Source organism: Acinonyx jubatus, chromosome A1 (assembly GCF_027475565.1).
Source record: "Acinonyx jubatus isolate Ajub_Pintada_27869175 chromosome A1, VMU_Ajub_asm_v1.0, whole genome shotgun sequence".
Classification (NCBI taxonomy): Eukaryota; Metazoa; Chordata; class Mammalia; order Carnivora; family Felidae; genus Acinonyx; species Acinonyx jubatus.
Window position 1 is genome coordinate 195,065,392 of NC_069380.1, and position 243,793 is coordinate 195,309,184.

Genomic DNA, 243,793 nt, shown 5'->3' on the forward strand with positions numbered 1-243,793 from the left:
TCAACTTCCCCCGCCACCACCATCTAGCGTTCCTCCTCTGTTTCCTTTTTAAATTTTTTAAAGTTTTTATTTATTTATTTTGAGAGGGCGTGAGCAGGGGAGGAGCAGAGAGAGATGGAGAGAGAGAGACTCCCAAGCAGGCTCCGCACTGTCAGTGCAGAGCCCGATGTGAGGTTTGAACTCGTGAACCTGAGTCGAAATCAAGAGTCAGATGCTTAACCGACTGAGCCACCCAGGTGCCCCTCCCCCTCTAACCATGATGCTACTCACACCCAGGGACACCGTCTCCTTCTAATGACATTATTTGTCCAGAGCTGACTGGAGTGGGGAGTCAGGAGGGATAGCAAAGACAATGAGAAAAATGTTATTGCTATTTGTGGAATGTTCAAGCTAAGTATGCATGGCTTGTAGACGTGCCCATAAACTATCTTAATAAAAGATGTTATTTCTCCAGAGAACTGTTTGATTTTAAGGTAAATCCTCCCACTTAAAAATCTCCAAAATGATGCTTCCATTTGCAGGAAAAAAAAGAAGAACTTCGCCATCTGGTGGCAGAAATCTTGAACTGCAGACCTATTTATTATTCGTTTATTCTTTCTACCGCTCAGCAGCCTGTTACTGACCACCCTACATGCCAACAGTTGACCCGGACAAGTCTCTGTCATCATTTCTCCCTTCACGTATTGATCATTTTCTATGGGTGAATCATATTGTTTGGAGCTTTGGTGTCAAAAGTTTTAGGCAAACAGATCCACAGGGAGGCCAGTTTTCTTGGGACCAAGGTCAAACACCGGCATCTCTGGGCCTCATACAAGTTGCTTTTCCTGCCTGAGCAGTAGCGATTTGAGTGCGATCGCTTTTTGGATGTGTCCAGACTTTCGGTGGATTTTGATTCTCTGCTTTTATTCGCAAGGAAGGACATCTCCAAATCTCTCCAATACTTCCAATGTGGTCCTTCTTTTCAGCAGAAGCATTTGTGGCTGCACTGTCATCAAAGGAGATAATACACTGCTTGACCACCCCTAGACTAAGGGTCATTTATTTCATCGGGTTTCTAGACTTCAGAAAATCCCTTTGCTTAAATCTCCTCCCCACTTGGTTATTTCCCCTTCCCTCCTTGCATGGGGAAAGAGAAGGTTCTTACAAAGACATTAACTAGTTCTCCCTCCTATTTAATGAACAGATACTTAACGGACCCTTCCTAAGTGCTATGACCACTGCTGCCCACAGGACATACATGGAGGATGCCACACGCATGCCCCTGACAGAGTTGGCAGTGTGGCCATTATTAAAGGTGGGTGATGTTGTAGAAGCATGTAGAAGGAGCGCTGGGTCCACTGTGGAGTCGGGTGTGCCCTGGAAAAAGAAACATTGAAGCATAAGCCTCAGGATAAACTGGAGTTAGCCAAGGAGGGAGAAATCTGCACAAATGCAATTCAAGAAAATTGTTGCAGGTGGAGAGAAAAATTCAGTAGGGCCCGTGGGCTCTTGGAGAAGCACCCACACTTCACTCTGCAGGTGATAGGGAGCAAGCACAGCTTATGAGCAGGGGGGGGCGTGTATGTAAGTTCCTATCTACGTGTTTGGAGTATCCCACCAAGAGACCCATGTTAAGAGATCTGGCTGAGAGCTAAGGCTGCTGGCTCCTCTGGACCTGTCCTAGTTCAGTTTTCTAGGGAACAATTTTGCAGGGCAGCAGTCCAGGAGAGGCCTCGCTGGCATCCTGAAGGCACAGCGCTGACGACGGTGGTCCCACCCCTCTCGCCGTTCTTGTTTTGCCCTTTAAATTCTTGTTGTTCTGTCTTGGCTTTCCCAGGAGTGCTCGCTGTTTTCTGTGTAGTTCCCTCCACGCTTTCCGCGTAATCCAGGCATCTGCCTGGAGCTGCTGTGGCTTTGCGATTGCTTGGAGAGCCACGGCAACGGGGTCATGAACTCCCCACCCACCCCGGGGAGTCCTTGTATCAAAAAGTTAGCTCCACGCCTAGTTGGAAATAGTCGATACAAAGCAAAAAGTCAACAAACGTTTCCCTGGAGTCTTGGCACCGGAAGATCTTTCTCTTTCTCCTTTTGCTCAATTCCCAGCTGCTTTGCAGCCTGAACTTCTGCCTACCCATCTCCAACGCCCCGTGGCAGCTCCCATCCGGGCTACAGCAGTGCCTGTCCAGGCAGGTTGTGATCCAAGCCCCTACGCCTTCCAGAAGCCCTTCCCCTCTCTGACGACGGGCCGGTGTCCTCCGTAAGCGGACCGGTTCGGGTGCCCGACACACCTAGATTCTGGTTTGAGCTGTTACAGTTGCTAGCTGTGCGGTCTCCAGAAACTTCTCCCACCCCCTTGGACCCGGGTTGCCTTTTCTGTGAAGTGGGACTGGGAATCTCTGTTCTGCCTACCTTCTAGGGTTATTTTCAAGAGGAGAAAAAGACGCTACACATTCATTGCATCATTTACGAAACGGAGATTGATCACTCAGCCGTGTGCCAGCCGCTGGAGATGAAAGGCCGTCGTTCAACTGTAACGTGTTATACAAATAGGACGCTCTCCTCCGGTGCGGAAAATTCACGACCCGCTAGGTCAGACTGGGTGTGTTTGCTCTGCTTCCCTCACCTGTCTTCTCTCCCGGTAAGAGTGACCGCTAGCTACCCGAGTACTGCCCGCTCACAAACGTTCAGGGCAAAGCTAGCTCTAGTAAGAGAACTTCATAAATGGAAAACATCAGCTGGCATTAGAAAGATCTACGGTGACGAAACCTCTGTGTGTTTGGAAGCCTCACTAATCTTGCACCAGAAGGCCGTCCATGAGGGGATGGTCAGTGACATTTTTCCTATTTGCTGCAGCATTGACAAGCAGGGCCCCAGACTGAGGACAAAGAGGAGGTAGGCCTGCATTCTGGTAGAGAGATTTCAACAGCTCTTCTCCCACAAATCGCCAGGGCTTACCCAAAGCCAAACCTGGCCCTGCCATCATGGGCTTCTCAGGTCCTCCTCCCTCCTGTCTGATCTCCAAGATCGGCAGACTCAGAATGGGGGGGGGGGGGGGGGGAGAGTCATCATGGGGTCATCCTCGTGGGGAGTGAGGTGCTCATGGGCAGACCTGTGAGAGTTAGGCTCCCAGTGAGAAATGGACCGGACCCTCAACTGAGAATAATCTAGGGAAGGTTTGTTTACAAAGAGGAACCGCAAAGGATCACGTGGTCGCTCACGGGTAGTAGCCGTGCTGTGCCGCTGTTACCCCCTTCTAGGCCCACAGAGATGAGGGGAGGGAGCTGAAACCAGAAGCCGGAAAGGGAAGAGCCATCTTCAGACCAATTAGAAATTGCGTCAGCGCGTTGGGCAAGATGCAGGGGGCGGGGCGAGGGCACGGCGGGGGCGGGAGCGGGGCGGCGGGGGGGGGGGGGGCGTTTGCAATACAGAAGTGGCGGGAGAGTCGGAGAGAAAGATGAAACTATGAGAGCTATTTAAAGGCCAACCTCACGAGGTTTGCAAATGGAACAGACTCTGAAGGCAGAGGGAGACGAAGAAAGGGCAACTTCTAGGTTTCAGGCTTGGGCAACTGGGGCTGGTGCCATTAACTTTGGAAACACAGGAGAGGGGAGGGAGGGCTGTGGGATCCAACCAAGTTGAGAGGCCTTTCGTATTCAGTTGAATATGGCATCTGGGGCTCAGCAGTTAGAAATCAGTTCTCTCCCTCCCCAGCACCTCTTCCCAGGGGACAGGGACAGCACCCTGACTTCTATTGTGGGTGCACCTGTTTTCTATTATGAAATCCTAATGTTTTCGGCGGGATTGAGCCTTCTCCCAACTTCCCAGATAGGTTTCTACTGGCCGAATCCAGTTGGTACATGCCATATCTCTGGCCACAAGGATGGATGTGATAACTCTAGTTAGAAATACAGAGTTATAGGGGCACCTGCGTGGCTCAGTCGGTTGAGTGTCCGACTTCAGCTCAGGACCTCATGGTTTGTGAGTTTGAGGCCTCATTGGGCTCACTATTGTTAGCACGGAGCCCACTTCAGATCCTCTGTCCCCCTCTCTCTCTGCTCCTCCCCTGCTCACGCTTTCTTAAAAATAAATAAAACATAAAAAAAAAGAAATACAGGGCTATAGTGTATGCAAATGGTATAATTACATAGATTAAAGGTTGTTGTGTAACACGTACACAATACTATGATATCTGATGCTTACTGGGTGAAGCCGCAAGTCCCTGGCACTTTGAGGTATTCCCTTTGCCACCACCCTGGAATTATGAGCACTCCTGGAAAAGATGCCATCGTGCTGGCCCATGCTAATTACGGTCCACAAAATAGCCATTTTGCAGTAGAGGGAACTGGGGTCCAGAGAGGTGAAGTGTAGTAGTTAGGATTATTGTTCTTGCAAGTGACCAAAACTTCAGTTTAAACCGTTTTAAACAAACAAAAAGAATTAATTGACTCAGATCTAGGGGTGGCTTTTGGCTTCAGGTACAGTTTGATCCAGAGGCTCAGAAAATGTTGTTGAAACACAGTGTCTCTACTTTGCTATTTGTTCTGCTTTTCCTCATACGTTTGTTGATTTCAATCTCAGACTGGCCTGGTTTCGTGTCGGGGAGATGGCTGCCACAACTCTAAGCCTCACATGCTTATGTCTTCAAATCTAGTGAACAGATAATGAACGTTTCTCCCCCAGAAGCCCTATTACAGGCCTGAAGCCTTCCTGTTGGCTCTAACTGGTCCTGTTCTTGGCCCTGATCCATCACTGTGGCCAGAGATATGGGATGTACCAATTGGATTAGGCCAGTACAGACATACTCCTGGAGCTGGGAGAAGGGTCAATCCCACTGAAATATTAGGATTTCATAATAGAAAAGAGGTGCATCCACAATAGAAAATCAAGGTGCTGTCACCTGAGAAGAGATGCTGGGGAGGGGAAAAACTGATAACCACAGGAAGAAGGCACCTGTTTGAGGTCACCCAGCTTTTAGGATCAAAGCTAGATCTCAGGTGTTAACCCCACCTTGCTTTCTTCCAAACCTTATTGTCAGTTGAGTACTTTGCTTCCATCGATGTTTCCAGAGACTTAAGGCGATCAGAGGCCAGCAAGGGGTTAGTCAGAAAAACAGTGGCGATTAAAACATTAGAATGGGTGATGGGCATTGAGGAGGACACTTGTTGGGATGAGTACTGGGTGTTGTATGTAAGCGATGAATCACGGGAATCTACCCCTGAAACCAAGAGCACGCTATATACACTGTATTTTTAACTACCTTGGCAGTAAAGTATATTAAAAAAATAAAATAAAATAAAATAAAATAAAATAAAATAAAATAAAATAAAACAGAGAGGTCACAAGTCCTCCATGATCTTCTTCTGACAGAGCATCACAAATTGGCCAACGTTGGACAACGGAGTAACAGGAGCAAAGCATCACTCCAGGTGGGCAGGCAGGAAACAGCTGGCTGGGAAAGGCACCCATGACCCATTGCCCCAGTCCACCCTTGGCCTGGAAGAAGTCAGACCGGAAGTGGCCAGGGAACTTGCAAGACCTGCAAAGAGCCGGTAAGGACCAGCCCCTTGGTTTCTAAAATTGGCCCCAGTTTATTATTCACTGCTAAGTTATTCCATGCAACTCTGTCACTCTTTTCTCTCTCCCTTCTCCGTCACACAAAGTTTTGCTGGTTGGGGTATTTTTAGCTCAGTATGGGCCTTTGGGGATCATCAAAATCCAACCCACTTGTTTTGCAGAAGAAAGAAATGAGCCTGATTGGAAATGAGTTATTAAGGCTACACGTTTCTTATTGGAGCTGATCCCCGACCTGGGTCTCCAGGCTTCTAGCCGGGGGATCCCACTGTACCAGGTAGTCTCCATCCTTCCCTTCCTGGTCCTGGCAAGGTGCCTGACTGTGCTCTGCCTTTTTAAAGAGTCACATGTTCACCTAAGACTGATGGGAACAGGTAGCTTTTACTTTAGAACATTTGCAGGCCAGTCTTTGAGAACTCAAGAACAGTCCCCCTAGAAAGGTGGTTTTGTGTTATATAGGTTCTCAGTCTGACCCGTAAAACCCATTGGACATTAGGAGCGTGAAATGATTCATTCCTGTGTCTACTTTTGAGGGGTGGACACTGAACTTCCCCTTGACACTTTTTTACAGGAAGGCTTTAGAGACCTCTACTGGATGCTTGTTTGCTTGCAGTCAGCCTGGGGCCCCCTCAGTGTCTTTGCTCTTGGATGACAGGTCACCAGGAGCTCACATTCACAGGACCCCGTGCGTACTTTGATGCTCTGCTGTGGCCAGCTTGAAGTTCTTCATAATTTTATCTTTTTCTTACATTTATCTGTTTATTATTCAAGAGAAGGTGGAGAGAGAGAGAGAGAGAGAGACAGAGAGAGAGACACGGGCAGAGAGAGAGAGGGAGAATCTCAAGCAGGCTCCATGCTGTCAGTGCAGAACCCAACTCAGGGTTCAAACTCACAAACTGCAAGATAATGACCTGAGCCAAAATCAAGAGTCAGATGCCTAACTGACCGAGACATCCAAGTGCCCCAATCATTTATCTTCAAACTTTTGTAGGTAAAGCCAACTAGACAAGGCACATACATGTGAGCAGGGAGATACATGTAACTCGGATGTCCGCTGCTGTTCCTTTTGGCCTCATTTACGTGAAGCATTAACGATGCCCCCTGAGGACAGGACTCAGCTGCACCCACGACAAATGGAAGTTAGGTGAGACTCGAAATGAGTACAAGGCAAGTGTGTGACCTCAACCCCCGAGAAGCTGTGCCCGTGTTCCAATCAGAACTCGCTTTGAATACACAAAGGGGACAATCACATTCTTGATCAAGGATCCCCGGCATATTCTTTCTTAGTCATATTGCTTCTGTGTAATAGCCAACACTTCGGCTGAAAATTATGACACAGAAGCAAAGGGAAAGGTGAGGCAGCCCACAGTTCCTTTCCTTGCAGCCCTTCCTCACCTGTCAGTAAGGTGAAGGTAGAGCGTTGCTAGAATGGGCACATGTCAACATGTGAAATAAAAACAGCCGCGCTAGTTTTTTGCAGCATTTTCGCTGCTCTGGTAAGAAGGAAATACATGTCCCTGTGTGAGCTACAGGATACAAATCAAGTAATTTCAGTGATTCTTCATTGAGTCACATGCTCTCACGTTTGCCCTTAAGAGCAACATTGCACAATATAAAGACAACGGGAAAATTCATGCTAATATTACATTAAAATTTTTCTGAGATCGACATCAAAGAGCGGCTGTAAAACATCATGACAAGAGGAGAGGAAGGCCGTGGAAGAAAGAGAAAGCTTTATGTTTTAGTGTCTTTACTGGCACTGTTTTCATCTCTTTGGACAGGGGGCCCCACATTTTCATTTGGCCTGGGGCCCACAATTTGTGAAGTCGTCCCTGCCTTTCTGACTTCAGAATTCAGCTTCTTAAATTCTGTTGCTTCAGCTACATAGCTTGAACACACTTGTCGTCTTGATCTCTCATTAGTGCCTAACCATTTTTCTTCTGCATATTAAGCTGTTGTTTGCATTTACTACTTTCTAAAACTTTTTTTAACAACATTTATTCATTTTTGAGAGACAGAGGGAGACAGAGAGTAAGCAGAGGAGGGACAGAGACAGACAGACAGACACAGAATCCGAAGCAGGCTCCAGGCTCCGAGCTGTCAGCACAGAGCCTGACGTGGGGCTCGAACCCACAAACCATGAGATCATGACCTGAGCCGAAGTCGGACACTTAACCGACTGAGCCACCCAGGCGTCCCTCATTTACTGCTTTCTAATTCATAAAGAGCTGTATTCGTTTTCTAAGGCTTTCATAACAAGACACCACAGGCTGGGTGAATAGAACAGCAGAAATGTATTTTCTCCCAGTTTTGGAGGCTGGAAGGCAAAGATGGAGGGGTTGGCCATTTGGGTTTCTTCTGAGGCCTCTCTCCTTGGCTTGTGAATGGTCACCTTTTGCAAGATGACCTTACGCAGTCTTTCCCGTGTGAGCGCATTCCTGGTGCCGCCGTGTGTCCAAAGTTCCCCTTCGTATAAGGACACTAGTCAGATTGGATCAGATCCCATCCCAATGGCCTCATTTTACTTAATCATTTATGTGATTCAACAGATGGATGTGGGGGGGACACAGTTCGGCGCATCCTTTTTCGTTTTCTAATAAATAACCTCGAGGGAGCAGTCAGTACACATATTTTGCCAATCCGTTCATTCATTCATTTGACAAATACTTACTGGGTAGTCTCTCGCCAAGCACTGGCTGGCTGACTGCCAGACGTGTGACCTTCAAGAAGACAGGGAGGTACATACCTGCTCTTGTGGCAATTATGGAGGGAATAAAGAAATTAAGGAGGGAAGAAAGAAATTCTCAGTCAATAGGTTCAGTCTTCTCAGCGAAGCTGGGTTGGAGATGGAATATTTTTAAAGTAATTTTTCAGTGTGATGGATGAGGTTTTGGAATGGTGGGGGTTCGGAGCCCACAGCCAACAAAGAATTCCTAAAGACATGTTTGGTGCAAAAAGGTGATTTTATTAAAGCTCGGGGACAGAACCCGTGGGCAGAAAGAGCTTCCCTGGGGTTGTGAGGAGTGACTGGTTATTTACTAAGGAGTTGGGGGCGGGGGGTGCGGCGGGGGTAAAGGCAAACCCGAGGCCTCCAGAAGGACTTTGATGTGCTAAAAAGAATGCCTATGATACCTGAGGCCTCGCTGTTGTCAAGCTAAGGTTGTTTTTCCTCTAGTAAGGCATTAGCATTAGGACGATAGGGGTTCCTGCAGAAATGTTCTACTCTGTATTTGCCACAAGTACTTATCAATGGGGTGCAGGTTATAAGGAAATTTAATTTCACCTGCCATTTCCTTCTTGGCCTTTGTTCCATATCACTATGGAGGGGAAGGTGATGTTGGGGCTCCAGGAAACTGTAGGTTTCTGGAGATTAGGCTATTGATAGGATTGCCTTTTTTTTGTAATTTACTAAGATATTTGTAAACTGATGGAGACTCGTGGCCTGCAGGACTGTGATCTCTCTCAGTGAACCATTTGTTTTCTTCCCTTTCCTTTGTTCTTGGGCAGCCAGGAGTGCCTGAGGAATATCACACGTATCCCACCTGGGGGTGGGGGTGGGGGGGGGTGCTAGCTTGTACTTTGCCCTCAGCCTGCCTTATGGTCCCTCATCATAATTATTCATTTTACTGTTTTTTTTTAAACATTATACATGCTCATTACAGAACAATCAGGAACTACACAAACATAAAAAAGCAAAAAATTACTCCAGATCTTACCACTCAGAAGTAACAAGTATTAACATTCAACAAACATTATTTTAGACATGGGCATGTATATGCATAAATAGGTTAGATGAAAAATGTCCTCAATAAAGATCCCATTACAGTTAAAAAATTTTATTAAAGCAATTTAAAAAGCATACTCATTTTTTAATCCACATATAACATCTTAGAGATAACATACATATTTATATAATTTAAATATATATATCATATATATATCATATATCATATAAATATATATCATATATGTATGATAACATACATATTTATATAATTTAAATATGTGGACATTGTCTCAGTGTTATGTAACAGGCCAACAACTATTTTCTGTGAAGGGTCAGATAGTAAACACTTTAGCACTTTCGAGCCCAGAGATCTTGGTCCCAACTATTCCGCTTTAGCATTGCAGCAAAAAAGCAGCCAGAGAGGATAGGTGAATGAACGGAGTGTGGCTGTGTTCCAATAAATCTTTATTTATAAAAGCTGGGCTGGAGTTGGTCTGAGATTGTATTTTGCTAACCCCCCACTACAAAAAAATAAGAGAATTACTATACTGATTCTTCCTTCTATACCTCACTTCTCCAGATTTTGCTTATTTTTTTTTTACTTTGTTAGGGCTTCTGGTAGCATATATCCTTTTATTTTGCCTTCATTCCCACATATGATTAGCCATAGCTGTGAAATTATATAAACCTGGTGTTTATTATCCTAGTCAGTTTGGGCTGTTGTAACAAAAATATCTTAAACCGGGTGGCTTATAAACAACAGATATTTATTTCTCACAGTTCTGGAGGCTGGGAAGTCCAAGATCATAGCTTTGGAAAATTTGGTGGCTAGTGAGAACCCACTGCTTAGACAACCATCTTTTTGATATGTCCTCACATGGCAGAAGGGGCCTCTTATAAGGGACTCATCACCTCCCAAAGGCCCCACCTACTCATACCATCACATTGGGATTTAGGATTTTAACACATGGAATTTGGGAGAGGACACAAACATTCAGATTGTAGCAGTATTTCATACTAGTTCTTTTTTTTTTTTGTAGTTTTTTCATTCATGAGATCTTTATATTATTCACCTCACTTTCAACTGGGATTATCTGTCAAATAGTTTAGTTTGTTTTTGTTTTTGTTTTAAAATGAGTTCATGAGAGGCACCCGGGTGGCTCAGTTAAATGTTGGACTCTAGATTTGGGCTCAGGTCATGATCTCATGGTTTGTGAGTTTGAGACCCGCATTGGGCTCCTCACTGGCGGTGTGGAGCCTGCTTGGGATTCTTTCTCTCCCTCTCTCTCTGCCCCTCCTCATCTCTCTCTCTCTCTCTCTAAGGAAGTAAATTTTAAAAAACCTTTAAAATGAGTTCGTGAATATTATATATCCTGAACTCTTCATGGCAGAAAATATTCATCTTCTATTTCCATACTGGATAACACCTGACTTGGAATAATATTCTTGAGTCACACTGTTTCTCTTCCAAGTTTGTGGTCATTGCTCCATGGTCTCTGGGCATTGGAATTGCCATGGAGAAGCCTTGAACCCACCTGACTTCTTCTCATGTGGCTGACTTGCTTTTGTCTCCTTGAATGTCTGGAGGATTGTTTTCGTTATCCTTAGCATTTAAAAGTTTAACGAAGAAATACCTCAATTTCGATCATTCTGTATCACTTTGTTTTGGTCTAATGTAGGTGTGCCCTTTTTATCTGTGAATACAGTTCTTCCTTCCAGGAAATTCTTCCTGGCTTGTATCTTTAAATTATTTTTTGTTTTTCTTGATATTCTAAGGATACCAATTGTCCCCAAGTTGGACAATTTTTCTTTCTCTGTATCTTTTGTCTTCACTTTAATTCCGTCGCCTTTTCACCCTGCACTTTCTACCATGACCCCGGCCATCCCTCCAGGCCATTTTCAACCCCATTTTTCTCTCCTTCACCATTGATAATTCATCAGATCTGTGACAATGTGGCTTCGTTGCTCAGTTATTTTCCTTAGCTCTGCAATCTCTTCTTTCCACTTAGTCAATTGTTTTATCATGTTTCCTTAAGGGCTTGTTTTATTGAATTCATATTTGTAATGAATTCTTCTCCATAATGAACCATTCAAAGGAAACCAGCATCTCTCCTTCGGGTTTTATTTCCCTCCTGAAGAGTGTTTTGTTTGTTTGTTTTCTCTCCTTATTGCCTGATACATGGCTCGCTCTTGTTGGAGTAGACCTGCGTAATTTCTGTACTAATGCCTCTCATTTGGCTCACCTGTAATGAGGAACAGCTTGTTGATAGCTCCTCTGAAATGGTGCCATGAATTCTCCTCCGCCCTTCCCACTTCACCTGGGACTGTTTTGTCTTCCCTCCAGCCTGAGAGCTGAGTGCAGCTTTCTATTCATTTTTCAAACATAGAATATTATTCTGAGTTCCCAGTATTTTGGTGACTAACTCTGCTTTGGGGAGATGCCGGTGGCTTTGTGAGCTAGCTATACTCACTCACAGTGGAATCTCTTTCTTTTCATGGCTGCCAAACCTAAAAGATTATGGTTCAGGTAGTATCTCTTTCCTCTCTGGATACTACTGCTGAATTATTTAAAAAAAATTTTTTTGTTGTTGTTTATTTTTGAAAGAGACAGTGTGAGCAGGGGAGGGGCAGAGAGAGAGAGGGAGACACAGAATCCGAAGCAGGCTCCAGGCTCTGAGCTGTCAGCACAGAGCCCAACACAGGGCTCGAACTCACAGACCGCGAGATCATGACCTGAGCCAAAGTCGCACGCAAACACACTGAGCCACCCAGGCACCCCTGCTGAATTATTTTTTAAAAATTACTATTTCATCAAATGTGGGAAGAAGCCTCTGTGACCTTGTTTTCACTCCTCTTTCTTTATGTGGAACTCAGGTGTTAAAGAGTCAGGTACCTTTTTGGAAGGACTGAGTTATGAAAAAAGACCAGAGGAATGTTAAAATCCCTTTTAACGCGACGTTCTATGCCACGGCTAATATGACAGCAGCGGTGACCCAACCATGGAAAACTATCACCAAGTTCAAAACCAATTTAATAATAAGAGACATTGCAATTTTCTGACCGCTAGAGGGCAGGCCTGGCCACACCTTGAGGAAGATCCATCCTCCAGTGTAGTTGTGTCAAACGAGTTACACCGGAGTTCATTTAAACTGTTGCAAAGAGTGTGAAAAGGAAAAATTGGGACGCGCACGGAGCTTGCATTACCTGGCCGGCAGGACATGCTCATCTGTAAGGTGGAATCCATGGTTCTTTCTCCTGCCGTCCGTATCCACCCTAGTCATGAGCTCACTTCTGTCAGAACCCCCAGTCGTCTATGTTTGCGAATGATTAAACCACAGCCCGATGTTCAGTTGACTGTGCTGTCTTCCAGTTAGCGTACAGAAAGGTGAAATGGCTTGTCCAGAGCGACGGCCACCCGGCTTCTAAACGGTGAAGACCTGGCGTGGGGGCCCTGGCCTCCAGGCCTCCAGGCCTCCTGGGCCTCCTGCAGGCCTCTCCCACAGGGCAAGCACTTGCTGCTGCTACTTTGTTTTCAGCACCCCGACCACGGGTGAACCAAGACCAGAAGGTAATCGAGCACAGTCCTCCTCGGCACTAGCAATTGGTAGCCCTGTGGCATTCTGAATCATTTGGGACTGAGTCTTCTGTGGCCCAGGGACAAGTCTCTCTACAACAAAGATGATAGACACGTGCCTTTGCTGACAGCAGTGTTCCATTTGTTTCCTCGAACGAGTCTTGCTGCTGAGGGTATCATCTGCCGGCCTGAACTTCCAGCCTGTTGCTCACCAACTTCCTCCTTACGTCGCTCACGGTAAGTCACCGGAGAATTCGAGCCCTGTGGTTCCTCCTTGAGCTGTACCCTTGGCCTCAGCACTTTGATGAAGTGTTTTAATCCTACATGCGAGACCCGCTCGTTGTACTCAGGGAAGCCCTGTCCGTGAAATAATCCAGACCCTGTCAAAGGCTTCAGATTGGGATATAAAGTGCTCTGTCAGTAACGCAACCTGGGAGCATCTTTCAAAGGACTGTGTCCTCACAGAGACATTTGATTTTAGTTTTCATGTAGGTTTCATTTAGACTATCCCAGCCAATCACCATTCTTCCCTGGGGAATAGGTTGGCTTGAATATCGCTGTTGGGATGCCACAGACCAGATCCCCACTGACAGGCAGGGGGCAGGCCTCATGGTTCCTTCAGCAGGAGTTGTAAACATGGGTGGTAGCCAGTGTGGTTCAGTCCACTGTGGACTGAAGTGTTCAGCGCCCTCCACACAACCCTGATGACTACAAAAACACACGTGGAGAATTATGCTTTTTACCACTGGCGTTGCCTGGTTTATAGCTCGGCATGGCGGGAGGGGTGCATTCTCATTGTGATACAACCTGGTGGAGAAATGAATCAAGCCTTGGATTAGGGAAGGAGGTAGCTCTGTTTCCTCCTTTCTCTGGGGCTGAAGGGGATAAGAGCTTGGACTCAAGGTGTACAGAGAAAAATCGAACAAGGCTCTCTTGGGGGACTGAGCCAGCCCTTGAACTATAGCATGTAGGAGGGAAGGGAAAACAATTCTACATCTACGGATCCTAAGAATCGTGCTATGCGATATCTAGTTTAAAATGTTCTTTCTTCCCTTGCATCCCTTTCAAGATGTCAGTAGTGTTTTATCAGACATCAGAGCTGGCACGCCCTGGACTACAGAGAATCAAGACAGGACCTGTGTCCTCTTGGCATGGGCTACCCTGAGACATGGGCCACATCCCTGGGGTTGTTTCTCCTGAGAAACTCGCATAGCGAGAGCTTGCAAAACAGTTGTGTGATGGCGAGAGGTGACCAGCAGAGGACCCAAGCAGTGGTCCAGAGTGAGAGCTAGTAAAAGAGGACCAAGGTAGATTCGTTACAATGCAGAAATATTCCCTGAAGATTCACAGGAGTCATAAGGTGGAGGAGTCTCCCAATAAAAGATATTTTATAATACATGAGTAAAATATAGTATAGGAGCTCGGGCAAAATTAGTTGGATATTAAGCGGAAGGGGCTCCCTTGAACACTAAGGAACCTTGAGAAATTAAAGGTCTGTATTGTTTGCTTCCTTCTGTTTCATTGCCCATGGTTTTACATCTCCTAAAATAAACTCAACTGAAGAAGGTTGAGATCACCTTTGTTAAGACGTTCAAAGAGGCGCCCCTGGGTGGCTCAGTGGGTTAAGTGTCTGACTCTTGATTTTGGCTCAGGTTATGATCTTGCAGTTGTGGGACTGAGCCTCCCATCTGGCTCTGTGCTGGCAGCGTGGAGCCAGCTTGGGATTCCCTCTCTCACTCTCTCTCTCTCCTCTGCTCATGCTCTCTTGTGCGCGCGTGCTCTCTCTCTCAAAATAAATAAACTTAAAAAAAAAGATGCTCAAAGAAGAAAATGTATTTTATGTGATGATCAATTTCTGGTTAGAGCGTACTTGCAGGAAAAACAGAGGGGAGTTCGGTGCTAAGTCAACGTGCAGTGTAGTCCTAGAGGGAAATGCAAAATGTTAACATCGCGAAAAACGGTATCATTAAAACTAGAAGCATATTTACAGGGAGTGGAACCATGTAAGTAGGAAAGAAGCAGCCTATTTAGTTTATGGCTTCTAAAAGGTGATGGGAAAATCTTGTCTTAAATAGCTGTGCGCTTAGTGTTACAAACACAGCGTTAGAGATCTAGGGAATAAAATACAAACTTCCATGTGGATGTGGCTGGGTGTAACAACGTGTTTTTTGTTTGTTTTGTTTTGTTTTTGTTTTTTATGTAACAGCATAAAAACACCCCAAAGAAGGAAGATGGGAAAGATTGCTGAATAAATAAATGCTGTTGTTGGGAATAATTGGAGAACCATTTGGGGAAAAAATTTACCTTAGAATCATATCTCATACCATGATACACTGCAAAATTACTTTAAAATCACCCAGGACCTATTTCTCCCTCCTGCGATAACCAATTTTAACTTTGTTTTAGGGAATAACCTCTCCTCTTGTATGTGTGTGGTGGCGGGGGGGTGGGGGGGACTATAAATCAAGGTTCTTTGCCCTTTTCTGGTCAAGGGGTAGCAGTCACCTGAGTCAGGACAATTGGAGTCTATCTAAAGGGACCATGAATGGAGGAACAGGAAAAAGGTATCTTCATGGGACACCTACTCTGTGCCAGGCACAGACCCCTGCCCTCGTGGAGCTTACATTCGGGTGGGTGAGGAAGGAGTGAAGAGAAAGATAGTGAGTGCTTCTTCGTTTCACTGCTCTGTTCCTTTTATGTGTGACAAGTGGTTTCTCCTACTAAGATCCCCGGAGCTGCCTGAGTATTCCCTCTCCAAGCCAAGCTCATCAGGTTTCACTTTTATTCTGTAAACTCTTTTCGATCTTCCTAACACATTCCCTCTGGGCTTAGATTATTCCTAATCTAATTTAGTATGCAGAAATGCATACTAAATCCCATATGGCTTAAAGAAATGATTTTTAAGTCTCAGGGGCAGAAGAATCACGTAGAGGGTGGTTAAAAGCACATATTTTCGTGACCCTTCTAGAGCAATTTTGATTAATAAGGTCCGCTCTGGGTATCTCAAACAATCAAATAAATGAAACAGGTACTCTGGCACAGGAGATTCTGAAACCACTCTTTAAGAACCATCATATTTAAGGGGCACCTGGGTGGCTCAGTCGGTTAAGCGCCAGACTTCGGCTCAGGTCATGATCTCACGGTTTGTGGGTTCGAGCCCCACGTCAGGCTCTGTGCTGACAGCTCAGAGCCTGAAACCTGCTTCAGATTCTGTGTCTCCCTCTCTCTCTGCCCCTCCCCTGCTTGTGCTCTATCTCTCTCTCTCAAAAAATAAACATTAAAAAAAATTAAAAAAAAAAAGAACCATCATATTTAAGAGTCAACTAATATTTTCAAACGTAGGAAGACAAGTGGAAAATAAGAAATTTATGAGATCCGTAGTGAGGTGGCAACTTTCTTTCTATGGCTTTGAAGTAAAAGAAGCAACTGCAGAGGAAAAAATAGAATCATGTACATAAACATCGAGATATCCGTAAATTAAAAATCTAAAGGATAAGAGGCAAGATAGAAAATGTTTCTATCAAATGTGACAGACAAGAGTCTAATAGGCATAACAATCTATGATAAGCTTTCAAATTTAACACGACTGGATAAAAGGGATATTTTTACATGAAGGAGAACACGAATAGTCAAGAAATACATAAGAGAATGTTGTCTTCTAAAATAAGCAAGAAAATGAAAACTAAAGCAACATGAAGGTATTGTCTTATGTCTGCTAAACTAACGGCAGCGGAAGATTCAATGACTTGCCAGTGGTGCCCCGGTGAGAGGAGGCACCCTTGTAACTCTCATGCCCTGCTGAGGAAACTTCTGAAAAGCTATACTCCCCCCAAATAACCAAGGTGGTCTTCTCTATTCTTGAGGCCTATGAAATCTAGAACACAAGATTTCTACATCAGGAATTTTTTCGTATTCGGGAATAAGTCGTAGCTCATCCCCAACTCCAGGAAGCCCCTTTAGTCGCTCAGACCTATGGCCTGTTGTGTTTAGACATAAGGGCCCAAGGTCCATCACTTCCCTATGCTAAGGCTGTGAGATAGAGCAAACGACGACGACAACAACAAGACATGCTTTTAAATATTGTACGGGATACAATTGTATTAAAAACTTCTTGTTTGTCTGAAGTCAAAGTTAACTGGGAATCTTGCATTTTATCTGACAACCCTACCCTAAGCACAGATACCCCAATCTTTCCCCCTTGGGAGCTTACAAAAGGACACTCATTGAATGGTCCATGACAATATCCAGCTCCAGGGATTAGGGGTACCTTTGATCCTTGATCTCTTAGAACTATAGGACAAAGGTGCAACACTTTTTTTAAACCTTTAAATCTGCTAACTCAACCAGACACTTTGAATTCAGACTCTGGGGTCTCTTTCAGCCCAGTCTCTTGGCCCTCAACCCTCAGGCTGGGTCCTTTAGCCAACAAACCCTAGAAATAGGTGGGTTCTTGACTCACCAGCCGAAAATCAGCTCAAAAATCAACTTCTCTAAGCTTTGGTTTCCTTGTGTGTGGGTAATCCTACCACCCCTGGGGGGGAAAGAAGAATATATTTTGTCATTTATTTATTTTTGTCTGCGAAGACTATAAAGCCAGGCAGATAAACAGGGATAAACCAAAGCGGTTACCTATAAGGGACGAGATGGGAATGAGGTCAACGGGGCCCATTTTGTATTATTTTATTCAAGAACCATGGGAGAGAATTACATATGCAAATAACAGTCCTTGCAGTTCCGTTGTAAGGATGAGATCATACAGGTACAGCACCTGGCACACTCAGGGGGACTTACAAAATGGTGCTGGTTTATTTCCACTACAGTAGCCCCCGCCCCCTTTTTTTTAAAGCTTTTATTTGTTTGTTTTGAGAGGGAGAGAAAGACACAGTCTGAGTGGAGGAAAGGCAGAGAAAGGGAGAGAGAGAGAATTTCAAGCAGTCTCAACACTGTCGGCGCAGAACTCGATGCTGGGCTCGAACCGACGAACCATGAGAGCATGACCCGAACTAAAGAGTCTGACGCTTAATGGACTGAGCCATCTGGGCGCCCCTCCACTGCAGCATCTTGAACCCTTTGAAGGGGACCTGTCCTTGTCTAGCACCTGATGTCCTGTACACTAAGAAAAAGCAAAAGTCATCAGCTGTATTCTCAGGGAGCTGTTCTAATATTTCCCCACCTTGAAGCCTATGGTGACGCTTGCTTCCCTGCCTTCTGCATTCTTTCCTTCCTGCTTCCCTCCAGCCACATCCAATTTTGTGTCCTCAGAAGTGGACGGCAGGCCAATTTTGGGCTTCATGATTTCGTTCTGGCTCACTACTGCCCACTCCATTTTCCTTCCCCTCGTTAAATGCTACCTCTTCTTGTGCAGTGGACTGGTAACTCACTATGTCTTAGATCAAGCAACTCTAAGAATAGTGGGTGTCAAGAGCAGTGCTAAGGAAAGGAGTTGGCTCTGAGTGGATTTGCCCATGTGGGAAAGCAGTGAGGTGAGGAGATTTAGGAGACATCTGGTTAATGCCAGTAATTTAGAGATTCACGTGCCGTGACTGGCTTCCAGAAACCTCCTGGGCTGACTTCATCAAGTTTCTGGGAATATCTCTCTGGTTCAGGATTGATTTGTGATGAGATTCACTTTCCAGCAATGAAGAGAGAGAAGAAAGGAAGAACGATAGAAAAATTTGTCTTCCAGATTCATGAGAGATGGCTAAGAAAGGAAAGAGATGACCCGAGCCAAGGACAGAGGAGCTCTAGGGCAGTGGGTGAAGAAACCGCCTCACCTCAGCGTTCAAGATGGGGCCGCCATCTTCGCGGGCCTTCACTGTGCCCTTGCTATTTGCCTACTGGGTGGCCAAAGACGAGGCCTTTCTGGACTTGTGAAATGAAGACCCCAGAAGGTCCTGCATGTTTGTGGCCTGCTGTCCACTTCTGAGGAACCAGCTCCTTCCCTGGCCTAGGATACTCCTCCTTGTTGACCATTTTTGCCTTACGCTTCTTGTCTTCCTTGTCCCAGTTCAAATTGTGTATGGTATTCTCAACTATGACGTTCTATTACCTCTAACTGATCTCCAGTAGTGTATTAAATTTTCAAAACTAAGTCTCTGTGTTGTAGAACAGTAGCATTTGTCAAAGATATACCTGGAATGGCCTTGGGTCAGCGCTTCCTTTGAAGCTTAATGATCTGGAGGTACCTGGAGATATAGATTTACTTTTTTTATTCACTCTATCTTTTTCTTAAAAACATTTTGATAAGTTTGTGCTAGCACCTCGCACAATCTTAGAGCTTCTCTCTGCCATATTTTTAAACTTTTCTTGAAAAAAAGAGTGCAGGTTGAATCACTGTGTTGTACAGCTGACACCAATACAACATTGTATGCCAACCGTACTCCATTTTTTTAAAAATAAATTGTATAAATAAGCTTCTGAGCCTTTTGAAAATAATGTTCAAGGACATATACTTCAATAAATGTATTAACTCTATCCTTGGTCCGTGTATGAATGCGTTTTTGGATCACTCAAGACTGTCACTGTTGGGTATGGAAATACCGATTAAAATTAAAACCAGGTTATTCAGACTGGAGCTATTTATTAATGTCTATTTAGGACTACGTTTGAAAATTATTAGCATAAAAAATGATAAAGGGTGTTGTGCAACTCTATGAGAGACTCAGACGAATGTTGCTCACCTCTGCTCTCCGCGAGGGGAGGGGAGAGGCTAGGAATAAGACAAGTTACACTAATTTGTGCAATTTGCATTACTTGCTATTGGAAGATACTTTTCAACAGGCCATGGAGGTACAGAAATAAACAAAATAAAGTCTTCCTAGAGTTTGCATTCTTTCTTAACATGGTCTTCCTTAATAGGATTCTAGAACTGAGGAATCTGGGGGAAGAGAATCAGTGGTTGAGAAGATTTGGACACAGGGCAGAGAAGGGTGAGTGTGAATCAAGGCACAGTGAGGCAGATAATGCAAGAGGTGTCCGAAAGGGTGGCTGTACCAAAGGAGGTTTATCCTCTGTAGGTGGCAGTATGGTCAGACTACGGAGGAGGCACGCTTCTGATTTTCCTTTCTATAGTGCTAAATCAAATATTTTAAGTAAGTTGCTGAGCATAGGCTCATAAGTTTTAAGAAACCTACTCATAAGTTTTAAGAAACTAAAGCTTAACATTTTGGGAAACACTGGCCAAAACATCGGATTGCACTAGGAATTTGAGAGGTAGAGAAGGAAGTAGAAGTATTAATAAAGAGTAAGAAGCCAGTTGGCCATCTTCCATTCAATGGGATTAACTCACCCTGGGTTGAAATGACCTCGACAAACACAATGGCTTTGATTAAACTCCCCCCTGAAACTGGCGGTATAGAGTACAATTTTTACCTATCCTAGTTTGATGGACATTCTAACAGGAAAAGTAACATGCCATTGACATGGGGCATTGCTTCTTGATGAAAGAAAAAAAAATCAAACAGGAGGTAGCTGGGTCAGTATAGGATTAAATGAGAGGAAGCTGGTATTTTTAAGCACCAAACTTAAAAATTTGGACGAATTGTCTTCCCTCTGGGTAAAATTCTGCCTCACTCTCTGCTGAGGGTGGTTAAAATTACAACCCTTTCCAATGGGCAGTACTGGAGACACGCTGACCATCCTTAATCACAGTCTCTCATTTTTCTAGACCTTTTCTTGAATTATCATGGAACTACCTATCATGGGTTCTGTTGCTTGAGTTATATTTTAATCTCCTCCATCATGTATGAGAGAGAGACACCTAGTCTAATCAGCAATATGTTCTTAGAGCTTATTCTGCAGATGGTAATCTCATCTGTTTCCATTGGCTTCTCTTCTCTTTAGTTTTGGGAGGCAATTCATTAAAAAAAAGAAAATTTCATTGTTTATCGTCTCAGTATAACAGTCATACACATTTGATATAGAAAATTTAAATGAAAACATAAACAAAGAAAAGAACAAATCTTCTATAGTTCTGATAATATAAAAAATAAATTTCATGCATCGTTTGATAATTCACATTTGCTACAAAAAATCTCTGTGTAGTTCAATATTCAGACATGAGATTCTTTAATAGCTACATAGTATTTTATTGACTGCATATTCCTTGGTTTACATAATATATCCCATATGTTGGATAATGAGATTCAATATTTAGGATTCTTAGTTTAAGAATTTTGCTGCATTGAACATCTTGTAGTTTACTTTTATTTTTTTTTTTAACTTCTGCCCTCAACCGTGGTTATTTCCATGAGACAAGTTCCTACATGTGGAATTGTTGGATCAATCTATGTGCACATTATAAGACTTTTGCTAGATACTGTCACACTGATCTTGTAGAAGGTTGTACACTGTATTTTCTGAGCTGCAGTGTTTGAGGATGCCTGTTTTCCTAGATGAAGTGTGTCTTCTGGACTTTGTCTTCAAATTCTAGTGGTTTTTTTTTTCAAATTTGGAAACTATGAATTATAGATGGTGCTGTCTGGGAAGTATTATGAATTCCTGATATGATTATAGCTCATATTAATTGAGTTTGTTAGTCAAATGAATGAGTTAAGTAAGGACAGTGATTTTAGAGACAGTAGTATGAAACTCAAAGTTTTTAGTACAATGGAAAGGATTAAATATCAGTTTAGGTGAAATGGCTTTTTATTCTAGCTTTATGATCCTAAACGGGTATAATCATGGCAAGCGTCAACTTTTTCACCTGTAAAATGAGGATGTCCTACTTATTTGTAGGTGAAGTAGACCATGTGGTCTAAGCGTGAGTGATCCCATTACCACTTTGAAGAGTAAGCTTTGACCTATATAAACCCCCCAATATAATCTTATCTCCCTTTCCTGGTAATTGGTTGAGAGAAAACAACCTAGCTTAAGCCAATCAGCACATTGCATTTGTAGTAGATTGTATCATTTTCAAAATATGTCAAGCATATCACATCTGGACGTTCTCATGGAAGGACTTTATTTCTTACTCTACTGATAACAGTCTGAGGCAATGACTTGCTTTGTCCCCTGAAATGGGGGTTGAAGTTATATGTTCCATTTCCAAGGGGAAGGTTGAAGAGCTAGCACATGGGTCTGCTGTCAACATTTCCCCCCTGCCGCAAGATTGATATGCCCTAGAAATTGACTGTTCCTTCAGTCTTAGTCCTCCAACAAAGAGGGTATGGATGAAGTCTCAGCTGATCCACAGCTACCAACAAGAAAGTTAACGACAAATAAGCCTTTTTTTTTCTTGGTAAGCCACTGAGGTCTTGGAGTCATTTGTTACCACAGCACAGCTTATCTTAGGCTGACTCATACACCATTTCTCAGGCCAGATTGAACATTTTTAAAGAGCGAGTACCTAACCTAATTTTATCTGTTAGGGATGATTCTCAAGGCATTTGTTTGACATCGGGGAGAAGAGGCACTCTTTGTCTTCGGAGGCTGTGATATATAGAGGTGTCACAAGGAAATGCTGTAGCATTTTGTTACTATGATAGAAATCAGTCCGAGGAAAGAGCAAACGAATGAGAATAACACCAAAAGAACTGCGTAGAAATGGAGCCAGAGCCCTAATCTTAAATCAACATCTGAAGTTGACATTCCTTTGAACTCTTCAGTTAAATAAAGCAGAAATAATAAACTCCCTCTACAGTTTAAGCTACACTGAGTTGAATTTTCTTTTATTTGCAGCCAAAGCATTGTGGTAGGTTCAAATGTCTCACACAGCGTGATTAAGCAGTACACGGTGTGGGAAGCATGGCAACAGGACGATACCATGAAATGCTAATTTTTGGCAGGTGTTTGTGCTGAGGGTGGTTGAAAGAGGTGAGGTAAAACTCAGAATTCTAGAAGATAAGGGATTCTGAGAGTAGGGTTCAGTATGGTTATTCTTCTGTAAGGCTGAAGTTAGAAACTGGGTGGGCATAGGGTGAAGAAGAGATCTCTTCATGAATGAATGAAGAAGGTCTTCTTCATGAATGAAGAAGGTCTCTTCATGGTTTCACACAGACTGATTCTGGAACTTCTTCACTCTGTGCTCTCCTTGTTCTTGTGGTCCTAGTATTGGTTCTCATCATTCTAGCTCACCCTACAGAACTTCAAACACTTCCTGCTTGGCTAGATGTCCACTTCCAGCCCGCCCTGTTCTGTCACAGTTCATACTTTTAGCAGAGAGGCCTTTTCCCAGCTTCATCACTTGACTGGTAGGGGGCTTAATTAATTAACATTTGTAACATGTTTCCAGCTCTTTAGTGGATTAGGGATAATTAGGAAAGCAGAGCCGAGAGCTTTTTATTATCTTCCTCTCTGCTGGTCTCTTTTCCTGCTTCTTCTGGAGAAAGTGGCATTGATGTTGACTTGAATGAACTTGAACTTGTTATACTGTCTCGTTTCATTTTTCATGAAGTAGATTCAGACGTCTCCCTGGTCCCCCATGGCAAACACTTTCCAAGGACCAGTCATTTCTCCTATAGACTAGGCAAATTCAATGTTGATAAATAATGCAAGCTTATAATCACTATAAAGGGCAAAGTGTTTGACAGCCACAGGTGAAAACTGCTGAATTCTTGCATCCTTCCTCTTACAAGAAATCCCCCTCCTAGCCAACTTGGACATCACAGTTATCCCATGGCCCCCACCCTATAATTGCCTCCCCACAGATAGTGCCCTGAAAACTATGGAATTTAAATGTTATGTTCTCTCTCTTTTTTTCTTCACATCTTGATCGAAATTTTTCCTTTGCTTTCCTTACTTTACAACACATAAGATGAATCAGTCAGGAACTGCATTTGGAGCTAATAACAGAAACTTGAATTAACGTGGCTTAACAGCATGAAAATTTATTTTGCTCTCTCACTTAGGCAGTCTGGAGGGTGACTTTCTATAGTTGTTATGGCAGTTCTGTGATATAAACTGTTCAAGCCTTCTTTTATCTTTGTGTTCTGTCATCATTAACATGTGATTTCCATCTTCAAGGGGCAGCATGGCCACCGCCAGCTCCAGGCATCCAATCTGTATTCTAGACAGGAAGAAGGAGAAAGGGGAACAAAGCAAAAAGGCCTCCTAACTAGATTAGCACCCCTCCTGAAAGCCTTATCTAGAACTTACTTCACCATCCCCACCTTAGGGTGAGGCTGGCAAAAAGTAGTTTTGCTTCAGGGCACAGTGATGCCCCCAACGAGGTCAGGTTTCTATTATTAAGGAAGAAGTGATAATGGGTAAGAAGTAGACCATTATCAGCTTCTATCACAGGGTGAGTTAATCCCATTGAATGGAAGATGGCCAACTGGCTTCTTTCTCTTTATTAATACTCCTATTTCCTTCTCTACCTCTCAAATTCCTAGCAATTCCAGGAGAAAACAATGTGTCTTAAATGATAATCCTTAACTCAGTAATAATTACTAATATGTGTATAGTATCCTAGGTTATCAAAACTAAATCCTCCAGTGGTCATGGCCTGTTGGGGTCTTGGGTAACTTTAGAGAGCAGAGACCATTTTATTTGAAAGAATGTTAGGAAATCTTTATTTGACACATGATACCCAATGATGACCCATCTAAAATAGATGCAGAGGGAGAAACCCTCTCAAAGATTTTAATAAGTTGAAACACTATATTAATTTCCCTAGACGCCTTCCAGCAGATTCACCTGCAGTTACTCAGAAGCAAAAGGGACAGAATGTGAGGTTCTGGTGCTTTCTGTGTAGGAGCCCCGCCCAATCTCGTCCAGTTCAATTTATGTTCCCTCAATAAGTTCAGCAGTGTGTCTTAAGGTGAATTGCTTAATGCGTTAGGTACCAGTCAGAATGCACCCCAACAGGACAGCATAGGGAAGAGATGGGTAGGAAAAGACGGGACAATTTTCTTAGTTCAGTGTAAAGAAAATGCCCGGCAGACAACAGGTTAGCAGGTGTTCAATCAGTGTTAGCTCCCTGTTACTGTTGTGGTTCTGGGGAAAGAAAGTTTAGAAACTGCCAGGGAGATGACCTCACACAGTCATTTCTTCTCAACTCATTCCCGTGCCGTCATCCTGAAACAATGAGAGAAACCAAGGCAAAAGTGTGGAGATCTTTTCAACATCAAGGATTAAAAAACATTGATTTTGCCCTCTTCTGGAAACCAACCATTCAGTATTTGTAGGTTAGACCTTATCTAGAAGCTATTGCTGTCAGCAAAGTGCGGCTTCCTTCTCTCCTAGCTCCCACTTTCTGTCTGCCCTGCCTTTCAGAGAGCAGGAAGCAGAACTAATACACCCTTTGATTCACTTCTGGTGCCTACTAACTAGATTGAAGTTCACGAATATGGAGATGTCATTTTTCCGATGAGGTCTCTTGGTCCTTGTTTTCTGCTAATGCTGTCTTAGAGCGGCCACCGATGCAAAGTTTAGAAGCAGTGTCATTGGAGAGAGCATATGGAACTTAAATCTCATTTCTCCCCTGGGACAGACATAAGCTATTAATTAAAGGCAGATTCTAAAGATCGCGTTCCTGTGCGCACTGTCACATTGGAAAAGAACTGAAAAATCCACTGAACGTATTTCAGCTTCATGTCAATCATTCTGTATTTGGGTTAAAGTAGTAAGCCACCTTTGATATGCCACATTTAATATAGGTGATGAATACTCTCCTTAAGATCCTTTAGTGCACTGCCAAACTCTTTGGAGAAGTTCTGAGCTCCCTAGTGTAGCCTCTAAGACCTTTTGTGATCTGGTCTCTGGCGATTTACATTTTCGGACTCCCATTTTACGACCTTCTAACGTATATCCTATAATCTAGCCGTATCGAGTAAATAATAATAAAAGCTCACTTTTGGGGACCAAAGTCTGTACTAAACACTTAACCCAAATCCCATTTGGCTTCAAGTAGGAATTCCTGGAAACAGAATTGCTGGCTAAATTAAGATCCGTGGGGGCATGTTCTTTTCAAATTTTCTGAGATCGCTGTGGGCCTTGAATCACAGTGCCCACCAATTTCCCTCAGTTCAGTTTCTGGTTGATCTTCCTGGGCTGCGGGGACTTTCCCCATACAGCCTCTTCATCCTCTGAGCTGCACCGTGTCTGGGAAGCCTCGGGGAGCTGCTGTGCCTTGCATTTCAGCATGCAGAACGACAACACTTTTCCTTTGTGACCCCTGGGAGGTCCAGCCCTTTCCACCTGCCCGATCTCGGTAACAGCTGTTACGGGGCAACACTACTGGCCAGAATGCAAAATCAATGGCGAAAAAGAAATCAACAGCAGAGTCAACCACACACCTTGATGAATACCTTTTAGGCAGCCTGCTCTTGAGTCCTCATTGGCAGAGAACAGATACGTGCGTGTACAGAGTTTACTGTAGAGATTCGTCGCATGCGATGTGCTGTAGTGGTTTCTATGCATCTGCAGTATATTGGAATAAAAACATCTCAAAGCTAACTTTATGACAAAGCGGCGTCCTTAAGTAGGGTAGAGCTGTACCTTAATGGCTTCAATTAGCTCTCAAAAAAAATCCTGTGATTTAAATAAATTAAATTCAATGCTGTTATTAGAGGTGGAAACTGAGGCTAAGGATCGCTTACGTGGTTTGTTTGTAGTTGTCAGGACAACTCAACCGCTCTACCCTGGGAACAAACTAACAGTTCTCAGCTTGAAATCAGGCACAAACTTTTGGAGGAGAGAAGAGGGCACAGTAGACTTTCTTATTCTCATTTTAAGGCATTTGAATTCACTATGGGTTAACTTCTTACATTCTGCCCCCCATTAGAAATCTGGATTTCTGCTGGAAAATCCGAAGGCGTAGGAACACCAGGTCCTGCCTGGTGCCAACCACTGAAGCTGTAGAGGGGCGGTGACATCTCCCTTCTTTTTGTTACTTACCTGTCCTATCAGATTCACTCAACCAACACGATCCACTTCCTCTCCTGACTCTCTATCACTCCCTCTACCCAACATTTTCCACCCCTGCTAACACTGAGCCTGTCTCCACAAGCACCCCGGGCACACCCCTCTCTTAATTCTTACCATCTTCTGTACTTGTCCTTTCCATGTGTTGTTCACACAAGGCCACTGAGAGCTGGGGGAAAGTCTTTCTCCTTAAATCTCAAGGTCCAACTTGCTCTTGGTCATAAGGAGTTTGAATAAGTGGATGGATGGATGGATGGATGGATGGATGCCTGGCTGACTTCAACTCAGGAAGAAACCACTTTCTACTCCCCTTTCAAGAGCAGAGCAAGTGAATATTAAAAGCCATCTGTAGTGACCAGCCCTTGGCTGTTGACTGCAGCATAGCCTGGGCTTGAACTGTTTTATTCGTCTGCTTGGCAATTGCTTCTAAGCCAAAAATATCCAGGAGAAAACAATGAAATGTTTTTCTCTTCCCAAAGGAGCTCAGAGCAGTTAATAATATTCAACCACAAAAAAAAAGCTGAATGGTCATTTAGGTTTTTTTTTAATTTTTTTTAACTTTTATTTATTTTTGAGAGAGAGAGAGACACAGAGCATGAGCAGGGGAGGGGCAGAGAGAGGAGACAGAATCTGAAGCAGGCTCCAGGCTTTGAGCTGTCAGCGCAGAGCCCAAAGTGGGGCTCAAACTCACAGACGGTGAGATCATGACCTCAGTTGAAGTCGGATCCTTAATCGACTAAGCCACCCAGGTGCCCTGAATTCTTTTTAAGAATTAAAAAGAAAGGGGTGTCTGGGTGACTCAGTCGGTTGAGCATCCGACTCCAGCTCAGGTCATGATCTCACTGTTCAAAAGTTCGAGCCCGGCGTCGGGCTCTGTGCTGACAGCTCAGAGCCTGGAGCCTGCTTGGGATTCTGTGTCTCCCTCTCTCTCTTCCCCTCCCCCACTCGTTCTCTCTCTTTCTTTCTCTCCCTCTCAAAGATAAATAAACATAAACACAGAATCCGAAACAGGCTCCAGGCTCCGAGCTGTCAGCCCAGAGCCCGACACAGGGCTTGAACTCACGGACCGCGAGATCAGGACCTGAGCCGAAGTCGGCCGCTCAACCGACTGAGCCACCCAGGTGCCCCTGTATACCACTATTTTAAAAACACAACACACGTCCAGTCTTCATTGCTGTTGCATGCAATAACCCCCGAAAGTCCTCTGGCCTCTACTCTTGCCTCCCTGCATTCCAGTCTCAATAGAACAACCAAAGGGCTCCTTGTGATGTGCAAGGAAGATCTCGTCACTTCTCTGCTCCCTACCTTGCTAATGGTTCCTCATTTAAAAAAAATTTTTTTAACATTGATTTATTTTTTGAGAAACAGAGCATGAGCAGGGGAGAGGCAGAGAGAGAGGGAGTCACAGAATCCAAAGCAGGCTCCAAGCTGTCAGCACACAGCCCTACGAACTATGAGAGTATGAACTGAGCTGAAGTCGGACGCTTAACCCAGACACCCCTCAATTTATTTATTTATTTATTTATTTATTTATTTATTTATTTATTTATTTATGTTTATTTATTTTTGAGAAGGAGAGAGAGACAGAGGGTGAGCAGGGGGAGTGGCAGAGAGAGAGGGAGTCACAGAATCCCAAGCAGGCTTAACCCAGACACCCTTCAAATTCTTTGTTTCTTTCTTTGTTTCTTTCTTTCTTAGTGTTTATTTATTTTTGAGAAGGAGAGAGAGAGACAGAGAGTGAGCAGGGGAGGGGCAGAATCTGAATCAGGCTCCAGGTTCTGAGCCGTCAGCACGGAGCCTAATGCGGGGCTCGAACTCACGAACCGCGAGATCATGACCTGAGCTGAAGTTGAACGCTTAGCGAATTGAGCCACCCAGGCACCTCATTGGTTCCTCATTTTAAAGTAAGAGCCGAGGTCTTTACAATGCCCTTCCAAGCTCTGCATGATCTGGCTTTCATCGCCTTCTGCTCTGGTCTCAAACCACTCTACCCTTTGTCTGCATCTTTCCAGCCAAGTTCGTCTTCTTGCTGTTTGTCAGGCACCTTAACCAGACTCTTACCCAGCGGCCTCTCCATGGGCTGTTGCATCAGAATGCAACACGCTCTTAAATACTTGTGTGGCCAACACACTCACCTTCTCCTCAACCTGCCCCTCCTGCCCCTCCTCAGCAGGTCCCTCATTCTGTTAAATCTTTTAGTTTTTCGAGAGCACATATCACCTTCTAACATCCTGAATGTACTTCCTGACTGTGCCCCAGTTTGTTGTCTGTACCCCGACTCCTGCTGGAGGATGAGCTCCATGAGAGCAAGGATCTTTGTCTTGTTTGCTAACATATGGGACACACCAAAAAGAATGTGTAGCATCTAGTGGCTACTCCAAAAACTGGACAAGTCAGTGAATAACTTGGTGACTTCATGTGATGCACTGCACAGGGTTGCGACGCAGGCTGTAGTGTCGTGGTCAGTCCACCCCTTCTCCTGCGCAGTGTCCTATTCCTACCAGAGTTTATCACGGTCCTTTTCTTCTCTTATGCCATCTGCCATGCGTATATCCTTCTTTCCAAATGTCCCATAGCATCAGGGTTTCGTTTTTAAGGAGAATGACTGTTGTTTCTCTAATAAGTTTATTCTTGGTTTTTAGTAAGAGCTTTTTTTTTCCCCCTTATGTTAAAAGCACTCATATTATTTTTTCCACAGCGTTATTGACATATGATTCACGGATTACATCATTCACCCCTTTATTTTTTTTTTTAATTTTTTTTTTAACGTTTATTTATTTTTGAGACAGAGAGAGACAGAGCATGAATGGGGGAAGGTCAGAGAGAGAGAGGGAGACACAGAATCTGAAACAGGCTCCAGGCTCTGAGCGGTCAGCACAGAGCCCGACGCGGGGCTCGAACTCATGGACCGTGAGATCATGACCTGAGCCGAAGTCGGACGCTTAACTGACTGAGCCACCCAGGCACCCCTCATTCACCCCTTTAAAGTGCACAAGTTGATGGCGTTATGCTCAAAATTCGCATGTCGGAGATACTCAGGGATAAAGCCCTCAGAGAGGTTATTAGGTTAAAATGAGACCACGGGGGTGGGGTCCTCATCCCAGAGGGCTGCCGCGCTTGTGCAAAGGGGAAGAGAAACCAGAGATGCGCAGAGATGATCAAACGAAGACAAAGCAGCAAGGGGGTGGCCGTCTGCAAGCCAAGGGGAGGGGCTTCAGAGGAACCTAGCCCTGCCAGCACCCTGTTGTGGACTCCCAGCCTCCAGACCGTCAGGTAATAGATTTCTGTTGTTGAAATCTCCCAGTCTGTGGTGTTTTGTTATGGCTGCCCCAGCAAACTAATACAGATGGTTTTTAATAGATTCACACATATGTGCAGCCGTCATCACGGCTAATTTTAGAACAATGTCATCACCTCAAAAAGACACTCCATACCCTTTGGCTATCATCTCCTGTACTCCCCATGCACCCCAGCCGTGGGCAACCATCAAGCTACTTTCTGTCTCTGTACATGTGCCTGTTCGGGAAATTTCATATAAAAATACCCTATCGTATGTCGTCTTTTGTGATTGACTGGCTCGGCATGTTTTCAAGGTTCACCCATGTTGTAACATGTACCAGTATTCCATGCTTTTTTAATAGCCTAATAATATTCTTTGTATGGCTATACTGCATTTTGTTTATCTGTTTACCATTTGGCGGACATCTGGGTTGCTTCCACTTTTTGGTGTCCACCGTTTGGCTGTTATGAATAATGATGCTATCCATTTTATATACAAGCTTTTGTATGCACATGTGTTTTCATTCTCCTGGGATCGAGGAGTAGAATGGCTGGTAAGATAACTCACAAGGTAACTCTCAAGGTTACTCTAAGATTGATTGAGAAACTGCCCGACTGCTTCTCAACATGGCTGCACCATTTCACATTCCCACCAGAACGTAAGGGTTCCGATTTCAGCACATCCTCACCAATACTTGTTGTTATCTGACTTTTTGGTTGTGGACATTTTAGGAGGGTGAAGTAGAATCTCATTGTGGTTTTGATTTGCATTTCGCTGCTCACTCATGCCCTCAAGTGTCTTTTCATGTGCTTATTGGCCACCTGGATATCCTCCATAGAGAAATGTCTGCTCAAGTCCCTTGCCCATTTTTAAATTGGATTATTTCTTGGGGCACCTGGGTGGCTCAGTCGGTTAAGCATCCGACTTCGGCTCAGGTCATGATCTTGCGTCCGTGAGTTCGAGCCCCACTCTGTGCTGACAGCTCAGAGGCTGGAGCCTGTTTCAGATTCTGTGTCTCCCTCTCTCTCTACCCCTCCCCTGTTCATGCTGTCTCTCTCTGTCTCAAAAATAAATAAACGTTAAAAAAAAATTGGGTTATTTCTCTTATTATTATTGAGTGAGAAGATTTCTTTATTTATTATAGGTACAAGTTCCCAATCAAATACATGATTTGCAATATTTTCTCCCATTCTGTGGGCTGTCTTCACTTTCTTGATAGTGTCCTTTGCAGCACAAAAGTTTTTAATCTTGATGAAGTCCAATTTACCTATTTTTTCTTTTGTGGCTCGTAATTCTGGTGTCGTATTTAACAGTCTATTTCTGGGGCACCTGGATGGCTCACTCGGTTGAGAGTCTGACTTTGGCTCAGGTCATGATCTCACAGCTTGTGAGCTCGAGCCCTGTGTCAGGCTCTGTACTTACAGCTTGGAACCTGGAGCCTGCTTCGGCTTCTGTGTCCCCCTCTCTCTCTGCCCCTAACCCACTTGCATTCTGTCTCTGTCACTCTCAAAAATAAATAAACATTTAAAAAAAAGTCTATTTCTAAATGTAAAGCTTTACTTCTTTGTTTTCTTCTAAGAGTTTGATAGTTTTAGCTCTTAGATTTAGTCCTTGTATCCATTTTGAGTTAAATTTTGTGTGTGGTGTGAGGTAAGGGTCCAACTTCATTCTTTTGCATGAGGCTATTCAGTTGTCCCAGCACCATTTTAAAAAAAAGTGTCGAATCACTGTGCTCTACACCTGAAAGTAATATAATGTTGTGTATCAACTACACTCAAAGAAAAACAAAAACAAAAACAAACAAACAAAAGACTATGCTTTCCTGCAGTGAATGCTGCTGGCAGCCTTGTCCAACATCAGTTGACCACAGACACGTGTTTTATTTCTAGCTTTCAATTTTGTTCTATGGATCTATATGTCTATCCTTATGTCAGTACTATACTGTCTTGATTATCATTGCTTTGTAGTAAGTTTTAAAATCAGGAAGTGTGAGTCCTCTTACTTTGTTCTTTTTCAATATGATTGTGAATATTCTGGGTTCACTGCAACTCCATATAAATTTTATGATCAGTTTGCAAATTTCCACAAAGAAGGCAGGTGGGATTCTGACTGGGATTGTGTTGTACTTATAGATAAACTAAGGAGCATTGCCATTTTAAAATATTAAATCTTCTGGTAACAAACATGAGATGCTTGCCATTCATTTAAAACTTCTAAAATTTCTTTCAATATTGTTTTAGAGTTTTCAGTTATAAGTGTGCATGTCTTTTATTCAACTTATTCTTAAATATTTTATTTTTTTGATGCTATTCTAACTGAAATTTTTTTTCCTAATTTTATTTGTGGGTTGATCATTGCAAATGTACAGAAATAGCATTGACTCGGCTCATTTTTCTTCATTCTTTTTTCTCTCTCTTCTTTGGATTACATAACTCTATAGGTCTCTCTTCAATCTACTGCTAAACTTCTGTAGTGAATTTTTCATTTCCATTTTTGTACTTTCAATCCCGGAATTTCCATTTGGTTCTTTTTTTTTTTTTTAAAGGTTTTTTTGTTTTGTTTTGTTTTGTTTTAATGTTTATCTTTGAGCTGTCAACACAGAGCCCAACTTGGGGTTCGAACTCACAGACTGTGAGATCATGGCCTGAGCTGAAGTCGGACGCTTAACCGACTGAGCCACCCAGGCACCTCTCCATTTGGTTCTTTTTTAAAATCATTACTATCTCCTCACTAATATTCTCTAGTTGATGCAACATTCACATCATGCCTTCCTTTACTTCTTTGACCATGATTTCCTTTAGTTCTTTGAACATATTTGTCAAGGCCACTTTGAAGGCTTAGTCTGTCACATCTGACATTTGGTTGCTCTTACAGTTTATTTTGCCTGCTTTCCCCCAGTATATGTGTCATATTTTCCTCTTTCTGTTCATGTCTTTGCAATTTTTTTGGAAATGGGGTATTTTAGATAATATATTGTAACAACTCAGTACTGCCCGCCCTGCTTGTTGTTTTTCATTGCTATTTGCTTAGCGGCAGGCTGGACTATTTTAGTGAAGTCTGTTTCCCTCCCATGTACTGTTAAGCCTCTAATGTTGTTCTTTAGCGGGTGTAGCCTTGTGTATGCCTGTAGGCATCTTGGGCTGATAGAGATTTTAGCCCGGTTGTCCTTCATTCTCTTTTTCCCTGTCCACACCCAACGGTTAAACTCCATTAACCTGCAAGCTGATTACTCTATTGTCTTCAAAAACACCCTGGAGAGAAAACCGCACCATAAACTAAACCAACCAATTCAGGCTCCTTTGAAGGGACAGCTCCTGAAATCAGTGTCTGAGATTTGTTCTGACCCCAAATGTCCCCTTCCAGTTGTGCCTTTCCCTGGGTCTCCTGGACCAACCAGCCAGCTTAGAATTTAGCCTACAAGTCCGGTGAATCTACCAATCTTGTCCCAGTTGCCCTTAGTCAGAACCTCCACTGTTCTTGTGTATCTTTGGGTTTGAACTTTTCAGTCTATTCCAAGGGAAGTCAGTTCCTTTGGGAAGAGATTAAGATCTATCTACTTTATGGCCTGATTCTCGCCCTCCAAGCAAAATCTCTGAGAGGGCTGTGGAGCTGAGGGTGGGACTCTTAAGCCATTTATCTCTGAGTAACATTCTCACTTCCGGAGCTGAGCTCTTGGTGGTAGCGGCCGCCATTTTCTTAACTTGCCTCTCCGGCGTGGAGCCCTCACCTTATGAGGCAGGGCGAGGACTAATGGAGCTGCAGTATTCTCAGGGGCTACACACGCAAGGTGGAGTCTTTATCCCACCAGTGGAGTCTGGGAGGAGGAAAGGGGCCCTCACTTCTCACTGGAACTTGCTGGGAATTTAGCCTCACCAACAGGTAGAGAGAGGCAGTATGGAAGTTGCGGACATCCTGCTCCTCCAGGGGAGATAGCCCCAACTGGTCTCTGAGGGAGAGGGAACACTATGTTTCTGTCTACACTGGTCTGAAGCAAAGCCTCCATCTCACTGACTTGGGATGGAGGGGAAAGGAGTAGGCGTAAGTTGAAACGCCACAGACTTGTTATTACTACGAAACTTTGGTAGATATTCTTTTGTACATAGTTTTTTCATTTGCTGTGTTTCCTTGGGACTATCTCCAGATATTTTAAGTGGTTGTTTTTGTTTTTGTACATAACTCGACAGTTTCACTGGGGAGCAGGTCTGTGGAGCTCCTCGTGTTGTCATGTTGCCCTAGACTGTTCTAAAACCTTCGAAAAATCAAGAATGGGGCTTAGACTCTGGCAAACAGGTTATTGCTTCTCTTGATGTGACTTTGTTGTGAAGAAGTTTTTAAAATAAAAATACTAAGTAGAGTATATTTTCCTTTTGTTGTAGTCTAGTATGGCTGTGTTCTGCTCGTGTCTTCTAGCATGTAATAACTCATCGCTTTATTCAATTTGCTTATTTTTTTTTATTAAAAAAATTTTTGTCTATAAAAGACAAGCTGACCCTTAGGATGTGTGTGTGTGTGTGTGTGTGTGTGTGTGTGTGTCTTAATGACAATTAGGATTAAAAACACTTTCTTTTTATTGTAATTTAGGTACTTTGCCTTTATTTTCTTTTTTGGAGAATGAGCTGTGCTGTCAGCATAGAGCCTGATGTGGGGCTGGAACTCACAAACTGCAAGACCATGACCTGAGCCGAAGTCGAATGCTTAACCCACTGAGCCACCCAAGTGCCCCTGAAAGTTTGGAGAAGTTTTGATCTAAACAAGTATATTTAGTTATGTGTGTGGTATGTGAACAATTTTTCAATATATTTAGATACTGGATATTCAAATTTATTCTTCCTTATGGTGACTATTTTGATGGTTTACATTTTTAGGATGAAAACATGGAAAAGTATAAATAGTATAGGCCTTGCAGATCTGCATTTGCATTCCAGCTGCATCTCTGAGTAGCCGGGTGACCTTGGACATATAGCTTCATCTCCCTAAGCTTCGGTTCTGCCTGTAAAAGGAGGATAAATATTTACCTCATGGGGTTATTATCATACCTACAGAAGTAGGAAATGTGTGTAAAACAGTACTGTAACAGGTTACACAGTCAACACCCAGTGAGTGATATTTCCTTTCTTTTTGAGAAAGCAATTTTTTTTTCTACACAGAATTTAAAATAATTAGTATTTAACCATGCAAAGGGTTTACTGATACATACATTTTTTTCCTACGTGCTCTATTGCCTGCTTCATTTCCACATTTTTATCAGTTTTGCAACTAAATTTGCTGTTTATTAGACTTTTCAACAAATAATCTTCGGTTATGTTAGTCATTTCTCTTTGCTTTCTTTACTATTTCACTAATTTATTGGTTTTTTTTTATCACACGTGCAGTTTCCTATTCTCTTGTAGTTCTTTGTTAAATAAATTTCTTTGTCTTATAGAATGGGGTGAGAACTTTGTGACTTGTCTTTTGGTTTTTTGAAATGAAGTCAAATAAAGCTATGAACTTTCCTCTAAACACTGTTTTGACCACTTCCCATATATTTCAATTCATAATTATTATTCTCTTTATATTCTGCTACTGGATTCTGAGCACATGATTAGAACCAGACTTCCAGGGACTGGCTAGAAGCAGGGAGACTAGTTAAACACAGCATCACAACCACGAACAGGAAGGCGACTATCTAGACTGAGAATACTAACTGAGCGTCAAAATTTAGGGTCTAAAAATTAAAATCAACCAATACCAGGTGAAGGCCTATTATGTGCTGAGCACTGTTCTCCTCATAGCATTTTTGCATATGTATCTCCTTAATTTCCCACAAGAGTGTTGTGACAATAATCTCATTTCCTCGCTTCTGCAATTGAAGATATTGAAGGAGTCAAATGACTTACCCAAAGGCAAAGAGCAAATACAACCCATTTTTCTGAAATCCTGCTTGAGTATTCTCTCCAAGGTTATATCATGTTACCTCTTTACAAATCTCTTGTAAGCTTAGTTAGGAGCCAGGGCTTATTCTCCCAGATGCCAATGGTGAGCGCTTAATAATCTTTCAATTAACTTTGTGGGGACAGGAATGGTTTGTACTTACTTTGCAATGTCACTCAAGATCAGTAGCTGTAAGAGAAGAGGTGGGTATCAGTGGGAACATTGTCAAATTTATGAGAAGGCTTACATGCGAATGAACTTGCTGATCTATTTCACAAGACTCTATAAGACTAGGTGAGGTAAGAACAAGGTGTAGAATATGCATGGTGGTCGTGCTTAACTGAACAGCTACCATGTGCCAACCACTGTGTAATAAGAAAAATATATGCATTATTTTAATTAGTCCTTATCACAGTCATCATGTGGGTATTATTGTTTTCATTCTCCCTTATTCATAGATTGGGATATTGCCACTCCAGAATGTTAAGTAATTCACCCCAAGTTGTGGAACCCATCAATTAAATGCAGGTTATCTGAAGAAATAAGATAGTGCATGGTAGGAAAATCAGACTATCTTGGGAGGTAGTGAGACTCCCCTCCATGGGTCAGGTCATGCAGGGGGATCTAAATTTGAGTTTAACTCAATGGATTTTAATTTTTTTCCCAGTAACATTTCAAAGACTTTTGAAAATCAAATACCGTAAATATTAATTTTAGTTTTGCCAGGGAGAGAAAAATAGCAGTTCTCAGGCTTTTGGATGTGTGGTTCACATTCAGCCACAGAAATTTAGAGCTTCCCTCAGGTATGAAGCGATTCAAAAAGATCTTGACAAGTCAGCAATAGTTGCAATGCACATACTAAACCCATGCACTGGCGTCTCAGAGATTCTGTAGACACGTTAATAGTTGCATACGGCATAACCTCATCTCCCATCAGCATTGCGGAACCCCTTGAGGAGAGCACTTCATTGCTTTCTCCAGCTTCTTTTATACACACACGGCCACAGGCCAGTAAACATGCATCCTTTCTCTGATGGCAACTGACTATCAAGCTGTACCAATTATTCCATACAAGTTCTACCAACTCTATACTATTTTGGTAAACCATTCAACTCCGTGTTCTACCTGACAAATTTTCGTAATAGTGGGAACCAAGAGTTAAAACAAAATTAAATGTATACATTGACCAACTGTGGGGGCACACCGGTGATGAGTCCATGGTGCAGCTATTTTCTGATGAATGCTCTGGAAACTCTTGTATTCTGGCCACTAATCCTGCCTGAGGCACAAGATGCTGACTGAATTAAGAAGCCTTTTATCCTTACTGTCATGAACTAGACTTTGTCAATGAATCTTGAACATGTCTTAATTCAGAGAGAAGATCTCCCCCCATGCTTTTAATGAAGTTTTAAAATTTAATTCCAATATAGTTAACATATGGGCTTACATTAGTTTCAGGTGTACGATATAGTGATTCAACAATTCTATGCTTTACTCAGCGCTCATCGTGATAAGTATACTCTTAATCTCCATTACCTATTTCACCCATCCCCCCACCCATCACCCCTTTGGTAACCTGTTCCCTATAGTTAAGAGCCCATTTGTTGGGCCCTCTTTTCTTTTTTTCCTCTTTTCATTTATTTTATTTCTTAAAATGTTTCTTAATTTCACATACGAGTGAAGTTATATGGTATTTGTCTTTCCCTGCTTGATTTATTTTGTTTAGCATTATATATACTCTTTGGCTTCATCCAAGTTGTTGTAAATGGCAAGATTTCATTCATCTTTTCATGGCTGAGTGGTACAACAGTGCATGAGTGTTCCTTTTCTCTCCATCCTCATCCGCACATAATTATTATTAAGTGTTGTTTCTTGTGTTCTTTTTATTTTAGCCATTCTGACAGGTGTGAGGTGATATCCCAATATTTTGATTTGCATTTCCCTGATGATGAATGTTGAGCATCTTTTCATGTGTCTGTTGGCCATCTGAATGGAGATGGGAGATGTTGGAGAAATGTCTGTTCATGTACTTTGCCCATTTTTAGTTGGATTATTTGGGTTACTTGTTTTTTGTGTGTTGAGTTACATAAGTTCTGTATTTTGGATACTAGCTTTTTATCAGATATGTCATTTGCGAATATTTTCTCTCATTCAGTAGGCGGTCTTTTATTTTTTTTTTTAACATTTATTTATTTTTGAGAGAGATAGCAAGTGCAAGTGGGGGAGGGGCAGAGAGAGAGCAGGCTCCAGGCTCTGATCTGTCAGCCAGAGCCTGACTGGGGCTTGAACTTATGAACTATGAGATTATGACCTGGGCTGAAGTCAGATGCTCAACCCACTAAGCCACCCAGGTGCCCCCAGTAGGTTGTTTTTTTTTTGTTTTATTGATTGTTTCCTTTGCTGTGGAGAAACTTTTCCTTTTGATGTTGTCCCAACAGTTTATTTTTGCTTTTATATCTCTTGCTTCAAGAGGCATATCTAGAAAAATGTTGCTATGGCCGATCAGAGAAGTTACTGTCGATGTTCTTTCCTAAAATTTTTAGCTTCGGTTCTCACAGTTAGGTCCTTAATCCATTTGGAATTTATTTTTGTATTGTATAAGACAGTGGTCCAGTTTCATTCTTTTGCATGGTGCTGTCCAGTTTTCCCAACACCATTTGTTGAAGAAACTGTCTTTTCAATTGAATATTCTTGCCACCTTTGTCAAAGATTAACTGACCCTATTGCATTCTGGGCTGGAATAACCCGTATCTGAGGTTTTCAGACTTCACAAGAAAGTCTGGCTATGACTTAGTGGCCACTGTTGCCCAAGATGAACAAACTCCATGAGCCCTGTTTCCAAACCTCATCCCCTTCTGTTAACTTATTGCTATGCAATCTGGACAGGTCATTAAACTTTTGTGAGCCTTGATTTCTTTCCTTGTAAAATGGTGATATTAATAATATCTTCTCTGTAAGATTGTGCTATGGAGGTAAAATGAAATGAAGACTATGATAGATCTTTATAAAGCGTAAAGTGCCTTGAAGAAAAAAAAAATTATTATTTTTAAAGTGATGTTCTGGCAGAGCCTGGTCCGTAGGCCGAAAACAGGCTGAGTCAGAAGCAGGTTTGTAGGGGAGCGGGAAGCCTGCTGGGGCATTGCTAAGGAAACCGAGCGGGAGATGTACGTCACTGGGCCCCATCCTTATCTGCCCACTGCAGAGTATCAATCAAGAGCACAAACAGTGCAAGGGACCAGTCATGGATAATTTGGGAAAAACACATCAGATTCCATTTTAGGAGGGAAAGAAAGTGGGAGCAGTCTCCAAAGAAAGAAACTACTTCTCTTGGTTACAAAGAGGAAAGCACTTCCTGAACATTTCGAATTGACATGTGTAATGCCATCTGGAAGGCAGAGGGAGAAAGCTGGCTCTTAGGTTTCCTTTCAGAAGGGGAAGCCTTTGTCCCTGGCATCATCTGGATATTTGTAAGGAGATGAAGTTTAGTAGCATAAGCCCTGGGAGTCCCTCTGGGCTCAGCTGACGAGTTAAATTGTCAGCTTCTCTGTTGAGTAAAACAAGTTTGGACACAAATGAATCTTGTGACCCTGGGAACTAAAACTGTGGAAAGTTCCCTGTGTGTCCCTTTAGATCAGTGACATCTCTCACATAATCTCCCTCTTTGCCTTTAAGACTTTTCGTACTATAGTTTTGATTTTCATGGTGGATTATTTTTCTTGCTCCCTTTATACCTGCAATGGGGATTATCTAGTAGATGTTCCAAATTCGACGTTCCTTTTCCTGGATCTGCCTAGCCCACTTCCTTCTACTAGGACCTCCTGGCTCAGGCCTTCATCGTGTCTTGACTGGACCGTGGGTTTGGGCATCACGTCTAGCTTCTCATGACTTCAATACCTCTTCCTGAAGCTGCTAAAGCCACCTTCCCAAGGGGCAGGCCAACGTGTGCCATTGCCTTACTTGAAAGGTTTGGTTGACTCCGCGTTACCTGAAGAAGTGCACCCTCTCCTCCATGACATTTGTGTGTCCTTTTGAGGACAATACCGGGGATCGTATCACCAAACAAGCCACCGTAACGTCAAGTGGGGTTTAATGCAGTTTGTTCGTGAGCTGACCTCTTCACACCATCAAGATGCTTCCACGGACAAGAATCGCGGTAGGAAATGCAGAGAAGACTGGCTGTGTAATCAAAATCGTGTTTACTATAGAGTTTTCTGAGAATTCCATTGGTTGGTCATTAGTAGCGATTTAGTTTCCTGAATTGTGTTCAGCCTGTTTAACTGGGACTCTCAGAGATGTCATGCTAAGAGAGGGAGGTGTTAGGTAAACAGACTAGGAAGTCTTTTCCATTACAGGTGTGTAAGCATGAGAGTTGGACCCTGGGAATCACCGTTCCTGAGAATAAGTAGATGAGGTTGGTTAAAGAAAGCCACTTATGGACAGTTTTTTACACCAGGTAACACTCCGAACTATGTATGTTTTGTTCAGTAGCCTGCATATTCTTGTATTAATCACTGTCTGCTACTTATGGCTTCCAAAAATATTTAGAAGACCAAATATCAGGCTTGTTTAGAAGCAGAAATTTTTCCTAGGGTCCCTGTGTCTCACTGCTCTTCCGTTTAGGGAACGGATTAGAACTCAGACTGGAGGGTCTTCTGGGTGATAGATAGTTCACATAGCGACACGTGGGGAAGAGACGGGGACCACAATACCCGAGCAGTTAAGATTAGTTCAAAGCAGACGTAAGATATGCGCATATATGCTGAAATTATTCAGACGGAAACATGAAATGATGAACAGTGGTTACTTCCGCAGCCGGGTGGGACAGTGTTATTTTGTAGTTTACATCTTCCACATATGAAATTTGTTTAACCAGTAGCATGTACTACTTCTGTTAAATAGTAATTAGACAGATTTATATGTATTGCCACGGAGAGGATCCATAATACATTTTTAAAAATTTTTTCATGTTTATTTATTTTTGAGAGAGAAAGAGACAGAGTGTGAGCTGGGGAGGGGAAGAGAGAGAGAAGGAGACACAGAATCTGAGGCAGGCTCCAGGCTCTGAGCTGTCAGCACAGAGCCCGACACAGGGCTTGAACCCATGAACCGTGAGATCATGACCTGAGCAGAAGTCGGATGCTTAAGCTATGAGCCACCCAGGAGCCTCCAAAATACACTGTTAGTTGAAAAAAAAAGCAAGTGGTAAATGTTGTGTATTCCATAATTTCATTCTTGTAAGCCATCACTGGAGTCTAGATGTATAGAATATTATATAGAATATATATTACGTACTATTATATATATAGTATATATATTTATATTATATATACACTATTATATACGTATATGTATATATATACACACACACATATATATGTATACGCACACACACAACATATAGATGACAAGAAATGTCAATTTTTTTTCTTTTGATCAAAGGAAATCTGATTCATCTTAACAGCAAGACAGGAAATTCAATCCCCATGATTTTGTGGGAGTTTTCCTCCCTTTCTAGAGACATACAAATCCTCTGGTCCCAGTGCCCCATGGTAGCCACTCATGCCTATTTTATCCACATTTGCATGGGTCCTTGATATGGGCAGTTCAGTGCCTTACATGCTAAGCTTGGAGCAGAATCTTTGCTGAGACCACACTTACCCTCTGAACATTCCTTCTGTGGTCCTAGTCCCTTGGTGGAGAGGAGTCTGGGAATCAGGGCCAAAGTACCTACTGTATGGAACCCAAAGACCTTGTCCTCTTCCCTGTCTTGAGGACTGGCCTTCTTCTAGTACCCACCCTCCCAACCCCCCAGTACAGATCACTCCAGAAGTTCCAGGCCCGGGAACAGATATCTTATTTTCAGGTATCTTTTTTTGGCTCTAAGTCAAAGAGTCACAAAAGAGCCTGAAATTTTTGGAGTTCTTGCTCTTGGAGTTCTGTGTATATACTTGTGTGTGAGGGTTTGTGCATGTGCATTTGTGTTAATGCACGTGCATTTGCACACATGCATATATTCATGGGGAGTTATGGAAGGTAAGAGTGTGAACAGAACACTATGTAACGTCTTGATAAATCATTTTGCCACACTCGTGTTACAGATAGGAAGCAGACTCAGAGCAACTCGCACAAGGTTAAGCACTTTTAAGTGGCAGGGATAATCTTGAATTCTGATTTCTCTAGCCCCCAAATTCATTCTAATCTCCTCAGACTTGACCCCAGGTAGATTTCATAGTAAATAGAAGGACTGGACATTTCAGGCAAACTTTCCCAGATACTCACTTTGGAACCTTCTAAGGAAAATGCCAAATTGCCCGATTTTTTTTCTTCCTTTTCAGACTGCATTGGAAGGTCCTAAGAAGATAGTAATATAAAGACCAAGGGGTGGCCAGGATTAGTAGCCCGAAGAGAGTTTAGGAAAGTCTAGGCTGTGGTTTTGATTTGTTTCCTTCTAAGAAGCACTGTGTTAGGGTTTTTGGTTTTAAACAACAGAAACCCATTCTGCCTAATATATGCCAATGAGGAATTTATTGGGAGGATCTGGAGTCAGTCACAGATTCCAAGGGAAGTGGACATACCAGACCTTAGAAAGAGCAGGTCTGGGTCTCTGAGGAGAAAGGTCTGGAGCCCAGTCTTTTTGTGGGGTTTACTATGCTCCAGTTTTAGTCTGTTCTTGAATTCCATGCTTGGAACTTTCCTAGAGGATCTCATTGCCCTGATACGGGTCATGGAGCCACACCCAAGTGCTGAAAGGTTAAGGGCCCTTGACTGGCAGCCCCATGGAGAGGAGGCAAAGTGGGAGTGGGGGTAGCCTTCTTTGCCCAGTGTCACCCAGCAAATCTGGGCGGAGCGGGGATCACAACCCAGACCTTCCAGCTCCAAACTGGGCGGCCTCTCCTTTGGTATGATTACCATGCTTTCCATTCCAAGCGAGTTCAAATTAGAAGCAACGTTACATAGTTTACTGGGGGTATTTTTAGGTGCTACGCACTTTTTAAAGGGTTTTTAAAAAACAACCATATCCAAACAGTCAAGAAGAAAAATTACAAACATTGTGGGAAGTGATTAGCATTCCCCAACCGAGATCGGACATCCTGCAAAACCGTGTTGTGTGTGTGGCTGATCTGCTTCCCGATTAAGAAGTGAATGAAACCTGGAGGCCTTTCCTCCCTGGTTCCCAAACTTGGCTTCACATCAGAGTCCACTGTGGATTCTGATCAGTGCTGGCTTTGGAGTGTTTGACCTGGGCTGGATCCCAGCTTTGCCTCCACCCGGTTGTGTGACTATGTGAAGGTCACTCGAGCTCTCCAAGTCGCCAGTTTCTTCATCTGCAAAATGGTGACAAAATTTTACCCTGGACTTCATGAAGCTGTTGGGGGAATAAGACAGAATCTTTTGTGGGCAGTGTGTTGATCACCGCGGCTTGGCACCTGGTAAGTGCTCAGAAATATTCCTGGCACAGTCCCCTGGATTCTCCTTCCTTTTGTGTGGCTCTTTAGGCTTTCCATCCACGGCTTGCACATACACTCCCCCTCAGTCGTCAGCAGCTCAGCGAGATCTGCTACAAAAGTCAGAATCCCCTGAGACCGCAAAGTAGGCTCTTTCACGAAAGCCAAATTTCAGGAGCAAATTGGAATTGATCTCCTCTTGGAAATGAAAAGTATTTGATCCAGAAGGCTCACTATTATATTTAAATCAAACAGTGTTTAAAAGAGCAGCAGGAAAGGCTGGCAAAAGCAGAGCAAATTGCTTTCCCCTTTGAAGGCCATCACTCCCTGTGAGTGGGAAACCATCGGTCACTAGGGATCCCGCTACTTTCTTGTTCCTCTTCGTAAATGAAGACGCTGCAAAGCCAGGGGTCAAGGAAGAACCAGAACAGAAAGACGGTTCGTTTTCTCCTTCCTCGTACCTGTTTGCTAAGAGCCGCCCCCTGGTGCTGTCCGTGCAAGAAGGATGGACAGGCACGTGGTGGGCAAGAAAGATACCCATGGAACAATTCACAGCCAGCCCTTGGGGAAACCTGACAGTTGATGTCAAACTTCTTGCAATCCTGGGAGGGATCTGTTCCTAAGAAAACAGGTCCTGATGAGTAAGCGAGCAAGGTTCTGGTTGAATGTGTGTGCAGACGGAATAGTGGGTGAATCACACCTGAGGTTTGTGAGAAAGGTGACACTCTGTGAGCAGGTGCTCGTTTTGTCCAAGTTGTCCTGCGGCGAGGTAAAACATGTAACGTTCATTTCTATTCATCTTCCGTCGCTACCAACAGTGATCTTGGCTTACCAGTTTTCTTCCCCCCCGCCCCCCCTTAAATCAACTGTCACTTTGAGGAGAGGGAAGATAAAATCCCAAATTCCGTTCAGTGCCTGAGAGGGCGTTGGAAACACATACTGGCTTTGGAGACGTATGCATATTGGAAACATACACGTAGTGGAAACACATACTGTGTGTTGGTGGGCTCTGTGAAAGGGTTGAACTTGGGGGTTGAGGTCCTGGCAACAGAACTGGTAGGACAAGCCTTAAGTAAGGTCTGTAAAGAGTCCTACGTCATCCTAGGTGGTTAGGTTCTACACCAAAGGGGAAACGATTGCTGCTAGATATTCTGCGAAGTTAAAAAGGAAGGCAATTGACAAGAATGGATTTGAGGAAACCAGGATTTTTAGTCTCTTGTTCCGGTTCCCTATCACTGTAGAGTCTGATGCCTCACTGCCTGACAAAATAGTGGTATAAACACCTCCCGCCATTTTATTATGCTTACGGGCTCTGGGGGTCAGGGAGTCGGGGGGAGCTTGTCCCTGCGTCACAGTGTCTGGGACTTCGGGTGGGAATACAAAAGCTTGAAGGGACTGGTAGCTGTGGCTGGATTCATGTCAAGGCTGGCTCCTGCCTCCGTCGGGAGGGTAACACTAGCCACTGTGCTGGGCTCACTGTGGGGCTGTTCGCAGGAACATCTCACCCAGCTTTTCCACGCAGGCTCCCTGCTTCCTCACAGCGTGACGATTGGGTTCCAAGAGGACCAGGCAGAAGACGAGACCCTTTTGAGGACCTAGCAAGTCACGCGGGGTCATATCCTCAGAAGGCCTGGCTGACCTGCCGTCAGCTTCTCTCTGACCTCGTCTCCTACACTCTGACCTCTGCTTTTTGAGCCCCGGGCACACCAGTCTCCTTTCCGTTCTCCACCACCTGGAGCTCCTTCTCGCTTGGGAGCCTTCAAACATGCTTCTGCCTGGAATATTCTTCCCTTCCTCGTATGGTTCCTCCCAAAGGGAGGAGCGGGAGCAGGATTATTTTCTGTTTTAAACTTCTTGGCCCTGTTTCTGCAAGCTGTCAGATGTGCACGGAGCAAAAGGCAGCCAAGCATGTATGTTGTGCCTTGTTCACACCCTCTGCCTGGGAGTCACTGACCCTGACGGCGGGGGTTCCGGGAATGTTAACATTCCAAGTAATGGAACTTCCTCTATACCCTAAATGAGAGTCACGGGCCCTGGCAGCCTTAGTGTCACCGACGCTGGCCGTCTGCTTCTGACGTGACAGGTGACAAGGCTCAAGGGCAGTTCTTCTTTTCAGATAGGCCACTGCCACTGCCACTCCAATCCCCCCACCCCTGCAGGTGACTGCCTCCTCATAGTAGGGACAGAGCGGTTTATTATAAGGAAGTGAAGTTATCTCTGAGGGACACCCGGGGCCAGAGAGCAGGCCAATTGAAGGGACTTTTCCTGGAACTAATATGAGTCTACTATTTTAAACATATAAATCCTTCCCTCAAGTGGCAACCTCAATATTGACAATTATGTCTTCTCAAAAAAACAAAACAAAACAAACACTTTCTTATAATCCAGGGATTGGTGAACATCTTTTGCAAAGGTTGAGAAAACAAATATTCAGGTTTTGCCGGTCCTATGGTCTTTTGTTGCAATGAATGACTCAAACCTGCATCAACAAATGGGTGCGGCCATGTTCCCATGAAACTATTTATGGACACTGAAATTTACATTTGGTACAATTTTCATAGGTCACAAACTACCTTTCTTCTTTTGATTTCTTTTAGCCTTTGAAAAGTAAAAAACCAGTCTTATCCCATAAACTGTACAAAAGTAAGCATCAGGGCCAGATTGGTCCCCTGGCCCTACAATTTAACCCATGACTCTGGAATCTCAGTTCCCTGTAATTTGCAGTTTGATCATCAGGTCAAATAATTTTCCAGGGACAAACACTGGTCTGATAGCAGTGTTTATCCAGTATCTATACCGGTGCTACACTCCTCTCTGCTTTGGTAAGTATTACCCCTTCTTTAAATCTCAACTAGCTACTTCTATTTTTAATTTTTTGAGGACACTCCAGGTTGTTTTCCATGATGTCTATGCCAAATTATAATCCCACCAACATGTAGAAGGGTTCCCTTTTCTCTGCGTCCTCTCCAACACTTGTTTCTTTTTTTTTTTTCAATATATGACATTTATTGTCAAATTGGTTTCCATACAACACCCAGTGCTCATCCCAAATCCAACACTTGTTTCTTGTGTTGATTTTAGCCATTCTGACAGGTGGGAGGTGATATCTCATTGTGGTTTTGATTTGCATCTCCCTGACTGAGCATGTCTACATGTGTCTGCTGGCCATTCGTATGTCTTTTTGGGGGCATTGTCTATTCATTTCCTCTGCCCATTTTTAAATCAGGCTGTTTGTTTTCTTGCTATTGAGTTGTTGGATTCCCCTATCCACTTCGGCTATCAACTCGTGTTCAGATTTATAGTTTGCAATTACTTTCTCCCGTCTAGAAGTTGTCATTTCATTTTGCTAGTGGTTTCCTTTTCTTTGTGGAAGCTTTTTAGTTTGATGTAGTCCCACGTGTTTATTTTTGCCTGTGTTTTCGGAGTCATAGCCAAAAAAAACAAAAACAAAAACTGAAAAAAAAACCATTGCCTGGAACAAGACCAGAAATGTTTTCTTCTAGGAGTTTTATGATTTCAGGTCTTGCATTTAAGACTTTAATCCATTTTGAGTTGATTTTTGTGTTTTGTGAGTGTATAAGATAAGGGTCCAACTTCTTTCTTTCGTATGTGGCTATGTTTTAACCATAAGAAAAAAAAAAAGGAAATCTTGCCATTTGTAACAACATGGATGGAGCTGGAGAATATTATGCTAAGCAAAATAAGCCAGACACAGAAAGCCAAATGCTGTATAATTTCATTTACATGCGGAATCTAGAATAATCAAACTCCTAGAAGCACGGGATAGAATGGTGGTAGTTCAGGGATGGTGTAAGGGGGAAAAACGCAGAGGCGATAGTTAGAGGGTACAAAGTTTTATTTATGCAAGATAAACAAGTTTTAGAGATCTACTATGCGACATCGTGCCTACAGCTAACAATGTAGTATACTATATATTTAAAATTTGCTGAGAGCACAGATACTATGTCAAGTGCTCTTACACACACACACACACACACACACACTATAATAACAACAATAATAATAATAAAGAGAGAAGGAGGAAACTTTGGGAGGTGATGGACATGTCTATTATCTAAATGGTGGTGATTGTCTCACAGACATAGGTTTATCACCAAATCCGTCGAGTTATACATATTAAATACGCATAGCTTTTTACATGTCAATCATACCTCAATACAGTGGTTTCTAAAAAAGCTCAGTTTGAATTTCAATCATTACAAAAGCCCTTTAAGAACCTTAATTGGAATTAAAGGACGCTTTCTCATAAGTTCCTGTGTTTCTTGGCGCTTATAGCTTGTGTTTATGTCTTTCTTTGTATGATCATGTAATTACCATCCACCTCTCTTATAAGACTGTAAACATCAAGAGATCAGCAACCAAATCTGTGTCATTATCCATTGTATCCTAAGCTCTAGCAAAGTGCCTGACACCTAGCAGGGACTCCGTAAATATTTGATGAAGGAATGAAACCTAGTTTCCTTTTGTCTATTTCTGCTCCTGCTCTGAAGAAAAGCAGAGCCCCTTAAAAAATGGCACTTAAAGCAATCAGCTTAACTGTGGAGTCTATAGGATAACTTCTTGCTTGGGTTTTCAAGTGGAGGCAGCTAGGGGCGCCTGGGTGGCTCGGTTGGTTAAGTGTCTGACTCTTGGCTTCAGATCAGGTCATGATCTCACGGTTTGTGAGTTCGAGCCCCGCGTCAGGCTCCCCGTTGGTGTGCAGAGCCTTCTTGGGATTCTGTCTCCTTCCCTCTCCGTCCCTCTCCCACTCGTGCTGTCTCTTTCAAAATAAAGAAATAAAAAATGGAGGCAGCTAAATCTGAACTCAAAACTCAAATGTGGAGAAGAGTTACAATAGACCATTCCTTCCACATTCTGAAAGCTTCACCTTTAGACATCCAACTTTTCTTGCTCAGAGTTCCCTATTCCGTGTGATTTACTGCAATTGTAGTTATGCATTTATTTGGGTAATCATTTGATTACTGTCTGTCTTCAGTCATGGAGGCACTATGTACACTCTGTCTAAAAATTGTCAAAATAAGGAGACTTTTAAGACAAACACAGAACTAGGAAATTGCATTAGATAAGACAAATGAGCTGGAAAATGAGTCCACTAGGCACATTCATCTGGAGCATAGTTTTGGGCCAGCATTATTTTTCAGATCTTAATTTTGCCTCGTTCTTGCACTGTCAGATTAATGCAATGGTATCCGATGCTCCAACAGGGATTTAGGATACATTTAACATATTGTTTAAGGGTAATGCTAGAGCAAGGCTGAGAATTCATCATTCGTTCAACAAATACTTATTGAGAAACGTAAGATCAGAAAAACACGGTCCTGGCCTTAAAGAAGCACAGTGCGGAAGATGCATGCCAACTTCCCTTGCCCATTCCTACCGCATCCTTGGTTTGCTCTTGCTTCTGCAAATTAGCATTCAGTTTAGGTCAACTCTGGATTAATCCAAGGTGCCCGTGACCAACAAGGAAGTTTGCACTGGTTTCTGGCCTTTCTTTGTGCCTGAGAGGTTAGCGTGAGTGGGGGGGGGGATGTCAGGGTCTGCGATTCCCCCACAGCCTGAGGCTCCCCTCTCTCTGTCCCTGTGTGGAATGAGATCTGACTACAGCTCCATGGAGGAACCCCCTGCCAGCGAGGGAAGGAAATCTGAAGGGCACCGGACGGCAGGTCAGAAAACTTGGTTTCAGCTTGGCTCAGTCGCAAACTCACCAACACGGCCTTAGGCAAATTACTTTTCTCCCTCTGTACCTTCGTTTCCTATAAGGAAAAGAAAATGAAAAATTGGGTAAGGATGTTTCAGGTCTTTTTCAGGCTTGAGTTCTCAGTTTCTACCCATCACTGTGTGTCTGTAGTGGAGAAACCACAACAAACACTGAGATCTGTGGTTTTTGGTTTAATAACCAGCTGGTTTTGTTAAACTTAAATGTTTCATATTTAAAAAACAAAACAAAACAAAACAAAAAACCCAACTTCAACCCCTGTATCAGTTGCCTGGCTGAAAACAGATGAAGATTACCAGGTTCTAAGGTGTGAAATCTTTCAGCAAGGGGAAGGCTTCCCCTCGGTTTTGAGGATGCTTTTGTGGGGGACTCCTTTTGGATGAGACCCAGTCTGACAACAGGCGGAGGGAAAGGGCTTTGATAGCTCAGAATAGTTAACATTTATGGCGCATCTGTTAGATGGCAGGCAATGTCCTAATTGCTTTGCACGTATTACCCCATTTAATCCTCTCTGCAACAGGATGTCATTCAAACAAAAAATTAAAAGAGTTCTCTTCCAAAAGGCCAGCAAGGAGCAGGATGCTTAGCATCAGGATGAAAGTGTTAAGGGAGCAATTAAGAATGCATTTTTATGAGCACGTAGCTCTGCAGTGAAATGCTGGTGTTTATGTCATTCACCAAAGACTTTCTAAGCAGCCTTCCTGGTCCCTAGGAAAGCCACTAACTATTATTCCCTGCCTGTCATTGCAGCCTGAATCCCATGGTTGATTACAAAAGATAATGGAGAGGAAGGAGGTGGGCCTGTAAAAGAGAGAAAGGCTTGAACAGGTAGGTAGAAAGGGATTTGTGTGTGGTCTAGATTTATTAGCCCAGGGGATGGTGCGTATAGTTGTAAGACGGTGAGCGGCTTGGAAGGGTGAGTTCAGGAAAATTAATGGAAGGATTTTATTCCGTGATGAAGACACTGTTTTTGTTTGCAAGGGACTCAGGAGCCAGATTATGAGTGGTTGAAAGTGCCAACTCTAAGCCAATGCAGGAAGTGCCAGAGACAACAAAGCAGGGGAGGTAGGAGGCAGGACTCACTGGAGGGAGAAGGAGGTCGCTTCAGGGTGAGGAAGGGAGCAGGCAGGGGAGGGAGACAGGGACACAGAAGGAGCATCCACACTCCCTTTAGCTGTTCTACTCTGGGCTTTCACCGTTTCCTCAAGATCAATGTTTCTCATCTCAAAAACAAACAAACAAACCAAACAAACAAAGTTCGTTCCCATTTTATTATAAACACTGACTTTGTCCTAGAATAAAATGGACCTGAGCTTGTTTTAATTCTACCGTAGAATCAAAATAGCTTCCCTCCAGTTTTTTCCACCCCGTTAAAAAGCAGAACCCAATGGGGGAACCTGGGTGGCTCCATGGGTTAAGCATCTGACTTTGGCTCCGGTCATGATCTCGAGGTCTGTGAGTTCGAGCCCCACATTGGGCTCTGTGCTGACAGCTCGGAGCCTGGAGCCTGCTTCAGATTCTGTGTCTCCCCCTCTCTGCCCCTTTCCTGCTCATGCTCTGTCTCTCTCTGTCTCTCAAAAATGAATAAGCATTAAAAAAATTTTTTTTTAATTAAAAGGAAAGCAGAACCCAGTTGTTCACAGCTGCCTATCCTTGATTCTTTCCCTGACTTCCCACAAAACAAAATGTTTTGAGTCCTTACCATGTGTAGACTTTGTTCCATACTGTGGTGAATCTCATGGGAGCTCCATGCCGTTCTAGCATAAGGGGGTCAGATAATGAACAAAATAAAAAATGAAATGACACAACATGATAGAAGGTGGAAAGTGCTAAGAGACGCAATAAGGCAGGAAGGGTAATAAGGGAAGCTGCAGGTGGCAGGGGGCATGCAATTTTAAAGAATATGGTCATGGAGGGCTTTGTTGAGACGGTTGAGCAAAGAGAAGAAAAGCTGAGAGGGTGAACTGTGAGGACGTCCGAACATCCTGGGGGAAATCATTTCAGGCAGAAGAGCCGAATGCATGGCTTGTATTTTCAAGGAACAGCAAAGAGGTCAGCGTGGACGAGCAGGACATGAGAACAGAGCTGTGGGGGAAGGGGCAGACTCCGCAAGAGCTTTGCTGACACTCCGAGGGATAAGAAGAGCCATCAAAGGGTTTTGAGCAGAGAAAGGACACAAGAAGTCTTGAAGTGCCTACTTGCAAGAGATTCGTCAAGGGCATCCAACTTCTTCCTGTCTCACTTCCATCATCCTTGTCTGAAACACCACCGGGGCGCCTGAGTGGCTCAGTCGGTTAAGTGTCCAGCTCTTGGTTTCGGCTCAGGTCATGACCTCATGGTTCGTGGGTTCGAGCCCCGCATCCGGCTCCTTGCTGTCAGTGCAGGGCCTGTAGGATTCTCTCTGGCCCTCCCCCGCTTGTACTGCCTCTCAAAATAAATATAAACATTAAAAAAAATTAAAACACCAGCATTTCTTGCGAACTTCTGGGAACCCTCAGACCTGGCTTCCACAGTTTTGTACTTACCCTCTCAAAACTGTTCTGTAGGCAGCAACCACAATGATCAATAAAACGTATTACCAACACGCCCTTGCTTAGGCTTTGATGACTTCTCGTTGCGCTTTGAGCAAAACCTAAATTCCTCTCAACCTGTCCAACTCTGCTACAGCCACACAAGCCTTCTCTCCGTCCCTCAAACCCCCAACTCTCTCTGCCTCAGGCTCTTTGCACCTGCTCATCCCAACTGTCCCTCCATTACTCTCCATCGGAGTACCTTGTTCGTTCCTGAAGGTCACCTGCACAGTTGGTGAGGCTGTATTTATTCGTTTGCTTACTTTTTAAGTCATCTGTTTCTTCTGCTAGACTGTGAACTCTGTGAGGGAAGGACTCCTCTGCATCTCTCAGTCATGGTCGTCTGGCATGTTGCTGTTGGCACTCAGTGAGAAATGACTGAGTGAATAAAAGGAAGGGAGAGGGTCATAGACACATCCAGACTGTGGAATGACACGTATTCATTTCTTAGTCAGTCCGGGCTGCTGTGACAGAATACTATAGACTAGTATTCTTCAACAGCAACCATTGGTTTCTCACGATTCTGGAGGCTGGGGCATCCAAGGTCAAGGTGCTGGCAGATCTGGTATCTGGTGAGTGTCTTCTTCCTAGGTTTCAGACTACCATCTTCTCATTGATCCTCATGCTGCTGAAAGAGAAATCATCTTTCTCGTGTCTTCTTATAAGGCCGCAAGTCCCCTTCATAACGGCTTCACCCTCACGACCTAACTATCTCCCTAAAGGCCCCATTTCCCGATACCATCACATCGGGGGTTAGGATTTCCACATGTGCATGTTAGGGGGCCATGAACATTCAGTCCGTAATGATATACACATGAATTGTACTATTAGGACAGAGGAAGTAAGCTTTGTGAGCAACAAAAGAGCCATCATTTTATAAACTGTGCTAAACATTCTCCTAAAGGAAAGAAAGGGCAGCAGGTATAATGTGAATACTTGAAGAAGTGACATCCTTTTACTTTGTCAAATGATATTTTTAGTGTATTCATTTCTCCTCTAATTGCTGCTGCATTTATTTCGGTTTCCATGGGAACCTAGAGAGGGACTTCCCTATTTTCCCCTCCTCTTTGGGCTTCAGCAAAGAAAAATGGACCAGGAGGGAGTTTTCAAGAGCTGCTCCAAAATTCCTGGTACGTCAGGTGGCTGAGGGTGACACACCCTTGTTGGGACCTGCTCAGGACCAGAGGCTGTGCCAGGCAGTGAGGGAAAGGAAGAGAATGAGATCTAGTGATTACCAGGGAGGAGAAGGGGCCGCTAAATGAATCCTTTCAATACAGTGTGGTGAGTGATGTGATACTTTTGTGCAAGGGGTTTTGTGTTTAAAGAGAGAGGTCAAGGAAGCTTTCAGAGAGACAATGCCTAAATTGTGTTCGAAAATTGTCCTGGAGTTAGCCCAACAAAGGATGAGAGGAAAGAGTGGGAGGAAATCTCTCATCAGTGGCCAATTATTTTCCTGGTTCAATTCGAAAGCATGAAGAATGGTTGGAATGCACGAGGAAAAGATGAGAAAGACATTAAAACCCCAGGAAAGTAAAAACGACAGTCTTCCCATCACTGATGTCCATGTACAAAGGATGGGCGTGGGTCTAGGCAAAGAAAATTCTGAACTACCTAAGAAAAGGAAATTCCTAAACATTTGTAGTCTTGGGTTTTCCCAGGTGAAAGGGGTCAAATTGCCACCGTTGGGATATATTCAATCATCTCGTATGAGACACTACCTTAGAGTATGCATGGCGTCAGAGCAGGTGTATCAATCTGAAAAGGCGTAAGCCTGACCACGGGATGGTTAGATTGTAACCAATAGGAGTGCTGAGAATGTCTCTGCCCACTTGGTTGGTCTAGGACTGGTGTTTCATCAAAACAGGACCAGCCATCTACAACCATCTAAAAATAAACCAAATCCTTTGTAGATGTGTCTCAACAACATGAATGAGAAACGTAATCCCTAGGGACCTTCAAATTCCCTCTTTTCTTGCTTTCTCCCTGCCACTTCTCAAACTGCAGGTGCCCCCCGCCCCGACCTCTCTCTGCCTAAATCTTTATGTGCTTTTTGTTACCCTCACCCATGTCATTTCCTCTTGATCCTGCACCCTGTGATCCCGAGAATGATAACGTTGATCTCTCTTCCAGGGAGAGGACCCTCAAAAGCTCGAAATTTTCATTTTGTCACACGCTCATTAATAGGATCTGCAAACATAAAATTCTACTATAGACGCAGAATCCTAAAATGTGTGAAGGAAAGCGGGGATCTTAGTACAATGCTCTTACTTTACAGATGAGAGTTCTGAGGTTCATAGAGTGGAGGCTGGAGAAGCTCTCAGGGCCAGAAACCCTGAGACAGTTGAGACCATGTGTTCATATTTTAATAGCTAAACTCCCTTGAATGAGGCTCAAAACTTATATTCCTTCCACTAAATTCCCATCCCCAGAAGATTCTATTGTGGCTCAGTGGGATCACAGTGCTACCTTAAAGATTCTCCTCATGAAGCCAGAATACGGTTTTTCTTATTTCTATTTTTATGTTTGAATATGGTAACAACATTTCAAAAAAATTGCCTTCCTTGATGGCATTTTTATTAATTTTTTCCCCCAGCTACCCAGAATAATTAAATGCATAACATAAAGCAAGATGTATAGAATCGCCCAAGTGCTTATTCTTGGTTATGATCTGCCAAATTAAAAACGTGCCTTGAGCAAAGTAAAATCTGCAGGGAGGGAGTTTAGAACAAACAACAATAATAACAAGACACTGGCAGTGAGGCTAGAGGCTTGAGTGTTCCTCCTCACTCAAGTCGGCAACACTCCTGTGAGTGAGGTACCTCGACGTTTTCATTTTACAGGTGAGTGAAGATTTGGAGAGGTGTGGTTCCAGGTCAGATGGTAGAACCAGCATCAAAGCCCAGGTCCGGGATAATTCAGGTCTGAGCTCTTCATCTTGCCATGTTACTCATCAAAAGACTAAATACATCGGTTCAAAGGTGGAACCATTTTACATCCTCATTCTCGCTATCTAGATGTCACGGATGGATGCAACGAGAAGAGGCAGCTGCCACTGCAGAGCAGCCCTGCAGAGGATTTAATTTCAGTGGACTGTTCCTATGGGCTGTGAGAAAGCTCATTCGACAGGCTGGCTGGGATAGATCAACCGAAGTATCACAGGGGACAGTTCCTATAGTTTAACAATTCCTGCCCTTCAATTCTAGCTGCCGTCACAGAGCGCAAGCGGGGGAGGGGCAGAGAGAGAGGGAGACACAAAATCCAAAGCAGGTTTCAGGCTCTGAGCTGTCATCACAGACCTTGACGCGGAGCTTGAACCCAGGAACCGAGAGATCAGGACGTGAGCCGAAGTCGGATGCTTAACCGACTGAACCACCCAGGCACCCTTCTTTTTGGATTCTTGGATCAATAGCTAAGTCAGTCTTTCCTTATCAGGTCTCATGGCCCCTCTGGTCAAACACGGACAAGTAAACAGACAAACACACACACACGCACACACACACACACCATGATCTTCCTCTTTTGCTTCACAATTCATTGTCAGTGGCTCTCTGGTTCAAGTACTAACATAAAACTATGTTTACATACGTTTAATGATTATTACCATTTTGCTTGTTCATTAACTTTTAATTATTGTTATGAGAAATAATAACAATAACCATTAAGTCACCGGGCTTTAGTCAGGATCCTAAGCATTGCGTAATTTCTCTTGCTCTCTCATAAGCCCATGGGAAAATCCATGTAATCATAGCAATCATTCATTTAAGGGAATGTATTTTCCTATAACTCCTTTGTGGATATACTGGCTTAAGCCAGCGGATGGTCCCCTAGGAAAAGCTGCAGGCTTGGTGGTGGCCATCCATGCTCATGGTATTAATGATGCCAATAGGTCTTTCATTTCCATTTTTAGCCCAGTTTCTCACCCAAGGTCTCAATGCTTAACTTTTAAGTGCTTTGGAGACATTACTTTTTCCATGGCCTTCAGTCAAAGCAAATGAAGTTTAAAACTAAACTCATTGTTATTCTAGGACTATGCGCCACATGGCTATACTGGCCAACGTGTGTCAACATGGTCAACACTGGCTCAACATGGCGGTCAACAGCTACACTGAGTACACGAAATGCAGCCAGTTTGAATTGACGTATACTGTAAGTATAACACTTGAACTTCGAAGAGTGAGTACAAGAGGGAAAAATAGCTCATTAATGATTTTTATATTGATTCCGCGCTAGAATGAGAACATGTTGTATGCAATAATTAAATAAAACATATGATTAACATGGATTTCACCTGTTTTTAATTTTTAAAATGTGGCTCTTAGAAAATTTAAAATTACGTATGTGACTTGGCTATTTCTATTGGACGGTTCTGTGCTGAAAGATCAAACCTGGGAGAGACTGTGTAATTTTCTTCCTTCTTTCATGAGCGAAGAGTGAGGATAATAGCTCATTATTGAGTCAGTTTTGCATACCTGATAACGGGGCCTGGCACTTACATGTGTTATCTCATCCAGTCTTTACTGCAATCCTACGCATTAGGTAAAATGGGTTATGCCCATTTTTGAGATGAAGCCTGTGCAGAGAAAATAGCTTGTCCAGGGTCGAATAGCTTATGATTTGGATGCTCTGCATTGCTTTAATTCCTGTGAATGCTAAAATACACAAGTACTTCCCAAGATGTAGACGCCATGTATATATCTCCATGGCTGTCTCTCACTCAATGGTAGTACGATGGTAGCCATTGTACTTCTCCTCAACTATCTTTGCCTCCAATTTCTCATTTTCTCTTTGAAAAGAACATATACCCGATTTAAGAGAAAAAGTCATTCCCCTGGAGCAGGGACCTCTACAAGTACTTACTACACAATCTATTTCCTCAACTAAGTAAGGCAAAGGGGAGTGGCAAAACGGGAAGCTCTGTGATGGAAGGTGAGTTTCCATTGTGCTTAAAGCTGCATCTTGTCATGGCAACACACATATGCACACGTACGCTCACACACTGCAAATCCTTCTTTCCAGAATCTGTGGATATATTCTTTTATCCGATAGGTCATTCACAAATATCTTCTCCCATTTTGTAGGTTGCCATTGAATTTTGTTGGTTGCTTCCTTCACTGCGCGGAAGCTTTTCATTTTGATGAAGTCCCAACAGTTTATTTTTGCTTTCGTTTCCCTTGCCTCAGGAGACTTATCTAGAAAGAAGTTGCTATGGCCAATGTCAAACAAGTTATCACCTGTGTTCTCTTCTAGGGTTTTATGGTTTCAGGTCTCACATCTATGTCTTTAATCCATTTTGAATTTATCTTTGTGTATGGTGTAAGAAAGGGGTCCACTTTGATTCTTCTGCATGTAGCTGTCCAGTTTTCCCAATACCATTTGTTGAAGAGACTATCTTTTTCCCATTGGATATTTTTTCTTGCTTTGTCGAAGATTAGTTGACCATATAATTCTGGGTTTATTTCTGGATTTTCTATTCTGTAACATTGATCTATGTGTTTATTTTCGTGCCCGTACCATACTGTTTTGATTGCTACAACTTTGTAATATAACTTGAAGTCCAGAATTGTGATGCCTTCATCTTAGCTTTCCTTTTTCAAGATTGCTTTGGCTATTTGGGGTCTTTTGTGGTTCCAGACAAATTTTAAGACTGCTTGGGAATCTGTTGGTTTTCACAGTGTAGTGGCATCTTAGACTTTGTCCCCAAGTTAGTATAAAGGTGAAAATAACCTAATGGCCAACACTGCAGTGTCAATAAATTTCCTTATAAAGGGCAACATTGGAAAGCAGACTGTCATCTCAGAACAAACCCAACTCAGCTGATTTCTTCTCTAGCTTAGAATGGATTGTTGCTTCTTTAGGTGAATGTCAGATGGTGTTGCTTGTTTGTATTTAGACAGCATGTTATATGAAAAGTGCATCACTTTAGACACTAGAATCACATGTAGCACAGTGAGACGTTCATTTCAGGAATGGTACATGAAAACTGAGAGCAAATGAAGGCAATTAAATTCACTGTTATCATCTCATGCTAACTCTAGGACATACAGTCATTTTATGGAATGGAGGACAGAAGTGTTTTTATGTATTTATTGTTTGTTTCTTTCTATTTTTCAACAAGCACATAAAATTGATTTTGTGCAAGTTAATACACATGCATATTACGTCTCAGTGTCTCTGGTAAGTAATATTGGCCTCTTATGGGTCTATCACGAATGAGGGTCCTCAAGGAGGAGATTTTTGGTATAGCAGGGTGTGACGTATTTTTACCTTTGGGGCACTGGAAGAATTCATGAGTTCATTCACTATTCTTAGAATGTTCTACGTGCCAGATGCTGTCCCAGGTACTGAGGAGTCAGAGATGAATGAAGAGCCCATCCTACTCTAACCTGCTCAGAAATTTCAAAGGGTTTACTCGTTTTTTTTTTTTTAAATGCCCAGGAGCTTTATGGATATGGTCCCTAGCTTGTGAAATGAGTAGCTTAAGTTTTCTCATATTGTCATTGTTATCATTTCCATTATCATTAGAAAAAGGAGGAGGCAGAGGCTAGGAGGTGGAGGAATGTTAGCACCTGACGGGTCCCAGTGCAAAGCAAAGGGCAGTGTGGCAGAGTGGCAAGCTGTTTGAGCTTTGGAGAAGGTGTGGCACAGATATTGTGAGGACCCGAGCGAAAGCGGCTTAGAGACCCTGCAAACTGCAGCTCTCTGCCTTGTCAAGCAAAGAGTTTCTGTTTCAAACTACGTGGAACAAATGCCGACGGGAGAACCAATCTCTCAATGAACTAGTGTCATTCTTCTACTGGAATCCTGCTCTTTTCGTAATTGTACTGTGTAACTTTCCAAAAGCTTGAGGACATTGATCTTGTCCAATTATCCCGTTTTTTAGGCCGTAGAAAGAAGCTTAGAGAAGGGCCATCGAATTTCCAGGTTATTCGCGAAGTCAGTGTTTCCCTTAAAAAAAAAAAAAAATCTGCTTCGTTTTTCCCGGAAGATCATAAGTTTGCTTTGTTTTAGAAAGCTAATTGACTAACTCACTTCAAAGGGGCCCCTTTGACTTTGTGCTCTTAATCTAGAGTTTATGATATTTCCCGGTGCCAAATGAGAGACTATCTACATCAACTTTGTACCCTTCTGTTTTCTCTCCTCCAGGTACTTTATGACCCAGGCTGCCTTTTGGATCAGAAAGATACTGGAAGCTATAAAACACACAAAGCCAGGCTTTGTTACCACCTGCGTGTTCAGAAGGACACTCGCCCTGAACGGGTGCGCATCACAGGCTCCTCTAGTCTCTGACTCTACTTCCCCAGTCCATCTCTGGGTAGAGGTTGGAGGAAGGCAGAGTCAAACCTGCCTGCCTGGGGGGACCTGCCCCTCCGTGGAGGCGAGTTACGGTGTCCCTGCGGGCACATATATTTAGAGTGTGCTCTCTGCTTCAGCAAGTTTGTCTCAGGCCACATCTGTTGCTCTAAGCCCTGAGAGTGCAGCCCTCAGCACGACTGTGAGGACAGCTCAGTTTGCCTCTGGAGCCAGGCTGCCCCATTCATTTCCCATGGCTCTGAGCCCACTTGTGGTCATGTCCCTTGCTCTCATCTCCCTCAACACGGCAGATGCCAGCTGGTGTTCCCAAAGAGCTATGGTATCAGTGCCCAGCACTCTTTTCAATTAAAAAATATCTTTGAAACATTTGAAAGGAAGTACATTGCTTTTTTCTGATGAGCAAGGAACACATACCGTGTATAGAAAATTGGACAGATACTGAGGGGTGTAAATCAAAATAGCAAGTAAGAACTACGATTCTGCTACTCAGAAAAGACCACTGTTATTTTGGGAAATTCTTCATAGATTTTTCATCCTGTACCACGGGCGTTCCTACAATTGGAAAGCTATTAAACGTGCTGCTAGGCATTCCAGGTTTTTGTTGTTGTTGTTACTGTTGTTGTTTGTGTTATTGTTGCTGTTTAGAGACAGAGAGAGAGCTCCAGAGCTCCTGAGTGAGCAGGAAGAAGGGCAGAGGGAAGGAGAGAGAGATAACCCAAACAGGCTCATGCTCAGTGCAGAGCCCATGGCCGGGCTCGATCTCGTGACCCTGGGATCACGACCTAAGCCAAAATCGAGAGTCGGATCCTCAACAGACTGAGCCACCCAGGCACCCCATTTTTTCTCTTAACAATATTTTGTGAATATTTTCTCATATCATTTAATAGTCTATGAGACCATGTTTGGATATATGTGTGTGTGTGTGTGTGTATACACATATACACAATGCTTTCTAGTGATTTCTTCCATAATTTAAAACTTCTCTTAGAGACAGAACCATCGGGATTCTTGTATAACATCAATCCTCTATAGTTTGATGTTTTACTCCTTATTCTGGGCTTCTCCATGCTTAATCGCATTGTCTTCACGATGCACTTTTTACATCAAAGTTTTAAAAAAATGAAAGAATGAAGTGCTTACAGGAAACGTGATAGTCACCCATCTATTTTTTCACCACCCAAGACCCGGTTGTCTCCAGAGAAGAGAATTTTTTGTTAACGTTCCTCTTTCAGGACTGTTTAATTTTGCACATCGCAGCAAAACCAGCTGTATTGGTTAGGGATCGGTTTACTAAATATAATGGAAAAGACAAATTAATGGTAGCTCAACACACTTTTATCACTTATTTTCTCAGGTACGAGAAGCCTAAGGATACACAGTCAATCTTTGCTATGTGAGCTCTATGTTCATTAGGGACTCAGGCTTTGCTAGATTTCTCCTTCCTCTTGGCTTCTATTTTCAAGGTTTCAAAACGCCTGTTGCTGCAGCCCCTCTGACCACACAGCATGAAGGAGTTGGAGCAAAAGAAATGGGTCATGCCCTAAGCATCTCAAGAAACTTGAAGGAGTTTTCCTGAAAGCTCCCTATAGCACATCGGTTTAAATTTCATTGGCCAGAGCTCTATGTGCTGGGAGGCTGGAATGTAGTTATTTATTTGGAATCGGTACACCACTGAATAAAATTAGGGTTTTACTATTCATAGAAGTAGATGAATTGGGCAGGCAAACAAAATATATATTGCATTACATAACTAAATAGCTCAAGGGTTATCTATGGCTTCAGGTACAGTTTGATCCAGCTGGACTTTCGTCCTATTTCTCAGAGATTCTCGCTCATCCTTCTCATGCGCTGTTTTGCCACCAGACTGGGTCTTCCTGTGATGGCAGAGGTGGCTGTAGTATTTCATGCTAGTGTATCCTTATATCTCACTGCCCGGAGAGGGAGAGAGATGTACTTTCTGAGACCTGACACAGGAGAGCAAAAATACTTTCTTCCCAAACTCCTAGCAAAGTCTCTCTGTGTACCCTTGGCCCGGATTGGACCACCTGCTCATGCCTGGATCAATCATTATGAAAACAACACTTAAATCATCATGACATTATAAATATTGTCCCGGAAGGTCTGAATGATATTCGTGGTTACACTTCCTTTCCAGGTGGTCAAGGAAACAAGTCCGTGTCACTCAAGTTCAAATCTTTCTGTGTTTAAACACCATCAAACTCCGTTACCATTTCTGTAAGTTTACTAAGATCTTACTTGACCTAATTTAGCTCTTTTTCTTTCTTTGTGTACAGAGGTTTCTCCCGTGGTCAGCCAAGCCAAGTTAGACCAAGTCCTCCCAAGATCAACCATTCTACGTCCAAGCGGTAGGTCTGGAGCTCAGAAAAGAATTCTGGGCTGACGTGCAAAACTCGGGACTTGTCAGCTTACAAATGATGATTAAAGCAAGTATTGTGGATGAAACAGTCTGGGGGCCCGTAGAAAGTGAAAGAAGAGGAAGGGCTTTGACATTTAAGTGTTAGCCGGAGAAGGAGCTGGCAAAAGAGACTGAACTTTCAAAGCTCGGCATCAGGGAATCAGCGAGTTGGGAGAGTAGCAGAGGTGATGTTGAACCTCGCACCTGGGACCGGGGTTCTTACTTCAGCGTTCCTGGCGGTCGGCCCCCAGCCTGTGCTTTGGTACCTCCAGTGCTAGACGGCTCCGAATGTTGAGACAGCCTTACGCCATGCTGAATTGTTTCTCTCTAGTATCCTGGCCCCTGTTCTGCTTTCTCATGCATCAGAAATCTGGCCTGTTTTATTGTTTTCCTCTGCGTGGTAGCTCTTGAAATAGCCTGAGATAGTGAAGTGCCCAATACATGTAATGTCATCAACCACGAATGCTGTTTAGACATTATTGTTGTTATCGTTACGATTTTTATTTCATGGTTGCTCACAGCAAAGCCTTTAAAGTCAGATAGCCCGAGTTCTAATCTCGGCTCTGGCCCTTTTTTTAAAAAAAAATTTTTTTTTTTAACGTTTGTTTATTTTTGAGACAGAGCATGAACGGGGGAGGGTCAGAGAGAGAGAGGGAGCCACAGAATCTGAAACAGGCTCCAGGCTCTGAGCTGTCCGCACAGAGCCCGACGCGGGGCTCGAACCCACGAACTGTGAGATCGTGACCTGAGCTGAAGTCGGACGCTTAGCCGACTGAGCCACCCAGGCGCCCCAACTCTGGCCCTTTTTTTAGCCATGTCATGTCATATCAGTACTAAGTTCCTGAGCCTTTGTCAGCCCAGTGACTAGCAAATAGTATGCACTCAATAAATATTTGTTATGTAATAGTAAAACTGTGACAACAATAACAAAAGCCATGAGCTCCATTTGCCGTGTATGCTTGCTTTATGAACTTGAGCGATATATTGGAATAATCTCTGTTTAGCCCTATCTCGTCTAGTTGGCTCTGAGTGCTTTTTTTTTTTTCAACGTTTTTTATTTATTTTTGGGACAGAGGGAGACAGAGCATGAACGGGGTAGGGGCAGAGAGAGAGAGAGACACAGAATTGGAAACAGGCTCCAGGCTCCGAGCCATCACCCCAGAGCCTGACGGGGGGCTCGAACTCACAGACCGCGAGATCGTGACCTGGCTGAAGTTGGACGCTTAAGCGACTGTGCCACCCAGGCGCCCTCTGAGTGCTTTAAAAAAGGGATCTATCTTCTTATTTTTCATATCCCCCATGGTGGAGCACAGGGCCTGCCACAAAGAAAACTGGTAAAACGCTGGTGGGACAGATATTTGCCAACCCCTTAGCTACCCAGATTGCCTTCTTTAAAGGTGAAATGATGGTTCAAATTGTCCTCTAATCATCCTATTGTAAGTGCCTCTTATTATCTGCGGGAGCGTCCTAGGGGATACCACACATGCAACCCCCAGCCCAAACAGGGCAGCCATACTTAGCTTGTCCCTGTCTGCTCTGATCATCTGCATTGCCCATGATGCTGCTTGGTGATGGGTCCTTGCTGCCACTAACCCTCATGAAACCACTAGTGCCTGTGCTGGGGGTGGGGCTCTGAATGACCTGCCTCTCCAGGTACAAGGACATGGCCTCCTCCCTGGGTCTGAGCTGAGCTTTCTTAGTTGGGTCCTGAACACAGAGCCTCGACTTATGCTCAGCCTCTCCCGAATCCTTTCTGAATGCCCCTACTAGCTTCTGCTTCTGACTCCTTTTGTCTACAGCTCAAACCAGTCCCAGGAATCTGGTGGGGTAAGAGACAATTCCAAATCTGCCCATTTTTCTTCTTGCTGCAAGCTTCTGCCCTCTTTAGAGCTTCATCTTCTTATAGTTACCGGACAGAAGGTTCCAGGTTTATGCATGGGACAAACTGGTATAGGGAGGGGGAGGATGGGCATTGGGGAGGAGGAAGAGACTTGTCCAAGTTAGTCAAAACTAGTAAAACATATCCCATTAAATAGAATATTTAAAACCTACCCCTCCCCCCAAAACCTTTGCCTATGTTAAAACTTAGTTTTGCCATATCCTGAATATGGTGGTGGTCGTATAATTCTATACCATTGCCCAAACATACAGAACTCCACACCAAAAAAACAAAAGCCCAGCAAATCTTACTACATATACATTCCAAAATAAATTGTAAAATTTCAACCATGCCAGAGTTTTGCCTGGCAGGTCACGTTCGTGATGTCTGTCTCATTGATTTGGCTCTTCTTGGAAGGCTGTATTTTCTAGTTTTTCCTTCCTGATAGACTATTCATTTACTTGATTCTTATTGATAATGAGACATGAATTAGTTAATGGCTTTTTCAAATGTAAACAGGTTAACCCCAACAATATCAGGAAGACTAGAGGACAAAGAACAGCTAAACACAAAAAAGGGCCACAGCCTCTTATCAGGACGCGATAACTCTGCTTGGGTCACCCCTTATCACCCTCTATTCTCTGCTGCTCCAGGCAGTTGGCTTTTCAGTGTTCAAACAGCTGGTTCATAAAGACTTTGCCACATAGCAAGTTATTAAGTACACCGTATCTTGAATTTACGTGGTCTCATATTCTCTTGCCTAATCCTGTTAATTCCCTTTAGAAAAGAGTGACTTCCGGGCACCTCCTTCCCAGTCAGAGGCAGCGTGACGCTTTTCTCCTCCTTCTGTGACTCCTCATCCAGCTTTTGGCTGCAGACATATGATGTCACTGCATCTGAACCACCTGTTCTGATCCAGGATGCCTCCTGCACCCGGGTTTGTTTCTCCCGAAGCCACATCCTCCCCATAGAAGTGAGCGATCATCCTTTCACCCTCCGGGATGTGGGTTCCTTTGGCCCCCAAGGGCCCTTCGTTCCTAGGCAACTCCCACCCCTTGGAAAGCACGGGAGCTCTGAACGCAAATCCAGCTGCCGGGTTCACAGTTCCATTCTTTCATCTCTTACGGAGCGAGGGTCCACTCTAAGCCAGGTTCTTTCTGAAGTGCAGTCTCTTGTCTCTAGCAGATAATGCTTTACTGGGGAGGCAGAAAGTAAGTAGGTAAAAAAAAAAAAAAAATAGCACCAATGCATCAGTTACAGAGGGAGATAGGGCTGTAAGTGACATAAACAGGGCTAAGACAGAAAATGGTGGGAATGGGGATAAGTGGTCAAAAGGAAACCACTCTGTAAGAGAGATATTTAGGCTGAACCAGAGGAGAAGCATTTCAGCTCTACGAAACAGTAAGCACAAGTCCTGGGCCAGAAGGAGCTGTGTGTGATGGGAATTCTGAAGCCCAGCGTGATGAGAGCACATCAGGAAAGGAGGGTGCGGTGAGCTGGGGCTGCGGAGTTCAGGAAAGGGGAGTCTGAGCTACTAGACGGCTGGTCAGGTCTAGGACTGGGGAGTGGGAGATGACCATGCCCTCCAGGGCATGGTCCAAAATAAGAAGAAACATGGCCTCACTGGGAGACTTGACCCTTAACAAACAACAAATTGCAGAAGTTTCTCTGTTGGCAACTTCATTTGGAGGAGGTTTTGTTAGAAGTTGCTTCCCAACACAGAGTGGTTGTCTATAAGGTAAACTGAGGACTCCAGGTGCCCGTGGATGCCACAGTGTCTTGTTCTAGGGTCTAATTTATTCTGCGGAGTTTGTGGAAATGAAGCCAGCCACCCTGGCTTCATTATAGGAAAGGTATTCACAGTTTGGTTTCCGTTCCTTTGCAGCTGTGTTGAAATCCTTTGTTCAACTGTTTAAATTTTTAGCAGCAATTAAGTGGATGGAAGGTATGCCGGCTTCAAGTTTGCGAGAGCAAGGGAAGCACTGATTTATTTCAGCAATTTGGGTTTGGAATTTCATTTCCATCTTCTCTGAACAAAGGAGATTTCTCTGTCTTTTCCCTCTCTGTCTCTGTCTCTCTCTCTGTCACACACACAGCTTCATTCTGTGTAGAAGACACTCAAAGTAAAACAGACCTGAAACAAGCTTTGGGACTTTTAAGATAGCCCCCAGAGTGTGGTGCTGATAAGGTATTCGCTCCATGGCAGGCTGTTTTGTGGTAAGCACGTAATAGAACGTTTGTACCAGACAAGCAAAGTGTGGACAACCAGAAGAGAAAAATAGTACATATTTGTTTCCGTACATTAGAAGAAATTAACAAAAGAAAAACATAACATGTTTCAAGTTCATAAATATAATAATGGAATCAAAGACTTCTTCATCTCCTCTGAGTTGCGTTTTTTTGTTTGTGGCCTGGCAGCTCCTCCCAGCTATTCACACGGGAGGGTTCCTGGCAGAGGAGTCGGGCCTGGAAGCTGGAACTGCCCGACGTCTGGCACATTACAGGGGCTTGTGGCGGCCATTTGTTATTTTCATGCCACCGGTCTCCACTTTACCTTCCTAATGGCACCCCAAATTTAATGGGGAAATAAAATCTCTCCCATCGCATGCAGTCTTGGTGCAGGGACCCAGCGCTCTCCCTCTTTTTAATCTCTGATTCAGAATAGGTGAATGAGGAGACGCAAAGTTAGGCTTGGCCAGTCTGGTGTATATTCCAGTGACTCTGAACTTGGGTGAGTGGCCCAAGGATGAAGAACTGGTGGAGGCCAGTCATTGTGTCGGGAGGAATGGCGCCCGATCCTGACGGAGTTTCTCAGTGAACCAGATGCTTTATTTTCTGCTGTGTGGTCTTCTGGAGCTCTCTGGGTAACTGCTTCTCCAAGCCTGTCTCCTAGCATTGCAGAGATTCTGTGAGTCTTTGAATAGTAGTCCAATAATTTCCCTTTTTGCTTAAGTTAGTGAGAGTCTTTTTCTGTTGATTGCTACCGAAGGCAATTGAGATGGTACAGTAAATGTTCCTAGAATGAATGAATGAATGGAATGAAGACAGGCCCAGATTACATTTCAAGCCTTTTGTGACTTTTCTTTTGTTGTAATCAGAGAATTGAGTCTCATCTCTGGATAGGTTTTCTTGGAACTTGGAAAAATACTGAAGTTTTATGTAACTTTCTTTTTGGAGGTAAAGCTAGTGTTAAAAATAATTGAGCCTAGGGGCACCTGGGTGGCTCAGGTCATGATCTCATGGGTCGTGAGTTCAAGCCCCACGTCAGGCTCTGTGCTGACAGCTCAGAGCCTGGAGCCTGCTTCGGATTCTGTGTCTGCCTCTCTCTCTGCCCCACCCCCCTCACACACTGTCTCTCTCTGTCTTTCTCTCTCAAAAATAAATAAACATTAAAAAAAATTTAAAAATAAATAATTGAGCCTAACTTTTAAATATATGCTTATTGTATGGTAGTTAGAAAATACAGATAAGCATAATGTAGAATATAAAAATATTCATAAAAATCATTCTGTATAATACATATCAATTGGCAAAATCATGTTTCATACTTGGATGGTATCTCATGGTAGAGATAATACATTTAGCTAATCCCCTATTGCTAGACATTTGGGCTATTTTCAATTTTTTTACTCTTCTGAAAGATCCTGCAGTGAACATCCTCTTAGGTAAATCTTTGTGTACAGAGGCTTATTACCCTTAGGACACATTTTAAGAAGTAGAATTGTTGTGCCAAAGAGTTTAAGGACACCCAGGTGGCTCAGTCAGTTAAGCGTTCAACTCTTGATATTGGCTCAGGTCATGATCTTGTGGTTCATGAGTTCGAGCCTTGCATCGGGCTATGCACTGTCCGTGAGGAGCCTCCTGGGATTCTCTCCCTCTCTCTGTCCCTCCCCTGCTCATGCGTGCTCTCTCACTCTCTCTCAGAATAAATACATAACCTTTAAAAAATTAAAAAAAAAAGACTTCTTGCGTTTATAATGACTTTACCTGAAATAGTAGCCCTCTTTAAATGGAGCCGATAAAAAAAAACAAGAGTAACCCTTTTATTATGAGAACTTCTTCAGCAAGAGCAAAAGCAAAACAGAAACAAGTAAACATAAAACGAAGGAAAGAAAAGTCTATGTTACAGGCTATGCATCAATGCACCATATTTAAGACTGCTAACAGGTGTTTCTATCGATCACCCCAACTAAGTAGAGAATAGCCCTCTCCGCTCAACATAACCAGACACTGCACTTGCTTTCTTTATCCATTCATTCAGAAGCAGTTATTGAGTCCCTGCTGTGTGTCTGGCGTGGGGCTAGGGGCTGGGACAAAGAAAGGGAGGTAGGACCTGGTTGCCACACTGGAGGCACACACCGCCCAAGGTGCCGTGGAGACCCACAGATAACTTGCAAACAGCACAGTGTGGTGGTAACTGCTACAGCCGAAAGATGAAAACGGTTTGCACAGTGCTGAACAGACAGCCAGGAGCAGTTTCAGCCTGCGTGCTTGCAGTCCTCTCCTCCGCGTGTTCCCGTCTCTCTCATCATGAAGCACCACGTGAGGTGGGATACTCCTGGTACAATACGAAGTTCTGGAGAACCCAAGAAGGGAGAGATCAGGAACAGCGCCACGGAACCCACGCGCCCTGAAAAGTGTTAGGGCTGGCAATGTCGGGAGGAGGACGCTCTGGAGAGCACGTCGTGAGCTCCCGTACTGATGAGAGAAGAAAAGAAGGTGTGCAGGGAACAGACCCCTTGGCGTACAGGGTTTTGGGTGGACAAGGTGGCCGAAAGGAAGATTGCTGTTAATAACAAGACAAGGCATTGGCACCTACCTTCATAAATAAAAGAGATGCACTGTAATTCGTTAGCCATTGCTAATGCAACAGACAACTCAGTGGCTGAAAACAACAGGAATTTATTATCATTGCACAGCTCTCTAACTCTGAAGTCTGACACGAATCTCGTTGCGCTAAAATCAAGGTGGCTGTAGGACCGCCTTCCTTTCTGGACACTTAAAGGGGATGAATCTGTTTCCTTGCCTTTCCCAGCGTCTAGAGGCCATCCGCGTTCCTGGTCTTGGGATGATGCTTCCTTCTACCTTCAAGGCTGGTAAGGGCTGGGCAAGTCCTTCTCACACCGCATCACTGGGATGTGTGCCTCTCTTGTGCTTCTCGCTTCTACTTTTATGGACACTTTTAAGGGCCCCCCTGGGTGCGCCTGGGTGGCTCAGTCGGTTGAGCGTCCGACTTCAGCTCAGGTCACGATCTCGCGGTCTGTGAGTTCGAGCCCCGCGTCGGGCTCTGGGCTGATGGCTCAGAGCCTGGAGCCTGCTTCCAATTCTGCGTGTCCCTCTCTCTCTCTCTGCCCCTCCCCCATTCATGCTCTGTCTCTCTCTGTCTCAAAAATAAATAAATGTTTAAAAAAAAAAAGGGCCCACCTGTACAGTCAGGGATAAACTCCCATCTCAAGGCCTTTACCTTAACCATAACTGCAAAGCCCCTTCTGCTATATGGGGTAAATATGACCTGTCCTGGGGATTAGGACGTGGTTATCTTTGGGATAACCTGTCTTTGGGATATGTATCTTCCATGGGCATTAGGTTTTAGCGCTGGAGAGTGACATCACTGGGACCTGCCTGAAGAAGGAGGGTGGGCTGGAGGGCAGAGACCAGGCAGAAGACCCCTTTCATGATTCCAGAAAAAAAACACGGCTCAGTCCAGTGGGAACAGGCAGGAAAGGACAGATGTCTGTGGCAGAGTGGGGACAGACTCTCTGGGAACTGGCAAGTGGTTGAGTGGAGAGTGGGGAGAAGGGGAACAAAGGTAGAGGTGTCCGAGGTGACTCAGGCTCCGTGCTGTCATGAGTATCAGGATCATGGTGTCATTTATCAAGAGTATTTGGTTTAGGGAAGTGGCATAGTGATACATTAAAGCTTGGATCTTATTATCATTAGACAAATAACTTACAGCTTTGCCACTTTCCAATTGTGACATAAGATGAATTAGGATTCAAGACATATACACGCGAGGGAGAGAAGGAATGGGTGGGAAGGGCTGAGAGCAAGAGGTGTGGAGACAGAGACAGGGCACAAAGAGGATAAAGAAGAGATGTACAGACTGAGATGGAAAAAGGGAGAAGGAAGAGAGAGAAAGTATTTGAGTTAAGATGGGCAAGAGATTCGGACCATGAGGAAGCCAGACAGGGCCTGGAAGAGAAGGGAGAAATGAGAGGAGTAACCGCAGAGAGACAGGCCGAGAAAGCTCAGAGTTTCTGGCATGAATGGGTTGGTTAATTCAAATTTCCAGTTCACTTGGGTTGGGCTCACCATTGTAAGGTAGTAATTTTTAAGAGCATCTTGGAAGATTTATTTGCTAGAGGAGGATAATTACTGTCACAGCTTCTCTGGTGGGGCTGCAGCCACAGTGGTCCTTCTGTGGGTGAATTACGCCCCCAGGGGACGTCCCCTCACCTGTCTTGCCAAAGGCAGACCCTCTTTTCGCCTTCTCATCATGACTTGTTTAACTCTTGGATTGTTTTGTCCCTGGGATCTGAGGCCTTTGTCATATAAGCTGAAGAAGAATGTTTTGCCTTCCATCCCGGTTCCTCACAGATCATGACAACAGCCAAGGTGCACTCAGACAGGAACTTTGGTAAGTCTCAACCCAGCTCGTGAATTTCTGGTGCCCATTTTACAGGTGGGAGCACAGAGGTTTGGCCCCTGTCTGATCACGTGCTCGAGGTCACCAGTGGACGGAGCTAGAACAGGCTACCTCCAGCTCAGGGAAGCGAAGAGCCAAAGGGCCGACTGACAAACATTGGCAGGATGCCTTACGAAGATTTCAGGCCACCGAAACGCTGCCTCCGGAAAACTTGGGAGCCCTCTGTCTCAGGGACGAGGGAGCTCGCTCGGAGCCCTGCTCCCAAACTAACCGTGCCCCGGGCAAAGTCAGAGGCATGAGAAGGAAGTAAGCTCTACGGGGGCAGGATTTTCCCCGGCACGGGGCACCACCAGCGCCTTCAGTGGTTCTAGTTATCATCTTCCCAGCGGGGAAACGGGAGCTCAGAGAGGTTAACCAACTTGCCCAAGGTCACGCAGGAGCCCGCGCGGGCCGGGGGCAGCGCTCCTGCGGGGGAGGCGCCTGCGGCCGGCACGGAGGGGCGGGGTCCCGGCGGCCGCCCTGGCGCCCACTCTCCCGTGCGCCCCGCCGCAGTCGCCGTCGCCACGCCGCGGGGGAGGAGGGGTGGGAGCGCCACCGCCGGGGCGGGGGGCGTGGAGCCCGCGCGGTGCGGCCCCGCCGGCCCGGGAGGAGGACGATGCGCGGCGCGCCCAGGTGAGCCGGGTCGGGGTCCCCGCCGCCGCAGCCCAGTGCCCGCGCCCGCGCCGCGAGCCCGCCCGCCGGCCTCCTTGCGCGGGGGCTGGAGCCGGCACCCGAGGGGGCGGCGGGGAGGGCGCAGGAAGCGGCTGGGAGCGCGGCGGCGGCGGCAGCGGCGGCGGCAGAAGCTCGGCTCCGCGGCTGGGGGTGGCCGCTCCGCCGCGCCGGGCGCCTGGCTGCCTCGCCTAGGGCGGCGGGTAGGTGCGGCGGGCGCGCGGGGCCGGGACCCCGGGGGGTCCCCGGGGAGCGGGTGGGGGCGCGGCGGGGGAGGAGGACCTCCGGAGAGCGCGCCCGGCCGCAGGGGGGTGGGCTGCGTGGCGGCCGGGGGAGGGGGGTGCGTGCGGGTGGGTGGCCGGTGGTGCAGGACGCGTCTCCGGCGTGGGACCGCCGTGGGGTCGGGGCTGGTGCCCTGCGCGTGTGTGCGTAAGTACTTGTGAAACTGCTTGTTTGCCCACTGACTGTCTAGGTGTGAGTGTGCGTGTGTGTATGAGAAACAGAGAGAGAGAGAGAGAGAGAGAGAGAGAGGTAGCACGGGCAGCGCATCCATAACCATAACGTGTGTGTAACTGGATACATGTGTGTGGACTGTCAGGATGGTCCTGGATGTGTGACCCAGAGACTGTGACTCCCTCTCACTGTGTGTGTGTGCGTGCGTGTGTGTGTGTGTGTGTCTGTACGCGACGAGACACGCATGTTCTTGTGTCCACCTGGCCGTGTGTGTAAGTGACCAGGAGTGTGTGGGCACGCTGTGCTGCACGAAGCTTCCACGGCCCTGCCGGTACCAGCTTCCTGCAGTTGCCTTTCACAGAATCCCGATACCACTTGCAGGCGCGCTAGCCGGCGTGGGGCTCTGGGCTGTGGGTTGCCTTTGGACGAAGTGGCTGTTGATACGGAGAGACGGTGGCCGGCAGAGGTGGACAGGTCGTGGCCACCAGCTCGTCTTCCTCGAGGGCGAGCTTAAGAGAAAAGGTTGGCTGGATTTTCCATTTGGTCCACTAAAAGGAACAACATGTTTGGTAGGTGGGTTTTGGGTGGAAGGACCCTGGGGCAAAGCTTGCCCTTCTTGCCTAGATACTGCTGGGACGCGTCCCTGGGTTTTAACCTCTGTGGGCGATCCTGGGGGGTGGTGTGCCCTCAGGTGTTTGCCTGGTCCCCTGGGGGGACCTTCAGCATCCGTGGCCAGGGAGAATCCGCTTTGTGCTGCTGGTGAGCACAGGTGGTGAAGGAAAAGGACACTGTGATGGATGCAGTGCCCTAGAAAGAAGGAAGAAGTCGGGACAGGGGACGTGTGGCGTGCAGTTCTGGGGAGCAGCTTTTCACTCAGGAAATGAGGAGGTGGAGAAAATCGGTACAAAGTAGAGTTTTCAGCATTTTGAGCCATTTTTAAAAATTCCTATGCCTCTTGCCCTGAACTCTCTCTTGTGTTGGCCTCACTGTCCGCCCCCAGGGGAAATATCCGTGGTATGATCATACTGCAGAGTTGAGCAGACCCCCGTTTAAGCTCCAGGAGAGCTGGCGGGACCTTCGGGGAGTGCTCACTTCGGCCCATGGTGAGCAGACAGTAGCCTTGGTTCCTCTGAGTTATCTGGATTTTATTCCTGAAGCCGGTCCTACTAGGGGGCCGCACTGGCCTCACAACCAACAAATAGAATGTATTTCCTTCCACTCCACTTCTCCTGGACCTCCCTGGCACTGTTCTTCCCCTCAGATCCTTCCCCGAGTTCACAGATGATACCCAGCAGAAGCGACCTGCTCCCCACCTCCAGAGCCGCCTTCCCCATCTGTTATGGAACCAGCACCACCCTCCAGGTGACGGTGGCTGGGAACGGAAGTCCTCTCTTTAGTCCTCCTCTTCGTCAGCTTGATCCATGGGCAGGTCTTACCTGCTTTCCCTCAGTACTTCTTGAATCTAATTTTGTTCGTTTTTCATTCCCACTGCTGCCGCTTTGTCAGGTGAACCCCGCATTCCGGGATTTCCAGAGGTAGGGACAGAGGAGGACTGCGATGGCAGAAAAGATGCAAAGCAAGTGCACAGAGGAGACCCTTGACGTTATCACTGTCTGACTAATGGGTGAAATAAGTTCTTTGGAAGGGTCTGGACCTTCTGAGGGGTGGAGCGTTCCGTGACCTAGATCGAGTCTCTTGGCCTTTCTAAATTTCAGTTTCTTCATCTGTGAAGTGTGATAGAAGAATTCAGCTGGGGTCTCGTTGCTAGATCGTTTCTAAGGTTTCTTCCAGCTTTGTAAATCTCTGATTGTCGCTGGTGTTCTTTCAGTGAGAAATATTACCCCTAATGACTTCTGGTTGCCTTCCAATACCTATCCATCTTCTTAAAAAGTTCTGTGTGTCTTTAGGGAAAGGAGCCAAGCAAAGGGGAGAGGCGTGGAAACAGACTCTTGACTTAAATTTGTGGTTTCAGGTCAACAGCCCACATCAAGCCTTTGGCCTGAAAGAGTCCTAGAGGTCACCTATTCTCACCACCCATCAAGTGCCAGAATCTTCCATGCCATTGCCTTTTTGAAAATTGAAAAAGCGTGTTAAGTCTTATTAAGATAACTTCACACAACATTCTAATTCAGGGTTTCTCAGATCTGTGTACTACAGACATCTTGGGCTAGATAATTTTTTTGTTGTTGTGATGGACTGTCCTATGCGTCCTTGGATGGTTAACAGCATCTCTGATGCCCATTAAGTGCCAGTAGCAATCGCCAGTTGTGAGGACCAAAATGTCTCCTTGGGGAACCAGATCCTTTCCCACCCACCCCCCTTGCTGAGAACCACTGTTGTAATTCAAACACAAGTCTTGTCGCCTTGCGCAGAAATACCTTCTGTATTTTAACGAGTAGTGGAACTTCTGCGTTGCTAGCTGCTTTTTCCACACCCTTCCAACTTAACCACCCTCACACGTTTACCTTTATCCCTCGTGGTTTCTCACTGCCTTGTTGCTATGCCTGGAGATGCTCAAGATGTTGCTGAAGGTTGAGAAGCATTTTGGAGACATTATCATAATAATCCTAATAGCTCACATTAATCCAGCCCTTGTTTGGTGCTAAGCATAGTTCTAAATGCTTTATGCGGATGATCTCATTTAATCTTCATTAAGAATCCCATGAGAGAGAGACTTTTATTCCCTCCCCTTGTAGAGATGAGGTGACTCAAAATTAGAGAGGTAGTATAACAGACTCAAGAGTTCTCTGAGCTGTGAGCAGTGGCGCTGGGTCTAACTCCAGAGTCTCTTCTGAGCCCCCACGCTAAACTCTTCCATGAATGGGATCTTGATGTTACAGGGTGGAAATGATCTTAAACAACTTCTAGTTCAGTTGTAGAACCAAGTTTGCTCCTAAGAAGGCTAGGAACTGACAGGTTGGCGACTGTGTTCCATTGAAATAATGTGGTTTCTCCTTTTTTTTGTTTTGTTTTTTTTTTTTTTTTTTTTGGTCTTCTCCTCCCTCTTTGTTATTTAGGTTATTCGGAAATAGCTCCAAGGTGTATGCAGAAGAAGAAGGGTGGTGGCAGGGTTGGGTATGTTGCAGGAGGGGGTTCGGGGAAAGGAAGGATGGAGAAAAGGAACACACGCTGGATGCCATTGTGCATTTCTTTTTCCATTAAGTCCTCACCGTCATGGAAACTTTAGATATCTCTATTCATCAAAATTGAAGTTGCCTGATCTGTATCAACCCCATCCTTCTGTATTGTTAGCCCACTCGTTCATTCTTTCATTCCGCATGCTGTTTTGGTGCTACTGAGGGAGTACAAGGTGGTACACATTTGGACAGAAGGACATCGAGTGCAGCGTAAATGGCCGTCACATAGGCTCGTTCATAGAGTGAGCACCACTAGCTCACCCATTACTATTAAGCTTGACAATCCAAGGCCAGCCCTGAGAAGGCTGCCCGCTTCTCCTAAGACCCCATATCAACAAATCCACGGGTTTGGTAGCTGCCTTGGTTTGTCAAGCTTCACAGTTTGGTTAAGACAGTGTCTCTCCAACCTTGGCGAACACCAAGATCATCCATAGGACATGTTGAAACACAGATGGCTGGTCCCTGTCTCCAGAGTATCTGATTCAGTGCTTCCGGGTTGGGGTCTGAGAATCTGTAGTTCTGACTACATTCCCAGGTGATGCTGATGCCAACGGTCCAGGAACCACAGTCTGAGGATCACATGATTAAGACCAATGTAACTAAATAAAGCTTACAACCCACCCATCTGAAATTTTTTAATAAAAAATACTATTCGGGGGGCGCCTGGGTGTCTCCGTTGGTTAAGCATCTGCCTCTTGATTTCGGCTCAGGTCATGATCTCACAGTCTGTGGGATCGAGCCCCATGTCCAGCTGCTCTGAGAGTGCTTGGGATTCTCTCTCCTTCTCTCTCTCTGCCCTGCTTTCTCTCAAAATAAGTAAACAAGCATTTGAAAAATATATTATTTTTAAGGTAGCTAAGCCTTTGATTTTATGAGAACCATGGGATAGAACAAAAATTGAAAGAATAGTCGCTGCTAAGGACTAGTTGACGTGTCCCTTGAAGCCTCGAAACTTTGCCTCTCCTTTTGAATTTCAGAAAAGCCTTTGCTTTTTCTTAGCTATGGTACTTCTGGGTTAGATTAATTCTGATCTTAGATCTTTTCATGCTCCCTACCTCCTCGCACACCCCCACGGCTACTTTGGCCGGAATGATACGATCCCTCGTTGCTCACAGGATAATCCAAATGAAAAGTCCTTCAATATCTTATCCACTGCCAGATACATTCTGACTCGTCCCTCTGAGATTGAGGAAGGTTTGTTACCTGTCCATCCAGCTTTTGTTTCCTGCAAAGTTGCTTTGCATTGATTTCTCCATTCAGATCGACCTTAGTGCAACGTGGAAACCCAGTGAAACTCCAGTGGGAGCATTTATATATAACTGATTAAATTTTTAAAATCTTAATCAGAAGAAGTTTCTTTTCAGACCAGATTCCGAGCTCCATCAACCCTTTCCTTCTTCTTGGCTCAGCTTCTGCCTTTTTTTGCACAACCACACATCCTCCCCCTAAACAAGGTCACTCCAAGGTGACTCTAAGTACTTGCTGAGGAAGGTCTAGCAGTTCTGAAACTCAGGATTTAAACAATGTTTACTGAATATTTACCAGGTGCTGTGGAATTGTACACAGCTGGGCTTCTTTGATTTTTATATCAAAACCCTGAGAAAAAACATATTTCTCTTATTTACAGATCAAGAAACCAAGGCCTGGAAACTTGAAGAAAACTCTTGCATTAGTTAGGGTAATGGCATTAGTAAGTATATATACATATATATGTGTATATATATATATGCACACATACATATATATATATACACATACATATATTTGTTTATACATAATAAAAGCCAATATTGGCTTGCTGAAGCAAAAATAGGAAATTATTGGAAGGATAATGAGGCTTTCTCATGTATTCAAGGAACTAGACCCAAGGAAGGATGAGAATCAAGACATCAGTGGAGAACTCAGCTCCAGGAGTTCATGGTCTTGTCTTCATTGCTCTGCCATTAATCTGACACATTCCCACCAAGAGTGTGTCTCTTGGTTCCAATTCTCAACAGGGTGAATCTGATTGGCCCAGCCATTCAGGGCCACAAGGTCACAGCCAAAGCCTAGTTGCCATGGGGCTCACTTCCATAGTGGCGGAGATAGTCCCAGTACACGTGGTCTGGTGGACACGTGAACGAAGGTCTCCCGTTTCAAATAACTAGTGTGGCAGAGACAAGATTCGATCGCAGGTTTGACTTCATACCCGGTGCTTTCCTCCTACCAGAGGGATGTCTGATAGAGAAACACATTAATTTAGCACGTGACACAGATGACCTGCTTTTATTTTCAAGGTCCCCCTATACTAGGCTTTCTCTGCATGGGGTCCTGCTGCTTCCATTTGTGCATACCTTTTGGTTTCCGATGTGTCTGTGGCTGCATCTTGGCTCCTCTCTGTCCATCTGGTTTCTGTGCCGCGTGGCCTGGCTTCTCCTTCTCCTCATGGGTGTCGTGGCTCCCGCTCACCTAGCACACATTCTGACTCACAGATTGTCAAAGTCAAGGGGATCCATCACCGTGCTGTCTCTTCTATCCATACAGTAAACAACCTCGGTAATACATGCCAAGCCCTGATTATGAACATTGCTGAAAGCGCTATATCTCATCCACCTCTTCTAGCAAACTTATTGTTGCCTTTTTTTTTTTAAACTTCCCAACACTTTATTGTAAAACAGGAAGTTAAGAGGAAAGTTCAAAGAATTGTCCAGTGAACACATACACTCACCACACAGGTTCTACAGTCAACATTAACTTGCTTTGTCATATTTCTGTCTATCCACCTTTCTACCCATTCATCAATCCATTATTTGGGCGATTGCAAAGTAAGCGTCTGTTTCTTATTCTCATTTGTATCATTGGGAAACTGAGACCAAAACAGTTGACATGACTTGCCCAGGGTCACCACCTCCTGCAGAAGGATGCAGCTGGGATCTAGCGCTGGCAGTCTGCCTCCCAAAACGTTCTCGAACACCGAACAGCATTATGTCTCCTGGGAGGGGAGAGGGAAAGACTCACGGTCAGTTAGTGGCAGGGCGGTGGCCAGCACCCAGGTCGCTGGTGCTCAGGCTCTTGAAGTTTCCATTGCACCCACTCACGATAGTCTACTTTGTGAGTGGAGGTAGTGATGTCCTTGCTGCACAAAAATCTGCCGGGTTGGTACTTTGCAAACTAACCCAGGTCTCTGGAAAATCTGATCTTTGACACAGATGATCGTACAAAACGAGTACACTCTTTCTTCCTTCTCCAAAATTGAAAATAATTCATGGCAATGACAGGCTGGGGAATTACCACGTTAGATAGCTTTTTACGCCGTTCAGAGGGCTTTCACATATGTCATCTTATTTGAATTTTACGAAGAGTAGCAGATCTGCAAGACAGGTGGGCTGGATATCTTAACCACACTGAACAGCCGGAGACCTGGGGCTCATAGAAGCAAAATGAGGATCTCAGAGTCACATGGCGCTAAGAACAAAGTTAGGCCTTGGTGAAAGCACTTCGCCTCTTTCCGGTGCCAGCAGATACCGTGTGGGTTTTAAGGAGCTACATAAATATCTAGTTAATAAAATGAGACTCGAAAAGTTGAGATGCAGTGGGGGGGAGGCTACTGGGATCTTTTGTGGGATAGCTTAGTGACATAAGGTCTGTGTTGTGAAGCCACTGCCTTGTGTGGCCTTGGACAGTGTCTCCTTTCTATGCCTCAGTTTCTTCATCTGTGAAATGGGTATAATTGCAGTACTCCTTCAGGGTGCGGCGTGAAGCTGCAGTGAGGGAACGCACGTGAAGGGTTTGGTGGTGAGTATGTGTTCATGAAATCTCAGTCACAGAAATCTGCCACTGCTCCTCTCCTGCTTGCTCAGCAGGATTCTTCTGAGTTAAATGGGCCCCTCCAAAATCTGTGGATCCAGATCGATCTCTTTCCTAAGGGGTTTGTTTAGGAACTATTGGTGGGAGAGTATACTCAGAGGCTTTTTGGGGAGGTGACTTCTGATTAGTCCCATAAAGATAAGGATTCTGCTCGACAGTTTCCATCCAAGCTGTAAATAGCCCATGTCCTTCGAGATTGCACTAGGATGCTTAATTGGATATGATAATCAGCACATGATATCTGAAGTGGAGAGTTCTGTGTAAACTGTTTTCTAGCCCAGGAGGTTCAGAAGGCGTAGAAGAGAGTGAGGACAGAAGAAGTAAACAGGCTGGCGGAGACTTTTCTCTTGGCATGCATGGCAAATACTATAATCCAGGTCTCTCTGCCAAGGAGGCATTTACATAGATGGGAAAAGCTATTAAAGAGGATTTCAGAGGGACGGACTCACCTGGGTGGACTGCACTCCATCCTTGCAGTGTTTCCCAAAGCGCTCTCCATGAGCCGTCCGCACCAGAATCGCTGGGACGCTTGTTCAAATGCAGGTTCCCCGACCTACTGATTCAGAGATGCTTTGAATGAGGCACTCAGATCCGCAGTTGTGCAAGTGATTTTTAGGGATTCTAATGTTAGAGAACCACTGTGGTCTGCAGCATTAATCCCGCAAAGTTCAAAACAAGAATTTTGAAGACTTTCTTTAGGTGGAATACAGATTTTAGCTTGACGTCCTCCCAAATCCAAGCCTCTGAGATGAGCGGGAACAAGAAGCTCCGGGCATTCTGAGACTCAGCTCTCAGGGGCCTGTCCTGCAGAGAAGACAAGTAATGTGTGTAACTACACCCCCAAGCGGGGCAGATCAGTCCCCAGGTGCGTAGCTGCCTTCATGGAGAAGCAGAGTGGGAAACATCCAGCCTCCAAGGACCCCATCCAGAGGCCACCCTGTCACAATAGCCGGCTCAAATTACGTTGGGAACTCACTGGCCATTCGCATTATTAGTGTTCATGTTCATTTATTTTTTGTGAGGTTCGTATTATGCTTCTCCCTGTTATACAGATGGGGCCACTGAGGCTAAGAAAAGTAAGCGATTTGTCCAAGGGCATACCTGGTGATCAGTGCAACCACGACAGAGTCCAAGGCCATGCTTTGAATTGGGCCGGCGAACTGTCTGACTGGCTGTCTGTTTTTGTATGGCCTGTGAGCTGAAAATGATTTTTACTTTTTAAAAAATATATATTTATTTATTTTGGGGGAGAGCGCAAGCAGGGGAGGGGCAGACAGAGGGGGGACAGAGGATCTGAAGAGGCTCTGCGCTGACAGGCTGACAGCAGTGAGCCTGATGTGGGACTTGAACTCACAAACCTCGAGACCATGACCTGAGCCAAAGTCGGACACTCAACCAACTGAGCCATCCAGGCGCCCCTGTTTTTGCATTTTTAGAATTGCTGGGAAAAAAAAATCAAAAGAAAAAGACTATTTTGTGATAAGTGAAAATTACGTGAAATTCAAATTTGGTGTCCATAAATACCTTTTATTGGAAAACAGCCATGCTCAGTCATTTACGTATTGTCTGTGGCAGTTTTCATGCTACAGGGGCAGAGTTGAGTAGTTGTGATAATGACCTTGTGCTCCATAGAGCCTAAAATATTTGCCAGACGGCCCTCAGAACAGTGCCAATCTCTGCTCAAATCACTATGCCGGTGTCTCCCAAACTGCAGTCGTTTGAGTACTACCTTTGTGGTTCTTGCCACCTTCTCATGCCATCTGGCACATTATCTGCAGAGCCCTTTTCTTTAGATCAATTAGTTTTCCTTAAATAAGTTTATTTTACAAAGAAACAAAAATGTAAGTGGAAGCCAGTGCCAACTGCAAGAAATAGAAGGTAACTGTAAAAGCGAATGCCGCACACACAAAACAATGTATCGGATTTCAGCTGCACAGTTGGAGCAGATACTGACACCGGTCCTCTCAGTTTCCTGCAGACCCCGTCACCCTTTCTGTATCCAGCCTCCTGACTTCCAGTGGTGAACCTGCCTCATTTTTGGAAGGGCTGCCCTCAGTCTGCTGTAATCCACTGTGCTTATAAGCATGATGGGCTGGAGGTGCCTGGGAAACCGTGTCCCCCGTGGACAGCCCCTAACCAATAAATGATGGTGGTGAGAGTATTAATACCCCAGTGCCCTCCCCACTTGTCCCAGATAATTCTGAGGCATATTTGCACCATTTCCCAGAGCTTCCACGTGAGATGATGCTTCTGTGGCGTAATAACACATTCTGCATCGGCTGCCTTTCACCTCCATGCCTGTATCATTATCCGCCAAGGGTGTCCCTGCACCTGCCAGATGAACAGGGCACATTTATTTAATCCTCACCTTCAGACCTGCTTCTTGGAGGACCTCAGTAAGATAATCGTGTTTCTAGCCAAAGATTGTGAGCTTGAGACCTGTTCTTTTTTTATTATAAAAAGGAGATTTCCAAATGTCAGGAAGGTTTCAGAGATTAACACTTGAGTTCTCTTCTTCAACGTAAATAACAGTGATGAAAATAGAAAAGGAAAGGAGAACACATTTTGAACCATATGATCCCACAGCATCTAATGCTGTGTCCACCTGCTGCCTAGGACCACAAGCTTTCTCCAGGGACATGGGAACCACACTCAGGGAATTGATGTTTGACCTTAAAGAGAGGTCCCCAGGCCAGCAGCATCAGCAGTACTTGAGATCTTGTTAGAAATGCAGATTTTCCACCCTAAACCTACTGAATCAGGAACGTGGAGGTGGGGCCCAGCCGTTGTGTTTTAACAAGCCTGCAGGTGATTCTTATACTTGCTTAAACTTGAGAACCACTGCTCTAGCTGCTCTACGGTAAACAGCCTCTTAGGTAGTTCCGCTCTCATTGCATTCCGGGATGTCATCAGAATTCAAAATCGTCTACGACTTGCTTCCTCCCCTCAACCTTGACTGACTGATGGCTTGCCGGCTTCTGTTTGAGCCTCCCACTGAGGGGGACCTTGTCGCTTGCCCAGACACACAGGTCAGTAACTGGACAGCTCTGATGTCGGGTGATGTACCTCAGAGTGAGTGTCACACTCCTCCAGAGGCTCCCATCTCTCGTTTGGAGACCCAAAGACAAGACTACTTCCTTTTCTAATTATCAAGTGGAACTTCCATATCGTGTTAGGCCATTCCTTTGACCAACACTGATCACGAACGGTGTCTCTTTTCTCATAGAATCTGTGGCCAAATTAGGAGTGAGACATTAATCAAGTGGTCAGAAACATTATAGGATATTATTAAAATTATTATATTATATGTTAATATATATAATTATAATTATTTATATAGTATAATGTATATATAATATAATATAATGTAATATAATATAAGTATAGTATACAAATGCCTCCTGAATCTTCTTTCTCTTTCTTCGTGAAATATCCGGATCCATGTTTCATTGGGTCTAGTTTCTTGCAAAGTCCCTCTCCTTGTCACATTCTTTGTGGGGGTGGTGGGAGGGAAATCTTTGCCTTTAAAAATATCTGATTTCTAGAAACGCTCTAGAGGTACTGTGTTACCGTGCTACATGAAATGGAAGTGCATGGAAGTTGACTTTTCCTATAATCTATTTTTTCCCCACAGGTAGATTAGATATGCCTCCTCACTAGTCTTTCATTGGTGAAAGGCTGTTTTCAATATCAGTTTTCTGACAAAAGGTCTAGAATTCCCAGCTGAGAAAAGTGTATTTATCCAGAAGGAATATTTTCTCAGTTATTTTGAGAAAAGTGAAAAGCCATTTTACATCCTAATTGTACGTATCTGCACTGTGGTCCCTTAAGCATAATTGAATTGGCATCTGTATGGTTTTCAGTTATGGAAATGAAACAGCTGGAGGCTTTTTATTTAGGTCTAAATCTTTCCAGGTGACTCAGTACAAATGGCATTTTGACTGCCATCCCTGGAAAGACACTTGCGAATGTAGTCCCGACTCCTGGAACACAGGTGCGCTCTCTCTCTCTCTCTCTCTCTCTCTCTCTCTCTCTCTCTCTCTCCCTCTCCCTCCCTCTCTTAATGGCTTACACATCACCATTTAGATGTCTAGATAACAAATCATACGATTTTTTTCAGCACTAATTTACAAAGAGAAGTTCTTTTGAAGAGTATATGTATGAACTGACATAACATAAATTCCCGAAACGGCGTTCTACAAGTTTCTAATATTTTCCAAAACAAAGTCCCTGTAAATAGCTGAGAACTTTCTTCGTGCATGTTGTGAGAACTTGCACACTTGCGGTTTTTCAGATGAGCCAAGAATTTTTTTCACAGTCACGGTTACGAGGGCATCATGATCACCAAGGATGCAGAAGCCTGGGGGAAAGCTTGTGTGTCTGATACTGGTAACACTGTGTTTTGGTACAAATGGCCGCTGGTAGGTTAGGGCATGAAGTGATGAGGCCAACAGGAGTTAGTTTGACAACTAACTCATATCAGATATCTGGGCTTATTTGATTACACTTTGCAGTGCTCTCTTTTTGTCCCACCTGCTCAGAGGTGTCCACGATCGTATTTGAGACCACACATGGGAATTGAAGAAGCATCCTTTATTTTTTTATTTGTTAATTTTTGTTTTATTTTAGGAGAGTGAGAGAGAGCACGAGCAGGGGAAGGGCAGAGAAAGGGAAAGAGAGAATCCTAAGCAGGCTCATCAGTGCAAAGGCCGATGGGGGACTGGATCCCACAAACCATGAGACCATGACCTGAGCTGAAACCAAGAGTCGGACACTTAACCGACATTGAGCCACCCAGGTGCCCAGGAGGAAGCATCCTTTTTTAAAATTGGGAAATGGTTCCAGACACTTGGTCTTTCTTCTGGGGATATGAGAGGCAGAACTAATATGGACGTTGCCACAGTCCTACAACTTTATTGGAAGAAACCCTATCGGTCACCAAAATTATAGTTCTCATTTAGACCTCCTTACACGGTTACTCAGATGCCGCCTGAATGCCTCCCATGACAGGTGACTCACCTTGTCAAAATTTCCTTTAGCTTCTGAGAAGCTCTACTTACTCGAAATCTCCCCCTTTACTCACGCTGCCCAGTAGCCGCTGACCCGGTCCCTTCTACACCTGGGGGAATTGAGACCCAGCTTGGTAAGCAGACTCGCTCACGGATAAGAGCAGGGAGTTAGCAGCATGGTTGGGCTGAGAACCCATGCCCAGTGACTCCCGGTCTGGTGCTTGCTGCTCCCATTATGTGAAGCTCCTGCCCTCAATTTGGCTACGAAGATAAATAATGTTTTACTTATTTCTGACACTTGTCCAAAATAAAGGTATTGGAATATGCCCTTTGGTGTAGAAGTCTAACCCGTGCGAGCATACTCTATGAAGAAACGTGGTCAATCTATGCACAGTTATGCATGAATATCCGCCCATGCAATCAAACCCAGAGATTAAAAAAAAAAAAAACCAACACCCAAAGTGCAGTAAAGCCAAGCTGAGGTTCTGACAGAGCTCCAGGTTGGCAGATGTTGGCACTGTGCCAGACCGCGTGGCTCGTTCACTCCACAGGCGGGGACTATTTCCAGGTGAGCCCTTCTCATAATAGGGATGCAACGACACACCTTCTGTTAACCATTAACAACTGTTCCACAGCGATCTTTCAGGATATCCTGAGTAAAGGAACAAGGGTAAAGATGGGGTGTACTTACCTTTTGGGTTTGTCCTTTAGTTACTTACAATTTGTAAGCTGGAAAACCACGGGTTGGAATGAGCATTTGGGTGGCATAAGTAAGATGACCTCTTTCTCCTCCTTTTTTTTTTTTTTTTAAGTTTATTTATTTATTTTGAAAGAGACAGAGACAGCGTGAGTGGGGGAAGGGCAGAGAGAGAGGGAGAGAGAGAATCCTAAGTGGGCTCCGTGCTGCCAGCGCAGAGCCCGGCCCGGGGCTCAAACCCACAAAACCGTGAGATCATGACCAGAGCCGAAACCGAGAGGCAGGCGCTTAACCGACTGAGCCACCCAGGCGCCCCTTCCTCCTCCTTTTTTAAGGAAGGATCCAGTCTCAACGTACCCAACAAGGAAGAGAATCTCCAGAGAATCCGACGGAGTTGTATGCTGCTGAAGCTTGACTTTTGAGACAGATAAAGTGTTTAGAATCATTCTGGTTACTTGAGCTTGTCCTCCCTAGCTCTGAGAGAATACTGAGATCTTCACTTGGACTTCACCTGGTAGAAGGTTCTGTTTGACTCTCTTCTCCACCCCTTTCCTGAGGCTCGCCATGCTCTGTATCTGGTTACAACAATGTACGACTGTTTCTCTGAAGGAGACCAGTATGGGGGGTATCACCCCTTGTCCCTCAGATAAGGGTGCAGCATGACTGTCATTAAAACGCACACACGCATATGTGGTCTAATTGAATTTCAAATCGGCAGGACTTTTAGAAGTGACATAACTATACACAGGCATAGGAGATGCTCTCAGTTGATTGTGTCTTTAGTTGGCTAGGTAGTGCTTTGGGAAGGAGCCAGAAGTGTGAGTATGTAAGATAAAAACATCATTTGTATGTTCTTTGCACATCCCTCTTACTCTACGTGATCTTCCAGAAGTGTCCCTGTAATCACGGTTCTGATTAGTTAGCCCTGATGAGCATGGTAGAAAATAGTGGACTGTGATGGATTAATCAAATCAGGATAGATACGAATCACCAATTTATCTTTTGTTCCTGTTCGTTTCTCTCTGACAAAATGCAGGCTGTCTCATCTCACTGGCTTGTTAAATGGCAGTCATTTTCAATTTGCTCGTTGGGTTTCCAATGAGGAAGAGGTAACAATGTACATTGCTATGAATATCTGAGGTTTTCCCCGTGTTGTAACATTTTCAAATGCAGTTTCAATCAGATGAACTTCAGCTAGCTTTTAACTGGTTTTCTTAGTGCCAGTTTTTCTTCCTTCTAATCTGTATACAAATACAATATTGATTTTTTTGGTGTATTACTCAGGAATTCTTTTGGTAACAAAGAATGGCTGGAACCCGACTCAAACTGGCTTAAGAGGGAAAAAAAGGAATTTGTTGGCTCGAATAATTGGGAAATTCACGTGCAAAACTGTCTTAAGACACTGCCGGGTCGTAAGCCTCAAGTTCACTCTGCTTTCCCTGGGGTTAGCTTCATGCTCAGACAAGCTCTCTCCACGAAGTAGCAATGAATGATGCCACCAGTAGCTTCCAACTGAAAGTCTTAATGGTCTGGCAACACTAGGGAAAAGAGAGACTCTTCCTAGAGAGAATTGTGGCCAGGGAGTGAGCCGTTTGGGTTGGCCAGTGCTGCTCTTGTGCTCATCACTGGAGCTTGGGACCGAGGCAGGGGAAACAGGGTTCCAGAAAGGAAATTCAGAGCACTGTTTGCAGAGAAAGAGGGATTCCTTCTCTTCCAGTGGAAGGAAGTGTGATCTGATGACAAGAACTGTACAAAACACAGCTTGGGTTTTGGAAGCCACACTCCTGGGTTCTGTTCCCAGCGCCGGCTCTGTGGCTTGGGCAAGTGTGTTAACCTCTCGGGCCCGCCGTCTCTTCCTGTAACAGGAGGGACAAGAGGTTGGAAGAAGAGGAAAGTGACGGCAGTTGGCACTTGTGAGCGCATAGTAAAAGGTGACTAAACAAGACGAGGTGGTTTTTTCCCTACTTTTAAAAATGACCATAGTGTACCCTGGGGTGGTCCAGAGACTACCTCCCAGTTGGAAAGCCATGAACTCTCAAACCTCAGTTTCTTCGTGTGCGAAACTCACTACTTATTTGACTCAACAAGTATCTACGAAGACAATATAATATGCCGGGTAATTTTCTAGGCACTGAGGATGTAACAGTGATCAGATGTAACTCTGTCCTCCCGACACTATTGTAGTGAGGACGACCGATTACTAATGAAGAAACAACGGAGTATATATGATGTCAGTGCTAATGAGAAAAAAGAGTCGATAAAGAAAATAGAAGCCTTTGGAAAACGAGGTTGAAGTTTTACTCGGGCGATCAGGGAAGACTTCTATGGGGAAGTGACAGTTGAGCAGTGGAGAGAAAGCAACAAGTGAAAAGGCCCTCGGGTGAAAACCTGCTTTTATGGCCAAGGAAAGTAGCAAAACCAGTGAGCTCAAGGGCACTGCGGGGGTGGGGCATGGCTGAAGTTGATGGGTGGGGCCAGATAATGTAGGATCTAGTTGGTCTGGAGTTTGCATTTTATTCCAAATGACACTAGGAGACACGGTCGAGTTTTATTCAGGGAAGATATGATCCGACTTACATGTTCACAATACCAGTCTGGGGGCGCCTGGCTGGCTCAGTCAGTTCAGCGTTCGATGCTTGGTTCTGGCTCAGGTCATGATCTCACAGGTTCGTGAGTTCAAGCCCCGTGTTGGGCTCCATGCTGACCTCCAGGAGCCTGTTTGCTCTTTCTGCCCCTCCCCCACCCCCACTGTCTGACTCGCTCTGAAGAGAAATAAACAAATGTAAAACAAAACAAAATAAGGTAAACTAAAGTAGCGTTCTGGCTGCTGTGGGGACGAGAGATGAGAGGGCAGCAAGCAGGAGCACAGTTGTGGGGTTATGGCGGTATCGGAAGAAAAGATATGGTGGCGTGGACCAGGGTCCGGGTTCTGGAGGGAATGAGAAGAAGTTGGAATGAGGGGTCAGTCAGAAAATAGGATGAACTTGCTGACAGTTTGGTTGCAGGGTGTGAGAACAAGAGTCACTTGTTCTGAGTCACTGGGTACATGTGGGGCCGTTGGTCGAAATGGGAAACACTAGGGGAGGATGAGGTTTTTGTGTTGGGAGTGGGAACTGCAGAGTTAAGCTTGAAATGCTTTTTATTTTATTTAAAAGCATTTTTAAAGTAATCTCTACACCCAACACAGGGCTCAAACTTACAGCCCCAAGATCAGGAGTCACACGCTCCACCGACTGAGCCAGCCGGGCATCCCTGAAATGCTTTTTATTGTAAGCCACGGGAAGGGATGTGATCACCTCAAGAAAGATTTTAGGTAGAGGAGGGAGGAGGATAGAGCCCTGTCACTGCAGTACTTAGGGCTTTGTACTCAAATATTTCTGATACAAGATTATTCCAGATTCTGGGGCACCTGGGTAGCTCAGTCGGTTTTGCATCTGGCTCTTGGTTTTGACTCAGGTCATGATCTCACCATACGTAAGTTCGAGCCCTGAATCGAGCTCCACATTGGCCATGCAGAGCCTGCTTGGGATTCTCTCTTTCTACCTCTGTCTGCCCCTCTCCTGCTCTCTCTCTCTCTTCCTCTCTCTCTTTCAAAATAAATAAATAAAACTTGGGGGGGGGGGGGAAGATTATTCCAGATTCAAAATGTAAAAGAGATTGGAGTGGCCAGAGCTACTTAGCTTTAGGTCAGAGTAGGGGGTTCAGAGTCTTGGAGGTTGAGTCCTCCCCACACCTGGGCCAGACCAGGAACTGCCCACGGGAGTCCCCACTAATCTTAGCAGCATTAAAGAACAAACACTGAAAAACCCAGAGAAATCTACATCCTTTCCAGCTCTAGGTGGTCTGCCTTTCTCTTCCTGGCGTCCAGGCAAACGTATCTGGTCCCCCCTGACCAAAGCATCCAAGGGCCCAGGCTGAGTTTCATGGTTCTGTTGTGCAGATAAATAGATTTATAGTTTCTTCTTGATAAGATTCGATTACAAAACTAGCAGATGGAATTAGAGAATGTCAGAGCTGGAAGTGAACCCGGAGATCATCTCCTCCAATCCGTCTGTTTACTGAGAAGTAGATGGTGAAGCTTAAAAGGAAAAAAAGAGACCAGCTTAGGGTCACCCCCAAAGAAGCGGATCAGGCTCTGCCCCTACATTCTCTGATTCGCCATGGTGTGGATCAAATGTGATACAAACATAGGAATTCTTCTGAAAAAGGAAACTACAGTCAGTGAAGAGGGCCAACTTGGTGGATCAGTGAGTACCTGCCCAGTGAAGTGTACAAGGTCTGAGAGCGCATGCCAGAGGAACTTTGGGTAGTTTGGAAGTTAACTGCCTTTCAAGTCGGAGTTCTTAGCCTGGGGTTCATCAGTGTCCTTCAAGGAATCATGGGCCCCTCCGGAAATGTGTATGTATGGGCATGACCATCGAGTTTCTTAAGGGCAGACAGTTCTCAAGAGATTTTTTTATTTTCAAACGGATATATGATTACCTACCCTCAAAAAAGAGTTAAAAAAAGAAAAAAAAAACAACCCTGAAAATCCTCATAGGAAACGTGATGGCTGACCATTTTAGGGAATACACCATTTTAATCATAACAGTGTAGCAACTTGTTTTCTCATTAGCTAATGTCCTAGTGCAGACCACATAAATAAGCTGGGTTTCCAGGAAGAACAAAAAGTACGCTGATTAGCATGGAGTAAAAAGAAGTACCTATGTGTTTTAATGTCCAGATTAGTAAAATGGTAAAGCCACTTTGCGGTACTCGGCTATGTCATACTCCAGTACATCAATAGCTCTTTGCTGTAGTATGGTTGACTAAATACTTTCTGCTACTCTACAAAACAAAAGTCGTGATAAATAGGAAGCCATGATTATCTGGCAATTTCTTCCCCTTAGCATAGACTTTTATTTTCTCACATTAACTCATTGTCTAACTGTTTTTTTCTTTTTAATTTCCACATTATAGGACCTTGTGGGCACTGCAGTCCGACTCACCCATGCGTGTTTCCTGTAATGGACGAACTTGATGCGAATGTGAGGTATATTGTATTTCTGTGTGGACTGTAATTATGCTGCCGTAAATTATGGCCGTTTGAACTACGAGGCCTCTGAAAAATCTGTTGTAGTAGAGTTACCCATCTAGCAGATGTGGCTTTTCTTTTTTTTTTTTCTTTTTTTTAATTTTTTTTTTTTTAATGTTTATTTATTTTTGAGACAGAGAGAGACAGAGCATGAACGGGGGGAGGGTCAGAGAGAGAGGGAGACACAGAATCAGAAGCAGGCTCCAGGCTGTAAGCCATCAGCACAGAGCCTGACGCGGGGCTTGAACTCACGAACCGCGAGATCTTGACCTGAGCCGAAGTCGGACGCTTAACCGACTGAGCCACCCAGGTGCCCCCAGATGTGGCTTTTCTTCAGTGTTTCATGTGTAATCACGAATGTGATGCTGTTTGATGATTTGTGGCTTCTTTCCTCCTTTCTGCCTAAACGATAAATATAATATGGCTGTAAATATTTCTAAGTGCTTATGCTAAAAGTCTGCATTATGAGAGATGGTGCGACATGAAAATAGATATTCATCTCTATAATAGGAAGAATGGCGATGTATTTAAGTAGGGTAAAAATAGCTTAAGAACGCCTCTCTGTACGTCTACACTGTAGATATGCATTCAGATAGCTTTTTCATAACAGGTTCTAGTCTGCCCGCTTCTTGTTTTTCCAGCCAGGTCATTAGATCACGTGACGTGACGACTGCATGGTATAGCTACATAAAACTAAACGGTTTTATTTTGTTTTCCTGTCATTTCCTGCAACTCTTGGAGATCAGATAATAGGATGGCTCCTAAGGAAGATTTTCTCTAAAGGTTTGCTGGCATTTTATTTGGCACAATCAAATAGTGTGGAAGAAAATTGTATTCAGTAAGGCTTAAATGTTATGAATTGGCATTCGGGGCTGAGCTTTAGCCGTACGTATCAATCGCTGGAAGACATTCTAAAAAAAATACGTTCCTGGTCTACTCATGAGGGCCGTGCTTTTTTCACTCGAGACCTATAGGAAAGCATGTTTCAGGTGTAGATGAGAGGCACTGTGCTTCTGTGCTTGATATAGTAGAATGCCACGATAAAAGGGAGCTGTCAAATATCTTGACAGGAACTCTGGTGACTCAAGCTGCAGAGATGTTACTATCACCCCAAACCCGGGGATTCCTTAAGGGTAGAATGTGTCTCATGCGTAGTTCCTGGCACATGGTGGATGTTGAATAAAGACTCGCTGATCACCCAGCCATTGGTGGTCTACTGCATATATTTCAAATAGGGTTGTGTTCTAGTTTACCTAGATAGGCACAAAGGCTCTGTATATTTAGCAGTAAAACATTTTACACTTGCAGTAGAAGCTCCCTGGACTGGGTTCCTTACCCAACACACTGACTCGGGGCCGAGTCTTAGAACTTTAACCCAGAATTTTAAGCTGGTGCCTTGTGTTGCATTTCCCTCCAAAAGTCTGTGACATTGTTTGTACAGACAAAGCGGAGCGGAATCTGGAGACTCTCAATTTTAGTGTTGTTAATTTTTGTTAAAAGCCCAAAGGGAGCAAGCAGTATCAATGATTGTAAGTTATGACATTGTTTTAAGTTCCAGACACTGTCTCAAACTGCCTCCTTTGGTAAAAGGAGCTTCTTTTTGGATAGTTCAGATTTTATGATCCCTAACATTTCCAGTGTTTCAACATTTATTTGTAGCAGCGTTGGATTCCAACAGCGGGTTATAGTTCAATTAAATGAACACTAGCCATTCTTCCGGGTGCTGTGGGACAATCCTGGAGGATTCAAGATGATATCACTCCCCAGAATCGTATCTCTGGACCGTCCTCTCTGTCACATTTCTAACCTGATCCCATCGACATATGCGCATCCTCACTCACGCCTACTCTCTACCCGCACAATTAGTAACATACAAATGCACAGACTTTCCACCCATACCCTCCTCAGTCCAGCCTCTGGATGTTCATAATAAAGGACGTATTTTAGGCTCACATTTATCAAATTGTGATGCATGTGTCACTAGTAACACATAATGATTTTAGGTGGCACACGAATATCTTTTTTTAAGTAAATTTTTATTTCAAGGTAACCTTCTTACCATGTGAGTAATACTATTTTGGCACTTACAGTGGTGAAATATAGTTTCCTTTCAAACTACATTCATTTCAAATCTAAAAGTAAGTTTGTTTAAAGAAAAATATTGTGTAATTTAAAAATATTCATTAATAAAAGATGGTGAAAAAAATTATAAGGGTAACCTGCAAATGACTAGGGTCTGGAAACCAATGTTCTAGGCATAATTGGGGTAAATTTTATTATTTTAAGGGCAGAAACCAAAAATTATCACTATTATTATTATTTATTTATTTATTTATTTATTTTTTGGTAAGGAAATATCTTCAGTTTGTGAAGTGCCCACGTAAAATGAGAGGCAAAGAGCCCAGGACCCTGGTACGGGAGAGGAATTTTTCTGCTTGCTCTGAAGACAGGAGACTAGGTGACAAAGGAGGTAGGAGTTGGGACAAGAGAAAAGATTCAGAGAAGAGAGGACTTTGGGGCACTGTTTAGAGAAGCGTGAACCAGCCAATGGCATGGTGGCCGTGAGGGACTTTGAGGGAAGTTAGGTTGCGAATCTTTATTTGTTTGTTTGTTTGAAGTGCCTACGTATGGTGTGTGTGCTGCCCTCTCCCAGGCTCCGGTCCTTTCGGAAAATTTTCTGGCTTGGCTAGGAGCTGAGAGTTGAATGTTTACCATGCATGCACTGTGAACTTCACGTGTAACATCCCATTTAATTTTTAGGCAGCCCTGTGAGACACATGTCACTGTCATCCCCATTGTGCAGTGCACGGTAACTAAGGAACAAAGTGGTACCTGCTCAAGGTCACGGAATCACACTGCCTCGACTAGACCACGGATACATTCTGTGAATGCGTATGTGTGTATTAGTGAGAGGGCTGACATTCCTGTCTGGGAAAGTGTGTTTGGAAGGGAGAATGCGCGTATGAGAATGAACACTCAAAAGGCATAGGATGGAGAAGAATAGACATGGCAGGAGAATCATGGCAGGAAATCAGAGTGAAAATCTTAAAGTTCTACGGGCTGTAGAATTAAGAGATTCTGGCCAATTTTTCCCAGGTATCAAGGGACAGAGGGGTCCTAGTTGATATCTAGGGCTAAATAAAATGTCTAACACTTAAGTATTCTCTCTGGCCATACTGGCCACTTCAGTTTTGCTGGGTCTCCTTTAACTGGGTTTGCTAATTAAGCTTGATCCGTGCCATTGGATACCTATGAGTGTTCTTGGCTACAAGCATCGGAAACTAACTTGCTAATGGGTTCAAAGGTAATTTTGGGGAAGCCACAACGTATGTACAGGGTCAAATAATTAAGATGAGAATGCTGTGGGACACCAGGCTTGCAAATAAACAAGAACTTTGGGAGTTCTCATAGAGCTAGGAAGAATTGGTCAGGACATCACTGCATCATGGATAATGTCCAACCGTTGCCTTTTTCTGTATGCTACTTGAGAGGCAGAGCCCTGGGAGGTGACAGCTGATTGGCTGAGCTAAGTCATGTGATCGCATGCTGTCCAGCTTTTATAAGAGGGAAGCAGGTACCACTCAGGGAGATGACATAAAATGGAGGAAAGTTAAGCTCTCCAAAGAAGTTGGTGATTTTTAGGAAGAGGAGATGGAGGCCGTATAGCCAAAATATGACCAACTTCTAATACTATTTGTTTTGTAGCAGTTGTATATTTCTGTGATATTTAAATAATATTGCTCCGTGTGTAAATACAAGCAAGTGAGGGTTTCTTCATCTGTTTTATGTACATTGATTAAACATCTAAACCATGTGCCAGGAAGAGTTAACATAAGTACCTATTCTTTTTAAATATATTTTTGTTTAGAGAGAGAGAGAGAGCACACGAGCAGGGAGAGGGGTAGAGGGAGAGAGAGAGAGAGAGAGAGAGAGAGAGAGAGAGAGAGAGAAAATCCCAAGCGGGCTCCATTCTCAGTGCAGAGCTTGATGTAGGGCTCAATCCCACAAGCCTGGGATCATGACCTGAGCCAAAATCAAGAGTCAGATGCTCAGCTGACTGAACCACCCAGACACCCAGTACATGCCTGTTTTTAAGAATCTCCTGGTCTAACTAGAAGACAATTGCATAAATATAATTTAGTACAGCAACAAAAGAACCCTATCAGTGAGATATACAATGAGCTATATTCTCTGTGGACCATAAGGTAGGACTGAAAAAAGAAATACTAGGTCTGATTTTGGAAATATAAGAAGCAGAGCTCCTGGGTGGCTCAGTTGGTTGAGTGACTTCAGCTCAGGTCATGATCTCAAGGTTGGTGGGTTCGAGTCCCGCGTTGGGCTCTGTGCTGACAGCTCAGAGCCTAGAGCCTGCTTTGGATTGTGTGTCTCCCTCTCTGTCTGCCCCTCCCCTGCTTGCTCTCTGTCTCTCGCTCTCTCTCTCCCTCTTAAAAATAAACATTAAAAAAAATTAAAAAAAAGAAATACGAGGAACATTCTCAGTATTTTTTCTTTAGCATTGTCCATTGCAGAGAGCAGTCGATGTAGGATAGATAGACTCATGATGAAAAGCCGGATAGAGAGGCACGTGCCTGACAATCCTCTCCTTTGGTAAATAGTGTCTCACAAATTTAGCGGTCTGCAGGCAGCTCTTTCCAAACAATCTGACACTCACCCGATGTTGTGTCATGGTCTGTTTGCTTCTTGTTGGGGCCCTGGAGGAAGCAGCTTGCATTGTTTTTGAAGGGATGAAGAAAAGAGATTGGAAACAATGGCTTTGGTGATTTTGCGATCAATAGTTATTGTAGAACATCACCGGCCTGTGCTTGGGCAGTGAGCCTGGTGGGGTTTTACCCCAGTGCTATCTCTAAGCTCATGACACTACTTAGTGATACCCGAATCACTTACTGACTTGATTGACTTCAGAGCTAGCCCATGCTATTTGCTTTGTTTTGTTTTAACTACCAGATTGTTCCCGAAAAATGGTAGCATTTCTCTCCTTCTGCTAGAGCTTCTAGGAAACTCAGAGTCAAGTTTATAATTACCACTAGCAAGAACAGAAGCTCTCCAGGCACTCACTATGGCTCTGACATGCTGCTATTTTATTTTTCCAACTCTTTTTGTCACTTCCTCTTGTTTCCTTCGCTTCCTTAACACTATTTTATATTGTTTATTTTTGTTAGCCACTTTAGGGAAGGAAGGAAAGAGGGAAGAAGAAAGGGAGAAAGGAACCCAAAAAGAAACCAGTTTTCTGGGCAGGAGAGAGAACCCTTCTTTCCTCTGCCCTCGGTACGGCTTGACGCCTTATGTTGGAGAGCCACTAAACATTTTTGAACAGAAGATCAAAATTGCAGGCTTGTGTATAAAACACAGGAAGTCTGAATAAATACAAAAAGCTGAGTATTTTAAAATATAAACTGCATAGTCCTGATGTAAATGCCATCACCTGCTGTACATATGTGACAGAATTAATTAAAAACCATAACAAAGGTGAGTAGCTGGCTTTGGATTAATACATTCATGGCTAAGTTGCAACTCATTACTTCAAATGAGGAAATTCAATTAACTGGAAATCAGTGTGACTACAAGAATTTGTTGAGATGATCTGCATTTAGCAAAGAGAAAGAGCAACTTTTAAAATAAGGGAGTTGATTTTGGGTTTGATTATTAATACTGGTGAGGATACATATGATTCACTGAAGTCTGAGGGTGACGTGAGAATCTCTGATGCCAAACGTTCTAACGCCTTGAAATATCACATAGCCTTTGAAATCCATGTATACAAGTTGTCTGCCCTAAAGACTTATCAATAGGTAATTGACTTGGAACCAGAGTTAACTCCTGTTTGTAACTTGGCAGTTGGAGCTGTGAATATGGGAAGCTTTAAGGCAGTGAAATGTTTTGCAGGAAATCTCTCTCCAGGCTTTGAAATTGTGACACGCATTAGCATATAAGGAGAAAGTGAGTGGGTACCATTTAAAAGGGGTTATTTTTATGTTGCTTTAGAAATGGAAATGGGAATAATACTCAACTTTATTGCTTGACTGATAAAATGGTGATAATTCCGTTGGTCTTTTGATTAGATGAGGAGCACAGCAAATATTAACGGGCCACTCACCCTGTGGTGAAAATCCCTGTGCCTCATGAGGTCACGGAGGACATCAGGCTGGAGCCCGGGAGAAGGATGGAGGGAGGATGGCATATTTACATTTCTGAAGCACTGGTCTCTTGCAGGGTATGAATCTGCTGATGTGGAGCCAAGCTAACTTGCTTGTCACACTACACAGCTTCCAAAGTACAGGCGCTGCAAGGACTTCAGCCAAGATGCCAGCCCCCAGGATGCCAGAGTATGGTGTTTGGGGAAGCAGAATGATGTAGGTTCAAGTCTTGGCTTCCCCAGTTACTAGCCGTATGACCTTGAACTAATTATGTAATCTTTCTGAGCCTTTCACTTGGGTATCTGAGAATGGAGTGTTTGTGAGGATCAGAAGCAGAGTAGGTGAGGTTCTTAACATAGTATCTCACTCATGGTTCGCGTGGATCAATCGGTTACATGTCGTCTTTAGTCACCACAGTAACCTTGAGCTGTAGGCTTGTATTATCCCCGGGACTGCTAATCAATTGCCACACTACGTAAGTTTCTCGATGGCTTAAATTCAGTCTCCATTTAATTGGTCGACCATGAGATTTTTTGATTATCTGTCCCTGATTGGGCCCATTCCGTGGCGAGGAAACTGAGGCTTCCAAAGGTGATAGAAGACCGTCAGTCTTGAGGCTCAATCAGTGGCCTCATTGGGATGAGGCTGCTGCTCTTCTGCACTCTGTCCAGCACTGTTTTCTCTTTACTCTGAAGCTTCTACAAACTTAGGCACATTCCTGTTTGAGAATTGAAGGATCTAGGGCTCAGTCTCCTTGTGTCTTTTTGACCCCTCGTCTTGCATGCTATTCGGTATAGTCAGTTGTCCTTTATATGCAACTAACCCTTTGGTTGGTGATCTCTGTGTAGAGGAAAACACCTCTGACTTGTTGCTTTCTGCTTCTGTATCTGTCTGTGTCCACTCCAGAAAATGGTGACTGTTTTATCTATTTCAAGCAATGGGAGGTTTGATGCAGGTAATTGGTCACAAAGCTCCCTGGAAGGGCGGGAAGCAGGGTATGTTCACCAGAGGTCAGGTGAGCCCTGCTTCAGCCGTGGATCTTCTGGAAGCTGGCTGTACTATTGCATTTGTTGCTTAAGGAACCATTTGCTACTGCTCTCACTGCTGAAGGCCCCTGTAGATTCTGGGCAAAAAAATGGTTCTTTTTCCCTTTTGCAATCCACTTTCCCGTTCTGAGCCTCCCATTTAGAGAACATCACCAGAAGCTAGGGGCAAAGGAAGTACGGAACACATAGTTTTCGGGCTTCTCCCCTCTGGTTGAGATGAGTGCCTAAAAGTGGCCAATACAGCTTTTTCCCTATCACCGTGGTTTCCTCTGGGACTTAGAGCTCTGGAGCCTAATGCATTGGGCTCCACATTCTATGAGCTCATGACGTAAACATTTGAAGTTCAGTGCTTTCGAGTCCCCATCTGCTAGACTGCAGGGAGCTGTCTTTTGCCCAGTTCACGTTGCCCAAGTGTTTTGGGTCTTTGGTAACTGCTGAAAGTGAGTGCTCATAGGTGTCCCTGAAGTTCTGTTTCCCCAGCGAGCTGAGCAGCCTCCAGTGATAACGTTCCACTGAGGCGCTACTCTGAATAATATCCTGCTGAATGACTAGCCCCTGGGACTCAAAGGTTGCACCTTGACTCTGGTAAAACAGAGGCCTTTCGATACGGAAAATCAACATGATTACACATGTAAAGTGAGAAGAATATGTATTCTGTGTCTTACTTGATCAAAGTGGGTCCCGTGTGAGAATTGCTGGAGACAGGAGCGTGTCAGAAATTGGCAATACAGCATTTCCGCTTCTCAAGACCCATCTTCCAGGGGCACCCAGAAGGGTTGGGCCCTGATGAATGTCGCTATCAACTGTATCCACATTCTCAGAATGCCACGCACACACACTCTTTCTGAGTTCCTTGCCCCAGTCAACCCTGGCGTATCTGGTTCGTTCTCTTATGACATCTTGTCATCCCTCACCACAGCTTGGTTCTTTCGGAGTCCTCCCAGACATCCCCAATCTTAATTTAAATCTCAGATTTCACAAAGATTTTTCTAGATAGTTTCTCCGAACCTGTGTAAATCTGTGGGTGCAAATAACGAGGCAGGGATTGAGGTGTTGCTAATTTTACAAAACATTTTACAAGATCTATTTGATTCTCAGTTCCAGTCCAGCCAGAATTTCCTCAGTGCTTAATAGGATTAGAGCATGGTCTGCAGTGAAGGGTCGCCTGGATTCAGTCTTCGTAAGGGGGAATCTCTTTGTCCCTCTTTATGAGAATTAGCTGTTATGAGACTCAAGAAGCATATGCCCAACACTGAGAATTATTTGCAATTCCTTCCAAGCTCCTTTCCATTATCTGCATCTTTGCCTAGGGCTTGTGGCTCTAGAAGTCTCACAAAGCACAGCACACAAAGGAAATACAAAGGGTTTCAGAGAGGTTAAGTGATTTTTCTTAAGCCCACACAGCTAAAAAGTGTGTTAACCTGAGACTAAAACCCAAGTCACGGCTTTTTTTTCAACTTGTTGTCTAACTGTCCAAAGACAGCAAACTTTTTTCTCAAGGGTATGTAATTTAGATGAAAATGTTACTTAATTAAACGTGTCTAAATCTGAAAAATGGGTTTAGACAATACTGGGAAAACATTAAATTAGCTGTTATTTGCTGCCTTGATCATTTGACAAGAGTGGTTCAGATGCTTATACATGACCTATGTGATCTCATTTAATCCTGACAACTCTATGGGTTCCTTTGTGTTATGAGCTAAATGTTTGTGTTCCCGGGGAAGTTCATCTGATGAAGTCCTAACCCCAATGTGATGGTGTTAGGAGGTGGGGCCTTTGGGAAGTAATTAGGTCATGAGGGTGGAGACCTTGTGAAGGAGATTAGTGGCCTTATCAAAGAATTCCCAGAGAGCTCTCCACTCTCCACCATGTGAGGAAACAGTGAGAAAATGGCCGGCTGCACAGTACAAGTGGGTTCTCCCCAGACACCCCAACTGCTGGTGCCTTGATCTTGAACTCCTCAACCTCCAGAATCGTGAGATATGCATGGTTGTTGTTCAATCCATCCAGTCTGTGGTGACTCGTTACAGCAGCCCAAACTAAGACACTTATCAAAAGGGTCCCTGTTATTACATATGAGGTCAGTGAGGCAGAGACAGATTGTTGTTTTGTCCAAAGTCACATTTCTAGTAAGAGGCAAAGACTGCATTTTCACTCAGATTTGTTTGATGTCAGAGTCTATCACTGGATCTTGTTTGCTTGTGCAAAGATTTCTGTGTCATGGAGGGTCTGTCGTTGGACATTTTCAGACTTGGGTTCTCAAACCGAAGACCAGGCAGACACATTTGTTTGGCTTATCCAGGTTTTTAAAAATTGACTTGCGTGCCTTGCGAGAGCCTGGGCACTACCCCCCCATATACTAGAGTGACAGATACCGATTGTCTGAAAAGAGGCCATTTTGAACTGTTACATTGCCTTCTGTAGCCAGAGTCGAGTTGGTCAGGGAGTTTGATCTGCCTGCTGGGACCGTGAAGATTGTTTATTTTGTCATTTTAATTTTGAAAACAGCGGTAAGACTGTCTTCAATTTTAGAGACCGTATTATGACATTTAGTACCTGCTATTTTCTCCCTGGGAATTTGTTTTATTACCATTTAGCAAATAGGTTTGTGTTGAATTTAAGATCTTTTTTCAATTAAGGAATTGGAACAGGTTTCTAAATAAATACCTGTTACATGATTAACATTTTATCAGTCAGGTAATGATGTTCAGGCAACGTTCTTATTTGCATTTCTAAAGAACTGTAAGAATAATCTTTTTTTCCCCCTTCTCCTCTGCCCACTCACTTGCTCCTCAACTTATAATGGCTTTATTAATTTCAATGCTTGCAAAGGGTTTTATACAAAGTACTCATCTTTGAATGTTCAATACTATCATGCCCTTACGCATATCAGATATAGACACATATTTATAATAAGGTCTCACTGCCAACACTCTGGCTGACATTTTTAGCCTCACCTTATCTCAAAGGTCACCATTGTTCATTATTTATAATTATTGCAATCTAAACCTTCAACAGTTGAATTCCAGAGAGACCGTATATGTAGATATATAAAACCAGAAAGTCATTTTTTTAATGCGTAAAAGAGGAGAACTGTGCAGCATTTGAAAAGTAGTTGGTAATAGGAAATGAGAAAAGTTAGGTGCGGAAGGTCCAGGAATGTGATCAGTCTGCACAGAAGAGGGGAGGCAGGTCTTTTGGGTGGATGCTTCTGGCTGAGTGCAGCCTGAGTTACAGTGGGTGTCAGGAGTGGGGGCTCAGGGTCTCAGTTATTTATTTTGAGAGAGCGAGAGTAAGAGAGAGAGGGAGAGAGAGATGGGTGGAGAGAGAGGGAGACAGAGAATCCCAAGCAGGCTCCACGCCATCAGCACGGAGACCAATGTAGGGCTCGAACTCACAAACTGTGAGATCACGATCTGAGCCGAAATCAAGAGTCAGACGATTAACCAGCTGAGCCACCCAGAAGCCCCTCAGTTAGGAGACTCTTAACACTTGTCCAGGGGATGGGGCAGAAGGGCCAGAACTAAGATTGAGAGAGCAGGGGATAGAGGAAGGGGATACAGATTCTAGAGGAAGTTAGTAAGCAGACTTCCTGGTAGAAAGTGACCAATCACATGTGAAAGAAAAAGAGGACATTTTGAAGTTGACCATGAAGAAAGAGTAGGGTTGCATGGAAACAGAGGCTGGTTTGGAGCTGGTTGAGGTGTAGAAAACTGTGAGACATTCTTGTGTGGACTGTCCAATAGAAATTTTGTTAAATTTGTGTGGAGCCCAGTGGGCAAACGTTTTGGGAAAGATTCCGATCCAAATTTCTGCGTGATGAATAGAATAGAACAGAAGTTCACCTCCCCCCCCCACCCCAAGGCTCTAATGATCTAGACAAAGGAAAGATGAATGTATCTCTCCAGATATTACTATCAATGAGACTGCCTGTATATGAAGCTTCCTCCTTCTTGAGACTTCAGCGCTCATCTCATTCTCTTAACTCGCAAGGATTAAGGAAGTTTTGGCACAATTAGTGTGAAAGTCAGAAACTACGCCCCTTCTGATCTCCTACACTCAGAAAGCTTATGGGAGCAAGCCACCTGTCGTGTCTCTCTAGGTAACGTGGAGGTACTGAAGTGTTCCCTTTGTACTTTGATTTCTAGTCAAGTGCAGTTGTGAGAGTTGAGCTCAGTCTTTTTCGTAGTAAACAAATTCTTTGTGACTCATGAGGGTTATGATGTAAGGAGTGCACAAGTATTTGGAAAATAGTGCATTGAATTAGTGTGAATTTTAGATTAAGTTTTGCTGTTGAAAGCTTTCAATTAATTTGATACTTTAGCAGAGGATAAGATGGGATCCTCTCCCTAGAAAGGGATAGTTTGATGGTTTGTCCGGGGGCTGAACTGAATTTGATCGCGGCACTGCTGATGAAATTTTGAAAAGCAAATTGAGGCACCCCCAGGGGATCCTGAGAATCAGGAAGGTTGTCTGTTCACTTCAAACACGTCATTTTTTTTACGGTTGTGTTATTGATGGGCTAGCATCTCCCAGTTTGACACCCCTGATTGTCAGGGAGAAGGGCTGGGCAGCCGGTCTCTCTGTTGAGACAATTTATAGCCCTCCCAGATCACTTCTCTGGGCAATCAGCCTGAGGTCAGGGTTGTGACTTCCCATACTAGCGAAAGAGGAATTGGCTTTCTTGTAATCCAGGAAGCACGTTTGTGGGAACCAAATCAGGGGAGAGAAAGGTCCCATCCACTTCAGGAAAAAAAAATTCGCTTTTAATAACCTCACTTTACTTTTTTGCAGGAAGACCAATGCTGCTAATTAAGCGCAGAGAATTTGAAAGGTATTTAAAATATCTCATCTAGTCAAAAGAAAAAGCCTAAGCAGTTAGTCATATTTAAAAAAAAAATCTGTAATTCATATTTGATTAATTGTGACATGCTTCTATCCAATTAATGTTGAACTGCTGAGGTTTTACTCTGTGGGGGGAAAAATAACTAGTAACCTTTTTACACTAGCTTAATTTTAGCACTGCTTTATTTAGAATTATGTAACCTTGACTTTGCAACCCTCTCCTACCCTTCCTGTCATTGCTGTCATGAGACTTCACCATCTCTTTTTTGAGTGATTGGCACCATCGCCAAACTCCCTCTCGACTGGGAGTGTCCCGCCTCCAGTTCATTTCGTTGCCACATGACTGGCCATCTTTCTAAAGCTTAAGCTTGACCTTGCCCATCCCCTGTCTTTCCTCAACTCCCTACTCACGCTTTAAATCCGAACTCAATTATCTCCTGCAGACCCCCAAGCCTTCCCTGTGTCCCTTCTACACTCCCGGGGCTGTGTGTACGAACTGCTGTTATCAACTGTTTGTAATTGTCAGACAGTTTGTAATTGGTAACTGTTTGTTTTATGTGCCTACCTTCTCTGCTGGACACCGTGTGCCCATTATCTAGCACACTGTCTGGCATATCACAGCGTGGAAGAAATGTAACTAAAATTGAGGAAGTTTCGACTGTAACTGTATAGGCAAGGTCTCATTATCACTGCAGGCCTGTCTCTACATTAACAGCCACCACCTCTATCCCCCGCCTCCCTCCCTCCCTCCCTCCCTCCCTCACACACACTGACTTTCACTTGTAATTATGGATTCTGAGGCTATGGGATTTGAGAGGAGATGGGAGGTTGGAAGGAACACTGGTTCTCTACTTGAGGTTGAAAAGGCCTCGCCTTTCCCTAGGAAAGCTGTTGCCGATCTCATGGCACGGAAGCTTTAGGGACGGGATGGATGCTCCCTTTACTTTATGTTCTGTACTGGGATGTACCTCTTGGCAACCACCCCCACCACCATTCCTGCTATTTCTAGCTAACAGGCGTTGAGCAGTAGTGCAGGCGCCGAGCTAGACCCTTTTGTAAGTATTTTCTCATTCTCTCTCTCTATTCTATGCAGAAGTTGCTCTTATCAGCATTTTATATGGTTGAACTATATGGGACATAGGACATAGGTTGAACATTGGGACATAGGAAGATCAGTCAAACTCGCCCAAGTTCACATAGCTAATACATGGGGGAGCCAAGGGTCCAAACCTAGGACGTCTGCCTCCTGAGCTCTGGACCCTGACTGCTGTTCGGGAGCCGCCTCTGCACCACTAGACTGCTGTGGTATATTACACCCGGCCCTAAGACCACGGTCACTTATCTGCCATGGCTACTACTATGCCAGCTATTATCATTAGTTCTAGTATTTCACAACTATGAGTTCCTAATACTTTCTTCACTTATTCCAAATACCATGCTAAGGGCTTTGAAGACAGTGTGTTGTGTCACAGAAATACAGAGAGCCTACTCTGAGAAAGAGAGCCTGTGTCATCCCAGAGAGAGGGTCCCGTGTGCTCTGTGATCAGGGCCCCTCACAGGAGATTAGGTCCCTTTGGGTAGACTTTCTCTTTTTCTTGACAGTGTCATTCTCCAGGAATTCTCCCTCTTCTCTAAGCAGAAACCCGTTAGCTCCATTACCTCTGTCCTCTTTTTCCATCCTCAGAGATGACCGAGATCAGCTGGGGATCTTGAATGTTAGCACAGGAATGTCCTTAAGAGGCCAGAAGAAAGTTGAAGGCGCTCTCACGTATCAAAATTCCCACCGTGGTGTCCTAGAAAGTAGCCCCCAGCTTCTGCTTGAAAATTCCAGTCTTCTTTTTAAGTATGTCCAGGGAACTGGTTAAATTCAGCCTAGATTATTAGGTATTCGGTGAAGAAGCAACAACCACAGTGAGACTGTGTCACATTAGGCAAGAGCTTAATAGTTGGGTCTGGCAAAAGGTTTTCCTTTATGGACTGTTAAGTTCTCCTTCTTCCCCTTTACTCTTTCTCTCAGTTTCTGTGCCGTTGTTCAACACCCTAGTTTTTCTTTTGTCCACTTGCTGTCCCCATCTCATCCCATGGAACAAGCGTTGTCTGCACCTGTTGCTGACTCCATGCTGGGCTCTTCTTCAGATGGCTCCAAATGGCCAGTTCTCTCCTACCTGACCCAAAGTCACTGGGCAGCAAGGAGTTCACTTCCCTCTCAATCCCTGGATGTTTCCCACACAGATCGCTCTGGTTTAAGACTGACCTATGCCTTTTCTGCTCTGTCACATTTTCCTATTCGCCTCTACCTTTTCCTCTCCTCCTCCTCCTCCTCCTCCTCCTCCCCTCCTCCACTGTGTTACTGGTGGGTGTCATCTTCCATTCCAGTGGCTCCGCTGCTCATCGTTCTCTTTCTCTCTTGCCTTTCCCCTCGCCCAACATTTCTATCATTCACCACCCGTGTTTTTCTCCCTCTTCTTTTTCTTCCACATCTCTATCTTTCCTAAGCTAACCCCTCACTTGGTTTATCAGAAAACATTTTTTTTTCTTTTGTTTTAAAAATGGAGTTTTAGGAGTATATACTTGTGAATCAACAAGTGTTTACCAACTATTGACCATATGTGTGGCTGTTCGTAGTTCAGAAGGTGTATGAGATAACAGTTCTGTCTGGTGATAAGACTTCGTATTAATAATTTATTTACACGGTATTTCCGCGTTTACGACGTGCTTTCACTTGCATTGTTATCTAATTCTCATGGCATCCAGCAAATCAGGGCAAGTTTTATTTACCTAGCGTATGAGATAAAGGAAATGAAACTTTGCGAGGTTATGAAAAGGATTCTTTTGTGCTTAAGGTCACATTACTGGTATATGACAGAGCCCAGATTAGAATCCAGAGGTTTTGATTCCTAGTGCAATTTTTTCCCACAATACATGTGGCAGTAAGTGAACATGGGAGTAACCTAAGTACATCAGCATGATAACAGTGATATCATAAGATGCTAAAATCTAAGTAAAGAGGCATGGTGGTTTTATGGTGTTTGGCCTTGGCTGGGATATTTGGAAAGGTTAACTGAAGTTTGGTGAGAAATGTCTGAAGACAAATTTATCCGTTAGGATAAGGTTGGCTTTGGGGAAACATAACAGGTGCACGATGGAAAGATTAGTCCATAAGGTGACGTTATAACAAAGAGCTGGCATCAGGGAAATCCAGCGAATGGTAATATTTAGACCACAGCCCTGGGGAATCTGGAAGTTGCATATTTCAAACCATATAGATTACTGCGCTTAATGAAATTTCTCAAAATATACTAGGGAATCATCTACAGTCCCTGAAGTAGCAGGAATGGTCAGGTAGACCTCTGATCCCAGAGTAACTGAGGCTTGGGGCAGTCATTACAAGAGACAGTCAGAAACATAGGGATGCATTTGGGTACCAGTCAAAGCTGCAGATTGGCAGCTGGGTCTCAGGGTCTATACAGAAGCCAGGAGTTTGGAGCTGGGACAGAATCCAAATGAGCAGGAAGAATGACTTGATGTTGAATATTGTCACTAGCTCAGCATGAAATAGGAAAGTGACCTTTGAGTTCCCTTGATTCTGGGGGGTACCAGATCTCCGAGGTGAGATAATTATCATTATCCGGTAATGATAGCATGCCTTACGGACTATTTGTTGAAAAGGACAGAATAAAAGGAAAATTCAGAATGTGCTTACATCAGCAGGGGAGACTTCATGAGAAGCTGGCCTTTGAAGTACAGGGAAAACATAGATTATCCATGTAGTGGGTTAAATATTTGAAGAGTGATGTTAGGATTCTTCCAGTTTGGAGAAAATTCAAAGTAGTTTAACCAATGGTGAGAATTTGTTGGCTCACCAAACTGAAAGGTCCTGCTCTGTCAGAGTGCAACTTGCCGGACCAGCACCTGAAACCATATTCTTGGAATTGGTCTCTTTACTCTGACATCCTCTTCAGTGGGGCCCTACCATGTAGCAGAGCCGTGAAGGTCTAGACTTTCATCCTGTCATCTTCAAATGCAGGTAGAACAAAGGTCATCCAGCCAACGAGTGCCAACAAATTCCAAGAATTAAAGACCATTGGACCAGTTTGCATCCGCATAACGATCTCCGAATCATTGTGGTTTGCATTACGTTTCTATTGGAACTTCCGGGGGAAGTAAAAATGGTAATTGGCAGGCCTCGATTATGTGCCGTGCCTGGAGATGAGACGGGGAAGAACAGGCTCAGTGCCATCCAAACCGCATGGACTAGCATAGGGATGAGATGGCTCCCGCAAAGAAAAATGGAGCTCTTTTACCAAATAAAGGGTAAATGATAGCCTAAAAGTGCAGATGTCCAATAAAGGGGCCAAAGTTCTTGCATACAGGAGACTGTCCTCAAAGTCAGAGTTCTTCGAAGTTCAGCTGTGACGGAAACCCTTTGTTCACTTAAATAAGATCTGAATTGCATCCTTCTATTAACATTATTGTATCGTCATGGACAGATTGGAGTTTGGACCAGGAGTTTGATATAATTAGCAGGTGCTGAGAATAGGGGTGCCAGGTAGCAGGTTCCAGCGGAACTGACAATGCTGGAAGGATCTAGTTAGTGGCTCTCAAGGTTTGGAGGGAGCACAAGTCTGGAGAATCATTTGTGCTAATTGGTAGAGCACGCTAGAAGTTTTCAACCCAAGACAAAAACTTGGGTTTTACTCTCTGTTATGTCTGAGCAGCCCTGGAACTCTTGATTACAGGCAGAGGTCCAGAAGCACCTCTCAGTGAACTGGTTTCTTGTTAGGAAATGGGAGACCTGAAATTTCAACACTCTTTTGAATTTCAAAGAACCTCTTCTTATTAACAGGTACTAATGAAGCTCCCTAGTTCAAACAGATGATTAAGGTTGACATTAGAAATGTGAATCGCACTGTAACTAATGGTTCAGCAAATATTCCTTCCCTATTTATGGATATTATTCTGACCCCGACAAATATGGTTGTGGACGAATATGGTAGGTGGGTATACATGTGGGGAGGTGGTGGTGACTGTTCTTCTAAGTAAGTGTATATTCCCCAAGTGGGTGTGAATTGTGGGGATACAGCAGCTGTTGAGTCTCAACATGGCTTTCTTTCACTTAGTCTGAAACTAGACTCTGCTTGCAATGGGAAGGACAGCGAGGGCTGAGTCAGATCTTCACAGACCTCATGTCACAGAAGCCTGGAGAGACAGGAAGGGACTTTACACAATAGCTCTGTCCAGTAGAAATATAATGCTAACCACAAATGTGAGCCACATACGTGATTTTAAATTTACTGGTAATTAGGCTAAAAATAACTAAAAAGAGACGAGTGAAATCAACCGTAACAGTGTATTTTATTTTATCCAACACATCCAAAATATTATTTCTGTGTACCATCAATATAAAATTATTAACTATATGGTTTATATTTTTTTGTACTTAGTCTTCAAACCCTGGTTTGTATATTTTCCACATACAACATGTCTGAATTTGGGCCAGCTACATTTCAGTTTTTTTTTTTTAATGTTTATTTATTTCCGAAAGGGAGAGAGACAGAGAGTGAGTGGAGGAGGGGCAGAGAGAGAGAGAGGGAGACAGACAGAGACAGAGACAGAGCGTGAGTGGGGGAGAGGCAGAGAGAAAGAGAGAGAGAGAGAGAGAGAGAGACAGAATCTGAAGCAGGCTCCAGGCTCCGAGCTGTCAGCACAGAGCCCAACGCGGGGCTCAAACTCACAAACGGCGAGATCATGACCTGAGCCGAAGTCGGATGCTCAACCGACTGAGCCACCTAGGAGGGCCAGCTACATTTCAGATGTTCAATAACGACATACATCTAGTGGCTGCTATACTGGGCAGTGAAGTTCTAGAACACATGTTCCAAGGTCAGCAAATGATTCGAATGAGCCACCACTCCTCGCTCGTACCCTCCCCATCCCCCCAACTGCAAACATCACTCCTCTATCAGTCTGTCTTCCCACAGGGTGGTTCACCATCCTTCTTAACGGTTTTTGAAGCCTCCCTAAAGCTGAAACATTTTTATCCTTTTTAATATTATCAACTGCCTCATTCCTGAATAAACAGGCTACATTCTCCAAGCTCCTTCCCTGGACCTGATATGTCTCATGCTTTTCTGTTTTCTTTTTTGACTCTGTCAAGTTACAGCTCATTTCCTGCTTTGGCCTTTTTTTGCTCTTCCTCCTAGAGCCTCTGGGATCTTGGCCGGACGAGGAAACTACACAATGTGCGGGGACTCCCCCCTCTCTGCAGATTTTCTGCCGTATTTCTGATCTTGCACTGGGTTTATGGCCAGGCTGTGTGGGCTCCTGCTGGCTTCATTAGTGCTTTCCTTGGGCTTCACTGCAGGTCCCTATTGATAGTCCCACACGGTCTGTACATAAAATTTGGTCTCCTGCAAGAATCTGAACAAAAACAATTTTGTTTTGAATCGAGGTCAGTGCCTTAGATTTCTGTTCCATTAATAACTTAAATGTTTAGTTTTCAAAAAGAATTTGCTTTCTTGGTCAGAAGAAGCATTTTTAGCCTCCTTGGTGAAATATCCTTATTTTCTTCGAGCTGGCAGTGTTTGTAAGTGCATTCATTTGGCAGGCATCGTTAATTGTGGTTTATTAGAACCTAACGGATTGTTGGGGCACCTGGGTGGTTCAGTCGGTTGGTTACACATCCAACTTTCAGCTCAGGTCATGATCTCATGGTTCATGAGTTTGAGCCCCGCATCGGGCTCTATGCTGACAGCTCAGAGCCTGGAGCCTACTTCTGATTCTGTGTATCCCTCTCTCTCTTTGCCACTCTCCCACTTATGCTCTGTCTGTCTCTCTCTCTCTCCCCCCTCTCAAAAATAAATAAACATTAAAAAAAAAGAGCCTAGTAGATTGTTAAAGCTGGAAGGGACCTTAAAGATGTTCTGGTCTAATCTCAGTGTTTGACAGGTCAGGATAATGACTCCCAGTGGTCCCAAGGCCACCAACTATGAGGCATAGGCAAAGCTAGACTGAGTTTCTGGGTTTCCTAACTCTAAGGTGATAACTTTATCCCTATGGCTTCATTTTCCCTCCCTCCTTCTTTCCCTTCCCTTTCTCCCTTCCTCCCTCCCTCCTTTCCTCCCTTCCTTCCTTCCTTCCTTTTCCTTTTCTTTTCAATTCCTACTGAGGAAGCTGGCTCAACTGCATTTAAGGATAATCTTCACAGGGTATTTTCCAGGTACACCCTACTAACTCAGCCAAATCTGAAAGCAGTTGGAATCACTCGCATGCATTACAATATTCAGTGTGCTTCTGTGGTCGCCAAAGCCTGGTAATGGTTGACTGGTAATCTCTATTAAATTGACAGTAGCCTTTAACCTTGAACTTCCGATATTTATATCCATTTCTCGAATGAGGACTTTAAAGGTTAAACAGATTGGTGGGTGATATGCAGGAGGATGGATAGGCTGAGCAATCCGTTAGCGGGCTGGACCTGGCAAGGTCCCACAGGGAAGAGAATACGAACGACGTAAAGGCGTGTGCAGGGTTGCAAGATGGAGACAGAGACCCAAAGAGGTCTGTAGCTCGTTGTAGACATGCCCCCAACAGGAGCTGCGGTCTTCAGTGTAGGAACCCAGCCAACCTACGGCTCAGCAAGGCAGGAGATGGAGAAACTCTCTGACCTCGCTCTTCTGCCAATGCTTCCCGTTGACTGAACCCAACCAGAAGCCAGAGGAAAAGACCCGATTGATAACAGTGCCTACACAGAGCCCGGGCGGAGAAGGTTGGCATCTGGCTGTGAGAGAGCAAATGGAGCACACAGGCAGATGGTCGTGAATGGTTCTTGTTTCCGACCGCCCGGTATCTATTTTTCCTTTCCTTGGTAACAGCATTCTGGTTTTGCTTTAGGAAATGGCCCCTCCTTGACTCTTGCGTCTTGGATAGGGGTGAACTGTGTCCCCCAGGCTCCAGAGCAGGCTAGCTCCGTTCGGAGTGCCGGGCTCCACTCCGCATGCCTGACCCCCAGCCACAAGAGTTTGGTTCAGGTGGGTGCGGTCAGTGGCTCTTGGGATAAAATCAGAGGACTGCTCTTTCCCCTGGAGTCCCTGAGAACACAAAGGCTTAGAGATGCTGACAGCCATCTGTTCACCTTTAGGGGAACTGTGGAAGGAAGAAGCCATTACAAAAGGAGGAAATTGCTAGGAGGTGGAGGCAGTGAGACCAAGTCCCATTGACCTTCTTTGAGTCCCTGGATCCCACTATACATTCAGCTGTACTGGAACTTTCAGCCAGGCAGTGATACATTCGCTTTTGCCTCAATCGTTTTGAGTTGGGGTTTCTGACACTTAAAACCAAAATTAACCCCATCACTGCAAGAGGCCAGATAAGAGACTTGAAGTAGGGTAATACCAGTGGAAATGGAAAGAAAATAGGGGTGTGAAGACTGGAGAATTAATAAAGCTCTGGTGAGGTCAGGGAATAAGTGGGAAGAAGCAATAAGATTAGTAAAGTCATCCGGTAATTTGTCACTTATCCTGTAAATTATTCAAAGTTTCGTGGAAATGTTTAAATATGGTACAGTAGAGAAGTCATTAAAAATTATGTTGGCTGTTGTTGAATTCATAAGTCAGCTTGTGATTTTATGTATACAGGTAATACAATTCTGTCATAAAGAAAAAAAAATTGTGTGTGCACAGAAAATCACCTTGAATGCGGTGCACCAAGATTCTTACGTTGCCCGTCTCTCGTGAGCAGGGTAATGGATGTTAATGTTCGTTTGTGTGTCTGCATTGTTCTGCTTTTTTTGTTAATGATCATGCATTGCTTTGTAATAAGAACAAAATGGAATAGACTTAATTATAGTCAACAATTACATTTTTCACTGCAACTGAAGAGGGTCGATGCTGATTGTAGGGGATGGGAGTTGCTGACTAGGAGACAGAAAATACCCTTGTAATTAATCAGCTAGTTGAGCTGAACTGGAGGAGGAGGGGGAGAAAACATGCCCACATCAGGCTGGAGCCTGGTTGGAAATAGCCCAAGCTACAGGCCATGCAGCCCTGAACTGGGAAAATACAGACAGAAGCCATTTTTACCTACTTTTCCCTCTTGAGCTGATGATCATGATATCATATGGTGTCAATTTTCCACTGAGGAGAATTTTAAACACATCTTGGACCAGACCAGACCACAAAGATTTACCATGCGTGTGCCTTTTCCCTACTCGGGCAAATCCAGGAGCAGGTGTGTCCAAAAGTACTAACCTCTAGAGTTATCAAGACAGTTCACTCACTGGCTCCTCTGACTTCCTTTCTTGCAGATGCTCAGAATTCATTCATTGAGCTCAAACGTGGTCCTTGTTGCCTAGCAACGTTAGTAGAATTGGTATGTGTGCCTCTTAATCACTGCAAAGTCTTGTCCTTTATTTATATCAGAAAATGGAAAGGAGTGAAGGAGAAAAGGACTGTGGAAAATGAGGTGAAAAGGAAAATATGCCCAGGGTGTATCTTCTAACTGGAAATGAAATCATAGCATCTGAGTCATTCAGGCAGGGGGATGTTTGGCAAAAATAGTTTTGGGGCCCACCCGAGGAATTGCCTGACAGATTAAAGCGTCTACAAGGCCATGAAGAAAGCCCCCATTTGCTCTTTCTCTTGGATAGTTGTGATAAACAACGTTTCGTTGGAAGGACAATATCATATTAGGGTTGCTCTGAAACTCCTCTAGTTTCCCTTATAATCCTCCTGGAATTTAGAAAATGTGTATTTTTAGGTTTTATGACTTCGGGGATAGCGTATTCCATTAATTTACTTTTCCTGGAGTCAAATCTTACTCAACTGTTTCGACGCCAGTACCTAGGGTATATTTTCATGTGGGTGAAACATCACCCTCAAAAATTCCTTACGCTGTATACCTAAAGTACAGTGTCTAAAAGTGGGGACTAATACTGCTGTCTCGATAAATCCACAGAAGCATTTTTCTAATGTCAGAACAGATCATTTTTCTTCTCTTAAGAACTGAATGAAGTAGTTGGCTTATATTTTGGGGAAGCTTGTTGCTTGAAAATTCAAAAATGCTTACCTTTGAGCACCCGAATTACAAGCAAAGCGGCAAGGTTTCTTCCCAATGAGGGACCGTGGGAGCAGAGTTGACCGAAGCAATAGCAGATTACCAGCGCCTTCCTCATTCTTCCGTGGGGGCAGGCGGTCATTCGGGGGAGCAGTGAGCAGAATTGCCTGAAATATTCAATTGGTCCCTCTCTCTCTCTCAGAGTAGGTGAAGTGAGTGTACAATGAAACTCCATTATAAGTGGTGCTTTTTTTGTTGTTGTTTAACGTCCGGTATCTTACCGCTATTTAGGCAACAAAGGATCTCTACTTCTGTTATTCAAGAGACCACTAAATAAAGGTGCAAGCTTATTTCCTGTCTTCAGCGCAGGACCAGAGTCCTGCAAACTTGAAAGGGATCCTGAGTGATATGAACAAGTCCCCTACCGGATGTAAGAATCCTTCTGTTTGAACATCCGTAATAGAATATATCATCTTGATTAGCCAGCCACCTGGGAATTGATGGTTGAATATCAGGCAAGCTCAAGAACCAATAAAATATTAAGTCTGCTGCTTCTACCTCCTTGATCCCCCTGAAATCCTCTTATACCTTTCCGACAGTGTCTCAGTTCAGAACATGATCATCTCTCACCTGGGTGATTGCAACAGCCTTCTCATTGGTCCCACTGAGGGACAGAAGGAGACATCCTCCTCTCCTGCCCCTACCCCCCCGCCTCAGGCCACTCTGCACACAACATCTGGAGTGACATTTCTTAAAATGTGAATCTTGGTATGTGCCACTTCCCTCCTTAAAAGCCTTCAGCAGTTTCCCATTGTTCTCAGATTAAAACCCAAACTTCCTAGCGTGGCTGCTAAGGATTTCTGCGATTGGCCCCTGGTCTGCCTCTAACACATCACAGCACTCTCCACTCTGCGGCCCCCTCTGCAGTCCTGGTGCAGTCCTTCTGTCTTTCTGTTATATATTGCCTTCCCTACCGCTGAGAGCAACCTTCATTTCTTCACCTGGCTGGTTGTGTCACAACCTCCGGGTCTCTGCTTAGATGTCTCTTTCTCCAGGAAGCTTTGGATTAGATGTCTCTTTCTCCACCGAAGCCCAGATTAGATGCCCCTCTGAGGTGTCCCCATAATATTTCATTATAGCATTTATGATATTATATGCTTGCCTGCTTTTGTTGCTTTTTCCACAAGCCCTTAAGATAGATCAAGGCAGACGCTGTCTTGTTTAACTCAATTTTTAGCACAGCGTATGCTCAATAAATATTAGTTGAATGAGTGCCAAAGTAAGCCGGGTTTATACTTTGGCCCTTAGTTGCCTCTTGGGAAGAGAGCTCGTCATCCAAGGGTGCCTGGGTAGTTCCGTTGGTTAAGCATCTGACTCAGGTCAGATGATCTGACTCAGGTCATGATCTCATGGTTCATGAGATGGAGTTACATGCCAGGCTCCATGCTGATGGCGTGGAGCCTGCTTGGATTCTTTCTCTCTCTCTCTCTCTCTCCCTCCTTCTCTCTCTGCGCCTCCCCTGCTCCCATGTGCTCTCTCTTTCAAAAATAAACATTTTATGAAAAGCTTTTTTTTTTTTTTTAGAAGAGAGTTCTTCATACAAGACTATATAGACTATATATTTGGATGGACTGCAGATCTTGGGGGATGGTCCAGACTATATAACTTCAACTGCAGTTAGACAGTCCAGAGTACTGGTCTAGGATTCTGGACCATTTCTGATCTTAGCTGTCACCCTCCAGTATTCTTATTGGAATCCACAAGGGATCACAGACTTCACAGGACAAGATTTTGCCAAGTTAACTTCAGAAGTCTAAATAAATAATTTCCATGGTATCTTCATTTCTGTATTAACTCACCTAAAAACTCTAGTCATTGAGTAAAGTGTGGGGCTTAATCCATGAGACTTAAATTATGTCTTAGAGTCTAATTTCAAACCCAGTAAGAAAGAGAGAAAAGAGAATCTTTTGCTGGTACCTCCCACACAGGTATCCTTGCTATGATTGGACCACCTTGGATGCATCAGTTACCATGGCCAGAGAAATTTGGTTCTCTGACTGGCCAGCCCTGTTTCACATATTTCATCACTGGAAGCAGAGACCCAGGAGAACACATGGGAGGGCGTCCGGCCATATTAGATAGCCTGGGTCCACTTGACCCTGATACCCAGCTGAACCAACACACTTTACTGTAGCTATGTGAGAAATCTGAGTGAGTTTCTATATTTTCTGAGCTATAAAATGGAATGGGTATAGTGAAACTTTATTTTACGTAATGGATTATAGTTTATATCATCTCATCATTTCCCTCCATCATCTCATATACTACTCTAGGTAACCAGCCATCTTCCCCGCTATGTTCCTGCCCAGCTGGCCCGGGGAAGTGGTGGAAGATATGTTAGTTTTGGAACAGCTGTGCCTGTGATAGCACAGTTTTTTTTACAATAGTTGCAGCTATGTGAGTGATGAAGCATTATGTATTTGTAACTTTCTATATTGTGTAAGTGGCATTATCATCTTGTTAAGATGTCAGCTTTGGTAAAGGTGTTTTTGGAACCCTTTCAAATGAAAATTGTATTATAAAGTCAAGTAAAACATCAGGAGAACTAAGCGTAATGACTTACATAAGAGAAGACAAATTAGAGGAAGAGCCTGATGAGGGAAGCAAATGTGGTTAATTAATTCTTTTTAAGGAAAGTTTTTATTGAAGTATAAAATACACTGAGAGAAATGTGCCCAGGTAAGAATATACCTTGATAAATTTCCCAAACTGAGAAGACTTATGTAACCAATACCCAGATCAAGGAATAAGACGTTGCTAATGCCCAGATTACCTAGTCACTGCACCTCTCTAGCAAAGGGAACCATGATTCGAACACCTGACATCATAGATTAGTTTAGAATTTCATGTAATGGGCAATTTTGATATTCTTTTCTAAAGAAGTGTTTGCTTGAGTCTTTTGCCCATTTTACTGTTTAATTGACTGCCTTTTCCTTAGTGATTATTAGGGTCTCTTCCTACATTCTGGATTGAAGTCCTTTTTCCAATATATTATCATAAATATCTTTTGCCACTGTCTCAAAGGGACGTTTGATGAATAGAAGCTCTTCAAAATGTAAAATATAACCCAGTTGACCAGTGGCTTCTTTTGTGGTTAGTACTTTTTCTTTATATCTTATTTAAGAAACTTTGGTTACTTCAAGGTCAAAAAGATACACTCCTAAGTTTTCTCCTGGAAACTTTATTACTTTATAGTTCATACTTAGATTTATAATCCTTTCGGAGTTGATCTTTTATATGGTATGTGGTAAAGGTTAGGATGATTTTTTTTTTCAATATACATATCTAATTGACCCAACAGCATTCACTGAAAAAGCCACTTTTTCCCATTGTATTCAGTCTCCTAAATCAGTGATGATCACGTGAGGGTCTGTTTCTGGATCCTAGTCTGTTCCTTTAGTTTGTTAGTCTACTCTTATGCTAACACCACAGTATCTTAATTTGTTTTCATATTATTTTGTATTTTCTGTGGGTACAACCAGGTTTCTTTGCAATTTATGGAAGTTTTGTTTCTTTCATTCTAATCTTTGTATTTTATTTTCTTGCCTTATGATACTGGCCAGTACCTCCAGTGCCCTGTTGAACAGAAGTCGTGAAAGTGGACATCCTTGCCTCCTTCTTGGTCATCTAGAAAAACCTTTCACTGTTTTTCTATTAAGCATGATAAGGGTGTGCAATATCTTTATAAGAAGGAAGAAGGTTCCCCTGTCTCCTTGGTTTGCTAAAAGTTTTTAGTTTTTAATCCTGAATGGGTGTCAGATTTTTTAAAAGCTTTTTTTTTTTTTTTGAGAATAATGTGAGTATTCTCCTTTATATGTGGAGAATTACATGGCTTGATGTTTCAGTGTTAAACCAACCATACATTACTAGAACAATAGGTATGTGGAGCATACATATTTATGTAGAACAATATGTAGAACAATGTGTAACTCTCATTTGTTATGTCAGATACTGTGGCATTCCATTTGTTAGTATTTTGTTGCGGATTTTCAAATCTATATTTATGAGATAAATTGGTCTATCATTATCCTTCTCGTAATGCATTTTCAGATTTTGGTACCAGGGGAATTCTGGCTTTTGTTCTCTAAAAGGCTTTGTGTAAGATTGGTGTTATTCATTTCTTGAATGTTTAGAAGAATTCACCAGTGAAGTTATCTGGCTGGGCCTGGAGATTCTGTGGAAAGGTTTTTGGTTATAGATTAAATTTTCTTTAATAGACATGGACTATTTAGATTTTTAAAATTTCTTATTGAGCTGATTTGGTAAATGATGATTTTCTAGGAATTTGCCTATTTCATCTAAATTTAAAATGTATTAACATTAAGTTATTCATACTATCCTTTTATTATCTGTGTAGTGTTTATAGAATCTCTGCTATGTTCCTTCGTTATTCCTGATGCTAGTAACTTGAACCTTATCTCTCTCTAAAAAAAATTAAAAAAAAATTTTTTTAACATGTATTCATTTTTTGAGAGAGAGAGAGACAGAGTGTGAGCTGGAGAGGCAGAGGGAGAGGGAGACACAGAATCCGAAGCAGGCTCCAGGCTCCAGGCTCTGAGCAGCACAGAGCCCAACATGGGTCTTGAACTCACAAACCGTGAGATCATGACCTGAGCCAAAGTCAGCTGCTTAACTGACTGAGCCACCCAGGCGCCCCTCTCTAAAAAAATTTTTTTAATAACAATTTGGGTAGGGTCAATTTTATTAGTCTTTTCAAAGAAGGGGTTTTGGTTTGTTAATTTTCTGTACTGTTTGCCTTATAATATAATTAATCTGCTTTTGCCTCTCCTATTTTCTTCGTTCTTTCTTTGGGATTAACTCGCTCTTTTTTTCCTAACTTCTTAGCTGGATTTTTAGACAACTTAAGAAGCTTTTATTTTTTATTATGTTATCAACATATTTTATATAATGTATGCATTTAAAAAGGTTATGAATTCCTCTTTAAACACTGTCTTGTTTGCATCTCCCATGTATTAGTACTTCGTATTTTAATTATTATTCAATCCAAAATACTTTCAATTCCCATGTTAATTCCTTCTGTGACCCGTAGTTTATTTAGAGGTCTACGGCTTAATTTCTAAATATTTAAACATTTCCTAGTTATTTTATTACTGATTTCTAGCTCAATTCCACATGGTAAGTGAATTGCTATGAATGATTTCATTTTTAAAAAATTTTCTTGAGATATACTTTTGGCCAGCATATGGTCAAGTTTGGTAAATTTCCATGTGTACTTGGGGGAAAAAAATATCCCACGATTGTTGGGTACAGTGTTCTGTGTATCAGTTAGGCCAGATCTGTTAATCCAGATTCTCTATCCTTATAGATTTTTGTGTCTGCTTTTTCTCTCACTTCCTGAGAATGTGTATTAATGTCTCACAGTCTGATTGTGTGTGCCTTTTAGTGTTGTCCATTTTTTTTCTTTATGTGTTTTGAAGATATGTTATTAAATATGTAAAACTTTGTAATGAATATATCTTCCTGATGAATTGACACTTTTTCCATTTCGAAATACTCCTTTTTTAGTGCTGACACACTGGTTCTAGTCTTAAGTTTATCTGGTTAGATATTATAATAATGACACCAGTTTTCTCTGGGTTAACATTTGTGTTATATATACATACATTCATATTTTACTTGTGTCCTTATATTTAAACTATCTTTATACAAGGTAAGCGGCTTATATTTTTTTTATCCAATCTGACATTTTTTCCCCCTTTTTAGTGGTGTATTTAAACTGCATCCCAATATATTTAGGTTTATGTCTGCTATCTATTAACTTTTACTTTCCAGTTGACCACTTATTTTATGATTATTTTTTGTGCTTTCTTGCCTTACTTTGGATTAATAATTTATTTCCTATTATTCCATTTTCTCCTTAAGTAGCTTGTTAGATGTGTATTCTTTTAGTGGTTGCCTTAGAGATTAAAATATGCATCCATATGTTATTAGAGTTTAATATAAATTTGTACTTTTACCAATTCTCAGAAAACCTGAAGCCCTTAAACACTGTCTGTATTTATCTCCTTTTGTTTTATGTTTGGCTTTTTAACCCTCCATAGCACTTCAACACCAAAAGACATTATACACTGTTTGTACGGTCAAACATAATTAGCTTTACTTGTAGATTCGCCCTTCCCATTTCCCCTCCTGCCTATCTGCGTCGCCATGTTTTTGTCTGGGCTCATTTGCCTTCACAAAGAAAGCTCTCCTTACATCACCTTTAGTGCAGGTCTGATGATAAATTCTCTGGTATTTCTCTGGAAGTGTTTTATGTTTCTTTCACGTTTGAAGGATATTTTTACTGGATATGAAATTTCTAGGTTGACAGTTTTGCTTTCTCTGAGCAGTGCAAAAATATAATTTCATTTTCTTTTGACTCCGCATGTACCATTGGGAAGTCAGGTAGAAGTCTTCTTGGGCCTGTGAAGAAAAGTGTCTGTTTTCTCTTCTGGCTGCTTTAAAATTTTTCTATTTGTGTTTAAGTGGCTTGTATTCATTATTTTGTACCTAGGTGTGCGTTTACTTTGTATTTATCTTGGTTGGAGTCATTGTATTTCTTGAATCTGGGGTTTGATCTATTTTAGCAGTTTTAGAAATTTCTTTATTTCCTTATTTATTTTTTAACGTTTATTAACTTTTTTATAGAGATAGACCCAGAGTGTGAACAGGGGAGGGGCAGAAGGAGAAGGAAACAGTCTCCGAAGCAGGCTGCAGGCTCTGAGCTGTCAGCACAGAGCCCAACGCAAGGCTTGAACTCATGAACTGTGAGATCATGACCTGAGCTGAAGTCGGACACTTAACTGACTGAGCCATCTAGGCACCTCTAGAAATTTCTTTAAATACCACCTTGCATCTTTCTTGTCTTCACCTTTCTCAGATATCGATTGTATTTATGTTAGACCTTTTCAGTGTGTCCTATCTATCTACAATGCGAATTTTTTGCGTGTTCCATTCTGGCTTTGTCTCTATGATTGAGTCGCTATGTGTTCCTTCTTCCTATCTCCCTGTTTAATGCTCTTTCGTCCATATTCCATCTGTATTAAACCCACCTATTAAATTGTTAATTTCAAAAAAAAATGTATCTTAATGTTCTAAAATTTTCGTTTTTGTTCTTATTTTAAAGTTTTCTTGTGAAATTCTATCCATCTTGTCACCTATTTTTTTAACACATTAATTATAGTCTTTAAAAAACTTTTTTTAAACGTTTATTATTAAGAGACAGAGAGAGACAGAGCATGAGCAGGGGAGGGGCAGAGAGAGGAGGAGACACAGAATCCGAAGCAGGCTCCAGGCTCTGAGCTGTCAGCACAGAGCCCGACACGGGGCTTGAACTCACAGACCACGAGATCATGACCTGAGCTGAAGTCGGACGCTTAACCGACTAGCCACCCAGGCACCCCGGTTATAGTCATTTTAAAGTCTGTGTCGTATAATAACTGCAGTGCCTGGGTCACCCACTAGTGATCCATTCTGTATCCAACACGAATTTTGTTACCAGGAGGAAGACTGTTAGACAGGAAATCCCAAAGAAGTTTACCACGCTCCCCAAGAGTAGATTTATTTTAAGTAGAAGATGATGCCATCAGATTTAACCAACGTTTCTGTAGTACCAATGTTCCAAGGCACTTTTTTAAATGCTAAACTGCATAGCTTGATGGCAAAATACCAAACATTAACCTTCACTGATTTCACTTATGTTGATCTCAACTCCTGGCCTTCTGGGCATTACCTTCCTGTCCCATTTCTGTACCCCGCCCCCTTCCACTCCACCCCAACCTAGCTTTCTTTCATTTTCTCCTCATGCTGACCGACTGGGTCCCACCTACACTTGTCTCGGTCTTACTGCTTCCCCTCAATGTTAGACTCTTCCCTCCAAGTTTGCTGGACTTGGCCTGAGGCTACTCTCATATCAATCTTCCTCTGCCTCCAGTGACATTTATTAGAGAGCTCTGCGTGCCTGGGCGAGAGATAGACTTTGAATAGCACACGATGAAAGCCAGTCAAGGGTTGACATTGGGGAGTGACTGAATTAGAGGTGTGCCTCAGGAAGATGAGTCAGTATTACTTATTAATGAGTTCGTGGTAATTACACTATTTTGATAAGGAAAGAAAGAAAGAAAGAAAGAAAAGATTTCCTGGGGCATATTCTGAGACTAGTAGGCTGTTTTCATCACATCCTAAGGCTTTTCACACACTTGCCACTTAAAATGGGTGTCGGATAGCTACAATCCATACATGGCATTGTTAGACTGCTGATTAACATTGGCTTCATTACTGTGTCCTCAGTTGCTGCTCTGGGCTGTAACAGAAGCACAGATACCGTATGTTGCGATGGATTTGCAGCCACCGACTTTGATCGGAAGTCTGTGGGTTGCTCATTGGTGTCTGAGGCGACCGATCTCCTGTGCTATATTTTTAACTAACTTGGAGAGATGAAAACATGATGTTGCAATGACTATTAGTCATGGCAGTAAATAAGTTTGTCACCATTCTAACTCCTCATGCAGCCCACAGTTTTATGGAGTTTCATCCTTATAAATAGGTTGCATCATGTTTAGAATTCGTGTCATTTAAATCGGAAAATATTTTAAAACAGTTTTCGGAGGATGCTGGCGAGGGTGGAGCGGGTCATGGAAAATCTAGAAATCTCTCTCACGTTTCACATAAAGGCGCCCGAAAAGACAAGTTGAATTATTCATTACATTCAGAGTTAACAATAATTGCTTTCGGCAAGGTGATCCGTATCGAACGGCCAGTGTGTCACTCTTCGCAGGCCAATAATTAACGTAATGATATCATTACAGATTAAAGCAACAAAAATACAGGTATCCCTTGCTTTCTGAAAGTCGGTGTTAGGCCACTTGACTTTTACAAAAGACCTACGTTAGTTTTCGCTCACCAAAAGTAATCCGAAGAGGATTGGGGCTTTTATGAAAAAAAAGGCAAAAGGCAAAAATTAGTGTTCGGCATTGGTTTTGCAGCAAGTCCTAGAGAGGCAACGCAGAGAGCAGCGAGGGTGACGGTGGCCGGCTCCTTCCCTGGGAACTACACCCAGCATCTCGGCAGCAAAGCTGCGAGAGCTTTGGGCTGTGTCTGTGAGCTTCTGTGCTAACCTACCCTGTGCCTCCGTTAGCAGGAGGTGTCCTCAGGTTGCTAAGGACACAGCCTGAGAAAGGTTATTTTGAGGATCTGGAAATGCCCCCCAATTTTTCCATATAAGTTAACGGTAATTGCTTTTTGGCTTTATACCATTTGAGCTTACGAAAGATTTCGTAGGAACACTCTACTTTTGGATACTGGGGGAAACCTGTATATGAAGACTTCCACTGATACAAATACTTTGAGCACCTTCTCTGTGTTGGGCTTTTTTTTTTTTTTTTTTTTTGCTGCTTGTGGGTAGGATATATTCTGTATCCTGGGGGCTGTTATTCAGGTTTGCATTGGTAAAGTGTTTGGAACAGAGGGATGTGATGATGCAGATGTCATAGGAAATCTATTTTCTGGCTTTGGGAGGCAGCCGAGGATCTGGTTTTGGAGGACAGTACAAGTGATATTGGCTTTGACACCTACCCCGGAGTCCAGAGTGTGGGCTGTGACATCTGTGCCCAGTGGTGGCGGTGGTGATGGAATTTTCTCTGGAGCAGTCCCATAATGTTTGAGTGTTTTTCTGGTTGGGTTGACTCCAACCCTGACTCTCTGATCTTTCTAGAAATTCTAGAACTTCCTAATGTCCTTTAATGTCTTCTCTGCCTAAATGAGCTACAGAGGATTCTTGCTATTTGCAACTAGAAATACCGAGTAATACACTCTGTATGATCCCATTGGTTTAAAGAAATTGTTTGCATAGAAAAAAGTAACATTGGTTATTTCTGTTGGGTGGGATTTCTGCAGATTTCAGTCTTTTATGTTTGCTTTTCTTTAGTTTTGTGATTGTCCACAATAAGCAACTATTTCTTATGCCAAAGCTTCTGGGGAACATTCATGGGGAAACCTGTTACTTTATAGTATTAGTCCGTTTGTGGAACATGAGACATGAGAAATTCTATTGGCTTTCTGAGATTGGGTTGAAGGTTTTATAAAAATAATGTCGATAGCCATAGCACTTCGTGGAGACTTAGGAGATCAGGGTCCATGCCAGCTTTGGCTCCAGATGCTTGTGTGACCTTGACGACATCATTGCCTTTTTGGGCCTCCATTCTTTCATTTGCACAGTGACTAGGTTGGGATAGATCAATGATGTTTAAACTTGGCTCTGTGTAGCCATTATGTTTCTGGTGAAGGAGAGAAGGATTATATGCACCTGGGCTGCACGGTCCTACTTCTTAAACCAAAGGAGAGTCACATGTGTCTATCTCGCGTATTGGATTTCAGAGTATTCTTTGAAAAAGTTTCCTGACTAGTAACAAATTTGAGAATCTGTGGAGCTAAATTATGTTTAAGAGCCCTTTCAGCTCCAGTATTCAATGATTTCATTAGTTTTCCCACTGAATTGTCCCCCCCCCCCCACACACACACACCACAGAGTCGCAGAACTTTGAACTGGAAAAGACCTTTCTTAAAAATATTTTTAAATTTGGGGCACCTAGGTGGCTCAGTTGGTTGAGCATCCGACTTCAGCTCAGGTCAGGATCTCACAGTCTGTGAGTTCAAGCCCTGTTTTGGGCTCTGTGCTGACAGCTCAAAGCCTGGAGCCTGCTTCAGATTCTGTGTCTCCCTCTCTCTCTGCCCCTCCCCTGTTCATAGTCTGTCTCTCTCTGTCTCAAAAATAAATAAAAACATTAAAAAAATAAATTAAAAAAATTTAAATTTATTCAGAGACAAGCACATGAGTGGGGGAGAGGGGGACTTTTATTTAAAACAAATAAAATTTTTAAAATTTTGTTTTAGAGAGAGAAGCGTGTGAGTGGGTGAGAGGGGCAGAGGGAGAGAATCTCAAGTAGGCTACACAACTCAGCGTGGAACCCAACGCAAGGCTTGATCTCACAGCCCTGGGATCATGAACTGAGCCAAAACCAAGAGTTGGATGTTCAACCAACTGAGCCACCCAAGTGCCCCTGGAAAAGACCTTTTTAACCTAAACCTTTTACTCTTATAATTTCTAATTATATTATCTAAGAACATAGTTTTCCTTTAAGAGTTCACTTGCCTTAAGACAAGCATTTATCTGTTTAGGATTCTGTTATTCTATTTGTCATTGACAGTATGTTTATAAGACATAAAATATATTATTATCAGGGATACATATTATGTTGTGATTGGAATGTAAACAAATGAAAGTAATTCCACTGATACTTAAAAAGTAGAACATCGTTGCTGACTACAGCTTAATATGCTTTAACCTCTAAGCATAATGAAGAAAAATAGTTTCATTATCAGGAAAGGTGTAATAACAATTCATGCTGAGAAGTTTGCGCCTGGACTTTATGGATCAGCTTATTATTTTTCTAGCATATTCAAAATATATTATGGGGAATTGAAGTAGGTTGAAAATTTAGTATGACTGAGGCATTGGTCATTTGGGGGCGTTGGTAAGAGATAAAGCCTAAAACAAAGATCAGATTATCAGTGGCCTTGGATTTCATCTTATATTTTAGGTTATTTTGAAGGTGGCAGTAAAGTGGCAGTAAAGGTTTTTAAGCAGAAGAGTGGCATGATTAGACTTGGATTTTAGGAAGACAAGACAGGCTGCAGTGAGGGTAATGAATTAGAGGAGGTCAAGTCTTAGCACAGAGGGAGTAACTAGGAGGCTTATTTCATATATGAGATTAAAAAACTAAGTTGGTTTCATTGAAGATGGACAGAAGTAGATATTTTCCAGAAAAAGTAGAGATAGAAGCCATAAGATTTATGTATATGGATAAGAGAATAAGAAAATATGAGGCACTGGGGCCCCTGGGTGGTTCAGTCAGTCAGGCGTCTGACTTTGGCTCAGGTCATGATCTCATGGGCTCGTGGGTTCAAGCTCTACGTCAGGTAGGCTCTGTGCTGAGAGCTCGGAGCCTGGAGCCTGCTTCGGATTCTATGTCTCCATCACTCTCTGCCCCTTCCCCACTCGTTCATTTTCTCCCTCTCTCTCTCTGTCTCTCTCTCTCAAATAAATAAACATTAAAAAAAAGAAAATATGAGGCATTAATGATGATGCTGTTGTTAGTTTCTTAGCCAGTTGACTGGAACAAAATCTGAAGGAAAAGTAGATTTGGGAATAAGTAATAGAAGTCCTATTTTGTAATGTGGATGTGGGGTTTGAATTTCTTACTATTCTCATGGTCTGGGAACTGGCAAGCCAAGGAAATGTCATAAAATTGAGCCTAGAAGGCCTCCTACCTGAAGAAAATTCAGAATTCCTCTGGAGAGACACATAGTGACTTTAGGAGGTCTAGAATTATCCCAGATAAAGTCTCACCAAAGATGAGCTTACGGTTCAAACCTGCAAAACATATGAGAGGAAAAGTTCCTTTCTTTTCTTAATTTTTTAAAATGTTTGTTTATTTTTTGAGAGAGAGAGACAGTGAGCCAAGGAAGGGAAGAGAGAGAGGGGAGGAGATGATCCAAAGTGGGTTCTGAACTGACAAGCGGGACTTGAACTCATGAACCATAAGATGGTGACCTGAGCTGAATAAGACTCTTAAAAGACTGAGCTACCCAGGAGCCCTGAGAAGAAGTTGCTTTCAATGAGAGTCAGTACACCCCCAAATCAGCAAGATTTTAACTTGGAGAACTTCAGATACCAGACCAGTTAGATAGAAACTACAAAATAATTTTTAAAATCAATAAAGGAATCAAAACTATAAGAAAATTATGAGACACCATGATAAAGAATAAGCCAAAATAGATAACAGGCTTAGCTCAAGAAACAAGAAAAAACTCAAACGATCACACCTCCCACCTGAAGGAACTAGAAAAAGAACAAAGCCCAGAGTTAGTAGAAGGAAGGAAATAATAAAGATCAGAATAAAAATAAATGGAGACTAAAAATGTAGAAAAGCTCAATGAAACTAAGAGCTGGTTCCTTGAGAAATAAACAAAATTGCTAAACCTTTAACCAGACTCATCAAGAAAAAAGAGAGGACTCAAATAAAATCAGACATGAAAGAGAAGTTACAACTGACATCACAGAAATAGAAATAATTATGAAAGACTATTATGAAAAAATTCAATGCAAACAGATTGGACAACTTTGAAGAAATGAAGAAATTCCTAGAAACATACAGTCTTCTAAGACTGAATCAGGAGGAAATAGAAAAAACCTGAACAGATCAATTACCAGTAATGAAATTGAATCAGTGATCAAAAAAACTCCAAAAAAACAGAAGTACAGGGCCAGATGGCTTCACAGGTGAATTCTACCAAAATTTAAAGAAGAGTTAATACCTAGAATCCAGAAACCGTTTCAAAAAATGGAAGAAGAAGGAATGCTTCCAAATTTATTCTGTGATGTCAGCATTACTCTGACACCAAAACGGGACAAACACACTACGAAAAACAGACCAATATCCCTGATGAACATAGGTGCAAAAATCCTCAACAAAATACTAGCCAACTGAATTCAACAATACATTAAAATGATCACTCACCACAGTCAATTGGGATTTATTCTAGGAATGCAGGCATGATTCAGTATCTGGAAATCAATCAATATGATGCACTGCATCAACAAAAGGAAGGATAAAAAATATATAATCACCTCAATAGATGCAGAGAAAGCATCTAAAACTCCCAAAGAATGGGTGTAAAACTCCCAAAGAATGGGTGTAAAAGGAACATACCTCAACATAATAAAGGCCATATATGACAGTCCCACAACTAGAGTCATACTTAATGGCTTTCAGCTTTTCCTCTAAGATCAGAAGTAAGACAAGAATGTGCACTGTCACCACTTGTATTCAACTGTATTCCTGGAAGTCTTAGCTAAAACAGTCAGACAAAAAAATAAAATAAAATAACATAAAATAAAAAGCATCCATATTGATAAGGAAGAAGTCAAACCATCCCTACTTGCAGACGATATGATACTTTATATAGAAAACCCTGAAGACTCCACTAAAAAACTGTCAGAATAAATGAGTTCAGTGAAGTTACAGAATAATAAATTAATATACAGAAATCTGTTTTCTTTTTACACACTAGTAATGAAATAACAGAAGGAGAAATTAAGAAAATGGTTCCATTTACAATTGCACCAAAAAGACTAAAATATCTAGGAATAAATTTAACCAAGGAGGTAAAAGACCTGTACTCTGAAAACTATAAGACATTGATGAAAGAAATTAAAGATCACAGAAATAAGTGGAAAGGCATACCATGATCGTGGATGGGAAGAATTAATATTGTTAACTGTCCATATTATCCAAAGCAATCTTCAGAGTCAATGCAATCTGTATCAAAATACGAATAGTATTTTTAATGGAACTAGAACAAATTATCTTAAAATTTGTGTGAAACCACAAAAGACCCCAAATAGCCAAAGCTGTCTTAAGAAAGAACAAAGCTGGAGGTATGACAATCCCAGATTTCAAGATGTACTACAGAGCTATAGCAATTGAAACAACATGGTATGGTCATGAAAATAGACACATAGATCAATGGAACAACAAAGGAGGAAACAATATACAGTAGGAAAAGACAGTCTCTTCAATAAATGGTTTTGGGACAACCGGACAGGTACGTTCAAAAAGAAACTGAACCACTATACACAAAAATAAACTCAGAATGGGTCGATGACCTCAATGTACAACTTGAAATCGTAAAACTCCTAAAAGAAAACATATGCAGCAATCTCTTGGACATTGGCTTTAGCAGTTATTTTTCTGGATCTGCCTCAGTAGACAAGGGAAACAAAAGCAAAAATAAGCAATTGGGACTACATCAGACCAAGAAGCTTTTTCACAGAGAAGGAAACCTCCACAAAATGAAAAGACAATTTACAGAATTGTAAAAGATACTTGCAAAAAATCTAATAAGGGTTAATATCCAAAATATATAAAGAATTCAGGCAAACCAACACCCAAAACACAAATAATCCAATTAAAAATGGACAGAGGACTTGGATAGACATTTTTCCCAAAGAAGACATAAGGGTAGCAAACAGACATACGAAAAGATATTTGACATCACTAATCATCATGGAAATGCAAATCAAACCCACAGTGAGATATGACCTCATACTAGTCAGAACTAGTGTCAAAAGATAAGAAACAACAGTTATGTGGGTGAGGATGTGGAGAAAGGGGAACCCTTGTGTACTGTTGCTAGGAATGTAAACTGCTGAAGCCATTATGGAAAACAGTATGGAAAATTAAAAATTAAAATATTATATGATTCAGTAATTCCACTGCTGGGTATTCACCCAAAGAAAATGAAAACACTAACTTGAAAAGATATATGCACTCTTACATTTATTGTAATAAACAAAGTGTTTATAAATAAATAAATGCTATTTACAGTATCCAAGATATGGAAGCAACCTAACTGTCCATCGATCGATGAATGAATGAAGAAGATGTGATATATAACCAGAATAGAATATTAGTTGGCCACAAAAAAGAATGAGATCTTGCCATTTATGACAACGTGGATAAAACTAGAGAGTATTATGCCAAGTGAAATAAGTCAGACAGAGAAAGATAAATACCATGTATTCACTTATTTGTGGAATATAAAAACCAAAACAAATAAACAAACCAATCAGAACTAGACTTCACAAATACACAGAACAAACTGGTGGTTGCCAAAGAGAAGGGGGATAGGGAGATGGGCCAAATAGGGGAAGGGCATTAAGAGGTACAAACTTGCAGTTATAAAATAAATAAATCCCAGGGATGAAGAGTACAGCATAGAGAATATAGTCAATACCAGCACAATAACTTTGTATAGTGACAGATGGTAACTACACTTACCATGGTGAGCATTTCATAATTGTTAAATCATTATGTTATATGTCTGAAACTAATATAATATGGTATGTCAACTATACTTAAATTTAAAAAATATATCAAGTTCATTTCCAAAGTAGTTGTAGCAATTTACATTTGCACTAGGATTACTATTTTTAAAAGGAATAAATACATATTTTAAAGTTTTTACTTAAATTCCAGTTAGCATACAGTGTGATATTAATTCCAGGTGTACGTATCGTGATCCAAAACTTTCCTACATCACCCAGGGCTCATCACATCAAGTGCACTTTTTAAGTCCCATCACTTGTTTAACTCATCCCCCCTACCCATCTCCCCTCTGGTAACCGTCAGTGTGTTCTCTATAGTTAAGACTCTGTTTCTTGGTTTGCCTCTCTCTCTCTCTCTCTCTGTGTTTTTTTTCCCTTTGCTCATTTGTTTTGTTTCTTAAATTCCACATATGAGTGAAATCAGATAGTATTTGTCTTTCTCTGACTGGCTTTTTTTGCTTAGCATAATATTCTCTAGTTCCATTCATGCCGTCGCAAATGGCAACATTTCATTCTTTTTTATGGCTGAGTAGTATTCCATTGTGTGTATATGTGTGCATACGTGTGTGTGTGTGTGCGTGCGTGTGTGTGCGTGTGCGTGTATGTGTGTGTGAACATACCACATCTTCTGAATCCATTCATTATTCGATGGACCCTTGGGCTGTTCCATATTTTGGCTATTGTGGATAATGCTGATGTAAACATCAGGGTGCATGTATCCCTTTGAGTTAGTATTTTTTATTCTTTGGGTAAATGCCTGGTAGTGCAATTGCTGAATCGTAGAGTATTTTTACTTTTAGCTTTCTGAGAAACCTCCATACTGTTTTCAGAGTGGCTGCACCAGTTTATATTCCCATCAACAGTGCAAGAAGGTTCTCCTTTCTCCACATCCTTGCCAACATCTGTTGTTTCTTGTGTTGTTGACTTTAGCCATTTTGACAGGTGTGGGGTGACAACTCATTGTAGTTTTGGTTTGCATTTCGCTGGTGAGTGATGTTGAACATCTTTTCATGTGTCTGTTAGCCATCTATTATGTCTTCTTTGGAAAAATTCTATTCATGTCTTCTGCCCATTTATAATAGGATTATTCATTTTTGGTGTGTTGAGTTTTAAAATTCTTTATATATTCTTGATACTAACCCTTTATCAGATATGTCATTTGCAAATATTTTCCCCCATTCTGTAGGTTGCCTTTTAGTGTTCTTGATTTTTTTCCTTTGCTGTGCAAGCCAAAATAACAAATAGAACTTTTAAAAAGACAAATACAGTAATTCAAATGAAAAATCCTCAAGGGAAGATTAAATGTGAGATAAATCATAGCTGCAGAGAGAGTTAATGAACTGAAAGACAAGTGAAGAAATTAGCGCAATTGTAGCACAACTATAGAGAATATCTGAAAAATTAAAAAGCGTGGAGGACAGAAGGAACAATCGATGTACTTTTAGAATGAAACACAAAAGCAAATAGGCTGAATGAAGGTAAGGCAATATTCAAAGAAATTATAGCTGAATTTTTTTTGACGAAGGAGAGATGAATATTAATGTACAGGAATCATAATGAGTCCTGAGTAGAAAAAAAATGAAAGTAAATCTACTTACGAACACATGTCAGTGAGGTTGCACAATATCAAAGACATACAGAAAAGTGAAAGTTACCAGAAGGAAGAATAAGTATATGTAGAGTAGTAGCAGCATTCTAGCAACAATAGAGGCCAGAAGACACAGGGCTGTTATCTTCAAAGATCTGAGAGAAAATAAAGGTTAATTTGGGCATCTATATCCAGTTAAAAATATCCCAATATCAATTTTGAAATAAACACATTTTCAAACAACACTGAGAGCTATTGTAAATAGCAGACCCTTACTTAAGTATTAAGGGTAGAATTTAGGAAGAAGGAAATTGAACCACAAAGTAGAAATACAATACAAAAAAACGATATTAAGCAAATCATTTGACGAACGTGTGGATGATGCTAACCAAATGTTTGTTCTGTTGTTCTATAAAAATAAAATAAAAATAATACTAAGGATTTGGGGTATAAAAACAAGGTAGATCTAAAGTCCTGAGAAATAGCATTTTAGATTGGAAGGGTATTACAAGGACCTAGTATGCTATTACAATAGCAAAAACATATTTAATGAAACACAAATTTGTAAGTCAACAATAAAAGATTATGTTTGACTACGTAACAATTAAAACATCTATATGGCAAATATACCAAAAACAAAGTGGAAAAAAAAACCCAAGTCAAACAAGAGAAGTTATTTGTAAACCATATAGCCAACCAAGTATTAGTATTCAGAATATAAGTAGAGTCCCTACAAAACAATGAGATAAAACAAACTAAGCAGAAAATGATAAGACAATTCTTCAAAGAAAACTGAATGACCAACGAATAAACCGAAAGCTACGTGATCTCGCGAGAAAGCAGGGGAATGCTATCACACAGTGAGATACCATCGGATACCCGTAGTATCATCAAAAATTAATGAATAAACGACACCAAGTGTTGGAAGAATGTAGAGAAACAGGAACTCTCGTTTATGGGAAGATTAAATGGTATAATTATTTTGAAGAGGCGTTTAGCAAAATTTGCTTCTATGTGTTTGGTAAAACTCTGGTGTACCTATATTGGAAAGCGGCAGAATGAAGGAGCACACACCCAATAGCCTAGCAATTCCCTTTCTAGATTTCTGTCCTAGAGAAAATTGGGAGCTTGAGCACAAGGAAGTTTATGGCAGCTTGCTTATGATAGCAAAACAGTGGAAACCAATTCTCGCTCCTTCATAGGAGAATGGGTAAGTTGTGGCTTATTCATGTTGGAGTTCCAATAAAGGTGAAGGAACTCAGTCTGTGTGATACTACAGATAAATCCCCAAAGCATGACACTGAATGAAAGGAGATATAATCGACACGATACCATTACACATATAAACATAACAAATAAATAAAATGCACAAAAATGTAAAAAATAGTGTATTTTGTTTTTTGTCTAAACACGTATATAATAAAAGGACTAACACAGATGTGCGAAAGGTGTATACAAATTTTGGGTACAGGTAACTTCTGGGGAGGGAGGGTAAGGAAATGAAGGCTTTAGCTCTACCTGGTTTTTCCCCATCATCAAAGTTCAACATTGTCCTTGAGCTTAACCTTCAGGCAACTTTGCGAGAATCCTGCCCTCACAGTTGCTCCTGGACCCGAGTGCTCCCACTGCCCCCCCCTCAGCCCCCCGCCCCACGTCAACATTGCTTAGTCCTGGACCTCTGGTCATTCCATCCTTGTTTGCTCAAGTCAGTGTATTATTTTCTCTACTTTTTAGAATGTTGGAAATGTTTCATAATTAGAAATTGTTTTTTATTTTATTTTATTTTATTTTATTTTATTTTATTTTATTTTATTTTAGAAGAGCTTAATCACCAATGCCAGGTGGTGCAGTGTTTACATCAGACAGATGCTGAGGAAGGTGTGTTGGTCTTACAATCCCAGAGCTGGTTGGTGGCAGTAGAAAAGCCAGCTCCGAGTCTTAAGAGTTTGGATTTTTTATTTTCTTCCACCTGATCACACTGCTTCCCTTATGTGGTTAAAATTATTCCACAGGTCCTTAAATCTAGTGAGAAAGGTAGCAGAGAGAGGCCGATAGTGAAGGGAGCCATGTAGGCAAATCCAGGGCGGTTATCCCCATGCAGATGTGCGTGTGGTCAGCAGAGGAAGTGTAGGGGTGAGGCGCTGCTTTCCAAGCACAGCTTTGATGTCCGCTGAGAGATATTGAGGCCGGATTACTAACTGTCCCTCCTTGATAGGACTTTCCCTGGAGCCCAGGTGGGAGGCTGTGCAAGAAAAGAGATGATTCTGCAGCCCGAGTTTCCCTCTGTTCCAGACTGTCTTGTTTCTTTAAAGGCTTCGCTAAAGGAACATCATTCTCTCCCACAGTTTGGATCCCCACATAACCTGCTGGGGAAGAGTAAACAGTAATTAGTTATATAAAGTGACAGAAAAGATACAGATACAAATTAGTGAAGGAAGATGAAGGCACAAATGTATCATTATGCAGGAGGAGCAACCATCCCACCTTTCAGAGCTCTGCTGGGAGGAAAAGTCTGGAAAAGGTGGGTTCAGCCCACCCCATCAGAATCTTGATGATGTTCTGCAAACCCACACCCACCACCCAGCTCGCTCCCATCCCCAGTGCCTCAAAGCATCCCTGCCCTGTACCAAGCCCATCTGTTGTGATATAACCAAGTTAGAGTTCCTGTCCCATATCCACCACTGCCTTGCTCCGTGACCTGAAACCAGTCACCTGTCTTTTCTAAACTTCATTTTAGTTTCCTCATTCTCAAGGGAAAGAAGTAGCACCAGACCATTTCCAACTTTCTTCTACCTCTGCTATCTTACACAACTATAAATACCTTTAAGAAGATCTTGCTCTCCATGCCACAAAATCAACTTTGGATTATTCACTCACGGTCAAGTATAATCTACTGCTGACAGCTGGGGAAATTATACTTTAGCCATAATGCAAAGATGGCAAACTCTGATGTTTCCAGGGATCAGGGAGGTAGCATAAATTTCTGAAGCAGGCAGGTGTGACATAATAGAGAACAGTGTGGGTGTCGGGGAACTGGAGAGTGTCTGCTTACCCAAAGGCATTCACGTGCAAATGTTTCATAAACACTGTGCTGAACAAACAAAAGTTTTCTGGGGCTGGATTTGAGCCAGGAGTCACTAGTGTGGAGCCCCTGAAAAAAGAGAGGGAAAATTAGTGGCGGAATTTCAGGCATCAGTCCCAGGAGGTTTAAGAGGATTGGGACAGCAGGGAGTGAAGAGGTGAGAGAGGGAAGGGCATACTACAGTCAATGATCATTTGCTACCTCATCCTGCATTCATCTGACTTTCTAGACAGGTGGCCTCGGATAGATTTTGCCTCCAGCTTCACCCCCTGTACGTTGACTGAATCCAGTCAATTTGGATCTTGAAGTCCTGACTTCACTTTCCTCCTGTTTCACAAGAAGGGATTAGAGCACCTTTGTTCCAAAAATCTCATCTGCATTTTATATTCTATGAAGCTAAATAGTAAATGGCTTCGGGATTCATGCTTTCATTCTATTCAACATAAAGGTCCAAGCATAGCTCACAGATGAAGATTGCCTGGAGACCTCCAATTCTGGAGTTTAACGCATTATTTAATGTTTGGCAAATATTTATTGGGTGCTGGTTCTGGTTCCAGGCACCGTTCTGGCCTCTGCAATGCAGCAGAGAGCAAAGCAGACAAGATCTGTACTTTTACCCAGACCAAGCATGTGAGAAGAAAAAAAAAAAGTAAGATCATTTCAAAATGGCAGCTTAAGAGCAATATCTTTAAGGGACGGTCAAAAAAGTGGCATTCACATTGAGACCTAAAGAAGGAAAGAATGCCACCCCAATAAAACTAGGGAGAAAGAGCAACCAGACAGAGGGGCCGGCTAGTGTGAAAGTCCTAAAACAGGAAACAGTTTGACAAGCTTGAGGAATTACAATCAAGACCACAGTTAATGGAACATAGAATGAGAGGGGGTGTAGGCATCGAAGGCAACACAGGGATCAGATTCTGTTTTCCGTCATCGTGGTAGGCAGCAAGCCATGCCTTGTGATGATGTATAAAAGTTTAACTCTGGGAGGATCTGGATATAGACAAGAGATCACCGCAAGTTTAACTCTGGGAGGATGTGGATATAGACAAGAGATGAACGCAAGTTTAATTCTGGGAGGATCTGGATATAGACAAGAGAGCAACGCAAGTTTAACTCTGGGAGGATCTGGATATAGACAAAAGATCAACGCAGTAGGAGTCAGCAGACTTGCGTTCTTCTCTGACATCTGCCAGTAACTGCTGTGCGATTAGGTCAGTCTGCCAGTCGCTTCACCTCTCTGTGCTCCAGTTTTGTCCTCTGCAAAATGACATGGTCATAGCAGATACGCTTGGGAAGGAATGCCCTCACTGGAATATAAGCACTATGAGAACGGGCATCTCTTTCACTGACATATCTACAGTGACTAGGACTGTAGTTTGACACTCAATAAATATTTGCTGGATAAACGAGCCATTTTTCTGGCTTTAAGACTCTGTGGTTTTGAGGCAATCTTTGATGAAAATTGATTGGTCTTGTTTTGATAATTGTACCTTCCACAGCAATCTAAGATATAAAGTTGTGAGTATAATGCATGTTATTGGCTGACCGATTCGATTGGCTCTGCATATATCTTCTGGCTGTACATTGGATAATAATAAAATAATTTCAGAATAGATTCCTGGATTTAACCAGGCTTCCATATACTGAAGGCTTGCAATATGCCTGGTACCATTATAAGCATGTTATATGCATTATTTTATTTAATCTTAAAATAATCCTGTGAGTTGGGAAGATTGGCATAGGAGGTCAGTAATATCAAGGATCTATGTTCCTTCCAGCTTTCCATTTGTTGTCCCTTATGTCTGGCTGTTATTGCTGCAGACATCATATTCAAGTTCAAGGGCAAGAAAGGGGAAGGGATGAAGCCAATAATGCCCATCCTTTTGTTCAGGAAAGCAAAAACCTTCCTCAGCCCCCTGGCTGACTTCTCTGCTTGTTGGTCAAAATTGTATCTTGACGGGGTGCCTGGGTGGCTCAGTCGGTTGAGCGTCCGACTTTGGCTCAGGTCATGATCTCGTGGTTCGTGAGTTCGAGCCCCATGTTGGGCTCTGTGCTGACAGCTCAGAGCCTGGAACCTGCTTTGGATTCTGTGTCTCCCCTCTCTCTCTGCCCCTCCTCTGCTCACACTCTGTCTCTCTCTGTCTCTCAATAATAAACGTTAAAAAAATTTTTTTAAAAAAATTGTATCTTGTCACCCCTAGCAACAGTTGGAAAAGGCAGCAGCCTCATGGAGCAGGGCAGATTGGTGCCCCGAAAAAACTGAGGTTCTGCCCACCCAGGAAGGAGAGGTTGACAATAGGGAAGGTGGTTGTCAGCGTCTACAGTCTCTGTGTAGAGCAGCCTGGCCACCGAATTAGGACAGAGAATCTTTGCTTGCTTGCTAGTAATTTTAAGCTCTGATGAGTTATTTTCACTTTGTCATTATTTATTTGGGTTTTTATATAGATGCGCGTGCACACACACACACACACACAATGAAGAACCTAATCAGTAAGCAATGCTTTGAGGACTATAAACCAAATGCCAGGTGGAGCCATGTTATTGGAAAGCATGTGCCCCATCTAGTCCTGATTCTGCCACCATCTTATGACTTTAAGAAAATCTTTTCCTCAGTTTTTTCGTTGGTAAAGTGGAGAATTTGAACCAGATGCAATCTAAAGTCTCTTTGAGCACCATCGTCTGCTGACCTTATTTATGTTGATTACGGATTGACATTTGAAAAGAATGAAGGGTGTTCAATAGGCACAAAATGTTTTATATGCTCTTAGAAGACTTGAGAGAGCTTTCAAATACTACTTGTCCCCGCTGAAAGTTGGGTACGGTGCAGTGAAAAGCTTTAAAGTAAATAACAAGTAAAATTAGATAAAGGGCATTGTATAACCAGAAAACAAAGATCAAACGCAAATGTGAAAAGGGATGCATTTTATGCAAGGAGCGCAAGTTCCACCATCAACCTGGTGTTAAGAGACTGGAAGCTTGTAGATTCTGGTGTGGGCAGTCCCAGGACTGGAACTTCAACAACAGCTCTCCGTGGGGTATTAAAAGAGGCAGCCAAAAAAAAAAAAAAATGGCCAAGCATCTTCCCAGGGAACAGTGGCTCCTCAGAAATGCTTTGCAAGGTGCTCAGCATCTCCCTGGTCTTTGCGTGGTGCACGTGAAGAGTGGAGGCGTGGCAGGTGCTCTAGCAGGCTTTGGGGTTCTCCTTTCTCTTATAAAAGCGACAGTGGTGGTGCTGTATTCATGACTTTTCAGCCTGTGCCAGATCCTCTGACAACTGCTTTATAGATATCATCTCTAAGCCTCAGTCTCTTCATCTATAAAATGTGGTAATGGTAGTCTTTGCCTCATTTTTTTCATAGAATGAATAATTATTGGGGGCCTAATCAACAGCAGTCACCCAGAGAGTTTCTCTACCAGTCTCATTTCAAAAGGGCTCCTCCTAAAATGAAGTAGTGAAACATGGAGCCTAATCCTCAGCATAGTCAGTACTTGGAAGCTTTTTATCACTGTTCCTTTGTATCCAACTGATTTTTCTTACCCAGTGAGCAACAGGGTCCCTGATGTGCCTGAAGCTCGTGGAGCCAGACTGGGTTGCTGTGAGAAGCAGAATTCTAAGATGCCCTCTGAGATGCCCTGCTCTCTGGAGTACACACTCCTCCTATGTACTCAATGGAACACTTAATCCAGGTGCTTCTGTGAAGGCTTTTGCAGACATGATTATGGTCCCCAGTCAGCTGACCTGGAAATAGGGAGATTACCCAGGGAGGCCTGACCCAAACACATGAGCCCTTTAAATTGGGGTCTAGAGGTAAGAGGCAGGCGAGTTGGAGATTTGAAGCGTTAGAAGACTTTTGATGCGAGAGGGAAAATCCCTGCTGGTTTTGAAGACAGGCGTGGCATGGAGTGTGGGCAGTCTCTAGGAGCTGATGGCAGGGAGGAATGGGGGCCTTGTCCTTCTACTGCAGAGATCTGAATTCTGTTAACAAGCACGGGTGCTTGAAGGAGAACCCAGAGCTCCCAAAGAGACAAGCAGTAAGCACTGCTTACATCCTGCTTTCAGCCTGGGAGATCCTCCTGAGCTGAGAACTCAGTCACACCATGCCTAGATTTCTGATCTGCCAGACTGTGGGCTGAGGAATAGGTGTTTTTAGCCATTCAGTATGAAGTGGTTTGTTACTTTGCTTTGGAAAACTGACACGCTTGTCTTGGGGTGCATGAGTAGCCTGTGGCAAAGCTAGGATTTGAACTCCGGCCTGGCTAACTTCAAAGCTTTTGTTCTAGGTCTCCCTTATGCTGGGGAATTATGCAATTTCCAAAGTTTTTATTAGGCAAGAAATAGATACCTTAAATTGCTAAGGGCAAGTATAAAATCCACCCAAATAATGTGGTGAATTAGGAGTAAATGCTCAGAACTATGAGAAAATAAATCACTTGAAATATTCTGTAACATAAAATGTTACTAAAATGAACTTGAGAAAGGAAGGTTGGCCATGCCCATGCCTCTAGGTTTAAAGAAAGAATGGTGACATACAAATACTTAAGTGTATTTCTCTAGTTGCCAAGTTAACTTGGCCTAGAATCTGGACAAATAGAACTTGGTGTGCAGGAACCAGAAGACTGGAAATCACCATGGGTTCTACAGCGTTTTTGAAGGGTAATTGACTTCTTTTTTTTTTTTTAATGTTTGTTTATTTCTGAGAGAGACAGACAGAGTGCAAGTGAGGGGAGGGCAGAGAGAGAGAGGGAGACAGAATCTGAAGCAGCTCCAGGCTCTGAGCTGTCAGCACAGAGCGCAACACTGGGCTCAAACTCATGGACCATGAGATCATGACCTAAGCCAAAGTCAGACGCTTAACCCACTGAGCCACCCAGGCACCCCAAAGGGCAAGTGATTTCTAAAGGTTAGCACAGTTAGCAGAATTGGGCAAAAGAACAGCATGATTCTTCTATGGAGGGGCCATGAATTGGGCTTGGTGTACAGATGCCTTCATAAAGACCCTTCCTCATAAGGCATAGACTGTAGCTATAAATAATAATAACAAAAGGCATAGACTGTAGCTATAAAGAATAATAAGTATTATTATTACCAAGGGCTAACTATGTGCCAGAAACCTCTTTAACGGCTTCACAACAATTTCTTTATCAAATAATCCTAAGACGTTGGTCCTTAGGATTATCTCTTTTTCAAAGAGGAGAAACCCAAAACATGGAAAACATGAATAATTTGCCCGGGGTAAATAGTAAGCATTAAGTGGAACTGAGGCATGTCTCAAAAGGCTATTTGCTTAGTTATTATACCTTTCTCCCTGGGGACAAAAATGCTAAATTTCTAGGAAAATCTGTTTTTGTTAATTAGGGAGGTACAGTTATATGGCCAAGACAGGATGTTATATAAAAGTATACACGTTATCACTTATATGAAAAGTTCAAACTTGTTCAAACTATGCTCTATATGTTGAGTAGAAAAGAAGTCATAACAGTAGATACCTCTGGAGTGTGCTGGGTGTTAGGTGTTGGGTAGTAGTCAAAGTGAGTTTTAGGTTTATTTGAAATGTTTGATTTTTTTTTTTTTTTTCTAGAGTACTTACAATGTATTATGAAGTAGGTCAAACCAACAAAATAGCTCGTAGTATAATGGAACAAATTTCCATGTACCATCATCCAGCTTAGGAAAAAAGCATGGCAAATACAGTTGACTCCTCCAGGTTCACCCCCACAGAAGTAATTGCCTCCCGGGATTTAGAGTCTGTTATCCCCATGCATTTCTTTATACTTTTTAGTACATAGACATGCATTCCCAAATAATACCAATCATTAATGTGTTAGTAAAACATTAATATGTTTCATGTTTTTAAGTTTACCTAAATTGTATACTGTGCATATTATTTTACAACTTGCTTTTTGAAAACTCAGCGTTACATGTACACAACGGATCAATAGTGATGTGTTTAGCTTAATTTTTTTCACTCCTGCAGAGTAGGCTACTTGATGACTATAGTTTATTTTTTGATTCTCATGTTGTTGAACACTTAGGTAATTTCCAGTGTTTTGCGATTACAGAATACTATGTTGCCTTGGGTATCTGTACCTATCTAGGTTGCCTTGACGTTCTTTAGGTTCTGTACCTAGGTGTGGTTTGCAGGGCGTAAACACCTTGGCTTTACTAGGTAAGTTCATAAGAAGGCCCAATTGTTCCAGATCTCTGTCAACACATGGTCAGGTCAGATATTAATTAGTGCTAATCCAACTTTGTTAACTGGAGAATGTGTTCATGTTTCACCCATGTGATTAGAAAGAGAAAGAAGGAGGAGGAAAGAGAGAGCCAGAGACAGAGGGAGCGAGAGGGAGGGAGAGAGAAGAAAGAAATTGGACATCAAGTACAGGAGAAAAAAGGAATCCAGTTGCTGAACTAGTGCGTAACTTTGGTGTTTGGATAGGGCCAAAGTGGAGTCACGGGCAGACTGAGTTGAGGTTTAGACCTCTGTGTAATTGACCAAGGGTTACTTACCTTTCCTTTTTTTAAGGGCAGTACTAACCTCAGAACTGGAGGTGGAGAAGAGCCTGCCGTGGCTCCAAATTGGTAAGAAGAGACAAATAGAGGCAGGAAAAGAGAGGAGATGCACCTAGAATCTTGTCTCTTGAGCCACAGTTCCATCAGTTATATCTACAGATTATTTGCCTCATTTTCTAGGGTGATTGGTGATTAACTCTCACATGGACAAACTCATTAGTTATCCTATAATGCCTGCTTTCTCTTGGGATGTCATGATCAGCTCCACTATGGGGACATTTTAACAGTAGAAACCAGAGACCATTATTTTATCTCACTTGGTGATTTATGAAAAATAAAATGTATTCTGTGGTGGGTGGAAATGTGACTTAATGTAGAATGTCAAAGATAAATAATTTCCGTGAGAACACAAGAAGTTCCATAAATTGCAGGACTCATGGTCTCTCAAGCCCAACATTTCATCATCAGCTGTAGCAATGGGGAAGCGTTGGTGGGATGCTGAGGTGGTTCCTTTCCCATTATGTCAACTTTGATAGATTAGAAAGTCAGCTTGTGGCACACACCCATTCAGGTACTTTCCTGGGCACCACATATATAGATCTACTTAGATAAGAGTGAGCAAATGAAATTAATCTTTTTGAATCTGTGTTTCCTTATCTGAAAGTATTGATTATAATAATAATAATCCTGATCTCTCTGAGTTATGTGGATTAAACAAGAATAGCCAGGGAAGCATTTGCCAACTGAAGGCTGAATTCAGTTGTTGATTAAAAAAAAATTTTTTTTTAACATTTATTTCTTTTTGAGAGATAGAGAGGGAAAGAGATCATGAGTGGGGGAAGAGCCAAGAGAGAGACACAGAGAGAGAGAGAGAGAGGGAGAGAGAGAGAGAGAGAGAGAGAGAGAGGGAGAGAGAGAGAGACAGAAACCAAAGGAGGCTCCAGGCTCTGAGCTGTCAGCACAGAGCCCAATGGGACTCAAATTTACAAACAGTGAGATCATGACCTGAGCCGAAGTAGGAGGCTCAACAGGCTGAGCCACCCAGGCGCCCCTCAGATGTTGATTTTTGAAATCTATCATGAGTGTGTGTGTGTGTGTGTGTGTGTGTGTGTGTGTGTGACAGTCTTTAGTGCATATTTGCCTTTTCTCAGATGTTTTATCTATCACTGGTAGATAATCAGTGATGCTGATCTGATTAGCATCTGGCTGATGCTAATGAGCTTGGGTGAATAGCAAATCATTTTCTGTCCTAACCCTTTGCTGTTCTGTCTGTAGTGGAAGAGGGGGCTGCTAGTCAGGTTCTGGTTTTATAAAGAAATGTTGGAAGCTCTACATATCTTGCTCCCGGGTTTCTCCCAGTGGAAATCCTTTGCTTTGCTTTCTGTTTGATTGATCAGATCATTGTCTGTCCTCAGGGAGAGAGATAATGCAATTGACTGTGTGTGTGTGTGTGTGTGTGTGTGTGTGTGTGTGTGTGTAAGAGAAGCAGTGATGGAACAGTAACAGCCCATGTTTTGGTCTGTTTTCTTTGAATAAAATTCACCCTGATGCTTGGCCATTTAACTGGTTTGAAAACTAGTTCTTTCTCTCTAAAGATCTGGCTGCACTTAGTGAAGGGTTGCACAGTGCCAAGTTCTGTGTATTTCGGCGCAATAAGGGATCCATGTAGAAACTTAGAATTGTGGCTTTCTTACTGTTCCTCTCGTCTCTTAGATAAAGGAATAGCTTTCGTGGTGTCCTTGACCCATAGCCCTCTAACCTTTTCTATTTTTCTTTCTTTTTTTAACGAAAAAATAGGAACTTTATTGGATGTTCTTACACATAATGCTACGTTAGCGTTTTTTTTCCTTACTGATGCACAACGTTAGGTTAGATTCAGATGTACAACCCAGCGATTCGACAAGTCTTCTAACCTTTCCTTGTACCCCTCTGGGGTTGGGGAGCTCACTCCATCGTGAGGTCTGCAGGACAGTTCTGGAGCTTCCGGCAGGAATGAAAAGTACCATTTAAATGACACAAATGTCTTAGCTGGATCCATGAGGAATGCCATTGATTACGGTGCTGCTTGTGGTTTTCGTTGTGCTGCTGTCCTCCTTCTGGGCACATTGTAGGTTTAAGTATCCTACTTACCTTACGGCTGGATGGGGCCATGTGACTAATCCTGGCTAATGAGTTGTTGAGTGGAAGTGACATCAGTCACTTGAAAGGCAGGAGCATTTCATTCCCAGTTTGTGACATACCTATGCACCCTCCCCCTCCCCAAGTTCTCTTTCCCTTTGGCCTGGCAACTGGCAACATCTAAAATGGTGGTTACTCAAGACTACACTGTATGTTAAATAGCTTGAAAATAAATTGAAAAATAAAAAAGAAACATACTAACTAATCACCATGCTTGGACTATGTCTATCCTGGTTCAAACAAACTACAAATAAAAGAAGAAGATAATGATGATGTGTAGGCGAATCATGAAAATGCAGACATTGATTGGGTATTTAATAATGGAAAAGAATGTTGATTTGGGGGGCTGTGATGAAGGCATTATAATTACATAGGAGAATGATATTAAAGTATCTGAAGATGAAATAAAATAAATAAATAAGAATAAAACGGTAGCCACTCCATCAGTCTGGGTTCGTGAATGAGCATAATGAGAAGAGCCTCCCTGACTACCCACGATGGATATGCTAAGTGAGTGAGAATAAACCTTTTGTCTCATAAACTACTGAAGATTAGAGGTCGTTTGTTACCAGAGTGTATTCTAGCCCATTCTGACTGACACAATGATGACTGAGAACCCATTCTCAGAAACCTTCTCAATATAGCATTTCAACTCTACAAGTGGACTGAATTTGTGAAATGAGAAGGAAAGTATTTTGTTATTTTCTTTTTGTTAGAGTGGAATTCTACTTTCCAATATTTCCCCTCAGTCGACCCAGTCACACTCTTAAGAGATACATGGAGGTGTTTCAAAGATTGAAGTTAGCTATCCCAGCACCTCTGGGCCCCTTAGCCTGTAGGTTGAAATCCCTTTTTCCTCAACTGCTCTCCTTGTGATGCAGGGATTAATTCAGAGGGCTTTTTTTATTCTGGTTAACTCTATCTAGATATTTTTGAGTGTTTGGAGATAATCATTATCCAGGACAATTCTCAGGGTATCCTTAGACTTTTAGAAACTTTAGCATCCATATCTTTAAGATCCCATAAACTGGCTAAGGTGTGCCTTGTTAGGGTGTAGGATAGTGGAAAAGGTTTAATTTGGATCAATGGACTGAATATCCTGAGAGAACCAAAGAATTGCTGGGGTCAGAGTGCTAACAAGATGAGTTTTAAAAATAGGAAATGGTTGAAGGCACCTGAGTGGCTCAGCCAGTTGAGCATCCAACTCTTGATTTGGGTTCAGGTCATGATCCCACAGTTGTGGGATTGAGCCCTGCATCAGGCTCTGTACTGAGTGGGGAGCCTGCTTGGGATTCTCTCTCTCTCTCTCTCTCTCTCTCTCTTTCTCCCTGTGCCCCTCTCCTGCTTGCACGCGCTCTAAAATAATAAATAAATAAACAAATAAATAAAAATAGATAAATAAATAAAATTTAAAAAAGATAGGAAATGGTTGGAAAGTGAGATATTTGAAAGCACGATTGTTGGGGGTGATAGTTATTGGTAATGAAAAGTTCAAGGAGTCAACCTTGGCGTGAATAACTGAGGAAGTATAGAACACCAGCTCACTGGAGGAGAGCAGGTTTAGGGACCCGTAAGGCTCAAAGGAGTTTTCAGAACATTTTTTTGGAGATAAATATTTATTGTCATCTTTATTCCAGATTACCTGTTTTAACTTTTAGTTTATCTTTATAAGTTATACCACTGGTTATTAAATTTTCTTTCACATCTTAAAACATTCCTCATAGGTACGTTGTACATCACGGGTTCTGGAATGAGGGACACCTTAGTTGAAATCCTGGATTTACTGCTTGCTAGTTATGTGACTTTGGGAATGTCAATTCAAATCTTTGAGTCTCAGTGTTTTCTTCTGAAAATTGGATACAGCAGTATCCAATGGAGATAGGCTCCTTGTGACAACAGAAGGAATGAATGCTTCAAAAACAGTATTCTTTCTGGCACGTGGCAGCACTCAGATAATGACAGCTATTTTTTAGCCCATTATTATTATAGCAGAGAGGCCAAGGAGGCCTGACGGATTGGAAAGCTGCCACAGTCAATCCTAAGGGGATACCCTAATTACATTATATTACATTATATTACATTACATTACATATTGCAGCCTAGCATTTATTTTCAAGCTAACCACAACATTAATTTTCTTTCTCAGCAGTTTCTAGGGCATAGAAGCATTTCTACTCCATAAATTATTACGAGAAGGAATAACACGCAAACACACACACACACACACACACACCCAGAATTCCACAAACCCGATTTGCAAATCTTGTCAAATTAGATATTCATAAGATAATGAAATACAGCTTTTCATGGAAGATCTGAATTATAGCTGTTAAAATCCTTCTGGGCTGTGAATGAGAAAAGCTTAAAACTAGAGCAGATCTTTCTAGTTCTCTTGATAGAGTAGTAGTATGCTGCCTCTGCCTCTGCTCAGCTATTTCCAACCTTTGACCTTCACTGATCTTTACCTGTGTATGTCCAGGATTGGTAAATCAGGAACACTTCAGTGCATTCATCTGAGACAAGACAGCTGAAGTTCAAGAAGAGAAAGCAGCCAAGCTCTTGAAAGTTAACTCTACTTTTTTTAGACCAGTAATTCGCAATCCTATCAGATCAACCACTACCCTGCCATTTTTAAATAACCATTTTGTCATACCCTTGACTATGCTGAAATGAAATCCACGATTGTATATAATCTATACACAATTTTGCAAATTAACCACATAATGCCTTAATTGGAATACAGAAGAGCAATAAAACAAAAGTGATTTATGATAAGAGAATATGTATTTCATTATGTAAATGCTCAGGCTCGTTTATAGTAGAAAATATAATCAAGCAGTCAGATACTTGCACTTGTGTGTTAAATCACCAAGACTGTAACAACTACCAACAGAGCCCAGGACAGGCGTGTTGTGTTGGCCATGAGTGGCATTGCTGTTGGTGATATACAGAGAATACTTGTTCTGAACAAAATGAAAGCATAATCTTCCCTTCATTTAGTGTACATAAATTAACATGCAAGAAAGTATTTGTGTTTATGTGTAAACGTAGTTAAGTTCTAGATTAGGTGGTCCTAAACAAAATTTTCACTTATACAAATGGTTGGTAAGACATTCTAAAATCATGGAGAATGGAAAATGATTTCTTTTTTATTTTTTTTATTTTTTTTAATGTTTATTTATTTTTGACAGAGAGAGAGAGAGAGAGAGAGAGAGAGACAGAGCACGAGCGGGGGAGGGGCAGAGAAAGAGGGAGACACAGAATGCGAAGCAGGCTCCAGGCTCTGAGCTGTCAACCCAGAGCCCGACGCGGGGCTCGAACTCACAGACTGCGAGATCATGACCTGAGCCGAAGTCGGACGTTCAACCAGCTGAGCCATCCAGGCACCCCACAATGATTTCTTTTTTAATGAGAGATTGTCCCTCATAATGTCACCCATCCTCCCCCTAAAAGCCTTAGTGCTCCTCAAACAAACCACAGCCTCATGCCCCACAAAATCTCTCCCACGGCTTCTCTGGGGTGGTACCTCTTTTACTGAGAACTATGTTCTAGATAAGTTGACTGAAGCGCCTGCAAGGAAAGCCTCTTAAACTCCCACAGCCAAAGGTCATCCTCAAAAACAAACAAGAGAAACAAAAAAGCCGCCCGAACTATAGTTGTCCTTCTACACATCAGACATGCGAAAATTCAACTCCGATCAGGTCACCACCTGTGCCGCTGTTCTTAAAACAGTTTGTGACCCCCCCCCTCCACTGAAGTCATGATGCAGATCTAAATACTTGGCCCAGCCTCCAGCCCCCTCTCAACGTGACCCTTTTGGCCTCATCTACTGGTACCTCTCTGGGTCCCTGCCTTCCAGTCATGTTGGTCTTCCTTCACCTGCGGGAGTCAACCATGTCACTCTCACTCCGGTGCATCCGGCCCAGGGTCCTGACATTCCCTGCCTTGTTTTCAGTCACCTTCCGTTCCTTTTTTAAATCACAGCTCAGTTATCACTCCCCGAGGAAAGCGTCTTCTGATCTCCCACTGGGGTTAACGCTGCCGTGTTATAAATATAAATAATGTGTACCTCTTCTTACAGCTTCCACGACAACTGTAATTTTACCTACATGCCGTTACTGAATTCGTGTCGACTCCACTAGTTTCTGAGCTTCCCTGGGGGAAGGAGCCATGCTTCCTTCCTCTCCCTTCTCAGCGACTGAAATAGGACAGATCCTCAAATATTCTGTTGGAGCGCATACACAAGTGACTGAGTAGACAAGAGGGATGGTTGAACGAACAAGTGAACACACATACGCCCAGAGCTAAGCTGGCATTCCTTGGCAAGGCACCGTTGAGTCAGTGAGTTTGTTTGTTTTCTAGTGAGAACGAAGCTCCCCCCAACTGTTGGGAGAAATTAATGCTCTCATGTATGACCTGTCTGGCAGGAGCAGTGCTTTAACCTTCCAGCGTGAAGCAACAAAGTTGTGAGTTTGTAGGAGTGTAAGGAAGATCGGGTTCACAGGAGGAGGAGTATCCTTTGTCTTCATTCGAGCCAGTAATACATAAACATGTTATTGTAGTTTAAAATTCCAATAATGCCCCAAGTGGAAAAGTCTCCCGGTACCCTCCCCGTCCCTGCCCAAAGTATTTTTGGCTAACGGTTGGTTGTACACTCTAATGGCCATAATCTCTGAATTTGTATATATGCACACATCCCTCTCCTTCTGTTTTCATTTTCCTTCAGACTCTTGTGGTATCATATCATATGTTTTGGTCTACGAATTTTCACTTAACCATGCATCTGGTAGATACTATTTTGTTGGTATTTCATTTATGATTTCATTGTTTACATACGAAATGATTTATGAGTGTGTATATATTTTTTATTTTAAAATAACATATAGCATTTTAAAATAAAATACAGCAAATGTAGCAAAAGCTACTGAAAAAAATAAAAACACGTGTGTGCCTATGACCCAACTTAAGGTATAAATTGCAATCAAAATGTCCTCCTGATAAAATAGCTACCCCTTCCTGCCCCCACCCCACAGTCATTGCCCTGGTTCCTGAGTGTCAACTCAATACATGTCTTTACTTTTCATTACATGTTGGTGCATTCCTTCTTATTCTTTTTAACAGCTGCATAAACTTAAGGGTATCAAAGTGCTGTGATTGAATTAACCATTCCCAGAATGGTGGACATTTATACTGTTTTCATGTGTTCGTTCTTTATTTTAAATTTTTTTTAAGTTTTCTTTTTTTTTTTTTAACTTATTTTGAGAGAGAGAGCAGGCAGGGGAGAGGCAGAGACAGAGGGGAGAGAGAGAATCCCAAGCAGGCTCCATACTGTCAGCGCAGAGCCCAATGCAGGGCTCGAACTCTAGAACCATGAGATCATGACCTGAGCCGAAATCAAAAGTTGGATGCTGAACCACCTGAGCCACCCAGACGCCCTCCAAGTGTTCATTATTCACACACAGTGCAGCAACTCACATCTTTTCTACACCTAAGCTAGTGTTCAAGCATTTCCCTAGAATAGACATGTGAGAAATGTGTATTCAGAGTTTTCAAAGATTTTGCCAGAGTAGCACCCACAAAGCTTTGCCAGTGTATCTTCCCACAACGAGTCCTGTGAGTGCCCTTTGGACACATCCTCAGCAGCTCAAATGATTGAAAACTTAGTGTTTTCCCAATCTGATGGGTGAAAATTATCTCTCGTCACTTTACATGACATTTTCCTAACAACATATATTTGCTGAGTAGAGTTGTCCTCCCTTAACTGGGGGGGGTGCATTCCAAGACCCCAGGTGGATGTCTGAAATCGTGGATAATGCCATACCCTACATAGACTATGTTTTTCCTATATGTACATACCTATGATAAAGTTTAATTTATACATTAGGTACAGCCAGAAATTAATAACAATAACTAAAAATAAAATCGAACAATTACAACAATATACTGTAATGAAATGCATGTGAATGTGGCCTTCCCTTCTCAAAATATCCTATTGTACTGCGCTAGCTCTCCTTATGATGATGCTGAGATGGTAAAACGCCTACACGATGGGATGAAGTCGGGTAAATGACGTCAGCATTGTGATGCAGCATTAGCTACTATTGTCCTATGACCATGTGTCAGAAAGAGGGTCATCTGCTCCTAGACTGCCGCTGCCTGCAGGTAGCTATAACCACAGAAAGTGAAGCCGTGGGTAAGAGGGGATGACAGTACCTACTGTGTGCCAAGAAAACAGATAAAATCTCTGCTTTCATGGTGTTTACAATCTCTTGATGAGGAGGCAGTCAACAGACGTCAAAAAAAAAAAAGGGAACATACAATATGTTAGATAAATGCTATGAAGAAAAATAAAGCAGTGGAAGGAATCTGAGAATGCCAGGCTATGTTATGTCAGTTAGGATGGTCAGGAAAGCCCTCTTTGATGAGGCTGCTTTGAGTAGAGACCTAATTGAAGGCAAGGAGGAAAGCCAGTGGCTATCTGGGGGTGAGCTTCTGGGAAGAAAACACAGCAGGTGCAAAGTTCAGAGTGCACTTGACATATTTAAGAAATAGCGAGGGGCGCCTGGGTGGCTCAGTAGGTTAAGCGCCCGATTTCAGCTCAGGTCATGGTCTCACTGTTCATGGGTTTGAGCCCCGCATCGGGCTCTGTGCTGATAGCTCAGAGCCCGGAGCCTGCTTCGGATTCTGTGTCTTCCTCTCTCTCTGCCCCTGCCTGGTTCGCACTCTGTCTCTCAAAAATAAATAAATGTTAATAAAATAAAATACACTTAAAAAAAAAAAGAAATAGCGAGAAGGCTCTTATGAGGTGGTCATGGTAGCAACTTCAGCTGTCTTTCATGGGCTGGGGAGCTATTGACGAATTTTGGACTGGGCAGGGAACACACACCGTCTGCTTAAGTATCAGAGCTATAACTCTGGCTTTTGTAGAAAATATTTTGTAGAAAATAGGCCATAGCGGCTGGGGATCAAAGACGAGAGTGTATTGCAAGAGACTGTGTTAAAGATGATGGTGGCTTGGACTGGATATTAGTGGTACCACTGATGAGAAGTGGTCAGATGCGGGAGGAAATTGGACACGCCCAAACATCATGGAAGAGGGGAGGAAAATTCATAAAAAGCATTAAAGTTATTCCTTGTTTATGGCAGCCTCAGGTAGATGGGCAAACGCGGAGAACGAATCTCTTCCTTTAAGGAAAGCTGCACAGCTTATAAACTACATTTGCAGTTAATAACTCTTTTTAAATCAAGCACACATTGGTAAGTTTCAGAATTGGCTGGGGAAATAATATTTGTGGAGTCAATATACTTATCAAGGCAATTTTATGGGCGAAGCTAGGTTACACATTTGGTGTGGAAAACTGAGAAGTCACAGAAAAGTATAAAGAAGTAATTCAAGTTTTTCTAGAGTGTCATTATCTAGAGATAACTATGTTATATATGTACATAACTTAAACGTACGGGTTATATACAATACGGTATATATTATTACATGTATAAATATTAGGTACTGTATGTGGATCATTTACCTGTACATGTATGTGGCTACATGTGTTTGTATTTCACATCTACTTACCAGGCTTGCATTTGAATGTTACTCCACAAAACTCAGGTGTACAAAATGCCACATTTCTTCGAATCTCTACATTAGTTACCTTTTTAATGAACCCTTCAAGGTGGACCTCAAGGGGAAATTCAATCTCAGACATTTCGTGTACGTCTTCTCTCCGGGCCAAGCTGGGCCTTTCGCATTTCAGTGGGCCTTTTGCATTTCACCACCGCCAGGATAACTGTCTACCTGTACCGGTCCCTGGAAGGCAGAAGGCCCTGTTGCTTCTATGTGAACCTCGGCACTGGGGTCTTTGATCCTAGTGGTTTGTCTCTGCGGGTGCTGAGCGGGACTGCTGTGTTCCTTCTTGCTGTTTGGAGTCTGCAAACCTCCCTCTTTCTTAGTTGGCTGTTAATGCCTTTCGGTCAGGTGATTATGCTCTGGTGCCAGAAGCTTCTGCCTTCAGCCCTGCACCTTGAAAAACCCATAACCAGTGTTGCCAATAAAACACAAATTTTCGTTATCTTATTGGGAGAGAGGAGGAACATAATCGCTCATTCCTACTAGTCTTTTTTTGTGGTTTTAAGAAATCAGTCACAAGTTAATCTCTCAGTAGTTATTTTTCTGGACCCATATGTAAACACATTTTTATAGAAAATTGAACTCGTGCTTTGCTGCTTCATACCTGCTTTTAGCACTGAACAATGTTTATGAGAGCTTTCCCTGTCATTAAATATTCTTTTCAAACTCAGGTTATCATGGCCATGTAAATACTAAGTAAATAAGAAATGGTTTATGTAACCGATGCCTAAATTTAGACGTTTAGGTTGGTTCCAATTTTCCCAGTTATAAGCAATATGATCGTGAGTCATAATATACCTATGTCTTTAGGAGCAGCTCTACTAATGTATTTTTTTAGGAGGAAATTTTAGAAGTGGGATGATTGGAGCATGAATTTTTTGAGGCTCTTTCTGCATTTGTCTATAAGCATAGTCTGGACGTGTATTTATGAACTGTAAGACAGTTCTCAGGCTTGCCAGCTTAGAATGGCAAGCAGTCATCTTTACGCGAACTTACGTTATAGGATTCTGTTCTAGGGATGCCTATTACCATCCAGGTAGAGAATCCGGGTGACCCCCCAGTTTACTCTCCGCCTGCCTTCCCCTTCCCCATCACTCCCCAACCTACTCTTAGGGACTGCCTGACAGGGTGTGTAGGGGTGAGTGGGCGTGCACGTGATGGTGGGCTTGCATGCGGAGTCTTTCTCGCCCCGCCAAGATATTAGCGACCCTTGACTCCCCTTAGCTTGTGGCAGCTCAATATGCCCCCAGACTCTTGTATTTGCACACCACCTTCCAAACTCCACCCCCATTCCTGTGAGCTTTCCGCAGATTTTCTTCCTTCTTTGCCCTATCACATCTGCTTTTCTCCTAGCTGTGTCTGGAAAAATTCCAGTGTATTCTTACTCATTATCACTTTTCTCTGGACTGTATTTTTAGTTGTTATTTCAACAGCCCCCAGCCAAATTACAGCATTTTGTCATAACGATCAGTCATCGACCAGGCCGCGTGTATGGCTGTGCGGAGTTAGAGGACCCGGATGCGTGTGAATGTCATGTGTGTATATTTGAAATAAACAGAAGAGATAAATAATAATAGGATAAAATGCATTTATTGAGCATGTAGTATATGCCAGGCAATATCCTGAGTGTTTTATATGCATTTCCTTAATTAATCCTCAGGGCAACTCCAGTGCCCAGGAGATGACTAGAAAATACATTTAAAAGCTCTGTCAGGGGCGCCTGGGTGGCTCAGTCGGTTAAGTGTCCGACTTCAGCTCAGGTCACGATCTCGTGGTCCGTGAGTTCGAGCCCCGCATCGGGCTCTGGGCTGACGGCTCAGAGCCTGGAGCCTGCTTCCGATTCTGTGTCTCCCTCTCTCTCTGTCCCTCCCCCACTCATGCTCTGTCTCTCTCTGTCTCAAAAATAAATAAACATTTTAAAAAAATTTAAAAAAATAAATAAAAGCTCTGTCAGCCTTCAGAGTATGTGGGAAAGGCTTCTGATATTCTCTGGGGAAACTAGCTAACTATTGGTAGTCTGCATATGATGTCAACAATTATATAAGTTGCAACTCAAAGAAATGATTGGTGACCCTAGTACAACTGACTCAGAGAGTGGTTTAGATAAGATGAAGTAGAAATACTGAGTTGAAGAAAGAAAAACAAAACAAAACACACCTCTATGTTGATTGCTAGGGTTTGAGCATCTTTCGGGCAAGGGTTAACTTGCACATTTTTTTTACTTGTTTAATATATCTATTAATATAGTTTATTGTTATAATTTATTATTATTATAATGTAATAATTTATTGTGCTAGGGGCTACGGATATCAAAATGAATAAGACAATATGGTTGAGATGACAATAAATAATTAAAATATAGTGTGACAAAAGCTATGATATGGAAGCATAGGTGCTGTAAAACATACAGGAAGAGGAAGTTCTTGGAGCTTCCCAGAAAATAGGATGTTTAACAGAGTCCCAAAGGACATGAAGGAGCTTGCCAGGTAAAGAAGGGGAGGGAGAGAAAGGGGCTTAACAAGTGTGTCCCACTTCCTTGAGTGGGCATGTGAGCACTTCTCTGTGGTAGAGTTGGTTATGGAACAGTGTCGGAAATCGAGGCGGAGAGCTCAGTAGGGCCCGGGTTAAATCAGGTCACGTTTGGTATTTTACCAACATGGCAATGGAGGAGGACATTACGGTATTTTGGACCGATAGGGGGAGATGAGTTCGTTCCTTCTGGAAAAAAAACAAAGGGAAACATTTTCACTTCAGTGCTGCTAATGGTTGGGAAGAGAAAGAGTCAAGGCAGATGACCAATTAAAAGGTGACTCATTCATTCACTCATTCATTCATCCAATCATTCATTCATCTTTTTGAGTGCTTGTATGTGCCAAGCACTGCTTTAGGCACTAGAAACACATCAGTGAACATAACAGACCATGTTCCTGCTTTCAGTGGGTTTACATTCAAGACAGTCTAGTGTGTAGGAGAGCATACTGGCTAACAGCTATGGAAACTGATCACGCAAGGCAGGGGAATAGAAAGTGAGAGAGAGGTCCTGTGCCAAATTTGGTGGCCTGGAAAGTCATCTCCTCAGAGGTAAATCTGAGTGGAGACTTGAATGAAGAAGTGAGTAGTTTCGATCCGAGAGATCCAGCTGGAGGCAGCACCAAATGAGAGACCCTGAGGGGGTGCCCCAGTTGGCTCCTTTTGGGAATGATGAGGAAGACGTTACAGCTGGAGCTGCATGGGAAAAGGAGAATGTGGTAAAGGCTGAGATCATAGGACAGCCAAGAGCCAGCTTTGTGGAGCCATTTAGGCCATGGTAAGGGTTCTGGGTGTTAACTGTGAGTGTGATTAGGGAAGTGACACATTCCAACCTAAGCATTTTACAGAGCTCACTCTGTCTACTGGGTGAAGAGTGGGGTGTATTATAGAAAACAACAGAAGCAGGAACACCAGTTGTAGGCCTTTGCCATCATCCAGGTGAGGCATGAGGTGGTTTCAACTAGGCTGGTGATGGTCTAAAGAGCAGGGAAAGGGTCAGAAGCAGAGGAGGTTTTTTAAGGTAGAGCTACTCGGATTTGTTGATGTATGTGAGACATGAGAAGAAGAGGCTTCCCAAGAATCACTTTACGATGGTTGGCCCAAGAATGGACAAAGAGGCTGCTTATTGAGATGGGAAGCAGGGTTGAGGTGAGGGAAATGAAGAGTTGAATTTTAGAGGTGTTAAACTGAAGCTGTCTGATAGGCTGATAACTGAAGGCAGAGTAGGCAGTAGGATGTGAACGGCGGTAGTAATCTCTGCAGAGACAACAGAAAGACGCTCATTAGGGTATTGACAGTGGACTAGAGAGGAGTGAAGAGATTTACAAGGTACTCAGAGTAGGTAGAAGCTTAGGGAAAGGAGGAACAATGACGTAAGATGTCGGATTTCTGGCGTGGTCAGGTAGAATGATGCTTTTTCCCACTTAGTGAAAAACTCCAGAGGAATGCAGGACTCCCAGTTAAATAGGTTTCTTTTAGGAGGTTCTTACAGATCTTAAGGACCCCCTGCCCTGTTCTTCTTTAGACCAAACTCATTTCCGGTTCCAGAAGAACAGGGGCCATCTAACTAGTTTCATAAAGGACCAAGATAAATAGTTTTAGCTTTTGCAGTCCATACAGTTTCCATCAGAATTATTCAACTCTGCCTTGGCAGTGGAAAGCAGCCACAGAAGATACAAAAGTGATTGAGCGTGAGCGTGTTCCAGTGAAATTTTACTCACAAATACAGGCAGTGGGCTGGATTTGGCCCTCTGGCCATTGTTTGGTTACCTCTGTAGGAGAACAACCCCAAGCAATTTCTTCTTTCACCTGAGCAGAAAATTTTTACACTGTCAGAGCAGGGGTGAGAAGAGAAATCGTAATACTTAGCAACAGGAAGCCTAGACCCTGGCAAAATATGTAGAGCTGAATCCATCAGCAACTGGGCCCAGTGTCAGGGGCCAGATGTAGCAGAGGGATAGGGAGCAGGTTGTTATCAGAGTATGGGAAATTCCACTTTTCCTTGGACCCTTATCCTTGGGGTAAATGATTGACTACGGGGAGACGCCTCATGTGGCCCACAGTTTTTTTTTTTTCCCCTGGGCTGGATTTCTTAGAAGCACAAGAGTAATTTCAAGGCAATGACCAGCCAAATCCTGAAAACATAACACTTGTCTTGTTCCAAAGGAACACAGGTCTGTACCCGGTGAGCATTATGTACCCTAAACAACTGTGGGCAAAGAGATGTTTGCAAAACAAACCAGAGACCCTACCCTGAATTTGCCTATGGACAAAAAATGTCATAAAACAATTATTTCTTACACTGTTTGCTCAGTTCTAACTTTGGAAGGTGTAGTCTCGTTGTTGTTTTTTTAAGTTTATTTATTTTGAGAGAGAGGGCATGCACGCTTGGAGGAGGAGCAGAGAGAGAGGGAGAGAGAGAGGGAGAGAGAGAGACAACGCAGAGCCTGACGCGGGGCTCGATCTTACGAACCGTGAGATCCTGGCCTGAGCTGAAATCAAGAGTTGGATGCTTAACCGACTGAGCCACCCAGCCGCCCTAGAAGAATGGATTTTCTATTTTTTAATTTTTTTTCTAACATTTTTATTTATTTTTGAGACAGAGAGAGACAGAGCATGAACGGGGGAGGGGCAGAGAGAGAAGGAGACACAGAATCAGAAGCAGGCTCCAGGCTGAGCCATCAGCCCAGAGCCCGACGCGGGGCTCGAACTCGTGGTGACCTGAGCCGAAGTCGGACGCTTAACCGACTGAGCCACCCAGGCGCCCCAAGAATGGATTTTCTTAAAGTGAGACTCGCCCCTAAGGTGTAATTTACTGGCATTATCACTTAGCATTTTATTTCCAAAAAGCCCTGGTAGTTAACATACTGTACCACAGCGAGAATCTTCCCAAATGTAGATCTCACCTTGTCACATGGGTCCTGGCTTGGCTTTGCATTCAGGCTTGGCCTCAGATAACAGTGTCTTCGATCCTGATATCTTTTGAATTCCTTGCAGCTTTGAACTCCCATTATACTCTCTACAGACAGAGCCTCGTTGGGCTTTGAAGTTTTTCTCATGCCCCGTATGTGTAATCTCTGAGGCTCTTGAAAAGCCTGTTAAAAGCTTGCCACTAGAATTCTCCTCCACGAGTTTGTGTTTGAAAAATACCTAACCTTCATCAGCTGTGCATCAAACACCGGCACCACCCTCCCACCCTCAAAAACAACGAGAAACAAGGCTTTTTAGGAATTGCATAGAAACTCCATTTTGAATAACTTTCTTCCTGTAAAGATGTTGTGATCCCTACCATTTTTCTGTAGCCAGCGTATTTTCACAAAGCATATGAAGCTGTCATCATCAGCGTGTTGGATATCAAGTTTGTAGACTATAAGTAAAACTTAATCACGTCTTTTTTTTTTTTTTTTTTTTTTGAAGGAATGTTATTCAATCTCAAACGAGCACGTTTGAAATTTAGTGGGGAAAGCACTGGGCTTGGAATCAGAATGTGTAGGTTTAAGTCCCAGGTGCCCCACCTGATAGTTGTAGGAGCTTACGTTTCCCAGATACGCTGAGCACCGGTCCCTTCAGAAAGAAGACATCGTGATACTAGATTGCGTGGTACTTGAGAAGATGAAATGAGGCAGCGTGGAAAACCTCCCTGGTGCATCGTTTGCCATATAGTAGGTGCTCGATAAAGCCACGTCAGAATCTCCCCACTTCCAAGTAGGAAGTTCCAAATGTAGGAGCGAAAGAAAGTGATTTGCAATGGAGGGATGAGGGCTGGAGTAGAGGGCATCCTGTCCAATGCTCTGCTTTGGTGGCCTCCAAAGTGTGGTCCCCAGACTGGCAGCATCAGCATCACCTAGGATCTTGTTAGAAATGTACGGAATTAGAAACTATGTGGGTGGATCCAGAAATCCAAGCCAAGCTTTGATATTCCCTGGTGATTCTGGAGCACCACTGCTCTGATGCTCTTATCATGGAATGGTTTTATATGAATTACCTTATTTAGTTTTTTCTGGAAAAAAAAAAGGTTTTGTAAGGGAAAAAAGCATACTTAAAAAAAAAAAAAGCTGACTGGAAGACCTGAAAACTTACCATTAAGAACCCAAAGTCACATAAAACAAATAAGAAATAGTCCCCCAGCGTATTTGAAAATATAGGATTCCAAGTAAGCATAGGAACTAAGACCACGTGAATAGAACAGAGACATTCAACAGAGGCTACAGCAAGGGGGTTGGCCATCACTACTCTCAGTCTGCAAAGACTCAAAGTCAGGCAAGAGAGTAGAAAAGCTTATAGTGAAAACAGTGGGGCTTCAGCTCTGATCGGAGGTTGTTGGCATAAGGAAGCAAGAAGTGAACTGCAAAGAAGTGAGGGGCTCTCATGTAATGGGTTTGGGGGTCATATTTGCCTTTCGGTGGTTGGTCTTCAGGTGGAAGCAGGTAGGAGGGAAAAAAGAGAGCCATTGAGTAAGTCCCGACCTTTTTGGACTGGTTGCTACAAATATTGGCAGTGAGAGTTTTCCTGTTACATAGGATCTGGCCATCGTTTGTACATTAGGCCGTCAAGAAACCCAGGACAAAACCGCGCACGTACTTAAAGGAAATGACGTAAGCTTTGACAAGGTTACAGTTACGACGTTTCTGAAGTTATTGGTATAGAGGAAAACAGTTAACATTCCCAGGGACTCTGCTATTTCCATTTTACCTAAAAAGGCGTTTAAACATTAATTTACATGAACTATTATCAGTGCAAATATTATCTGAGCTTAAGTCTCCTGTGTGTACTCCAACTGCCGTGGATTTTGTTCATGGCAACTAATAAAGGTAATGAAGACAGTACACACACAACATAATTAGTTGTGAAAATGATGTATGCTGTCAAAGGAAAAACTGCAGTGGAGAAAATTAAACAGAGAAGGATGACTTTTTCAAGGCTTTGCTATTGGAGAGAGAAACCGGGATGCAGTCTGAACTCAATTTCACTGAAGCAGAGAACAGGAGAGGTTTCCAGGAGTAGAGTAGGGGTGGGAATCATACATAGGCCATCTGTGTTTGCTATTTGGCCTTACCAAAAGGAAACGGGGGAGTTTTAGAATTTGGAGCAATGTGTCCATTGGAGTTAGGCTCCTACCCTCTCACAGAAACTGGGAGATTGGGACTCTGTCTTCCTTAATGATAACGTTTCAAAGGGATGGCTACTAGGTCCGTGAGAAAGACAGTCCTGGCTTGTAAAACTGGAAAGAGGCTTTTAAAGATATTTATATCCCAAAAGGCCAGAGACACAATCTACACTTACAAGTTTTCTAAAGTAAATGCTCTAAGATCACACCTGTCAGAATGGCTAGTATCAAAAAGACAAGAAGTAACAAGTGCTGGTGAGCTTGTCGGGGGAAAAAAGGAACCCTTGTGTTGGTGGCAGTGGAAATTAGTGCAGCCACTATTCAAAACAGTATGGAGGATCCTCAAAAAATTGCAAATAGAAATGCCATATGATCCAGTAACTTCACGTCTGGGTATTTATCTGAAGAAAGTGACCACACTAATTCAAAAAGATACATGTACCTCTCTGTTTATTGCAACATTAGTTACAGGAGCCAAGATACAGAAGCACCCCAAGCTCCCCAAGGATACGTGAATGGATAAAAAAGATGTGGGATATGTACAATGGAATATTACTCGGCCATAAAAAAGTATAAAACATTGCCATTTGTGACAACATGGATAGACCCACAAGGTATAATGAAGTACGTCAGACACAGCAAGACACACACCGTACGATTTCATTTGTATGCGGGATCTAAAGTACCAGACAGAGGAACAAAAAATCGCAAATCAGAAAACAGACTCAGAAGTACAGAGAACAAACTGGTAGTTGCCAGGGTCGGGGGATGGGTGAAATGAGAGAAGAGTATCAAGAGGCACAGACTTCCAGTCATGAAATAAATAAGCCACAGGGATATAAAGTACAGCATAAGGAATATAGTCAATAATACTGTAATAAGTTCGTGTGGTAACAGGTTGAAACTACTCTTACGGTGGTGAGCCTTTCGTAATGCGTATAAATGTTGAATCACTATGTGCTACCCCTAAAACTAATATAATAGTGTATGTTAACTATATTTTGATTTTAATAACTTTTTAAATGTTTATTTTTAAGAGAGAGAGAGAGACAGAGCGAGAGTGGGGGAGGGGCAGAGAGGGAGACACAGAATCCGAAGCAGGCTCCAGACTCTGAGCTCTCAGCGCAGAGCCCGAGACGGGGCTCGAACTCACAAGCCACGAGAGCATGACCTGAGCTGAAGTCAGACGTTTAACCGACTGAGCCACCCAGACACCCCTCCATTTATTTATTTGCTTATTTATTTATATGCTTATTTATGTTTTTTTCTGAGACAGAGACAGAGCATGAGTGGGGGAGGGGCAGAGAGCGAGGGAGACACAGGATCTGAAGCAGGCTCCAGCCTCCAAGCCGTCAGCACAGAGCTTGACGTGGGGCTGGAACTCATGCACTATGAGAGCATGAACTGAGCTGAAGTTGGACGCTTAACCAACTGAGCCACCCAGACACCCCAAGACACCCCTCAATTAAAAAAATAATAAAGCAAATGCTGAAAGAAAAGGGAAGCCAGAACCTAGAGTTAGGGAGAAGTCTATCTAAAGTTTAGTCAAGCCGAGCAGAAAGGTATTGACCGTCATGGTCAATACCCAGTCTTTTCTCTTTATTGAGAACACCAGGAACCTTACAGTTAAGGTTATTACAGTTCACACCAGAAAAACAATCCAATTTTAGTCAGGGTCTCTCTTTTAAGTCAGAGTACCTTGGCACCCTTTGTGCCGACCTTTGGCAAGAAAATAAATCCTGTCTTCTCTTCTCTCTCACCGTCCAGAGGACCGTGCAGTGGTGGACAGGATGGGGGAAGGAAGCCTTGTATCGGGAGTATTTTGAACTTCTGGGCCTCCTGTGTGGATGTGCTATGTGTATTTACATGAAACATGTTCGCCTTGTGACCGGAACTTACAAGGAATGGGACAGTTGGCACATTCCCCAGAGATCATGGATCTGGTGATGGAGCCCTCTTATCAAACAGAGTTTGATTGGAAAATTCAATACATAAAAAGAAACAGAAGAACTTCTCGAGTTACCTTGCCTCCTTGGCTCCCCCCTCATTCCCAGAAGTGGCTCTGTGGTATTGCCGGGGAACTATCGAGGGGACACTTCTTTTTTTCCACTGGATGTTTTCTTCGCTCTTGGCTTCCACAATACCATACTCGCCTGAGGTTCCTCAGAAATCCCTGGGCATTTTTCTCATTCTCCTCTGCTGGTTCCTTCTTCTGTCTTGCATGACTCAGTAGTGGAGTTCATCAAGCCCCTGGCCCTCTTCTTGGGTGATTTCATCCCTCCCCTGAGATCTAAATCCCACCAAATGCTGAAAATCCCAAGTATATATCTCCTTCTCAGCCATCTCTTCTGAACTCCAGACACACATATCCAATTGCCTCTTCGACACATTCACTTGAACGTCTTAAAAAAATTTTTCTTAAGTCATCTCTATACCCACCGTGGAGCTTGAACTCACAACCCTGAGATCAAGAGTCTCAGGCTCTTCCGAGTGAGTCAACTGCGTGTCCCTTCATTTAGATGTCTTACAGGCATCTCACACAACATGTTTTTCTCATCTCATTAAATTCCTATCTCATTACTGAGATAAGCAATTCAGAAATGTAATTTCCATTTCTTCTTATCCATCCATCGATCTGTTGTTCTTACCTATCCCTTTACTTCCCAAATACACCTTTATTCCACCCACAGCCACGACCCTACTCCAAGCCACTGCCGTCACTGACCTGAGCTTTGCAAGGGCCCCTGACAGGTTCACTGACTTTCTCTCACATTCACATCTGCAGGGCTACTTTTCTGCTTAAATCACTTCACTGCATTCTCATGTATTGTCTAATAGAACATAAGCTTCTCGGCAGTGCATACAAAGCCCAAGGGATCTGGCTTCTGGCTGGTGTTCAGAGCCCCCCCTCCCCCAGATTCTTTATTCCTTGCTCATTCCCCTCTGATGGTAAACGCAAAATGTCTTTCCTGTCCTGGGACCTTTGCATTTGCTCTCCTGGCTCCTCTAACTCATGGATCCTCTGCACGTATCACAGTTCAGCTGAACATCCCTCCCCGTGTTCCCTGATTACCTAGCTTCCCTCTAATCCAGTTGCTCTCCATCCACATCGTGTCAATGACCTTGATAGTTTTACTACCCCGAGTGTGATTCATGAACCACCAGCATGAGCATCACCGATGCTCTTCATGAGCCTAGAAGCTTGTGAGAAATGCAGAGCCCCAGCCCCCACCCCAGATGAAAAGAGTCAGAATTTGCATTTTAACAAGATCCCCAGTAGATGCACATGAACATTTTAAGTTTGCGAGTGTCACTTTGAGGTACTGATCGCCAATTATATTTCTTTAGCTGTGCACTTGCTTGGTTTTTTTCATCAATAGTGTGAACTCTGTGAATGTAGGGTCTCTGTCACTTTCTTTACTGCTGCATCCCCGTGCTTAGCACAATGCTTGGCGTATGGATGGCAGTCAATACATATTTGATCAACGAGAGGTTTAATCTAACTTCCTTAACGGATCCATGAAGAAACTGAGGCTCAGAGAAGCTACACAGCTGTTATTAACATGGCCAGTGCAAAAAAAAAGAAGAAAAAAAAAAAGAGATAAGTATTCTTGACTCCAAAGAAAGTATAGTGTGTGTGTGTGTGTGTGTGTGTGTGTGTGTGTGTGTGTGTGAGAAACCTTGAAACCAACTGTTCTCGGTGATGTGACAAACAAACCTAAAATTTCCTTAGGCTGTTGTCCCTCTGCAGGCTTCTGATACTAATAACTCACAATGATTACTTACTGATATTTTACTTTAGCATTTATCATCCTTTTTCACATACACTGACCTATGTGGAAAATTTGCCCAGAATTACTGACCCAGGTTTTCTTTTATCAAGAGCTGAGAAAATGGTACACAGAGCCAGCAAGTGTGTGGTGTTTCTTTATCAGTAGATCAAGAGATCACTGAAAGAAGCAAAAGAGAAGGGAAAGCAAAATTTATCACAAGAATAAGTGTCAAAGAACCAATTTAGTGGAGTGAACTGCTCTTTGGCCCGATGAGAAGTACCTAGTAGTGGTTGACAGGGAGTGGTTGGAGGAAGTCCAAGGTAACCCAATGATCTAACGTGGATTTTGCTGAGGTGGTTCCTGATTTATCTTAATTATCACTGGACTTACATTTAGTTCAGCGGACAGTTCTGTTTCACTGGAAAAGCTCCTTCCATTGTTAAATTTTGCTTGTCATTCAAAGTTGAGTTCAAAGCTTAGTTATTTCTGGCTCCTAATTGGTGTGCCACAAGTGAACCATAACGTTGACTTGGGAATCTCTGACCCTGATATTCCCATTTGATTTGAAATGTACATCCTCTGGTGCCAGAGGTATGTATTCACCACATACCCTGAATCTGGTCTTTTCTCCTATAAGAGGAAAGGCAGTATGGAGGAGATGGCTCTAATGACAAGGATGTGGTTGATGGAGAATCCGTGTTCTAAGAATATGTTCAGGTCACTGTCCATAGATAAGAGAGTGATCGAAAATCAGCCAGACCAACCTGCCTCCAACGCAGGAGCCCGATTCGGTATCCTCTCTGTGGTCATCCACATAAACTTTCTCTATTGCGATAAAGTGTGCATAACCTAAAATTTGCCATTAATATATAAAATAACCATTTTAAATGTATAACCCAGTGACAGTAAGTACATTCACGATGGTGCACAAGCATCACCATTATCCATTTCTAGAATTTTTTCCTCTTCCTAACAGCAACTCCGTACTTCTCATTCCTTGCTCCTTCGTGTCCCTGGTAACCACTGTTGTGTTCTGTCTCTATGAATTTGTCTCTTCTAGGCTCTTCTTATAAGCGGAATCGTACAATATTTGTCTTTCTGTCGGAATTATTTCATATTTCACTAAGTATAATGTTTTCAAGGTTTATGTCCATTGTAGCATGTTTCAGACCTTCATTTCTCTTCATGGCTGATTAGTATTCCGTAGTATGTATATACCACATTTTGTTCATCCATTTATCTGTTGATGGACACTTGGGTCATTTCTACCTTTTTACTACTGTGAATAATGTTGCTGTAAACATAGGTAGAAAAGTATTTATGTCCCTGCTTTCAATTCTTTGGGGGTATATACCTGGGAGTAGAATTACTGACTCCCCTGGTCATTCTATGTTTAGCCTTTTGAGAAACTTCTGAGAAAATTTATTTTGGGACACTGCTTTCCACAGTGAAGGCACTGTTTTACAGTTCCGCCAGGATGCGCAAGGGTTCCTTCCGATGTCTCCACGTGGTTATCGACACGTGTTATTTTTCAGTTTTGTTTTATTTTATAATAGCCATCTTAACAGGTGTGAAGTGGTATTTTATTTTTTTCAACGCTTTTATTTATTTATTTATTTATTTTTTATTTTTGGGACAGAGAGAGACAGAGCATGAACGGGGGAGGGGCAGAGAGAGAGGGAGACACAGAATCGGAAAGAGGCTCCAGGCTCCGAGCCATCAGCCCAGAGCCCGACGCGGGGCTCGAACTCACGGACCGCGAGATCTTGACCTGGCTGAAGTCGGACGCTTAACCGACTGCGCCACCCAGGCGCCCCGAAGTGGTATTTTATTGACGTCTAAGTATTCTTAAACATTTCCTGAGCCAGGGAGTTCAAAACAACACCAGGAAGCTGTTGAGGATCATTCTTAGTTGTTAGGAAGTTCTGCTACCCGTTACTAAATGTTACCTTTCTCTTGGCAGTGATTCCCAACCTTGGTTGCACATCTGAATCCCTTGAGAGCTTTTAAAAATTCCAATATTTAGGCCACAAAGCCCAGACCAGTTAAATCTGTGTCTTCGAGATTGGAGTCCATGCATCAGCACTTTTTAAAGCTCCTTAGGTGATTTCAGTATGTAACTAAAGTTGAGAACCACTGCTTACAACCCGATCACTGGTCCCACTTGATTCCACAAGCCTGCAGGGCAGAAAGTGTGACAACCCTATCACAGAGCATTCTGTGACAACCCTTATTATATAGCCAGCCCTTCACCCCCTCTGGCAGTCCTGTCCTCCTGTCCCTCCTAGATTTTTTTTTTTTTTTTTGCCATAGCGTGAATTAGAGCCTGACACTTTACATATTTTCTTGTTTAGCTATTCATCGTCTGTTCTCTGTTTGGCTTATCCGCTTCTGCAAGACATACAACAATGCCTAATGCAGAGTAGGTGCTCAGAAAATGCTGTTGAATGAATGAATGCGTGAATCTACTCTCATTTCAGATGGCAGTGCTTCAAGATAGTTAAAAATAGCTTTTGTGTCTTATCTCTGGGTCTTTTCTTCTCTAGGCAAAATCTTCTTTGTACCTTCAATCAGTCTTCAAAGATGTTGAAGCCTAAACCTCACCGTTATGAATGCAGTATGTTTTTTCTTTCACTTAGCTTAACATAACTGAGCACTTCCTATGTACTGCACATACCTGTATGCACATATTCTAGATCAGACGCTGTGCTAGGTAGGATCTGGGAGTTGCAGTGAAAAAAGCGAAACAAAGTCATTGTGTGAGGATGGGCCACAGGGATCAACAACAGAAGTCATTTCAGATAACAGGTGGTTCACAGAAACTGCAAAATGTTTGTTGGTTGTGGCACATTAAACAGGGCCTCACTTGAATCTGAGATGTGAGTGACAAGAAGAAGCCAGCCCCGAAGAAGCGTTCCAGGAGGAAGGCAGAGAGCAAGGGCAGAGGCTGTGCGGGGAGAACATGTTTCCGAAGGGCTCTCAGTCAGAGCCTCTGAGAAGAGCAAGGGGAAATCCCACTCTCACCTCCTTTGTTGGACACTTTACTTGCCGTAACATGGCCTGAGATCAGATCAGCTTGGGGTAGCCATATTACCCTGTGGAAGTCTTTTTCCTCCTGAATCACATCCCCCCCGTTCAATATTTGTAACCTGTCGATAGTTGGAATTTGGATGTGGAAGGGTGGTTTAGATGAACATAACTTGAATTTCTTTTTACGAACCTTAGCCACGATGACTTCAATCAGTCAACACAAACACTTGTCAGCAGAGTGAAGGAGCTTGCTGGCTCTTCAGCCACTATAATACTGGTTCCTTATTCCAGCTGGCACCTTGTCCTCCATGCCAGGCCTAATGGAAAACAATTTGGGGACGAGGCCAGAGCTAGGATCTGGTGGGTTGTTGCCATCTGGGGCCAACAGCCATCTTGGTTTTCGGTCAGAGTAGCTCAGTCAAGACAGCCGTTTCTTGCTGCTTGGGACCCCGTGTTTCCAGGCTCACAGGACAAGCAGCCTCTCCTAGGCCAGACACTAATATACTTTGACAATTCAGTTCTCCACTCTGGGCCTCAGTTTCTCCGTGTTGAAATGTAGGGTTTGGCACTGAGAGTTTTGAGACCCTTTGAAACGTGATTAAAAGAGAAAATTTTATTGCTACTCTATTAAAAGCGGAAACCTTTTTTCTGTAGCTGTTTAATAACCTATGGATGTTATGCTTTTATTGATGAAGACACTTGCTTCCAAGTTAATAAAACAAAATGCCGAGTTTACGATAGGAGGGCAGGGTTCACAGGACCAATTCAGATGCTGGAATTGACAAGAACACAAATGTGAGCTATTCAATCGGGCACCAAAAGAAATGTAATTCAGGGCAGTTGAAAGGAGTCCCTGAGCCTATTGATTGGCTGTTATCTTTCCAGTGGAGCTCACAGAATCTGAGATCAGTTTATTCAGGTCCACTTTTTGCTAGAACAGCCTTCAAGCCATGACCTCTCCCCGCAATAGCCCACTTCTACAGGGCAGCTTCTGCATGGGCAGGGGTGGGGTCCTGGAAACAGGGTGGCCTCGTATTCATGCAGACCCTGCTTCCACTTACCGTCATTCATTCATCCAACACCACTTTCCTTCATCCAACAACGGTGAGTGATGCGCTGAGATTGAACTGATCGGTGGATAAAACAGGCAGGCTCTCTGCCTGCTGGAGCTTACCTCCTGGCTGGGGAGGTGCGCTCGACAGGAATCAACCAAATAAGGCTTCTGAGCACAGGCTGAGTGAGGTAAGTGCTCTGAAGGAACGTCACAAGCTCTCTGGCAGAGAGTAACTGCGTAATGGCAGGGTAGTAACTTCACCTCTCTGAGCTGCCGCCTCTTCATTATGTAGGAGGTTAAGTAGGATAATATGTAAAGTGACGAGTACAGACATAAGCATATACCAGGTGTATATAGTAAATGTGGATTACGGCTGCTGATGGTGAAGCTACCTTCCTGAAGATAAGTGAGGAAAAAATTAATTTTCTTCCTCGTGTCTCAGTTTCCTTCAATTCTGTGTGTGTGTGTGTGTGTGTGTGTGCGTGTGTCTTCCAGTTCCAAGGAGGGTTTTGGGTCGGTGGAGAAGGTCGTGCTGCTCACGTTTCTCTCGGCGGTTATCCTGATGGCCATCCTGGGGAACCTGCTGGTGATGGTGGCTGTGTGCAGGGACAGGCAGCTCAGGTGAGTAGCAGGAGGAAACCGGGGTGGAGTTCGAGGCTCTCCCTGGAGAGCTAGGGTCTGAGCTATGATTCCCATTACAATTCAAATTATGAGAGGGAAATGATGTTGGTAAAACAGAGCAGGGAAGAGATCACACGTGATTTTCCCCAGGATGACATAGCCGGTGTAAGCACTTACGTGGATCTCCGTCCCGTCTTTTTTTCCCGTGTTCAGCTTTGGGAGGGGTTGGGGGGAGGTGTTTGGTAACAGTTGTGATCACTATAAATGTACAATTGTTGAGAGCATATCTAGTCTAACCTCCCCACTTTATCAGTGGTTCAGAGAGGGGTGGGTGCTCAGTGACTGATCTGGATTTAGACCTGTATCTTCTGCTCTTTCCACTTCATCAGTCTCAACCCAGCTGCAGTTAAAGTCACCTGAAGACCTTTTGAAAATTGCTAGTGTGTAGCATAAGTATGTCCCATGCAGTGTCTGGAACATACTTATAGTAAATAGTTATTCATTGTTTACCTGAAATTGACATTTAACTCGGAGGCCTATTTTATAAAAATTGACATTTAACTCGGAGGCCTATTTTATAACTCGGAGGTCATATTTTATCTGACAATCCTTGTGGGGGTGGGGGAGGGTTTAACCACCCAAAGTCTCTGAACTCATTGATCTGGGGAGAGACCTGGGCATCAATATTTATAAAAACTCACCCGGTGATTCTGGTGCTGAGCCTGGGTCGAGAGCCACCAGGCCATAAAATGGGATAAAAGATACAATCCTGGCTCACCTACGGCCTTCCTCTCTAAGCAAGGCATGCACTAATCCACTTACAATGCAAAGGAAATGTAAAAGCGTGGTTCTGGCCCATGTCACAAATGTGAGGCACACAGCAGTCAGTCTAAGTGTGGAAAACAGTGGAATTTGACACCATTTTTGAGGAGGGTGACTTGGGAGGGTTCCCAGAGAATAACCAAACAAGGCCTGAAGGGAAGGGCGGGTGGGGAGAGAGAGAAGCCTGTGTAGAGGCCATGCTTCATGCACCAGGGCTCAAATCAGGCCAGTGTGGCCACAGGGAAGAAGATGAGAAGGATTTGGGTGCAAGAGGTCAGGGATGGCTGGACCACACACGCTGCATGACAGAGGGGGGAAGGGAATTTCACAGAATTCATTGCATGTCTGACTTTTCTTTCCTCTGTCTCTCTCCCTTCTTTCTTTGTTTCCCTCTCCTCTTTTCTTCTGTCCTGCCCCTTTCTCTCACCTTTTCCTTTGTCTCTCCCCCTGCCTTCTTCCTTATACATTCTTCTCACAGGAAGATAAAGACCAATTATTTCATCGTATCCCTCGCCTTTGCGGATCTGCTGGTCTCGGTGCTGGTGATGCCCTTTGGTGCCATCGAGCTGGTTCAGGACATCTGGATTTATGGGGAGATGTTTTGCCTGGTCCGGACATCGCTAGATGTCCTGCTCACGACGGCGTCGATTTTTCACCTGTGCTGCATTTCTCTGGACAGGTGAGGACAGAGCAGTGTGACAGCAGAGCTCCGTGCTGGGGACAAGGACCTGATTGGCTATGGGACCACGCCTTTCTTCCTTTCCCTAATTCATCAGAAGTGATGAATCTCAGAGAGATAAATTCTGGGTACTCACGGATTCCCCCACTCTCCAGTCTTTGCAGAGGGCTCCCTTTTAGTCAGGCCCTCCCTAAGGTCCTGCAGACACAGAGGTTATTAAGGCTTAGAACCGGCCTGTAGGAAGTTCACGATCTAGAGAGTGACAAGTATTGGCAATCAGTTTACGGTAGAGCTCTAAATTTATACTGATGGCACGAACAAACTCTGAGGGAGCAAGAATTAATATGCCTTTCCCAATAGGCAGCTAGGGTGGTTCAGAAGGATAGTTTGATGTTCCGACATGACCTCCTCTCCCAAAATGTGTCCGCGTCAGAATTTTATACGCATATTTAGGTATGTGCATGCAACTGTGGAGAATCTTTTCCAGAAAGGTAAAGATGATTTTAAAATCCCCAGTAATGATTTGTTTGGGGGATGCATGGCTAGCATTTAATTCCTTTGCATAATTTTATTCTTTTGCTTCACATTTGACTTCAGGAGGCCTGACGATTTCCATCGTGGCCTTATTTATTTGAGATGTACGTTAATCAGTGGTATTTGGACTTTTTATTTTCCAATTCCTGCCCGTTTGTATTCAGTCATAAAAGCAGAATGCAGTCTAAAGGTCAATTACAGGATCACAAACCGCCATCACAGTACTCGTATCGTAGGGTTAGTTCCCAAATTCTGATAACACATGCCAGTAATATGTTACCAGAATTCCCATGGGACAAGCCTTTCCTGTCTTCGGAGGAGTCCAACAGACCCAGTCATTCTTCCAGTCTAGAGATAGGTCACTGTTTCTTTAACTGGGGGACAGGAAAAGCATTTGACTAAAATTAGAGATTGTGATGTGTCTAAAATATGTCTTTAAACACTCAAGTAAGAGTCTGTCCAGAGAATTTCTGACACTGGGGAAGGTCCTGAGGGCCTGAAACCAGCTGCGGGAACAGTGGATTCATCTCCTGTCCCATGGGATGGTGCTTATTGATTGGAATGGCAGGTGTAATGGCCTGCTCTATTTAAATTGTGCGAATTCTTTCTCTCTCTTGCTGTACCAGGAACATAGAGTCGAATGTGCTTAAATTAAATGCACGTCTAATGAGACTCTGTCACTACAGATAGCGACATTGGTAAAACTGAACTGTTGGTTGACGAGCAGACCCAAAGCATGTCATGGTTTGAAACTTGTGTTCATCTGCTTGTTCGCAGCAGTCCGACTTCAGTACATGAAACACTTTAAGCCAGTCACTATATACTGTATGAAAGTTCACATGAGAAGAAATAAAATATAAGGGGGTAGAAAATACATGGAAGTCTTGAGGGGTAGCCCACATGGGGTCATTGCCAAATCGAGTGCTGAGACTGAAAATATCATATGGACTTGGAGGGGGCAGAGCTGAGATGATCGTGGCACCGGGAGGTAACCTTGAGTTTTGGGTAAAAGCAAGGGGAAGAAAATGAGCTGAGTAGGGAGTGTAGATTGGGGAGACATATAGAATCATCTTCCTAGTGTGGAAAATTGACTCGGAGCGGCCCTGAGAGGGGGGCTGAAGGTTCCCTAAGAAGATTTGGCTTCAGAGTTCCAGATGAACTATCAGGGGCTTTAGAAATCGTGGGATTTTCCCCGCGGAGGCGGGCATTCGTCATCTTGAAGCAGTATGGTCTGGTCATGAAGAACCATCTGCTTTAGAACTGAAGAGGGTGGGATTCAAACCCCCGCTCTGCCAGTGTTTAGCTCTGAGGATGGTCTTAATAGTTATTAAAGTTTTCTGAGTCTCTGTCTTCTCGTCTCTAAAATTGGGGGCAATAGCACCTGTTCTATAGGATAGCAGTTAGGATTGAGTTAGATAGTCCGGCGGAGGCATAGCATTGACCCAGCTTGGCACAGTACACAATGCTCGTGGGTGTTCATTTCAGTTTCCTGCAACTGTCCATGCACCCTCCATGGTAAGATTTTTCTTACCGACCTTGGTCCTCGTCAGTGAATAGCTGCTCCAGCCGCTGCATCATCCAGAAATCAGGTAGTTACGCTACATGCGGTCTTTCCTTATCCCCTCCACTTGATCAATAAGTCCTACTGATTTTCTTTCCTAAACAGATCCTACTGTTTCTCTCCAACTTTTATCGTGCTGGCCCAGACTAATGCTATCTCTTGCATAAGCCGCTTCAGCAGCCTCCTAATTGTTCTCCCCACATCTACTTTATCTTCTTCCAATCTGCTCACATCTTAGAAGATCTCATAGCCAGAGTCATGGTTAAAAGCCTTCAATGGCTATGCAGTGCACTGAAGATCGACACCAGACTCCTGGGCCCGTAGGGTTTTGTGCCATCTGTTTCCTGTCTGTGTTCCCAACCTCCCTTGATGCCCTTCACCAGCCTTATTCCCTGGGCTGCAAGCTGTCTTTGCCTTCTTTCTCTCTCCAGTGCTCTGGGCCCAGCCGTCCCAGGGCCTTGGCTCCTCCCTCTACCTGGAAACTCCTTTGCCCCCTCCTCTCTTGTGTATCTTTCAGACTTTAGCTCAATCCTTGCCTCCTTCTGGAAACTCTCCCTGACCCCATCAAACTGATTCTTCTTTGTAAAATTTAGTGCAGTGGTGATTAAAATCTATTGTGTATTTTTTTTTTGCATTTATACTCTTTTATTAAAGTATAATTAACATGCTGTGTTATATTACTTTCATGTGTACACATAATGCTTCAACAATTCTATGTATTATTTAATGCTCACTGTGATAAGTATAGTGACCATCTGTCACCACACGACGTTATTATAATCTTATTGGCTGTATTCCCTATGCTGTACTTTTCATCTCTGTGATTTATTCATTTTGTCACTGGAAGTTTTTACCTCTTATTCCTGTCTATCTATTTCACCCATTCCCCCCACCTCCCCTCAGGCAACCCCAGTTTGCTCTCTGTATTTAAGAATGGGGGCGTGCCTCTTTTATTTTCCTTTGCTCATTTGTTTCTTATAGGACACATTTGAGTGGAATCATATGTCTCTATCTCCCCCGAGAGGAGAAAGTGCAAAGATATGAGTAAGGAGGGGCACCTGGGTGGCTAGGTCGGTGAAGCGTCCGTCTTTGGCTCAGGTCATGATCTCATGGCTTATGGGTTTGAGCCCCGCATCGGGCTCTGCACGGGCAGCATGGAGCCTGCTTGGGATTCTCTCTCTCTTTCTCTCTGTCTCTGTCCCTCCCTCGCATGCTCTCTCTCTCAAAACATAAACATTTTTAAAAAAAAGGTATGAGTAAGGACAATGTCCTCGCCCTCCTGGAACTTACCTTTTAATGGGGAAACTAACAATTAACCAATAAGGGCATCAGTAGTGATGTAGGCACTTGGTAACCACTGTTCAACAAATGGAATGTTCAGTAAACCCTGTTTTTGAGAGAATTCTCTCAAAACTTTTTGGCTGCCATTAGTTCCATTTCCTTCTCAGATAGTGGACATCAAAACCTCTGATACCATAAATAAGATGGAGTCAGATGATTTCATTTGGTTGGTTTTCCTCAGGGAGCCTGGGAAGGTTGCCAATTGTTTCTAGCATCTCCTGTCCCAAGAATGATATTCTCATTGGGATGGAAGGTTAACCCTGAACATGACAACACTACATCTTAGTCTGGAAGTGTAAGCTTTTATTTATCAGTTAGCTTCTGTTTTTGCTCTGTCCAAGCTGACGGTTGGGCTGGGCCAGAGTACAGGGGGAGCTTGGCAGTGGGGTGCGGTGCCCATTGTTCATCATGTGATTCCTGTTAAGATGTTTGTCTTTGTTTCTGGAGCTACCATGACTCTACAGGGATTAGTGATCTCCGGTCGTGCTTCCCAGGCAAAAACGCTCACTGTGATTCTTAATTCCTCCTGGATGGCAGACCCTTGGATCAAAGCAAGAAGCGGGACTCCATTAATATTATAAAATGCTTTTTCCCAACTACAGTGCTCCATCCACTGTGCTTCCTGGTGCTTTGAGAATTGAATCCAATTAATGAAAGTTTATTGCCTCATTAGAAGTAATTTCCAAAGCATAATTAAGCTACATGCATCATATAGTATGTATGGGTCATGAGAGACCAGAAAACTGCATTAAAAGCACTATAGTACAGTTGACTATTTTGAATCAAAGGTTCTGTGGTGAATGAAAACCAACTAAGTATCTGTGATAGAGTACTGGGTTTTAATCTGGCCACTGAAACCCATGAGAAATAGTTATGTGTGTTGCCCTAGAAAGATATCACTGGTGTGTTAATTGGGGGGGAAAGCAAGTGTCAGATTTCAATGTTTAGAATAATTCCACTTTTGTAAAATAAATATAGAGATATTTATATTTAGGTATAGGTGAGTGAGTGAGTGAGTGAGTGACAGAGAGAGAATACGAATGAAATTGCATCAAACTATTAACAACGGTTATATGGAGGGTAGTTGAAAATGGTCCTGGCTAGACTAGGTGACCAGATAGATTGGGGTTGGGAGCCATCACTTTTACTAACCTCTAAAATATATGTTTTAAACTTGAATCTTCCCTGTGCTAGAAATTGACAATTCTTGAGCACAGTATCCAGGATAGCCTTTGGCTGAAAGTGCTCCTAGACCAGCACATTCTCCAGTCACTGAAAACATTCTAACTTTAGTGTTAGGAGTTCCCTCTGAGATCTGAGCGAGGCAGAGAGCACAGAAGTCTTTCTGACCAACGTGTTCTCTCTGCTTTCTCACAAAATGCCCTGGATTCTCCCCCCTTTGGAGCCTTCGCTGTCTCCTGTCAGCAGATCCTTCCTCCCACTCACTCCCATGTTCGTCTTCCTTGGTCCCACCACCCTCATTCATGACCTTGTGTCTCATCCATTTCAACAGTCTCTTTTCTAATCATCACAGTTTCTTTTTAATTTTTAATGTTTATTTTTGAAAGAGAGAGAGAGAGAGCTAGCAGGTGAGGGGCAGAGAGAGAAGGAGACAAACACTCTGAAGCAGGCTCCAGACTCTGAACTCTGTCAGCACAGAGCCCGTTGCAGGGCTCGAATTCACGAGCCATGAGATGGTGACCTGAGCCGAAGCGTAACGCTTAACTCACTGAGCAACCCAGGCACCGCCCTCCCCATCACAGTTTTTAATGAGCATGACAATAATACCTGAGCATTGTGAAAAAAAAGTGCCTCCGGCTTATGAGTAGAACATAAAAATGTCGCTCTTCTCCCTCTGCACCTCCACAGCTATATACCCTAGAGGTTACCACTGTACATAGTAGCTCTCTGCAAATTCCAGTCATTTGATATGCAAGAAGCAGACTTCTGTGAATATATTTTTAGTTTGCTCAAATGGCTTTAGGTTTTAAATAAGCTTTTGAAAAGGGCTTTCCCAATATCCCAATGAATTGCCTAAATGTAGTGTTTTGACCAACTCGCTTCTCAGATGATATGTTAGTAAGATCTTTTTCAGCAACACATGATGGAAAATAAATTGATTCGTTCAATCAGCTGAAAAGTCTGACCTTAGAAATGGCCGTCTACAGGGTTTGAACAATGCCATCGAGGCTCACTCTCTCCTTCTGTCTCTGTCTCTCTCTCCTCCTTGACTCTATCATTTCTTTTTCCTTCTCTGTCTCTTCCATCTGTCAGTCTCCCTCTCTGCCTCTGTCCCTCTCTTTATATCTGTCCTTTGTGTCCCTTTGCTGTTTTCTTGTTGGATTGAGTCTCAGGCTGGGCTTAGACCAGTGAGTCTTAAACCATCCTGATTAACTCGTGAATCCACAGGAGGAGAAGCCTAAATGCTCTTTCTCATGGAAGAATTTTGGCTGGCTTTGCTTGAGTCACTCTTTCATTGACCATTCACACATTATTGTGGCTGGGCAGAGGTGAGGCACCATGACGGTCAGCTTTACCAAAGGTGTATGGCGTGGGAGAATGGCAGTTCCTTCTGGAAGAAGGATGTTGGGCAGACAATAATAGCAGACATCAACTTCTTTTAGGCTGCCCAAGGGACCTTCAGATCTCTTTATTGAACCTCCACAATAAGACAAAGGTTTGCCCTTCCCAACTCTTCTTGTATTAGGCCAAACATCCCTAGACCCTTCCACTGGCTTCATATGCCATACTTTTTAGACTTTTAACCATTCTGATCCCCTTCCCCCAATCAATGCTATACTTGTCCTGTATTTGGCATCAAATGCAATTCCCCTTGAAATGTTTCACTTCACTGAGGATGCCATTCTCTACGGGATTGCAAGATGTCCTCACTGACATGTTCAACCAAATTGCCTACCCTTTCTCTTGGCAACACAAGAACTTGATGTATATTATCTGCAAAACTCTTCCGACGATTTGTCAGTCGCAGATTTTCTTTTAAAACAGGTTTACTTGTTAAACGTATGATTCTGATTCAAAGGTTGCATATTTCATCCTGTGCCAGAGATAAGCGTGTCTGCGTTTCTTAATGATCTCCCTGCAGCACCACTCAGTTTTGTAATGTATACCTAAAAGGTGTCTGTCATTGTGAACTTGTGTCACACAGTTACATCTGTTTTCCCAATGGGATTGAAATGTGTTTCTGAAAGGAAGGCGTACTGTTTCCCTTTGTCGCATACGCTTTGAGGCTAAGTTCATACTTTGTACATAATGGTAATACTTGTTGAGTTGAATCTCATGCTTATTTTTATATTCATTTCATTAAATATGTATTGAGTACTTAACTAATTTCCAGGAGCTGAGCAGAGCAGTGGAAGTGCAGAGGTGAACAACCAGAGAAAGCTCTGAATCGCAGAGCTTTTAGTCTAGTGGGGAACAGGTAGTAAATAGGTAATTATAATGAAATCGGTGGCCATTGAAGTCAAATAAGGAGAAGTCAAAGAAGCTATTGGAGCATGTGGCCTCCAAAGCAGGGTAAGCTCTGGGAGGAAGTAACAGGGAAGCTGGGATCTGTGGATTATGCAAATGTCAGTAGGTAAAGGGGAAGAAGAGGAGGCATCTTCTGGAAGGAAGGTTCCAGAAAATGGCATGTGCAAAGCCCCGAGTTTTTTTCAGTGATACCTTATCAACCATAGGCTAAATTCTTCCCTTGTCTTTCAGTGCTTTTCCCAGCGTGTCCTCGGTCTATTTTTTCTAACTCAGCTCCAACCCATGAGTGATCTGTTACTCATAGCCTGAGTCTGATATGTTTCCTCATAACCCCATGTTCTGCCTTGCCTCGAGTTCCTTTTCTTTTCCCGATGAACACTCACCCTTCAGTATTCTGACAGAATGTGTCACTGTCTCTACCCACTGGCCGGGCTTCATTCCCCATGATTTGTTGTTTCTTCTTCTGAGTGCCCATAGAATGTTAAATATAAGCATAGCAGTGGGGCGCCTGGGTGGCTCAGTCAGTTAAGCGTCCAACTTCGGCTCAGGTCATGATCTCGTGGTTTGAGAGTTCAAGCCCTGTGTCGGGCTCTGTGCTGACAGCTCAGAGCCTGGAGCCTGCTTCAGATTCTGTAATTTATAATAATAAATAAAACGTTAAAAAAAATTAAAAAATGTATAAGCATAGCAGTTATCATCCATCTTGTTTTTAAAATTTTTAATGTTTTTTTATTTTTGTGAGAGAGAGAGAGAGAGAAAGCACACATGGGCACACAAGCAGGGGAGGGGCAGAGAGAGAGGGGACACAGAATCTGAAGCAGGCTCCAGGCTCCACGTTGTCAGCACGGAGCCCGACGCAGAGCTTGAACCCACGCACCGTGAGATCGTGACCCAAGCTGAAGTCGGATGCTGAACCGACTGAGCCACCCAGGTGCCCCAGTTATCACTCATCTTAATCATTGGTTTCTCTCCTTCTCATCCTGGATGATAAGCTCCTTGAGAGTCAGCCTCAAGGCAAACGAGAGTTCACCTGTCCTCATGCTATTCTGATTGGTCCACAGCAGCTGCTCCAGGCACATTTAGCTGATGCTCCGAGATGTGACTTGCGGTTGCTTGGTCTGACTTTGGTGTTCATTTTTCTACCCTTCTCAAATAGCCAGTATAGCAAGTAGTTAAGAATGACGCCCGGGGTGCTAGACTGCCTGGATTCAATCCCAGCTTGACCGGTTACCAATTGTGTAATCTTGAGAAGTTATTTAAATTTTCTGGGTTTTACCTTTTCAGCTCTAACGTTGTGTTAATAGTAACTTCCTTTTGGAGTTCGTGAAGAATATAACTGAGTGCATGCAGGAGAACATAAATCAGTGCATGGTACATAATAAGCATTCAATAAATGTTAGCCACAAGTATTATTCCATTATTGTTCTCCTTTCCAAATGTGAATTTCTACTGGTTGTTGTGGGTGCCTTCCCAGACACCGGTTGCTATCTTTTTCTTCCTGTTGTACGGCCGTGTCCTTCAAGGTTAGACCCTCGGCCTTCCAGCACTAGGGATCTCCTTCTTTCCTTTGGAGAGCTCACCCATCCCATGGCTTCACCTGCACCTCTGTTCTCACCCCTCCTGCAGTCCTGTCCCATCTCTGGGCTCTGGGGTCCTATCTCTCCCCACCTGTTCAATATCTCACCTTAAGCTTCTTTCTGTTTTCTTGAATCCAGTGTGCCCAAAGTGGAAATTTCCGTTATAAACTAATATCCTCTTCTACTTTGTACGTAAAAGGCACATCTATTAGTCATCTTTTAGTCATTTAAATGCAACTCTTTGAGGTCATCTTTTCCTTATCCACCATGACCAGCTGGAAGCCAAATCGTAGACGCATTTTCATAAATATCTCTCAAACCCATCTTCCTCCTCTTCGCTCCTTTTCTCCCATCCCACTTCTTGATGGTCGCAGTAGGTTTTTAGTTTTTATTCCTGTATATTATTTATCAGATACATCTTTAAATTAATTTAAATATGTTCACATTTTTTCCACGTGTCCTCAGCTCAGAAAGCTTATAAGACAGTCATGTTCTCTGTCTTCTTCCTAAAGAGGGTTGCTTTGGTCTCACCCTGACCATTCACCAGCATTACCAGGGCACGGACTTTGCCAGATGTGGGTTTAATTCCCAGTTTTACTGTATCCTGGCCGTAGGATATTAGGCAAGTGGATTGAACTCCCTGGGCCTCAGTTTCCTCATATTTATTTATTTATTTATTTATTTATTTATTTATTAACATTTTTTTATTTTTGAGACAGAGAGAGACAGAGCATGAACGGGGGAGGGGCAGAGAGAGAGGGAGACACAGAATCCAAAACAGGCTCCAGGCTCTGAGCAGTCAGCACAGAGCCCGACGCGGGGCTCATACTCATATACCGCAAGATCGTGACCTGAGCCGAAGTCGGACGCTCAACTGACTGAGCCACCCAGGCGCCCCTCCTCATATTTAAAACGTGGAGAATGAGAGCTGCCTTGCAGAGTTGCTATAGGAGTGAGATATATTATAGAATACACCTCTTGCTGCATAATGTGCCCTCGGGAAATGGGCAACACGTATAGTGTGAATAGTAGTAGCTATAGCAGAGACAAGAAACAGACAGTTATAATACGATTGGAGATGTGCTGTGTCACAGACATAAACAAAATACTTGAAGAACCAGGGCAGAGATGCGGAACCAATTCAGATCTCTGACAGAAAGGAGTCTCCCCCCAAACCCTCACCCCGACAGTTTTTTCTTCCTGGAACCCGAAGTTCCCCCTCTGCTCTTGGCGACATTCTCAGCCCCACTTTGTGCTCCTGGCTCCTGATGAATATCCCTGCTGGGGTCGTCTTCCTTGATTCTCAAAGCGACTGGCAGCTTGCCAAGCCCCTTGGGAAGCAGAAGTGGAGCGCTTTAGCTTTCTCTTGAAGCCGCTGCTGTTTCTACGCCGCTTCAAAGGGGAACCAGAGCAACTGAAGTGTAACAAAACCAGTTACCATGAGGAGAAAGATAAATCTCTCCATCCAGAGCTCTGCCACAAAATGTGGCTAGATCTCCTACTGGAGGGAGGACTACCATCCAGCCAGGGAACTGCCACGGTCACACTAGACTGTATATTACCTGTTTATTTCAGTTGTAGTTATCTGTTGCCATATAACATCTACCCCAAAACTTAATGGCTGAAAAAACAATGTACTATTCCCAGATTTCACAATTCTGCGCATCAGGAATCTGGGCTTGGCTAACGTCACTTGATGGTGTTTAGCTGGAGACTGGACAAGCCTGAAGGGTCCAAGACAATTTATCATACACATTGATGGCACTTTGGTGGGGTCATCTGGAAAGCTGGGCTCAGCTGGGCCCCTGTCCCTGTCCATGTGGTCCCAGCTCTCTATATGTGATCTCATGTTCATACATGTTCGATTTCTTACATGACAGATCATGGCCTTGAGAAACCAAGAGCCCTCTTAAAAATTAGTCTCAAGACTGGCATACAACACTTCTAATGTATTCTCGGTCAGGGCAGTCACAAGGCAGTCACAAGGGAAGGAGCAGACTCCCCACCTCTGGATGGGAAGCATGTCAAAGAATTTGTGGCCATCTTTAATCCAACACAACTACAACCTCTTACAAAAGCTGAGGTGTAATTAATCCCCCTTTACCCATAAGAAACAGAGACCCGAAGACATCACGTGATTTGTTAAATGTTGGAAAGAATATCCATGAAAGAATTGACGCTGGAACTGATTGTCTTGCTAAAGACAAAATGCCCCTTGTAACTAATAAATTTATTGATTCTGCAGAGCTCTTTATCCCCCTAGTCCTAAGTCCTGAAGACCATTGGCTTGTGCTTTATAAATTCGGAGTTGGGGGTGGGGGGTGAGGGGACTGTGATGAAAGGTTTGTTTTCCTGATTCCATCTCAATATTTGGGTCTTAGCAGCCAGATGCGACTTCATGTGTTCTCTCCTGCAGTTGGCATTTCTTTCTTTAGTTAATCTTGACTAGAGATCTGGTCTCGCAGACCATCTAGGATGTCACTTTCAATTATTTCAGGTAGGAAATCCAGCAGGGCCTGGATTAAGTCCATAAGAAGATACTACACAAGATCTACTTCATTGCTTGCAACCAATAGGGTCTCACTGCTTCTGTTCACCGTTAGGGACCAACTCATTCACCACGTTATTACTAGGAGAGATGTTGAACCAGGTGACCTCCACTTTATTTGTTAAATAATTTGGAGCCCCTGGTTCCAGAATGTATTTGAATCTATTTGAATTCATATGTATAATATATATATTCCCTTTGATCTTGTACTTATATGTAAGTAAAGATAGTAACTACTATTTATGAAGCATTGTGTACCCAAAACTTTCTGTATTGAACACTATCTCATCATTTCTCACCGTGAGTCAGTGAGGTGGACATAATGATACCCACACTTCAGATGAGTAAACTGGATCCTGGAGAAGTCACATAACTAATCCTGAGACCACAGAGCTGATAACTGGTTAAGGCAGGAAGACGAGATGCTCAGATAAAGACATAAAGTTGACTGCTAAAGTCTCCTCTAAGTCTGAGAATCTAAGATTCCATGTTATTCTCCTTGCTCCTCTGCTTTCCCTGTGGTGGGATGGCAGGAAGTGAGGAGGAAGAATTTTCCTTAATTGTAGGACGGGTGGGGTAGAGATTAGCATGGAGCTTAAAATACATGACTGACTTCTAAGAGTTGTCAAAGTAAATTGTGTCCCCAGAGACATTTAAAAGCAATTTAATCACACTTTTCCACATGGCTGCATTTGGGGAAGCTGGTGGCTGGTCTACCAAAGGGGATTTTAATGGAGTTTCATGAACAGTAGTTTGAAATGTTTTGCATAGACATTTCTTTGCAAATACCCATGCCACATGTTAGTTAATCCTGGCCACCTGGAACCTCACTTGTCACCTGAACATTCATTTAACCACTTTGTATAAGTTTTTTAGTGAAAGAAGAATGGGCCTTGTCCAGTGGAAGTCTAGGGAACAGACCTTGCAGATAAATCCGTGCCTGAGATGAGACCAAACCGCATTCCCTCATGAACCCTGTTCACCTGGCAGGGGAACCAACGATCCTTTTTCTTGAATTTGTTGTAATTCAGCTTCTTTAGTAGAGCATGCAGCAGCGTTGATTGCAATGGACATTTTCCAGTTCAAAGAACTTTTGGACGTTTTCCAGTTCAAAAAACTTTTGCTAGACTCATCCTAGCATAACATTCAAAAAGGTTCTCAGGAGTTCCCAAACCACCAGCATCAGTTATCAGTTATTATCAGTTATCAGTTATCAGTTATTGCCACCCAGGAACAATAACAGAAACGTGAATTCTTGGGCGCCATAACCAGATCTTCCAGGAACCTGTATTTCAGCAACCCCTCCAGGTGACTCCCTTGTATGCTACAGTTTGAGAACCACTGCCCCTGAGCTGGCCTTTTTAGACAGATTTTGTTCTATCTTCTTACAGATACTCTGTCCCAGTTAACTTGTACTCTCTTTATGTTTGTATGCCTATGTGGATGCATGGATACAGGTTTATGGATTTATTTTATATAGATAATCTCTGTCTCCTGGCCTTTGTCCATACTATTTATAGTACACGGATTGCACTTTCTTCTCCACCATCCTTACTCAGTCTCTGATGTCCAACTTAAAAGACACTTGCTGGAGAAAACCTTCCCATCCCTCTACTAAATATGACCTTTACATCCCCAAAACTTGGTCCCACAATGTAAAGTAGAATTTATTTTATTATTGATTCAACCTATTCTGTGAGCATCCACTCTATCTAGCATTGTACGAGACATTGGGGATACAGTGGTAAAAAGGGAAACATCGCTGGAACTTACAAATCAGGTAAGGTAGGCTTTTCTCATCCCCTGTCCTAGATCGTAGCTCTTTGAGGGGGCACACGTGTCCTATAGTGCTGGGAGTCCCCCAGGCTGTATTAAGTTATGGTGAGCAGGGTGGAAGGCAATGTAATTGTCTTTTCTGGTCCATACAGAATGCACTGGAGTATTGTGCTCTCTTTGTGACATCCATAGTTAAGACATAATGGCACACTATGGCATATGCAGAGGACATGAAGCCTTGGCTGTTGGTGTATATCACCTCCTCTAAACCAGGGTCTCTCAACTCCACCACTATGGATGTTGTAGTTAGATGATTCTTTATTGGGCAGTGGGGGGGTTGTGTTGTCCATTTTAAGACATTCAGCGTCTCTGACCTCTACCCACTGAATGCCCAAAGCATGACCATTCCCAGTTGTGACAACAACAGATGTCTCCAGCCACTGCCAAATATCCCTTGGTGAGTGAGATCAACCTGGGTTGAATACAACTGGGAATATTTTTCCTGCACAAAGTAGGATTTCAGAAGAAGGGGAAAGCTCTTTTCACTTGTCTGTAGGACCATGATGCAGAGAACGAATTAGAGAGAGAAATTTTTAATTGATCGAGAGGGTAAAACTGGAAGTTACAGGGAATCAATTTTGGAATAAACTTCCCTAACTTTAGAGTAGCCTGAAGTTTAGAGAGTAGTTCAGTGGTTTTTGGTGAATTCCCAGTCCCTGGTGCATTCAGGATGGCCTGGATACACTTCATTTTTTTAAGAGAGGATTTAGGGATTTCAGGATTCTGCAAGTTCTGAGATCCAGTGTTTTGACTGTTTCCAAAGTGGCTTTTAAAGAATTAGAATAATTCCTTGGGGGCTTAGGGAAGGTGGCAGAGTGAAGTGATAGTGGTGAAGTTGACATCCTGTCCCTTGAATCAAATGGCCTGAGCTAGATCCCAGGTCAGCTCTTACCTTGAACAAATCCTGACACTTCTGTGTGTTTTTGTCCTCGTCTATGAAATGGGTGCCTTTATAGTTCCTGTCCCATGAATAGTTGTGGGGACTAAATGAGATAATACTGGTAGAGCCCTTGGTAAGTAGATGAATAGAACCTACTAACTCAGCTGGTGCACTTTGATCTCCAAAGAACTTGCAAATTTAGCTACTTCTGCCTGGTGGTATTTATATGTGTGTTTGGGGGGCAGTTCACAATAGGATACATATTTTTGTGATTTTGCAGAGTAATATAATCCAAATATAGGAATTAAACAGTAACCATGACAGGTGACAATCAACTTATCAGATTCCTGTCTAGTCCCTGATCTGTAGACAGAGGTTAGAATTTTTAAGGAAGCTCCATTAGTCAAATAACACTCAAACTCAGTTTTTTAAAGCTTATTTATTGATTTTGAGAGAGAGAGAACAGCAGGGGAGAGGCAGAGAAAGAAAAAGAGAGAGAGAGAGAGAGAGAGAGAGAGAGAGAGAGAGAGAGAATCCCAGGCAAGTTCCGTGCAGTGCAGAGTCCAACTTGGGGCTCGAACCTGCGAACTGTGAGATCGTGACCTGAGCCGAAATCAAGACTCAGATGCTGAACTGACTGAGCCACCCAGGTGCCCCCAAACTCAATTTTTATTTTAATCATTGTATTCAGGGATGTTTGTTTTCACCTACCTAATTTAGACTCTTGAATGCAGACTTCGAAAGGATTTTTATTTTTCTTGATTCGTTGCTAGAAAGCAAAGATTAGAAAGTTATTGGGAAAGATAGAAGGATATGTGGTGGCTTATTCAGGGAAGCTGCCTCAACAGGGCCAAAGCTTTGGTAACAATCTTGAACCCATCAGTCAAGTGGGTGCTGTCATCTGAGCTCCAAATACAAATCTCATGTTTTTTACACCACATGCTACTTAAAAAATCAAAGTATGTCTATGGTAAGGTAGCGTCAGGCTAAAAATGATGTAGAGGGAAAGATTCAAGTCAAACACATACCTAGACACAATGTTCGTTCTTATTCATCCTGATCTATCACTTGCAACTTGGCCAGTGCAATGTAAGTAAAATTAAAAAATTTTTTTTCCTTTTACTCATCACTGATTTTTAAAGTAGGAGATAAAGGATTTTTTCTCAGGCTTACCCAACCACCCTACATCACGCAAGAGTCAATTTCTACAACAGTCTGTGCGTCTTTCACATAGATGTATCCCACCTGAGCCCCTATGGAATGAGCTGTCCAAGCAACTTTCTTTCAGGAATTCACTGGCCAGGGCACTGACTATATAGATCAAATGTGTAAAAGATTGGTAAAATGTGCACGACATTCACAGTATCCCTCTTGAAGTTGAACTTCAAAAGGAAATCTGTCACCACTATTGACTCTTCTGTGGCAGGAGCTTCTAGTAACCTGGGGTAAGGCAAATTAAAGTGAGGACATTGGGCAGCAGACCATGGACATGGACACTGGACAGCAGATCATTTCATTTTTAAAAAATTAAATCTAATCAGGGCATGTGCATGGCTCAGTTGGTTAAGTATCCAACTCTTGACTTCGGCTCAGGTCATGATCTCGTGGTTCATGAGTTCGAGCCCCACATCAGGTGCTGCACTAACATTGGGGAACCTGCTTGTGATTTTCTGTCTCCTCTCCTTCTGCCCCTCCCCCACCCATACTCCGCTGCCCCCAAGATAAACTTAAAAAACTAAAATTAAATCTAATTAACTACTTTTAGTGAAGTATAATTGACATACAATATTATATAGCTTTCAGATGTACAACATAGTGATATGACACTTACATAGATTATGAAATGATCACCACAGTAAACCTAGTTACCACTGGTCACCATGTATGGTTATTAAAATACTACTGACCATATTCCCTCAGCTGTACTTAACATCACCATGACTTATTTATTTTATAATTGGAAGTTGGTACCCCTTAATCTTCTATACCTATTTTGCCCATCCTCCCACCCACATCAAACATGAGGAGATCTTCTTATGCACAGGATATTCATCATACCATGGGAATCAGACAATCATCTTGGCCAAGCAAGACTTAGAAAGAGAGACTTCCACTAAAGTGTTCTGGGCACCAATATAACTATATATTATGAAGTCCTCTTCTGTAAATTCTACTGTCTGCCCCACATGACCCTCTGAATATCTGTGTCCACATATGGAAGCTTAAAGACTCTTCTCAGGTGAGATATCCTGCTTCCTCAAACTTACCTTTTGGCCCACAGGGTATTTAATTTTGGCTTGTCTTTTTGAATTTTGGGATTTCTGTGACACTGGAGATCCAACCGAAATTCGTGAAATGTTGCCTTTATTCAACATCTATTCCAAACCTCAAGAATCATAAATTATACAACAAAGATAGGGTAATATCTGTTCTACACTTAGCCCTCGATTGCCTTCTTTGATATGGTAGATGAAGGGATGTTATAACTTTGAGCTATGATATGGAAGTGTATTGAATGAAACAAGACATTCTTACTTAAAGTATCTATGGAGGACATGTCTAACATTCGAAACCATTTTTACTGATGCAGGAAACTTTGGTGGCAAGAGACTAACTTTAGCCAACTTTATTAGTTTGTTAGAGCTGTCATAACAAGTACCATAAACTGGGTTCTTAGAACAAGAAATGTATCGTCTCATGGTTCTAGAGGCTAGAAGTCTGAAACCAAGATGTCAACAGGGCCACGCTACCTCTGAAACCTAGAGGGGAAGGATTTTTCCTTGGCCCTTCTTAGCTTCAGACCATTCCAATCTGCTGTCTCTGAGCATATCTGAATCTGTCCAAATTTCCCTTTTTATAAGGACATTAGCCATATTGGATCAGGGCCCACACTAATGGCCTCATTTTAATCTTACGACCTCTATGAAGATTCGATTTCCAAATAAGGTCCTATCCCAAGGTGCTGAGGGTTAGGACTTCAACATACTTTTTTACAAAAGGAAGAGGGGACAAACTCAATCCATAACACTAGCTTAAGCAAAGGAAAAAAAAAAAGGAGTTTATTGGAAAGATACGTGGTAGCTTATCTAATCAAAGGAGGAGCTAAAGAAAGAGGACCGAAAGGCAAGATCATGGCTGCCCAACAATCCAAGGAGTAAGAGTTACTCCCAGCCCCACCAGGAGGCTGCTGTAGTATAGAGAGACTTTCGCTGACTTCCCCATCTCTGCATTACTGCATGTGGCATTCAGAGTCCCAGGAAAAAGTCTGACTGGGTCACTCCCTGGCCAGAAAAGTCGGGAGCACCATCATTTGCTCTCCCAACAACATGAAATTGACAGAGAAGAGGTAATTCCCAATGGCTTTGGGATGTTATTATCAAAAGAAAGGAGGAAGGATGCTAAATGGATAAAACCAAATGTCTAATCTAGACCCTCCAGTGCATGAAGAAAGGAGCAGAATTTGTAAAAAAAAAAAAAAAAAAAAAAGTAGGGGCGCCTGGGTGGCTCAGTCAGTTAAGCATCTGACTCTTGATCTCAGTTCAGGTCATGATCTCACAGTTTGTGAGTTTGAGCCCCACGTCAGGCTCCCTGCTGACGGTGCAGAACCTGCTTGGGATTCTCTCTTTCTCCCTCTCTCTCTCTCTGCCCCTCCTCCGTTCATGCTCTCTCTCTCTCTCTCTCTCTCTCTCTCAAAATAAATAAATACATTTTAAAAGTGTTTTAAAAAATATTTTCATATACCCCAAATTCATGATTAATTCTATGTTAATAAATCTGTATGATTGTTAATACTGCCATTCAGAAAAACCTGTCATTCTGATAATGATTGGCCTTTCTCATAAGTCAAGATCATGGGGGGAATTCTAACCAATCATGATTCTTTCCACTGCTGAGCTATCTTTAGCCAGATTTTGTCACCGTGTTAGTTTTATAGATAGAGAAAATGAGTTCCCAGGGGAGCCTTTCTCCCATTCTTTGGTCTGTCGTTTCTTGCACTCTGGTGCAGGTCAGGACACCCACTGTGTTACTGGCCACAGGAAGCTTGCTGGCACAGTGTGGTCAGCTGCTCCCTGACGCCTTGGAGGGAGAGGTGTAATTCTGCCCTCTCAGTTCCTGAGGCCCCCACGTCTCATGTTCCAACACAGGACAAGCTCTCCTTATGCCACCCTCTTTCCCACCACCTCTTCAAAGAATATAGCCATTGTTACATTAGTTAGGCTTTGAATTAAGAAGAGAAAAGAAGAGGTGGGAAAAATTAAAGCAAATTGCATAAAATGAGGGGTATAAGGGGGTGTCTCATCATCAAATGGTGTCAAATCTTAAAGAACAGACCTAGCCCCCAGGCTTTCTGTTTGCGCTTATTCTGTGATTCTTCCAAAGACAAATAGCCGATAGACCTACTGGGGTATTGTGCCTCTTGTCAAATTCCCACAGTTGCCTGGGTGTGGAAGTGGTGATTTCCAAGACTGGAATAGCATGCAAGAAGCAGTCTGGGAGTTAGAGCCCAGATCACTGAGTAGAGTAGGTTGCATCTCTGTCTGGAGGAAAGAAGGAGGCTAGCACATTGGCAGAACATGGACTCAAAAAGCCAGGAGCAGTGAGTTCCATGAGGAAGAGCAGACCCTGGTAAATAGGGGCGACCTGGTGTCCACCAGTAGGCAGGAAATGATGGAGTAGGGAAAATTCGAACTTTTACCTTCTGGGCATCAGAGAAACACTTAAATGGGCTGGTCCAGAGGTAATGCACGTCAGTTGTGTTTCCAACTCCTTGACCAGACCACTCACTTGGCCCCATCCAACCACAAGGAGGCCAGGAAGCTCATGTGCCCAGAAGGGCTGGACGTTTTTAGCAAACAGCAGTTTTGACTTCCATTTGTCATATGGAAGGAGGCAAACAGTCAACAGACTGTGATGCAGGAGATGCTTGGAATTTGCATTTTAAATGGGCCTCCTCAGGTGCGTCTGATGTAGGGGAGGAGTGGAATCTCTGGAACACTGACTTAGAATTTCACTGCAAGATAGCCAGGTAATTCAGAGTATGGGGACAAATCTGAGATACAGTTCTTAGAGCTCAGATGTAGGGCCAAGCCTGGGAGACATCACCTTATTATCGAAGAGGCTGCAGTTGCCTTGGGCACTACAGTCCAGAGGGCTGGACAGAATCTTCTGAAATGCCCAGGCACGAAGGTAAGTTTTGGAAGCACGCCTGAGACAGAGCAGACCGTCAGGTGAGGGAGTGTCAGGCTTTTCATATACGGGGAGAGGAAGAGGGATGTGGGGCCAACTCCAGACAGTGACTCTCAGATGTGATCTGAAGTTTACATTTTTGTTAGCAGAAACTCATGGGGCGATACCACATTTCATTGTGTAATTGCCTTTTTCGTTCCTCTGTTCTTTTCTCATTGCATCTTCCCTTTCTCTCCTACCCACTTCCTCTTTTTTCCCATTATTTTCTCTTTTCTTTCTTATTTTATGCTCTACTTGCCCCTCTAATTTCCCACTTTCCCGATGTTTCGTCTTCTTATCCCCCTTCTCTCTGCTCCTTCTCTCCTCTTCTTTCTCTTCAATTATTCTTCCCTCTTTTTCCCTCTCGTTCTTCCTTTCCCGTGGCACCCACACCTTCTATTCTCTCTCCAGGTATTATGCCATCTGCTGCCAGCCTCTGGTCTATAGGAACAAGATGACCCCTCTGCGCATCGCGTTAATGCTGGGAGGCTGCTGGGTCATCCCCACGTTTATCTCTTTTCTCCCTATAATGCAAGGCTGGAATAATATTGGCATAATTGATCTGGTGAGTACCTATGCAGAGAGTGCCTGCTGTTTTAATCTCTGATTTACTTTATTTGCCTGAGATTCTAAATAAATAAACAATATCAGGTTGGGTGGATATTCTAAGAAAGATTATTTTTTTTATATATGTACATGTTTATTGATTTGGGGGAGGGAGAGAGAGGGAGAGCACACGCACGCACGCATGCATTGGGGAGGGGCAGAGAGAGAGAGAATCTCAAGCAGGCTCTGCACTGTCCGCATAGAACCTGATGCCAGGCTCAGTCACACAAATCATGAGATCGTGACCTGAGCCGAAACCAAGAGTCGGACGCTCAACTGACTGAGCCACCCAGGCGCCCCAGAAAGATTCTGATAGTGATCTAAGTGACAACAGCAACAACAAAAAAAGGCAAGCTAACATTTTCGAATATTTGTTGGATGCCAGAAAATATGCTCAGACTTTAACATAGAATCCTAATGACATCCTTCCGTCATCTCATCCAGATGAGAAATATCAGGCTCAAAAAGGTAAAGTAACATGCCTGGTCAAATAGCACAACAGGTACTCAAAGCTTGGTGTTCAGACCAGAGAGCCTGAGACATGTGATGTGCCCCAAGAGGCCTTCGTCCCATTTCATGGCTGCCAGTGACCAGCAGACAACATGTCATGTGGGCAGAGGCTTCCAGAGAATGAAGAGAAGCCTGGGCCAGGAGTCAAGAGAACTGGACCCTGAGTCCAGCTCTGTCCCTGACCTTGAAGGACTGCAGTGAGAAGGTGCATTGGTCTTCAGTGGGGGAGTGTCTCCCAGAGAGTAGGAGAGCAGAGTGTGGCACACGAGTCAGGCATTTGCCAGCCCCTGTCCGGATGATCTTCCAGAGATTTCCAGCTCTGACCCTGTATGCTCTTAGTGCCAAACTCGCAATGAGGATCAAAAGTTATGGTGCGTGTTCACTAGCAGCGATATATGTTCCCTAAGGAAGTTGTCAGGCGGTCACTCTAACATTTGGTCCAGGACTGTGTTGAGGTAGGAAGGGGACTGGAGAGGAAAGATCGAGAGCAAGCTCCAGCCCCACAAGACCAGTTAGAGTAGAAGCTGCTTGTTCTTCTCTCCACCACGTCCCTAGCCCCTAATCTTGCCTTGTTCTTTGTCCAGGAAAGGATATCCAAGCCAAGGCTGGGCCAGGATTTGCATGTGGTATGTCGGAACAAGAGTTCCTTGGGCTTCTGAAAGAAATGCTGGGGACAAAGGAGTGGAGAAGTAAAAGGGGATTCATACAAGGGAGACTGTATGGATATTTTCTTGAATCCTATCTTTCTTCTCTCAAACTTTCAGCCTTGCCAATCTCAAGGGAAATGAAATTCAAGTTTCCAATAACCAGTAGAGTAGCAACAACGGCCAACAAATGTTGAGTGCTTACTGTTTGCCGAGCCCCATGTTCACTTAATTGTTATTACTGTGAACCTCTTGCAAGCCTCACAACAGTGCTATTAAGTCGATCCTATGATTGTCCTCAGGAAACTGAGCATCAGAGAGGTGCAGTTATTAGCTAACGTCAGATTGGCAGGGAGTAGTGGTGACTCTAGCTAAGTTCAAGCTTCCTGCACTCCAGGGTCTGTGCTCTTGATCTCTGTGGTAAACTTCCTCCCTAATGGAGAAGACCTTTGGAAGCATAAACTTTTGTGAATCAGAGCTTTTAAAAAAGGGTGCCGCACTCTTACCTTCGGATATAGAATTTCTAAGGGAAAGAATCTAGAGAACCACTGTTCATTTCAAGAGTGAGAGGGGGGCATCCCCCATTTACCTCCCGCAGCTGGGGAATAGGGGCACCTGCTTGCTATGAACATGCCTCGTATTCGCTCCATGGTGCCGTGATTGCATTTCATATCTTTCCACTCATCTGCACATTGAATTGGCCTAGGGAGATGCTAACACAACCCGCATGTTCATAGTACAGGTACAGTTGATTCTCATCATTCACAGTAATTAGGTTCTATAAAGTTGCCACAAACACTAAATTAGCAAATACTGAATATCTTTGCCCCTAGGAGGAATACAGAGTTAGGTTCCTGCAAGTTCTGGTCCGAATATTTTCATCAACCAATCAATACATAATATATGCTGCCTGTAAGAGAGGCCCATGAAATGTAAGGTGACAGTAAGGTTGATGTAAAATAACGGAAAACTATAATATGCAAATACTAATCAAAAGAAAGGTGGTGTAGCTGTGATGAAATAAATCTAAGGCACGTCATCTTACCTGAGATAAAGGGATTTCATTATAAGAAAAATGTCAATTCAATAGGGAGTTCTACTATAACCTTAGAATATACCATGAGACAAGACACTAAATGTGCACACAGATAAAATTGCATATGTGTGTATTATATATAATTGTTATCCATATGTTCGTGTGTATATTCACACTGTATGCAGGCTGACCTCAGGCAGGAAGTGTCATTGGATTATACAGCTCTTTTCAGCCAAAGGCTCTTCCTAGACAAGGCTGATAACTCAGAGCTGTCAGCAGACAGAGTTTATAGTAGGGAGAAAAGCCTTTGAACCTTTTAAAGAGATCCAGTCTGTCATTGTATCTAATACAAGTGAAGTTTATTCCAGGAATGTAACACAATCGCTGTAATTCACCATATTAATACAAGAGAGAAGGAAAGCCCACGTGATCATCTCTTTATTGCCAGAAATTCATTGACAAAATTCAGTATCTGTTCATGATTTAAAAAAATTGTCATCAAACTGAAAATAGAAGAGAGCATCCATAAAAAACTTCTAGCAAGTATCATACTTAATAGTAAAAAATTGAAACTCCCTTCCTAAAACTGGGAGGGTAAAATGGCGTCCACTATTACCTGTTCTATTGAAAATTACACTGGAGGTCTTATCAAGGTCAATAATGCAAGAAAAGTGGTGTTAAGATTGGAAAGGAAGAAATGAAATTTTTATTATTTGCAGGTCACATGGGTACTTATGGAGAAAATTCGTAAGAATCTAGAAATGAAATATTAATAACGAATTTAACAAAGTTGCTAGATACATAGCCATACAAAAAAAGTCTTCACTGAATTCTACGTACTAGCAACAAACCAGTAAGATTAAGGACTTTAACGTGATACCATTTGCAATAGAATAACAGATACTTAGGAATAAATCTGACAAAAGGCATGCAAGACATTTACACACAAACATTGTAAAATATTACTGAAATAAATTTCAAAAGATGTAAGTAATGGAAAGACTTACCATGTTTGTGAATTGGAAAGCTGACCATGGGAAAGAAGTCCATTTCCCTCAATCATTCTACACTGACTCCAGTCAAAATCCTCATAGATTTGTATGGAGATTGATAAGCTAATTCTAAATTTTATATGAGAAATGCTGAGATGTAAGGACAGCCCTGAGGAAGATGAGCCTGAGTTCAAAGCCCTTTTCGACCAGATATATTGTGTGCAGGCAGAAGGGAAAGGGAGAGGCTAGCTCTGCTATCGGCTGGGTAAAGGGAATGAAGGATGATTTTGTCTCCATCTTATTTCTACTCTTTCCTGGAGCCTTCAGCCCCTGGTGCTCAGACAATGCCTCTGCGCCCTGGGATGCAATCATGTTTCTCTTCTACCATTGTGATTCTAGGTGCTATAGGCTAATAAGAAAAAGAGAATTTTGCTGATAAACCTTCTCTTTTTCCCTCCTCCTTTTCCTCTTGTATTTTCCTCTTCCTTCTCTGCCCTTCTCTGTTCCCCTCCTTTTCTCTCTCCCTTCCAATTTCTCGTTTTCTCTTCTTTTCCATCTTTTTTTCTTTTCTTAAAATTTTCCTCTTTCCCCTCCTGCTTCTTTCCCTTCACTTTTTTTCTTCCCTTTTCTCCCTTCTTCCCTCATTATTCTCTCTCTCCAACTCTCAGATAGAAAAAAGGAAGTTCAACCAGAACTCTAACTCTACGTATTGTATCTTCATGGTCAACAAGCCCTATGCCATCACCTGCTCTGTGGTGGCCTTCTACATCCCGTTTCTCCTCATGGTGCTGGCCTATTATCGCATCTATGTCACAGCGAAGGAACATGCCCACCAGATCCAGATGTTACAACGGGCAGGGGCCCCCTCAGAGGGCAGGCCCCAGCCGGCCGACCAGCACAGCACTCATCGCATGAGGACAGAGACCAAAGCTGCCAAGACCCTGTGCATCATCATGGGTTGTTTCTGCCTCTGCTGGGCTCCATTCTTTGTCACCAATATTGTGGATCCATTCATAGACTACACTGTTCCCGGGCAGGTGTGGACCGCTTTCCTCTGGCTCGGCTACATCAATTCTGGGTTGAACCCCTTTCTCTACGCCTTCTTGAATAAGTCTTTTAGACGTGCCTTCCTCATCATCCTCTGCTGTGATGATGAGCGCTACCGAAGACCCTCCATTCTGGGCCAGGCTGTGCCCTGTTCAACCACAACCATTAATGGATCCACACATGTGCTAAGGTGAGTGTCAGGGGCTCGATAGATTTTGTTGGCTTGCGTGACTCGGAAGGGCTACCTCTCCAGTTTTTTGTTTCCAGAAGGATTATTCTTGAAAACCTGGGCAATGTTTATAAGGATTAAAGAAAATTCTACCATCTGGTCATGAAGTAGAATAGTGGGTAAGGACTCAGGCTCTGGGAGAGACTGGCCTGTATTCAGATTCACTCTCCACTGTTCTCTGACCTTGGGCAAGTCATTTAAACATTGTGAAATTTCGTTTCATTAAAAAAAAAAAATGAGATCATATTCACAATATCTACATCACAGGGTTTTTATGAAGATCAAATTAGCTGATGTGTGTGGAGCACATAGTATAGAGCCTGATACCTAGTGAGCAGTTAGTAAATATTATCTACTGTTATTTATTAGGTAGTATTTTACAGCCATGGTTAGAAGCATGGGATTTAAAGTAAAACAGACTTTATTTTGACTCAATGCCACTACTAATCATTTGTATAATCTCCCTTGGTTTTATTTTACTCCACTATAAAAAACATAGTAATAATAATAATATCCACTTCATAGGGCCATTGTGACAATTAGAAATAATGTATCCATATGGGGACTGACACATAGTAAGCACTCATATTACTAACAATATTATTAATGTCAGTAGGAGCAGTAGTAGTAACATATTGCTTGATATCCTAAGATGGCCACAAAATAACGTGATGAACAAAATAAATAGAAGGATAAATATGCAACAGTAACACCATGTGATAACTGATGTAATGGAGGTGGAGATAGTCTAGAAGGGGGGTTTGAGGAGGAAAGAAGCTGATTTGGCTTAAGAAAATCAGGAAAAGCTTCAGAGGACAGCATTTTTTAAGAATTGGAGATTTGGAGGAGAAATCAAGCAAGTCATTCTAGCAGATAGAACAGCATGAGGAAGGAAATGGCATGTGAAAGAGCATGAGAAGGTCAAGTGGTTTACCCAAGGTCGCGTAGGTTGATGGAGATGGGGGTCACTGTGGAGTTGAATGTTCAGTGACTAGTCATGATGCTTCTAAACCCTGAAAATTTTCTGGCTCCCCCGGGCTAGAGTTTTTCTCAGCCATGAAAAACCATATGTAAAAGTACATTCATCCTATGGCAAAGACGAATTGTCAACGGCATTTGTTTTCCTTTGCCCCAAGATGCATAGGAATTTCTAAAAAAGCAGCTCCTGCTTTGACACAAGCATTTAATTTTTTCTGATGACAGTATTCAGCTGTCCTGGCAACCCAAAACTGAGGAACTTTCATTTGCATGTGTAAGAAAGGAAGAAGGCAAAATAGGGATTGCAAGTGAAATATAAGCACTTCGCCTCTAAGACTGCTCAGAAGCCTGAATTCAATTTCCTGCTACGAGTGTGGTCTGACTTGTAGTGAAAGCCTAGCATGGTGATGCCAGCTGCTCCAAGAGCCTCAAAGGCTGCGCCTGTAGGCTCACCTTCTTCCCTGATTATTATGCCTTGAGCGAGTGTCATGGGAAGAATCCAACCATGTAGTAAAGTGTGCATATAGGAACTTCTGTGGGGGGGTGCCTAAAAGCTATTTAAGTCAGCAGCTGCCTCAGTACAGGCACCCAACGACTTACACTTGTATGTTCTAGCAGTGCATTTGTGGAGTCAGTTGTTTATGATGGCGGGGGGTGGGGGGGGGGCTTTTCCAGGACAGCCCAAGAAACCCACCTGACTGATAACGGTGTTTCGTCCCTGCCGCATTTGGAAACCTGCCGTGTGGTTGTAAAACAGAGATGACAGTTGAGAGGTGGCTGGTGGATGTGCTCTCCATACTTTATTTTTTGTGATTTCTTAATGAGGTAATGAAAACTGCAGGAAATTGGTCTGAGATACTCCTCTGTGTGGGTGAGGAATCTTCTAAGAGCGGGGAAGCCTATGCAGAGACGACTGTTGGAGCCCATTGCAGGGCTCCCCAGCTTGCTTTGAGCCCCCAGCTTGCTAAGGACAGGAATATTGCCTGTTTTGTTCACTGGTCCGTACCAAATACCCAATATGCTGCCCGACATACACTAGGAACTTAAACTCTTGATGAATAAATTCATACATCGTGCAGTGAATTCTCTAGATCGATTGTATCAATACGCCTTAGGAAAAATTTATGTTTTTCTCAAAAATCCTATAAGCAGGACACCAACAAATTCCGATGGACTCAAGAAGTATAAAACCTAAATAATCAAAAGTACAATCGGCTTTTGTCCTGGTTTTATCTTTCACCTCAAAGACAATTGAAACGAATCCAATGATTTTTTAAATGCATTTGCAAACCTGCATAAAACATACAAATTCATAGATTCCTCTCCCTTTTTTATTTTATTTTATCTTACTTTACTTTTTTATTTTATTCTTTTTCATCATGATAAGTGCACTCCCTACTCTCTATCCCCTATCCACATCCCCACCCGCCACCCTCCCCTCTGGTAACCATCAGCTTGTTCTCCATAGTTAACAGTCCGTTTCTTGGTTTGTCTCTCTCTCTTTGTTTTTCCCTTTGCTCATTTGCCCTGTTTCTTAAAGTCCACATAGAAGGGAGATCTTAGGGTATTTGTCTTTCTCTGACTGATTTCGCGTAGCATTGTACTCTCTGGTTCCAGCTGTGTCATTGCAAATGGCAAGATTTCATTCTTTTTTATGGCTGAATAATATTCCAGTATACATACCCACTTCTTCTTTATCCCTTCATCTATTGATGGATACTTGGACTGCTTCCATAGTTTGGCTATTGTAAATAATGTTTCAGTAAATACAAGGGTGCATGGATCCCTTTGAATTAGTGTTTTTGTATTTTGGGGGTAAATACCCCGTAGTGCAATTACTGGATCATCAGGGAGGGGGGAGTTCTGTTTTTAATTTTTTGAGCAACCTCCATACTATTTTCCAAAGTGGCCGCACCAGTTTGCATTCCCACCAACAGTGCACCCAAGGGTTCCTTTTTCTTCACATCCTCACCAACACTTGCTGTCTCTTGTGTTTTTTTTTTTTTTTTATTTTAGCCATTCTGACAGGTGTGATAGCTCATTGTAGTTTTGATCTGCATTTCCCTGATTGTAAGTGATGATGAACATCGTTTCATGTGTCTGTTGGTCATGTGAAAGTCTTCTTTGCAGAGATGTCTGTTCGTGTCTTCTGCCAATTTTTTAATTGGATCGTTTGTCTTTTGGGTGTTGCGTTGTATCAGTGCTTTATGGATTTTGTATACTCACCCTTTCTTGGATAAGTCAGTTGCCAATATCTTCTCCTATTCAATAGGTTGCCTTTTAGGTTTTTTGGTGGTTTCTTTCACTGGGCAGTAACTTTTTATTTTGATTTAGTCCCAATAGTGTATTTTTGCTTTTATTTCCCTTGCCTCAGGAGACATATATGGAAAAATGTTGCTATGGCCAGTGTCAGAGAAAATTACTGCCTGTGCTCTCTTCAAGGATTTTTATGGTTTCAAGTGTCACGTTTAGGTCTTTTAATTTTTTTTTTTTTAACATTTATTTATTTCTGAGACAGAGAGAGAGACAGAGCATGAACGGGGGAGGGGCAGAGAGAGAGGGAGACACAGAATCGGAAACAGGCTCCAGGCTCTGAGCCATCAGCCCAGAGCCCGACGCGACGCGGGGCTCGAACTCCCGGACCGCGAGATCGTGACCTGGCTGAAGTCGGACGCTTAACCGACTGCGCCACCCAGGCGCCCCATAGGTCTTTACTCCATTTTGGGTTTATCTTCAACAAAGGAGGAATGAATATACAGTGGGGAAAAGACCGTCTCTTCAACAAATGGTGTCGGGAAAATTGAACAGCCACATGCAAAAGTATGAAACTGTAGCACTTTCTTATCACTTGTATTTTACATAAATGGGGTCGTTTTATATGTACTTTTTTGCACCTTGCTTTCTATCCCTTAAGAATGTATTTTAGAGATCCTTGCATCTCAGAACATTTAGATCTAAATCATTCTTTTTAACTGTTCCATAGGCTTCTGTACTAAAAATACACACTAAAATTGATTTATTTCCCATTATTGGATATGTCGGTGTTTCCATTCTTTTGCTGTATCTAACTGTACTGTTTTTAATGCCCTTGAACACATTTCTTTGTGCATATGTATTCCTTTTAGATAGCTACCCAAAATAAAGTTGCTCTATTGATGTATATGTGCATTTACAAATGTTAGGTTTACTTTAAGGTTGACCTTCTAGAACGCCGTAGAGATCTGTAGTCTCATCAGCAGCGTACGAGAGTAGCCTCTACTCCTTCCCTTCACCAACACTGTACATTACTCGTCTTTTCCTGCTTTGCTGATTACAGAGATGTTCTTTCACTGAATTTGCATTTTCCAGGTGGTTTGATAGGTTGAACCTCTTCTAAGTTAATTGCTGACTAATTTCAAAGTTGTTGACAAATATTTGTCCTTATGTGAACTGCATTTTCACATACATCGTGCTTTGTGTGACAACTTTGTTGTATTTTTCTTTTGAATTTCTGAGTGTTCTTTATTATCATCTAAATGTTAATCCTTGTTACATAATTTTCAAACTTTCCCTTCTCTTCCGCTTGCTTTTGAACTTGGGTTGACTTTTGTCATATAAAAGTTCCAAAGTTCAAAAGCGCTATTTATTTGGCCTCTTGCAGTTAACCTGTCTCCCTTCTTGAAATATTTTTGACATTCATTTTCCCGGACAGTATACTTCCCTGGTTTGCCTCCTGACTCACCAGCAACTCTTTCTTAGTATCTTTTATAGGTTCTTCCTTCTCTATCTGGCCTCTAAATGTTAGAGTTCTTCAGGGCTCGGTTCTTCATTGTCTTCTCAAATGACATTCTCGCTTTAAATGTGATTTGAGCATCCATAGCTTTAAATACCATTTTTGTGCCATTAATCTCTTTTTAATTAGTAGCTCTAGATCAGAGCTGTCCTCTGAGCTCCAGACCACAAAATCCAATTTACTTCCTTGACAGCCTCACATAGATGCCTCTCGGGAATCTCACATTTAATGTCCCTTAAACAGAACTCTCCTATATACCTGCCCACCTGCCCACCCCAGACTTCCTGAGTCTCCTCTATCTCCAAAAGTACCACTGTCACCTACCATGTTACTAAACCTGGACACTTTCTGTGGCTCTCAAGGAGAACTAACATATAAGCGACAGATGGGAAGCTTTAAGAAAGAAAATATGGAGTTCGATCTAAAATAAATGCAAAATTGGGGCGCCTGGGTGGCTCAGGAGGTTGAGCGTCCGACTTCGGCTCAGGTCGTGATCTCGCGGTCCGTGAGTTCGAGCCCCGCGTCGGTCTCTGTGCTGACAGCTCCGAGCCTGGAGCCTGCTTCAGATTCTGTGTCTCCCTCTCTCTCTGACCCTCCCCCCATTCATGCTGTGTCTCTCTCTGTCTCAAAAATAAATAAATATTAAAATTTTTTTTTAAATAAATGCAAAATCTAATCATAGTGACAAAATGTAAACCACAGAAATGTAGATGATGCCTGAACCTCCTGCTGCATGTTTAAAATTTGGAATTTCAGGGGTGCCTGGCTGGCTCAGTCTAAAGAGCACATGACTCTTGATCTTAGGGTCATTGAGTTTCGAGTCCCATGTTGAGTAGGAGATTAGTTAAAAATAAAATAAAATAAAAATTGGAATTTGATAAGTGCAACTCCATTTCCTCATGCAAAGCATCCATTGACAAATTCATGTCATTCTGTGTTATTAAAATGATTATGATGCCGAGCATAACTCAAAAAAAAGTGCCAGTTACTGAATTTAAGAACTTTGAATGCATTACTGCATTTAATTTTTTACAACAACCAAGTAGGCTGCTATTGTAATTATCGTGATTTTAACAATGAGAAAATCCAAAGTTTAAAGAGAGTATCTAACTGGCCCAAGATCACACAAAGTCTTCTTGATTGTCTTCAGGCTAATGAAATATTAAAACACTCAAAATTGAAAATTATCTTGCCTTTCCTGAGAATCTATAAGGTATAGAGGAGTTAGTCTGCGACCTAAGAATCACACTGGGGAGAGCCAGGTCATGACAACACTCTGAAACTGTGGGGCCTTTTTCTCTTAAAGTCTTTTTGAGAAAATGGAATTCTGCTTTTCCAGGTTGAATTAAAAAGAGGCCAGTCTGCCTCAGTGGTTTGGAATAGTAGGTCTAGCCACGTAGTCCTTTGACTTGTATTACATTTTGTTATTGAACAAACACATGGGCAACCAAAGAAATAAAACAAGCTTTTGCAAGACAGTCTTAGTGGACTTTGCCCACTCAAATTGAATGAAATAATGTACCATGTAGCAGAGATGTCTGCCGTTGTGTTTGGTGTTCTGTGAGATAAGCATCTTCTTTGGAATATCCAGCTCATGATCAAAATAGAAGTGAAAATGCCATTGATTGGCTCCTGAAGTAGTTTGTCTAGACATGTAGGTTACATAGCCTTTTAAAAATAGTTTCCAAACATGAATTATTGTCATATATATGTTTCTTGGGGCAGTTTTAACTTGTATGCCCACATATATTAGAAAGAGGCATAGGGGCACCTGGGTGGCTCAGTCCGTTAAACATTTGACTCTTGATTTCGGCTCAGGTCATGATCTCACAGTTCATGGGATCAAGCCCTGTGTTGGGCTCTGCACTGACAGTGTGGAGCCTGCCTGGGATTCTCTATCTCCCTCTCTCTTCCCCTTCCCCCCGCCTCTCAAATAAATAAATAAACTTTAAAAAAAAAAAAAAAAGAAGGAGGAGGAGGAGGCATAATGCCAGTGTATGGGCAATGGATTCTAAGAGGTTCGTCATTTGTATGCACTGATTCTTAGTGGATTTGGGGCCAGCTTCTCTCTCCTTGTCACTTCTTTAACTTGGCTCTATAGTTGTTCTCCCCATCCACCAGTCTGCCTTAGTCTTATACAAGAGTCACTTTGCCCACTCTACGAAACTCCCATCAGACATAATGGCAGAGAAGGAAGAAATCACCCAGTGAGAAGACATTGACTCCATTCCTACTCAAGTCAGGGACAAGACAGGTTGCCTCATCACCTGTGCTGTTCAACATTGCATACAAAATCCAAATGACAGAAAGGAGAAATAAGAAGTATAAAACTTAGAAGAAAGAGCAAAGCTGTGACTATTTATAAACAATATGGTTATTTAGCGGGAAAATCCCACAGTAAACTGAAAATGAAGACATTTCACAAGGATGTCCAGATACTGTATAACTAACTCAACATTCAGCGATTCCTACATACTAGAAATCACCAGTTAGAATGTGGATCAGTAAAAATACCACCATCCACAGGAGCAGTCACTAAAGTTACTTAAAAAAAAAAGTGCAAAATAAAAATGTAAGATCTTTATCGAAGGGAACTTAAATACTTTCCTAAAGGAGAAGTCAAAGATACTGTGAAGGGTTCACTGCGGAGAGCAGAAGAAAAAAAAAAAACAAACAAACCCAGATTTGTCTTTTGAAACTACAGGAAACTCGTCAGAAGCCTAGGTTTGCAGACTCTGAAAGGTGATTTATTAGGTTCTGAGTAGGTTATTAGGTTTGATTCACAGTAACTGCGCGCGGGGCATCGACTTGCCATGCACTGTGTAGGGGGTTGGTAGAGAAAGAAAAATGAGACTCGGTATCTCACAGAGCTCACAGCCTCACTGAAGAAAGAGACACATGAGCAAATAATCACAGCACAGTGGACATCACCGGGATCGTGCGCAAGGTTTACTGGGAGCTGGAGGGATTGCTACCTAACCAACAGTTTCCTCGTCGTCACTGATGAGGGTCTCCCGATCTCTGCTTGAATTCCCGCAGTGGGAGGATTACTACTTGAGGGGCCTGCTCAATGGTTAGACAGCTCTAGAATCTAAGAGGTCTCCTTCCATTGAGTTGAAATCTTCATCCCTGTGACGTCTACCTGCGGGCCCTAGTTCCACCGTGAGCAAGAGAAAACAGGGCTACATCGTTTTGCTGAAATGACTCCTTCTGTATGCTTTGCGTTGGAATCCCCTGGAAACGGAGTCAAAACATACATTCCTGGGCCCCATTCACTGAATTGGGGCACGTTAGGGAAAATGACAGTATTGCCAAGGTGATTCTTACCTGTGTTAAACTTTGAGAACCACAGTGTCTGATCCTCGTGGATTGGAATGGCCCAGTGTATGCTGACTTTGGTTGCGCTTCAGGGTTATGACACATACCATATAATTCTTCGGTCCTTTCAGAGCCATAGTTTCATGTGACGTTAACTAGTGAAATTCCTTTCGAAGCGGCTTCAGCTCAGCCATTTTCAAGCCAAGTGACTCTGGCCACTTGGGAGGCAAAGTGTGATCCTATAGATTGTGACCACGTACCGTGACAGGAGATGGGAACCAGCCCTACTGATGTGATTTGGAGTTCACTGGGGGGTCAATTCTGGAGTTCTCTTTCCATTGGATGAATGTCAAGGGTCTTGCCAGTGCTGTTCACTGCTGCCTGAGGAGTCTCCTCTCTGAGGAGAGCCTAGTAAAGGGCCTGGCACGTTGTGAGGCTTGACAAGGGGTAAAGGAATGTTTCTGTCCCTTTCCCCAGGCTCGCTTCTCTTCTGTTTGACTATCTTTATGGAGAGTAGCCCTCGATGGTCCAAGGCAGAGTAAGGATTTGTGGCATTGAGTGTAACCTTAGAACAGAAATTTTTCTCTACATGAAATCCACTGAGGATTCCATTGTTGGCTTCTTGGGTAAATAATCCCTGGCCTGCCTGTCTCACTACCTCATTGTGAAAATCAAACGAGGTAATGGAGGTGAAATTGCTTTGCTAACTGCAAAGCTCTGTCCTCAGGGGAGAGATAATGATGTGATGAGAACAGACTATTTATAAGTTAGGTAAATAGCTAAGACTGCGTGCTTAGCAATGCAGAGACAGCATGCAGAATTTAGCTTTGGGGATGGATTTCTCCGCTCCCAGGACAGGCTGAGATGACTCCCTGATTCTCCAGGTTCAGACCTTGCCCAAAGCTGGGACACTCACCTGGCTCCTCAGAAGGCTGAGAATTTCGGCCAGCACTTCCCAGAGAACTTCTTGTTTGTCTGACTTGGCTCTTGGCTGTTGTCCTCCGTTACCCACCGTCAATCTGCCTGATAAACAGGGGTTTTTTGTTGACTTGGGGAATCTCTAGGGCTGTGTTGTCCTATAGGGTAACCATTAACATTCCAAACACTCAGTAGCCGTATGTTATAAATGGAATACTTTCATTATTGTAGAAAGTTCTACTGGAGAAAACAGCTCTAGAGCTCTGTGAGCCTTCTGTCTGGAATAAGGCAGCATATGCTTTCCTTCGGACTTACGAAGTGTTATCAACCAAAGCTCAATAATAAATAAGGCAATTCTGACGGATGTGCCATATAAGTCTTTGACATTTCCACGCACAACATATTCAGGTTTAAATAGGGAATCAATTGGGGAGGAAAATATGAAGATAGAGAGAAAAAAGTGAGAAAGAGGCAAAGAAAACTAAAAACCAGTAGGAGAAAAGCATTTTTTTCCGGGCTATTACTTTTTGTTGTTTCCTTGATAAATAACAATGGTCAGAAGTTATCCTTGTATTTAGTTGCTGTTTAATTATCTACTACCTGTGCCCCCAGCCGGACTGTCAGTACATAAGGGCAGGTAACATGTCTATTTTATTTCCGAAAGTTCCCCGAGGGTATAGCCCTTTGCTCAGTTAATACCCTTATTGGTTGACTGGATGGACGCTCTTATCAAATCCCGTTAACCACCTGGAATAGGTATACACAAATAAGTTTTCACCCCTTAAAAAAAAATATTCATGAATCCCATAACCGGAGTCCTTGTTTTTTTTCACTGTGCTGCTGCTTCCCAACTTTCAATCTCAACACACCAGAATTCCCCTTTTAAACAGAGGTTTTCACACCGCGGTCTAGATTACCCATGGATGAGCCAATAATTTAGGTGTGCCCTTACTTTGGATCCTGAGAGGTTTCGGCTAATGTTGGAAAGCTGTTTGACATTTAACAGCCATTTTGTGGCCTTTACCTTGAACTCCGGAGGTTACACTTGGATTCAACAGTTAGCTCATTGTTTTGAGCCAGTGCAGACTGAATCTGGGTGAATCGAAGATGGTTTGAGGATGACCTTGCCTCATATCCTGCAGCCTCCACCAGGGCTAGCGGCATAATTTTCAGGGTCCCTTGGTCAAAGGCAGATAAAGGCTTCCACTGAAAGTATTAATATATAAAGCCTTTTTTTTTTTTTAATCTGCAGTTTCTCTCTTAACTCGTCATGGCATATTTTCTTTGCTATTTACCTGTCCTCTAATAGGAAAGTAAAATTTAATTTTAAATTGTTGCCAAAGATTTACCATTTATAGTACCCAAAGCCAGTTTTAAATGCAAACATGAGAGCATTTCACTTGTATGGAATCACCAAAATGACACGAACCATGCAAATCGTATCTGACAATTCAAGGGTGCTTATGGACTTTGTTTTTACCAGCCAGTGCACAAAACTCATGCAAGTGTTTGTACCTCACCTCTTGAGAGTACACACATTCCGCTAACACGCTACCTTCAGCTAACTGATGAGTAAAGAAGGACTAAAAGGGAAAAGGACTAAAGGACTAAAAGGACTAAAAGCCGTGGTTGGCCATATCTCATCCTTTCTTTCTATGTTGATATTTTCAGCAGAAGTGGTTGGCAAATACAAGACGGTAGAGGATTTTTTGGTGGTTCCTCCTCGTTCTTCGAGCAGCACTGCCTTCCTCCTGCATTTGCCAAGTTCTGGTCAGATGGAAACCGTGGCCTTCAGGGCTGTCTGTGTTCCCAGTTAGTCAGTCGTACACGTGTTGATATGAAGCATGAGCGTAGGATTCTAGTGGACCTATGATCTGTGGGAATTCAGTAAGACTCACTGGTAAACATATTGTAGAAATTGCTGACCAAGAGACGATGGAAAACAGGAAAAACACTTCCTATATATGATGTGTTCACCTTGTATTTGCTCTGAGGCATACTTTAGGCATGGCGAGTCGACCAGAATCCTGTGCTCATGGGGTATCATTAACGTTTTGAGGCAGCAAGGAACTATGGCGGACACACACATGCACCTATAGCGTCTGCTCGCCAGTGCCCCAGATATCACTGGTGCATGTTCCGTTGTCCCTCAGACTTCACAGGTTCAAAGATAAACTTACTAAGAATTTCAATATGGCAGCAAACAGAGCATTAAACCAAGACCTGGGTTTCTGTCTGGCTGCACTGCTCACACAACCAGGAAGCTGGCCTGTCCCTCGTCCTTCCCAATCACAACCTAAAGCAGCTCTCAGGAAACATTGCTCTTGTTGAGAGAACACCAGGAAAACAGAATAACAACATCAGAAGAGCTCCCCTTAACCTGAAGTTTAGTAATCAAGTGGCTTAAGCTGCCCTCCAGGATGCCCTCTTTTGGGCCGAAGTGCTGAGGCCTAAGCATTATTCCCTCCACGGAGACATTTTTCAAGGAAAAGTTCCCACCTCTGACTTAGAGGGAGGTGAACTTGAGTTATGAAGCCAAACGCATAATGGCTGTCGTGCAGGGGGTTGGCACACCTGGGTTTTAGTCCTGAGACTTGTCACTTACTATTGATACAAATGTTAACATGTGACCAGACATTTCTGGGTCTCTGTTCCTTCATCTGTAAAATGGGAATACTATGAGAACCCATCTCCTAGGGCTTTTGTTAAGGTTAAATACGAGACTGTATGTGCAGAGCTGAGCCCAGCTCCTCTTACACAGAAAGTGCTCAATAAACGGAAGCTGGTGTAACTGCTGTTATTATAATTGTATATATAACATCATTCATATCTTGGTTAACAAACTTCTCCAGTTATTTTTTCAGCTTTCCTGATAAGCATTTCGTAAGAAATGAGTCAATAGAAATCTCTGTGCTCTCTAAACACTGCTCCCACGCAAGGAATGCCGCCCTCCCTCAACTGGAAGAAAAACCAGGGATGAATTAAATTAAATTAATCACACTGTTTATAAATAATTGCTTAAGCAACAGGAGACAAGACCTGTTTCCTGTGTACATTATGCCTCGTGCTGAACAGTTGGGACTGTTATTTTGAATATGCCTTCTGGCTTTTAAATTACCTGTCGGCATTTCTCTGACCCAATCTAAAACGTGCTAACCATGCCGAACAAGCTGCGTACGTTGTCTGTGCCTTTGGTGTTCCTCTTTTGCCCTGCAGGTGCTGGACTTGGTGCTATGGTTTTGAGGTTCCGTGTACCAGCCCTCTGAGACTGGCGCCCACAATAAAGAGGGGTCAGGCATGCCACTCTGCAGGGCAGACTTCGAAACCGCACCCAGCTCCAGAGACGCCCAGAGTGGTCTGGGGTCACGAATGGAGGCAGGGTGGTGTGGGGTTCCGACCCTTGACCCTGGATCACACTAGAGCTACTGGAGAGCTGTTAGTACCTGAGCCTGGGCTCCACTGGTAGAGATTCGATATAAAGGGTCCAGTTGGGGACCAGAAATGCTTCTGTTTTAGGAGGTCAGGAGTACTGCAGTATTGAGATCCCTTGGTTCGGTGGCCAGAGCAGGGAGCCTGTGTCGGTCACCAAGGAGACATTGTTTCTTTCAGCACCAATAGAACAGGGAAGTGCCTTCAAGTTTAGGGCTCGTTCCATGTCTTAAATACTGAGCTAGTGCGGGCATAACCCATTAGTTCTCAAATGGGGACAATTTTGTAACCCAGGGGACATGTGGCGATGTCCAAAAGCGTGTTTGGTGTTCCTAACTGGCGGGGGCTCCTGACATCAGTGGATTTCGGCCAGAGATGCTGCCGAAGCTTCCAACTATGCATAGGGCAGCCCCCGACCCCATTGCAACAAAGAATTGTCTGGCCCAAATTGCAACATAGTGCTGAGGTTGAGAAACCCTGCTTGAAACGGATTCTCTGGGCTTCGCAACATAGACTCTCCTTACCAGTGACAGGCGACAGCAAGAGGGGCCTTTTACCAGCGCCAGGGGACAATGTATGCTTTTACCTGCCCACTGCAGTGCCCTTCACCACGCGACTCCTCTTTGTTTTTCGTTTTTGTTTTGTTTTGTTTCTTTATTTTGAGAGAGACCGAGAGAGTGCAAGCAGGGGAGGGGCAGAGAGAGAGAGGGAACCAGAGAATCCCCAGCAGGCTCCCTGCTGTCAGTGCACAGAGCCCGATGTGGGGCTGGAACTCATGAAACCATGAGACCATGACCTGAGCCAAAATCAAGAGTCGGACGCTTAACCGAACTGAGCCGCCCAGACACCCTGCCACGTGGCTTCTCTTAACTCACATCCATTCCCAAGATGAGACAAGTTAAAAAAAAACCAAAACCCTGTAGAACACGATAACTGGTGTCACTTCTGCGAAGCAGGGCCCGGAATTTCTGTGGTTACGGTGCCGGCAGTAACCTTGCTGAAAAGCCCTTTCCACCAGGCAGGCTCTGTGAGCTTGTTCTCTTACAGCATGTACTTGGCAGGGACACAGCCCTCCCGATTTAGTCGGAGCAGCTGTTCAGGAAGGAATTGCCTCCAGAACACACCAAGAGACCCACCAGAAACCCATACTCCTTGGAAACGTGTGTTCGGTCCACGGTGTCAGGATGCAGGTCCCTGGCCCATAGAGGCGGTAAAGTTCCATCTTATACTGAGTGTCGACAGACTGGAGTGTGTCCAGAAAAGGGTAAGCACCATGATCTCCCTTGCAGAATTCAGGACCTAGGAGCAACAATGTCAGGCACAGGGGAGGCTGAGCTTAGAGCTTAAAGGAAATCATGGTCATCAGCATTTTTTTTTTTTTTTTAATTTATCTGAGGACCTTTACACGAAAAGGGGATCTGGCTTGTTCTTCAAGGTTGCAGGGAGAGAAGTAGGGACAAAAGACTGAAGTTTTAAGAGTACGTGTTTCAGCACAACATGGCATGGACTGCCTTTCTAGGGTGTTCCTAATAAGGGGATTAAAGTAGACAAGAAGTAGAATAAAATAGGAGAAATTGGGACAACCACCAGTCACTTAGAAGTGGTGATCAAGGGGTGCCTGGGTGGCTCAGCCAGCTGAGCGCCCAACTCTTGATTTTGGCTGAGGTCATGATCGCATGGTTCATGACATTGAGCCCCACATTGGGCTCTGCACACTGACCACATGGAGCCTGCTTGCGATTCTCTCTCTCTCTCTCTCTGCCCCTTCTTGGCTTGCTCTCTCTCTCTCCCTAAATAAATAAATAAACATTAAAAAAAGAAGTGGTGGTCAACATTGGTCACTGGAAGCGTTGACTTGAATGAGCATGGCGGAGGAAGGGGCCGGAGGTCTAAGGAAACGCCCTCAGATCCCTCCTTTGTGGTTGTGTGAGTTACGGAACTGCAAGAAATCCTCCCACAGTGCAGCTACACTCGGGAGGGAGCAAGACCTACCTCAGTCATTTTATTTCATTTGGTTGGAGCTGGAGACTTTCTGGAAAGATGGCCAGTGGGAAGAAATGTGCCAGAGGTAATAGTGTTAATGTCAAGGGCCATTCTGTTTTGGTTTAGGATTCTTCTGGCAGTCTGTGGACGGGAGGAAGTTTAGACGTACCTAAGGAAGAACTTTATCCCCAGGCTGTATAGATGCTCCGTGCTACATAGCTGATTCAGTGCCTGTGATTCCGTGTGAGGAAAATATTGTCCCATCCACCCATCACGATAAATTTCTATCACTTGAGCCCTTAATATGAACATAATTACTATTTAAATATGTTTAGGGAGAAGGAGCCCTAGGCTGAGATTAGAGAAACATCCCCCTCAATCTGGTATTCATGTTCTTCATTTCTCGTATGTCAGGGCCAGGACTTCAGGCTCTGGAAATAGCAAGGCAATATCCCAACCTGGGAGGAACCAGAGTACTGTAGAGCAGTTTAATATCATGACCAAATGCATAGGACTTGGTATTTGACAGACCTCAGTTTGACTTCAGGTCCTGCCACCTTGAAGCTATGTGACCCTGGGCAAGTTACTGGCCCTTTCTGTGCCTCAACTTCTTCCTGTTCTAAATGGCCCTTGCTCATAAAAGTGTTGTGAGGCTTGTGTGAGATACTGTACATATGGATCCTGGAACACAGCAGCTATTGATAAACTAAGTTCTCATTGTCAGCATCAGCATCTTTCGAGGCGAAAAGTCAGAGACGCAGGTTAGCAGAACGAGCCTCCTGTCACGCGAACGCTGGTTCGTTGTCAGAACAGGTGGTGGAGGGAAGCGCTTCGGTGCCAAAATCACCATAATAGCCTCCTGACAAGGGGCAGGATGGTTCCTGAGCAGCAGGCTCAGAAGTACCTCACCTGCAAGGATATGGGAGCCGCGGCGAACGGAGGCATGCAGCAGGTTCTAGCTGCCGTTCTGCTAGAAGCACTGTGACGTCGTCTCCAACCCCTGCGCGAGGAGACCCAGTGAATAGCTTCTGGTTATAGAAACAAACAACTGTGTGTGTGCTCTGGGTTAGATTCAAGCCAAGAGCCAAGAACCTCCTTTTCAGAAAATGATCTCTGAACGTCTCGTCTCGTTTCCATGCCTATGTTAGGTTATTTTTAACAAGATTCTTAGAAACACTTCACAGTTAGAATTGTTCTTGGAGAGCCTTTTATTCTCTAAGAAACGAGCGAATCTGTGTTTTGATCAACGTGACAAACAAATATATTTGGAGCCTGCTCCTCTTCCTTTTATTCTTTTGAGACCTTCGTTTCCTTCGCTGGCTGGTATAATGTAATTTGTTCCTGTGTTTGTGAATTGGCCTTGCGTGCTTTAAGTTTCTGCCTCTGGAGAAAGGAGTATGTGTGTGTGTGTGTGTGCGTGTGTGTGTGTGTCCATGTGTATACACATACGTCCCTGGGCACACACACCTATACATATGTGATTGTCACATATAATAATATATGTCATATATTGTTGTAATATAATATATTGTCACGTATAATAGCCAGTTGCGTTAGGAATAATTTGGTTTCCTAGTCTGGACGTTCCCCCTCGCGTTTCTCCTCCTCCTCCTCCTTCTCTATCATCGTCATCGTAAGATCTACCACTTACTGAGCACTGGTTTTTATGCGACGCATCTATGTGGAGTGTGTCACATGCACCGTCTTACTGAATCCTTAATATACTCTATGGAGGAGGTATTATTATTTCCATTTCACTGATGAGGAAACTGAGACTCAGGTTAATTTGGCCAGCGTCTTACAGCTGGTGAGGGTTAGGACCAGGATTCTCACACATGTTCATCTGATTTCGAAGCCCTTGCTGGAAACCACCAAACTGTGCTCCTTACTAGTGAACGGAAAACCCTTGAAAGAATATAGAATTTTTGGTTCTTGGACGTGAGAAGGCCTTGAGAAGTGATCTGACCAAATATTCCAGCTAATGCAGTGGTCTCTTCTGTAGCTTATCTGATAAGTAGTTTTCAATCGCCCCCCCTCATGAGAGGCAGCTCATTATTATTCAAAGCAAGACATTTTATTGTTGGAACAACCCTAGTCGTTGCAGATTTGGGTCAAATTTTACTTCTCTATATCATAGCGTCATCAAAGCTTCGAGTTTTATAGCTGGAAGTGATAACAGAGCTCGAGCAGTCCAGTAGTTTTTAAACACGTTTTTGCAGATGTGGAAATCTTTTGTTCAAATGGAATCTTCCTTGGACGTGTGAGCAATAAAGTATAACTGCTTTGATCACAACAGATGCTTATATGGGGATGTGTGTGCACAGAGCCGTGACCATCGACCCCATCCCTCCAGTGTCTCCTGTGGCCACTCCATGGGGTTGTTAGTCTTGTTAAGAGATGCCTGAAATAGACTAGCGAACCCAATATTTTACAGAGAAGAAAATGAGGCTCCAAGATGTAAGATGTTTAAGACGATTCTGCTGTATGAGCAGAACAAAGATCTGAATCCAGGTCTCAGAACTCTGAGTCCTTCTCCCTGATTCATTCATCTCTTGCCTTTTTATTATATGCCTAATGTGGGTCAGGCACTGTTTCAGGCAGTAGGGACACAGCAGATTTCTAGATAGGCAGAATCCCTGCCATGAAGGAACTCACAATTGAGATTGTATCATCCCATTTCTTTTTGATGGTTTGAGCCCTTGGAAGCAGACACACACACACACACACACACACATAATCAGGCCATCCTGGGCAACTTTCTCTGCATTCAGTCCAGTTTGTCCATGACTTTCCAAAAGAATGGACTCTAGAACTGAACTCAAGGCTATTCACGTATTTGGTGATTTGAGGGTGACCTTTCCTTGACAGTATTGCAAATTCTAATTTATTTTTTCTGCCTCTGGTTTTCTTTGGGGACAATGTGTAGAATATAACCAGAGAGAGACAACCTATTTCATATGTAGCATTCAAGAGGATGGAAAGGCCATTCAGACCTGTGGGATTTGAAACTGTAAATGCCAGCTGGATTGAGTTCTAATAGAACAACCTTGAGCAACATATAGTGGGACTTGTAGTGGACAGATAGTGAAGGGCATAGAAAGCCCTCCTGGCCTCACCCAACCTGGTTGTCCAGCTCATTTCCCTCAACTCTTCCCCAGCCTAACTCCCTGCGTAATAAGCATGCAAGATCGATCAGTTTTCTGCAGATAGTGAGTTCTCCCACCTCTGGATTATTTCTGCTGCCTTGAATGCTCTCTCTCTCTCTCTCTCGCTTTCCTGCCTGGGACAAGCCTACTCATTCTTCAAGGCAGCGTTCCAACACGAGCTCTCTAAACTTTCCTGGTCCCCACCCCCTCAATCTCTGAGCAATAACTAATCACTTCCCCCTCCGGGCTCTCTTACCACCTGCTTCTCCTCTTGAAGCTTAGTTCACCCCGAAGGATCGGAAGTACTCTTATGCACCTGACACATTCTCTACTCACCTGGGCAGCTTCCCAAGAGCAGGCCATTTTCTTACCCGCAGGGGCTAGGACCCGAGGGTGCCTGTTGACGGAAGGTGCACATTCAAGGTGCATGCTGGTGCAGTGAGACGCCAGTTAGATCGCCCGGTTCCGATCCTGGCTCCACCTGGTGACAGATGTTTGACTTGGAACAAGTTACTCGGCCTCATTCCAGTCAACCAGAACCTGCAAATAGTAGAACCTGTGTCGGGAGATTGCTGTGAAAGTTATGTAAGGTAACCCATGATGTGTTTAGCACAGCAAATGGCACATAATAAATTGTGGCTGTTTTTCTTGTGGGTCCGCACTTGTAAAGCATTTTCTTCTAGATATTTTCAGGTTCAGCCACATTGAAATAGTTCGGCAGAAAAAGCTGTCAGTTTGATTCCCCAAAGGCTCAACGTTCTGATCCTTTTGTTGGTCATTTAGGAACTGTGGTAGGCAAGGAGGGGGGAAAAAGGTCTCACCAGGAGAATGGTTTGACCTCAGTCTTATGCGCATATGAGAGGTAGGGCGAGAGGTGCCTCAGGATTAGAACAAGCCGTACCCACTGATGGACCTTGCACTTCGGCATACTGAAACACAGACACATCTGAGGCCAGGGGTGGGGTGAAAAAGCTCTGGGAATACATTGTGTCCAGAGCCAAAAGTTAGTTAGGCATTTCAAACTGCACAAACTCAGCTATTTGGGTCTTTTCGACAAGTAGCAGAAAATAGCAGAAGGGGTGCTGGCCTGTGGTTTTAGAGCCATCACCCTGCAGACCCATCCCTTTATGTCCTTGCCAAGACTCTGTGTTCACTGCAAGTCCATTTTCCCATCTGTCTGATAAGAACTTTTGTCACTTGCCTGCTACTTTCACAACTTCTACTGTATCGGCATTCTACCCATGCTACCATTTATCTACTACTTACCTTTAAATACATTTTTTTAGGGGCGCCTGGGCGGCGCAGTCGGTTAAGCATCCGACTTCAGCCAGGTCACGATCTCGCGGTCCGGGAGTTCGAGCCCCACGTCAGGCTCTGGGCTGATGGCTCGGAGCCTGGAGCCTGTTTCCGATTCTGTGTCTCCCTCTCTCTCTGCCCCTCCCCCGTTCATGCTCTGTCTCTCTCTGTCCCAAAAATAAATAAAAATGTTGAAAAAAAAATTTAAAAAAAATAATAAATAAATAAATACATTTTTTTTAAATGCGTATTTATTTTGAGAGAGAGAGAGAAAGAGAGTGTGATCAGAGAAGGGGCAGAGAGAGAGGGAGGGAGAGAATCCCAAGCAGGCTCCGCACTGTCAGCACAGAGCCCTACGTGGGGCTCAATCTCCTGAACCGTGAAATCGTGACCTGAGCCAAAATCAAGAGTCAGACGCTTAACCAACTGAACCACTACCGTTAAATCCATTTTTAATCTGAATAAATGTATTTGTAAAGGAAGCTGTCATGACCTCGAATGCAAAACCATATAGAGAAGATTGTTTTAAATATAGTGCAATGAAAACAAAATCAGTTATTATTTGTATAAATTATTATCACGAAAATTTGACTTGATCCCATTGCTTGCCAAAGACTGTGAGCCTAAGGCCTGCTCTCCATGTGTTAGGTATTAGAAACTTGTTAAAGCCAGAGGGGGCACCAACTGAGTCTTTTTCTTCAAAATAGGCAGAATGATCTCCCCCCGACTCTCAAAAATAAAAATAAATAAATATAAAAAATATGTACTTAAAGGGGGTGCCTGGGTGGCTGAGTTGGTTAACTGTCCAACTCTTACTTTCAGCTCAGGTCATGTTCTTATGGTTCGGGGGTTCGAGCCCTGCATCTGGCTGCACACTGTCAGTGCAGAGCCTGCTTGGGATTCTCAGTCTCTTCCTCTCCCTCTGCCCCTCCCCCGCTTGTGCATTCAAGCATGTGCGTGTTCTCCCTCTCTCAAAAATAAAAGAAATAAATACTAAAAATATATGTTTTAAAAATAAATGAATAAAAATAAGCAGAATAAGTTAAAGAGATATCAGACACCCTTACTATGATTCAGATTATTTAATTCTGTGCCCACTGTTTGACACATTCCCCTGTGGATCACACCCCATGTTTGGAAAATACTGGCTCTTCCATAGTCAAGATTCTATTGTGGTTGATAATGAATCTAAAGACAAATGAAGAAATTGACCTAAGGCATTGCCTTTTGAGCGATCGAACTTACTGATAACATAGTGCAAGCCTGTGTGTTCACTGTTTATAGACAATTCAATTAGTTTCAATAAGCTAATTGTACCCAAGGATTTTATTTTTCCATCACATAAAGAACACCAAACTTCGCTCTTTGCATATTTTTTAAAGTTTATTTATTTCTATAGAGAGTCGGGAAGGAGCAGAGAGAGAGAGAGAGAGAGAGAGAGAATCCCAAGCAGGCTCCACCCTGCCAGCTCAGAGCCCAACTCAGGGCTGGAACTCCTACACCATGAGATCATGACCTGAGCTGAAATCAAGAGTCAGATGCTTAACCGACTGAGCCATCCAGGTGCCCCTCCTTTGCGTTTTTAACTTCTCATTTTTATGATTCATTGCCAAGTCTTATTTCATCATCAATGTCATAAAAAGCCAGAAGTGCCCCCTGATCCACTTGGCTAAAATGCACTGCTGTGTGCATTTCAGGGCTTCCATTCTGATCTCTTGTGGACCACCACTGAATGCCTCATGTTGTAGCTCTGACCCTTCCCACTCACCTGTACTTTCCCTTTGAAGCCCCCTAAGTGTCTGACCCAAAGCACGGCCTCAGGTGTGAGTACAATACTGGATATCCACCTGCTCAGAGAATCTTCTACTCCTATGTGCATAGGAATTAGCTGAGAGCATTTTTTTTAGAAATGAAGATGTTTGCTCTCCCCACCCAACCCCTGACCTCTCACCCCTGCTGACAGAGGTCAGGAGTGGATCCTGGGACTCTGTATTGATTGTAGGTTCCCAAGATAATTCTGATACACATAACCTCTGGACACCACCTTGCGAAAGATGACTTTGCCAGTCTCCTTCTTCTGGAACACAAGTAATTGTAGGTCTGTTTCATCAACTGTTCGTGTTCAACTTCGCCACAAAACTCTTCCCTGCACACAAATGACTTCCACATTCCCCGGTGGACAGGATTCCTAGTTTGGGAGGCAGAATGCTCGATTTGTAGTCCTGGATCCCCCTCTCCCATCCATCAGCCCATGCCCCTACATTGACCTTCTTCTTCTTCTCACATTGAAATGATAACCCCATACCCTCCTATCTTATGGATTTGTGTAAACGATTAAGTATGGAAAAAGATACGAAAATGCTTTGTACATCGTAGGCGATTTTACTAAAACCATCAAAACAAGAAATGGCACTTGAGGAACTCGTGTGTTAAAATGTCGGAGGTTCTTTCTTAATGAGGTTTTCCATCAGGGATTTTGAGCGGCTCTGCCAATGTTTTGCCTTGAGCATATGTTTGAGGAGAGACAGTTGTGGTCTCGCTGCATTCTAAGTTGTGGCATTTCGGCTGTCCTAGCCCATCCTCCCCAGATACATTTAACAGCTTTGCAGGGTGATTTCACAGATTCAGAAATTGAGGTCTTTCAGCTTCTTTAATACAAACCAAAAATTAGCCTCCCCGTGTTTCCAGCGAAACCTCTTCCCTCCGTACGGAATATAAAGTATCAGATACTAACACTAGGATATTAAAAGCCAAATTCAAGCAATTAGCCACAGCTTTGGAGAACAGTCCCACACACAGCTGGTGCCCAATCAGAAGGTCTGGATCTGTCACCCACCATCTCTGCCTCTCATAGAATCAGAATGTCAGAGCCACAGAGGATCTTCTAGATCATCCTCCTCCTCATTTAGCGAATGGGGAAAGTGAGGCACACGAAAGGGAGTAAGTCATGAGAGGAGGCACGTGCAGATGAGCGGTAAAAAGGCATTAGTTCCCAGGTCCCTGCGTTCTGGCTTCCGTTCACCTTGCAATACTCTGTGCATTCAATGGGAATGCAGACATCCAACAGTGGTTCCATGGTCATCTCGATCTTTATTTCCGACGCTCTGGAAGGATTGTATGAGAGAGCCAGTGTAACCTTGAGAAACGCTTCTGGGAGAACCTCCTGCATTCTCCCTGACTGCTCTGAAGCCTTCCACATACCCGACTCCGTAGCTCTTGTTAGCCCTTATCTTCTGCACGTTGTCCGTCCTCTGTCCTCGTTCTGTGCTGTCTCCTCACCCAGCTCCTCTCTTTGACTATGCCCTCCTGACTTTTCTCCTGCCTTTTGCAGGACTTTTTTCCTTTTCAGCTTTGTATCCCCAGTTGCCCATCACGGAATATACATGTGCCACTTGGCAAAGATTCTCTTTTAGGGGGCAGGAGGGGTCTCCAGGAACGAGTCCTGTGTTAACATCCCAGTCGCACTGTGTTTCAGTAAAAAGAGGAGCCACATCACCCTGCAGGCTTCCCACAGGTGGAATAGATACAATACAAACCCCTGCACATGCTCCTTTTACCCTGGAATCTGTCACAGTGGGACAAGGAAATGCTAGGGCAGCAGCACGTGAACACTAGACTTAGCTATGACAGTTCTCGAGACAACGAGTAACAATATATCAGGACAATTAAGAGCACAGACTTTGGTATCAAAAATGACCTAAATGTAAGGTCTGATCCTACCATTTATTAACTGAGTAAATTTGGGGAAATTATTTAAACTCTGTGAAACTCGGTTTCCTCGTGTGTTAAATGGGCACAAAATACAAAGATTAATACACATATAACACACTTAGCCTAATGCCTGGCTTGGTTTTATTGTTGCTGATGGTGGAAATAAAAAGTGTGATAAAAAAGGAAATGTGGCTAGTGGGAAATGAGAAACCCTTCCTTCCTTCCTTCCTTCCTTCCTTCCTTCCTTCCTTCTTTCTTTCTTTCCTGGTCTCCTTCCCTCCTTCCTTCCTTCCTTCCTTCCTTCTTCCTTCCTTCCTTCCTTGTCTCCTTCCTTCCTTCGTCCTTCCTTCCTTCCTTCCTATTCGTTTTTTTTTCTTTTAATAGATATGTTTAGTGATCAAGACATAAAAATGGAGGGAGGTATATGAAGACTTGAGGTTGCATCTTGAGTTATCTAGAGAGCTTTTACTTGAAAATAGCATAGAAGAAGGAATATATAGCCAAGGCTGAATCAAAGCTATGTTCAGAGCAAGTAGCAAATCCAGAAATAGTTAGATCTCAATATTTAGGGAAGAAATCTTGCATATTCTATTGAAATAAGAATAGTCTTCCATCCGGAAAGACGAGAATATTATAGGGAGAAGGTTGCCGTCCAGGATTCATGAAAAATATTTAACTGTCTCTGAGCCAAGATGTATTCTATCTCAGGGGATTAAAGGAGCTAGTTGATAAGATCTCTGACTGGTGCTCTTTTGAGGGCGGGGGAAATGAGGGCAACCTGGAGGGAGACTAGTAAATATTGCCCCAGTTCTTAAAAAAAGACTAAAGCTAGACTCCAGAAACGGTAGACTCATCGCTTGAAATAGACCTTACCAAAATGCTAAGACAGCTATTACACAAATGATTTGTGAGGAAGAGTCAGCGTTGTTTCATTAAAAAAACAATTCATGCCAACTAATTTCATTATGAGGACAGATTTACCACGGGGCAGATTCATTTCTGCAAAGCTCTGGATAAAGCCTTCCATGGGTGGGTTTATTCTCAGGCCCACTGAGTGTGAGCTGTTCCCGGGGAAGGCAGTCTGTGCCCAAAACAATTCTGTTTTAGCCCTGCCCTAATCAACAGGGTCGTTTTGTTTTTGTTTTTGATCCTCCCTGAAGACCAAAGAGCTAGAAGGCAGAATGACACTAAACTGAAAGGTCTAGGTAGCAATAAATTATCTGATCTTCTGTGTGCTTGTGAAATCCTTAAAGTCTAGTTGGAACAGGTGCTAAATGATCGCATCTTGAATGTTGCGATTTAGAATGACCTCAATTGACTAAAATGATACCAAACCTATAAAATGAAATTTATCTGAGACTAATGTAATGGCCTGTATTTTGGCATAAATACAATAAAATAATAAATAAATAAACACTCTGCACCCATTTAATAAAGAACCACAGGAATTGACAGCTCTTTGTGTCAAAAAGATACAAATTGTTAACAAGCTCCCTGTAAGCCTAGAGCAAGTTGCCATTGTTAGTGTTGACTACATTCATACAGAAGTAAACTGATGATGAAAAGTGCATGATATATACAAGTCAGGCTCCCTGTGTAGATTTGTGCTGGCTCTGGGTACCATATGTCAAGAGAGATCATCATGATAGGGATTGTTTTCAGAGAACGGTGATCATTATGAGCAATAATCTGGAAACCATAATATATAATGAACTATTAAAGAAAATGGGAATGTGTAGCCTGGAGAAGAGAAAATTTGGAGGATATAATTAGTAGAGGGAAGAATTTTGAGTGGGCCCCGGAGGGCACAGCAGTTCCACTGGGTGGAAATTGTACGAAGGCAGATTTTGGCTGAACGTTAATAAGTTCTTTGTAAAAACTAAAGTTGTTCAAAAATAATAATGGCCTGGCCGGTCAGTGGAGATTCCCGAGTAGGGGGTAAATGACTTGTGTGGCACAAGGGGCACTCCTGCAGAGATCATCGGGGATGTGCGTTCCAACTCTGAGGTGCTATGATCTCCCCTCTCCAGGGATGCGGTGGAGTGTGGTGGCCAATGGGAGAGTCACTGTCACCCTCCAGCAACTTCTTCCTTGGTGGCTGCTCAGCCCAGTGACACTTAGGCCCCGGGGCAGTGACTCAGAAGACAGCGATCCCTCGGAGAAAGGGCAGATTCTAAACGGCTGCTTGTGTGGGACTGCACCTGCCATTCTCTCCACCGTGTCTTATGCCAGGCAGCCCACGGCCACCAGGGATTTCCTCTGGGGCTTCAGCAGGTGGCGCTGGAGGGAGTCAGGGGACAGGACAACCTCCTTGTTGCCTGGGGTTTCTCCTCCAGAGATCCCCTGTGAAGGGATTTTTTTTTTCATTCCCCAGCACTCCCTCTTCCTGGCGTCTCGCCTGTGCCTCACACTCTCTGTTGTCCCCAGTATGTCCCCGTACTGTTCCTGGTTTGTCTCTCTCATGTTCCAAACACAATCGCTCGCTGTGTCCTATCTCAGTCATAGATGTCTCCAAATAAGCCTTCTTTGCTGTGTCTGCTCACAGACGTTGTCAGAACACATCCTCCCCACGCCTGTCTTGGTCAGAGCCATGTTCCAAAAGCACGCGTTACTTGCTTGTTCACATCTGTTACGGCCACGTTCAAAGTGCTTGCTGTCTCTTCCCCGTCCTGTGCTGTGCCAGATACCAATACACTTTCCTTCCGGTGTCTGGGTCCAAGCGTGCATCCTCCTGGCCAGCCCCCATGTCAGCTGCAGACTTCCCCTCCCTCTTCCTTAAGTCCGGTGTCCATTTATGTACCGTGGAAGAGACGGGAGCAGAGGGCTCTCAGAGGAGAATGGTCTCTGTGGCACCCTTGCAGCTTGGCCGAAGACAGCTTCCCCCCGTGCTGTGGCCTCAGGCCCTGCAGCTCTGAGATGCTTGCTTCCCTCTTGGACTAGAACCGGGCATCTTCTTCTAAAGAGCCTTGTGTAGGGCCGCCAATATCGCAGTGTGTATTAAAGACTTTGGAATCTTTCCCATAGACTTGTGGCGAGGCCCACGGTAGAAACTTAAAAGCCTTGAATCTGGCCTTGTTGCTCCCAGAGAAGACTGTGGGCAGCTCGCACTGCACAAGAGCGACACTCACCACAGCTCCCCAAGTGCAGGAGGGCAGGACTGAGCAGTGCTGGGGTGGGAAAACAGTGCTTGACTCGGAACCAGGGACCCCAGTTTCAGCCCTGGCTCTGCTCCTAACACGCTGTGAGATCTTGACCCCCGCCCTTCCATTCCCGGGCCTCACTTTCTTCGTCCGTGAACTGAAGTTTGAACTCGGGGATCGCCAAGATCCCTCTCCATTTCTAGGACCACAGGATGCTGCTACAGCCATCAGCTACCTCGAAAAGCCATGGCTTGCCTGCCTTTTGACTCTGTTTCAAAGGAGCTACCCTCTTCATCTGGGCCTTCTAGACCCATGGTCTTGCCAACTTTGCCCTTCAGATTAACCTGGATGTCTTTTCTTCAAAGCTGAGTCCTTGGCTCTTGCCAACTGCCCCAGAGGAAAGGTCCCAGGGCAATAAACCCAACTGTGTCATATGAGCCATGTGAGGTTTTAACATTGATCTTGGCTGTGATTTGATAGCACCCCAGGACTTTATCCTACACGTTGATCCTGCTGCTTAAGACGTGTCAGTTATCATTTCCGTTGATGTTGACTTTAGTTCTGGAATTGAACCAGACAAGAAAGAGCCTGGAATAAGGAAGACAAAGAGACTGGAATAAGGAATAATGAAGAGAATAAGGAAGAGAAGATTGCCCCCAAACCACCCAGATGCCAAAAAAAATATTTCTCTGTCCGGTGAAGGCTTATATCGGGGAGAAAGTCTTGCCTTAGGGAAAGGGAAAACACATCTAAAGAGCAGTGTCCTTTAGATAGAATTCCTGAATGCTGTTGAGAAATATCGCACCAATGCTGAAATGTTCCGTCTGTAGACCAGAACCCTCTCTGATCAGTGGAGATCAGATTGAACTGGAGATCTCGTCCCATCCAGTAGGAAGACAGTTTATGTAAAGTCATAACTGGCACCTTGACTCTGGCCGGACCAACCCCCTTTCCTTTTTTAAGTCCCTGTTCTCTGCCGACTACATTCAGGACTTGGGGGGCAACCACCCTCTTGAGGATGCTGATTTCTTACAATACAAAGGAGGGAGCAGCAAGGTTCTGAGTCCCAAGGTCCCGAAGCCACGATGATATAGCCAAAGTCTCTGCTCTGACTGCTGCGCGTGCTGCCCGTCACCTCTGTGAGCACGGATGTGTGGATGGGTGTAGCCTAGAAGCGCCATGGGCACTGAATCGTTGGTGACTCGCCTCAACCTCGCTGGCCTCTGAAAGAAACTCTCTTGCCTGCTTCGCAACGTTGTTGTGGAGATAAGTAAGATCATTTTTGTGGAAACATTTCATACGTCATCAAATGCCATTTTGTATGTTCACGATTCCTTTGGATTACTTTGGATGCTCCTGGGCTCTCAAGGACTAAGAATTTCTTCATCAAAATGTGAACCAATCTAGAGAAGGAGCTTCCCATGGTGAAACACAACACCGAGGGAACACCTTTCGGGGGTTCTTCCTTCCGCGTCTATCCCTCCTCCTTTGGTTACCGCACACACCCACACTGCAACTATGTATATTACAAGCACTTCTCATTTGAAGGAGTATTGTTGTTCTCCAAGTGGAGGAGTCAGTGGAGAGGGATGGTGACCACAGACTAATTTTGGTAAAAATGAGCCTCACTTTCATGGAACCTCAAAGTCACATGAAATTAAATTCAAATGCCTTTTTGCCTTGAAAGCATTCATTTGGAGAAAAAAATGACCTGGGTCATCGAAATTATCCCCATACTGTAAATGCTATTTATACACATATATATATATATATATATATATATAAATTCTGTGAAAATAAAAACCTCAAACATGGACTGATTATGAATGAGCAGCTGAAAAGACTGTTATATAAAGTATATACTGAGCTACTGAACCAGATAACTGAGATTTTATTTCTAATCTGATAGTCTATGTAAATTATTGTGAATTATGGTTTAATGCTATTTAGTAACCACCTAAATTTTGTTTACATTTTGAAGAAAGTAGAATTACAAGTGGGGCCACTCTTACAGTTTATAATGCACTGAGTGGTCTGTGTAATCAGCATGTAATGTATATGTGGACCTGTTATATAGAACATGGAACTTAATTTTATAATTTCAAAGGATTATAAATTTTAATGATGGTTGTATCTTGGTTTTATGAAATTATTAGTTATACCTATGATTTATTTGAACAAAAGCTTTGAAGGTACTGGGCTCCCTCTAATTTGTTTCTATGGAAAGCATCATCGACTTTATGAGGATCTACTCTTTGATGCTGTTCCCAGGAATGCATTCTTGGAAAAACAGGAACCTACATAGACTTGTTTTTGTAATAGATAAATTCTATTTATTAATAAATATTGATAAATTACACATATGTTTATACTTATGCATTCTGTACATGTCTAGATAAAGTATACATTGAGGGAAATCTTAAGTCTCAAAACTAATAACTGAATTTTGAATCTATAATAAAATGCCGAAGTCAATCCCATGACTCACTTCTGTGGAGCTTCTCTGTCACTTTGGTAGCCCAGCCCGTCTCTTAGAAGCTTTGGGTGTTTGAAGCTGGAGAATTTTCCATCTCTAATATCGGGTTCTCTAAAGGTAAAACCAGAAGCCCAGGACCCTTAGATAATGTGCTTCTACCTTACTGCACCTTTGTCAAGGCCTCATGCACTAGGACAGATTCCTCTGACATGGTCATCCCAAGAGCAGACAATCGGGAAAAATCCAACCCAGCCACCCTCAGGGCATACGCTATAGAAGCCATTGAAGGCAGCATGACACCTGTATATCCAGAGGTCGTGGATTGAGGTTATTAAGCATGTGCTTCCTTACTGAAACCGTCCTTGATGTCACAAATCATCCAAGAGTCTGGAGTCTAACTCCCTTTCCCTGGAGCCACTAGGATGTCAGGCCTAGAGCAGGTGTCTATGAAATCCGGGCTCAATCTCTTCTGAGTATGGGCAATGGAAAGACCGCCATAAGCATTCAGGGGCAGGGTACTCATCTCATCTCTTCTGTTTAATCCTTGGGGCCTCCATCATCTTACATATAAAATGCAGAGGGTGGACAAGAATTAGGTTTTCAAATCAGAATCCTTTTGTCATACACAAGTTTACTGGGAACCCCACTGCACATAGGTCAAAGTAGAATGGGGAACATAGTAGGTAGATTTGGATCCCTCATCTCTACCCATTAATATTATAACATAATCATTATTATAGAATGATTATAGTATACAATATTATATCTATTTTATAATAGAATGATATCCCTGGCAGGAGCCTTCTTTGCAGCCTAAAACCCTAAGCAGCTGGGTCAGGGTTTTTGTTCTAAAATCCGTGATGATACTTGGTTTCCCCCCATCCTAAGTTTTTGTAAAGCATTCGTAAGACTCCCGTGAACTATTTCTCCAGACAATTTTCCTCGGAATCACACCTGTCCACCTACTTTCAAAACCTCTTTCTCCATACAGGAAATGCCCCATTTCCTGAAATTTGTATCCTAAAAGGAAAATCTGAGACTCCACCCCCTGTGAAGCATCCCCTGTGTCCAGGCAAAGAACGAGACCTCAGAAACCCGACTGACTTAGCCTTGGATGACTGTCTCCTTCCTTCCTTTCCTTCCAAATTTTCTTTCTTCACTTTGGAGCCAGCCATTCTCTGGCCCTACACAAGGAGGAGGAACTGACATGAATTTAGTACTGTATTTTATCTGCCAACTACGCTACACTCTTCGAGAAACAGAAATTTCTCAAAAACCTATGTTCCAGGGGTCTGTTGCCAGATGCCTATTAATAAATAATACTGAGAATGTCTGCTTTTTTGTTGAAAGCCAGAAAATAACCAAGGAGACACATGTGGGTGCATTAGACAAGTTTAGATACTCACCAGTGCTATGAAGAACATAAAAAATAGAGATGGGGCAGGGGTGTGTATGTTATCTGGAGTAGTCCAGGAAAGCTTCAAGGAGGTCAGCCCTGTGACCTGGGACAAGAATGCCAAAGAGGCATCTGTCATGTGTTGATTTGGGGGAATATCATGTCAGCCAAAGGGAAATGCAATACAAAGACTGAGACAGAAGGGAGCTTAGCATGTGCGGCTGGTGCGTAGTGAACGTGGGGAACGTGGCAGAAGATGGGGTAAGAGAAGTCAGTAAAAGCTGATAGCAATTCAGTAGTGTTAGATACCATTCATCAGCTACTTACTCTGTACTGGCTCAGTGGGAAGCATTTTATATTAAACCCTGAAGGGTGGGGCGCCTGGGTGGCTCAGTTGGCTGGGCGACCAACTTCGGCTCAGGTCATGATCTCATGGTCCTTGAGTTCAAGCCCCATGTCGGGTTCTGTGCTGACAGCTCAGAGCCTGGAGCCTGCTTCGGATTCTGTGTCTCCCCCTCTCTCTGCCCCTCCCCTGCTCATGCTCTCTGTCTCTCTGTCTCTCAATAATAAATAAATGTTAAAAAAAAAAAAATTTAAACCCTGAAGGGTAAGTATCATTTTCCCAACCCACATGAGCTGACAAATTAACCAGAAATTTCCCAAAGACGCAGAGATTGCCTGGAGCCAGCAATGGGTCCCAACCCCTGCCGAGGCTAGCCTTTCTCCCCCAAGTCACTTGTTGAGGGAGCCTGACCCCCCCCCCCCCGAGGCCTTTTCTCTTTAGCAGCAAGAACCGTTCTTGAAATAGATGAATCTTCCTCTTGTACATCTTTCCCCTTTTGCCTCCCTTCTTTCTCCATGGAGTGTAGGCTGTCCAAACAAATAAAGATGCATTTATACAGTGGTTCCTCATTGGTTTTAAGTAAACTAATTCCAAATACCATCTAATTAGAAGTAAAGTCCATTCTTGGCCAGCCAGAAAGTGGTTTCCTATGATAACTATTCATTGTATCAGAAATAAGAGGAAATTCGATCTGGTTATATAATCAGATTTTTTTTTTCTCATACATTTCCTTCTCTCCATCCTTCCTGACATCATCCTACACCATCCTTCTACAACTGATGTCATCTTCATCTGGACCGGGGCGTTTGGCTCTGAAACACAACTGGGAGCATGTTCTTTCCCTGATCAGATCCCCTCAAGGATTTTCCATCGCCTACCAAATTATGGGCTCTGCATAGTTTTTCCAAACCTACTGTTCAGTTTTACCTCCAGTTATTCCTCTGTATTCCTACAAAGCAAACAGTATGTTCTGCATTCCCTTTACTTTTTTTTGTTTGAGAGAGAGAGAGCATGAGCAGTGGAGAGGGGCAGAGAGAGAGAGAGAGAGAGAGAGAGAGAGGGAGAGAATCCCAAGCAGGCTCCACACTGAGCGCAGAGCCCAGCACAGGGCTCGATCCCCCAACCTTGGGATCATGACCTGAGCCACAATCAGGAGTTGGACATTCAACCGACTGAGCCACCCAGGTGCCCCTCCCCTTACTCTTGCTTTGCATTTCACCGTCAGGCTGTTGGTCCTGCTGTTCTGTCCATTGGGCATCCCCTCCCAACCTCCCTTACGTGGTACTTCTCAGATAACACCTTCTACCTGAAATCTTTGCCAGCCTCTAGAACAGCATGAGGTTTCTGACCTGTTCCAACCCCAGAGCATTTTATTTGTTCGTCTGTGTTTTTCCTGTGGGGCTCATTAATTATATACATTCCAAGCTTCCCTACCAGATTCCTGAGCTCCCTTAAGACAGTGGCCAATTCTTACTGATCGTGTTTTGTTTTTCCTCGCGCCCAACACAGGTTTTTTATGCACTGGAGCTGTCCAATAAATTCATTGAATTTACTCATTTGGAAGAATTTGGAGCTTTTCATTGTTTGCAGCATCGGCAGTGCCGTCCAGATCCCTCTGCTGCTCTACCATTAATGCTCCGCCCACTGTAAAAGCTGCAGCCTCCTGATACGAGGAAAATTTTTCCGTGACAGTTTTGAGCGAAATCAAGATGTTTGTCATATTTCTTGCAAGTAGCAAAAGGATTAGAGTTTTAAAATTCCATTATTTTCCTGATTTATGGCCAGGTGGGTTTGTTTTTTTTTTTTTTTTTTTTTTTGGTTCAGGTCTGTCTATTGAAAAAGAAATTAAGCTTAAAGCTTTGTCTTTGTAGAATGCGTGGGGAATCAGACTGAAGTTGCTTGAATTATTTCGCATACCAGAGAACCCTGGGCACCACCGTTTCACCATTTACTGAGACAGCCCAGAGGACAGAGTGAATGATGGGTGGACCAGACCTTGGATGTGGAATGGGCACGGGGAGATTGCTCAGGCTAAGGCGTGATACAGCATGCTCAAGAGATGTCAGAAAATGTGGCCTGTTTTTCTCCACTTTGTCACTAACTGGCTGTATGGCTCTGCACATGTCCCTGCCCCTTTCTGGCTTAAGTTTTGCCATCTATAAATTGAGAAGCGTTGGCTTTATCTACTAGATGGACATGGGTTTACATTCAGTCTCTACCAGTTGCCAACTGTGTGGGACTTTGGCCAAGTTCCTGCCTCTCTGAGCCTCCGTTGCTTCCTCTCACAGGGATAATGATGATGCATCGCCCAGAGTGTTGTTGCGAGCTCGTAAATAGTGAAGCATGGTCACTGGCTTATAGGAAGCGCTCCCTGAGGTATAGCTGTTACTGTTATTACTCTGGATTCCATGGAATTTGAAATTCTGAAACCACATGGAGAGTCCTATGGAAAAGGTGTTGAGAAACCGGGCGTGGGGTAGTGGGGAGTGTGGCAGGAGGTGGTTGTGTCTCTGTCGTTCGTCTAATCTGGAAAGGGGGCGGGCAGGTTGTGGCCACCGTGCAGGAGAAGATGTGGATGGTGTGGGGAATTGGTTGCAGAGACAGAGAAGATGTAACGTGATGAGCAGAGACAGGAAGTGGAGTTGTCTTTTGGTTGTCTTACCACAGAATACCTAAGTGTCTCTAGCTGCTCCAATTCAGGAGTTTCCTAAGCAATAGTCACACTTTACCTGCCAAGAGGTAAGGGGACTCGACTTTGTTGAGCACCTGGCATATGGAAGTATTTCCTTGTCCCTTTACATATCTTATTTAACCTTCCAAAAGAGTATTGACTGGTGCACCTGGGTGGCTCCGTCGGTCAAGCGTCCGACTCTTGATTTCACTCAGGTCATGATCTCACAGTCTGTGGGGTCGAGCGTTGCATTCACAGTGCGGAACCTGCTTGGGATTCTGTCTCTCCCTCTCTCCTGCCTCTCCCTGCCCCTCAAAATAAAAAGAAAAAAGAAAAAGTGTGGATTGAATACTGGATTGAATCTTGACGTCCCAACTTGCCAGCTTGTTTGGGCAAGTTAATTAACTTCTCTGAGTTTCAGCCTCATGAGTAAAATAGAGGTGTTAATGTTACCTAACTTATGAGGTTGTGTAATTTAAATCAGACTGTGTCTATGGTAGCAATTAGAACAGCACCAAGCAGATAACTGGCAGTTTTTATTAATACTTTCATGGTTATTTTATATGATGATCCCCATTTTATGGATAAGTAAAATGAGGCTTAAAGACACTAAATTCTGGAACCAAGGTCGGACAAGTAATAATGAGCAGAGCCAGGATACAAACCCAGATTTGCCTATCTTGAGAATCATTACTCTGTTTTCCTGCCTGTGTAGAAGGAAAGGGACAGAAGCAAGGCCATCGGATTTAAAGAGATACTTCCTCTGAAATTAGGAGATATTTTGTAACGTGTGTGGGTAACCTGTAGCCTGGATGGATGGTTGTTTAAATTGGTCTGGAGCCTTGGATGAAAGGTCAGACATTATTGTGTTTTTTAAAAAAAACTTGGTTGAGACCAGATAATTTCATTTCAATTGAGTCTTTCTCAGTATTCAATGACATTAGGGGGTTATGTCATTTCATTCCAGCCTTGGTCCCCTGAATTAGCATGGTAATCTTTAGGATATGGTCTTCTTGTCAACCGGGTCCAGCTGGGGGCCCGTATGCCATTGCTTAATGATGAAATTCTCGGCCAGAACACAGACCATCCCCCTCTTCACCCCACTTTCTTCCTCCAAAGCCTGTAGCAATATCTCTTTATCATCCTCAGGAACTTGCCACGGACGAGACTGTGAATCATCCATTACCAAGGCTTTTGTGAAAGGGAAGTTGAGCCACAGGGCTTTATCATTTCAAGTGAAAACCCCTGGCTGGTTGAGCCAAGACGCCATTTCTGGTGGGACCTCTTTTCCCAGCCAGCCAGTGAGTGGGCAGTTGGTCCAGGGGATATGAGTCAATGGAAGGAACCAGGAAAGGGGAATCTTATCAGGGTCAACCTCATTACTGCATCTCCTCTCCTCAACACAGAGCCTTCCGGAAACATTGAGCTTATAAAAGTAAAAGGCCAAAGTCATTCCAGAATTCTGTCTCATCTAATAGTAGCTTTCTCAGTGGAGAGCAGTCTCTATTTATTTTCTAATTTCCTGGCATTTATTTGCTATTCAAACCTTCCTATTGCTGCTGATGGTTTCACTTGCGGTCGCCTGTGCGATGGAACAAGAACATGGATTCTGATTTCACCTGGAATTCTGCCACCAGCTGAGTGACTTCTGGCAAGCCACTTACCCCTCTGAACCTCAAGTTTCTCATGAAACAAGTGTCCCAGGCTATTTGACAGATGCCACATATTTTTCATTCACTTGACAAAAGGTTTTTGTGCTTCTAGAGGGGAGAGAAATAAATCAATTTTGTTCATTGGCCTTTGATGGCTTCCATGTTACTAGGTGGGAAAAGGTAATGGTCCCCAAAACTATAAAGCCAGGGGAAAAGTGTTAAGTCCAGTGATCTTAATGAAGAAACTGTACGCTAAAATGTATAGGATGGGGCAACAAATGCTAAGTATCATCATCATTATTATTAATTATTATCTTAATTATTATCTAGTCTTTTCTCTTTAGTGTTGCTGCTACTTCTCAGAGCTCACTCCCCATTATCTCGTACTAGGTAACTACACTATATTCTGATTCTTTTCCCTTTGCATCTGTCTAGGTCAATATAGTTTTTAAATAACACATATATACACGATAACTAACAAACATAAAACAATAAAGCAACATCCTCCCCAATTTTCCATCTGCTGAAAATGTGCCCTATTCAGCAACATTTCTGAAAAACTCAAAGTGGTTCACAGTTGCTCACCAATATGTCATCTGTGCCCACAACACGGTGCCCACCTTGGGCAGAACGAGTACAAATGGGCCAAGGCCCACGGCCTTCTCCGACAGTCAGGCCCAGATGTGGCTGTTCACTGCTCTGCTGCAACCCACTGTGCTTTTCTCCCACCACTTATCAGTCAAAGCCAAGGCCTAGTTCACGGGGAAGCCTTGTCTGTGAAGCCTCAGGGGGTTAGGCTGGTCTTGGTCCACAGTACCTAATTCCCTGGGGCTACAACCACCGTCTCCCAGGAAGGATGCTGTCAGTCCCACAAACAAAACAGCCATCTCGGTGTAAAACCACCACCAGCAATAATCTTTAGGATTATTGTATTTGTACAATACAATTTGTACAATTATTGTATTTGTAAACAATACAAAGCGTTCTGCTGGGTGCTACTAATGGGGGAAAAAGCCTCAGGGCTTGTCATGGCAGTCTCTGTGGGCCCCACTGTGGGGCTGAATAGAAAATGGAAGAGACTCTTGTCCTACTGGGCCTGCTCTATCCTGCTGGCTTTTCTGAGTGCTGGTCACTGCAGCCAGCCTGGACTGGTGATTAATCTTCTGGATGGATGTGCAGACCCAGACACCAGTGCCAGTGGGGAACTGGCGAGTTGCTTAGGGTAGGACCCCAAGTGGGTATCTTGAGAACTTAATGAAGCATCATACTGACAAGGGATTCTGGAAAACCTACTACTGATCACTATATACCACAACGTTTCATCTTTCCCTTTCCCTCGTCACGTGTAAGCCACACTGCAAAAATTTATGGTAGTTCTAACATTGAAGGCATAATAAAACTCTTTGAGAGCCAAGTAAAATCTATGGCCTTTCCCCTAAAAATCTGGACGTATGCACAGATTTTTAGATACGTTCCCAAGAAGCTCATTTATTCTCTGAGGGAGAAACCCAAGGTTAAAGCGAAAATCCCTGTTTAATGGGAGGTTATATTGGTGGATACGATGATATTGATGAAGTCACAGTCTTTTCCCCTGTCCTGCCTCCAGTCAGTGAGGTATTTATTTCACATACAACCTCCAGTGCCATTGCTGTCTATACAGCAATTTGTTGTAAAAATCGTATTTCTTCTTGTAACATCTTTCTTTCCCCCAAGTAGTTCTGTGGCAGTTATCTCATAAATTGTTACAGATTCCCCAAGAGCTAGATAAAGGAATATGTCACTGCCTTCACTTACAGACTCCAGTGCAAGGTCTGGAAGAGTCTGAGAAAATGGCTGAGATCTTGGTGAGTTGCCGAATCCAGTTGGAAATCAGAATGATTTCACTCAGTGGCAATTTGTATGTCAGGCACTGTGCTAGGCTCTGGGTCTGCTACATCTCTGACTGCTGGCATGTCCCCAAGTCTGTTCCAAGAGGGAAAAAAAGCCTGTTCTCTTTTTTAAAAAATGTTTTTCATGTTTTTTTGGTTTATTTATTTTTGAGAGATAGAGACAGCACGTGAGTAGGGGAGGGGCAGAGAGAGAGAGAGAGAGAGATTGAGAATCCAAAGCAGGCTCCAGGCTCTGAGCTGTCCGCACAGAGCCTAATGCGGGGTTCAAACTCACGAACCACGAGATCATGACCTGAGCCAAAGTCGGGACATGTGACTGACTGAGCCACCCAGGCGCCCCCAAAAGCCTGTTCTGTTTGGAAATTGGGATAAGTACAGCATCCCTAACTCAGTAATAGTACCTTACTTTTAATAGCACACGTGAAAGCTGTTGACAGTTTCTGGGGGCAGACAAACTTAGATTAGCTTCCTAACTTCAGTAACTTAAAGACGTGAGCTTTAGTTTTTGCACTTGTAAAAGTAAAATTATTTCTAAAGCAAGGGTCAGCCAAGAGTACCGTGGGCCAAATCCAGCCATCGGCTTATTTCTGCACGACGCTTGAGCTAAGAATGGGGTTTACATTTGCAAAGGGTATAAAAACAAGCAAAAATCAACAACAAAAAACTAGACAGGAAACAAAAAAAGGAAAAAGAAAAGGAGAAGAGGGATAAGCAACAGAGGCTGTTTGAAGAGGATATGATGTCCCTGCCCAAGGAAGTCAGCCCCGTAATACTGAAATGACCTAAAATACTCGCATGTAGCCCTGCATAGAAAAAGTTGACGACTCCTGTTCTAGAATTAGGATGCCTGTGTTTGATTCCTTGTGGCCTCTTACTGGAGCATGATCTTGAGCAAATTAGTCAGCTTCTGTCTCTAATTTTCCTCACGTCAGGAAAGGATGATAATAGTACTTACTGCACACGAGGCAAGGATTACACGTGTTAATATGAATACTAAGCTGAGACTGGAGGCTGGTCCATGATAAACACTTCAGAAATGTTAGCCATTGCTATTGAAATCATTACTGTCATCACCAACTCTCCAAGAGATGTTTGCAGGTATTAAATGAGACAGCGTCTCTTAGAGACCTAGCACGGTGCCCTTCTCACAGTAGACCCTCGATAAATGTCGGCTCACCTCGTTACTACCATCACCTTCACCGTTAGAATTTTCAAAGCTCTCTTACATACATCATCTTACCAGAAGCTCCCAACAACCCAGTGGTCAGTGTTATGATCCCCCTCTAACAAATGAGAAGCTCAGAGAAGCAAAAGGATGGAACTGAGCCGGGAGGAGGCAGAATAAGGATCAGGTAGCTTTTTGCATCCTGGACCGGCCCTTCCTCTTTCCACGCCACATTCATTCTCCCTTAAAACATCTGACGGTCTGTTGTTTGTTGATTTTCTCCAAATGATATACTTTGAATCCTGGGAGCCTGACAAGACAGGCAAACAGGACTGTGTTCTTCCCTGGCGGGACTGTGCAGACAGGAAGCTGGGATAATTGGATTCCAGCCATTTGATCTTAGGACTGCGTATGTAACCAGCCAACTGCCGATGACCAAGCCTAATGGAAAAAGCCCTGACCAAACGAACACAAACCCCCCCCCCCCCGCCCGGCAGGACCTCATTGTTGGTGCTGCAGAGAGTGAAATTCAGCAGCAGCAGCCAACACCCTCCTAACGGTTCCATCCAGGACAGAGATGGCTTCAGAATGTGCCAGACTTCAGTCTGCCGCGAGGGACCAGCGGTAATACCCTGCCGTGAGGAAGTGCGAGATGAGCCAGGACATTTTTGACAACAGAGCTGGTGCGGTCAGATTGGAGCCGTATTTTATTTAGTTTTGGCCAGAGGCCAAAGCGCATTTGAGCAAAGTGCACACTCAAAGCGGGGTTTAAAGCAGGTTGTGAGGCCCATAGCGGCGTTAGAGTGAGTTCGTAACTATAAAAATAGGTAACATTTCAAAGTTCGTTCATGAGAAGAGTCTCTGTCATTTCTGACCAACTTTAGTTGTAAATCAGCCATGGCTCAGATTCTCTTTAAGGCAGTAGATTCAAATAGACTCTTGTTGGACAGCGTGTAGAGTTGTGCTTCCTGATACTGTCTCTGCAAGAGTCATGAAAATGACTTTTTAAAAAAAATTTTTTAGTGACTATTTATTTTTGAGACAGAGAGAGACAGAGCGTGAGCCGGGAAGGGGCAGAGAGAGAGCGAGGGGATGCAGAATCCCAAGCAGGCTCCAGGCTCTGAGCTGTCAGCACAGAGCCCAATGCGGGGTGCGAACTCGCGAACCGCGAGATCATGACCTGAGCCGAAGTCGGACGCTTAACCGACTGAGCCATCCAGGCGCCCCCATGAAAGTGACTCTTAAGACGCTTCAGCATTGCCCCTGATACATAGGGCAGAGTAACTGGAAGTGCGTTTTGTAGAGAAGGAGTTGCCACACCAGCGAAAGCCAACAATCTGCCTCTGATTGTGGCAGTCAGCCTTGCTTTAGAAAGAGCTGGGTGACTTCCTCTGCACCCGTTGTCCAGGAGACCTAGAACTGTCAGTCTGAGGACGAGGACAATATGACCTCCCTGCCCGGGGAAGTCAGCCCTGGGGGTCCCTATGTTGAGCCAGATGCAGTCTTCCCTTATGAGTCTATGGCAATGATTTTAAGGTATTAACTCAATATTTGTGCAGAAGAGCCTTTTAAGTAACAGAGTTCCTCTAAGGGTAACAGGAGTGGAGCTAATCAGAAAAGGCCAGGGTTCTTAGAATGTCACAGCAGGTTGTGGGAGCTATCCAGGTGTTGTAAAGCACCCTGAGTCATTATTCCAGGATCCCAGCTCCCTGCCAGGCCTCTTTACTCTGCCTGCCACCAAGCCTTGTCTTCTTGGCTTTGAGTGTCCTAACACCTACTGCCAGGCAGCTGGCTAACCACCAACCAATCCCTACTCCGTCACATCACCATCCAAATAGCAGCTCACATTGTGTTCCTTCCTGGGTCTGTCCCAGGCTGCCAGGCTAATGCCCTGTCTGGACCCAACATGCTTGGACTTAAGAAAGGTAAGACTGACCAATTAGCATAGTCTAGTGTGATCATCTAAAGTCTCCCACCCTGGGGGCACCTGGGTGACTCAGTCGGTTAAGCGTCTGACTTCGGCTCAGGTCACGATCTCACGGTCCGAGAGTTCGAGCCCTGCGTCGGGCTCTGTGCTGCCAGCTCAGAGCCCGGAGCCTCTTCAGATTCTGGGTCTTTCTCTCTCTCTCTGCCCCTCCCCTGCTCACACTCTGCCTCTCTCTGTCTCTCAAAAATAAATAAAAATACTTTTTAAAAAAATTAAAAAAAAATAATAAAGTCTCCCACCCTGTCTGGGCAGAGGAAGGGGGTGTGTGACTTCTTCTTCCTTCACATCTTCACACAACCTCATGGGTCTGGGGTGAATAAAAAATAAAACGATGGATGTCAAAGGGCTTTGTAAGACATTGGTCTGCAATACAAATGTAAGGAACAATCTCTGTACATAAAAACACGGATTCAAGTGGACGTGGTTTTATGTGATCCCTCCATCTAGTGAAAATGGCAAACAGCAAGAGGTCACAGGAAGACCATACCACGTCAGCAAGGTTGACGTGGACAGGGGCAGTTGATAAGGTCTTCAGTAAACAAATTCCAAAATTTCTGAAAATCTAAATTTTTATCTCACATTAAAAGTGCTTGTAAGAATTCTATTCTATTCTGAGATTTTTCACAAGGAAAGGTTTTGGTTTGGGGTTTGGGGTTTGGTTTTTTTGGTTTGTTTGTTTGTGTTTGGCCAGAATTGGCTCAATATGTTCAGATACGTCTATAAACTTACCTACACGTTGCACTCTCGAAAGTTCACTCACTGGACTCATTAAGGGTTATATCCAAGAAAAGCAATGTTGTCGCTTGCACTTAAAAAAAGGAAAAGTTATGAATAAATGTGTAAGAGTAGTTAAAATTTAATTATTGAGGATATATAGATGTATATATACACAATATATGTACACACACACCTCAAATATTAGTTATTTGCAATAGTTCACGGTTCTCTTGTCCTTTTGTGTAATCCCAGCCCTACACCAATATTTGGAAGCACAGCATTGTGGCTGGAAGACCCAGAGTGAAGGAGGAGTATCAACTGCTCTTGCTTAAAATGCACCATGGCTTCCAGTGTGTGAGCCGCTGGGTTCTGATGGTCTGATTTCCGGGAAAGCATGTCTGGCCAACAGCTACCCAGACACTTAAGTCTTCAGCTGATTGCTGATGGCCCAACGAACGTTTCTGGGTTTCTTAAATTTTCATGGCAGCATCTGCCTTATTGACATTGAAGAATTTCACAGAATATTCCATATATTCCGCCGGTAAACGTTTAGGGAGCTTTGTCAGTGCAAGATACCAAGGCACGTGATTGCACTAACGAAGGGCTAGAGAGAACCAGTTGAAGGAAGAAAAAGTTGGGGGTCCGAGTTACCATTTAATCACGTCGTTCGCTTAAAGTTTGCCTCGAGTAGCGCCGGCTAATGTTTAAGGCGCGCCATGCCGGGCGCGAGGAGCGCACAAGGGGCATGCGCCCCTTCAGTTACCACTCATCGTAATTTGCTCAGCGAGGTGCTTTGCTTATTTCTATGTTACAGATGAGGGAATTGAGGCCTAGGGAGGTCTAAGGTTGAGATGCCACTAATTAGTGGAACTGAAATTAGAATTCTGGACGTTTGCCTCTCAACCAGCAGTGCCTGGTTAATAATGGTCAGTAAAATGCTGGACGGTGCTAGAGAAATGAGTTGTGGTTTCTCTCCCCATAAGGCTTGCAATTTATCTAGAAACATTCCACTTAAATGCACGTACAGGTTGCACTTAATAATAAGCTACATCAAGGGCTGTCAGAGGGCAGATTATACTGTCAAATAAATTACAGAAGCAGGAAGTGCGAGGTTTTTTCACAAGAAGGAAAGGGATTACCGTATTGAGATGGTCAGAGACACCTGTATGGAGGCAGTGGCCATATATACGCAACCGTATTGTCAAAGATTCTTCATCATAGACAATCACAGGAGATGAGCTAAAGAAGAGACAAGAGAGCCCAAGAGGGTATGTTCTGTGCTTTTTTTAAACTTATGGTGAATTATTTTAATCAGATTGCCCTTAAAAATCCTAATTGCAGGACCCTGGTTTCTCCTTGGCCTACTGTCTCATTAGAAGTGGAATGTGATGTTTGCTAAGGGAAGATGCGGATAAAGTCGAGAGAGCCTTTTAGAGCCTAGAGCCCTGACGGGGATTAGATATTTGCACGGGGTTTCCCAGTACCCAGCTTTGGGATGTCTCTGGGAACCAGGAGGGAGCCATGGATGGCTCTTCCTTCTTGGGATGGGACCCAGAGTTCAATTGCAAAAAGAACCTCATTGCTTCCCTGGCCCCGAATCTGACTGAGGGGTGGGGACCCAGGCAACCCAGGATTTTGGAAGCAAGGGCTAATGAGTCAGAGGGCCTTGGGGTCAGTCACATTGGCCATCCTACGAGCCAGAGTGTCTTGGTCACAGTGCATCTAAGTGTCAGGCTCCTCGTCAGAAAATAGGGGTTGTACTGTCTGCCTCCCAAGGTTGTGGGGAATATCACACGGGGTCATTCACGTAAAGGGTGCAGGATGAGATCCGGCCCACGTAGGTGCTCAATAAATGGCAGCCAATGAGGAGGAGGAGGAAGGCAAGGAGGAGCATTTCTGCACATCCCTTAGCCACGGCACCATGAAAGGTAACTCAGAACACTTGGCTTTCAGTCTGTCTTAGCTATTAACTAGTTGGGTACCTTACCTGGGTAACTTACCTCTCTGTGCCAGTGTCCTTACTTTGGTAAACTGAGGACCCTCCCAGCATAGTGACCCTCCCAGTGACAGCATAGTGACCCTCCCAGGCTGTCATGAGACCCACATGAGGTGCCAGCTGTAAAAGTGCCTTTTAGACAAACAGTGGGACATAACCAGCTTGTGCAGTAATTATGCTCCCCTCTTTATCCTCCCCTAAGGGCACTTCGAGGCTACTAGAATTCTCCTTGAGGCTAAGATCACCAACCAGTCCACTAACTTCTGTGTTTTCTCTTCTTCCTCTGCGACTTCTGCTTGGCTCTCCCTCATCTGTGGCCGTTTTCTGTTTCCACTAAAAGTGGCTGTTGCTCTGTCTCCAGCTTCCTCCTGCTCTCCTGCCATAGACCAGTTCCTGTCTAATGTGCTCTGTAAGTCTGTCACTGTGTGTGTTGTGAGTCTGTCTCTGTGTCTCTCTGTTCACTTCCTCCTCCAAGATGGCCTTGGTCTCTGCTTATTTCTTCTGTCTTCCACTGAGCCCGGAGTTCCTCCTGGACCTTGATTGCTATGGATCTGAAGGCCAAAGATAATATATGGTTTGGGGGTTTTATTTCATTTTATATCCTTTCATTTTTTAATTTTGGTTGGAGCTTCTTCCCCGTTCTGGGAGCACAGCCTTCCCAAGGCCGGCGGGAGAGGAACACCCGACAGAGCTGGGTTCAGCCCATGAAATCACGGTCCTGGGAGGTTCTGTCATCCCAGGTCCACATTCATCCTGCATCCCCTTGGCTGCAAGTGGTGAACTCCTTCATCTTTCCTAAACAAATGATTGTCACTAAATCAGGATGAGAGGGCTTTTTGGTAGTACTTTATTAACATTTTATTTGGAAACACATTTATATCCATAGAATAGTCCAGAGCACTCCCATATACCTCTCACGCAGCTTCCCCTAATGCTAGCGTTTTATATAACCGTAGAGCGTTCATCAGAGCTGGGAAATTAGCATCTTCCCAATACTCTCAACTGAACCACAGACTTTATTTGGATTCCCCCAGTATCAATTTTGAGCCACTTTATTCAAAGTTGTGATTTTGACTCTCCTTTATTACATTAGCCTACTACACTAATGGCCTAGAGAGACGATTGAAACGTTTTCCTCTGCACTAAATGGCCCCTGCGGGTTGTGCTGTGTTGACGTCTGTCGACTTTCTTATGTTTCTTTTTTCGTTGCACACATCCACTGTTTTGTCATGCAGTCGGTCTGCCGCCGCTCACATAGCGAATCCCACCCCAGTCCCCCAAGCTCTGCTCTGCCCTGTATGGGAGAAGCTTTCTAGAGTTACATACAAACTGAGTTTAAATATTCTCTGAGTGAAAAACCAAGGAAGACTAAGAAAAGTCCACACATTTGTGATAACTATGCTGAGGATTCAGAAGCCCTTAAAAAGAACAAACAAACAAATAAAAGCTGCTCAGTCAGGTCTCTGGATAGTTAAGGTCCCCGGAGACCAGGGATAAATGAAGCGTTGTTAGTAAAAGATTCACAGAAGCACACGGTAGTTTGCGCCCCTCTGGTAGTTCATTTTCTCCTGAGGCCTCAGGTTTTTCTGAATTAATGACTTAAAGGCAAAAGGTCATATCTCTTCAACCGGTCCTGTTTCTTTGTCCCTCTATGCGCATTCTTTCGTTGGCTCCGTGAGATCTGTACTAGTCTGCTCAGGCTGCTGTAACAAAATAGCACAGATTGGGTGGCTTACGCAACACTCTTTCCTCATGGTTTTGGGGGGTGGGAAGTTCTAGATCAAGGTGCCAGCAGTTTCATTTCCCAGCGAGAATCCTCTTCCTGTCTTGCAGGCAGCTGTTTTCTTACGAGTCCTCCCATGGCAGAGAGAGGGTAGGGAGAGGGAGAGAGAGGGGGAGAGGGAAGGAGAGGAAGTACTCTGGTCCCTGTCCCTCTTATGAGGGCACTAACCCCATCATGGTGGCCCCACTCTCGTGACCTCATCTAAACCTAATTATCTCCACCTCCAAATGCTATCATGTTGGGGTTGGGACACATTTAGTCCATAACACCTTCTGTCCTCTACCAGCTGGAAAATACCCGTTTTCGTCTTCAGATTCCCAGCTCCTCTGCCCGGGGTGTTTCCATGGGAACGACCCCAGCCCATGTGGTGATTTTCATGCCAAGGGGGCTTTCTCAGTGTCCTTCCCATAGATTGAGAACCAGAACTACCCACAGCAGGTCTGTGTCCAAATGGGGAGGGGAATCCCCCCTCTCCCAGAAGCTATGGCACTGAACATTAAAAAAAAAAAATGGAGGGGCGCCTGGGTGGCTCAGTCTGTTGGGTGTCCGACTTCAGCTCAGGTCATGATCTCGCAGTCTGTGAGTTCGAGCCCCGCATCGGGCTCTGGGCTGACAGCTCAGAGCCTGGAGCCTGTTTTGGATTCTGTGTCTCCCTCTCTCTCTGACCCTCCCCTGCTCATGCTGTGTCTCTCTGTCTCAAAAATAAATAAATGTTAAAAAAAAAAAAATTAAAAAAAAAAAAAAAGGAAAGCAGCATCACAAATGTGGTGCAACACACGGGGCCACCGTGAGGATCAGGGACAGAATAGTTGCCGGCATGCTTTGTAATCAATACAAATGCCAGGCAACGTTGGGGAGGACGGTCTCCTTCTATAGCCCATTCATTCCGTCCCATTTCTATCGATTTCATGATGTTCTGCCCGCTCCGTGAGGTGTTGTGAGGTATATAGCAAATATTAAAAAGGGCTCAGGATTCTAACACGTGTGGATTTGAATCCTGGCTTTGTGCATTGTTGGCTGAGTGACCTGTGGCCAATCTTAAGCTCCCTGAGTTTCAGTTTTCTCATCCGTGGAGTGGAGATATATAAAATAATAGCGCTGACATCGTAGTCATTGTAAGCATTAAATACAACAATATTTTAAACTCACTTAGTGCAGGGTCTGGTACAGAGGGCTGAAAGACTGTTGCTTCTTATCATAAGATATAGACCCTCCCTTTCACGAGTGTCAGGAGGCCAGACATATGTCCAATCAGACACCATCAGATAATTTGTATTCCTACAGACAATAAATGCTGATGGATGGTGTAGAAAGCTTCCGGAAGGAAGGTTTTGGATATTGAACTGGGTCTTTAAGGGTGGGTAGGATTTGAATGTGGCAGAATGTGGGAAGTGACTATAGACATGGAAGACAGGCAGCGTGGACATTACATCATTTAGAACACTTTGGCCTGCAAGGACATTCTAGAATGCCTGACTAAAATCAACTTAAGCGAGCAGGTCATTTATCCTTTACAAGCTAGAAAGTCCAGAGTTGGGTAGTTTCAGGGTTGGTTAATCCATTGATTTGACAACAGCATACAGGACCCAGATGCTTTTTATCTTTCTACTCTACCATTCTCAACCCGATAGCTTTCATTTTAGGATGATTTCCTCACAGTCACAAAATAGCTACAACAGCTCCAAACATTGCATCCTCCTCCCCAAACCATGACCATAACCAAATGCTAGAAGATAAGGCAGACTCTCCTTGTACTTGTCTTTCATTCAGGAGAGAAACATTTTTCAGCAGACTCTCCTAACAGACCATCAGGTCCTATCAACCAGGAGAAGATCACAGGCCACGCCCTTCACTGCAATGCATCTAGCGTTTTTGCCTCTACTAAGAGATGTGCTCTGTCAGAAAGAAAGAAGCACGTGCTTTAAAATCATGGGATTCCGAGGGTCTACCACAGGCTGTAAATCCACTCACGCCTCCTGAAGACAAATGAAGAGAGATCTATCGGAAAGATACAGGGACACGTCACAGGTCTCCAGAGCAGGAAGTTGACCAGCCTTCGCTGGGGCTCAAACAAGGAATGGGATGCTTGCAGGGATTAGCACTCCTCTTTCCGTCTCTCCAAGGCCATCGTCTCCGGCCTGCCGTGCACTGCACATCGACTTCATTCTTTTCTCTTCGCGGACCACCTTCCTCTGCTTCTGTGGGCCACACCTGCCTCCCCCAGGCAGTACCTGTTGTCAGCTCAGACAGTAAGAGCCTGACAGCATCTTGCCGTCCCCAGTCACATCTTCCCTGGAGATGGGAGGGGAGCGCTCTAGCGTTGGCCTCCGCTCTGACCAGGGACAGCCCGCTGCAGGGATGGGGATCATCCCCCAGATTGTGGGAGACAGGGGCTGCTGCCACAGCTGGTCCTAGGGTGAGGAAGTGCATTTAGGAGGTTGTGAGCCCCTGACGGTATGGGGTGGGGGGCCACGAGGGGGAAACACTCCCCGTTTGGGAACAGTTATAAATATGGACACCTGGGCCATAAATGTGGCTTTTGATCCTGACTCCACTGATAACCAAGGGGAGGGAGGGCCTGAGGCCAAGGTCCCTTAGTCCCCTCTGATATCTGTTTTCAAGTGACAAAGATAAGCTAGTCCAGAGTGGAGCAACCAAGGAGCCGGGGAGAGTAGAAACCCTGATCCGTGAGGAGTGTTGAGGAACCGGAGGGGTCTCTACCGGAGAAGAGAAGGCTCGGGTGGTCGGGGCGTCCTCATTAGCGGCATCGGCGCCTGCTTCGTTGCCCAGTCTAAACTCAGGCTCGCTAGGGACTCTTCTCAGTGGGTCCTCACGTGCAATCCATGGTGACGTCCTTCCCATTGCTCTTTGCAAGATCCTCTCTCTCCTTTCACTGCTACTGTCCTTGCCCATGACCTCGTCTTTCCCAGAGGAAAGGGCTTCCACACTGGTCTCCATGGCTGATCATCCGTCCCATTTCCCATGGTGAAGCCCGTGTTCATTTCAGTCTCCATCACCTAAGGATTCAGCCCAACCTCCTCAGCCCAGCTTTTAAGACCCCCAATAATGCTACCTCAACTTCCTCTTAAGCCTCGTTTCCCAGCACCCCCACCTCACCCCGTGGGATATATTCTTAGAACATCCACCATTCCTCAAACAAAGCAGACCACTCTGTCCTGCCTCCATACCTTTTGCCTCACCCGTGCTGTGCCTCAAATGTCCCTGTCACCACCACGTCCCGTGCATCAGCGGATCCTGTCAGCTCTGCCTTCAAGATATATACCGAATCTGACTTCTCAACACCCCCACTGGCCCCATCCTGCAGCTCTGAGCCACCAACACCCCTGGACACCTTGAAAATCATCTGTGGCATATAAAATAATGGCTGTCCAAGGAGGACTACCTCTTCACCCCCAAATCCTGGGAATATATTACCTTGCGTGGCAGAAGGCACTCTGTAGATGTGATTGAGTTCTGCATCTTGAGATGGGGAGATTATCCTGGATTGTCTGGTGGGCCCACTGTTCCCATAGGCAGCCTTCGCCAAGGCCAGGGATGGGATCCTCCTCTAGAGCCTCTAGAAAGAACGCAGCTCACCCCATACTTTGATGTTAGCCCAGCGAGACCCATTTCGGGCTTCTGACTGCCAGAACAGTAAGATAATTAATTAGTATTCTTTTAAGTCAATGAGTTTGTGGTGATTTGTACAAAAGCACTAGGAAGCTAACATACCTCCTAATTTACCTCTGGGTTCCCACTCCAAACTCATTCCAGTCCATTCTATACACCACAGCTAGACTGTTCTTGCAAACATCAAGTCCTCCTGCACCTGCTCTGCTTACAGCCGCGGCCAGCTTCCCACTGCTGTGGGCTGAGCACAGACGTCCACGGGCTGCGGAGCCTCCCCGAGTCTTCGTGCTCGTCTTGGACTCACGCTCAGCCTGTTCTGCTCTTGTGGCGCCCACCTGCTCCCCTGGCAGTGGGCCTCCCCCCTCCCCTGCCAGCCTCCCCCTCCCCTTGCCCATTTAACCCCTACCCACCCTTCAGTCCTCGTCTCCACTGTTTCCTGGGCCATGCTACCCTGACGTACAACCTCGCCTGTCTCCCCGTGACATGCTCTCATAGCAAGCCCAAATACCTCCCACTGCAACACCTCCTTGTGGCTGTGACTTTGCAGCCACCTGTGGGGCTCCTGCACCTCACTGTGAGCTCCGGGAGGACAGGGACTGTGCAGATATCCTCACCGCCCTCGTGTCTCCAGGGCATGGTATGGTTCCTGGGCTGTGGTGGACGTTCAGCGTATGTCCTTAAATCAATAAGTGGCGGGGGTGCCTGGGCGGCTCAGTCAATTGAGCATCTGACTTCAGCTCAGGTCACGAAATCATGGTTCGTGAGTTCGAGTTCCGCTTCAGGTGAGCTCGAGCCCTGCTTCGGGTGAGTCCTGCTTCTGTCTGTCTGTCTCTCTCTCTCTCTCTCTCAAAATAAATTAAAAAAATAAGTAAGTAGATGAATGAATAAATGCCTACGATTTGAAGGTCTCATTGCTCCCAACATTAAGAAAACACCAAATATGAGGTCTTTGTTCCCAGGTGATGGGGCTCCAGCCTTTGGGAAACTCTGCTTTAGAGTTGAATATCTTGAAACCCATGTACCTTATATTTTAATAATTAAAACATCTTGCAGGCACCCCATCTGAGCACTGCCTTGTGGGGGAGGGCTGGGGTAATGTGTAATAAAGTCTAATCATTTCCTTATACTGCTAGGCTGGGCAGGCAGAGGGGGCTAGTATTATGCGGCTAATTATTGCATCCAGGCTGCTCTAAGTGCGAGGCTAATTGCTCAGTGAATGAATTGTAGACTCAGGTAATTACCAAAACTAATGTGGCTCCCATCATGTTTGAGTAAATTAATGCTAAGGGGGGAAGCAACCCAGCTTGAAGGGAGCTGCCTCCTGCCTTGCTGTTGCTTGGGAAACGGCAGCGAGTTTTTTCATCTGGACTTGAAACTGCCCAGGTACACCCACACCTCTGGGGTTTGCTTTCCATCAGCACAGCTGCAAAAATGGCGAGTAAGATCTTACAGCAAACAGAACTGACAGACATTTGCCACTCTGACAGATGCGTGGTAATGGTTGGTGGTAATTTGTACAAAAGCACTAGGAAGCTAATATAAAGTCTTCATGAAGGTTTCTTTCAGCTCCGTGATCAGTTGCTAAGTGAACAAATGTCTGATCAATTACTAAAGGATGGATTTCTGCACCGAATTGGCAACCCAGTACTGGGTTCAAGTTCTACGTCCAACATCAAGTAGCAACAGTACTAATAAACATTTATAAAGTGCTTATTACTTGACTGTCACCGTTCTAATAAGCGTTTTGTGTCCGTTATCTCATCTCATGCAACAACCCAGAACATTTGCAGTAATTCACAGAGTTAGTGAGTGTCAGAGCCAGGATTTAGCCAGGCATTAAGAGTCTGTATTCTTAACCATTCCATATGTAACTACCTCTCTGACCCTGGGAAAGTCACACTTTCTGAGCCTCGGTTTCCTTAACAGTGGATCTTCTGTGGGTAGAGCCCTTTGCTAAGCCCGTTATAGATGTTGATGTTATTACCACAAAGAAGCTGTGGAGTAGATGGAATTGATCTAAGTGACCGGGTCACAGAACCAGTCGATGGTAGAGTCAGGGTTTGAACGCTGTTCTGTTTGCCTGCGGTATCGTGTGTTTCCTTTTCCCCAGTATTCCTCAAGTCGAGGATGCGTGGATCCCCCTGAATGTGCTCATAGACTGCTGGGAGCTCATGCGTCCTCCTCAGAAACACTGTATATAGTTGGCCCCTGTCACCATGACATCTGGGTGGACCTGATGTAAATGACCTGAATTCACAAAGCGGTGTGAGTTTATAAGGTGGCCATTCAGGTGAACCCAGATCTGCTTAAATACCTGCTATTTACTAGGAAAGTGAAAAACACCGAGGTGAAGACCCATACCTAAGCCCAGGAATGCACACCCAACCTCTGCAGGCCAGACTCCATTGGAGACCCAGTGCCTCTCCTAGAGTCCTGCCACCGAGATCTCAGACCAGTTCCTCCATCCTGTGTGTACCAGCCACCATAGCATGGTAAACGATAGCCCCCACCATGTGTTGTAACTAGAGAGCATGCCCTCCTGCCTCCTCCCATGTCTGATACAAGCTGCTGGCTTCCAGCTATGCTCCGGATAAAGGGAATCTCCGCTCAGAGTATCCACTCCAGTTCCACACCTCTTTTCTGGTCATTCCTGAACAACTTGCTCATTAGCACGCGAGAGACACCGAGGAGAGGTGTGTGAAAGGCTGCCGCAGACACGTGCCTGTGTTCCCTGAAAGCACGTTTGCTAACACGGTCAGATGTATCAGTTTGGCTTTTCAACCAGGACACTTTCTTCATGTGAACGTGGTGTAGGAGGAGGTGCCATGGATCGCCTGTGAAAGCGACCCATTGGCCGCAAATAGGGCAGGGGTTCAGGAGTGTGCTTTCAGGTGAAGAGTGTGGGCCTCGCGGACCCTGGGGGCCTCGTATCAATTGCTTACCTTCTCTGAGTCTCAGTTGTCTCATCCATAAAATGGGCTTGAGGACAGCGGGTACCGCTCGGGGCTGTGAAGAGCGAAGGATATAAATGGAACAATGTGTGTGATTATAGAAAATGGTGCTTGGTGCACATCTTCCTCACTGATGTGAGCTCTGTCCGAAGCAACTTCTAGGGCTGAGAGAACAAGGCAACCAACAAACAAACACACAAAACATAGGAACGCAGAGGAGGGACCTCACAGAACAGAGATGTAGACCGACCTCCAAGGAGGAGACGCCGGCCCACTGGGGCTCATGTCTCTGCGGGCGCTGCCGCAAAGCCGGTTATGCAGGAGTTGGAAAGACTGAGAAAGGGGATGGTGGCCACAGGAGGGGCGGCGGCCCTTTTCCTTGTTTCCAGCCCCCATCCTCCTGAAGCGCCCCCTGCTGGAGAAGCCTGATTGGAGCCAGCGTAGGAAACTGATTCTCGGTTTGCAGCATTCTTCCCAAGCCAAGCATAGAGGAGTGGTTTCTAGGCTGAGCATTAATGACTCAGTAGCTGGAACACTAACTTCCCTGAAGTCTCTAGTCACATACCTCTCTCCCGGACCCTCCCTGCTCACCCTCATTAAGACTGCACGATCTTCCTTTCTGTAGTCTTTTCCACTTTGTTCTTCTCCACACTCCTCTAGCAGGTGCTTGTGGTTTTCAAGCCGCATCCCCTCCACTCACTTTCAAGACCAGCAGCAGCCACAGTGGACAATTCTGTGAGATCTCGGACTCATGCTTTCACCTTGTCTGTGTCCCTCCGCTAACATGTGCTTTTTAGCCAGCTAAGAGGACTTTTTCTTCTAGATCAGGGTTTCTCAGTCTTGGCACTGTTGACATTTGGGGCCAGGTAACTGCTGCGGGACACTGTGCTATGGGTTGCACAACGTGTAGCAGCACCTCGGTCTCTACCTACTAGGTGCCCCAGCCATGACAACGAAAAATGGCTCCAAATTGTCCCGGTGGGGACCCACTATTCTAAATTCACACCTGGTCCACGGGCTGTGTGAGAATGTGGGGGTTGGCATCAGACAGACAGAAATTTGATTGACTTTCACTTCACATGTTACCTTTATTCTCTTGGGCAAGTCACTGGATCTCTGTGTCATTTGCTCAACCGAAAAACGAGTGCAATACTATCTTCTGTTGTGAAGATTGAATAAGGTAATGCACGGAGAGGGTTTAGTACGGCACCAGTCCATCCGTGCAGGTCAGCCACAATTTATTACGATTCAAAGCAAACTCAGAATTAATGCAATTCATCAGAAGCCACCACCACGTTGATCATCAGCATATGCCAAATGACTGACCGGTGTGTTTATTTGTCCCCCTGAATAGGCTTAACGTTGGCCTTAGGGAAGCAAGTGGTGGTAGTGCTCCGAAACTCTCTGGAAATTTCATAAGAATAACTGCCAGAGGCTGGGATCTGGGTTACCGATGATATGACCCACTTGCAATTGAGATTGATTTAAAGGCAATTAACAGATGTGTGCAACTGTGTGATACGGCAGTGTAAATTTCACCGTGATGCTTAGAGTCAGCCTGCTGTTTGATTCATCAGCCGATTGACTCTTCCAAAGGTCACCAAAAGGAATCAAAGAAACAATAACAGGTATAGTGTCTTTCAGACTGAGTGGTTTACAAATCTCAGCGCTTTGATACTTCTAATCCAGAACCTTTCCTCGTGGAGGAAACTTGGCGTATTCACACAGAGTCCATTTTGATGAGTAACAAGAGACTTAGGCTTTGTTGGGAGGAAAGAAAACTGGGTTCCAGTCCAAGACCTGCCACTCACTCTTTAGGTAATCCTGGGCCTGTCATTTCCTCCAGGCCTCCAGTTCCTCACTTTTGGATGAAGTTCTTTGGACTTCCCGCCTACTGAAGTACCCCCATGCCCAGCCCTACCTCACCATGCTCTCAGAACCATGCAGTAGAAAGGGAGTCACAGTGGTGAGAGTACTCTCTTTGGTGCCTTTGAAGGATGCCTGTTGAATTCTCATGCTTTCCTTCCTTCCTCCCTAGGTACACAGTTCTGCACAGTGGACACCACCAGGAACTTGAGAAATTGCCCATACACAATGACCCAGAATCCTTGGAATCATGCTTCTGATTGAGAACGTGGCTCATGACTAAGCCGTTCATTCCCATTCGTGTCTGCATGAACAGGACACCCTGGCATCTCTCCTGACCCTCATCACCACCAGTGAGGCACGAAGCAGTAGGGCTGAGGGCCCAGGGAAGGTACATGGAGCACAGTGTTGGACAGGCCCCAAAGCCAGAGTATGGAGAATCTCAGAGCTGAGAAGGGACTTCAGGCATCCTCAGATCCAGCCTCCAGTCCAACACAAGAGTAGCCTCTTCCAGCAGGCATCATCAGATCTGGCCTCCAATCCAACACAGGAGTAGCATCATCCATAGTATCCCTGGACGTTGGTCAGAACTCTGCTTGCACACCTTCAGGGATGGGAGCTCACTACCTCCTAATGCAGTTCCTTCTATTACAGGGAAGTTTTAATTATAAGAAAGTTTTCCCCTTTGTTGGAACGCAATCTTGTCTCTGCTCTATCTTCCATCTGGGCCCATGCGGTTTAGCTCCCTGTTCCCCTCGAGAGCCCTTGGATATTGGAAGATACTGATTGCCATCCACCCACTCTTTCAAGTCTTCTCTCTAAGCTAAGCAGCTCCCAATTTCTTCTCCACTGTGACCATCTTCTGGACATGCTTTGGTGGGTGAATTAATCAAGGCTTTTGTAATGAAGCCAAGTTGGTATCAATGCCAAGATGCCTGTCTGGAAGCACTGTTTCAAGTGCTGACAATTGAAACATCAATGTTTTCTGGTTGGGAGACATGCACATTCCTCTTTACTTTTTTCTTGGGGAGAGATTTGGAAACTGCTCAGGTGTTGATTTTGGATCCATTACCCAAAGGCATCTTTACAGCTGGTCTAATTTATATGTGTGCTTCAAGATGACATTTTCTCATTGGCATACCGGCTTTGAGGTCATGTGGAATGAATCTTGATTCACTTTCCTTCCATGACAATGGGGAAAAGCACTGCACCTTTACCAAGAATGCCGATTGAGGATGGTCTTACAACTCAGATTTTGCAAGGAAACAAAGTTGCTCCAATAAGACACCTGTTAGGGGCGTTCAAGACCCTGTGCTGAGGCAGTGCTTGGTCTCGGGCTGGGCGCTTTGGGTCAAGACATAATCACAGACCAGCTTACTTTCTTGGGAAAACTCACTGACCCCCCTGCCTGGGAGGCTGCTGGGACTACATTTTTCTACATCTTTTTCAGTGTCTCACTTCCTCCAAGCTCCTAAAGAGATGATGACCCTGATGTCAAGGCTACCAGCAAATCATTTTATCTTGGGGTGAATTATCCCCCCAGATTGAGACTCTGGAGGGCAAATTTTTTCCATTTGCCTTTCTTTTGACTGCTGATAACAATTCTATTGAAAGGATCCCCTGCCGGTCCTTAGGGACCCAGCCCAGGAAGAGGCAATGCGGGTGGGGGTGGCAGCAGTGGGGGTGGGGGTGGCGGGAGGGAGTTTACAAGATAAAGGTGTGCCCGAAGTTTCTAGCCTCACCAGTTCTCCTTGCCCTTGTGCTTGGTCTGTTGACCCTACTTTCCTTCCTAAGTGATCCCACAATTGCCTCCTTATCACCTATTTTATCCATGAAAGCAGAACATACCTGATATTCCTCTTTTCTTTGGGCCCAGATATGGTGGGAAGGATGGTTAGACACCTGGCTTTTGCACTACAAGTCCCATATCCCAGGAGATCCCTCAGTTCCAGGTAAAGTAGGCTGGCTGGTCACCCCACTTACGGGACC

At 43.6% G+C, this 243,793-nt stretch overlaps 1 protein-coding gene across 8 annotated transcripts; it reads left to right on the forward strand.

Annotated features, from left to right (window-relative positions):
• Positions 1-68,713: 68,713 nt before the first annotated feature.
• On the forward strand, positions 68,714-243,463 carry HTR4 (5-hydroxytryptamine receptor 4). Of its 8 annotated transcripts, none has more exons than XM_053200620.1 (8): positions 68,714-70,214; positions 88,718-88,790; positions 163,909-164,034; positions 165,335-165,535; positions 184,939-185,092; positions 186,228-186,269; positions 188,984-189,552; positions 214,173-217,969. In XM_053200620.1, the coding sequence occupies exons 2-8, from the start codon at positions 88,765-88,767 to the stop codon at positions 214,261-214,263; spliced, it is 1,209 nt and encodes a 402-aa protein (XP_053056595.1). In that variant the 5' UTR covers positions 68,714-70,214; positions 88,718-88,764; the 3' UTR covers positions 214,264-217,969. The 8 variants fall into 8 exon arrangements, 6 of the variants coding, with proteins under 6 accessions (XP_053056595.1, XP_053056597.1, XP_053056596.1 ...); XR_008289327.1 differs by lacking the exons at positions 68,714-70,214; positions 214,173-217,969 and adding exons at positions 70,225-70,580; positions 193,277-194,676 and having other exon boundaries at positions 188,984-193,041; XM_053200621.1 differs by lacking the exons at positions 68,714-70,214; positions 214,173-217,969 and adding exons at positions 70,225-70,580; positions 241,977-243,463.
• The last annotated feature ends 330 nt before the right edge of the window (positions 243,464-243,793 follow it).

Excerpts from the sequence above, each read along its gene's own strand:
- HTR4 (XM_053200620.1), top strand. The coding sequence starts at position 88,765 with ATGGACGAACTTGATGCGAATGTGAG. Across the intron at positions 164,035-165,334 it reads TGCAGGGACAGGCAGCTCAG|GAAGATAAAGACCAATTATT; the intron begins GTGAGTAGCAGG and ends TTCTTCTCACAG. Across the intron at positions 165,536-184,938 it reads TGCTGCATTTCTCTGGACAG|GTATTATGCCATCTGCTGCC; the intron begins GTGAGGACAGAG and ends TTCTCTCTCCAG.